Here is a 285367-nt window from a genome sequence, read left to right as displayed (position 1 = left end):
GCAGTCAGAAAGGCTATTGTCCTCAGGTAGGCTACGAAAAGAGGTCGTCGTTGCATTAAGAGGAATCCATCAGCACTCGAATCAGTAAAACATCTTTAGTAAGTAATAGTTCATGAACTATGTATAACAACAAGTAAAACAATGAGTAAATAACTATAAAGTTATTTTAAGTTAGACTGCAGGGCCGTAGCCAGCCTTGTGGAAGTTCACTTTACTCCAAAAAGAGATAAATACATTTCCTCCCACATATATAATTTAACTTTAAGGTTCAAATACTTGTATGCTCTAACTCCACTGTTTATGTGAATGCCCCACTCTTCATACAAATGGTAAAATGTGTAATCGGAGGACCACTACGAGTCAAGCTGCTCATTACAAATACTACTTGTTCTTTATTAAGGGTCCATTTGGTAAGTTTTAGTTTCAGGTGTTAATGAATACATTAACTAAACATGTAGTAACATATAGTTGACCTGGGCAGTTTTGACATATGAATCCCCATGACTCCAGTATTACCTAAGGTCAGCCCTTTCATGGCCGTAGCCAGGGTTTGAAAATGAGTGAGGTCTGTGGTGGGTGTCAATAACTATATCTAACATTACCAATAAATGCTATTCATCATTCCACTTTACTAAATATAATGAATAGTAAAGTTAAAAGATGATAAACGTATACCTATAATCAAGGTTTGACACTGTGGCTAGGGGGTTTCCAAAAGGACAAACTGTTCCTACTCTACCCAGTCCGAGCTGATCTCAAAACAGTGTCAGAATTGGAGACGTGCGCTCTATCGAGGAGGCTAAACGTCTGTCCCTAAAGCAACCCTTGAATTCGGGAAGTCAGGTTAACTTGCACAGCTCTCTCTCACTGATCTCTGTTGCACTAGCCACACGGCATTTTCATTTTTGGAAATAATATTTTATATGACTGAAGTTGACAATGGCATGCTGTGAGATCATGCATCAAAAAGTATGGCCAACATAAAAAACTAAAATGTTCCTGTATGTTGTTGAAAAATTAATGCCTGTACGATATGATATGTAAAAATGTAGAAGAGTAAGTTTGGCAAAAGGTGGATTCGAACTTGGTCGATAGCGTCAAAACTAATATTACTTGTCAAACGTCTTACTCACTGCACTACTGAAGCTTCTGATGATGTGTTGATGATGGCATGAATGATCTCCCACAATGCAATGCCCCCAACTTCAGGCTTAGTTTAGTTGTACTGGAAATAGAATTTTTTTTAAATGTAGTGTTGTCAAGTCGATTAATCATGATTAATCGATTGTGTTTGATCAATCAAAATTAGGCGAGCTTGTCCACTAAGTGTTGTCAAATCAATTAATCGCAATAAATGTTTGCGTTTATGTAATATGTCTGGCGTGTTCAATCATATGTTTATATAAATACACAAATATATATAAGAAACATGAGTAATATTTATTCACATTTATACATTATATTTAAGTTAGGCCTGTCAAGCAATTAACCATGATTAATCGATTTTGTTTCATCAATCAAAATATGAGACATTAATCATGTTTTTGTGTTTATAAATACAAAATTAATATTCACAGTACACATATACAGTATTATGTAAACACAAACCTTTATTCTGGATGCGATTAATTGTTTGACAGCCCGAATTTAAATATAGATTTATATTATCTTTATGTAAATATATGATATATATACATACTGTATGCATGTGTGTGCGTTTATATATACATATAAATCTACAAGCCACACATATATCTTTTATAATTTATCGTTATGAATCGATTTGACAGCACCACTTGAATTCTTTTTCATAAAGATCTAAGTAAAAGATTGGGAGCATGTTCACTTAATCCTGTCGATCAAAACACAAGGCTTATATAAACAGCCACTTATCTCAAATGTGATTTTTTAAATTGACAACAGGCCCGCATCGCATGCAAGATTATCAGCAACATAGCAAACTACACTTAGAAATCTTGTTGCATACTGTTCACAAAAAAGATCAGCTGTCAGTATACCCTCATAAACCACTGTTCTTTTCCAATAGCCAACAAGTGAAACTAGCACAAATGAAGCCTTTGTGACATGTTTAAAACATAAATCTATAAGGAAACTTCTGTAAGATAACCTTTTAAGAGGTATCAGCTTCAGTAAGCTTTAATAATTTAATTTAGATACATTTTCATTATTGTTGACAGTCATTACACAATATATATATTTACATAAGTCATTATGAAATATCATTATAATTTACAGGATTTTATACAAAATTGCCTGACAGACGCCTTGATTGTATGATCCAGATCCTTCACATATTGTTAGTGAACCAAAGTGATAGTTACAGTAAATTTCATCGTAATAATGATTTCTTTCCTGCTTACAAGTTTGACTGGTGCACGTTGAGGCCTTTTAAAAAGATTCAGATCCTTCGCCCAATTTTTCAGTAGCAAGATTTTTTTTCAACCAAAGTCTTCAACATTAAGAAATCTAATACACCAAACAATACGTTTAAATCATGAACCATAACATTAACATCTGATATTATAACTATTGAATCAGAAAAGTTTCTTTTTTTTACCATGATGTAATATCAGCTACTAGTTTTCAACTTAATCTATCAGTTGTGTTGATGGAGTACAGATATATTGTGTCTTTCGCCATTGAGGTGAAGCCACCTCATCCATATATACTGTGTCAAAAACACTCGAGAGATGTGTTTCCTCCCAGCTGCTCACCACATAAAGTTCATACAGTGCAAAGATGAGGACGACCTGGGTACTTCTCAGGCAGCCGGACCGGACACCAGGGTAATAATGGTCCATGAGGTTCCTTCTGTGAGTCCTTTGTCATGGCTCAGTCTTCTAATATTTCCATTTTTAATTCCCTGCATCAGATAAATCCTAAATAGGAAGAGTTTCCTTGTTGGCCCGACGTCGAAAAAGAAAGGAAAAAACAACGCTATTAAAAGGACGTGTTTTGGAAAATACCCTGTATGGCTTGCTGACAGTGTCTTTGCATTGTGTCCTGCAAACGCATTTTAAAGAACAGAAGTACTGGTAAATTGTCAAATGAAAATGCATTGTGCTGCAGCTCTCCGTAAGAGATAAACGAAACAAACAAACCCAAGCATGCTTTTAAAAGATATATCTGATATACAGCGTAACTATAGGAAAATAGACTTTCAAGACCGACTCCTTTTAAAATCATTTGTAAAGCTTTCTGGGATGCAGTTGGCTACGAAGTGAACATATACTAACCAAAAAAGCGAATGCCTAAAATATATGCAAATACAAGCATAAATATTTGATCCACAGAGTAATCTACGTATGACAAATATAAGTGATATACTAAATGGCTGGAACAAGCGGGTGAACTTCATGTCCGTATCCAGTTCCTCTGATGTTCCTCGCGGTTTATGTTCTCAGAACAAAACGCAAAAAAGAGTCCTGAATTTTTTTTTACCTTGTCACAGACCTCCTGTCTTTCCTCCACATTTGAAATAAATCAGCAAAAACAGTGTACTGTTTAATTCTCTTTTTTAATTCTCTTTGTTGGTGGCGTTGTTTTCTTTCCGTTTGGTCCGTTCCTCTCCTCCGACCAGTTTAATGGACGTAGTAAAGCCAGTAAACTACGTTGAAGAAGGAAAACACGGTGGGAAAGATCATTCTCGACCACTTGTCGATGGAGTTGACGTCAGACAGGTCAGGTATGTTCACCTTGAGCTGAGAAGCCCGTCTCCTGAGCCGGCTTTTCTTCTGGGTGGCGTGCCGCTCCAGGGCGCTGTGCCCATAGTTCTGGCGGGCCATGGCCGCCCGGCGATACTGGAGGGTTGAGCTGTCGTAAGCTAGCATGGTGCTGCGCGGGTCACCCAGCCCCCTGGACAGATCAGACGGTCCCATTTCGTTCTTCATCTCCACTGTGGTCAGCCGGATGTCGTCTGGTGTCATCTGTATTAACAATAAGCACCATGGTATCAGGTCTGTGAGATGATGACATCACTATGATCAAACTGAGGACATGTTAATGAGCCGTTGCGTGACAATATATTTGTAAAACCAGCATTTTTCTGAGATCTGTTTGAACGTTAAGTAGAGGTTTTTGATGATGTCAATTTTGTTTCAAAGCCTGCTATGATTTAAAATCACAGACCAATGCTGATTTATCATATATGGAAATGAGTACAGTGATGGATCTACAAGTTGAAAAAAGCGGACGTTCCCTTTAAAACTGTGATGAATGGGGTACAACCGCACTTGGCTTAAGTCCAAAAGAGTACATCATTGTTGGCTGCACTGCACCCATAGTAAAGATTTTAGGACGTAAATATTCTGTAAACTATTTCCGAATTTCAACCAAGGCATGGTTAAAATTCTGTCCGCATATAACCAAATGAATGCAAATAAAAAGAGATCAATGGTGAGGAATCAGACTGCAGAGATGGAGGAAGGGAAGGACAGAAGGAAAGCAGGACACCTCGTGTCTTGCACTTCCAGCGATTGTGCGATCTTTAGAAACTTTGCACTACTGAAACTATTTATCTTAATAGATATTTAAACACTATCATACTGTAGCTTCTGAATTACAATTACTCATCTGAAAGGTTTTCTGAAACATAAGATTAGAATGACTACAACATGCTACTCTTAATGCTAATGCTAACAACAAACATTACCGTTTTTCTGTATGTATAAAATATCGTTGCCTGATAACCACACACACTCAACAGATTATTAAATAGGTTCTCCCAGAAATCGATCAAACTTGAGAACAGTAAATCTTTCTCTTTCTAACTATTATGTTGAATATTCAACACATCAAAGCATGTTTCAACAACATCTAATTTGCCTAAATTAATTTATATATGAAAGTCAGTATATATATTTATTGTGTGTTAAGACTACGTTTTTCCCCACGTATGTTGTATTTATGCCATTTTTGCTCTGGTTTCTCTGTGCTGGTAAGGCTCTTAATTATTTATAGCGGTTGTTATGTGGGAACAACGACCTGCAAATGTCTTGACTGGCCAATCGGAATCAAGCATTCAACGAGCCGTGTAATGAACAGGGAATTCATAAGCTAACATGAACTAATGATAACACTTTATATTAGTAAATCATTAACAAACATATAATGCTTAACAGATCATTCGTTACTATTTTTTTAAATAACTAGAAACATACGTTAATGTGTTTGTTAATATTTACTAATAAACTTATTTAACATTACTAAGTGATTAACAGATCATTATTTATAGGATAATGCACTTCTTCAAAACCTTCAAAAGATTTTAACAGATGTTAAACAAATACATACTTTTGTTATTGTTCAACACTTTTGCCATTGAGCATAATATGGCTAAGGTTAGGGACAGGTTTAGTAGTGTGTGTGGGTTTAAGGGTTGTTTAAGGGGTCAACAGTGTACAGGGGTCAAGTTGTTGACTATGATTTGATAAAAAAAGTATGCTTTGCTGAAATGTCAAAATAGAAGATGACTACCCAACAAACAAAGAACAAATATATTACCTTTACAGACTGCGATTAAGAATAAACTAATTATATGTTAAATAATAGTGAGTACTAATAATTTCCAAGCAAGTGTTTAACAACATTTGTATGACTTTCTTTCTTCTGCAGAACACAAACAAAGATATTGTGAAGAATGTTGGTAACCAAACAACACTGTTCCCCATTGACCACTGAGGCATTTCTCAAAATATCTTCTTTTGTCTTCCACAGAAGAAAGAGTCATATACAGGTTTTGATGACATGACAGTGACAAAATCATTGACAGAATTTGTATTTTTGGGTTAACTATTCCTTCAACTAACATAAAGAATAAATAAAAAAAACACACAAAATGACTGTTAGTATGTGTAAGTTAATGCATTTACTAATGTGAACAAATACAACCTTATCGTAAAAAGTATAGTTAGGCTAACAGCCCATGCGCAATGCTACAGTCAGCGCTCAAACAGGATTGGTCATCGTGGAAAAGTCTTTGGTGCAAACGGTAACTCAAAAAAAGGGGCAGAACATTGTAATGGTGAAAATGAGGATGGCTACCATCGCTATTCTACAGGAGCAACAGAAACTTATCCAAAGAAATAAGGACGAGAAAAAGAAAGAGCTTGGGTGTATTTAAATCTGATTGCTTATCGATGCAGAGCCATTTCATTTTTGGACTTCAGTACCTTAAGCCTTTGATCGCCTAGTCCTAATGCTGCATCCTCCGCAAAGATCGGATCCCACATCGAGTCATACCCGTCAATTTCCCTCTGTTTCATTCTGGCATAGAGAGCATCATCTCTCTGAACTACACTTCCCACCAACCACTGCAAGCATACAAAATCAGCACTGTTACAGAGTATGCAGCAGTCAGAGAGGGGAGAGAGAACTCTGTCAATAAGATGAGAAGGAAAACCCTCCAGGCGTTGCGGGCTGTGAGCTCGGACGCCGCCCGCCACGGCAAGAGCAAGCCCGTTGTTTACAGCTAAGTCTGCACCGATCTCCCGGATTTTTCATCACAAAAAATATGTTTCTGAGGGTAAAAGCTCATTAGGTTGTGGTGGTGAACAAGCTTAACCCACCAGAAACAAACAGCTATACATCCAGTGTTTTAACAATAGCCAAAGATCAGTGACCCTCGAAGGACGCTGATGGAAATCACAACATAATACTGCTGACCGCAGGCTTTGCTTAACAAGCGTACCTTGTTGGGATCTGGCCTGAGCTTCTCGTTGTTGGCGGTGGCGGCCTTTTCCGCCGCCTTCTTCTGTCGCTGCGGTCCTCTGCCGAAGAAGATGTAATTGACGAAGGCGTATTCCAGCAGGGCCAGGAACACAAAGACAAAGCAGCACATCAGGTACATGTCTATGGCTTTCACGTAGGGGATCTTGGGAAGGGTCTCTCGCAAATGCGTGTTAATGGTGGTCATGGTCAGCACGGTGGTGATACCTGGAGTTCAAAGAAATCAAAGAGAAATCAATACATTACTGTGTAGCTCAAGTCTGTGCCAGAGGTATTTTTTTCATAAAAATATATAAATCTTCAGAATTAATTACTCAGTTCAGTGAACAGCGTGACTGTTTCTAGCTAAGTAACAAGTAGGAGCTGCCAACAAAGCAATTAAAGAGGTTATTCATGTGTCATCTGCAAAACCATGAAACTTTGACAACAATAAACTTTTAAGGGATAGGCAGATATAGAATTGTATTCCATAAATAGCTGTACATTTTACAGTAACAAACTAGCAGCAGGGTTACTGTCATTTTTACAATAGCATTACTGTAATTAACAGAATCTTTTTCTACTCTCTGGTTTTGGTAAATATTTTTTTTATTTGTTGTATTTTCACATTAAATAACTTGAATGAGATATATTTAGACAAAGTATGTAAAATGCAGTATATAGAACATATTTTATTGATAATAATTGATTTCAAATTTGAGCCGTTTATCAAAGAAATACGCTTGAATTTTTTTCAATAAAAAGGCTGGGTTGTATTAACCCATTTTTTACCCAACAATGTGTTCAAATAATCAAACATATAGTGTAGTGTTGTATAAAGTTATATTCACAACACAAAAATGTTTTACTTGACACATCTTAAACTTAAAAATACATTGTCAAATTTAACCTAACCTTTGCATGAAACAATGACATAAAACTGTGTATTTAGATTTTTTTATTTCACATTACATGAAATATTTGTAATTACATTAAACTCTAAAATGCCAAGAGCCAACATAGCAGTCTGCATCTGCTATACAACTATTATAAATCCAAATGACTTCACTGGGTTAATAAAAATCATCTTTAGCAAAACAATACCTCTGTGAGAGAATTTCAGGATTTCATGTTTTGCTTTGATTTAGTGTGTTATATAACCTTATTATAGGCTATAACTGGATATAATGTCTCATATGCATAAGAAATCCAAAGTCTCAAAACTCTAAGTTTTCCACATGATGATTTACTCTAACTAAAAGAGAAGTCTGTTCCATATCTGCCTAAAAGGTCTCGATCAATCACGCCCCACAACTCTACCTCAGTATGTGGTAATGTTTGCATGACGGCAACCGAATGTAAAAGCAAAGCTGAAGGTGTAGCTTCAGTTATTTCAGCCGTGGTGCTGCAGCCGCCATGTCACAGCAGAAATACATTAGACAACATAAAGACATAGATCTGTAAAGCGTCCTTCTGGTCCATCCGTTGGTTTCCTCATCCAAACTACGTTTGAAGGCAATATGTACTTGTATTTATGCGTGTATTTATTGTTTTTATAACCAGTCCGACTCGAATCCACTCTGAGTGGGTGGAGAGGCGAACTGACAATAGTTCCAGCATGAGAGTTGTGCGCTCTGGTCGTTCACACACGTGTCTGGCCTTAGCTGCGCTTGCATATGCATTTTTATCCGCTCATTTCATTATTTCATCTGACACTGCTGTTATTAGCGTACTGCTGTTGCAACTGTTATAACGCGAAACGTCTCCGAGTGAGAGGAGACATGAACTGACAATCGGCCTCGTCCTGGAAGTTTGCGGTTATGGTAAGGGCCAAAACATTTCCGCCACACGCTTGAGGTATTCAGCCAATCACAACGCACTTCTCAACTGGCCAATCTGAGCACACTGCGCTTTCCAGAGCGATGTGTTTTGTCAAAATCTACGTGTTTTAGAAAGGTGGGGCATAGAGGAGCTATTTTTTTGCTAGTGTTTGCTGGGGCTATAGCCCTGTCAGTAAACTGCTTAGCCCCAGGAAAGCATCCCCAAGGATTTCCGAATATCTTTTACGGAGGGTGAATTACACTGATTGAAAATAGCCCGTCTTGTAAGCAGAGGCTATCCAGCAGTTTCTGATTGGAATAGAAAAGACGTAAGAATGACGCTAGCCGACTAGCATCTCCAGCGGTGTAGAGAGTAAAGCGTGTTAACTACTGCAGTTCGTCGCAGGTTTGAATCTGCCTCCTGCCTACTTTTTCCCCAATCACATGTCATTTAAAGCAATTTATTCTAAATAAAATGACAGAAGATTTAAAAGTGGCTAACCGGTGTTTGATAATGAAGTTGCAGGTAAAAGGTTGGAGTGAACAACTGGCAACGTAACTAAACAGATCTGACGGGCAGTGGTTTGGCCCACTGTCTGCATTTCACGTTCATCTCACCTACGCTACACACACAGGTCAGTTCATCAGTGGTTGTTGAACTCCAGTAAGTGGGCTATTTTATTTATTCTCTTTAATGTCGTTGATGCTGATACTCATAAATTAGTTGTGGCTGATAAACGATGTATTTTTCCATGAATCTGCTATGTTAGTGATTCAAATGTTACTTAGCTAGTTAACGTTAGCTTATTTACAATATGCCACACACCGCAACTAACACGCCGAAGCAGTTTCCCATGCATTCTTTTATCTGTGGCAACCTGGCATAATGTTAACATTAACGGCCACAGTAAGCCAGCGATCCTTGCCATTCAGGTCCCGTGTCACACACAGTCGCGCACATACCGGTGACAATTTTGTGTCTTTGGCACTATATTTAGCTAATTTTAGACCCCTTTTGTTCACAAAAGGTGCACAGCTTTCATTCAATGGAAAAAAGTGGTTTTCTCAGCATATGTTTTGTGCAGGGTGTGCGCATGACAACAAATCGCATTGACGTGGAAGAGAAGTGCTCCAGCACAGCATATAATGTAAGCTTGTTCTAAAATGTTACAAAATCTTAATTAAATTAACAATAAATATAACCAAGTGCACCCCAGGGGGACGTTTAGGCTAATGCACTACAAAAACATTGTTATGAAAATGTTGTCTAGCTATGGCATTTATTAATTTCATAATTTTATTAGCCCACCCTTTAAACTGTTAAGCCCCCTCTTAGGACCCCTAATGATGGCGCCGCCCCTGATGATGACAGAATTGAACTATTCTTTAGTAGATGCATTTAGTGATGTTTTCTATTATACAAACGATTACAAATTTTAACCAAACAAAATCGAACCCAAAGTATTACACTTAAGTCGTCCCACACGTTTTGAATGACCACGCAGTTTGTTGAGAAGAGGTGTGCTGTTACTTAACTAAGCTATCATATATGTAGGTCGCCTGATGAATAGCAAACCAGCAGAAATCCCACAGATTTACACCGCAGAGAAACCCTGGATTTATCTAAAGACCAGGATATCACAGACGCTGAACACGGGATACTCTGAGCAACCAACCAGCTAGCAAAGAACACAGCAACAGCCAAAGAGCTGAAATCCACCCATAACACTTTAGCGAAATTGAGTTACTCAATGTTTCTTTCTTCTAACCTCATCTTAGCCATCAAACAAATCACCTGCATTTCAACCACATTAGCGATGTGTTTGGTTTGTTAGTCATCCGCGTGCGCGTCACTGTTTGGTCAAATTCATTTTTTTGGACTTTGGCAAACACAGTCGCCGTCAAAATCACCAGCAATTATTTCCCAAGCCACCCAGAGAGCAATGAGAAAGAGATGCCGAGCCTGTAACTGTTGTGCTGCTGTGTTTCTGTTTAAACAATACAAAGCTGAGACATGTGTTTCATTGTCACATGCCTCTCACTGCAGACAGATTAATTCTGACAAGCTCAGCCAAACATAAAAGGCCTGCCTTCCTATCATCACTGATCTATTCTCTCCGAATCCCCCCTCAAGATTCAGTGGCAGGAGAAGCCATTTTGTCATATTGGCAGGGACACGGCCCTGGATGTTAAACACGTCAGTAAAGAGCATCCGGAGGAAGGTTTGTCAGTTTAATCAGCAGTAATACATCACAGCAGATCAGCAGAGGCTATGGAGATCTCCTAATAGAGTTTGGAACTGAAGAGAGTCAAACACTCTGCATCGCTGTGAGGTGCATTTAAAGCACACGCCGGTCCAAGCATCACACAACTGCAACTGCATTTAAATGATAACCTGTTTTTATTATTGTCATCTTGAAATAAGATTTTTTTATGAAATTATCTGTGATTCTCTGGCTGGCACTGAGGGGTTTCTGTCAAATAGTAGATGACGAACATAGAGATAACATTCCTAACATATCCTAATTGACTCCATTACATGACCAGATAATCTGAACTATCCACATTTATTTACATTTTATTTAATGTATCTTTTTTACCTTAATGTGCAAAAAAAATGTACTGGTAATTCTGCCAAGACATTATCTTTTACGGTCGTTTCTGTCAATGCTAAATTATTGCAATGCATTGCTAAATTCAAAATATAGCAAAAAAAGTATATATATATATATATATATATCAATTCCTTCAAATAAATACGATAGATTGTATCTTATTTTACAGATTTTTTAAACATTGTGGGGCTTAGTTAAATTTAACCCTTGTATGTTGTTTTTTTATATTTTGTTACTCAGCTAATAACCAATACAGCCATAAAAATGTATGTTATATGTGTATTTGTTTGCTTAATCTCAATTACAAGCAACATAGCAAATATGGATAATATATATTTATCTTTAGTGAAAAATTATATTCAGTTTGTCAAAATAATAAATAAAGTGAATCTTTACTAAAAAAAAAGAAAACTTGTTAAATAAAAATAAAGTATAAGGTTGAAAAAAAACAATCAATAAATTTTGTTGCAAACATTATAATGGATCTCTCAGACCCAAACACCACTCAAAAATTAAAAACATGAGACAAACTACAATAACTGATAAAAAATTGAGTAGTGCTCGAATTAAAGGGGGGACTGGGGGACCCGGGACCCCTATAAGAGATAAAAAATAGACTTAGAGGGGTCCCTCAGATACGTTTTTTAAAATAAGAATAATGACGAATCTAACATTTGTGCAGATCAGATATGGTATGTATTGTAAATAAATGATTTACTATTTTAAAATATGTTTTAAGATTTTTGGTCCCACCAAAGAAAAAACATTCCATGGTGGGGATAAGACATGATGCATTTCGAGCACTGAAACTGAGACCCAGAGGTTTTTTCACAAATTCATTGTTATTAAAGTATAACTTAATTAAAATGAGATGTACTGTATAAACAGTTATCAGCACCTAAACGAGATAAATCAGACCAAAAAGTGACAGTGAAAAAAATGTAGATACCACCTCATAAACGTTTAACCAAACTAAAAACGTTTGTGTCCTCCACCAGTCCAGCAAACATTCAGTAGTCGCCTCTTTAAACTAAACGGCAATATAAAATGCATGCATTGTTAACCTGTACACAAGCATCAATCGAACAGATGTCCCACCTAAAGCCACACGGGCAGCAGAAGCATCATAGTTGATCCAAAAAGACACCCAGGACAAGATGGTGATCAGGATGGAGGGCATGTAGGTCTGCAGGATGAAGTAGCCGATGTTCCTCTTCAGCTTGAAACTGAGTGACAGACGTGGATATGAACCTGATCCAAAAACAGAAGGAAAGTAAACAGGACAGTAATAATGTTGTGCTTCTGAATTTCATTATGCTTTTAAATTAACAACTCATCCCTTCAGAAAGCACAAAAGCTCATTTTATTGTTTAAGTAATACTAAGTCATTTCCACTGAGCTCTATGTTCTGTTGAGTCTGATGTAAAACAGGGCCAAAACAATAAAAGAAAAATAAATACCAGAAATGTCATAGAGGTCGTTCCATTTGCAATATAAACAATGCCCAAAATTCAACACGTCACCAAAAAGCATGAGAATAAGCCCTGTACAACCGTCATGTGGTTCATTTCTAAACAACAATAATAAAAATATTGTACTTTTTCATCCTTAATTTTGACAAAAATTGGCCACTTAATGGTGAACAATACATTTATGAATCTTTAGTAACAACAGACCATCAAATACAATATATATATATATATATATATATATACTGTGTATTAGAGTGAGACAGGCAGACTGCATGACTTTATCTGTGCCTGAAAGGCAGACCAGTGATGATAATAAGAGTGGAGAAAAACACAAATTATGTGCACTTACTCACATAGTTACTCATCGCGCACCGACCGCCTCGAGCTTCGGTGAAAGGACACTGTAACAATGTCTGTAATAACGCTGCCAGCATTTCAGCTTGTAAAGATTTTGTGTGTAAACTGTAGGGATCAAATTGGGGCTGGCTGGTATGAAGGTGTATAAGGCCTGTGAAGGCCTGCCATTTTCTAAAATTAAAATTGGCATAATGCATTCTTGTTTTAAATGTAATACCAACAAATAAGATACAGGACGTGACCAAACACATCAAGAAAGGAAATAATGTTCCGGGAGCTTATGACGCTTATGATTGATTGTATATTATAATGCTATCTTTTGGTGTTCAAATAAAAATGCTAAAATAACTTTTCATTAAAAACGAATTCATTGCAAACATTTTTTATTGTTGTTTTCTTGCCGCTTTGGAAAAAAGCATCTGCCTAAATATGAATGTGAATGTTTTATAAATGCAAAAATAGTCATTTTTTGTGATGCGCCGATACAAAGTTTCTTCCCTTGTCTGAGAATGCCAATTTAATGACTATTTCGTATCATTCTGAATAATAGGAATTTAACTAATGACTACTAATATTGAACATCAAACTGGTGATGTTTCTCAACATTCTCAATACACAGAGCACAAACTCGTTGCATTTTCCTGTCCTCTCTTGATTGACAGGATGTTTCGGCTCTGGTCATCGGCTATTTAAACTATGTGAAAATTGCTTTTATCGACCGATAACGATTATTGGCCGATATAATAGTGCATTGCTAGTCATTTTAAAACCACCACCTCCCACTGTAGATCAAACTGAGTCAAAAGAAAAGCTCAACCTGTAGAGAAGACCACGTTCTTGGAGATGAGTTTATAGTCCACGATGGAGAACTGAGGAAGTTCAATCCTCTCCACCCCAGTAACGGCTCCATCTCCCCCTCGCCAGTAAAACTCGATATCGTCTGTGGTGTAGCCATCTGGAGGATCCCAAACACACAGCGTTACAGAGAGAACGTCTCCAAACATCTGATAACATCTCAACGACCGAAAAACAGCCGCAGTAAATGCTTGGGATAAGGCCCGGATCAATCTTCCATTACTGCATCTTTCTGCAACCAAGCTGTATTAAATATTGACCATGTCATTTAGCTTTCCAAACAACAAATCAGTAAATTATGTAGGGGACACTTGGTTATGAAACAGACACAAATGCGCGTCTGTGAAGGAGTGTGTTTGCTTATTCTTCATCTTTACTGAAAGTTCCCTCTATGTCTGTACCAGTTTGTCTGCGTGCAACTTATAATGAGAACCAGTGACCTATTTATTGTATTGAATAATTAAAGATGAGCTTCTGATTTCTTCATATTCAAGGGAGTTCTCTCTGTATGACTTAGAATCCAGGTACCAGGACTTGAAGCCGACAAAAGCCTTTAAGTAGGAAACAACAAAAAACATAAATATTCTTCTGACATATCTTCGTGTTGCTTCGAATGCAAAAAAGAGGATGAAAATGCTTTTTTATGTGATTTGTTTTAGCGTCCTGACCCCCTTGACTTCTATATTCCATGTATTCCGAAATCATGCGATAGCCTTATGTGATGATCCGACCAATATTAAGTTATCCCTAATCTTATATCCTCCATTAAGCTTTTACCTCAAGTACCTCTGATGTTGTGTGGAATATAGTGCGCAAGTCCTATAAATCACTTTCATAATTCATTCTGAATTGTAAACCTTAAAAGCCTAAGCCACCGTTTTTTGTAACAGCATGGAAAAGAGTGACAAAATTTCTCCTTCGGCACTCGATGGAAGAATTTTTTTTGTTTGAATTGTTAATTTAATACACGGCTCATCAGCAGATAAAAAACAAGCCATACCAGCTTGGTTTGATGAGGCAAACCTATAAATATGACAACTGCGAAAGAGCTTCAGCCATGTGACAATCATAAGATCTGCTTTCTTAGCGTGGGAGCGCTCGGAGACCGTAACCGCAAAAGGTTGAGTCGTGTTCACCCCGCTGTCTGAAAAGGCTTTTACATGGACAGTAGATAAAAAAAGAAATACACAAGAGACGCCGGGACTCTCAGGGAAGGACTGGTGTTTCACTTTCCATTAAATCCATTATGTCTGCGGCGGCACGTTTGATTTTGTCAATTGACTGGCTGATTACTGTCAACAGATCCCTTTACTCGACTCTGAGGGGTTAGTGCTACTGCTCCATCATTCCCTCTGGGCTTAAAAGAAAACGAAAAAAAAGGAGGAAAAATAAAGGCAAGCTGGATTCCACATCAGAGGATACTGACTGAAGCGGAGAGATTCTACTTTGAAATCTGTTTCTGAATCGCTGCCATTAAAAATGTATCAAGAATCAAGTTGATCAGTGAAAAGTAGGTTTTAGCTTGCGTCTTCTTAGGCCGAGCGAAACAGCACACACTGACACGAAGCATTTCTTCTTTCAAGATGTTACATCTCTGCTTTCTATAAAGCGCAGATACGCACTTTTGTCAAATGTATGTGAAAATAACACAATCGGGACGTGTGCTTTGTGTGCCATAAAAGGGTAAAGAAAGAGATCAATAAGAAATTGAACATCCCAAGAATTGTAATTTGAAAATGGACAATCAAGGAAACATATAACCAAAATAAGAGCACAGTAGTTTACAATATATTTCATTTTTGTATGCCTCGAATTATCATAAACGATATTTTAAGAAAAACATTTAAATATTTGAATAATCGAGGATTGAAACTAAAAAGATTTATTTAATAAAATGTATTCATAGAGCTTGTACTTTACGTACTCGGTTTGCTTAATTCTCAGAATACTAAATACTTAATTTAAAATTTTTAAATTTATACATTGACTATTAAAGGGGTCATATGACTCGTCTAAAAGCGAATGTTTTTGTTTGTTTTAGATGTAATGCAATTTATGTACACGATTTAAGGTTAAAAAACGCTGTATTTTGTATCTCCTCTCTGAAACGCGCAGAGCTCAACGCTCTGAAAAGCAAAGTTTGCTATGATTGGCCAGTTAACCAGTGCGTAGTGATTGGTCGAATACTGCAACCGTGTGAAGGAAATGTAACGCCTCTTACCATATTTGGAACATTAGGTTCCAGAGCAATTGTGCTGACAGGTACTTACACCTTAAGTGCGTAAACATTTGGCCGGCCTTAGTCAAATCATACCACGGACTGATTTGTGGGGGTGTGGTTACACGAGGTGTTTCAGGCAGGTCCGGGTGAGCATTCGCTTTTAGGTAGAAAGCATCTTTTGTTCCGACACTTAAATTTTTTTCAAATTTACGTGTCTAATACATGCATGGGCAACTTATAACACACCAAAGACACAGAAAAACAGGTATTCGCTCCATATGAACCCTTTAATAAACTGTCACATGTGTCCGCATTTTACATATACGTAATAACAATACCCCTAAATACCCCTAACATGATATAATATATAATAAACGATAATGTGAAGTGCACCAAAAGCTACTTGTCCCATTTATCTTTTCACAGGACAGGACACACCGATACAAATAAGAAAGAAAATGTCATTAAAATTTCATATAATCCTGTATATGACTCTTTCATCTGTAGAACACACAAGAATATATTTTGACAAATGTCTCAGTGGATTTATGTCCACAATGGAAGTCAATGGGGTCTATGATGCTTGGTTCTTCAAAATATCTTATTTTGAGTTTTGCAGACGAAACCGGTTTGGAATGACATGAGGGTGAGAAAACAACGAAAGTTTTTCAGATTTTTGGGCTGAGATATCCCTTTAACATCTGAATTCTGTCCAATGAGACGATGAAGTGAATGAAAGATGGAAAACGGCCAGCAGTGCAAAGGCAGAATGAAAGAAAGAGCGGAGAGGAAAACAGCACTGCGCAATGCATTAGGAGCAAAAAGGAAGTCAGGCCTGACCCACGTTGTTTTTGTGCCGCTTAACGCTTCTGGCAACTTAATGATCAAACGGAGGCAGTCTGTGCTTTAGCATCACATCACAGCGCTGTAATCCATGACTCAAGGGACGCAGATAGAACGCTAAGAAAACCTCTCATGTACTTCATTTTTTATTACCAAAGAAATTGCGTTACACACAATTACTGGCAATAATGCCAAAACAGAAAGCCCATTCATCTTGATAAAGGAGGAGATGATTAGCTTTAGTTATGGCTGTAAATGCATAATTTACCACTGCTGTCAGGCACGCTGGAAAAACCAGATCCTCTGTGGCTAAAACTTTGAAATCAAACCGATGTGTGTGATGGATTGTTTGGCGTAGGGATGGAGGACGACAGTGAAAGGATGTGGGCCGGGTCAGCGGGGAGGTTACGGCACTTACAGCTCTCGATCTCCAGCGTGCAGTTCTGCTCGTCCAGTGGGTATCGCCTCAGGTCCATCATGCAGGCAGCCGTGGTGGTGATCCTGAATGCAAAGCAGAGACAAGGGACTGTGGGGATTACTGAGGCTTCTCAAGGACAACAGGGACGAGGCAGAGCTCAACACCCCTCCTCCTCCTGTAGCCTGCATCTGTATCACACCAGTCTCAGATCTAAAGCTCAGACATGGAAAAATCTAACAGCATCTATGGGACTAAAATGATGTTCCTCCTGAATTTCACGTTATCCTAGTACCGCTAACCGCTTTGAAATAACTTGTTTTTGGGCGCGATATCACACTTTACGAGTGTCTTCACTGAATTCTGAATTCTCCCCCTCATGTGTCACAGCCGGTGATTGTGAATGGAGAAGTGGTGACAGACTTAACCACCGCATCTGACACTTTCTGTGATTCCCTGTCACGTATAACAATGTGCAAATCAACGCGAAGCTTGAAATAAGAAAGAAATTCCGTGAGAACGTAAACAATTGCAAAACACTGAATTCAAATGCAATTCATGGGGAGACTTTGCCCTCTGAATGTAAATTTGTCACCTCGGAGCTTAACACGGTAAGTATATGTTAATACGCAGCTTCGGTGAGAAACAGATTTGCATTTGGTAAACACACACTGCTGCATCGGTTTACTTATTTTATCATTAAAATGTATAAGCCATTAAAGCGCACGAGATTCCCTTGGATGGAAAAAAACCCTTTGGATCAGATACTAGCAAAACAATTGTCAATTCTTCAGATTTAAAAAATAGCTCATTGGTCACTGGCAATAAGACACTGATCATTTCAGACGCTTTGGGAGTATTTGAGTTTGCAGGGCTGTTAACATGCGACCGCTGACTCATGGCCGTGCCAACCGACTTTCTCTAATTCTCCAGCGACTATGTAAATGAAGCGACTGAAAGCGGCTAGTAGCATGGCAGATTGCTGGAAAGTTTTAATGGTATTGTCATTAAGGGGAAGCCCAAGTTCAGCACCAAGAGCATTTTCCCAGAAAATGAAAAATGAGGTCTGGAGTCTAAAATGTAATAGACGTCCCTGTGAGTTTATGTAGGTTGTTAACTTCAACTGGACGACTGCTTATCTTCAGTAATTTAACTCACAAAGCAATTTGAAAACCTTTCACTCAAACTCTTAAACTAAAAACTTTTACACTTTACGTTTCTTTTTCAACCTCATAAAGTCTAGAGTTGGGAACCGAGAACCGGTTCTGTATTTTAAAAGAACCATAAACAAAAATAACCATTTAAGCGCGAGTGATTTACATGTTAAGTCAATGAAAAGATGCGATGACCTACTTGCGGCGCGATTCACGCGAATGACGCGAATTGAGTGTTGAAATATCTGAACTTTGGCGAAAAGTCGCGCTGCCAATCAGGAGCTTGCTATAGTAGAGCGTCAGAATATTGGCTTTCAGACCCAAATTTCTCTAAGTTACTCACATAGCCTAATAATTTGTTAAATTCATAACGTACCATTGCGATAGAACTGACGCGCGAACCATCGGAAAATTTCAAAGAGACGACAAAATGGCCAAGCGGTTGGGAAAGAGAAAGGTTAATTATTATGCATAAGAAAATGTTTTGAATTTGAGTAGCACTAAACTATTAACTATTAATAAACGATTATACCATTAGGAGGCATAATAAATACATTTCAAATCATAATTAAATCTCCACAATAATTCAAGTAGTACCCTCGGCCCATGTAATTTTCTGTTACAAACCGACCCGGTTTGGGGACCCCTGGTCTACAATATAATAGCTATATAAACGTAGCGTAATTATAATAACAAAACATAGCAAAGAGGCATTGACAGAGAGTCAAGAAATTATGATGAGAAGAAATATTATTAATATTTCAATAAATTTCAATTAAATCTATTCTGTTGTTAGTGTGGTCTTTAAAATTATGAACTGTGTATGGACTGAAAAAAGTGTTACATGAGGAAGCAATTTGACAACAATACAATAAATATTTTAGATAATTAAATACAAAAGGAGGAGAAAAACTGCAAAAAGGTCCACCATTTGAAAAAAAGAACCTCCCCTTTCAACTGGCTGGCTACGGACCTGAGATTTGACTTTAACCTGCATTTCAGTGTCTGTTAAATTGAAACAACAGGAAAGACATAAAGTCGCCCAACAGTAATGTGAAAGACTGAGAGAATTCTGTCTCATTCCATTATTTATTCACTCCTGACCTGATCATAAAATACATGTTATACATTAGTATTGTTTTGTATAAAATTGCATCTTTTTTTGTTATTTTAAAAAGAAAGCGTGATTTCTTTTGTATTGATTAGAATTTGGTAGACATCTTGTTAGTATTCACTGAATAAAAAAAAGCTTTTCATTTCTGTGACTATTTATGACTTCAGAATTTCTATAGACCTTTTTAGTGTCAACGTCACGTTAAAATCATGGCATTAGCTGGAGGCAAAACTAAAAAGATTTTTATAGTGATAGTTCAATTCTGTCATCATTTACTCAGCCCCGGGTTGTTCCGAACCTGTATACATTTCTTTGTTCTGCTAAACCTAAAGGACGATATTTGGAAGAATGTCAGTAACCAAACAGATTTCGTCCCCTATTTACTGCCATAGTAGGGAACATTCTTCCAAATATCTTCCTTTGTGTTAGCAGAACAAAGAAATGTAAACAGGTTTGGAATAACCTGAGGGTGAGTAAATGATGACAGAATTTTCTTTTTTGTGTGAACGATCCCTATGAACGTTAATATGTTGACCGTTAACAGCATAAAAGTTGTCAGGAAAAAGAAGCTCTTTTCTATTTTCGTTCAAACCTTTGCATTCATAAATCAGCATGCTAAAAAACACAGATACTCCTGAGACTCCTCGTTCGCCATCCCACGATCATTCCACGGGAAGCTCTGGAAGTACTGGGAGCTCTGGGAAATCAGGAAATTAGGCCAAGATGGCAGAGGTAAAAATAACCAGCTATTTATAGGCTCCTACATCATCAGCAATATAGTCTCAGTGCATTCAGGTGTCTAAGAGATGGATAGATTAAGAAGCGGATGGCCTCTAGATTATGAGGTTTGTTGTCTCTGGAAACATGTTGTTGGAACAATCTTAGGTAAGTTCAAGGTGGAATGTGCGGAAGTACTTCAATGTCCCAATCTCCCTTAAGTTAAGAGAGCAATACGAATTGACTCATTTAGACAGCATTTCTAGATGTATTCTGCTCATTCCAGTCCAGTGTCTGTTTAATGTCAATAAACTCAAACCTACTAAAGTCATCCAACAGCAATGTGAAAGACTGACAGCATGACAACACACATTAAAACTGGTAAAAAATTATAAATCATTTACTTAAATAATTTTGAAATGGTCTCTTAATGTTTTTCTGCGGGTGTATATCTATACAAAAAACTCACAAGTAGTGTATTGTTCAATGACATTGGCTCTTGCTTGTGTAGGAACAGAATGCAATGCAACATTTGTACATTCTGGACACAATTACAGAGTAAACGTCAGCTCTGGGGAAGGGCAACATTAGAGATGAATAATGAATTGAATGTGTTTGTCACACAAAGCTGTCAGGTTCATGTCTATAACAATATACTGTATTATTGAAAACTGGGAATATACGTTTTTTTATTCGTATAATACACCAACCTTACTTTACTGCATTTTGTAACAATTTTATGAAATACGATCCACAGTGCTAATAATAAAAAAAGTGTACAATTACTAGAAATAAGCAAGAATGCCATTTCTATGAGATTGTGCTGAATATACTGTACTGTAATAATGTGCTGTACTGTATTCCCATAATACACTGTGAGAATTTACTGTCAAAGTTACACGAAACCACTTCGTACGGCAAGTGACGCATGCAATTCATCAAAAACGTCTAATGCCAACCCTTTTCTGACTCTCTCGTTTCTCCGCCGTACCATCTTATCCTTCTCTCTCACTTTGTACCTCTAATTTTGGCTTCCTCCCCTCCATTCCCTGCTCTCGCTCTCCCCGCGACCTGCTGCTTGCTGGTTGATTTGTATCCGTTTGAAGAGGGCTCGACTCAATATATTAAGAGCAAAAGGAAGCTGCCCCGACCATCGCCGGTTTAGTGCGTTTAAACCCTCTGGCAACTTGTATCGGCTTGAAAAGGGGCCAAGGAATAAAAGTCAGAGATGTTTACTTTCCAGCTGTGTTGGACTCCTCTGAACTAACCTCACCAATACATCAGCCTTCCACATGGCACATGGTTCTCTGTTCTAAATAAACACAGACCTTATTGGTATACGGTAAAGCTGAACTGACTCATGACAGCCCAATGTTTCACAATTATGGGAACGGTCAACAATGAAAGATCACAAAGTGTTGGCATGAACAGTTGCCCGGCACAAGCCCAAAAAGCCACTATTTATCCATCTATAACCCGATTCACAGACCACTGATCCCAGAAAATTGCCGTAAAATGAACGAGTGCCTTCTGTGTGAACGCAAAGCATCTGTTGATCCATACAGTGTTTCCGGAAAGGGGACCTAGTAACATTACAGGATCAGTCCCGGAAAGCGCCCTTTGTGAACAAAAGGCAGAAACAATGCCGTAAAAGCTGTCTAATGATGACACATCTATATGAAATCGTTAATAATTTGGCTATGAAAACAAATCGTACAAAGAACATAGACTATGTTGCAAAAATACTGGCTAAGTTTTACTTCGCAGCATTCTGTTATATGTTTGCATTAAGGCTGTACCGATTAATTTGCACCGAACAAGCCTGAACAATTTGCTTTTATTTGTTTTCATATTATATTTAGCATAACCTCATTGGGTTCTGGCCTACCTTGCGTTCTCATTCCTCTTTGTTGTACTGCATTAACCAAAAAGGTTGTCATTTGCAAAAAGCTACAGAATAATAACCAAAAAAAAGAGATTATTTAGGCCTATTTGGCACTAAATAAGGGAAGGCAGTAATAATAACAATAACAAATTGTGCTATCTAGCCACCTTAAAACACCTCAAGGAAATGTCTTTCACTGTGATCAACCCTACTTTCATGACAAAAAAATGCACATAACATTACATTACAGTATATTATGTCACGTGTCTTTACGGGATCTTCATGAGATGTGTGTGAACGCATGCAGATTCCAGAAAATTACTGGCAGTGTAAATTAACTAAATCTTACGATACCGGGACAAATTCCTGGACACGTTTTCTGTGTGAATTATCAGAGTCTGGCTGTAATGTTACGGTTCTTTTATGCATTGGACAGGTTTGTGTTAGGGTACAGACCCCAAGGCACAATGTGTACCTTTATTCTAAATGACCTTGTTTACTGGGACTTGTGCTGCACACCACGCGGGGTTCCGACTACATGACGTTATGAGGGATGAAAATAGGAAGCATTGAATCTGAGAAACTGTTTATCTCAGTCCTGTATCGCATCAAGGATTTTGTATATTGAACTACCAGTACGTGAGGTTTAAAGACTGAAGCACGGAGTGTGGGGAATGAAATATGATGTTGGTATCCAAATGCCTGAAAAACTTTAGAAAGACATTAAAACAAAAAAAAACATTATGGTTAGTTTTAACCTTGCCAAAACATTATTGACAAAATCCCACCAAAACTAATTTACAGCAAATTCTGCAATTTCCCTTTCACTTACGCCTAAGATGGTATTTACCCACATATACATCAAAAGATGGCACAGCAATGAATAAATAAAGCTATTAATAGCAGCTTATTCGCACCAGAGCTGCCCTGTCCTTAGTTATCTAACAAAACAGCACCAGCCATCTGCACATAATATAGTCAACCGTTCCGTAAATGAGAATTAATGGACATTGCTTTCATTTTATTGTGAGGCTCATTCACTGTAAATGAGATGTAAATGGAACACCTCTTATTTTCTCAGTCACTATGTGAAGTCATTTAGATTTGCTTGAATCTATTATCTCTTAAATGAGTCATTTATAAGTTACTTTAACTGCACTGAAACTTTTCTTAATTGGACCCAGTACACAGCCTTGCTGCACTCCTCGTAATGGTTTTATTGAGTTTTGTTGTGCGCTAAAATGTTGTGAATTTAACACATGACAGCTTAGTCACTGCTAAAACTATTTGTAATGTAAGCTTTATTCCCACAGACGGCATATAAATCAATGAGAGTCCATTTGAAACTAGTCTCAGCTTCAGACAGCAAGTCTATAGACTGCCCACAGTCCGTAAGCTTACCGCCCAAAGCAAAACAGACACTAAACCGGAAAGCACTTTCTTGATCTTAGAAGCTCTAATCTGATTGGCTGGCTTCACAGTCAATACATTAGTAAGCGCATGTGTTTTCTTATCGTTTTCGATTCAAAACACAACTGAACTGCTTGGTTGTTTTACATACAAGCAGACGGTTTCTTCTAAATCCTCCATCTTTCCAAACAGCAAAATAAAATCTTAATATATAACAAAATGACCAACATTACTTAATAAAAATAAAAATAATAGAAACAGTTATCACTTTAATCAGATTTAACAAGCGCAACACAGGCCACTCTGCTGTTACACAACCTAATAGTTGTATTATGCCCCAGAAGTAGCATTAAACCTGTTTGCTTTCATCTCCTGGGTGGTGTCCAAGTTATTGGTTCAAGTCTTTTAGGAGCAGAATAATCAGATCTACCTCCCTGCGCTCAATACTCAGACCGGGCTCTCTCACAGACAGTTATTGCACTGTTATTTGCTTCTTCTCCTGGTAATTGAGGAACTTCGTTTGGCAGGTTTAGAAGAGCAGGGCACTGGAGAAACATGGACAACACCAATTGTACCCGCAACAAGCACCCACTCTCACACACATATACAGAAATCCTACTGCACTGCTTTCAAATAGTCTCCACCCTGTTTCTTGCATCTGCAAAACTGCTTTGGACTGGACAAAATATTTACAGTCATTTGGATTGGGATATAAAATCAAGCAGCAGTAAGAATATAGCAATGATTTTAATATGCATTTTATGGGGATATTCAGTTAAACCTGAGCATTTCATTAAACTCATTTTACAACCCCACCGCATATCGTGACTAGCAAGCGCATTAAGCGTCCGTAGCATTATAGTGTGACTTATTTTCTGTAAATCATTTCAAACTATTCATTTCAAATGAGTAGATGGAAAACTGATTCAATTTAGAAAGAAAGTCTACACATCGTATTTTTCATGAGATGCAGTTTAAACAGGTGGATATACATTTTTTATATGATTCTTTCTTGTGATCAATAAGTGTTGCTTGTCTTGGTTCCCAGATGACCATTGTTTCATTTAAGTATCAACTCAGTGTCAGATGTTTAAAACTTTCTTAGAATTGCATAGGAGAAATAAATACGCACAAATTATTCAATTTGTTGCCTGAGAATATTAAGCTTCTATATCAGACATTTTGGTCAATTTAGTTAATCTGTGAATAACTAAATTGCATTATGCCATGTTTTTGTTATGTGTGCATTTTGGGACTTTTTAATGAAAACCAAACTGTTCTATCTACAAATAGAATTATAACTTGGTTCTATAAGGTTCTATCTGCAAGCCAATCAGCACTTTGAATGCACAGAAGAGGACCAATCTGGATCAGCTTTTGTCGTCATGTGACCCGGCTCCTAGGTAAGTATCTGAGGAGACAATTGTTTGTGTTGCTTGAAAATCTATTGCTTTAATGTATGAAAGAACTTTATAATTCTAAGCAGAAAGTGTTTTTTCAGAATCAGAAGGTTCTATCTTCGTTTGACCTGTTCCAAAAATCCCAATTAACAAATTGCTAAATGAAATGCAAAAACAGGAACTCAACGTCTCAAAACTACTCAGAACGCAGATAGAACCTTATATCATAATAATATTCCAAGGCGACGAATTGTTAAAATTAGGGCTGACTTAATGACAGAATATGCCGTTACCGAATAAAATATCAACCGTAAGAGATTTTTCTATCCCGTTTATGCCGCGGAATAGTAGGCGTGGTTAACTCGGTGTCTGAAAGCTGTGAGTTATGATTAAAAAAAATGTGAATAAATGCAGCCATAACAAATCAAATACTCTTTTGATCTTCTTTCAGTCGGTAGTTTCGTGATTTTCTCCAGTCCGGCGCTTTCTCTCTTACCCGCATTGCTCGCAGGTATCTGCGCATGCATGTTAAAAAAGCTAATTCTCACGTATTTCAGAAGTCTGATTGTTTTGTAAAGCTGTTAATAGTTTTAATAAAGTTCAACTTTAGGTGAGCCGAGGCGAAACTTGCGTTGAAATGCACGATGATGCTGTAACATTACGCGAATCTGAAGCGTAGCCGACGCGATTGTCATAGTGACAACAGCCAGTTAAATTGTTCTCCGGATTTGCATGCACGCAATTGGCTAGTGCCTGCACTAGGTTATTAGCATAAGGTGATCTGATCACACTAAAATGAGAGATGAAGACATACAGTACAGACCCAGTGACCACCAGTTTATAACAATAGTCCTACACTGTACTCTCATTGTTTGTGCATATATTCAAATTTCATTTTTATACTTGTTGTCTGTCTTCCTACTGTAAACATATGATATGGCCAGAAGATAAATGTATTTATTTGATATCTTTAGAACATTTTCATAACTTGCCTACATTATAACTACGGTGAGCATTCAAATGAACTGTAATACATAAATAAATTAAGTCAATCTAAGACAAATAAGGTAAAAGATATAAAATTATAATGGAAGATTGTTACCGTGAAATAAAATGACTCATTCCGTAAAATAGAATTTTGATCATTCCACCCACCCCTAGTTCAAATAGATCAAAAGTATAAATGTAGATTGTAAAGGTTAAACAATCTGCGTAAATGTGTGGAAAAAAACTTTTTCCACACAATAAATGTGTGGAAAAATACTCATGCCAATCTGAATCCAGTTTGAGACATTTTATTTTAATTTTGCGTCTTTTCTCAGGAGAAATATCTGAGATTTAGGAGACTTAAAAAAAAGTGTCTGCTTGCTCTCCATTTAATCTCATTGATGTAGGAGATAGTAAAGAGATCTCTGTGAAATGGGTATTTATTACATGTTTTACTCTTTTCTTTTGTTTTTGCTTTCCACATTTTAAATCTCTTTTGCAACATTGGCTTTGTGCTTCCTCTGACTAAAAATATATTTATGGGTCAATGACGTATAAGGATTTTCGACATGTTAATTAAAAATTTTTAAATGTATAATATAAATAGCAATTCAAACATTATGTATACATAAATGCAGAATAACATTTTATTGTGTGATTTTAGTGTTTTTTAGTGTATAGATGAATCAGCCATGTCATGTCACGTGGTGCGGCTGTGATTTATCTCAAAATCAATGAATTTCCTTGACTGGCTTAACACTTAGAAATAAAGTATTTGCATTTCTTTGAGTTTTGTTAAGCAATGGTCTTACAGTAATATTATTTTGTTCAATAATTACTTTATTGTCTTTTTAAATGTAGTTAACAATCATATTTTTTCTGACAATCGCATTCAACTGATAGCATACTGTATCAGAGATTCATATTTCACTCACAGGAATTCTCTATATTTCATATTTAATTTAATACAATTATTGTTCATACCAATGTGGTTACGTCATTGACCTATTTACAGTATTTTTCAAATATGTAACTTAATTGTAAAAAATGTCTATTGACCAGCTAAACACAACTAAGCTGTACTAAACATCAACCATCACAAAAGAGGTGTTTTATTATCACCCTAATACACGCTCACAAATGCTCGCGCCTGCAATCTACCCTGTCTTACATATGAAGGTTTTCCATTGACAGAGCAGCATTCAGGCAGTCCCAGCAGAACCGTTCTGCGCATCAGGTCAACACGCTCTCTCGCTTTCCATTCCACTGTTTTCTCATGTGTGTTCCTCTTTTCTGTTATGTAAAAATATGTGTTCGCTTATGTAATTGGGTCCTTACATAATGAGGCACTAGAAATGATATTTATTGACTTTTTTGTAACTTAACAACAGCGAATTATCTGTTGTGCTGCAGATTTTTCATGTTTAAACACTCTTCTAACAAGGAAACTGCTGTCAGGCTGGGGAACAGAATGCGCAATATGCCGCCTTGGAATTAGCAACAACAATTTCATCCCTTCTAAACATAGACACCGATGTTGAGTCATTAACACAGGCATAATGCATCAACAGCGAGAGATAATAAAAACAGCCCTTAACAGCACGACGTGAATGTGTTATGTGGGTGGTTTGCAAATAGCACCAGTGAATGGACCAGATCATAAGACTAGTTACCGAACCTCTGCTGATGGTGAGAGGAGGTCAGCACCCGTAGCGGCAGTAATGATTTTAAAACACGTACCTTAATCCGTAAAGAACCGTGCCGTCGGGGTGCAGCCGTATCATTCGGTTCTTGACTGTGACTCCGTGAACGAACGATTTCTTATCGTTCAGGAAGTAGGTGTCGGGCACCCACAGCTGGTCGGCCACGCGGTTATCCAGAGTCAGGTTGAGAGGAATCTCAGAGTACGACAAGCGCTTGTCCCGCCAGGCCTGCTGGAAATACATGGTCAGGGTGTAGTCCTAAGGATAAAGGAAATATTGTGATCGTCAGAAAACAAGAATCACAAATCTTTCTTATAATCTTAAAGTGGCCCTGCAACAGTATTTCATGCATTCTGACTTATTTACAATGTTAAACGTGCTGTCTTCTTATGCTTGACATGGTCATACTTGTCGAAAAATGAGTTGGACGTATGACGTAGTATTTCTCTGCTCGATACACTCCCCCAGCGTTCGTACAGGTTTCTGAAAGTTTTTTCGAACATGAAAATTTGTTACGTAACAACTTTTCTTAGTCCCTTATTGGACAATTCTCCCGGGAAAGCACGTGGCCCATGCATCAACCATGGAGAGCAGGAGAAGGAGCATGCGCACAAGTCACTTTCACTACGTTCGCGAAGTTCAGCTGGGTGTCTGTTCACTGCGTTTGGGTGATGAATGTTATATAAACGGTGGATATTACGCTGGATTTGGAGATCGTTTGAAACGGATAGACAGGGTTGCGTAAACGACGCCGGACATGGACCGCATGCAGTAAGTGAAACTGTCTTGTCGTGCTATAGTTCCGCCTTCTCCCCCCCCCCACACACGCATGTTTTCGAACTTGTACAACATAGTAATTTCTTCCATTAGAAAACTCACATTTAATTTTTAAAATATATAATCCCTACTGTCCTCATATCTCCATATTTGTATTAAGAAATTATTATTATCAGTCATCCTTTATGTTTGTCACTGGGTTGTGCAACTATCTAACCAATAAAAAGTATTAAAAAGCGCTCGTCAACTTTGTCAACAAAATTCCATTTTGTGACTTACAAACCGGTGCAAAACTGACACAGCACACAGTTAAAGCACATGATTTTATCTCGGGTTTGGATGTGGTTATCACACCGGTCTGGAAAGGAGGGGGCAGTGTGCTGGCTTAACGGTGACAGGCTCTTTCCAGCCCCACATTTATCTCACTGTGCTTCTCCAGCAGTGACCTGCGAGGGAACTCTTAAAACCAGCAATCGTCTTTAGCTCAAAATATCTCGGCACGCTTGATAAAGTTACTCTCAGGCATAAGAGGACGAAACCCCCCTCTGATTCAAAAGCAACGGGAGGAACCAGCTGCGTCCCACACGGTCCTGCGTGTGCACATTTGAACAACAGCTTCAGCACGACCAGGCGTACACTGAACAATACCCACACCTGCGTTCAAAACACGTCCCATTTCCAACACGGGTTATATTTTGTATTTATTATTTGCAAAAAATAAGACTGTTAAAACAGACATAAAATTAGAACAGAGCTTAATGCTTAAGGTAAGTGCTTATTGCAGATAAAAGTGCTTGTTTTTATTCCTATTACTTATTATTCTTAGTAGTAGTTACTTTTGATTATATTAGTTCCTTAGTAGTATTAAATTGTTTGTATAATAAAAAATTTGGGGTCATTTCACTTTAAATACATAAAAATATTTTAAGATTGCTAAAAAGAGATAAATCCCCATATTAAAACAGATATGATATGATATGCATTAGCCACAATATACAGATACCGTCACAACCGTGGTATTAAAAACCAAGATTATTGATATTGTTTTAATTGTACACATAGTGGTTCAAACTCTCGCTCTCTGCCTCCATACACTTGTAATATGAGTTATTAACCAAATAACAGACAAAACACAAAATAAACTAAATTAAAGATAAATATCACTGATGATCTCATATATGTCTTTATTTAATCTCACCCTCTAAATTTTGTGAAAATATCGGCATGGAAAGGCGATTGGCCACGATAACCGTGCAGTGAAAATCTGATATCATGAAGTTTCATGTGTTTATACAAATGTGTAGTATAATGCAATTTTTGGATAAAAGCGTCTGCCAAATGCATTAATGTAAATGTTCATGAGGCAGATGTTCAGTATTGCAGTAGTCTATCATCACAGTGTGTACAGTACCATAAGGACACTGCTGAGCATCTCTAAAGCAGGTTTCCCCCAGGAGCTGCAGCAGATGCCTCGGGCAACTGAGTCCCTTTAGCCTCTCTGAACTCTACACGAAACCATGTTTCTTTTCTTTGACATGGCATATCGCAGGACAATAAAAACGTTTTCTTTTTTAAGATACGACATCTGTTTAATCCTATTTGCTGAGCTACCAACATATGAACTGCATCAACATACATTTGAATGTTTTGTTTATTTTTGTGCTTTGAAGCTCTCTCTTAGGGGTGGTTTCGCGTACAGGGCTTAAGACTAGTCCTAGATTGAAATAAATGTTAGAGCTGTCTAAACTGATAACAGCTTGCACTAACACATCCTAGAATACATCTGTGCCATTGCTTTGTCTATAACAAATTCATAAGGTATGTAAAGGATAAGGTTGGATAGCTGTCAGCTGTTAAATTGAAGTACACAGATAGATAATGCCAATTTAGGGCAACCAATTACCAAGCAATGTTTCATTTTGTTCAGGCTGTGTGTGAAAAGGTCACATAATTGGGTCCCAAATTATTATTAGTTTAGCTGGTAGTCCACTGTATGAAGAATATTTTGGAATAATATGTCAGTTGACTTTATTTGCTATCATCGCATAGATAAATGAACTACAGTGTCCTGCACCCACCAGTATACTAAATGTGTTGCTGATGTCGTTTCATGTTTCTAAATAAAGTTAAAAATACTGTGATACTGTCGTAATTGTGAACCGAGTACTGTGGTACATCATTGGTTGTTGTGGGCTGAAACTGTAAATCTGAATAGGACCCCCACAGAGTAATACACAAACAATCTTGAAGGCATATTTAATTTCCAGCATTATATGGAAAAGTATGTTATCACCGTACACATCTTAGTTCAAGTAATTGTAATAGCACAAATTAAAGGCTTTAAAAATGTACATATAGTTCAATATATTGTATGCAAACTAAGTTTGAATGTTAGAGCATAAGTTCAACAATTGCATTTGTTATCACTATTTACATGACTTGTATTACTACTATGGTTATTAATAGTTGAGAAAGATCAAAATCAGCAGATTAACATTTTGGAAAAGAGGTTAAATATACATTTTTCCACGCGGAGTGCTGATGCCAGGGTACAGAATGTGGAACACCTGGACTTGGAACTTTCCTCTTGGCTTCGGTGCCAAATATGAGCATAATTACTATGGTCACAGATGGTAGCAGATGCCTCTTCAGCTCTGTTTACTCTTCTTTGACTTCAATGGATATCAAACCGAGACGCAAACACGTGGCTTTTGTGAGCCCACATCGCAACCGGCCGGATTTAGCATTTTCTCCCTCGATACTTTGCTACCGACAGAATTATAAACGATGACAGAGGTGTAACACGCTTGTACGACGATACGTAATGGATTTTCGGGACACGGGCGTTTAAGATCTGCTTTAATTAAAGCGTTTTGCGAGCTGAAGCAGAAAAAAGATTCTGTTAGGTTGTGCTGTTTAATCATGGTTAACAGAGCTGAAATTGCAAGTGCAAATTAATTTAATCAAGGACGTCTTAAAACTGCTGCATAAATGCGCTGATTAGAGCGCGTTGGTTATGAATTCTTTATGACATGAAATATCATCAACAAAAGTCTGACACAAGATGAAACTACTACCACATACTGCAAAAAAGCTAGCGTGTATAGATGAATTATTTTTTGGGTGTTAAATTATTATTAGTATTATTTTCATGTTTTTCAAATATTTTTCTTTCAATATCTCACAAAACTTGTTTAATAACAAAATGGGTCGGCACCATCAGATTATAAAAAGTATATATAGAGGTTTTTGCATACCGTCGATGTTTAATAAAGAATTATATAACACTGCAAAAACATGTCACTGTTAGAGCTAACAAGGTCTGAATAAAGAAAGCATAAGAATAATTGGCCAAAGTCATAAACAAAATATAAATAAATACAGAAAAAGGTCAATCGCACAAGAGCATGTGTGACATTGTTGAGCTCAATAAAAAAAATTGAATGATTGACTTGGTTTCATGCTTTTCATGTTCATATTTCTATATATCTTGAAAGGATAGTTCCTCCAAAAATGAAAGTTGTGTCATCATGTATTCACCATGTTATTCCAAATCTGAATTATTTACTTTCTACTGCCCAACACAAAAGAAGATATTTAGAAAAATGTTGGAAACCGGACAGCAGCAGCACCCATTGAATTGTATTGGTTTTGTATCTATACAAAAGAAGTGAACATGTACCGCCGTTTCTCGGTTACCGCAATTCTTTCTTCCAAATATCTCCTTTGTGTTCTGCTGAAGAAAGTCGTACAGGTTTGAATTGACAAGAATGTGAATAAATGATGAATGAATTATTTTTTTAGGTGAAATATCCCTTTAAGTTTACTACACTTTTTCATTCGGCACAGTCACTGAAACAGAAACTATCGTCAGTCCTTCAGCAGTTTTCCTCTCTTTACTCTTGACCGACTTCCTTCTATTGACTTGCCCAGGCCGACATTTAAAAATACCATAGTATTATCTACAGCAGCAGAGCAAGCCAAATCTGCCAAACGACCTCATGTAAGATAAAGTGAAGCACGCGCCTCTTCAGATAGATATCCAGATCGATAGATCATATTGAGATTGTGACAGGATGACACGACGTAATTTGTCGGGTCTCTCCCGCGGAGAGCTGACACTGACGCAGAGGCTGCTGGGAGCTCTCCATTAAGCCTGTCACAACCCAAATCCACACTCGTCACATTTAGAAGACATTCATCTCTGCCGCACAAAACCCATTTAAGATCTGACCCATGAAACCCAAGTAAAAAAGTCATTATTTACTCTTTCCAACCCATGATTCCAGCCAATAAAATAAATGAGGGTGTAAGGAGATTGTGATGGAGAATGTTGATAACAAGGCACTTAGCCAAGTCACCGCTGCCATGGATTCATTGTCTCCTCACCAGCCGCTGTGGACATGCGGGTTTTATTCATCTGCCACGAGAAGGATGCCATCTTAATGACTGGTTAAGCCTCAACAACATACTAGAGATGGTCTAGGAACCAGCGGTCATACCCCAGGGTACATGACTGGCCCAATTAGCCTTTCGTCCTAACGGGCGTTTTTTTCCAGCTACTTAAACAAAGAGCAGCCTAACAGCCCATCACAAAACAGAACATTAACAGATTACACGAGTGAAATCTGTCACATTACCTTCACTTAATCTAAACTCACCCGCGAGTGCCGTGATGAGGATGTTGATGACATGTTTGGAGATAAACGTCTGATGTCGAAGACGTGATTAAGTGGCAAAGTTTATTGCAATGTCAGGCTGACTCCAAACGCCAGGTGTTTCAAATTAATCTACATCCAAGCGCCTGTTTGAAAAATTAGCTTGAAAATTTTGAGTTTAATGTTGTTATTTGATCAAGCAGCACTTGGAAAATATTTTGTTGATTTTTACGTGTACCAAAGGGATTGCATACATTCTGGCAGTCATTGCAAAATAAGCCGAGCAGGGAGATCAGAACTCCAGATGTGCAGTATTATCCGACTAGAAAAGCAAAAAATGGATATGAAGTATTGATTTGAGGTACAGAAACTATACACACACATACATACATTAAAGACCTAAAGGGACACTATCTTTACAGAGTAAACAGATGCAAGAAAAATCAATTACAGCTCAAAGTGCAAATCATACAATTATCCTATTGACTGACAATCCATCACCGCATTATTTATGTAAATGGAAAACATAAATATGTGGAAAATATAATTTGGCATGTCATGACTTGTTACGAGTCGTCGATAATATTGGCCATCATCGACATCAACACCAGTTTAACATGTTGATGAAGCATATACCACACAGGCACATATGCGAAATTCAGTATGTTCCTTCCATAAATCTACTGTATGGCTTCCCATGACTTGAAATAAAAAGGCTGTATGGACTAATTTAATTAAGCATATCATTTGTTTATTATGTTTTGAGCTTCACAGCCTGAACAGTCTGTTAAAGTCATTTTTGGAGGATCTATTGACAAAATTGCAATTAATATTCATAACTATGTCTTAGGAGGTGTATAAAGACCTTACATCGTGAAGCGGTATGTTTTTACTACCTTAGATTGAGCTATTTTGTATCTACATACACAGGATGGTCCCCTTACATGGAATTCACCATGTTACTTTTACAGTAGGGCTGTGCAATTCATCGAAAATGTATCGTAATCGTCAATTTTGGCCTTCATCAATTACAAAAAAAAATCAGTGAGGTAAGCGATTATTGTGCCGTATTGCATTTGGCAAGGATCCTCTATTTTCTTGTAGTATAAATCCACAGCGTACACCTTTCCTTTACAGTGGTTCAGCAGTGCTATTTCTTTACATTTACTTTTTCAGTTCAATTCAGAGTTTAAAAGCCAAGTTTTTTTTATTTTCTATCCTCTATTAAAGGTTAATGAGTAATCGTGTTAAATGATCAGGATCTCAAAATTGGCCAAGATATTCAGCCCTATTTTACAGTAGCCCTAAATGGACAAACTGCTCTCTAGAACGCTTTACGTAAAAACGTTACCTCCTTTTTTTAAAAAGCGAAACCGTGAAGACGTCTTATAGCTGTTTCAGCCACCGTAGTGCATGGAGTGAGCCGTTACCACTAGATGCCGCTAAATTTCATATACTGGATCTTCGCTTCGCGTGTCATTTCCATTTTTAGGTAACTGATCTTTTATTTATGTGTTTAAAATAATGACTTTACAAAACACAACAAAATAAACTCCGTGTATAAAAGTGCCAAGTATAAAAATTGTTGAAATGTGTCAAAAATAAAAAGAACATCTTTCCAGTTTTCTAATAAGATTGTCTGAGATGCGAGGCAGACTCACCAATGAAATTATAATACAGGGTGTTGACGTCTGGGAGACGTCCACGTGACCACATAGCTGGTTGCCTTATTTATGGCTGCAGTTAAATCATACATTTACCTACGTCCTAAAGCCTCAAGTATGAAAGTTTAAAAACCAGAATCTGCAGCTTTGCCTTAAACCATGATCTAAAAATCGAAACGGAGAAGAGCCCACATTAACCCCGCATTTTTTGAGCAGAGAGGTGTTGTCATAGCAACAAAAAGTAAAAATATCAGGAAAATAACAATGGATTTATCAGCTCCGAATTAAATACAACAAGACTAAACAGGCACCGACTGACTATGCAAAAATAATCAACAATTACGAACACTAGTACTTATTAAGTCGACCAATCTAATTTAGTCTAAATTTGTCTTTTCATCCATTTGTTATTTCACTAGGCTATCATTGCACAGCCCGGCCTCTTATTCATGTAAGCAATTAATGCTTGTCAGGATAATGATACATATAAGGGCAATGTTTCCACCCTGGTAATTATTTAGCCCACGAGCTAGCACAAGTCTGCTTCAATCTGTTCCTTTGAAGTACTCACAGAATACTGTTCAACGTATCCCCCGTCCCGACTAAACACGGGGGCCATTTCTTCCCAATCCCTTGTCCACCACAATATCACTTGGCACATTACGGCACTACAAAAATGCTTCTTCAAAACTCAAATGAGTCATCAGAAAGCGCCACAGCCGGAGAGCACGACTGCGTTTGCCGCTTCTTACGGCCCTTCTCCAAAAATAGCCTGAATTTTAATGTCAGGAAATGAAGACGTCACCGACGTAGACTGGCCTAAAGATTTGCATTGCCAAACAACATGGGTGACCTTTGGTCGGGGCTACCTTGGCCACATTTATACCACAGGGACTCGTATTTACATCAGTGCGAAATAGCAGGCAGAAAGACATACGAGGGGAGGGGTCCTTTGTTTTTAAAAGAAATGCAGAAAGGTTGGGACCCACACACACCTGGAGCATCTGTATTGCTGTTAATTGAGAAATCATGCATCTGTCAAACGTCAAGGCATCGCGTTGGACTAATAAGATAGTAAATGGATACGAGGCACGTAAGAGACGAGCACACAACAATTTGTGGTGCAATGGGTGCTGGCTGTGAATGGAAATATGGGATGCTCTGAATATCGGTAATGACTGGAAATCTATGAGATCAACCTTGTCAACCCTTTGGATTGTCCTGTAAGGGAAAATCCAATCTTGCTGAAACAAAGATTTACATATTTTCTTTCTAACTGTTAGGGATTCGAGAGCTCAGCTGTGACAGGCAACTTGACAGAGCCAGAAAGGGGATTTGTGAGCACACACACCATAATACGAAACATCTCTCTCTCCTAAAATCATTTCAATTTAGGCAGCGCATCCCAATTCAGAGATGTCATTTAACTAGTTTATCCCACACATGTAAACAGAACCTGCCCTATTTTGATCTAAATATTGCCAACAGTCGATATGACCGTGTCCAGATGGGTCACAAACGTAAGATTAAAAGCAACATCATAAAAATACCAAAAGGATATAGACTTGATCAATTGTATGCATCAACTCCACTGTATATACGTGGATTTAAGTCGACACGCTTCAGTTTTTCCCAAACGATGCATGAGGAAAATGTAAAGCTCTTCGCTCGGGCCATTTACATTCATCAAGTGAAAGAAAGCGAGAGGAATATGAATCCAAAACAAACTCTATCAACCCCACTGAAATGATAAAGCTGCAATGAGTACGACCCATAAATCTTTAATTTCACAGCCATACATATTTCCCGCAATTACAGCTGCCCGAACCCACGCGCTCCAAAAGAGGGCGCTGTTGCGCGACTTCAACTTTTGCGCTGCCTCCATCAACAGTACATGTTGCTTTACGTCGCTATTTGACGGCTGACATTTGCGATGGATAAAATGCGACCGCAAATAACAAAGAGCGCCGTTTCAGGTCCGCACCTCGCTGAATAGCCTACGCCTTGTCTTCAAAAGGAGACGCGCGATTCCGTGAGCGCGCACGACACGTGTCATTTTTCTCCTTGAGAGGGCAACGCTCACCTTGAACTAGATTCGCAATAAAAGCACAAGTCCTTTAGTGGAAAGGCGTTCGCGGGACGTGCCCGCGTCCCCGTGTCACATGAAAACCGCCGGGCTCAAAAACACAGCGTGACATATACGGGGTGCGTGCGGGTGCGCGTTGCGAGTGCGCCAGTGCGCGTGTGTTTTGAATTCAAATGTAGCAGCGAAATGCAGAACAGATACCGCAGCACGCCGATGAACTTCTGCGGTTTCGCATCTGACCGTCACATCAGCTGGTGCGTGTCAAGTCGTGTGCGTGAGACCTCGCATTTTGACGTGATATCCATATACATCAGAACACCAAAGGAAAGCTGTTATATTTACCATGTTTACTTCGGATACCATGTCTATGCTGGCTATGTCTATATTCATCCCCACCGCCACCGGAGCTCCTGGTGGAGAGAAACGATATGATTAAAAAGAATGTAATAATGAGTGAGACTGCATGCATGTAAATGCCCGCACTTTTACCTCCAGGGTCAGACTGTTTCCAATGACACCACCTCATTATTATTATTACATATATAAATATATAAAACACCCCACATTCACGTGGCATTGCGCATGAAATCGTTGATTTGTTACAACCACTGAAGGTGAACACACAACTGCATGCATGACTGACATGTGAACAGTTTCAGACGTGCGTCCAGCTTGGGGATCTCGTGCGAGATGTCTGCGAATACGTCAAATGCATGCATGGAGGTTTTCGACATGCCGTTTTCATTCCTGTCGTGATGCAACAAAAGTTGCACTGAAAATCTTTAAGTTATACCGCTTGTGTGGCACAAACGCGCAGCTTTGTTAAAATGCCCAAACAGCGATAAAATAGCGCGTATTGATTTCTCCGGTGTATTGACATGCACGCCTGGCCCGAGACTGAGATGAATGGACAAGGTTTGCATGAGTAATTGGTCATGTTCGTCCTCGTGACAAGCCAAATGCAACAATGATATGAATTTTACACACGCATTACCTCCGAAATCCGGCCTCAGCCGAATGTCGTATCCCTTCATGAGTCTGTCCACGGTGTCTTTGACCACTGGCATATTGCTGGGGTCTCTGCTACTGCAAAAATATCAAGAGGCATTCTCAAAATCCTCATACATTCAAAAAGACAGACGGAAAACATCACGAAACGTATCAGTACCTTTGCGCGCACGCCACGGCCACGATTAACGGACACAGCAAGAAGATGTGTGGGGTTTTTCCGATACCCTCCATCGCAACAGTTTTGACGGGCTTTCGGATGTGATGAAGACACAGCGCGCATCCAACTTACTGAAGCCAGTGCTGCGAAGGCAATGAGCTGCGCATGCGCACACGCCAGCTCCAGATCAAAGAGCAGCTCCCGGTGATGCTGGATGAGCGGTTTCCATTGCGGGGAAAATTAATGGAACGACCGAACAAACCTAGTCGGGAAAATACGACATCAGGTGATATTTATGCAGCATTTAGAGCCTTGCGTGAGTGTTGAAGCGACTTGACAGGTTAGTGAAGTCCCGAAGGTGACATCAGCGGTTGTCATAGTGATTCCGAACTTCATATCTTAAAATAACAGGCATGCGTAATAAAGGAGATTTTAAGCGCGGTTCGTTTCACAGTCATGCACGTTTGGTTTGAATGTGTCAAAAACAAACCTCCGAGAAAATGAAATTTTGTTCCGTGTGTAATGACAACATGTGTACAGTACACTGAAACTTGCTACGTTTTCGGCATTTGTGTTTACACGGTTCTCTTTGAAACAGGATGTTGAGGGGTATCCAATGGTTTGCCCCTTTTTTAAATAGCCAATAGACTTGGGTCGGATTGCACCCTATATTCCTAGTAAAACGAGGGGACATGTAATTCATCAGAAAGCCATGCACTTTTGCTGATCCCTAAATATGCGACTGGACAGCTGTCTGTAAAAGTGACTGTAAAGACACTTTAGAGCTGAAGGAAATATGCAGCGTTAAATTGGACGATCCCCTCAGTGCAAGTTGAGTCATCGATATCTAAACGACTGTAAATGTGTGTATCTACTTGAAGATATTTTGGGGTGCACTAGAAAGGCATGGATGAATAAAAGCTAACAGGACTAGAAGACAAAACAAATAGTGCAAACCAATAAGCACTCACAAAACATCACTGTTCACCAAATCAAACATCACAAAATCAAATATGTGTCCTGAAATCGTACACCTGCATGTTTATTCTTCAGTGCCGAAGTGGCTCTTCTAAATGGGTTTTTAATGCCATTTATGAGTATAATGTTAAGGAATTCACATTAGTAGAGTACAGAGATACAGCACATATTCCTTTCAGTATCTCCCTCTTGAAACAGCTGAGAACTATGTACACGGATACAAAGAGAAACGTCAGTGAACGTTTTACATGAACACATCCAGTCCTAACCTTCACATACCACTTCATCCCTTTATTCCAGCCAATATACACGGGAACATGCTAGGAACGATGTTAGTAATAGTTCAGTTCTACAGATGTGTTTTTTAAAACGTAAAATCTTTGTCAGTACAAACCCTTTGATTTTGATCTAGTGCAGTACGACCTGTGTCTCTGTAGAGGGCAGCCCACTAAAAGCATTGGTTAAATGTTGCATCACCAGTTCGAGCTGCAGATTATGTCATCAACTCCTTGGCGTGCTACACATACACATAGAAGAGCAAAACCAGAGTGAGGGTCTGCGATGTATGCGGGTTAGTACGATGCTGTGGCTCGCGGCGGTGAATATAAAGGCAAATGGAGCGGAAAGTATATACAGGTGATAAAATGGGAAAGGAACAAGATCAAATGCTTGTCAAATAATATCAGACAAGCTTGTGCTCTTTCAGGGATGAAGTTGCTAGATGACGAAAGTGAGAGAGAGAGAGGTCCAAGGAGAGCACACAAAGTCGTCTGGAGCCGGATACACATCCCGATGCTGAATATGTCGTGAGCTTCTCAGGAGAAATTCACTCGATCTCCCTGTAGAGATAAAACACACCGAAAGACAAATACAAGATCAGCAGAGATGAAAACGGGCCATACACGCGTTCGCAGCCTCTCACAGGCTTTCATCTCCTGTAATACTGACGTCAATGATGAATGTTTGATGAAAATAATTTTTTTCCGTGTGAATTCAGGGTGGGAAGGTGCAAAGCGGTGGCTCTACGCCTCTTTAAGTTGTACATTATTGCATTTCTTTCATTTCAAGCAGTATATTACTCGTCCTCGATTGAACGCTTGTTTCACCCCTCGGGTAAACAAATAACGCAACTTAAGGTTGTGAATTTGATAAGTGAGTCTATTTTGAGAGAATGTGTTGATTTTCTTGATTCAGTAAATTTCATGCCTTCGGCACAGAGGGGATTTTAGGATTAAATGTGACATTTGCTTCTTGATCCTTCCGAACAAATCTAATGAATTAAGCATTCAGAGGAGGATCTTTTTTAAAGAGCTGTCCCGAAGTGATAAATCTTGGATGGGGCTGTAACCTCAACAAGAGCAACAACACAGTCACCCAGAAGGAACATCATCTCTCCTGTTTTTCCCTGCTCAAGTCCCGCGGCTGTTTTAGGTTCACAAATTATTAATTGCAACCTCCATAAAAGTACCAGTGGAAACCTGTGTTCCTGCAAAGGTCTGCTCAAAATTTAAGCATATCTAGAGAATTCTTTGTACCTACGATGAGAAGGTAAAATGGGATCATTTCTATTATTTCTCAATACCAAAAGTATTGAGTAAAATAAATGTCATGGAGACGATCACAGTTACAGCTATGTACTTAGGTTAATACATATCATTTAATATTTCATAATTTCCATGAGGAAAATCCTGTTTACTTTTGGTTTTAAGGTAGGATACGGCATTCAAATGCCAGAAACAGTAACATGCAGTTTGGTTTAATCATTTATAAATATAATGTTTTTTGTATAATATTAATTTGTGCCTGTCAAAATGATTTGCAGCATCTGGGTCACCATGTTATTCGTTTTGAGCGGTTGTTATCTGGGAATATTAGACCTTGGAATGTCATGATTGGCCAATCAGGATCAAGTAAGATGTCACGGATCCCCTGTCATCCGTCATCTCCAGTGCACTTCATCTCCCAGAATTCCCCACTGGTCATCACCTGCACCAGATCTGTAATCAGCAGACCTGCCAGCCATCACTTCGTCACATCCACAGTATATATAGCATGTTCTGTTTATTAGCTTTTCTCGGGTCTTGTCTGTAATATATCAATGTTATGCTGTGTTATTGGTTTGTCTGTGCTGTATAACCTGTTGAATTATTAAAAGACACGCTTGACTACTCCTTGTTCTCCGGTGCGTACTTGGCAACGAGCGATTTGTGATGTAAGAGGGCTGTGTAATAATAGAATTTAATAGGATTTAATCATACTACAATGTGTTAAAATAGCTCCAAAATAGGGTTCACAATATACCAATATTGACAGTTATATAAAAAAACACAATTGTATAAGATAAAAATTATAATTCAACACCCGTTTAAATCTCCCTCTCTCTCTCTCTCTCTCTGCCTCCTACTCTCACATTTTGAGCAAGGCCAAAAAAAACACAAAATAAACAAAACTGAAGAATAATTTGACTAATAGAACTATTTATTTTTTATTATTTAGATGTATTTCATTTTTTTAAACAACTTGATATCATGATAATATCGTCAGCATGAATTCCGTTTTCTGTGATAATTGTGCAATGAAAACCTTATATTGTGACAGCCCTACTGAAAATACAATGTTTTGTTGTTGACATCTAAAAGCGTAATCAATTTAGACAAAACATTTAAGAAATGTACACAATTGCTTTTTAGAATATTCTAAATTCTGTGTCCAGGTTTGTCAAATTTGTCTAAAGTGCCATTCACACTATGAATCACAACTATAACTATAAAAACAACGTTTTAAAAATTGTTCTTAATGTAAGATAATATTGGGGTTCCCCTCACAACAAAGGATAAAGATCCAGAGATAAACACCTTCAGAATGATTTTTTTCCAGCTGGTGAACTATTCAACATACTGCTGAGTCTCAGACGGATATTTAATGTTTGGCTATTGATGATCGGGAGGCGGGTTTTACGTCCCAGTTAAAGACTGCACATTGACGTAATGCTTATAGTCTGAGCGAGCTGGCAAAATATATGCTTAACATCCCGGACACAAGCGCGCCTTCAGCCTTCAGAGAGAGCATCCACCCTTTGCTGTCATATTTTCGAGAAAAGACGATCGTGTATGAAATTAAAGCATCAGGAGCAGGTCATCTACATTTATTTTAGTGAGTGGGAATACTGCAGTACGTAAGCTTAAAATAAACAATGCTATCGTCCGCTGATGTGGACACAAATATAGTTATAGTTAGCATTATAGTTAGGGTTATAATGTGAACGCCACTTTATGGAACACTTCAGTTCCACATGTGAATGAGTAACAAGAGAACAAACCTGGGCTTTTCCATGGTGTCCTTGGTGAGGTAGATATACCAGTAGACAAGATTGAAAATACCAAAGGCCAGTGGAAAAAGTACACGGGCAAATGCGTCTATGTCACTGGTGCCTGCCAGCATCATGTTGGGTGGGACCGCAGAGCCCTGAAGGAAGATAGGATCGCGAGTCTTTGGCGCCTCCAACACAGAGTTTGGCCTTCTCCTGCGGCTAAATCCACCATTATCAGACTGAGGCTGCAACAAAGACGACAAGAAAATATAAAACAACAAAGACACAATCTGCACAAATGTTAATCGTACTGTATCATTTCTGTCCTGACAGGAGCATTTAACAGATTAAGATTACTCGTTTTACTGTCTGCCAGGCAAACATTTGACAATTCATGGCTGATGGATGAGTGATCGATTTGTTTAGTTGTAGAACCCAGCGGGTTAAATCAGGAGGGTCTTTCTCAGACAAAATGATCACTTCGACGGGATCACCTCAGGGATGTGTCTTATCTCCATTATTATTTATTTGATACATTCCAGCACTTTTAAAAATATATATATTATCAAGTATAGCGATGACACAGCTCTAGGGAGTCTTTTACAAGAAGGGAGGAAGAAAATTGAACCCGTGTTAGATTTCTTTTTAAACTGTTGTGAGAAATCAAATCTTCTGTTAATAGCATAGTTATTGATTTTAGGGTGAAAGAACAAAACACAATTTATCTGACACTAATTCGTGGGGAGTAAATACAACTAATAACGAATTATAAATACCTTTGTTTAGTCCTGGATCATAATCTCAAGTGGGATGTGTGGACTGGTTATTTAAGTATGAAGATACAACAGATTATGTATTTCCTAAAGAAACTATTAGCTTTTAATGTCCATAGCAAAATGCTTTTGGTGTTTTAGGAGGCCTTTATTGAAAGCGTCATTGTGTGAGTTGCTGGTATGGCAATGCTTTAGATGCTCAAAAGAAATCACAGAGGAAAGTAGTTACGTTGTCAAGTAAATTACTGGGAATCCCATTACCAAGTATAGAGAGTATATATAAAGAGAGAGTATTGAATAAAGGGTAACACTTTACATTAGGGTACCCTTTATAAAGCATTTATAAATGTGTTCATTAATGATTAATAAGTAATTTTAAAATGCATTATAAAGCAGTTATAACTGCATGAATGAAAAGGGAGATTCTAACAAAATACCTCCCAAGTAGTGAGCAGCTATAAAAAAAGCAACATAACACCCGACAGCGTCCAGTCTGACAGCCTATATGGCAAACAACATCAAGATAATAATGAATCTGATTTCGAGTCAAATAAATGATGAATTTATAACATTTGAGTAAAACATGGCTCACTTTTTGGCAGGCATTTCGTTAGAATCCTTCTTTTTATTCATGCAGTAATAACTGCTTTATAATGCATTTGTAAATGACTTATTTATCATTAATGAACACATTTATAAATGCTTTATAAACGGTACCTTAATGTAAAGTGTTACCGAATAAAGCTAACCTTATTGTGAAGGATAAGATGCTTGCCTTTTGAATTATTGCCATCTTGTCGACGGTACGGTGTTCCCCGGTGCATGAAGAACAAGTACAAACAATCTTTCATCCCCCAAGCAATCAGTCTCTTAAAATCTTCTTCTTTTTAACGTTAATGCTGATCAGCTGATCTGATGTTTTTCAAATGAGTATTTTATTGTGTATATATGCCAACTGTGACTGTTAAATGCCTATGTGAGAAAGTTGCAAACTAACTTTCCCTACGGGGATTAACAAATAAACTGAACTGATATACTGGTCCATCATTAATGCGTATTTGAAGGGAAACTTGATTTGATATTTATGCATCCAGTTTCAGAGAATTCACAAGAGAACAGGAGCAAATGCATCTACAGAACAGGCGAGAGATGATAAGTGTCACGGCTCGCAGTTTTAATACAGGTTGCTATTTTTAAAACACCAACCATGAGCTCACCACGTGAGAGCAGTCCTGAGAGATGCCACACGCCTGTAGAATTAGCATATCTAACTCACCGCAACAGATAAGAAGCACAGTGCACACAGAGGATTGGAGCTATAGAGAGAACTGGCTTCTCTGGTGGACGCCGACATCTGAACACTCCCTTTACAAAGAAAAGCCCCTCTTAACACAGCAGTGCCATCTCTCATAGGATAGAAAATCACACATCAGATCACATTGAAGAGACAGTTCACCTAAAAATATTAATTCTGACATCATATATTTACCCTCACACTGTTTAAAACCTGTATAAAAAACGATAGTTTGAGAAATGTCTCAGTGGTTTTGTCCAAACAACGGAAGTCAATGGGGTCCAATGTTGTTTGGTTATCAATGTTCTTTAAAATATCTTTATTTGTATTCTGTAGAATAAAATAATACAGGTTTGAGAATAACGTGAGGGTGCAAAAATGATGAAAGAATTTTCATTTTGGGCTGGACTAACTCTAATTTTTGTCTACCTTTATGTCTAAGAAGAAACATCTGCAACAAAGTTGATGTGTAAATGAGACACACAGTAACTGAGAACTCAATAAAACCTCCTGAGCTGTGAAAGATCCATCTCTGAGCTATGAAATTTCCCTGTGGGCACGTGAAAAGGTTAAACTATGAGCTGTTATAGTTGCTTTGGAAGGCTCGTATACGCAGCTGCAGCATCACAATAACGGTTACGCAGTTCATTGGTTTGTGAAGAACATGGTTCGTGTTGCGCATATCACATAACCAGAAGCCATGTCAGCTGCACTTTTTGACCAGAGTACTCTGTTAATTACGCAGGATAAGCAGGGATCGCAGAAGTTACCGACTCAGACTCATCATCGCTGCCCTGGGCTATAGACTCCGGAATGGAGGCCTTGGAGACCCGGCGTTTTTCCCTGTTGGCCTCTAGTGTGGCGAAGTAATTCACAGCCGCAAACTCCACGAGAGCCGAAGCCACGAAGGCAAAGCAGACGGCGATGAACCAGTCCATGGCAGTGGCGTAGGAGACCTTAGGCAGTGAGGAGCGAGCGCTGATGCTGAGGGTGGTCATAGTGAGAACAGTGGTGATACCTGAAGGTCACATGTGATGAGACTGTCATGATGTGTGCTGGGCTGATTTGCATTTAGAGGAAATCAAATAAAACCTTACTTTGATTCACAATGATAAACTAAAATGATTTTTTGTCATTTGAACTGTCGGGTGAAATTTTCCGTATGAAATGTCATTTCAAACATTTTCAATTTTATGATGGCGATATAGAGACAAAAGTAACAGATTGACGTTTTAACAGATCAGATGAATAAAGAGTTTTTTGTTATTGTAAATACAGTCAGAAACACATAAAGTTCAAATTAATTAACATATCTAAAACATTTCAAGGGATAGTTCACCCAAAAATGAAAATTCTGCCATGAATAACTCACTCTCTTATTCCAAATCTGTAAACATTTCTTTTTTTGGTTGACCACAGAGAAAGATATTTAGATGAATGCTAGTATCCAAACAGTCCTTGGACACCATTGACTACCTTAGTAGGAAAAATTACACTGGTAGTCAAAAGTTCCCCAGAACTGTTTGCTGTCCAGCATTCTTCAAATAATCTTTTGTGTTCAACGGAACAAAAAAATTATAAACTCATTTTTACAACTATGGTAGTCAATTGGGTCCAAGGACTGTTTGGTTATAAGCGTTCTTCTAAATATCTTTCTCTGTTTATCAAAACAAAGAAATGTATACAGATTTGGAACAACTCGAAGGTGAGTAAATAATGACAGAAATAAAATCTTTGGGTGAACAATGCCTTTAATGTAAATCTAAAAAAAGTTTTATAGTGATAATTAATAAAAACGTTTTGACATTTGTTAGGAGAAAATGTGTAATTTCTTATTTGCATAAGAATCATCAAACAGAATTACACAAATTACAGAGAATAGTCAGAATAAAAGTCTTTACATTATTTATCTCTGTGTACTGCATATTCATTTTACATTTATAAACAAACACATACATGCATATATTTAGGAAAAATATTAAATTGTATTGGTTTCATTTATAATTAAAATTATTGGGAAATATAAATAAATACAGTATATATATTCCAAATTAATATGCACAGTACACAGACTTTTACTCTGGATCCGATTAATCATTTTACAGCCCTAAAAAATTATGAGTTTACTTCAGTGTCACTTTTCCTGCAGCATATTAGTCCAATTTAAGTTTGCCATGTATTTTACACAATCAAGACTGAGATATGTTTAAATAATGTTATCATCTATAAGAAATAGTCTGATCGCTACAAATACTAGCTCCTCACCAAGCTGAATACTGAGTAAGGGATAATGTACAGGCAGCCGGTTGTTATACAGCTAGTTGGCACATGAGAAAAAACTGGACATGAAATGTGATTTTGAAATATTAGCTCATTTTTACAGATTGCAGACCATCTGTGTGGAAAATTACCTTCGGTTTAAAGGTAAGAAACGACGTTCAAATGTCTCGAACAGGCAATTTGGTTTTATAATTTGTAAATAAAATGTCATATATGTTATTAAAAGACATACTTATATTTAACTTGTAAAAAAAACAAGATTTGCTGCGTTATCGTGTGTTGTTAGTTTTGAGCGATTGTTATCTGGGAATAATGATCCTGCAAATGTCGCGACTGGCCAATCAGAATCAAGCATTCCAACGAGCCGTGTAATACAAAGTCCATACCACAAAGACTGTGAAACAATTTGCCCACCGAAGTTAAAATTTGGGCTGAAGCATCTTGCTATAATAAAGGTGATTTTATTAGCTTTGTTTATCAAGCAGTAATGCAAATTATCTCAAATTATGCTAAAGAGCAAAATATTCACACGTTACAATACTTCGAGAACACATTCATACCTGCCACAGTACGAGCAGGAACAGACTCCTTGTTGATCCAAAATGAGACTTGGGACAGAACGACCACCATAATCAGTGGGATGTACGTCTGGATTAGATGGTAGCCGAGCTTCCTCTGGAGATAGAAATGGACAACCTGGACAGAATACAGACCTGCCAAGAGAAAACCGCATTGACAAGGTCATGCAAACAGAGAACATGCAGAATCCATATACATTCTCTGATCGTGTTTTACATTTTTTTAAATAATTTTGGCTTTTGCATTTTTTATTTTGTGAATAAAGGCATAAATCAAAGAAGACATGCAGGCTTTTTTCTCTTTTTAATGCTTTAACTGGGCCACAGTCTTTTCATTTGGGCTGGTGCCTGATCCACTTCCCACAGATCTGAAGGGTCCACAGCAGGTGGCTGCTTATTCGCCTGCCTATAAATCGGGCTTTACCAAGCTCTTGGTCATCTACAGTCCACGATCAGACCTTGGAACGGGCTTAATGCATTGCAGCTATTTTTGAAGGCAGACAGCAGGCCTGATCAGTTAAGCATCTTAGATTGACTCTTAGAAGGAAAGCTGGCCTGACATTTACTTCTTAACACACACAATTACTTAAGGCATTCAAGGAATTTATAGTAAACAAGATATATGACATGCTACATTATATATATTCGATAAAGGTTAGTTATAAAACATACCTGTGCTGAACTTGTAGGTTTGACTGGACAATGTGTGTCGTACAAGATCATACTGGAGCAAGCTTGAAGACTCAGGTGGCACATCTATAGACCCCTCAAGACCCTTCCTCCATGTGTAGACAATTTCACGATTAGTATAAGCATCTGCAAGCAAAAAGGATAAAGATATAAACTACAGAAAACTGTTTCTCTGTGAAACCCTGGAAGGATGGATGGATCTTACAGCTTCCAAACAGAAGAGCACATGCGTGTCCATCCATAGGAAAGTCCCTCAGCTGCATTGGACAATCTGAACTCACAGTTAGTCTATAATATAGAATATGAAACATTTAGTAGGTTACATACGTGTTTTGAGGTATTAAGAATAATGTGCCACTATAAGGGTTATTCAGATTTTCTATGTCTTACCTCATGGTGTAAAAGACTGTTCCATTTTGCATTATGCGGAACAGCTTGTTTGGGGAGGTCATGTTATGTAAAATAGACCTCTTTGAATTACGAAAGAACGTGTCAGGTGTCCAGATCTTCTCCACCATGCGGTTGTTCAAAGGAAGGATTTCAATAGGACCATCAAACGCTAACCTCTCATCAACCCACATTTGACGAAAAAACATATCCATTGTGAACTCCTGCCAGACAGAAACCGTTCTTTGTGTGATTTTTTTATATTCTAAATCCAAATAACATGAATGCATAATTAAAATTTCCTTTTCTTTTAAAATGATTGTGTGAGGATCTCGACAACCTAATATTAGTGAGCAGATATTGGCACTGTGAGGCATAAAACTTTCGCTTATTATCTGCTTAGAAGGCAATCTACCCACAAGGCATGAAACATTATAATTATGTTTTACCAGTGATGTGAAAACACAGGAAACTAACAGTACATTATTCTGTACCAACAAATTTGCAAGCAACTAAGAAAGAGGCTGTGGGTGCTGTATTTTCTTACCATCTTAACGTCAGAAACTGGTCCAAAACTTGTTACAAATATGTCTGTTTTTACCTCAGTAACAGAGACTGTCAATACAAACAGGTTACGTGTTATACATGCAAATAAAAAAAATTGAAAGCACCTTTTATACAAAGTTGTACAAGGAGAAAAACATGTTAAACAAATATAGAGTAAATAATGAATAATAACCCTATAAATATAGAAAATTGAGAAAAGCGTGTGGCCTTAAAGGGACAGAACACCCAAAAATGAAAATACGATCTTCATTTAGTCACTTGAACATCCAAATCTGTATACATTTATTTGTTCTGATGAACGCAGATATTTTGAAGAATGCTCGTAACTTAACAGTTCTTGGCCACCATTGACATCCATTGTAGGAAAAATGACAATGCCAGTCAAAAGTGCCCAAGAACTGTGGATTTTCATATATTCTTCAAAATAGATTATTTTGTGTTAAACCGAACAAAGAAATTTATAAAGCAAGTTTTTTCATTTGTATCAAAGGAATGTATACAGATTTGTAACAACTTGAAAGTGACTAGGCCTAAATGATGACATCCTTTTCATTTTTGGGTGAACTGTCCCTATAATAAACTGTTTACGGCAACGATATACAATGTAACAATATTTGTCGATAATGTCGATAATGCTGATATGGCTGTATAGTTTGTGGTCTGTGCTTACCTCCAGAACCTGGTCGTAGTCGGTTGTCATAGCCCTCAAGAAGTCGGTCTAAAATCCGTGTAATGTTTTCTGAATTTATCTTTTGCTTTCCCGTTACACTTGCAACACTAAACAGAGAAAATTCGCCATCTTGATAAGTCCTCTGAGAATGTATGATTTAGGTCCAACTTAAATAAGCAATCATGTAAATAAATTGAAGCATTTCCCCCTTACTTGTCACTCACCTTGTAAAGCATAAAAAAGTCAGAAGTAAAACCATTTTGCTGTCTGCTGTCAATAGTTAGAGATCATAATGCGAATTGAATGTGAGGTGAAACACTTTGACAATAATCAAATTAAAGGATTAGGAGAACCCACTTGCTGTTTTAGCAACAGGTTAGAGAAGCATGACATCAAACTTTCAGTTTGATGATTGTGTCAACATTTAGTTGATAAACAACTGTTTGTTCATGTTTGTAGATGTTTCTGTAAATGTTTAGAATAATTTCGTTTACGAATAAGAAATCAATTTAGCAGCGTAGCTGCTCTCCTGCACGCTAGATGGCGCAGTCGCACCGGCTTGTTCAGTGACAACAGAAGAAGACACTTCACGATAGTACCAGAATGTTTCGGAAAGAAATCCACTGGAGTGACTTTAATAACAGCTGTAATTGCAAGTAATTCACTTAAAAGCCGCTTTTATGAGAGAGCACTCGGAGCAGCAGTATGTCAGTACATTTTGATGAGAGAAGCGGTGTCGTGCCTTGTAAAACAGAATGGGGCTCATGGTATCAGACTATGGAAGAGGTTTTCATTGAAGTCGATGTCCCTCCTGGTACTTCAGCCAAAGACGTCAAGTGTAACATCGGCAGCAAACCGATTGAACTTCATGTCAAAAACCAACAAATATTCAAGGTAATAATAAGCCGTATCATCTAAATACAGTACATGCTTGTTGTTGTTTACATGTAGGTATGCTTCAGGTGTTATTTGTGGTAAACAGCATAACCATAGGTATATATATATATATAAGTTATTTTATGGTTATTTGTACGGTACATCACTAGAAAAACTAATTTGTCAAGAAACTTCTTGTGAACATCATCACATCCCATTAACCTGACTCAGAGGCATTAGTGTAATTACAGTTCATGTACCTCTATATAGAGGTATATATGGGGTTAGGACATGCTGTAGTAGTGTTAACATGCATGTTAATAGTTCAACCGAGGCACAGCATATGACTAATAAAGGATGACAGCAACTTCTCCGATTTAAACGGAGCTCCTTAATGGTCTGTTGTTTCACAGGGGAAGCTGTTTGGATCCACAGTCAGCGATGAAGCTATGTGGACGTTAGGTAAGCATTTCACAGATGAACGTCCAAGTAAATGGTGCTCTTATCTTTACTCATAAATGAACAACAAATACCTGGAAAGTCTGAGTCGGTTCTCTGTCGTGCTGTTCAGAGGACAAGAAATTGATCCGGATCGTTCTGATGAAAACAAATCGAGAGGCTGGGAACTGCTGGCAGTCGCTTTTGGAGGGCGAGTATGCAGCGGACCCGTGGGTGCAGGATCAGATGCAGAGGAAACTCACACTGGAAAGGTTTCAGAGAGAGGTGCGTTCTTTACATATCGACATTTGAGCTCTGAAAAATATTTGCTTCAATGCTTGTCTTTTCACACTTCAAACAGAATCCTGGATTTGACTTCAGTGGGGCAGAGATTTCTGGAAACTTTCATGGTGGTGGACCGGATTTCTCAAATTTGCAAAAATGAAAACAGACTGCTTGATTTTATCTACGGGTGTATTTTGTACCCTTCTGATTGGTTTTTTTGTTCTTTGCAAGGAATAAAAGCATATGACACCAGGCTGCTGATAAAGCCATAATCATTCACACGCAGCCTTTTGAGTCAAGTCGTTCTATGGCAGTGTTTTTGTAATTGACAACAGTTGTTTTAGAAGCCTGTTAAGTCAGCTCTTGTGTTTGTTATTAAAGGTGAGCAACACACTGTGGCACCAGCAAACAAAGCAATGTTTTGTTCCAGATGGCACAAAGCGATCACTAGCTTCCGAAGGCACAAGTTTACCCTACAAATATCAACAGGCGCAGTGTTCAGAAACTCTGGTTGTAAACAAATCTTCGTAAAAAACATTTTGGGTCTGGTCACAAAAAAAATTAAGGCAATAAAACAAGCACAGGTATTTAAGCATTTCAATAGATTTTATTGAAAGGTTCAACAACATAATTTGCAGGGTGCAGCTCCCAATTTTATTAGAGCCAAAACAAAAGGGAGTCTAGCATTGCTCAAATTAAACTTCAATTTTAATAATTTTTGTTAGTTTTGACCGTTTGTACCAGGTACGAACAATTAGTCAGTTCCTAAACTTTAGTAGTGTAACCAAAGTTAATAAATTTAGCCTAGTATGCCAAAAAACATTACATTTTCCATTAAAGGCATATTAAATGTTAAAACCTAAGACATCCCGTTTTCATCACACCATGTTAGAATACAGAACACCATAAAAAAAGAAACTCGTTTCATCACCTTGGGTAGGAGTGTGCATTACGACAGCTGACAACCTAGGGTGGAAGTTAAGGGTTTTGGGCCTGATCTCTTGGTTCCGTTGTTGTCTAATCACAAAACCCTTCTCCCTCCTCTTCCACACAGTGGATTGAGGACCTAGGCGGTTCTATACTTCTTTGCTTTAAACAACCAGCACCTTTGGTACGGATTCATATGAACATACTGTACACATGCAGGCTTAAGCAGTGCAACTTCTGATCAATTCGTTGAAACTCACCCTCGACTAGCAAATCTCAACAGATTATAGATTCAATACGGATGTAAAATAATCACAGCAAGTTACGAAGAACAAGGGCTGGAAAGGAAGAACGTTTGTTAAAAGAAACTATGTAAGGAAATTGAAAGATTCAGATTTTCGGACAGACATGAAGTTGCTATGGGCACCCAACGCAAACTCTTAAAAAGCACATTCAGGAATTGTGGGTAGGTGAGCGATCTTGTAGTAACTGTGTTTTAGTTGACGGGCGGTTCTACCCGAAATCATCCAGCGCAGTCTCTGGCCATTTGGCTTCAAGCACTTTGTGGTGGCGTATTCGACCAGGCACTTGGCAACAAGTTCTCTCACACACGTCAGATCTCCATCTTTAACCTAGAAACATAACCAACAATAAATGACAACAGTTTATACTTTGTGCTGTCAAAGACTTTTCATCTTTAAAAAGTAGCATTTAAAATTAACCAAGGACTAGAACTTCCAGTAAATCCCATTTGAGTAACAGGTTACCCAATACTCCTCCAATCTCCACCCAATATATAAACAAGGAAAATATTTTAAGCTCCAGCGGCTTAAAGGCCAGGTAACTTATTCAAGAGCAGCAAACTCACACTCAAACGCTCCTGTAGACCATCAAGTGCTTCTTTCAGAGCTGGAACATCCTCACATTCATGCTGTTCCTGGATCTCCAGAGCCAACAGTGACAAAGCAAGCAGGGAAGGCTGTAGAGACAAATAGTTAAGTTGTTTAAACTATGGCAGATCAGTATAAACTGAAGTATATGCACCGGCCTATCTGCAAAAAAGTCAAATGGCTTACTTTGATCTTAGTGAAGGCAAAAGAGCAGTGGCATGCCTTCAACAGAGCCTCAAGCCTTTCAATTTTCAGATTAATCATACTGAAAAGAAATAAACCAGTTGTAAGCATAAAACTCAAGGGCAAACGTAGAACTTTCTAGAACAAAACATAACATTCTGCTAACCTTTCTGCATCCACCTGCTCTTGAATATGAGCATGGAAGCATCTAAGGAAGTGAAGGGCAGTTGGAGCTTTGACTTTCCAGTGCAGTTTTTCTAGAATGATCTTCTCCATCCTCATCATGTCATGGACAGTAAAGCGGTTCTGGCTGATTCTGATTAGGTCGCTGGCCAAAGGCACATTCTTCTCTTCTTCTGAACTTTTAACCGCAATGTAGAAGCAGCAAAGGCCAACACAGGGCAGATGTTTGGGCTGAATCTGGAATTATACAAAAAAAAACCATTTTAGATACACTTGAGTAAAATGCAGAGATGTCAAACAATGTATGAACTGTCTCGAATCATTAAAAGACTCCCAATGATGTTCACACCTTCATCACGACCAGAAATCGATCCAGAAGATTCACAGCAAGAGAAAACGTCTCTGCACTGAAACCGAAGAAGCGAGTCAGGGAGAGAAGGTCTCGAACTTCAAAATCTCTCATCTTGACAGTCACCCTCAGACCATTGTCCTGAGCGGACTCGATGACTCGGAGTCCACTGAGCTTTGGTTGATATCGAAACTCTTGGTCCAGAAGAGCTTTGAGCTGAACCGCAAAGGGCAAAGCCCCTGTTACTGTAACCTGGTCGATCATCTGCAATCATTTTAAAACAAACTTAAGCTTTATAGAACTTTAAAACGTTAAAGTAAACGCAAAAATATATCATACACACACGTTTATTGGATGTTGGGTAACGCCAAACGTAAAAACGTATCCCTCCATTACTTTTTGTAGTGGATTATGAAATCACGTGACTTGGATAAAACGCGGTCATGGTAACGTTAATAAGACTTTTAAAAGACCGCTACTTAAGAAAACTTTTGAGTTATGGTAGACAACAACTGTTGTTACGTTGACGCAAAAGCGTATTGTCAACATATTGTCGGCCATTGATTTAGTAAGGGGTGCACAACTAGTCACAGTCATGTAGGCTATGCCTGAAACAGCTCATTTACATGCCCGGGCAAGCCCCAGCTCATGAGAAAACGTGTATTACACAAACACGCAGTTTAAACTTCTTAAGTCCTTAAACTTCTTTTTTCGTATTTACGTAAAGCGAACGAGGGTCTCGCGCGGTGGCCGTCGTGCGTCTGATTCTAACGTTACGTGATACGCGCTGGTCATGCCGGGGCATGTCCGCTGACCGGTGTGACTGTGCGAGAACGATGTTTTAACGTTTTATAAACAATCAACCGCGTCAATCGACACTTCTTTGGGTTGAAAAAACAACCGCAGTTTTACATTCGTATCTTATTTATATTCCGTTTATTTACGGTTAAGTTTAAGACATGAACACAACCAACGTCTACAGACAGAACCACACGTAGGCCCGATCGGTACAAATGAACCCACAATCAACCAAAAGCACATTTTAATGGCAGCAAAAAACTACGTTTTAACATTTTACAGCTGAAATTGTCTCAGAATTGTTACAATGTAACGTCGGACAAACGCCGGTTTAACTTACCTCGTTGCTGATTTGATATTTTTAAAGGAAAGTCTACAAACACCGGGTTTACGAATTAAATATAAACGTAAATATATAAATAAAAAGTTAAGTATGTCGGTTTAAAGCAACTATAACTTCTGCGCCTTGCACACCCCAACCCTTGGCGTCAGGCGGGGACGCGCACCCCTCATTCATGTTATATAGTGTGAGAAACTCCATGTCCAAACATAGAATCACCTTATTGGGCAGTACTCACACAGAGCACCGTCATTCTAATCTCCCATTTGTTGAAATTTGTTTATGAACACGCCCACCGGCACAGCAGAGGCAGGGTTTAGTTAAACAGACAGTCCCACGGAACGTACTGGCATACTTACACAGTGCATATGTCCACGCTGCTGAATACATCTATAGGTCCTACCAATTTCTTTCACTGTAAGGTTTATAAACTTTTAATGTAATTGGACATCATGGAAAAATGTAAATATGAAACAAAAGAAATCTGTTTATTCAGTACTGAAACAACATCTTATTTGTTCAAATAATTCAAAATACAACACTCACAGAATACTTTTAGAAAATCTAAATACATCTCAAATTAAATTCTAAGGTTTTAGATTTGTTTGCTCACTTAGAATTCGCAATGTTGCTGCTACACTAGCCACAAGATGACGCCAAACAACCCTAAAATCATTGGGTGTGTTGTCTCTTTGAATACCAACAGCAAAGGATGAAGTCTCCATTTTCCATGCAGACTATATATCCGTCTCACAACGTGTTGGGATCCAAAAGCTTTCTCTGCGTTTTGATATAAACACAGATAATCTGACTTGCCTCTTCTCGACTCCTCCTCACAGCTATTTCCAGAATTAAACAACATGACAAGCTGACACCCACAAGGCAGTGCCTTACAGACAGCATTCCATCAATTCCAAGAAAATCTAAAAGATAAATCCTTAGTGTCAGGTTCTGGACCTGCTTTTTAAAAATTCACCCTGGGGGTCCTTTAAACTAGTCCCTATAGTTTCAGCATTTAGCAAGTTATGTTTTTCAGTGAATAGTGTATATGAATTGTGTACATGGGCCACGATTGATACAAGTATAAAGAATACAGTGCTGATTTGAGAATGCAGAAGTGTTTCTTGCTAAAAAAAATGAATATATGTAAATATTACTCTTTTAAGTCGGGGCAGTGCACTGTTGCTTTGTTTGGGTGGCAAAGTAAAGCATGCTCATGGTCACAGCGTGAACAGGAGACTGTGCAGGAATCCTGCTGTTTGGAGCACATGGCTCATTACTGAGATTCAGCTGTAGCTCTTTTCACTGGAACTGTTGGCAAAATGATATTAAGACTCCGGGCGATGGCTGATCTGATAATGTCTGACACTTCACACGTAGTGACGGAAGCAGTTAAACCTGAAGCCCACAACAGGTCTTAGCACAGCCGTGATATGAGACCACCTTAATGTGTAGACTTTTAGTTGTCAGTGTGATGGTAAGGAAGAAAAACTGTTTTCTTATGTGTATTGGGTGTTACCGAGTTTGGCCGGTAATATGTAATGAAAGAAATAATAATTGCTCTCCAAATAGGATAAATTGTGCACTCTCAAATTCCTTCTGACTTTCCATAGGTAGACCTGGATGACATGGGCATGTTGCATCATTTTAAGACAGACACATTTTCTCTGCTGTTTTTCTGAGTCCAATTAAATTCTAACAGCAAAGCCAAGTGTCATGGCTACATACTCTGCTCTGCACAGCAGGCAGTGCCAGCCATTTGCCAATTGAAGGTCTTTGGTGTCAGACTCAATCTGTTTCTATATCCTGAGATGTGCCAGGACACTCTCTGTCATCATGCTGTAATGCTACAGTATTTGAACACTTATTCCAGGCACCTCTCCCACAGCATCAGAGGCAAACAGGAGAAGCCTGCAAGCGCAAATAAAAAACCTCAGAGAGAGGAAGACAAATATCCGCCTGTTTTCGTAAAATGAGACTAAAAGAGATGGGATAACACTAATAAGCTGCTGTTTTAATGAGACTAGAAGAAACTAAATCTGCTACATTGCTTTTCAAATGTCTCCAGGTGCATCTACATTATCAGATCAGGTTTTATGTTCAGCTGGACACCGAGAGTCAATGACTCAGTACAGATTTTCACTTAGGCATGAAACACAGCGTCAGTTGTTTCATCATATTAATAACGTATTAAATGAGTTTTTTTTCCCCCATGGAGGAAGAAAGGAACCTTTTAGAAGCACTAGAGCCCAGACCGTGAAACAAATATCTCATCAGAATTCCAGACAAAGTCATTTTCAAAAACATTTGCTTCTAATAGAGAAAGAAAGCTCATATGGGCACAGACTGTTGATGACATGTTTTATTTCTGGGTAACTACTCATTTGACCAATCTTTGTCAATGGCAGCAGCTCATTTATGAAAAAAATGGGTGATAATAAAAGTTACGAAAGCCAAATAGAATGCATAACTAACGCTTCTCAAATATTACAATACTTAGAAATGACATTCAAGTTTTTATAATACACATGCGTTTGAAAGTTCAGCACATATTGATGATCCTCACACTTCCACTGTCTTTTTCTTATTTGTCTTTTTTGCTCTCCGGTTCCTCCGTCACATCCTGAGGGACTGGTTTCCCTCCATCCGTACTCTCAGGTGTCTTTAGTTCCTCTGTTTTTTCTCCCTTGCTGTGTTTTTTACATTTTTGGAAAACCTCATTTAGGTTGAACTCTCGAATTATGTTTTCCTGCAAAACGTACAAAGATGTGTCTCAGGCAACTGCTTTGTAAAACCTGATGGTATTTAACGTTTTGTAACTTTACACTCTTAAAAAAGGTGCTTCTTCGATGCGATAGAACCTTTAACATCTGAAGAACTACTCTGTTTCACCTCAGGTTCTTTGAGATGAAAAAGGTTCTTTAGATCAAAAATAAATAAGAAAGAGATGTTTCTTCAAAGAACCATTGGCCGATTTAGTTTTTGTGGAACCAAAAATGCTTCTTCTATGGCATCGCTGTGAAGAACCTTTTAAGCGCGTTTATTTTTAAGAGTGTACCTCTGTGAAACTCCATGCGAGGGCCCTTCCCTTATTGTCCACTTGGGGGCGTCGCACGACTTCACGTCCACCCTGCACTAGCATTAGAGAGGGCAACTGCTTGGAGAGGGGGGACGGGCTTACCTTATACCTGTAAGGAGAGTTTGGGAATGTCAATAAAAAAAGTAAATTATAAAGTACTGCATGTTTGGTGATAAAAAGTAAACAGACATCACTGTTGAATGAGAGTAGCATAAAAATAGGGCCTACCTTTCCGCAACTGCTCCATATTGTCCAATGTCCACTTTTCCAAATTGGAGCCCTGCACAGCTATACCTGACAATTCAAATCAAACAACAATTGACATTAACCACAATAAGCAAAGTGATGGTATATCATACCGTCTACTGTGACTTACTTAAGTGACAATTCAGCAAATATTGGGGAAAATGACTGGCACTCTGGAGACCAGTTGGCATAAAACTCTATAATCCATGTCACTCGACCGTCTCTCTGAAGTTCTTCCTGACATCAGAAAGGAATGATAGATTGTTTGCAATCGTTAGATTTGAGCTTTTAACCACAATGACATCTCACAATGTTTAATAATATATTCATATTAAATATTGTTCTTGGTTAGTTCCAAACTTATGTTCACATGATGTGTTAGAGATTTTACTCACGTCTATGGTTGTGTCACTGAAGTATTTGACGTACTCAGGACCCATGTAGATTGGTGGCTTACATGCAATCATAAACACTGCGATGGGAAGGTGAAGTAAAATAAGATTATAAAATAATGATAACATATTACAAATGACAAGGATACTAAATCACATCCTTTATTTACCAACACACAGCATGAGGTAGAGAAGACCGAATCTCAGGTCCACTCGAAAGAACAGCACCACATTAGCAACCTTGCTGAAAAGAAATATATTCCCTATATGTTGCTCCAGAGTTACTGTGAGTGTGTGAGTGAGTGAGAGAGAGAGAGAGAGAGAGAGAGAGAGAGAGAGAGAGAGAGAGAGAGAGAGAGAGAGAGAATTTATCCATTGAGAATCATCTATATGTGTGTGACTGCATCTTTGGTAACAAAATACTTACCGGCTCTTCGATTCTTCATCATCACGATTGCACTGAGAAACATTAGAATCTCAACCTCCCTCTGCAGGAATCAAACATTTGTGTTGTTACAAAACAGTGTATATGTGTTCAGTTATACTTGATGTCGTACATGCTATCATATATTTAAGCAATATTACGATAAATGTAATTAAAATTAAGTTATTAGTACCACTTTACAATAAGGTGCTATTAGTTAACATTAGCTAACAATGAACAATTTCATTTTTTCAGCCTTTATGAATCCGTTTTCATGTTAATCGTCAATACAGTTATTCATGTTAGTTCATGGTGCATTAACTAAGGTTAACAGTGACAATGTTAGATTTAAAAAAAATGTAAATTCTGAAATTAACATGAATTAATAACAACACGAAGTAACAATGGACAATACAGTATTTTGTAATATTACAAATGCTGTATTGTGTATTGTTTCTACATGTTAGCTAATGCATTGTTAACATTTAGCACCTTATTGTAAAGTATTACCAGTAATGCTTAAAGTAGACATAAAAAAAGTGTATTAATGATACCGAGTAGGAGTAGGCTAGTCATATAATTAATAATAAGAGGTAGGCTATTACTTCAAGAAAATTGTATTAGTTAAAAGTTATAAAAAGTAATATGAACTTATAAAAGAAACTCTGCTGGAGCTCCACTGACCCAGTCAAAGGCGCACGAGTTGCCGTCCTCTCTCTGAGACGGTAAATGCTCGCACAGTCCCGGACAGCTCCGCACTAAAGCAAAGGCCAGTGTCAAAAGCAATGATAGGAAATAATAAGGCTTAAGAAACCATTTATAAATCCGCGGTAGATGATAAAAAGTGGCTAACAGCCCTCTGATTAAACTCATTGCCGCACACTTAGTGAACACTGACTGTGAGAAAGTGAAGAGAAAGGAGAGATTAGAAATAGCACACGAACAGCTGTTTGGGGGGGTAACGTGAACCCGGCCAAAGGCACTTCGAGAAAACGGTTTGAACCGGCAGCTGCTGGCTTTCCGTAGCGTGACGCGCTGCTCTTGGCGGGGACTTTTGTAAACATCAACATGGAGGAGACAGAGAAAAAGACTGAATCACATTCGGTTGAAAATAATGTGGATAAAGTTGGTATCCGCGGGAATGTTTCCTCTGAAGCGTCAGCTCGCCGTAATGAGGCGGTTAAATCATCTCAATCTAAACCGAGACTCAAACTGTTTCAAAAGGTGATGGAAAAGAGCCTGCAGTGGCTAGTGGACAACGCCGGGTAACGTTAACAAAATGATATTTTTTCAACTTTATTTTCATGTGCTTTGATTTATGTTTTTAAGTATTTTAAAATAACGTTTTTAATTTTTCTGTTCCTGGCGTCAGTTTCGACAGATTTTCCCATTGCCTTCAGCCACTGTCAAAGCAGAACCCTCAGCTGACTGAAGCCATGCACAAGCAGTTCATCAGCCAGCTCCAGACATTAGTCCAGGTAACATACTGTCATGAAACCTTTCAAGAACATGTCACATTGTGTTTTTTTAATAATATATTGGCCTAAATGTTATTATTTATAAATGATCGGCCCATAAATGGTCATTTTTTATGTTATCGGCCGATAATTTATCCGTTTTTAACATATGCTAAGATCATATGAATAAATATTACGACACACATCTTAAGAACTAAAATATATTTTAACTCAACTGGTATGAAGAGAAATATTTTTGTTTAATTTGGCCTCGTGAATGATTCATTATTTGTGAGCTTTCATTAACACACCAGAAGATCTCTTCTGCACGGAACTTGTGAATTGTGTTCATGTTGATGTGTTGCATTTCTGATCGAAATATTGTGTATGTGTTCAGAAAGAAATCGCCAGTGTGATTGATGAAGGGGACCTAAAAGTAAAGCTCGAAGAGTTGGACAAACTGGAGGAGCTTGCAAAAGGCATATCAGAACCTGCATGGTGAGAATATGTTTTCAAGGAGAATTCACTTGAATTATTTGTTTCGCATACATGAATATCATACTCTTAGCACGACTTGCCTTTTGCAGATATGAAAGGTTTGCTTGGCCTGAAACGTATGTATCATATCTTTGTATTTCAGGCGACCAAGTGGTGTTCCAGAGCAGGATGTGTGCAGTGACTTAGTGTCATATTATAAGAAGCAGGAGGACTACATGCGGCTGCAGCTGAAGAAACTGCAGAAGGAGAATGCAGCCCTCGCTCAGAAAGTGCAGGCCGGTCGAGAGAGCATCGCAGACACAGAGCAGCACATAGCATCAGCGGTGGAAGAATGGAGGGTGCGAGAAATAAAATACACCCATGTGTTTTCTTTCACGCATATTAGCGCAAACTTAACTCTTGTTTTTTTCTTATCTGCAGACATCTCTTCAGGATCTGGAAGCATTTGTCTTGACAATTTCTCCATCTGAGTCTTTCTAACATCCATGGACTGAATCTGCATGGTTTCAGTTTTGTAATAATATCCCCCAAGTATTTGTATACTCTATTTCATTAAATATTACCCGTACTTCTTTCAACATTGTGTCTTGGAGTGTTTTTGTCTCATTTGAAACAAAATGGGCTCACGTGACACCCCTTTTCATCTCTCTCCACTGGCTACCGGTTGTAGCCCGTATCAGATTCAAGTCACTGATGTTTGCCTACAGGACTATCGCTGGATCTGCACCGTCACACTTTCACACCCTCCTACACCCCATCAAGAACCCTGCGTTCAGCAAACCAGCGGCGCCTTGTAATGCCTTCTCATAAGGGCATTAAATCGCTTTCCCGCTCAACTCCTTCCTGGTGGAACATTCTTCCTAACTCTGTCCGGTCAACCACATCTCTCACAACCTTCAAAAAACTACTTAAAACCCATCTCTTCCGTGAATACAGACAAATGAAAAAAAGAAAAAAGTACACTAACCCTCTCTCTTCTCTCAACAGGTTGTGGTCTAGCTTTTGTTGAAACTAGTAACTTGGTATTAGCACCTATTGTACTATTGCTCTTTTATGACATATCGCTTATCGCTCCCGAACTCTTTGTAAGTCGCTTTTAGATAAAAGCGTCTGCTAAATGACTAAATGTAAAGTATTTGACGTTGTTGTACAGGAGAGAACCATTGCAACAATCTTCTGTATTGTTTTATCAGAATCAGAGAGAGCTTTATTGCCAAGTATGCAAAAAATAGGCAAATAAATAAGTGTATAAGTTATTGTAGTAACTGTAGTGTAAATGACACTTTGGTGGAAACAAGCCAGTTCACAGTTTGTGAAAGTTTTGTCAAATAAAAAACCTAAATGACAGTGCGCCAGCAGTGTGTGGCCTTTTTACTGACATCTAAGGTTGGTGCGCCTGTTCACGATGTAATACGGTAACCTAACTGTTGTTATGATGTAGCCGACAGACCCCATACAATAAAGGTAGCGTGTTGCCGGTGTCCATTAGGCTTTATTATTTATCTTTTATGTACAGATAGTTTAGTTTCAGTAATTATGTCGGAAATGTTTTCAACTTTGTTTGGACAAAATGATGCGCAGCCTCCAACGGGGCAGACGGCGTTCGGGTCCGGGAAACCTACGCCGCCCATGCCGCCAAACCAAGCTGCCGGTGCGGCTCAGATGCCAACACAGATCGGGGATGAGGGGCCTACACTCAGAAAACCCGGAGCCATGAACGAGCCTTTCTATTTACTGCGAGAACTGCCCGGTAAATAGTCTTTCTTTGAGTGGAAACGGCAAAGTGGGCACTAAGGCATATGTTTACATGAGTACATGTAATAAGCTTCGTTTGATAGTGATGCTGAATGACCTTTTGTGTCTTTGTTTTGGTCTAACGTTAGTTGGAAACGAGCTTACGGGAAACACAAACCTCATCACGCACTATAATCTGGAACACGCGTATAATAAATTCTGCGGCAAGAAGGTGAAGGAGAAGCTGAGCAACTTTTTACCAGAATTGCCAGGTAAAGTGTGACTGTATCTGCTTGTAATTTGGCTGTAGTTAAGTCAAAAGTCAGGTTTTGACATGATTGAGATGTGTCATTTCTTCTCTTTCAGGTATGATAGACTGTCCAGGTGTTCAGGATGGAAGTTCTTTGCGTTCTCTCATAGAAAAACCTCCAGTTTGCGGAAACTCTTTTAGCCCACTAACAGGAGCTCTACTCACTGGATTTAGACTACACACTGGCCCGGTAAACCGATGCACACGTCCTAAAACAGACTTGTACATTTGAGCATCTTTTGAGAGGAGAGCTTCATAGTGTTTGTTTGTTTTATAGCTTCCAGAGCAGTACAGACTGATGCACATACAGCCACCAAAGAAAAAGAGTAAACATAAACACAGACATCAGCGACCTCAGGATCCATTACCACCAGGTTACATGATATTACAAAATGTGATAGTCGCTGTTAATAACTGATTTGAATGTTTTACGGGTTGCAGCGATTTGCAATCTTTATACGCATGCGTAACCATATTTACCTTGTGCAGAGACACCCTCAGATTCTGACCCCAAGAAGAAGAAGAAAAAGAGGGACGATGACCCTGATCGTAAGAAGAAAAAGAAAGACAAGAAGAAAAAGAAGGCGAGTCTGCTAAAGTGATGCAGAACATAAGAATTACAAGTCATGGGAGAAATCCCACACCGAATAAACTCCCAAATTGTCCTGGGATTTTCACTTTAGATCAATGGAAAGAATTTATATCAGTGCATTGAATCTTGCTGTTTGTTTTACCTTCGGTTATGTTTTTTATATCATATTTTAATGGTAAATCAGTCCTTGAAATGACATTATCAGAGATAAACTTAAGCTCTGGTTTTAGATCCCCATACTGCATGAAATGATCCCCATACTGCATGAAATGATCCCTATACTGCATGAAATGAAACAATTGTCCTTTTTCCTCTTCAGAAACACAGTCCTGATCATCCTGGTCTGACTGGATCTCAACCCAACAGCAACAGCCTGAGATAAAACTACTGTTTGTGTGTTTAGGTGTGTGTATGCGTGTACATGAGAGAATATTAAACAGTGTTAGAGACTTTGATATGGACCAGTGTGTTTGAGACGAATGTTTAAACCGATTTCTTCTTTTCTGCTCAAAACAAATAAACTTTTGTTATTCTCTGTATGTGGTTCAACTGTATCACATATGACTGATAAACTGTTAAAATGACACTGAATGACAAATAACATATTGTGGGGCACATCGCTGATCAATAACCACTATGCAAGGGGCTACACGTAGTGTCTGTGGTTGTTGGGGAAATAACAATGTCTTCATGTTTCTACCTATGAAGTTAGTTTGGAGAATGTTTGAGACGAATATAACACACTTCACCATAAATTATTTGGTAGTAAACATTTTTAAATAAACGTCTTGGAAGTGAATTGGTTTGTTTAGACAGAAGGTGGCAGTGTTGAACAAAGAAAGCACAGATTGATTCTTAAAGGGGTAGCTCTCCCAAAAATGTAAATATACAAACCTGTTATGTTTTCGTGAAACACATACTGACTAATGACTAGTCTGCTAAGCCAGCAGTAAAGACTGTAAAGAGATGGACCGACGAAGCAGAGCCTGCTCGACTGCACTGACTGGGGTATTTTTGAAGCTTCTGCCAACGATATGGACGAGCTCACAGAGACCGTATCATACATAGTTTCTGTGAGGACATCATCATGCCTACCAGGACACACTTAACGTATAACAACGGAAAACCATGGTTCAAATGAAAACTCAGACAGCTTTGCCTGGCCAAAGAGGATGGGAACAGAATCTTGCACAAAAACACTGACAAAGGAGATTGGCGGTTTAGAAGAGCTTTGCTAGAAAGCTGGAAAACCAGTTTTCAGCAAACGCCCGTCTCGGTGTGGAAAGGCCTGAAATACATCACAAACTAAAAGACACCATCCCCCAGCACTGAGGCAAATCAACAGCTGGCTGGTGACCTGAATGAGTTTTACTGTAGATTTGAAACCCCCGGTCTCACACAGCCCACTGACCACCTCTACACACAAATCAACACCTCCAGCAATCCCCCTCTTTTGCCCCCACACTTCAGATCAGTGAAGAAAATGTGCTTCAGGTCTTTAGGAAACAAAAGAGAAAGAAAGCACCAGGCCCAGACGTTGTTTCACCAGCCTGTCTGAAACCCCCTGCTGACCTCCATTTTTTGACAGATCTTCAACAGATTGCTGGAGCTGTGCAAAGTCCCTTCCTTCTTCAAACGCTCCACCATTACCCCCATCCCACAGAAAAGAATCACAGGACTTAATGATTACAGACCTGTTGCCCTAACATCTGTGGCCATGAAGTCATTCGGGAGACTGGTGTTGGCTTACCTGAAAGACATCACAGGAGCTTTATTGTACCCCCTGCAATTTGCCTACAGAGCAAACCGTTCTGTGGATAATGCTGTCAACACGGGACTGCATTATACCCTAAAACATCTGGACAGACCAGGGAATTATGCGAGGATCCTGTTTGTGGACTTCAGTTCAGCCTTTAAAACCACCGTCCCAACACTCCTCCAGACCAAAATAACCAAGCTCTCTGTTCCTAACTCTGTCTGTCAATGGATCACCAGCTTTCTGGCAACATCTAGTTAGAATTGACAAATTCACATCCAACAGCTGTACCATCAGCACTGGTGCCCCCCAGGGATGTGTGCTCTCCCCACTGCTCTTCTCCCTGTACACAAACGACTGCACCTCTACTGACTCCTCTGTCAAGCTCCTGAAGCTCACAGACGACAGTACTGTTATCGGCCTCATCCAGGACGATGACGAGTCTGCTAACAGAAGTTGAGCAGCTGGCTGTCTAGTCATAACAACCTGGAGCTAAACACCTTAATAAAAGTGGAGATTATTGTGGACTTTAGGAGTGACCCCCCCGGCTCTCCCACCCACCATCATGAACAGCACTGTGGCTCCAAAAGAGTCATTCAGGTTCCTAGGCTCTACCATCTCGCAGCACCTGAAGTGGCACATTGACTCTATTCTCAGAAAGGCACAGCAGAGGCTGTACTTCCTTTGCCCAGCTGAGAAAGCTCAACCTGCCACAGAATCTGCTCATACATACTACTTGGCTGTCATTGATGCTAATACAAAGTTACTAGTTTCAACAAAAGCTAGACCACTACCTGTTGAGAGAAGAGAGGGTTAGTTTACTTTTTTCTTTTTAATTTGTCTGTCAAGTATTCACGGAAGAGATGGGTTTCAAGTAGTTTTTTGAAGCTTGTGAGAGATGTGATTGACCGGACCGAGTTAGGAAGAATGTTCCACCAGGAAGGAGCCATCTACCTCATGAACAGTTAAATGTTTGGCAACTAAGCCTTTTCTGATTATCCAAAACAACTAAAACGTTGCCTTTTTACTGAGACTTTGTTTAATTTGTTCAGTTTGTTTCTTGGGAATAAAACAAGCTTGAGTACAGAAATGCTTACACTTAAATGAATCAAACGAGTCAAACATTTAGCATGTGTGTACGCACCTTTATTGTTTTTGGAATTTCAAAAATTCTTGCACTGCTACACAGGATGCTATATTCCTGTCACAGCAACAATACCCACACAGCTTCATTGCATCTCTGTCCAAGATCGAATGGCTTTGGTTTCCAATTATGATATTGAATTCACGTGACATTCATTTCATAACTTAAGGCACTCATTTCACACACAAAAAAGCATAACAAGATCAATCCAAACTTTTAACATATTCTTTTGACCGCATCCAACCCCTTTAAAAACACCCTTAACACAAGCCTTAATTTACAGCAAAAATATATAATAATTACATGTTTGCTTATTTACAGAGTACAAATAGTTTTAAACTCTTACACCTTAAAGATATAAACACAGTCAGCAATACAAAACTACACTTCCTTTCAGTGCCTACCAAACTAATATATAAAAGCAATGCTTGTGAAAATGTCATTGAATACATAAAAATGAATGTTGCTTGTTAAATATCTGCCTGAAATCTTAATTTGGGAGGATAATCCACCTGTTGTGAAACACTGCTCAACAAGAATAAAGTGATACACTTTACAAACAAACCTCCTTTGTCCGTGTTTTTGGTATTGAAACAATGCTTAACGTGTCTCAAGTGTTCAATTGTAACACGCAAAATACTCAACATGCCTTTTCTTTGGTGAAACAGAACAGATGCTGAACAGACCGAGTATCCACGGTTGTCAGAGTCCAGCGGATGGCTGAGGTAGCTCATGTCTGTGAATGACCGCCAATAGGTTTGCAATTCAATAAATATTTCTCTTTAAAAACAAGCTTGAAACACTGTATACTTTTTACAGTCAGATTTGAAGAATTACTATATAAAAATACGAATCTAAAGAAAGGGATTGGCTGTTTAACAAAACAATACTGGTATAAAATCAGTGTTTGCCATTGTCAGTCTCATGTGTCAAACCACGATTAATGAAAACGCAGCGAGGATGTCGTAAATGGCAGAATTTGGCAAAGTAACACATCTTATGTTTATGCTCTTTTTGAAATGTGACAAGTCCTGACAGTCTTGTGAAACTCCAGCATGAAATCAAGTTTACTGAGAGACGTAACAATTGCCGTGTCCGTTGGCTAAAGACTGGTTCATAGCTTTTCCTCCTGCTTTCTGCTGTGAAAGCTGTTTGCGAAGGTAGAATAAGTATCCTGGCAACAGGAAACCAGCAAAGGAGAAGATCAGAAGCCCCAAATTGATCTGATGGGATTGAAAAGAAAGAAATGTACGATGTTTGAGAAACATTCTCTCTTTTTCTCAATTTTATGAGCTCCCTTCCTGCTTTCAGGCGCAGTGTTAAGGGTTCCATTTTGTACCTCTACAAATATACAAAACCATGAAATGTTTTTTTTTTTGGGTACATACATGTATCCTAAAGACCCTTTGTTTAAAGGTACAGTTAAAGGTAAATGTTTTGATGGATCTGTTGACAGAAATGCAATATAATATACATAACTATGTCCTCAGAGGTGTATAAAGATCTCGCGTAATGAAGTGCTATGTTTTTACTACCTTAGAATGAGCTTTTTCTATCTACATACACAGCAAATTTGTCTGATTGTCCAAGAAATATTAATGATTTGTCTATTTCTTTACTATTTTCGTACTATTTTAAAACATTGTGCGCTACATTGACTTAACAACCGTCACAAATTATTCTGGTTATTTTATCTTTTGTAAACTGTCATTTGCAATTTAAATAATTATAATGATCATGACTATCAATCAGTACCATAACAGAAAACTCTTGAGCATGCAAACTAAAAACTTTTCAAAGCTTTGTGTTTTTTTGCGTGTTGATCTCCAAATGATGCAGGTGAGCAATAATAGCGGTTATTGGAAATAATTGAGGTTAGGTCAAATAACCACAATCAGGCGATTATTAATTAATTGTTACATTCGTGCCAATGCATTCTGGGACTACCTTCCTTGCAAAGCAACATGGGATAGCTTGTTTAAGCCAATTTGAAAAAAAGGTTGCTGGCAAAATTGTGGAGACGCCTTTATATTGCAAGTTTGTTTAACTTCAAACATGGCATATTGCAGTAGGAAACCGAGTAGACACACGACAAGTGTTTTATGATAAGAACCGTGTGTCTTTCTTACCCAGTAAGCGTCTCCATTTAGATGTCCCACCATAACCATGAAGAGGGGCTGCTGCAGAAGAGCCAAAATAGCACTGATCATAGACTGCAGACCAGTCAGAGTACCAAAATGATTAGACGGGTACCTGTGACAAAGAGAGTGGTCATTTAAAGCTTTCGAACGATAAAAGGTTTCTTTGTTTGGTGGTTGTAATGAAGCCTTAAGGCACAATTTAAATAATAAATGAATCTGTATTAATACATGTCACTGGGTTTGAATTTACCACATTCTCTAAAACATGATGAGTTAATTGTCTAGCAAACAACATAAGCCTGATCTTGGGAGGTAGTTGTGTATTCTTACGATCTGATATTATAAAAGCAAGGGTAAGTCTATACTTGTCAACAAGTTTAAAAAAGAATCACATTTATGTGGATACTTACACAGCTGCATACAGGCCTCCGCAACAGGAGTGAATGAAACCTCGTACCATAGTATGCAAAATAAATGTCAGAATCTGAAAAAAGAGAGAGTAGCTCACAAGTTAACATGATCAGATTGACAGCAGAAAAGATGTACTCTTTTCTCTTCATAAGTTTAAATACATACAACATGAAGAGACTATGAAATTCATTTGTCACACCTGTAGAGGTAGGTTGTCAATAAGCGAGAGGATTCCGAATAAAACGAGCAGCAGATTCGTGAAGGTAAAGGCTCTCATGGCATTGGTGAGTTTTTGGATCTTTCTGTCACGCTTGGGTACGGTTCTGCTAGACGACAAAAGGTGTTTGTATGAGAGACCTTTTTCTTTGCGTTATCATACAATGTCACAGTCCAAAGGACACAATTGAAGTTTCTTACTCATTGCCTGAATCCACTGTATTCTGATCCACCTCACACTCCTTCATCTTCCAATCCATGATGTAGCCAATCAGAGGGCAGGTGACCAGACACAAGAGCTGCAGCGTGCCGAAGATGGACGAGTAATAACTCACTGCAAGTTGAAGACAGGACACTTATTTCACTCGGCTCACTTTCACAAGCCATCAGACTTCTTAAGTGAAGATTCTTACCTTTCTGCTCTGCCTGATGCTCTAGTTCTTTTGAGGCTAAACAAGACAAGAACAGCTATTAAAAACAGATGTCAGACCTACAGCGGTTCAGACTACACATGGTGAGAAGCATCACATGCGAGTGTGACTTGACTTACGGTGATTTACTCCGTGGGTGACCAGGAACTCCAGCATCTTGTTCATGGCTCCCATAAAGAAGATGATTCTCAGCTGAGTCATGCCCATGGTGATCAGACTCCACAGGAAGATGGGAGAGAACACGGAGCGACGGAACGATACGGAGACTGAGGAAAAAACATGACAGTGGTTTGTGACATTATAGTCACCTTCTGAAAGTCTTTGCATCATTCACTACAGTCAGGGGACAGACAGTACAGTCCATTCAATGTATCCTACTGTGAGAGAGCTGCAATGCCATGTCTAACCTTTAAAACAGTATTAAATAAAGAAATAAAGTTTTTTAGCAATTTGAAGTTGGGTGAAGACATACAATACTGTTTAAAGGTTTAGGGCTCACTTTTTCTCTACTACTCGAAATGTAGGAAAAAATACAAACGTTAAATCTTTTCGCGAATTGTGTTGTAACTAAATTAAAACCAATGCCGAAATCAATAAGGTCTTTTATATTTTAGCATCTTCAGTGTAGTCAACCTTTATCTATAATGAGCAGAAATGTACTTTGTATCAATTCTTGTATCACCCAACTGTGTTGAAGGAGTTCCACCTCTTCTGAACAGCTTTTTTCTTACTATTTGGTCATCCATTAAAAACAATATTTAAATAAAATGGGTTTCTAATTACAGATGAGTATTTATATATGTTTCATTTTTGTGTACAAATGTAAAGCTGTATTTTCTTGTAGAGGAATGTTGTGATATTTGTGTATGAATGCAATAATGTGTCTCACTCTGAGTCTCTTGAGCAACCGCAGACATTTTCTCAGTGGAGCCCTTCAGTTCTGCAGAAGCTCCTTCAGCTGGAGTCAGTCTGTCGTTTTCAGCTGAACGCATCTTCCTAAAAGGGTTTTGGACAGTTGATCAAAAATGTTTACTACAACATCCACTTTAGAGATTAACATGAAGATCGCTAGATTTCATTGTAATGTTCAAAGAATGTTTTAGAGCATTGTTTCTCAACCGGGGGTTCGCGGACCCCCAGTGGTCCGTGGCCTTATTGCAGGGGGGTCCATGGAACGCCGTAAAAAATGTTTTGAGTTATTATTGCACACAGGGTTTGAAATAAACACCAACCAGACGCAGATAAAAATCAACCGAGTCGGCTATTGCTATTGACTGGTCACTTGCGGTCATACATTGTTCACTCACTTTGCAGGGAAGGTTCATGTAAACCAACTCATTGCCATTTCTGACTCAAACATTCCCGTCATGGGGCGTAATATATCGCGGTCGGCAGCACCATGAGAGAATCGACTGCTCTGTTTTCTGTTGATTTGCTCTTGCAGTACTTTGATGTCATATGCCAGGTAGTTCTGCGCACCGCTGCATAAAGTCGAACAAGCCTATTTTCATTGAAGCACCAGGTGTTACCATATTCATGAGGTTAAGCTCTTAGCAATACACGGATCGATCAGAACTCCTTCACTCGTTCAGAGGCCTTCTAGTGTGTGAAAGTGTGCATCCTTGTAAGATAACTCGTATGTTTCTGACACCTGACACTGGACCGATGGGCCTCTATCGGAGCGGAGGTAAGGAATGCGTCAGGTCAGGTGCACGTCAGAGCGAGTGGGGCGACTTACAGGTATCGCACACCAGAGTTCAAATTCCACTCCTGATAGAAGTTTCACACTTTTTTTTATTTGAACAATGGATAGCTTTACCATATCACGTTGGTAAATCTGTCATTGTTTTCTTGTTTTTAATCATTTCCACACATATTAAACATTACTTATAACGGTAAATGTAATTAAATGTTTTGGCGACGTAATTGTGATTATTGTATCATTTTAATGCAACTGAAAACCATTAAATGGTCACGTGTACTTCTAAAGTTAGGCTTACTAAATGGACTTAACAAATATATAATGTTTTACTTTATTAAATTACTTTTTATTTTCCAAATTTAGTGGAAATATGTTGTTGTGGTTGAGGAAAGAAAATAGGATGAGGTGTGAGTGCGGCGCGGGTTGGGGTCCATTAGGATGGTTTGATATATGATGGGTCCAGGTTGAGAACCACTGTTTTAGAGCAATCTTTGACATTTACAGTATATAATTGAAGTCTCCGGTAGAACGCAGAATGAAAAAGATTGAAAGAAAGATCGTACTAACATTTCTATTTCTTCAGGAGTAGCAAACCCCTCTTTTGGCCAGTTCAGGAAACAGTTGAGGAAGACCAGACCCGCTAGCCCTGCCCACATCCACATGATCACAGAAAACGACACCTCAGCATCATATATCAGCTGCGGAAAGACAGTGGCACAAAGACGACATGTAAAATTGATGAGCATTTCACAAACAAAACAAGCCTAAAATACATGAAACAAGCACAGACAATGAACAACTTTCATGAAACCATGTAAATATTAAAAGTTGTGGAAAATAAAGCAGGGCTACACTTTACTCCTCAGGATTTTATTGGATACTAACGCTGTTACACGATTGTTTAGATTTACTCCTCTCACATGGTCATGTTTACTTTAATTCTGACGCACTAGCTTTGAAGTTCACATTTGGTCCTACACAGTCATAGGAGGCCATTTATGACATTCAGCAGACATTTTGTACACGTTTTGTTATTCTGTGCAAGACATTATTTTATGTTTTAATGTGTAGAGCTTTTATGTGGCACAGCACACAGGGTTTTCATAAGGAACTGAGCAGAGATAATTCTTTCATCATTTATTCACGCTCAAACCTGTATGACTTTCTTCTGCCAAACACAAAAGAAGATATTTTAATATCGGCCCCCATTGACGTCTATTATACAGACACAAGCGTCATTTCTTAAAATATAGTCTTTTGTGTTCCACAGAAAAAAACGAGCCATATACAGGTTTTGAACAACGTGAGTGTAAACAAACAACTAATTTTTATTTTTGGGTGAGCTATCCTTTTAAATCAGCCACATAAATACATCTACAGATATGAGTTCTTAACACACAATCCATGTGATCCAGTTCCCATTCAATCTGATGCAATCTTTCATCAGCGGCTATGGTTCGGAGCACGTGCTACTGGTTAAACTCGTTCAGTCTTTATTGACATACGGGAAAATACCTTGACTCCAGGGAAGGTGACGGCTGACGATGCGTACGAGCCGATCATCAGTGACAGCACGGTGGAGCTCAGACTCCCAAACATGTTTGGCAGCTATCCCAAGGGAGAGAAAAAGCATATCAATATCAATAGAAGAAACAAACTTACAACAAACAGAAACATGAACCTCAACAGAAACTGCTGGCCAGGCTGCTGTGGATGGGTGCCATGCCATGTTTTCACAACTAAATCTCTGTCATATTCTTGTCCCTCGATATGCCTCTAGAAGTTGTGAATGATTTATTTTGTACAGGAGTGAGTTTTACTATCCTGGCTAAGCACTTTGTGTGAAAAATACACTTCTGTGTCCCACTGTCCTTCAAAATGCAAACACAGAGTGATAAAACAACATGCAGGAATGTGTCACACAAAGCTCCACTTTAAAGTTTCCTTATTGATTTCTTAGACAGAAGTACACGCAGGTTTGTTTCACACATTCGTGAGGACATTTTCCACATGAGTATAACGATACCTAAACACACGTACACACCATGAAGGACATTGATTTGAATAATACGATCAGTCAGATAGCGTGATAACCGCACTTTAGTCAAACAGGAAAATGAAGTCATCCGTTTAATATCAGAACAAGATGTTATCAGCCTTATGAATTAAGCCACGAGGAAAGAAGACATTAGGTTTTGTTTTTCTCAGAAGGGCACAACACACTCAAATGTCTACCTGAGGGGCTCTAGCACAGGAATGTGTATTTGCACGAGAGAAAGCGTGTGTGTGTTTGTGTCTGTGGGGTATCTGAGGGCAGCTGATATAGTCATTCTTTCCCCCCAGGTGATGATATCACCGAACCCAACGGAAGGTCACGCTCTGTTGTTTCTAAAATGTGTGCCCTTGTCCGTCTTATCCAGAGGTTGATGGGAAGGCGTCGGAGAAGGCGTGTGGCCAGTTTAGAGTTCTGATTGGCTCATGCCGTAAAGACTAGTTTCTCAGCAGGTCATGCGCAAGGACCCTCTGACTGGCCAAGGCGCATATAAATAAACAGAAGCACACGCGCACCTGTCGTGACGAAATAAAACTTAAAAGGCCGCGTGACAGCTGTGCGACAGAAGCAGCAGGTATCTGAGACCCTGCGTGAGCTCTGTTTTACTACAATCTCCTTTGTTTAGTTTTTCTTACCGTGAGAGATGTGAAGGTCAGACAGATTCCCCCGAAGCCGTTGAGTGACAGAGCCAGAAAAATGAACGCTGAGAGGACTAGAAGAATACAGAAGGCATCGTTACAACATTGAATACGTGCTTTAAACCATTTAAAGATGCCAAAACCTTGAAGACGGCCTTCGTGATGTATCATATTTTAGGTCTCTGTGTTATCACTGCACGTTGCAATATACAACAAAAAAGGAATTACTATAAATGCTACATTTACAAATGGACTTTATTAAATATCCTCCAAAGCAAAACAGAAAAGAAAAACGTAACTAATAAACGATAAAAACTGAACTATATACTATCTCTTGTAGTCAACTGTTATTCACGAGAAACAATCATCACTGTGTTTAGGGATGGAATAGGGTTGAGTAAATCACGAATTTACAAAAAAAATTTACACTGTATAGACCAGGGGTCGGCAACCTTTGCGACCAAAGGAGCTATTATGGTCCCACCAAATAATTCATGTCTGGAGATATATTATGTAAAAACCAACTTTTCTTCTGGATGAAGTTAATCGTTTGACAGCCCTAGCTTCTACATCTATGTTTTTTGGTGAGAGATGTGTTTAATAATAAAAACTCCAACAAAATGTTGACAAAGAAGACAAGTGTTTACCTTCGGGTTTATAGGACGACAAAGACATCATAGCACAAGACACGGCAAAACACGCACTGTCAAAGGAAAAAAAAGGAATGACTAAACAAAAGAAAGATTACAAAAAGATACACGTAATGAAACACACATTAGAAACATTGCAATGAATTGTAAAATGAAATACTTATTTTTTTGTGTTTTATTTAGTGTTGGTTTTATCATTTATCATTATATTTATGTATACGAGTGTATGTATATATATGTATGAATCACCTGCCACAGAGACGCAGTGGCCTGGGCCCAAAGCGGTCCATGAGAATGCCCAGTGGCAATGTGGCAGCACTGAGCAAAAAGGAGCCAATGGTGAAGCCCAGGTTCAACATCTCCTCCTGATCCACACAGGTTGGCCACTCCTCCTTCTGTACGCTACCGTTTACAATCTCCGTCTTATTCTCCTCTAGAGGGAGAAAGAAAGCAAGACAGAGACTTTATTAAGTTTTAAAGCTCTTCCAGCAGCTTAGGTTTCCCAGCGTATCTGGTTCACTTTCCATTTGCTTCAGTAAGTGCACACACGTTCCATGAAGTAATCAGAATTTTGTGTTTGTTTTAGATGATCTGCTTGGCTGAATTATTTCTGCTTGCTTGAAAGGTTTGTATGCGAGCACGTGTGTGTAAATAATAACCTGTGCACAGGTGATGGTAAAAGCCTTCTTGTTTGAGCATGATGAGCAGAGATCCCCAGCCCAACAGCACCGCTGAACAAAACAAGTTTTCCAGCACTGCTGTGGATGCCATCCACCAGCGCCTCCTGAACGCCTGCTCGACCGAGGGAGCCATCCCCCTGTCAAACAGAGAAAAAGCCTTTTAATGACACCCGGAAAAAAAAAAACCACAATGTACATGAGAAACTTTGCAGGTTTGCACGTGGAGTGGTTTCCTCAGTCAGTTTATAGGGTTGTGGTTGGTTACCAGGACACCACAATGCAGATCATGTTATCAAGAAATAACAATTATACTTGTAGCAAACACTAACAATGACCAACATTAAAACTTTATATCATGTATATAACACAACTGATCTTCCAACAAGAATTACAGAAGAGAGTTTTATTGGGGTTCTATTATTTAGTATTTTGAGACATACCTCCATAAACACAAAGAAAGGCCAGTGCTGGTTTAATTTAGGGCCAAATAATTTAGCATTTTACTTTAATTTAGTTGCAACTAATCGAAAGCAAAATAAAAGTTTTTGTGTGTGTAAAAAATTGTGGGTCAAGTACGTCAACTGTGTAGCACAACCAGATAAACCTCAAGCCTCAAGTCTGAGGTTGTTGGTGTGGTCTACAGTTTTATTTTATTTTCACCTTCTCTTCCTAACCTATTTGTTTCTCATGTACGTTCTATATCTTCTGGTGTTTGCTATGGTTGCTCGGTGCTGCTATAGCTTCAGACAGGGCTTGAGTATCTGACTGGGTGGTGCAGCTTGTTAATGCCCATACCTTGCGATATCGAGGTTTCGAATCCCATGAGAACTTTGTAATTTTCGCGTTTATATGTTAAGACTACGTTTTTCCCCACGTATGTTGTATTTATGTCATTTGGTCTGCTCTGTGCTTGCTTTAATTCGTTGGCTTGGCCCAATCATTTCTGCTTGCAGCTATATTTATGTATTGTATAATTTATGTTACAAAAAAGATTTAAATATTTAACATAAATATATTTTTTGTTATATTATACATGCATGTGTGTATTCGTATATATACCTAATTATTATAGACAGTACATAAACATACTATGTAAACAAAAACTGTTTGCATACGATTAGTTGCGAACCAGCGGTGTACAGCCCTAGTTTCATTTATTTTTTTCAGTTGAAATTCATATAAATTACATCATACAAATAACACTTTTTTTATTTGTGTATTCAGATGTCTTGTCAGATAAAAGTTATTTTAGATGATAAACAATAAAAACCATAGATCAATGTGAATGTATAGACTAAATGAATATTCCAGGGTTGTCAAGCAATTAATTGCATTCAAAATAAAAGTTTGTTTACATAATATATGTGTGTACTGTACTGTATTTATAAACACCTACATGTATACATAATTAGGATTTTATTTATGCAATACAATAATTCAAATTATATGTAAATGTTCATATTTTGCTTAAATATATGCATGCGTGTATATAAATACCAAATTAAGATGCACAGAACACAGACATATATTATGCAAACGCACACTTTTTCTCTAGATGACAACGTTTGCATACTTTGCTATATTTTTCATTATGTTTAATCTTTCAACTGAGTAGCAAGCCACTTTAGATATTCTTCACACGTCAAGATTCCTAAGGGTGTGTCCAAATACGTTTTCCATGTGCTGCTATTTGCACAATTATTCTTGGTAAACAGCCCACAACACACACATACAAACTGTTGGATTGCACAATCAAATTTGAAACCTTTACTTGTCAATGTCATCCTAGTAAAACAAACCATGTGCGTGTGTGCATGTGTCAATAGAGTGAGTGTGTGTACGCTGATTTTATTGATGATAAAACCTTGACATCTCCAAATGTTCCATGTTTGTGTTTGTAAACTGGATGAACGTATGCCATGACATGACTGAAGCCGGTCATTATAACTTGATGAACCAAAGCGCTCGATGCATACGCTGAATAAATACACCAAGAGAGATGAGTGTGGGGGCTGTGACCGATTGAGTCAATACAATGGTAAAAATAGAAGGAATGGAGAGGAAACTGCTGGGTTCTCAGCAGGAAACCTGTTCAGTGTGTTGTGTTTAACACCATCAGACACAGTCCACTAGATGTCTTTGTCCTCAACAGCCCAGCTTATGGGTGGATTTCTTTTGTAACCGACACAGCCTATTAGGGCACATCCCTCAAACAATATTTTTTTATGAATGAATGAAAGCAAGTAGGTTTCCGAAATTGTTAGTTCCGTATCATTTTCAAGTAGATGAACAAGGTGCTCATAAGATTAAGAGTTTGACTTTCTGGGAACAGACATAAACTGTTTCATAGTCAAGTCAATTTGGATAAAACATTTTCCAAGCACCTGTGAATGTAAATTTATGATAATTTTTTTGTTTCAATGCGTATGCAAGGCTATGGCCTGGCCAAATGCACGTGTGTTTGTTTACAGTGTAAGTAAAGGTGATGTTGGTTGTGCGTACTATAGTGTGTATGTGAAAACATGAAGCATTTACTGTAAGCCTCTTGGCACACATGCGGGAGAGCATCATTTCACAGAGTATCCATTCACAGCTTCATTCTGTGATGTGTGCGTCACACACATTCGCTGTGTCCACAAGGATAACAATTTTCACTAGGTTCCGTAATATAGGCCTACTTGAATCGATAGAGGCGGGAAATCTTCATTCATTCTCAGTGTTCTTGAAGAAACCTAAAGGTCTTTGCACATACAGTCATTTTCTTATGCGTTTTTTGTATTTGGTGCTCATTTGTATGGTGTCTCTGAATTGTCAAAACGCTCCTCAAAGCGCTTGCTACGGATGTGAAAAATGCAAAAAACCTAACTCTTTCCGAATTTTTTTGATGGGCGAAAAATTGCGGTGGCACTCGGCAGTGTGTAAATGGGATGGACACGACGTGAGGTTGTATTTATTTTTTAACGTGCAGAACTTTCGGACTCGATGTGCAATGTCCTTGTGGCCGAACTTGAGTGCGATTGTCCCCGGCGCCCCCCCGCAGCCATGGTTTCACACTCAACTTGATTCTGTCGAAGTCTGGTGCGTTTGCGTTCGTGTTACGTTTTTCTTGTCTGACATTTGGGTTTACTGTATGCACGTTGCATGCAGACGGCTTTCCGCTGCTTGCAAACAGACTACTTTGAGGAAATAGTGGATTGTCACTGACCTGTCGCACTGATTCCACCCGCAACGCAGATATACGATGCAGGCTCCCTCTTGCTCGAATCCAAGGTCAGCACTATCATCTCTTAGACATTTCACGTCATTTACTTGCGCATATTTTTTTATTTTAAATGTAGATGCTAAAAAGACGTGAAATGTGAATTGGGCCTCACGTGTGTTTTAATCGAAGGAAATAAGTGCAGGTCACTTTACTTCTTCATCAAGTGCCCACCCGGGTCCGTGTTGCATTCATATTCGAGAGCAACCGACCTCGGACCACCTCCTTCAGGTAGTCTCGTGCTAAGTAGCCAGGTGCGCACCCGGGCTCGCTCGACAGCTTTCACATTAGCGACTTTTCATGCGAACCGTGCCCGTTCCAAACGAATCTTCAAGTTTGAAAGCCACCTAAAGGATTTGCATCAGGAATATAAGATTTGCAAGAGTAAACCATGTTGCAGACGTAAAATAATGATTAGGAAGTTAGGATTTGTATAACTAAAAGAAACCATAATGAAAGCTTTCCTCGTGCCAATCTTGCCATGCGGCACCATCTCTTGAATCGATTCGGCATTGGGATCCGCGAGTCATTCAGGGGGGGGGAATGATGACTTCCCCCTTTTAACAGTCTCATCCGCGCCCTAAAAAATGTTTTCCCCTCTTTGTTTTCTTGAAAGGACATGGGTTTGATCCCTCGCAACTTTTAAATGTGTTGTGTTCCGACGGCTCTGTGAATTGAACATTTTCTCTACCGGGCAGATGCTCGAGACCGCACCATATTGCTCGCGTATCTAAACCTATAAAACGCTCTTGCCACAAGCTAGCCCGCCTAAACGACGGAGAACAATAAAATACATCGAGTTTATTACACTTTAATGTAAAAAATACAGCGATGTTTTGTCGTTTAAGAACGGGGACCAGAATTAGCGAAACGCTAAAAATGCGCCCAACTCGTAGAACGCGTGTAAGTACAACGCCACGTGTCTTTATCAATGAATTATAATAACCAAGGTCTCCATTTACACTGGTCAAAAGATGAAGCCATCAAAGTCAAAAAGTTACGCTTATGCGTCTGCTTCTTCTCTGTTTTAGTCAAAAAAAGTAATTTAAGCAAGCGACTTACTTCCTTTTTGAACACTTTTGAAATATGAAACGTGAGCTCCAGGTTTCTTCGGATTCGTCGCGATAGGAAACCAGTAAATGACACAAGCACGAGTGATCTCCAGTTACCGCCAAAGTCAACGTGTAGTTGAAGTGAATCTGCCCTGAGTTTCAGCTCCGTGTGTCCCCCGTGCGGCAGATAAAGCTCTGAAAGGGTCTTTATGCAAACTTGATGGCAAGAGCAACTCCCACGACATATTCACATTTGACTGGATACACTCACCGTACACGCCCGTCGGCCCATTTGCGCCATTGTTCCTAAATTAGCAATTGTAATGAATCTGCTGTTACCCAATTTGACCAAAGCTTTAAAAATTAACCCCACAAGAGTCACAGTGTTCTCCAGAACACTACGGTATATTTGTATTGTTTTGCTTTTCATTCGTTTTTTGTATTGGCGTACTACATGCGTATATCATTACATGAATACTTATTGCTTTAATGTTCAACGTTAATTTAGGATCGTTTTTATTTGAAATGGTTAGTTATGGCCAAGTGCAAATGTATTGGCGCCATTATTCAAAGTTGCAGATTGTCTACGGAAAATTGGCGACATCTGGTGGCACAGCTTGGAAACGGTACACAACATACCAGCGGATGTACAATACTAGTTCGTTTACAAAACTAATCCATTACAAAACAATCACCTAGAAGCATGTTCAATTATGCAAAAGTAACATAAAGACAAAGCTTAAATATAAGTAGCATACCACACATCTCTTTTTTGCACTGCAATAAAGAAGAATTATTGTTATTACACTACAATCATTTCCATGTTGAGTATTGTTAGATGAGGTCACGAATACGTGTTTTTCTGTGTCTTTGGTGTGTTATAAGTTGCTCATGCATGTATAAGACACGTATAATTAAAGTGTCGGAACAAAAGATGCATTGTCTCTAAAAGCGAATGCTCACCCGGACCTGCCTGAAACGCCTAGTGTAACCACGCCCCCACCAATCTACGTCAGTTCGTGGTTTGATTTGACTAAGACCGCCCAAATGTATACGCAAGTAAGATGAACCAATCAGTACAACTGCTTTGGAACCTGATGTTCCAAATATGGTAAGAGGCGTTACATTTCCTTCACACGCTTCAACCAATCACTACGCACCAATATATTTTTATATAATCCAAGGTGCCACAGGAGACTGCACAACAACATATTCGCATACAATACCAGACAAAGAACTGAACTAAGGAGAGAACTTAAATAAAACATATAATGAGGGGTAGACAGGTGATGGGAATTCACAATAGCTGTCCAGATGATTGGGATCTGGTGAGACGGGCGCAAAGGATAATGGGAAGTGTAGTCCAGAGATGAATGAAGTGGACCGTTACAATTAGTACTGTAGAGTTTCTTGAAGGTTTCTATGCTCAGTTTGTATTTTTTTACATTACTTAATGCATTAGCTAACATAAATCTTTAGCATTGATAGATTTTTCTTCATGTTAATTTCAGCATTTACTAATGCATTTTCAAATCAAGCATTGTAGCTTTTAACATACTTTAAAGCTCCATGAACTTACAGGAAGAATTGCATTGCCAACAACTAACATTTACAAGGATCAGTACATGCTGGAAAACTATTTTGCTCGTCTTAGTTATAATGCATTTACTAATAGCCTATTAACAAATACAACCTTATTGTAGTGTTACGGAAATATTAAACCAATTATTCATGATTCATCGTTCATCTTCGTCTTGAAACAACCCCAGCACAGCACAATCTTTTGGTTTTCTTCTTCATTCACACCTTTTCAACACATTTTAGGCTTAACAAAAATGGCAACACTTGAATTGGGTGTGTACGACATTTCAAATATGCAGTGCTGTAGGCCCTTCTGTACATGAGAGGGTTAAGACCAACTTGTATGGAATGAGGGATTCAGGGCTGAAACTATGAAAACCAACACATCGTGACCGATACCTTCTATTGTATACGATTTCTGTATATACGTGGTGTAATGTGTGTAAATTATATCATACATAAATACAATATTGTGTATGTGCAATAAAGCCGGTTCTGACTTGTGATATTTAAATGTTGTATTCCCAGTTTCACCCGATAATCATTTTGCCCATGAAAAAGATGTCTTTAAAACATCAACAAAAAGTAGGTGAGGAAGCAAAAAAGTACATTTTCCAAAGTTTAATTTACCAACAGAATGTGGAAGTTCAACGATGAAGAGTGCAACACTTGACATGGAAATGATGACAAAGAAGTGTCTGTTTGTCTAGAGCAGGGGTCTCCAAACTTTTTTTCAGTTTATTTTAGTGATCAAATTTATTGGTAAGCTTATAACACTTGCTTATAATAAACTTTCATGACGATGTATTACTTGGCTGATCGGTATAGTCACAGATTTATTATTGGTGAGTCCTGTGTTTAGCGGGCACCTTACAGAGTTCATGCGGGCTACGTTGGAGACCACTAGTCTACAGGTTAAGCACTTGATAACGAGAGGAGACAGACTGTGAATGAGTTAACGGGGACCTCTAGCGGTGGGCTGTGGAACTGCATCGTCCACTTCTTAATGTTTTGTATGGAGAGCTTAGTATGACTTGTGTGATCTATGTCGTTCGAGTGTTTCAGTTACTGAGGACTGAATAGTGTAAGTGGGTACAATCATGAAATTCACATGCTTGTTAGCCTGGATTTTTCAACATCAAGCAGATTTATGCAGGACAGATAATTTCCTCCACGTTGTCCGTGATTGACTGGGCATGTCCAAAATAACTTTCTTCTGCTGAAGCCATTCTGTTGTTGATTTACGCTGTGCTTTGTGCTGTGTTCCTGTTGCATTCCAAACATCTGTTGAGCTTCAGCTGGCAAACACCTTCTCCTGCAAAATGTCATGACAAACTCAGGAATTCATTCTTGCTGTCCAAAGCTTCCCCAAACCATGAAAAATGCAGTTTTATGTGGTGGGCTGTGTTTTGTATACCAAACTACTTTTATATTTCAGTTGATCACCTTTTACCAAAAGCATTGCATATCTTGCAGGTGCTCTTGTGCAAACGTACGGTATGTCGTTTTGAGAGCAGTGACCTCATTTCTGGTGATCTCTGGTGACCCTTGTTTAGCATTTTACGTATCATAGACAGTTTAGACCTTAGCTGTAGGATTCTACGGCACACGACTGAGCATCGAGCACTGTGCAGTCTTCATCTTTGTAGACCCATCACATGCAATGCTGAACAATTTCTATTTACATGGCGTGTTACATAAAGTGATTTTGTACATGTGTTTTTTTTTGTTGAAGCACGCTTTGTTTGTGTATTGTCTCAACAATGACGATCAGATTTGACCACCAAACCAATTAATGCTCAAATCCATTGTAAACCCACATGCTTTTTAAGCAGCTGTACTTTATCAATATTTCCATTTACCAAAGATAGAAATGGCCAGATCGAATAAACTCAATTACCTTATAAAAAGCACATATGTAATAACAGAATAGTACATGAGACCCCCAAACATAATATTTGCCATTCCAAACCTTAAGACTTTCTCTCTTCCTCTTAATCAAACTTAATCAAGAATAAATAAAGCAATCAGATTTTAGTTTAAACAGGTGTTAGAAACTCAAAGTCTACAACGTCGCTCATGCAATACGCTCTGATTGCTAAAATGATCTGAGAATTATATTAAAATGACACAATGATCAAGGGATCCCTCATATTTCAAATTGTGATTTTTGGATAAGATCTTCTCAATTATGTAAGCACTGGATTTATCAATGAAACCAGACTAACAGTATTAATAAATATCTACACATCCAAAATGATTCATGGAAATAACAATGAACATTGTTATTAACAGCCCTGTGTGAAATGAAAGCTTCAAAGCAAAATATGCAATCATTAATCAATGAATTGGTACAAAATCCTTTGTTGATGTAATCCAAACATACCAGGGCCCTTCAAAAGGAGAAATCAAAGATACAGATTAGATCATGAATAAGAAAAAATATACAAAATCTGCAATGGGAAATTACTCCAGAAGGAAAAACGCGCCGGAACAAAACTGTAAAAGTCATATTAACAGAGAAAACACACACAGAAATAACAGGTGGACCAGAACCCATGCTGACTAATACCAGGATGTGGCAGGGACTCCAGAATCTTACACTCACAAACTCGAGGAGGGTTTTTCATTTCTGCTGAAAACACTAACGGAATCTGACTTCCACAGGATTTCAATGCCCCTCTTTCGTCATGATGTATTGTGTTACAATACTTTTAATACCAGTGAAGTCAGTACATTTTAACCACATTCAAAAGGTCATTTCTATGATTATTTACTTATGCTTTTCAATACATGGTTTCTTTCTTCATCGAAGGAAATGTTCTGACCACACAGCTGTATATTATTATTATCTATATAATTTAAACATTGACTGGCTGTCCCCTTACGACACAATGGGGGAAAATTCTGACTAATATAATGCAATAATATTAAACAAAAGAATGAAGTTATGGATTAGGAAACACAACTTAATTTAGCCGTAGGTTTTTAGTTTAATGGATTTTAGTTGAAAAATATAGATATTTTAAATCAGTATACAGTTGGATGACATTGCACAAGCTGTATCTGTTGAAATAATGCTGTTCTAGTGAAATAATACAATTTTAATAACCATCTGTTTACAGTACAAATGCGTCGATGCAAGAATGTAGTGTAAAAACATATTTAAGGGATATAGAAATCTGTAATTTTTATTCCCCCTGAACACAAAAGAAGATATTTTGAGAAATGTCTCTGTGGTTTTGTGTCCATACATTCAATGGGGGTCAATGGCTTTTTTCCAATGTCTCCAATAAATCTTATTATAGAAGAGAGAAAGTCATGCAGGTTTGGAATGACACGAGGATGAGTAAATGATATTATAATTTTCTATCATTTAGGACCTGAAGTCTTTGCACAAACGCAACACTGGAAAACACATCCCAAACATGCATCTCCTTCCGTTAGATTACATTTCATTTCAGATTTTGAAGAATCAACATCGACCTCATATGCAAATGACGTGTGACCTGCAGACACGTTCTGACAACAGCATGTAACCTCGCAAACCGTCTCAAGTGCTTTAATGAGATTTAAATTCCTCTCAAATTAGACCTTATTATCATTCCTCAATTTCTCTGTTCCTAATGATGACCAGACTGCAATCAGTATGAACATATAAACAGACATCTCTCTCTCTCTCTCTCTCTCTCACTCTCTCTCTCTCTCTCTCTCTCTCTCTCTCTCTCTCTCTCTCTCTCTCTCTCTCTCTCTCTCTCTCTCTTTCTCTCTCTCCTCTCATGTGGTTTTAATTTTCGTCCCCAGGCACTGGTTGGAGTTTGGCTGAGCTTGAGTTTCATTGTAAAACTTCAGTAAAAAACGGACTCCACTTCCAAGGCTGAACACAGGACTTGAGTTTATTATTATTTCTTTAGAGGATCTGTGAGGGGGACCACAGCTCTCATTGGGCTCCTGGGGGCAAGGGTGGCTACCTTGTTTAGAATCAAACAGCTGCTTTTCATATCCACTTGGTGGCACCAGAACACTTAACGTTTTATTAGCATCACATTCTTAGTATTTTATGTTCCATTTAGCCTTGTTGTTTTAGTAAATACACAGTTAGATGATCGTATAAAATAAGTGCTTTCCTTCACTTTGCAGTTTTGTGGTTTGGCATTTCCTTGAGCATTTCCGTCTGAGTGTTGTCCATTTTGTTGTTAAGCAGCAGAACTGATTAATTGTGGGTAATTATACCGTGTAAATATTTGGGAGAGTGTTCCCCATGATATGTAGACTACAAAAGGATACTTTGGCTCTGAGATCTTTTTACATAGTAATGTTCACTGTTTTTGAGTGTTTAGGATGCATATACATGTACAAGACTTACATTTCATGTCACGTCTTGTATGTTGCATGTCATTTTCTATTGTTCAAACGGACATTTAAAATGGTGCGTAGTGAGGATGATGACAAATCATTCATTCCTAAATTATGATTGTTGACTTTACTCAAGCCTTCATTTTTACACTGCAAAACTAAACATTTTAGTTGTAGATGATGAAGTGAAGACCGGAGATATATTTGGTTCCAAGACTGTGTACATATATTTTCCCATATTTGTCTGCTACAAATTGTAGTTTAGAAATCCTTTCCCCTAATGTATAATATAAATTCATGTCAAGTACAGAGTGCAGCTGTTACAATCTACTCCATTACTGGATAAAAACAGAGAACATGAAGCTTTTCGACAGAAATATACACTGAACGTTCCCCACCCTTTAATAAAACTTATTTTAAATCGCATGTCAAGTTAAACAACACAATTCAATCGTGTGGAACCGATGTGCATGATTAAATTGAGTAATTCCAACAAACTTTTTTTCAGTTTATTTTAGTAATCAAATTTATTGGTAAATTTACATACTTTAAGCATGACAGTTACAGAGAAAATGAAAATGTTACTGTGATTACATCAAGAACAAATACACGAAACATATGCCACCAATTGTAAAAATGCATATTGTCTTTCCAAAACTGTGGATGTTCAAATTCGCTGTTTTTCAGGAAATGGAAAAAACACTGCACTTTTTAAATGATCAAATACTGTGTGGTCAAAGTTGTCTTTAATACTATTAATAGTAAGATTAAAACCAAGTTACTAACATTAAGAAATAATGTAATCACTACTAATAATAATGATTTATGACAAAAAAATTTAACCACAAAATATGGAGATTTCCGAAGGATAGCAGCCATATGTGTGTTATTTGCTTACAGGTCAAGTCACACAATGGTCGCTTTTGTACAATCCTTGTGTATTCCTGTTGCTACAACCCTCTGCTGTCATGATATTTCAAGTTATTTTAGACTTAATCTATAAAAAGTGTGTGCGGATATTGGACAAACACAAGAACCTGTTGATTCAGATGAGACCAGTCCAGTCATTTAATGTCCATTTACATGATTGTACATCAATTTATACCCAAATGTAAAATTGTACAGTCTGACCTCAGATCATTTTATTTCTATTTCTATTTGCATAGTTTATTTTAAGATGGAGTTTCACATTATCTACACATACCCCTGTAGATATTTCTAATAGGTTAAACTGATGTTATTACAACTCCACATGTTATAACACTCTGCGGTCTTCAGCATCCCATTGTCATATTTTGAGTTTCCTCAACTTTGACTTCTTTAACAGCTTGAGGGTGTTTTATTGGTTTACGTACACTAGTACTATCAATATATATATATATATATTAGACCAAAGAAATAATTGAAGAAGAAACTGTTTTGTAATAATCTCCCATATAAATGAAACGATCACCTTTTTAGAAATCATCATTGTAGGCTAATTTCAAGTCAAGTCAAATTGATTTAAGTCCCAGCAGAGAGGAAGGGCTAATGTTTAGGGTAAGAGTCTGATGGACGGCTCGTGACCTCCAGCGACACGGATGATGGATGATGGCGGAAGACATGAGAATGAAGTTGAGGGAAAAACATAGGATAGGGTTAAACTGTAAAACAACGAAAGGTGTCTTAAATGTCTGTAATGGCGTTATTAAAATCTCCACCCGCACCCATCCTGTGGCTCAAGAACAATAGTGTTGTCATTCATAAAGTCCGAGCTCCTAAACTGTTCATGCATCCTCTTTTGCTCGGTTAAATGCAGCCCAAGGAGACCAATTTTCCCCGCTGCAGACTCTGTAAACGTCAAACTGAACAAACCCCTTGACTTCAATAGACTTGTAAACTGTGGTGTACGCTCGGCGCAGCTCTTTGTTTTCTGCTGATTGTGTGATTGCTTGTGACGGGAAGTGCAGTTCAGATCCAGCTTCAGCACTGCTCCATAAAAAGCTTCTTTAGAGCAGGTCACCAATGAGCTTTGACAGTATAACTGTCCCCTTTGTCCAACAACATTAGTTTCCTGTGTGTACACATGGAATTTGAGCTGCAGAATTCCATCGGCCGTGACCCTTTGATCATTTATATTGCTGGGGTGTGACATCTTAGAGATGTTTTGGTATAGAAACCATTACAGTAACAAAAATGATTGCTTTAATAAAAGAAGCCACTTTCAATGAAAACAGCACATATAGGACTTGAAAGTCGTGAAAATAAAGGGATTTTTAAACAAAGCATCACTGGATAACCGCCAGAAAAATTCAGATTTGTCCAAAAATTACAGTCGGACAGTTTTTTTAAAAGTGTAATAAATATGAATATGTGCTATATTTTATATGACGTTTGCACTTTGCATTGTTTGACGCAGTTAACATTGATTTCTGTGCTTTTTTGTATTTTCTAGCAAAATACATTCAAATGAAACAAATAATCAATATTAAAAAATAATAAACTTATTCAAACATTTTAAAGTTTTCAAAATATTCAATATAATAACGATTCAGCAGAATGCAGGTCTGTAGGAATTCTGTAAGAAATAAATATAAATTCCCCACCCCATAGACTTTTCTTTTTCAGTATACTTATTTAATAAATCATGCTTTTCATAACCGTGCCTTAACAGAGGTATTAGAGAAATATTAACCGTATATTTTCACTGTCCTTCCAAAACCCCAGATGTTCAAATTAGCTGTTTCTTAGGAAAAAATACTATTTAAATGATTACATATTGTGTTGTCAAAATTCACTTTCTAATACTTTTTATTGGTTATATATTTGCTTAACCCCGTAACAAATGTAAAGGGTGACTTATAATAATGATTTATGAAACATATATATATATTAGGCGGTACATGTGTAAAGTATTACTTACTTAACTTACTTTTATCATAAAGTTCTCACAAAGTAAGTTCTGTAGAACTGTAAAGGAACAAAAACATGAACACCATAAGGGTTAACAGTGTTAGAAATGCAGTGTGATTGTTTACTTGTTTTTGACACTGAGATATTTGTTCAGTGTAGTAACAGATTTATGGCTTTTTTGCTCTAAAAACATAACGTGTCAGCAATTTGTACCCTATTCATGGAACGTGTCAGAAAGTCCATTTGTTTGTCTGCAAGGATTGTAAAAACTCTTTGTCTTTCTAAAGTAAATTTGTTTTAGCGTAACCTACAGGGAAATGATGTAAGATCTTTAGTGGTATACATACAGAGGCTCGGTAGCTTGACTCTGGTTTCTAAGTCAGTATCCGTAAAGATTTCCAGAGGTCATGGTCTCATGTCAGAGTTCGTACAACTGACTTCTTACCTTCAGAGTCCACACATGTCTGTAATTTCACCCCAATTGCTTCCTCAAACCCTCCGTATGTGTATGTGTATATATGTGTGTCTTTGCTTTAAAACAGGTGTGTGATTCTAAACAATATTGCTCAAGCATTTAAAGGAGGCTCCACTAACTTTTCATCTTTTCAACATGTTTCCACCTTGACAGTTCTCCGTGAATGGAACGTAAACACACTCTTTTAGACAGTGCTGACTTCAATGCCAGAATACAATGGCAGTGTTAGGCAAGATCTTTTTCTGTGAATTCGAACAAAGTCACATTTCAGATTAGAAGCCAGAGGGCTGATTTCATCTATTCAGCAACCACAAAGCTCCTAATAAGCTTAAGTGAGACTTTCATTAATAATAATAAAGACTTGCCTGCAGGTATTAAACTGTAAACATACAGATTTTTTCTTGCGGATAATGCAGATAAAATATGCTTTCACAGCCAACTGAAATTGAATGGGAAGTATCATGAAAGTACTTTGCGTAAGAAATACACCTAAAACCTAAACTATCATCTCTGCAGTAGCTCACAATTCATTCGCATTCACATTGCAGTCGGTTTCAAACTCAAATAAAGACTGTCATCAGATTCAATACGAGTGAAACTCCTTTACATTATATTCTACTGTGCATAAGCACACATCACATACGAAATGTCCTGCAGACGGACTTTCATTCTCACACAAATCACGATTTGAGAAAACTTGGAATAATGCAGACGATTTCAAGAACTGCCCCTGGTAAAAAGCAGCAAACATGTTTGAAGTAAAATGAGGTTGACTAGATGATAATTACATTCTCAGCATTTCTCAATATTAAATGAACTCCTGTTTTGAATACCTGGTTCAAAGAATGAAGATGGCACGTCGCCAACTCAATTGAATTGCACTTAACGTGGAATCACTCGAGGGCGGGCGTACCGGGTGCACGATCTCTCGCTCACTTTCTCGCAGCGTGAGAAAGCCATTCTTCACCTGTCAGCCTATGTTTGGGTCACGAAGAAACAACAGAGCGAAATGAAAGAGAGAGAGAAGAAGCAGAACGGGATGGAAGAACATCACGCGCTCATCCGGATTTTTAGGAACCGTTACAGTTCATTAGTTTATGTTGAAGATTCTTGGAACTTTTAAAAGCCTCCTAAAATAGGCCAGGCCGCGTGTGTGTGGAGGGAAAAATCTGATTAGATTCACGTGTGTCTGCGTGAACGTTCTCTTGTGTGAACGCCATGTTTGTAAAACAGTGTGGGAGGTTTTCTTGCAGTAATCTCTGTCCTTCCATCTCTGACACTAAAAGCTTTTTATTTACCCCTCACTTACACACAAACGCTTTCTGTATGTTCATCAAGCTGAACCGTGCGTGTCCTTCACATTTCAATTGACTTCCCTGGGTCTTTCCAGCATTATCACCCTTTTTTCCTCTTGTTCACACACATATTCAAAACAAACATGTGCTACCCATATCTTGGTTTTGATGAACTGCCAACATGAGTTTCATACCTCCCGTTGAGGTTTATTTAACTAATTCTCCCTCATCCAATGTTTTTCCTCATTCAACACTAAAGTTCTGAACACTAAAGCAACAGTGTGCTGCCTATCTAGACAGCATTTACAATGTGCACTTTTAACGTAAAGACTGCTCCAGGCATTTACATTATAAGATTTGGGAAAAAAAGCATTCCTGTGGAAAAGCCAATCCCAGAATGCATTGCGGCAAATTCAGTAACATTTGTGAGTCTGTGAAAACCAAGCTGAAGTCATTATTATGCGATTTCAGTTAGAAATATAACCTTCATGTCTTGAATATTGACTGTCAAATTTCTCACCGAGCCAATTATTCATACTGTATCTGCCGATTCTGAAGATCACATGAATATTTCTTAACTTTCTGAATGTTATTAATTCATATAATGATGATTAATATTGAACATCAAACTGGTGATGTTTCTTAAATAGATAATTCCAGCCAAAATAAGAATTCTGTCTGAATTACTGAGTATGAATTATTCACTCTCTAGTCGTTCCAAACCTGTAAACTAATTTGTTTGGTTGAAAACAGGGAAAGATATTTGGACGAATGCTTGTTACCAAACAGTTCTAGGTCACCATTGTACAAAAAATAACAATGGTAGTCAAAAGATCCCCTAAACTGTTTGCTGTCATACATTCTTCAAAATATCTTCTTTTGTGTTCAACAGAAAAAAAGATACTGTACATATACTATATATAAAGTAATTTTTCCTACTAGTCAATGGGGTCCAAGAAATGATTGGTTATAAGGATTCTTCTAAATATCTTTCTCTGTGTTCATCAGAACAAATAAATGTATACAGATCAAAGGTGAGTAAATGATGACAGAATTTAAATTTTTGGGTGAACAATCCCTTTAACATTTTCTATTCATAGCACTACTGTATTTTCTGTCCTCTATTCATTGACAGGATATATCAGCCTTGATGTTCGTCTCTTTTTTAAACAATCAGCAGATATCCGAAAGTGTAAAAATATTTAACGATAAATACAGATTTTTGGCCGATATATCGGTGCAAAGTGTATATTCATTATGTTTTACAATATGTGTAATTCAATAATATATAATATTGAGTGTTAAATTATTATTTAAATAAAGGTATTACATTTTAAATGTATTACAGTGTCTACACCAGATGTATCTGTTCTATATTATTTCATTTTTGTCTCCATCCATGATGGCATGCATTATGCGACGAGCTAAAATGGATTCTAAATTAGTAATGGCTTTTTTTTAAGATGTTACTCATCGCATCTGGTATGGACACGGTGTTACATCTTAATAAAATTACAAACCCAATTTTTGTGTGTGCTATATATTTATGTATGTATTGGCTAATACTGGCAATTCATTAATTTGCCGGTTTAGTAACACTCACCTTTTAAGTAAGTTTACTGTTTGCTTTTTATATTTGTGTGATGTGTTACCTGTTTGAGTTTTAAATCAATCACTTATAAGATGTAATTTCAGTTAGGATGTTGTAGTTTGTAGACCACAAGGCACCTAACTACGACTTCATGAAGTTGTGACATAGGTTTAGTAGCGGGGTTAGGGGAGCCATTTTTCACTGAAGTACTAAAGACTTGATACTACACACTCCGGTACAGGTGACGGTATGCACATGAATAAGGTGGTTGCGATCCGCCATAAAACGAAGAAGAAGAAGAAGAAGAGACATTTGTCGTTGTTTTGCCACCTCGTGAAACTCACGTTTTTAGCTAAATTAGCCTTTGCGACTGTGATTTTAGGGTTTGGGGTGAAGTAAGTAAAATAGGCTACAATTTGTTTTGATGTCAGGTTATAAATATACAAATGTAAATGCACACGCAGTCTGTGAATTGAAAGTCGTGCTGAGTGACATTAAAACGTTTGTGCTCACTGACACCCAAAGATTTGGGATATTCGTGTCCATGAACACATTCCAAATTTCGTGTCTATGCCACGAACTCCAAAGACGAAGCTAAATATATGAGGACCTCTCCAAGACTTGAGTTGTATAATGATATAGCAGATCCTAAACCTAACCTTCGGAGAACCCTGCTGACAGCATTAGATTTACAGCAAAATATAATTTTCCTTGATTTATGAGTCTTTCAAGCAGCGAAAACCACTTGAACTGTCATCACAAGCAGGTTTTTAATACGTTTCACCTTTTTTAAAAAGCTTTTGCCCTCACAAGTACAGCCAAACCTGTGCTCACACATATCACCGTCTCTGTAGGGATTCCAAAACAAACTTTTTTTAAAACATGTTGATGACACTGAAACACGCCACGGTACATTAAAGTCGGTTTTTCCTCGAGGCTCAAGTCAATACTCGCATACATATGAACGCACGGCCGGTGTGGTTGCCTACTCTTATCTGACTGGGAGGATCAATTGATTAGGCAATAAATCAGTCAGTCAGTGCCCGAGGTTTCCCCCGCAAGGAGCGGTTTGGAGAGTCGGCCCAGCCCTGCGGTCCATGAACCGGCGTCGCACGGCACGGCGGGGGTGTGGGCGCGGCAGGTGGGGGCCGTTAGGTATCAGGGCTTGGCGACAGGTGAGAACGAACACGACATAAGGAGAAAATAGAAAGAACCGAGGAGGCAGACCGAAACAGAGAGAGAGAGAGAGAGAGAGAGAGAGAGAGAGAGAGAGAGAGAGAGAGAGAGAGAGAGAGAGGGGGGAATGCAGTAACTCCCTAGGCAGCGGTGCAATCCTCTGGAGAGAGAAAAAAGGAATTTTTATGTGCTGCAGGTGATCCGGGCTCGAGACGAGGTGGGAGGGAAGATGGGAAAATGGAAAGACAATGACGAAGAAGAAAAGATGGAAAGGAGATGGAGTGATAAAGACTCCCCAAATAGGCTCGTGCCGATGAACGTGATGGCAGGGGGAGAGACGCGCTCTGTTTCGCATATGGCAAAAAGATCCGGCGAAACGCCATGGCACGAGATGATAGGATTCAGTCTGCTTTTAAACTAAAACAAATACAACTACTTTACAGTCGCAGATAAACAAACTTTCTGAAGTACCAGCAAGCAGACCCGATGTGATTCACACACAGCGCGCTTTCTTCTACGGTGATTCAAGAGCCACACGCGATGACACGCACACACAGGCGCACAATGCGCCCTTTGTTGGAGACGTGTGGTCATCCATTTAGGGGCCGAAGTCGACTGGACTCTGCATTACGCATTTAGCTGAGTCTCAACCACGTGTGTCTCCGCGCGCGCGCCCGTGCCCCCTCTCCAAAACTCACATTCTCCCGTAATTTGTGATAATTGCTCATAAAGATCGCGTCACACCCCTGCGTGCGTGCACGGGTGTGGTGGTGATAACTATAGTGCAGGTGTGTTGCTCAAAGGGAAAGACAGATGCTCATTGATCCTTTAATTTTAGGCCAAACATAGCCCGAGGAGAGGAATCATTAAGCACCTGAATGTTTGTTCTCCATTTGTGTGTGCGTTTGTTTGGACTGCTGTGTTTAGGTCTGAAGTGTTTGGGTGAAATTTGTTTGTATCCTGTATATGAATGTTAGCCACCTTCGTGTATGTGTGTGTGTTGTTAGGTGAGCACTAGGGAAGCGGAGAGGCGTGAGAGACATATAGAGGGATGAGAGGATGTGAGATTACATGAAAGGACAGAGTGGTCATAAATTTTGCTCAGACAGACGAATAAAAACTCTCACTATCCTTCCAGTCCCTCTGGTTTTTCCTGAAGGGGTAAGAGTATACACACGCTCACACACATTGTAGTCAGTAAAGATCTTTTGTAATACCAGAAAAACGTAAAAGTCACAACATTCTGTCATACCCAATAGAAATAAATAATATTAAATAAATATAACATACAGAAAATACGACACACACACACAGAGAAAAACATTGTACAATGTAAAAATACACACACGTGTATTACCCCTTCCTCGATATTCATGTGCGTGACCACGATTCTTAAAGGGAAAGTTCACCAAAAATGAAATTCTTTCATAATTTGCTCACTTTCTTGTCATTTCAAACCTGTATTTTAACAAACTTTTAAAGAACATTGGTAAGCAAACCAAACTGGCCACCAATGACTTACATTGTATGGACAGACACAAAACCACTGAGACGTATCTCAAAATATCTCCTTTTGTGTTCCACAGAAGAGAGAAAATAACATACATAACAACATAGGTTTTGAATGACTTGAAGATGTATGAAAGATGACGGTTTAAATTTTTGCCTGAACTATCCCTTTAATAATTTACAATATTTTATACCGATGCAATCTCCATGTCTAAAAAAATTCAACATAATCATACTTCTGTTTCCTCCTCAGTTTATCCACACAGGGTCCCAACATCAGATTCCTGCATCTATTTCTGAATGCGTAGGTGTGTGTCCGTTTGTGTTCGGGTGGAAAAAGACGAGTCAATGCCAATGAGGCGTAACTGAGTCAGTTACTGAGGCAGCAAAAACTCTCCATTGTCTGTTCTGGTTACGCCACACTTCCTACACTTCCCCGTTCACCCTTTCACTACTGCCCGATTCCAGCCATGATTCACTTTCCTTCTGCTGAATCACGTCTGGGTCTCAATGGGTGCTCTTTTCCCTTTGTCTCTGATGTACTTCTCATCTCCAGGCCGTCTTTTCTGTTTGGTGATTTAGTGCAAAGCGTGACCATCAAACGTTCTTAGATCTCCATCCATAAAGCATGAAGCAATCTGTTTTGCACATAACTTTGCTCTGTTCCAAAGCTAGTGGGCTGCCTCCATAGGCTGCATTTTTAGAAGCAATGCTGTCTCCAAAGATACATATTTCGGTCAAAAGCACGATCAGCTGTATTCTTCAAGGAGAAAGCAGTTCTTTCGTGAAACATACAGCATGGTGGACAAAGTAAAAGAGATGCTGATTGTGAATGTCGTTACATTTTCTCAATATTTGTGTGCGGTGTATTTGTTCGTTTATTACAGTGTCTCATTGTTAACTCTTTGGGAATCAGTTTTATGTCGAATCTCCAGTGAGAAACTTATGAGGTTTTATCTCAGTTAGGATGCTCCCTTAAAGTGAAAGTTCACCCAAAAATGAAAATACATTGTATGACCTGTATGACTTTCTTGTGAAGAATATTTTTAATTTGACAGAATGTTGATAGCCGAAGAACAGCGGTTCCCATTCACTTGCATTGGTTTAGTGTCCATACATTAGAAGTTCATGGGTACCGTCGTTGTTCAGTTACAGACATTTTCCCAAATATCTTCTTTTGTGTTCTGCAGAAAGTCATACAGGTTTGAAATGAAAAGAAGGTGAGTAAATAATGACAGAATTTTCATTTTTGGCTGGACAATCCCTTTAAGGCAATAGACCTCGAAAAGGCAATAGAATCGAAACAGAGCCCTCATTTATTTTCAAACGCGCAGTCGTTTCTTCAGTCTGGTGAAGTCTTTGGCAGACCTCCACAGCCAGCTCTGTAGCTCTCTCAGTACCCAGAATCCCTCCACCTTCCGTGAGAAATCATTTGGAGCAGGATGGGACGAGAGAATTGGGGCGGCCAATAAAGTATGAACCTCGGCTGGTCCTCCGTACTGATAGAGGAGGGATAGAGGAGAGAGACCCGAATGAGATGACTGTATAGAACGTGTAGAACGATGCGGGTGAAGAGACGGCGAGGAAAAGAGTAAAGGCTCCTTTTGACTCATTTCTCCAATTCCAAACTTTAAACTTGTGTAGTTCTGGATGTTGATTTGGACGTTTTTATTATAGTTCAAATTTGTTGTTTTCATTTCATCAAAACTTAGCAGTCGTCTCCTCTTCCCCCATCTCTCCATTCCTTCCTCCCTCCCACCCTCCTCCTTCGCCGCCCAACTTTCTTTTCTCCTCCCTCTCCGGCCCCTTTCCGCTCGCTCCATCTCTCTCTCCCGCTTCACATCCGCCCGGCTCCCTCCATCCCGTGCGCGAGAGGTAGCCTGAACACCTTGGTTTCGAGGCAGGTAACTCCGCAGGGGGGCGGGGCTGTTTTCAATCACTCCCTGAAATGGTGACATGGGCAGGGCGTATCCTTGTGCGGGCGTGGCATATCCTGAGGGAGGTGAGGTGTAGCCCAGGGCATTCATCAAACCAGATATTGAGCCGAGTAAACCGCTGAGGCCGGAGCAGAAGTGAAGGAGGGAACTCTGGAGGTAGGGGCACAGGGTGGAGCGCGCCAGCTCCTTCACGGCACAAAGGAGGACGCTGTACGCGCGCTGATTCTGGGCCAGACGGGCACCGTTTTCAAGTCCACGCCACAAGTCCACCCGTGTGGCCGCACTGGGCACGGATAAAGCGGAGCTGTTCGGACGCGGAGGGGAAAAGCCAGGATCGCTGAAAGGTGGCCCGAGATATGATAACTGCGGACCAGATAGGAGAAAAAACATTATAAAAATACATTTACTTTTACAAGTTGACAACATTTTTAAATAAATACCTTTTCAAGAAAAATAAAATGTTTTCTAAAATAAAAATTGATCCAAACTTTAAACACTAATCCGGTAGAAAATCAAGAGTTGTTAGTATCTCCTCAATGGTGGTTCATTGCCAGTCTATGACATATATTTAAAGTTTCTGGCAATTTAATCAAAACTAAATGAATTAGCTTTAGCTTTAAAATGTCAACACAGGACAGAAAGATGTACATTTTATGCCTAACAATTATTTGGCAAGGTAGCAAATATGAGCTACAACTCCTTTTGGATGAGGAGATTTCATAATACAAAGGGGGGGGGGTAAGTGCATCAACAGGAAAACATCAAAACACCCGCACAGATCACATGTATTTACACACACACATATAAACAGATGACGTCTTACATAAGTGTCTCTGATTTCTTTCAGCTGGTGGTCCAGGTATTTGGTCAGCTCGTATGTTCTTTCTATCGAGCTCCTCTCATTGGACAGACTGAGCGAACGGTCCAGCAACTGGCCACACCCCACCGCAGCAGCCAATAGCAGCATCAAGAGAACTTGACGGACTGAAATAAAATGTGGTAAGAGTGGGGATTTCAATGCTGGGTTCGCAGTTTGATGCAGATGTGTTATTAATATTTCTCATATTTCTCATAGCAATTCATTTTGGAATTCTATATTTTCCTAAATGTTATAGTTTAAGAATGTTTTTCCTCAAACTAAATAAAAAAAATCATGTTGATTTAGGATGGTTTAATCTGTCTGTAATCACCTAGACCAAGAGTAAGAATTGAATTAACATAGCATAGCATAGCAAGTTCGACATGATGTTTGGTGGGAACTATTTATAATCAATTATAAACTCACATTTACTCCCAATTTTGATTGGTACATTCTCAAAAGAATAAAGTTAAGAATAAGTGTATTTTGTATAATTGTATAAATGTCTTTACGATAAATTACAATGGAAAAATACAATGGCCGCCCAAGAATTTGGACATTTATCTTACACTTTTACAAATTTATACATATAAATAAATAAAATGAATTTGTCATTATTAGAAATAACATTGGCTTTCAGAGCATTTTAATAGATGTTTAAATTTCCCATGGATGTTGATATCCACAGACGAGTAGTTGACTAATAAATCGTCAAAACCTATGGTGTGACAAAATTAGAAATCAAACTGTCAATATTACATAGTCTTATATTATTTATATTTGTATTTATCATATAAAATTGAATAAGAGAGATTTATCTACATTGTTGCCATCACACCATAGGACAAATTTGCATATTGATCAACTACATATAGTTCCTAACATCAGTGGACATGATCCACTTAGTTTGACAACCATAGATTGAAGATCGTCCTTGTGTTATCTGTCTTTAAAATAAATGCCACTTAACTCTAATAACAAATTGTTTAATATACTGAACGTCATTTTTAAGTATCCGAATACGTTCTGGGGCCACTGTATATTTGCAATGTAAGAGATTACGTGTGTTAGTGCGTGTGGTCCTCTCTGTCTGGATATGTGTTTGTAGAGTTCCGTTTGGATTAAGTGTGTGTGCATGCCTGTACGCAAACCAGATCATCTATTATTCTTTGTATTGTGAGTGTGTGAAGGTGCCAAACTAAGGTCGCTTTTACACCCCACGTCCTCGGACATCACACAGGGAAAATGGTGGCAAATGATGAACCTTCGAACTTCTAAGAGGGTCACAGAGTACTCTTATTATGTGTGTGTGTGAGCCTGAGGGAGTCCACTGGCACATCACACTCAATCTCTCTCTCTCAACGTTCTCTCTCTCTCCTGTGTCAAGCAGTCAGAGGAACATGTAAGAGATGTGTAATTACTTGTTTGAGGCATTGTGTTTTCAACAGGTGTGAAATAGGTGCACCTCCACCCCTTTCGTTTTCCTTTTTATCTCCGTTCGTCTCTTCTTCTCGAACCCCCCCACTATCCTCCCGTCCATCAAGCTTTTCTCCGTCCTTTCTTCTCGCACCGCGCTCTTCATCACACGTTTTCCTTCCTGTCACACATTGTCTTTCTCCCTCTCTCTCTTTTCCCCGTCAAGTTCTCCGGATTGCTTTTTATCTTCTCACACACGCCTTTTTTCCCTCCCCTTCTTTTAAAGTGGTTTATCTCTTCTTTGCCCCCGGCCAAAATAACAACAGCTTATTAACCTCGATTAGCTCTGCCAGTTTTTCTTTTCAACTCGGTTGCTCTCTGTTTTTCCGCTCCTTTCTCTTTTAATTCACTCATTCTCCTTCAAGAGGGAGAAATTCTCATGAAACACACTCAGCGGAACATCCACATCACCTGACACACACCTTAGCAACACAAACTCACACAGGCACACCTTTTCCCCGACCTGAGGTCAGAAATGTTCTCAAAGACTTTCTGTTAGCTTCGTTGTGAGAAACTTCAGCATCTCAGAGAGATCTACATTCATGATCCAACAAATCATCAGGAAACATTGTGGAATATATATTTTCTTTCCATGTTCCATGTTTCCATGTTTCTATGCATGCTTGTTACTAAATTATATAATTCTTTGGGGGGTAAACTGTGAACTTTCTTACAGGGCCTTTTCATAATCTGAAGAACCTGTTTTCGCCACAAAGAACCTTTTGGGAAGGTTGGAAGGTTTTTCAGATGTTAAAGGTTCTTTATGGAACCAAAAAGAACCATTTAAAGCACCTTTTAAAAGAATGTACGATTTCAATATGAAATGATATATTTATAAAAATATATGTAATAATGAGATGCAGTGAACATATTGTACTAAAAAATAAAGCATCAGATACACATAGCTCAGAGGATTTGGTAATGAAAGAATTTAAAGAGACATGGATGAGTTCATACTGAAATCTGTGACCTCTGTATTTGTGTTAATCTAAGCATGTTTTGGGTTTGTTGAGATTTCCATGGAACACGGAAATGTATTTTTTCTGGAGAAAAAGTTGAGTAGCAAAATTTATCTTGAGAAAACATGCAAATCTCATAAAAAAATTATATTATCACTAGTGGTATTTTAGATCACTAACTACACTTTTATAACACAAAATCTTCCATTCAAATTCACAGCACCAGTTGCCACAAATTAAGCAAAATGCGTAACTCCGACCACAGTAATAATGTATGTCTCCACTCAATAAGCAAGTTAACCCAAAAATGTACCTTCTGTCATCATTTGTCAAACCTTTATGACCTTCTTTCTTCTGCAGGTCACAAAAGAAGATATTTTAAAGAATGTTGGTAACCGAACAGCACTGGCACCCATTCACTTCTATGGTATTGACACAAAACCAAAGAAAATAATTTTTTCCCGGTTAATAACATTCTTCAAAATATCTTCGTCAGTGTTCTGCAGAAGAAAGAAAGTCAAACTGGTTTAAAATGACAAGAGGGTGAGTAAATGATGACAGAATTTATATTTTTGGTGGGCTTTAAATCTCTAATGGTCTGTGCAAAAATAGTGACCCTTACCTTCCCAACCACCCATTTCACTACCGGTTGATCAGAACTGCCATTCATGTTGTTTTTATATATAAGTGAGTTTATTATTACAGACGCAACCCAGAAATCAAAAATCACACACGGTCACTTCCCTCTTGTTGGTTATTTGGTTGTAAGCGCAACGGTCTCTAAAAACAAAGCTCTGGCATATTTACATAACCCCTGAAACATATCCCCCACGACTTTATTGAATAACTACGGGTTTCATTAAGCAGGATTTGTGTGTGTGTATGTCTCCGCTTCAAGCCTGCAGCTGGCAGCAATGATATGATGTCAAATCTGTATATCAGTCAGTTTCGTCTCTCTTTCCTTACACACACACGTAGCCTCTTGCCTTTCATTCTCGGTCTGATTTGTTGCCGTTGTGTTAACACTAAACAGACGAGACTCGGAGGCTCCAGTCAACAATACAGAGAACTCAAAGTTGTGCTGCAATCTCATAAAACTTGTTCTCTCCTATCACATCATGTAAGGTTCCACTATGATAGCCGGTCAGTTCACAAAGAGGCTATACAGTTTCATACGAATGAGTGTGTGTGTTTGTGTGTATGGGGGGGGGGGGTCATGTTGTGTGTCTGTGTACAGTTAAAGTAGAGATTTATGTGCAGTCTGCACTCAATCAAATGTGCATTCTTTCACAGACTAGACACACACGCACACACACGCTAACTTTAGGGGGAACTCAGGATGAATGTTAGAATCAAAATGCATGTGCAAACATTTTCATCTGCATGTGACAAACATGATGGACGTCTGTAGATTCAAGAAACATCACACACACACACACTTTCCGTGTTTCAGTCACACATGTACCCTCTGTGATCTCTACAGGGGGGTATACACTTTTCAATCTCCCTGTGGATAATTCGTTTGAAACCTGAATAAATGGAAGTTCGCCTGGGAAAGTTGGCCTTGTTGGACCTTTAAAACAAAGGAACGCAATAAAACCTGCATTTACAACTCAACGTCTTTTCCTTGAACTTTCCTCACTTCTGCATCTCTGATCATTTTCCCTCACGCTTTCATCCCTTCTGCCCAAATCCTCTCGGAGCTATGCACTGTGTATCTCCTGGGTTCCTCTACCTCTGTAATTACCTTTCTTCCTTTTTCTTCTCTTGCTTTTTAAATGATCTCTTCCCTCCCCCCTCTTGCCCATTTCTCCATCTCTCTGACTCAAGTTTCTCACTGAACGTCACCCAAATCGACCCTCTCCCGAAAATAAATAGGAAGGACGACTATCTGCTCATCCAATCTGGAAGATCAAACGTGAAAAGAAAGAAAGAAAGAAAGAAGGGAGAGAGTGGAAAAGAGAAAGGGGCTTGGTGAAGCGAGGGGCCATGTTAATTTGGGAAAAATGTAAACAGCATGTGTAACTGTTCAAACCGTGACCAACTCATTTTATATCATTCCCCTGTGCTCCCTCTCTCTCTCCTCTTTTTAGAGGGAATCTGGGCTGCGTTAACCCTCTTTCCTTCACTCCATCACTCTATCTTTCTCCTTCAATCCTGCACTTCCCTCTTTATCCTTTTACATTCCCTCTCTCCATCCCTCCCTAACACCAGTTGTCATTTCCAGACTGTCTCTTCGCGTAGATTAAAATGCAAATGCGTGGGGCACTGTGACAAGCTGATGGTTTGGGGTTTCTTTTTTCTGAAACCATATGAAGGAGTTTGAGTGTATGTGGCGGTTTGGTCTGTGTGTGTGATTGCTATGATAGATGCATGTGGTGCAGCATAAACTGTAACAGAGAAAAAAATCAAATGTATGCATGTGTGTGTATGTGTGTGTATGAGCGTGACAGTCTGCTCTGCTGCTTTATTCAGGCGTAAATCGCATCATTTCGTCACACACCCTTCTTCCTTTCACAGACACGGGTCCCAGAAGACAGGTGCTATGTATGTGTGTGGGTTTGTGTGTTTAGACCCTGACTAACATGAATCATGTACTTTCTCATATCAGTGTCGGTTAACAAGACACGGGTGAACTTGCCCTGTGAACCAGAATGCCTAATGCACTTGAGAACAAGAGCAAAACCAGTAGTCCTGTTTGCGAATGTGTGTGTTTCCGGCTTTGACACTGACATTGTTGAGAAGTTTTTGAGTTTTGAGATGGAAAGTTAATTTCTTGTGTAATGTTCGTGTATTCTACACATAAAAAAGTTCTCATTAGAAAAATATTATTGATAAATAAAGTTTAAGGAAGTTAACAAAATTGTTTGTTTTTTTAAACATAATGTAAATAGTTGATTAGCCTTGAGGTTTAATAAAAATAATGTAAATTCAATATGATTCCAATATATCCAATATTCCAAAAATCACAATTTTTTAACATTTAATTTTTTTTATTTTGACGCCGTGACATTTATATTATTATAATTATTGATTTAAATATGAAAAAACAAAGGAATCCTTTAAATTAGTTCTAAGTGAAGGGCAAAGACCCATCCGGACTATTTACGTAAACAAATTTCTCTTTTTTCGCTTCTCTCTGGTCTTTTAAATGACTTATTTTTCCCAATTAAAACGTGATATTTAAAGTATTGATATTAAGACACTTTAGACTGGAATTTCTGCGAACCGACAAATCAATTTAGATCTCACAATCGCCTGCAGTGATAAAAGCCGAAAACAATTAGATTTGATCAAAAATTCCAATCCATATAAAAATGTCGGGGTACTGTATAAAATGACAGGACAGAAAAGATTTAAGTTCATTGTAAGTTAATTGAAGTAAAAATGTATATCTGACATTGTGAATATTTAGCTTATGTTTATTAAAAATGTAATTGACTCAAAACGTATAAGCCATGCACTCTCTCTCTCTCTCTCTCTTGGCTAATAATAATAATAAAACAGTGTATCAAAAAACTACTGCTCTTTCAGAAAAAAACATCTCTCACTTACCTTTCCAGCGATGCATTTTTCTGGAAAGAATCGTCTACTTCCGTTCTGATCAGTAATTCTTTCTCGGATTATGAAAATATATTCAAACGAATTGTATTAAAACTCCTTTTCCCGCTTTGATGACTTAGTCAACTGTTCCAAAAGCTTCTTCCCAAGCTTTGGATCACCGTGCGTCTTTATGTAGATTTACATACGGACAAAGTATCAACACAAATATTTGTCCTGAGAAATGAAATAAACTCAATGATTGACAGCTGCTCAGAGTGTCTCTCTCTCTCTCTCTCTCTCTCTCTCTCTCTGATGTCCTGGTGACTGTGACGCGCAGTATCAGTGAGACTTGCTGACTGACGATGATATGAAGTGATTTTATACACATGCCTGAGAGAAAGTTCTGTCCCCCTCGCTCCTTCTGCATTCACTCTCTCCTCCTCCTCCTCCTCCTCATATTCTTTCTCTTCGGTGATTCACCGTTGATTCATCTTCTCAAAAGTGATGTAAATAACATCCCGCCACGAGACTCCAAAACCACAAATCTAATAAGAATTTGACAGATTTTGACAAATCGACAGGAACTTTAAGCGGATTTTTCATAATGTATCTGTTTATTGACTCAGCATCAGTGATGTAATTTGGCATTGAACAAAATAATTAAGAAGCAGAAGACCTGTGAATAATATATGCATATTTTGAGTCTTTGTTGTTTATTTTATGTCTCATGCTTCTGGTATTATACCTATATTGACGGTAAGATTTTTGAGATTTTTTACAGTCCGCCGCCACATGCCACTTAAAAGTGCGTCTGTGTATTTTACACACATGCGTGGGTTTTTTCGGAAGTGCGTAAGTGGCATTTATGAGTAGGTAAGCACTTAGTTTCAGGGTATGGCATTTAATAAAGGGCTTAACACGTTGATTATTACATAATCCTAAACAACCTACCTTTCTCTTCTGATCTTGTTACGTTTCACTGAAACGTGAGCGTCTTGGTGGCATGCATTTGAGTCGTGGCTCTGGCGCCCCCTGGTGTTAAGTCTTAAATGCACCCCCTTTTCGCGTCCATTGCTCGTGTGAGGTTAAATGTTCACTGACTTTTGCAGACGCTACAATTGTATTGTTTATATAATATAACTATTTTGTCAATGGAAATAACCTCTAATCTCCAGTGTACAACACTTAAAATAAGGTGTTTTTATAATTGCAGACCTTCTTTTAAAATATCAAATTATACCTGAATTAAATAGTACACACGATCACAGACACCTTAAATGGTACATTCACTTCCATTGTAACATAAGCAGCAGATGTAAAACTGAATGTGACATACTAATGTAAACAACCCGTGGCGTGTTTGTTTGTATTTATGGCTTTATTTTTAATTTGATAAAAACATGTAATGTAATGCCATTTTTAATACAATACAATACAATAAAAATTATTCTGTTTTTAATTCTGTGTTATAAATAATTATTATAAAACGAAAGACATTAACGAACGCGGTGTCATAGAAACGCGTGACCTTTCAATACTTCTTCCGGGTGACTGTGTTCAGAACCGGAGGTTGAACGCGGGAAACGGGAGAATAGAGCCGCTTGGTTACTTTATCGCTTATTTCTGTAGTTGAATCAAATACGTTCGATACCGGAAACCACGCGTATATATTTATTGAGTCCGTCTTCACCCAAAGTAAGTGCTAAATACGTTTGTGTCTTTCAAAAGGGTCGTTTAAAAGAAGCCGGCTAAGGGATCGCATCTGCTCCGCATGTTCAGTAGTGTGAGAACCCAGCGGTTGTGTTAACAGATCCAGTGAGCTGCCTACCTAGACAGATCTGTCTTCATTACTTTAATGCTTCGACGTGCTTGAAGAGGCACCTCAGTAGGGCTTGAGATGCAGTCAGTGACCAACTTCATTGACATATGAGAAATGTACTTGATGATCGTGAATAGATGGCGATAATAATGATTGTTTTGATGTTCTTCTACATTTGGCTGCAAGAAAAAACGCGTTTTTAAAGAGTAGCTGTATCTCCATTGGTTTTCTGATGTTTTGTTTGTTTATATTTAGAGATGGGAGACACTCTGGAGTTTAGCGATATCTATCAAGAAATGAAGGGTGCATGGGTAAGTGACACGACTCAAACATTAAAGAGAACAGACTACAGGAAAGTATTTTCAAGTATAGTTCCAACACATACTGGGTATAAATGACCATAAACTGACCACTGGGTGTCGCAATATGGCAGTGTTTTAATGCCACCTAGTGCATGGTTACGGTTAAAATAAACCATTGCATACTTTGCAGTATGCACTGTGTGTCATACTATTTGGGTAAAAAATGTGCACGTGGTGCATGATGCAACAATAAACATTTTAAACTGTCACATGACCTCATTTTGTTTAGATTTCTGTGTAAGAAGATTTATAAAACACAGTGCACAGTATGTGATTAGTCATCTGTAAATGCCATGCATACTAAACATTTGCATATCATCCATGTATTGCATCGCAAGAACATTTGTCACACTTTCTCTGAAACCTGTATTAAATATGCATTGTAAATGTATCAGAATGTGTATATTGTAGAAACATTTATTATTCCTGTGGGGTGGAAAACACAATATTGAGGAATATCTATACTTAAAATACGTTGAAGACTAAAATGCAACACGCATTCTGTTTTTTTCCCCAGAATGATGGCAGACTAAGGTTCGGAAAGCAGTCTGTGGTGTATAAAAGCAATAAGACAGGGAAGGTGGACAGTATTCCAGTTAATGAACTCTCTGTGGCCCAGTGGCGTCGGGTCTGTCTGGGTCATGGGATCAAATTGACCACCAGCGCCGGACACGTCTACAAATATGACGGCTTTAAAGACACAGTGAGTTTGTTGGTCAAACGGTTGTCGGCTGCATATCAAATATAAAAACTAGAGAAATTTTGAATGGAAAAACGAACCCCTCATAACATAGTAATTTTATCGACTGGTGTTGTTTTGGTGCAAAAACTATTAAATCATTTCATCCGAAAGGACATTATTTTTCCCAAAGATCAGTCCTGGTGCTGTGTGCGTCTGCGCACGTTTGTGTATGTGTAATTCAAATTGTTACAAGAAATGCTTTTCTCCTGGGGTTAATCAATGGCCTGCATTAATGGATTTGTGCTGCGTGCGTGTTTGCATGATGTCATAACGCACAGTGTTTATTATTAGGCAGCGTAGCATAACTCCGGAAATATCTGTTAAATGTAACATAGACAAAGTTGACGTGTGTGTTTGTGCATTCTCTTTATATTTAGATCTGTTAATTTGGAAGTTAACTTTAAAGTCATTTTTTGTCATTGTTATATCTGTGCATTAGAGGAAAAGGAAATGTTTTGATGATCAGGGCAGTCTGTGTGTGTGGTGCTGGTTTGTGTAATCTTAAAGTCATCGTGAAGGATTCGGCAACCCAGTGCCAAACTCATTAACGCACAGATGGATATCATACACACACACACACACCTGGTGGAGTGACATGTGGAAGCGATTGTGCACTGCTGGATAAATAAACAGACTGATTGAACGTGCTCCACATCAGCCTCCGGCCGGATTACGCTCACCTCTGCGTTCCCAGAGGGGCCGAGCGACGCGGCCAACTCTCATTATTAATGACCCCGGTGCTGGATCAGAGAGAGATTCATGGAAAGTAATTTTGTTTATCTCTTCTTTCTTCTCCCTCTTTCTCTCGACATCGCCTCCCTCGCTTTGCTCATCCACAGGATTTTGAGAAGCTTTCTGCATTTTTTAAATCGAACTACAAGCTCGAGTTGACAGAGAAGGATATGTGTGTGAAGGGCTGGAACTGGGGCACGGCCAAATTTGCAGGTATCAAACTTTTGGTGATGCACAAATTTGCTGTAATATTGCAAATTCTTCTGCATAGATCCCTAACTCTACAGTGAGTATAAATCTTAATATAATTGGAATTTGTGATTAATCGCGATTAATCATTTTGAAATAAATATTTCTGTAAATGTATACACAGTTTTATTATATATGTGTGTGCATTTTTATATACATATAAATATACAGGGCACACACATTTATTATATAATCAAACATTTATTTTGGAATCGTTAATTCATGATTAATCGATTTGACAGTACAAATGTTCTTGCAAAATCAGAAAGGCTAACATTAGCTTGATCACCAATATAGATCACGTTAACTTTGTTTACAATAGGGGCCGGTGCTGCAGAGGTTTAAAGTTTTGTAGCACAGGCCAAACAGTTGTAGCACAAGAATAACATTTCTGTTGCCATCGTTAAAGTCCCCGTGAAACGGAAGTTATGATCATTTTTATTTCCGTATTTTGAAGCATCCACGAGTGTCATGCTTGTAACATGTTAAAGTGTGCAACTCATTCACTCAAAGACAAGCAGATGACATATTTAAATAACGTTAGTAGAATTCCGCTTTGGTGATTCCTTCCATGTTTTCCTACATCGCGCAGATCATAGGGCTCTAGATCAATGGACTCAATGTAGACGGAAAACAAGTTTTAATTGCAAAAAGGAAATAAATAGTGGTTCTCTATTAGTTAACCTCACTCAAGCACACTGATAAACGCACATCACAAAATTGTCGCTCTATCTAATGTACCTGCCAAACTGTATCGGACGCGTGCTACACTATGAAATGTATTCTTGGCACAGACTGAATTTTTTGTAGCATGTGAGGCACTTTACAGCCCTGCCAATATACTAGGCGTTACTATATAAGTCTGTGTGTGTGTGTGTGTGCCCAGGGCCGCTGCTATCGTTCGACGTGAACGACAGCCCAGCGCTTGAGATCCCGCTTAACAGCGTTTCCCAGTGTGCAACAGGAAAGAACGAAGTGACATTAGAGTTCCATCAGAACGATGATGCGGAAGTGTCGCTCATGGAGGTGCGCTTCTATGTCCCACCCAACACTGGAGATGATGGATCAGACCCTGTGGAGGTACGCTTATGTAGACACGTCTGTGAGCAACTGTGCATATGCATGAACCTCTGTTGATACTGACTCTCTCTCTCTCACAGGCGTTCGCTCAGAATATTCTGTCGAAGGCAGACGTTATCCAAGCCACTGGGGATGCTGTGTGTATATTCAAAGAGCTTCAGTGCCTTACTCCGAGAGGAAGGTAAACGTTTATACACTCATAATCCAACACGGATCATTACACTTAATGGAATTCAGCAATGTAGACACTAAATTGCTAACTGGTGTGAACTTCTTGGTGGATTTTAAGTGTGCTAAATTTGGTTTAAAAGAAATCCATTTATTATAAAAGTGTAAAGATTTGAGTATCCTGTGTAAATGATGCTCGACCTCTACTTAAGTCTCGTCACAAGTGCTGGGCGCTATGCCCATAAATTAATATAACAGTATTTTCCAGATTCATAGCGGTTTCCGGTACATGGCGGTATTGTTTTTTTACCACATTTTATACTGATTGAGAGAGAAAAATCATCATAGCACACAGACAAACAGGTAAAACAGGAACACATCATGTTATATGCTTAAATTGAGCAGGTATGAGGGGAACACGATCGCTTTTAGAAGATTTTGCTTGTGAGTTGAATATAACGTAATGCGAACTTGCAATTGCTACACGTTACAGTCATCTGCTGTTCAGCCGTGCGGTGTGCACTCCCATTGCAACATGAACAGGATACGTAACGTTTCCACTCATGTGCGAGACGCACGTGAACATCCAAACGAGTCTGTTTAGTTTATATATGATGATACAGTAGTGCCGGTCACACTGCAACAGTGACCCCACTGAAACGGTGTCGCGCTGCGCCGTGTTCCGTAAAGTGTTAAAGCTACATATACATGTACTGCGGTATACCAAAAAATTCATATAATAACAAAAATATACTTTGGTATTCGGTATGAACCAGTATACCGCTCCAAACCCTACTCGTCACATTTGGCTTGACTTGGTGTTTTTCCTCTCAGGTATGATATCCGTATCTACCCCACTTTCCTCCACCTGCACGGTAAGACGTTTGACTATAAGATCCCCTACACAACTGTCCTGCGTCTCTTCCTGCTGCCACACAAGGACCAGAGGCAGATGTTCTTTGTGGTGAGTTGATTCATTGAACACAACCATGCTTGATGTCAATTCATGCTATAGATGTGGGAAATATAAATTATTATACACTGCCCTGAAAGAATGATGCATTTAAAGACTACTTATTATTCCTGAAGATCATCCTTCATTTTTTCTTGAATGTTGCTGCCCTCTGCTGGTTCAAAGCAGAATTGATGTTGAATTATGCTTTTTCCTATTTGGGCTCAACAGAACAGACGAGATTTTATTTCAGGATTTTAATAAAGCAAGATCTTCGGTGTATGTTTTATATAAAATGAAATCAAAGCTGATTTTTTTAATCAAGTTTGGATTGTTTTTCTTTTTCAGATCAGTCTAGACCCACCCATTAAACAGGGTCAGACGCGCTATCACTTCCTCATTCTTCTTTTCACCAAAGATGAAGATCTCAGCCTGACTCTTAACATGAGCGAGTGAGTATTCTTATGGCGAGCCTATTCTTCTAAAAGATGTTAAAGCGATATTTCAGAGGCAAAACAAAATGTACCCGTGTTTTACTCACCCTCAAGGCATTCTGACTGAATATAACTTTCTTCTTGAAGAGTAATGCAGTCTGAGTTATAATACCACGTATCATTTTTCTTCCAAGTGGTAGAATTGATGCTCCAAAAAGTGCACCCATCGATCAAAGAACGGCTCGACACGGCTCTGGGGTCTAAACAAAGGTCTTGTGAAGCATGAACGTTGTTTTTCCGGCAAATTATGCAAGTTCCGGTGACGGATGCAGCATTTTCCGTTTTGATCCAATAGGATACGTCTCCTCTGTGCGGAAGCTTTCGTCACTTTCATTTGCTATAAAAATAAGCCTCAGGTTAACATAGAGGGATCATGTAAAAAATTATACGTGGTATTTTAACACTGACTGCATTATTCTTCAAGAAGAAAGTCATTGAGGGCGAGTAAAACATAGGGAAATTTAGTTTTGCCTCTGAAATATCGCTTTACCCTCAGTTAGCTTTGCTTAATCTCTCTCTTTCTTTAGGGATGAGGTGGAGAAGCGTTATGAAGGGAAGCTCAGTAAGAACATGAACGGTCCTCTTTATGAGATTGTCAGTCGGGTCATGAAGGCTCTAGTCAACCGAAAGATCACAGTGCCTGGAAACTTCCAAGGGTAAAACACACACACGCATACTCCTAGTCTAAACTTTCTTATAGGGTTTTATTCTTCGCATGTGAGGTCTTTAGAGTAATAGTTATATGTAAGTGTTTCTCTTTGTGTGTGCAGTCACTCAGGATCTCAGTGTATAACGTGTGCGTATAAAGCGAGCTCAGGGCTGCTGTATCCGCTGGAGAGAGGCTTCATCTATGTGCACAAGCCCCCAGTTCACCTGCGATTTGAGGAGATCTCCTGTGTCAACTTTGCTCGAGGGACCACCACCACCCGCTCCTTTGACTTTGAAATAGAGACCAAGCAGAAAAACCAGTACACCTTCAGCAACATTGAGAGGTGAAGTATAATACCCATAATCCCTTGTAATGGCCTACACAAGCAAAGAACAGTTTTTCTGATAGCATTTGCTCGAGAATACACAACAACAGTGTCTGTAAATCATAATGCATTTGACAGGCGTGTTATGTTAGGATTTTAGACAAATGACTTTCTAATAACTTTCACTTTGTGAACCTTATAGTAGTCTGTTATGTGTTATATAGTGTTAAGCTAATTTGAATAGTTAGGAATGCAATTTTTTAAGTATTGTGGTTAAAGCCAAGAAAACGGTGGACTGACGGACTTGTGTTATACAGGGAAGAATATGGGAAACTCTTTGACTTTGTCAATGCCAAGAAACTGAACATCAAGAACAGAGGAACTAAAGAGGTAACCACCTAAATTCAGGACTATTTTTTTAGTTTTCAGAGTATTTTATTTATTCATCAGATTTCAATAAATACAGTGAAAATTATATAGTATGGCTTTTTAATATGAACTATTGCAAGAATAATACATGTATATTGAAACTAACTACCTAGTTATAAACCAGATATTTTAACTAAAACACTTTAAAGCCATGTCATTTGAGGTCATCAATGACCCTACATAGCCAGTCGAATAAGTGTTTTGTACATATTTGTTGAATTATACTGTGCAGATTTGAATGAAATTCGTATTTTCTTTGGGTGTTGGGCTTTGGTACCGCTCCTCTGCGGAAGAGTGATAGTTTGAAGTAGATGTATGGGTTGTGTGTGATCGAATCTGTTTGGATCTCTCATTAACACATACATGTACGTAACATTTAGTGTGTGTCCTACAAGGCATATTTCCGAGAAGTGAAACATAAGTTTGAACATATATTTACAAGTATAAATGAAGTAAAACTGAACTTTGGCACAAACGTGACCCAGCGTTTACCGCTTTCCATTGCAAATCAGTGTAAGGAGACAATACTGAATATAGATTTTTTTTATGTACTTGTTTATTAACAGATTTTTATCCAGATAGTTATGGTGCTGAGACAGTATTGTAACGTCTGTCTTGATATAAATCGAATTTGCTGGAAATAATCTATTCGAGATATCACATAGCCTTAATGCAAAACTAATTGGTTTTTGATCCCTTGAACAATGTGTTTCGACTGAGAAGTGTTAATGATCTCTTCTGCATGTTGTCTAAATCCAATACACTGTTAAGAGCTCTTTCTCCGGGCACGATGTATGTATGCGATCCGAGTCTGGTTTTAACTAAATAAACAATCCATTTTGTTGATGGATGGGCCCTCGTGGGAATAAGCAGGAAGTGCTTTTGAACCACTAATTCTGTGATCCGTGCACGCAAGTGTTTATACTAAAGTGCCCATGGTGGCGACACATTTCAATGCATTAACTTCCTGCAGGCCACAGCGATGCGCAGTCATGCCTTGCGCTTGTCATTATTTATCAAACTGTTTATTTGCAGGGTATGAAAGGCGCTGACGGCTACAGTGATTCTGATGAAGACACGCATGACGCCTACCTGGAGAGAATGAAACAAGAGGGCAAGATCAGAGAGGAGGCGGACGGAAGCGACGAATCCGAGGGCGACAGCGGTAACTGATGCACTGGAACAAGAAGCTAAAACGCCATGTTTGAGTCTTGTACAGTGGTCGCTGCAGATCCTAATGTCTTATATTTTTCTGTAGATGAGTCTTTTAACCCTGGTGAGGAGGGTGATGAAGTTGCAGAAGAGTAAGTATGACTGAAGCTATTTTAGCACATATTAACAAGATTTTGTAGGCAAAAGAAAATCAAGTTGCAAATGATCATAATGTTTAATCTTGAGCAAGAAATAAAGATTCTTACAAATGTAATCTTGCAAAATAAATTTTACTTCTTCCATTCTGTCAAATAATAATGCTGTTTCTGTGCAGGTATGACAGTAACGCCTCAGAGAGCGAAAGTGAGGGAGAGGATGGAGATAGTGAGGATGAAGGCAAGAAGAAGAAGAAAGTAGAAAAGAAGCCGAAGAAAGTGGTTAAGGAAAAGAAAGAGAGAAAACCACGGAAAGAGGTCCGCAACAAATCATACACATCTGAAATACAACTAATATGTCATATACCTAAATTCATCTGGGAGAATGAAAGTCTCCAGAAATGCTCACAATGATCTTTCATGCTTCATCATTTAAGTTAATAGGCTGGATGGGACTGCACACTGAAACTGGAAGTTCAGACTCCGATGACAGTCTGGGTGGTTCTGTAGGAAAAATGTGGCATGTAATCCCATCAGTAGCCTTTATATATTCAGGCTTTTTTCCCTCTGTCTGTGCACAACAGAAGAAAGTGAAGGACCCTGGTGCTCCTAAGAGGCCGATGAGCGCATACATGCTGTGGCTCAACGGCAACCGTGAGCGAATCAAGAGTGAGTATCCTGGGATCTCGGTGACTGAAATCTCAAAGAAGGCTGGAGAGATGTGGAAACAACTGGGCAAAGACCGGAAAGAGGTCGGTGACACACACACACCTGAAACCTGAAAGTATTCACACTTTAAGAACAAAGATAAATGAAATCTAACATTGAACTAGGGTTGGCTGTGATTCCAACAAATGTTTCATTTTCATCGCGTGAGACTCGCTTATCCGTGCTGCAAATCACTTTGTGAACAAATATTAACAAGGCTAAGGGCATTTAAGCTTGCGCTGTACAGACTATAACTATTATAACTGTGAAGCTCACGTTGTATAAAGAAGACAGGTGTTTGACTCGTGTCTGTGCATCCCGCGTTGTATAAAGACGGATGTGTGGCTGCCCAGCTCTGATGGCTGCTTCACATTGTTCGTAGTGGGCAGGAGCTGTACTGCGGACCCAAGCCCTCCCCCCCCGATGTAATCGTCCATCACAATGTTTTAATGTAGCCATCGTCCCATGCCAATTTGGTTGAAATCGCTCAACTGAACCATAACTTAAACATTCACTGATGTTCACGACTGGGATGAAACACTATCTAAATAACACTCTCATTGTTTTGTTCAGTGGCAAGATTCATATTTTATGAGCAGACATCTTTCCTGCATTTCAAGTGTGATGTACCACTGAATACATTTATTTGCCAGATGATGCCATTTATTTGTTACTTTTCTGTGGTTTGTATTATTGATTCTCCGATGATTTAGAAATGAATTCATAATGCTAAAGTGATATGCAGAGTGAAATGACTTTGAAGAGAAACTGAATTTGCTGTGTCTGATCTGTCTCACAGGAGTGGGACAAGAAAGCAGAAGAGGCCAAAAGACAATATGAAAAAGCTATGAAAGAATATAAAGAGAGTGGAGGTGGAGGTGGAGCGTCTGCCGTTACTAAGTGAGCTAACACTCCGACACAGTCCAGATTTCACTGGAAATCGCTCGCATGATCTTGATTCCGTTTTGTGGGCTTGAGTTGGTTCTTTTTTTGTAATTAGCTTGAGCCAGTTAACCACAAAAAATACTTTGTAATCTCAAATGTGTCTAAAGATAATGAGAAGGTTGTTTTTTGTACATTTACGTGAATTCTTAATGCACAGATTTTATGCTGACACATTCGACACTTGTGTTTCTAGAGAAAAGAAAAAGAAAGGAGGCAAGGTGGATGCTAAGAAGAGTGGAGGAGAAAAGGACCGAAAGAGGGAAGTTGGGAACGAAAGCTTTAAGAGCAAAGAGTTCATCTCCAGTGAGGAGAGCTCATCGGAATCTGACCATGGCAAAGGCAAAGGCAAAGGCAGCAAGCGCAAGGTGTGTGATGGACGTGTTTGTTTTTACTTTTATTGTAGGTTTAAAGGAACAGTGCAGCCAAGGTTTCTTAAAGCTATTTTATGTCTACAGAAGATTTAAATGGTTAGTATCAAGGGTTGGTAAATAATGACAATCTTTATCTTTCTTAGGCATCTGATGACGATGATGAGGAGGAAGTCGCCTCCACGCCACCCAGCTCAGAAGAGGAGTCGGGGTCTGACTAATGTTACACAAAGACATTTCCACATCATCTCAGGTTTCACAAACAAATACGTGATGGTTATTTGGACCAAGACCTTGAACATTCTGACTGTGTGCGTTCCAAGCACATTTATACACCAGTTTCTTTCATTCGGACTAAGAACATGAAAGAGACCGGTTGTATTTTTCTCTACAGAGAGCACCATCTGTAAAGCTCTCAGAATTTTGATTCCAGGTTTGGTAGACAGACATTTATTCAGGAAAGTGTGGTTAGGACTGCCTGTGTAGAGGCTTTTTACACATTTATTTGTTTGCCTTTTTCATTCTAGAGAAACTGCACTTCAGAAAATGTCTCGTTTTGTACTTTAAGCTATAAAGAGCTATTCAGGAATTGCAATAAAATTGAGCGATTCAGCACCTTTGTGTGTGTGTGTGTGGTCAGTAATTATTCTTTATTTATATTTCAGTACTCGAATTTGGCTTCTGTCATGTGGTCAATCATTTTAATGGAAATGTATTAACAATATGAAAATGTGCATCCCTATTCCATTCAACTTTTACCGGGAATGTTCTTGCTATTGGTAACTCTTCCTGTTGGCAGTCTCTTCTCTATCCTTATATACATATACAGTGAAGGAAATTATTAGTTGATCCACTGCTGAATTTTTGCCTGCTTACAAAGAAATGAACCGTCTATAATTTTTATGGTAGGTTTATTTTAACCGATAGAACCTGAATATCAACCAAAACATATATATAAATATTATAAATTTAATTTGCATTGCCAGTGTTTGATCCCCTACCAACCAGCAATTATTCTGGCTTCAGAGATTGGTTGCGTGCCTATATGGACCACAGATTAATCCTGTCACTTTAAGAAAGTACTCCTAGGTCAGTTTGTTATGTATTTAAAACATGCCTGCCAACAGAATCCATCTTCCATTTCAACCTTTCCACAACCATGGTCAAGACCAAATAGGTTTCAAAGGATGTCAGGGCCATTTTGTAGACCTGGGTCGTGGATGTGCCTTTAATATTTACATTTTACATTTAGTCATTTGGCAGACGCTTTTATCCAAAGCGACTTACAGATGAGGAAACATTGAAACAACATAGGCAACAAAATACATAAGTGCATCAAAACTAGTCCATTAAAACCTAGCACAGTATACAAAGCTAAGAATAGTGAGGTTAGTATTTTTTTATTGAATTTTTTTAAAGAGGGGGAAAAGGAAAAGAATTAGGATAAATCAATCTGCGACGTGTTGACGGAAGAGATGCGCTTTTTAAAGATGGCAACTGAGTCTGCTGATATTGTAGCAGCAGATAGATCATTCCACTAATGTGGAACAGATCCAGAGAAGGTACGGGAGAGTGACTTTTTTCTTAATATGACAAAGACCCAAGACATATTGCCAAGACAACCGAAGAGTGGTTTAAGGAGAAGCACATTACATGCCCTAGCCAGTCTCCAGACCCCAGTTCTATAAAAAATCTGTGAAGGAGGCTAAAATTACAATTTGCTGAGCGACAGCCAAGAAACCTTAAAGATTTACACAGGAGTGGTCTCAAATGTATCCTGACACATGTGCAAACCAGGTGACCAACTATCAGAAATGTCTGACCTCTGTGCTTGCCGACAAGGGTTTCTCCAGTAAGTACAAAGTTATTTTTGCTCGGGGATCAAATACTTATTTCACTGACTGAAATGCAAATTTTTACCTTTATTTAACGTTTTCCCCAGATTTATTTTGATATTCTGTCTCTATATCAGTTAAATAAAACTACCATAAAACTTGTAGACAGTTCATTTGTTTGTAAGCAGTCAAACTTACAAAATCAGCAGGGCATCAAGTTTTTTTCCTCAGAAGAGTTTGGATCCAAAATGAGATCACTCCATTTTAAATTAATGTATTTATTTTATTAAATTGATAAAAAACAATGTGCATTCCAATTAATATCAATCAAACCGCACTTGGATTGTTTTGATTTAAGCCATAATATAATAACAAACAACACTAACTAACACAATAAAAGCATAACATCATTAAAAAATTCTCATTTTGTAATCAAACTCTTTGTGCGTGTGTATAGTATACTGTAGTTTGTAAATGATATATACTGTATGTATGACGATATATATACTGTACATATCCTTTTGCATACTGTAGTTGTGACGGTTAAAGAGTTACTTAAATATCACATACAACGCAAGTAAAATATTTGATCAGATGCTTGTGTTGGATGCGGGGTGTCTATATTCGACCCAACGTATGTCCTACCTTTAAACGTTTAATATTCACGTGTTTGCTAAATCTGCCGTTTCTGCTGAACAACAATTGCCTGATGATCCCTTCATTCCATAACCCTTTGCTACCCAGTTCCTGCAAAACAGTTTTGTTACCGCTAAAATCTAGTAAATGAGCTCCATCGGGGATTTAAAGGGTCAGTAATGGCCCAGACAAAGAATCTGTGGCTTTTAATATAACATGAGACTTTCATGGTAAAAGGTATGTGGTCTGTTAAAAGCATAGGGATGCCAAGAAAAACATGATATGATGGAAATGTTTTTTACTTGTGAATATGTGTGCATAGCATCCGTTTCTTTGGCGTTATTTAATGTAAAAAAACAAATGCATCCTCTCCTCCAGAGCTGTCTTGATGCGCTGTCTAGCTCCTGTTTTGTCTCATGGGTGCTGTTGTACTTCTTAAGAAAAGACTAATCCATTTCATGCCACGCGTGAGAGTCTATGACGATGTTGTCAACTGCTACTGTTATTCTGGCCTGTGTAATTTATGAGAAGTTGTGTCCACTCAAAGACTGAAAGCTTTCCTCAAGTAGTTGGAAATGACGATGTTGTAATTGACCACAAACATAATGGGCCCACTTAAGAGATGAGGAAATGTGATCTACACTTTAAGCGTATGTTTCGGCAAATGCACGGATATTGCTGTTTTGATTGGTGCTAAAAGGGTTAAATCTGTAGAGGTCAAATGAAAACCGAGTAATATGGATCAGTCTAATTGAACACATGAACAGGATCTCAAATAATGGAGCAGATATTGCAAATATCTAGTGTAAATAGCACTTTCATATATAGCACATTTCTTACACGTTTTTAGTAAAAGACCGGAGGCTGCCTCTTAAAGAAAAGCTTGTTAAATTAAATTTTTTGGTTGTCAATTAATTCTGTTTTGTTTGTTTATTATTTATGCAAGTTTAGTAAGAAAAAGCATTTCTCTCATGTAAAGCAGAAAAGGGACGAGCAAATAAACGGTCTATTAAGGAAATGGAGAGCCCTGGGTCCCTGGGGGACAGATAGAGGGTGGGCATGGAAATCATAAGGGGAGGGAACGTTCCAACTAAAAGTTCGTACAAAAGACGTCGAATAAAAGAACGAGACAGTTTCCGTCATTCAGCACACACACGGGTTTACCCTGGACTTCTGTTTGAGGCAGACAACACACGTTTACAATAGCTGACATGGCTTTGGGGTTTATTACAAATTTCTTCGTCTATGAAACAGCCAAATCTGTTGTGGTGAAGAGCTGGACTGTGGGAATCCTTAACCGCGTTGCTCAGCTTCTAATTATTCTGTACTTCATCTGGTAAGAACTCTAAGATGTTGCGTATATAAGATTATGGTAATATAATATTGAATGCAATCTAGTGTTTGAAATATTGAACCGTCTGAGATAGACAGTGAGATAAAGTTAATCTGAGTTTTATTTGAATGTGATTATTTGGTTCATAAATATAAATGTTTGTTGTCATAATTTATTTAGATATTTTATTATACCTCTCCTGCGTGAATTGATAGATGTTCTTGCTGAATTTGGTCTTGAAATGTATTTAGTGAGTGAATATTAAAATCAATGCATTCATAATATTCAAATATGTAATTATTTATTACATAATATACATTTATGTATATTAATCCATTCCTTTACTCTGTGAATTTCATTAAATGAATTACCCCTAAATATTATTTAGATGATTTGCTATAGCCAATCGGTTAAATGGTCAATGAATAATATATGAATGATATTTTTTTTATTAGTTCGTTAACATTTATTTTATCAACAACATTAATGGTGGATGTACGTGCATGTGTGTATTTTCAGTTGGGTATTTCTGCACGAAAAAGCATATCAGAATCGAGACACAGGGATCGAGTCAACAGTCATGACTAAAGTCAAGGGTTTGGGCACCTTGAACGACCAAGTGGTGGATGTAGCAGACTACGTATCTCCAACACAGGTCAGTATATCTAGATTAAGTTAAATAATCTCTCTCTGTAGTTTGGTGAAAATATTTATGGTTTCCACAATGTTTTTCAGGGCGCTTCAACATTCTGCATTATTACCAAAATGATCGTCACAGCCAATCAGACGCAAGGACGATGCCCTGACGTAAAACAAACCCTCAAACCTTAACAGACTTTCTGCACTTCAAATGAGTACTTTAGGGATTAGTTCACCCGAAATTGAAATGATTAAATGTTTGTTCCATTGTTCCAGAATGAAGAAAACTCAAAAACCGAATCAGTCCGTTGTTGAGAGATTTTGTAAATTTTATCAACTGATTGTAAGCGTGTCAAAAGAAAGATGTATTTGCCCTTCAGACATCTATTTCTTATACTGGAGAGCTGTTAGGAATTAATGAAGGACATGCACAGAGACTTGGCATTAAAAATAAAATGGTTTTAGAAATAATAATGATCATTCCAAAATCCTTTTCTGTGCCAGAGTGAAGAAAGATTCTCATGTTGGACTGATGATAACTGCACTGACCGAAGTGACGCACATTTAGCCAGTGGTGAGTCTTTCTTTCTTTCTTTCTTCCTTTCTTTCTGGTAGACATCTTTCTAACAAAGGTTGCTTTATATTTCTTTTTATTTCGTAGGTATGCTGACAGGCAGATGTCTGAACACTAGCTCCTCTGATGGACGGTGTGAAATTCAAGGCTGGTGTCCTGCAGAGAATGACCGGCAAAGAGTGTAAGACATGTGCAATTATATGTGCTCCCTTGTGTGCCCGGTTTTAGAGCCCATCATTGTTTAGGCAAATCATTAGTTTGGAATCAAAAATACACGAGACGCAGTCTGTGAAAACCCAGCTCAAGTCAATTTTTGTGATTCACTGTTTGCTACATAAACTCATTCTACACGGTGAAAAGAACATTTTGTGATGACAAAATGTATATGTTGAATATTGACTGAGGAACATGAGTTAAAGACGGACAAGTCAAAGATTAAAAACAACGTTTAGAAAGCCAACATCTAGTATTTTTATGCAAAATAAGAAAACAAAGTGTTAATAAAATCCTTAACCTAAATATTTATATTGTAAAATTCATCAAAAATATCATATAATCTATAAATTACAGCAATAAGGCCTTTCTGTGGTCCTCGTACATTCATGGCCCTTATAGTTTTCCTGATTTAAGACAGAATTTCTAGCCTCATTTCATAGGAATTTGTTACTGTTTTACGAGCTGTTGATTTGTATGTGAATGGTTTAAATAAATATATTTTTTCAAAATCGAGAACAAGACCCCACACCTTAACCTAACCATCACTAGCACAAACACGTACTTAAACGTATGCATACGTTTAAGTACGTATCATAACAAGTTTGTTTGATTTTACAGACAGGTTCATATTACACAAAGTATAGAAAAGATAATAACTGCAGCACTCACAGAATAACTGACATATGAACTGTACACATTCTCAGGAATCCAATGAAAGAGGTTGAGAACTTTACTATCTTCATCAAAAACAGCATCCGCTTTCCTCTGTTTAATGTCAGTAGGTGAGTTCCTTCTACACATGAATCAAACTTCAAAAGTCATTTTGTGTGTAATTGTTATATTTGATTATTTATTCAATTTAAGGTGCTCCTTTTAAAGTCCTATCTCTCTCTCTCTCTCTCTCTCTCTCTGACCCTCACAGGGGAAGTATCGACTCTGAATTAACCCCTTCATATATGAAGAACTGTAATTATGATGCAGTGGAGAATACACATTGTCCCATATTTAAAGTGGGATATATCCTGGACCAAGTCAATAAAAAAAACATTATTGAAAAAGTGAGTCCACAGCTCAGCTTTGCTTCTCATCTAAACGAAACATAATTTGAGTTAATGTGTAATCCATCGCATCTCCAGCACTTTGTGTACCGGTGTTTTTTGTGTGTTTGTCAGGGAGGAGAGATTAGTATTAACATAGCCTGGAAGTGCGATCTGGACCACGGCGAGGAGAACTGCAAACCTCAAATCTCCTTCACACGCTTGGATGTCGAGTCCAAAGTCTCCAATGGCTACAACTTCAGGTAGCACATTTATTCATGTATTCCTTCATACTTCATTTCATCTTCTTCACAGTTCAATCTTTATTTATTTTCATGTCTCTAAGGTTTGCTAAATACTTCATGTCTGCGGCCGGGACTGAATATCGAACGCTTCATAAAGCCTATGCCATCCATTTCGAAATAATTGTGTCAGGCAATGTGAGTAGCTTGTGTTTATGGACATCTTTGAAATAAAATCGACTCACGTGTGTGCTAACTTTGCTTATGTGTTTTTAGGCCGGAAAATTTGGCACGGTGCCATTTATGATAAATTTTGTTGCTGCGTTGACATCAGTGGGACTGGTAACGCACACACACACACACGTTTGCTTTTATACATTGGGTGGATTTTCCATAGACATAATTGGTCTCATTCACTAATAATTGCATAGATTGTTCGTATTTTACACACATTTGAACTCACGAAAACTCCTAATTCACAACGTGCGTAGGCACATGAACTTGTTCTTAACCTCGTCCCTAATGTAAGTGAATTTGGAGTATTCTAAATGAGCGCCCGTGTGCATAACTTTAGTCATTTGCATAAAACACACCTAGTCCATCTCCATATAAGGGCTTTCCGACTAACCTATAGGCTAACGCAGCTTTTTTTTACTTTATTTATATATATATACTGTATAAACACACACACCTATATATTTACACATGCAAACGCACACGCACACGCACACAAATATAAATATATATATGGGAGGGAGAGCACGAGACTGGTGATTTGTGTGCGCATGTGCTTTCAGCTGTTCCTGTATTTTTCCTTATATTTTTGATCAATTTTAGTACGAAAAAGTTTTAGTGAATCATAATTTGTTCGTGGAAGCATTCCTACGCAGGTTTCACGCACAAATTTGCGCGTACACATGCTTCGTGAATGAGACCCGTTGACTTTTATGCTGTACACAATGCATAGTCTGTCCCTTTACCCTTGACTTTTGCCTCACGACATTTTTTTTCACATTTTACATTAAGTAAGCATCATTTTGTATATTTAATAATCAATTTTCATCATGGGGACATTATTATGTAAATATGTTTTCAATATTATTTATATTAAATAAATGCGTCCACCACACCACAGAGTGCATTGTATTTGATATCCTCAATATTTGCTCTATTGGACATTAGATGTTAAATATGATTCTGCCTATTTTTGAGCATTTTGCACCTAAAATCCTCCTCACAGATGATTTTTTTCTTCTACACATACATTTAATACATTATATGACAATAGTTGCTTTATATTCATTAATGCAAACAAGAAAGTTTAGTGGTGCTAGCTAAGGAACAAGTTACAAAACTTTGTGTTGAAAAAATGTGTCCTATTACCTTTCTAAGCAATTGGATTTATCAAAAAACCTACTGAAAACATTCCCATATATTTATTTAAATTAAAGGAGGGACGAGGGCCAAATAGCTACCAAAATAGCATGCACGTAGATCATTGCAATGAATATTGCGTGGTGCTGTCAAATGTACGAATAATGACTGTATATATTTTTTGCAGGCTGCTGTGTTCTGTGACCTCATCCTTCTCAACTTCCTCAAAGGGGCTGACGTGTACAAAGCAAAGAAATTTGAAGAGGTACCGCATTTTTTCCAGTTTTTCTTTATCTAAGTTAAGTGGAGTCATGTAGACGAATTGGAGAGTAAGAGTCCAATAAATGAAAATCATCTTTCTTTGCTTCTTCCTGCTAGGTATCAGGAGTCCCCCAGTCACCCAGTGACAAACTCTACAAAAGCAGCCAGATGTCCATTAAATCCATAGTAAAGAGATCAAATGACTCGGGAAACTTTTCTATTGGACAACAGGAGGCGACACGAAATGCTAACCAAAGTGATATCTAAATAATATTACTGCTCTTTTACGTGTAGATTTTTAATTCATTGCAAACGGTTCACGTAATTGTATGAACATGTTTGATCTGTTAGCTATAATGTTTCTTTATCTGTAGACATGTAGGCCTTAATATATTACTAAATTGACTCCATAAGTGACAAGACTCGTATATACTACGAGCCAAATGAACGGACACACATACTTCTCTTTAATGTTCATTCAATAAAACATGATAATATTTACTAACTTCCTATTTATCAGAAGATAGAAAAACATTTATTGTTTTAACGTTTCTCCTATTGAACGTTGCTTTGAGGAAACAAACTCTTACATTTCTCAGGTTTCGTAAGGATTTAGTATCATGAGGTAAGGAAGTATTTTACAAAAGGGTAGCCTATAGCAGACATTTGGATGTATGACACTTAAAATGTAATATTTATAGCTGTTAAAATAATTTACACAATGGGAAGTAAAATAACATGATACCTTACAAACAGCTATAGTTATTGCTCATTAAATAAATGAGTTAGATAGCAAAATGTTTCAAATAAAAAAAATGTCTTACTTAATTAAAGGTTTTCATGTGGCCTCAAATGAGTGAAAATTATTTGATCCTTACTTGTAAATTTTTGCTTAAAAACTGTGACTTTAATACTATCAAATATGTTAAAACATTATGTCAAGGGCATGAAAATGGATAATATAAATGAACCAAATCACACACATGATGATAATATTACTATAGAAGATATATGTTTAAATATCTGGCCTAGCGTCTAAGTATGTGTTCTGTCCGTAAACAGACTTTAATGAAGGTCCAGAATTTCAGGGGCGGGGCCTGACGCATGGGAAAATTAAAATGTGTACTTTGTCCTTTTAAAACCTTTTAAAGAGCCGATCCACTTTGGGAAAGATGAGCGGGGAGCCAGATCCTCCTGCCAATCATCCTCTTTTTCCATCACCTCCTCATTTTCCCCTTCTTCCTCCTTCTCAGCTGGCCAGAAGGTGGTTGGCAGGATGACCACATCTTCAGCGAATCGAACATGAAAGGAATTTTCCATCCTCCTCTGAAGAGAAGAAGAGAAACGGTATCATTATTTACGTGAAATTGTTAAATATTAACAATTTCTAATAATAACTATAACACTTAGTAGTAATAGTAACTTGCGAATTGTATAAAAAAAGCACACATCAGCTTTATCAAGCTACTGTATGAGGTATGATTCATACAGTTATGAAACTTTAACTTTGTTATTGAATTGAAAAATCTTTCTATAAAAAATGTTTGTGTTATGAAAGGTGGATGTCCCTTAATGTAATTTACCCTAAACTTTATTTGAGTGTTTATTTGGGTTGGTTCATAAAATTGAAAGGCTCTATAACACAGCATTAAGAAGAGCAGAAATGAAGAAATGTATATAGTGACACATAATGGCCCGTTTTCACAGACATGGTTTAGCTTAAGCTAGACTATACCTTAGCCGAATTAAAGGTCCAGTAAGCAATATCTAGTGGCAAGGTTGCGAATTGCATGCTGTTACGATGACTAACCTGCATAATGTTCAGACCCGAAACATTTTTTCATCATCATATAGTTGCAAGCTTCAACTGACTATTTTAACCATTTGTGCTTTGTGAGTGCAAGAGCTCCGAAAAATGCACTTCAATGAACATCTCATAAAAAAAACTTCTGACATATAAACACCCACCTTTTTAACTGCCGTCTCCATAGGAAAGGACGACTCAGAGTCTTCAAAGTTCTGGTAGGAGTTGAGAGAAGATGTGAGTGAGATGAAGCGGGTGGAGTTTGAAGAGTGTGTTGACATATAAGAGCCCCTGTGGTAATCATCCACCATATCTTGCCCTGTATCTTTAGACGGTTCCCTTCTTTTTGTCCAGTGCTCCCTTTTACCCCGCAGAGATCCTTGTGTGCTCGTGGAGGAACTGTCCACCGGCTGAGAAATGGGTGGAAAGTGATAAATTAGGAGACATTCGAAAGAAGTGAATAAATATACCATGCATGTTAGATAAGAAATTATTTTATCGTTTACTCATCCTCATGTCAATCAAAACTTGTATGAGATTCTTTCTTCAAATGAACACAAAAGAATATAAATGTTGGTAATCAAACTACTTGGCCCTCACAGAAAACCTCTTCTCTGAACAGAAACATTTCTCAAAATATCTTCTTTTGTGTTCCATTGAATAAAGAGTCATTAAATGCGCCTTGTTTCCTCCTGCTTATATTCCTACCTTAAGATATGAAAGATCCAAGAGAGGTATGAAACCTTCTTCCCCATCTTGAGACTGCTCACGGCTGAGGTCAGAAATTTGTGGTTGGGAATAACTGGGAACGCTATTCTCAGATTCAATTTTGGATTGGTGAGAAAGTTGTGATTGTTCCTTCATTTGCAGATCAACAGATTGTAACTGGTTTGTACACTTTTCAGAAGTTTGTATGTGATTTGTTGTAAGTTCTGAAACAATCTGCGATATGCCATGTCGCCAATAGACAGGTTGATCGACAGCCATGTCTTGTGTAGAGCTGTCAGGGAGAGACATCTGCTCTTGAGTCCTACCCAAATGTGAATTTGTTATGTCTGTATCAGTCCATTCTTCACCTGATTGGTTATTTGGAGAGTTATTCAATTGGTCCTGTGTGGTGGTGTTAACTGAGAGAAACTGAGCCCACTCCGTTCCACTGAAGATCTCTTTCATTAAATTAGAAGTGCTAAAGGTGAAGGTATTTTCACGGACAAGAGAAATAGAAATAAGATTTAAGTTAATGTTTATTTTAACAAATGCACAAACAAATATAGCTCCAAGCAGCTATATGGTTCCAGGCCCCATACCTAGCCTCTACGCGTTCCAAATTTTGTGACGAATTACCATACAATTCAAAACATATTACGATTTATGACTACTTTCTAAAAGGCGGACTGGTCGATCATCCAATCGTGAAAAAAAGATGACCATGACCATGACCCAAGGAATCCGTAGACATAGAGATCACGATTTTCTGACAACATTTCAAAAGTTACGAGCAAAAGTAGCAAATTTCAGTTGTTGTCAGGCTGAAGTAACTAGTTTCAACATATTCACAAGAAAGAGAAACTGATGGTTGTGTTTTATGTGTCATAACTATGGTATGATAATTATGTCTCATGCATATTTCTCTGCATATTTTTATCGTCTTCATGTCAGTAGCTGAGATAGTTACCTCATGAAGGTTAGTGAACTAGTGCCAGCGTCATCTAGTCCTGTGTCGATTGGTTCATTGTGGATATATGAAGTTTTAACAAGTTCTGTACTTGTGTTGTTTACATCAATGGGCCCAGGTAATGGAGAAAGATTGCACTGAAAAAAAAGGCATGGAGGAAATTTGTTTTTATCTCATTCACATTTCATGCAGATAATGTGAGCGGTGCCACTGTAAAGCTACAGTACATGGTGGTTGCTTGTCAAGTTATCTTGATGGATGCAAGGGAATTAGTTGGTGGCTGCAAAGACTCCATACTGTCTATTATATTCCGGACCATAAATGTAAGCCCCTCCTTTAAATCTAAATCTGTGTTCAATTTTACCTGTTCCAAATCAGGTAAAAAAATCCTAAGATTATTCAAACAAGTCAAATGACTTGAGATGTCATTAAAGTGATAGTTCAGCCAAAATAATTCTCCCAATATTTAATCACACTCTTGTCATTTCAAACCTGTATGACTTTATTTATTCTGTAGAACCAAAAGAAGATATTTTGAAGAAAGTTGGTGACCGAACAACAGTGGCCCCATTCACTTCTATTGTATGAAGACAAAACCAATGCATGTGAATAGATGTCAGTTAACAAACTTATACAAAATATTTCTTGTGTTCTGCAAAGAAAGAAAATGGGTAAAACTTGCATTGGTGCTTCATACAACTGAACTACTCACTTGCACTTCTTCATTCATCTCTCGTGTTTCTCCATCATATCCTGGTTCATTCTCTGTGCCTCTGTGTTTCTCTCGCCATTGCTCCTTTACCTTCTTGGCCCAACGTTTAGCCTCCCCCCACTTCTTTTTACTTGTCTTTGTTGTTTTTCCATTATCTGTCCCGACATTCCATCTCCATGTGCCACTTTGACCCGTAACCTCTGGTGTTTCCAAGACTGAAGTAGATGTTGGTATTGTCTGGGCTAGAAGGTCAGGTGGTTTTTGGGACGGTTTTGTTTTGAATAAAGGTGGCACGCCTGAGTCCAACACATCCCTGTTTTCGCCTTCCACAGAAATTTGGTTATACTTTTCCAGTATGGGAGTCCCATCGTGTCCAGCCCAGAAAATGACATCATTGTCCCTCTCCGGAGTAAAGTTATTGTGTCCCCTCCATAATGGTGTCCGTTTAGGTTTATGTGAAAATACATGTTTCCTGATCTTTCTGAATGGATTATTTGAATTTGGTGTTGATGTGCCCCCAAAAGTAGATGACTGGTGACTCCACTGACTTTCATTCCGCAGGTTCGCATTAGTCCAAATGGAGGAGCGTCTGTCTTGTTCTCCGTTGTTTTTAGTTGGAAATCCAAACTGATAAACTTCAGATGAATCCTCCCCTGTTACGGCATTCAACTCCACAGACGAACTGCTTGTTTGGATATCAGCCTGTGAGCCGTTGTTGATTTGAGTGTTAAGCCGTAATTTTTGAAGCATAGATTCCAGCAAGACATGACTGCTTGAAACAGGATTCAGCTCCGCCATTGATGCTGGCTTACATCATCTGTGCAGACTCGGATAACTCACACAGACAGTCATGCAACAAAGACAGAGTCACATTCCACAGATGCATGTACACATAAAAGACACATACGCACAAGTATATTCCATGCTGGTTACACGTGTGTCAGAATCTTCAGTTGTCTTCCAATCATCCCTCAGAACGATATTCCTGTGACAAAGTCATTGGGTCCTTATTCTTCTTATGAGCTCTTAGTGCTGTCTGGTCTATTAATTCCTGAAACGTTTTCAGAAGGAAGAAGTGTGATAAAGAGAAAAGTGCAGAAAAGCAGAAAAAGGTGTGTCCAAAACCTAGATAAACAGGTAGGACGAGTGTGCCTGGTAGAAACATTTGGCATTTTTTGTATAGCTTGAGTAAGATGCTATCTTAAAACTTCAATTGAACATGATTGTAACTTTGGGAAGTATAGTACATTTATTTGTAGTCCATTCTCTACAATCAGCTGACACACAGCAGCATCCTTACTTTTATGGGAACCAGAATTACATTGATTTACAGCCACTTTTGAAGACTAAACATAGTTTTACTATTTTTAAAAAGCTTAATTTAGTTAAAAACACATTTTACAAAGTTATCCTGTTATTTTAGGCCTTTATAGCTTCATTTGGATAGGACATTGGAGAGACTCAGAATGTTATGGGATGAGATTGAGCACAGTCCGAACCACTGGCACCAACATGGTAACTACAAATGAACCAAGGTTTTCCTACAATAATCATATTTAAACCATAGTATTTGTATGATTATACAAATAGTAATCAATACACCAAAAACATGTTCCCTATAGATACTTCACTCGTACTGCATAGCAGGACGCTATGGGATAACTGAAGCTTTCAATAACTCGTGTGGGGTCCTCCTACACGCCTCTGACGGGCACGACGAGGGCATTCCGTCTCTCTGAGTGTGTCTACAGAGTGGGAAGGTCCCAAACATGAGACGCACTCAGAGAGACGGAATGCCCTCGTTGCGAGAGCCCCTCAGTCCCTCCTGCTTCAGTCGACTGTGAGAAAGAAGCAGGGAGGTAGAGGAACTAAGCGCTCTGGGAAGTGCAGGCTCACGTCCCCTCTGCATTCCTCGCCTTCTCCACAGAGAGACATTTCTCCGGTTTGTTTCTCCCAGCCTGACCAGCATCCTGAAACGACATGGTTTCGTTTTGTGGAAATGAATTTGAGGAAGACTACAGCATTTCCTTTGGCCCAACCGGTTCCTCTATGCCTTCCCCCCATTCGCTCTACATTTACATTCATTTGGCAGACGCTTTTATCCAAAGCGACTTACAAGTAGTGTTTTTACAGTGGCACATTACTGCAGAGCAATCAGGGGTAAGGTGTCTTGCTCAAGGGCACTTCAGTCATGACCTGCTGGCGCTGAGATTCAAACCGGCAACCTTCTGATCCGCTCTAACCACCAGGCCACAGCTGACCCCTAATACAGGAAACAATATGTTGCTCTAATACAGACCAGGAGGATCAGAGAACAGGTGCACAAGGGGTGGTTCGTAGCCCCTCTGGCAGAACCTGCCTTGGGTTTGAGAACTGTCTCAGCTGCTCGTAGCAGCCCTGTGGCCTATTCCCCTCCTCCGAGCAGGACCCGGAGCTGAACCTGCTCTGTTCAGTCAGAGCGCTAAAAATTTACATTGAGCGTTCCACCCCCTTCAGGGGGTCGGAAGAGCTTTGTGTTTACTTCGATGACCGCACCAGAGGGTCCTCGGTCTCGAAGCATAGACTATATTAAATAGATATTTGAGCCTATCGCTCTGGCATATTCTTCCTTGGGCCTTCAATGCCCCACTGGAGTTAGAAGCCATTCTACTAAAGGTGTCGCAGAGAGGTGATATACGGGAACGAGTACTGCGTTCCTGGCCGTGCTTACAAGCTGCATATGGTTGTCGCTTCGGTCGAAGCTACATTAGGACCCTACGCCGATGTGTCTGCTTATATAGCCATAAACCCTGTCCTTTTTGGCGGCCGCCACCGCCAGAGGTCTATGCAGCTTTGCTGCCATTGGCAAAATGTTTTACTTTGCACTCACCAATGGCCATGCAGTATTCAGTGCGTTATTGAAAGCTTCAGTCAATGGAGAAAAATGAGTTTGCCCATAGCGTCCTGTTACACAGTACTCGTTCCCCTATCTCAACGTTTAGGCCTACTACACGTTTACTATAATAAAACAATAGTTCATTTAAAGCCTGGGGTCTCTATGCAAGTCCTTTCGCTAAAGATTGTAAAAGCAAGACTGAATCAGATGACATAATGCGAAATAATTAACATTATCTTCCTGAAATGCAGCTTTAACGCCAGCTCTAAGATGTTTCAGCACATAAAAACTTTTTTTAGATGCTTATTTATTTATTTAAAAAAATATTAACAACAAAAAATAACTATTTACAAACATTCGTGTACACAATGAAATACAATAAATAAATATATATATATATATATATATATATATAAATTAAGATTTGCTTCAGCACATAAACTCGTTTAGGTGGTTCGGTGACGCATTGTTATGACGCAAACGCTTTCTGGGACTTCTCGCTGATTGGCCGGAGTAAAAAATACGCGCCACATGTCGCGTTCGCTGTAAACACTGCTGGAGTTTTGAATTCTATTAAACGCTTTACTGTATTCGCGCCATGTAAAAGTTCACAGAGACACTAAAAATACTTCCTGAGATAGTTTTTTTGTTGTGAAAATAAGATCATGTGGCCGGTTCCTTGATGCATGTTTAAAACATAATCTTGTTACGTGCACTTGATCTAATGCTATATAATGGACTGCGTTGCAACCGGAGGAAACGTAAAAGGTAATAGAAACAACTCTTGCGAGCCCTTCAAACAGGACGCATCTTTGTGTTAAAAGCGAAAACATTTTGTGCAATTATAGTATTTTAATTCTGTTTTTTACTTTTAACTTGACATGCCGTTTTAAAAACGCAACAGCAGAAGACGCTTGTCTGATGCGTCCTGTATGAACGCCTCCTAAAGGATGCTTTTGTTTCAAATGCCTTCGTGAAAACAGCAAGTTATACTTTTTTTTTAGTTTTAGCAAAAGCAATACATTCCCTGTCGAGGATTGGAGATGAGCTGTATTTGGAGCCGGTGGAAGATGGGGTGTGTACTGAGTGTGTGTGTGTGTGTGTGTGTGTGTGTGTGTGTGTGTGTGTGTGTGTGTGTGCATGTATCATATCTTGTTAAAGTAAAGTGCATTTTTTTGCAATGTGGTTCACATATATGTTTTCTGTTTCAGTTGGCCCTGCGTTCGGTCAACTCTTCCCGGTCTGCCTTTGCCTGTTTCCTGCTCTCCCCTCTCTTCTTCCAGAGATATCAGACTCCATCGGATCAGAGCTTCCGCTGCAAAATGCCCATCAAGGTGACAGTCCCATTCCCGTCTTTTCTATCTCACTCCTTTTTCCTGCCCTTTCTCTTTACCCCACGGTATGAATATATACTGTCACGTCACGTAATGTAAATTATTGTTAATTGAGAATGAATCTCTAGTTGTCATATTTTCCTCTCAACGTACTCTTTTTCTATTTACCGTACGCTTATTGTATATACAGTACATTGTAGAGATTTATCAGTTGGGGTGCGTAGGTAGATCTTGCTCCACGGAATAATATTGTCTCTTTTTTTCTCTTTGTCAGAGCGTGCAGTCCGTCTTTAAGTCTCTGTCGTCTCTGGAGCGCTCGGTAGAGAAATGTCGCATTCAGTTCAACAACGAGAAGAGTCGCTTGACCATAACTCTGCACTGTAAACACGGTAAGACATTCCCCAAAAACAAGTCTGTGTTAAAGAGATGTTGATGAAAGTAGGATTAGAAATATCTGTACATCAAAGTTAGCCAGATTTGACTAGATTTTACAATATGGGTAACTAAGGCATTTGTATCTCTATGTTACAGGACTCCTAAAAACACACAATTTGTCCTTTCAGGACTGTGAAAGTTTGCAGGCTGTGTTTGACAAAGAGAGTTGTGCCAATGTGCTACAAGCTCAAGCCAGGTTTCATTCACTTGCACTTTTTATGCACATTTATATATTTTAACGCTAACCTGCTTTACTTCAGAGTTTGGATTTAATCACTTCTTAATGCAATGTGACATTTCATCTTGCCCTCTGCAGGTTAATGGTGGACACAGTGCTTCATTTCCCTCCGTCTCTGGAGGAGGTGAATCTGTCAGTGAGCAATGATCGCGTGTGGCTCAGAAATCACATCGAGGATGATGCAGGTATCAGTGTTCACTTTATTCTGCAGTTACACATTAAATAAATCAAGGCTGTTCAATTCTTTCCTTTATTTTTTCAGATTCATCTCGAGCGATGATGACAGAACTCTGTTTGAGTTCAGAGGAGTTTGACCAGTTTACTGTCAACACTCAGACCAGTATTACCTTCTGCCTTAAAGAACTCAGAGTAAGTACACGCACACAAACACACACACACACACACACACACACACACGTTAGATTGGAAATGTCATCATAAAAGTAATTTCATAGGCAGAGAATGTTTTACAGTAACATTTATAAGTTTAGGAAGAATTCAAGGAATAGTTTTAATTTTATACTTTCCTTATTGTTTATGTATTAGTGGCCTTCTTTGGTCTTCTGAACCAATACGTTTAATTCTTTAAATGTGTTTTTTTAATGTGACAAAATTTTTTTTGCTTTAAAAGGTTACAAAACCATCATTTAGGAACAGTTCACCCAAAAAAGAAAATTCTGACTAACATAGTAGGGAACATTATTGTGTCATTTTTGTTCTGTTGAACACAAAAGAAGATATTTTAAGGAATTTAGGGTAGCAAAAGGTTCTGGGGCACCTATGACGATAGTTTCAACTGTCTTACTATGGTAGTCAATGGAGTCCCGGATATGTCAGTTGCTAACATTCTTCCAAATATCTTTCTTTATGCTCAACTGAACAAAGTTTTGGAACAGGTTTGGAACAACATGAGGGTGAGAAATTCTGTCATGGTTGATCTTTTTTGGGTGAACTATCGCTTTAACGACTCTGTTTGAGTTGTGCCGTATATATTTCAAGTGACAGACAAGAGGTTACATATTATTGAATGCTACTTTAATCCTATTTTTCATTTTATCATCAGGGTTTGCTTGTGTTTGCCGAATCTTCTGGGCTTCCAATCTCTATATATTTTGATAAGCCAGGCAGGTGAGTGTAAATGTGTTTATAAACTCATTTGTGTTGTTGTTTGTTTGTTTAAACACGGGCTCATTGAGTCTAACCTGTGTTTGTGGTTGTATTGAAGTCCAGTTATCCTGAGTGTTACAGACAGTGTTTTGGAGGCTAATTTTGTTCTTGCTACGCTGTCAGAGGATTCGCACCCCAAGAACCACGTCAACGCCAACACAAAACAGTAAGGATGCAGAATCTAGAATACAATCACAACTATGGAGTTAGGCTCAGTTGGTATATATTTTTTTCTTATATACTTATTTTATTCAGTCTGCAAGCAGAGGAAACGACAGATGACTTCATGTGCGATGATATGGACTCGGTTCTTATTGCCATGGAGACCAGTGAACTTCCAGGGCCATCACATGTACCGTCATCCCCACCCTACAACACCAATAACCGAAAACACCTGGCCGGTGAAAATGAGGAAGTGGAGGAACAGGAGGAAGCGCTTACAGAACAACCTCCCAACAAAAAAGTACAATACATTTAATAATACATTAATATAAATGAAAATTTGGTCATGAATACATGTATTTGTTTGGTTTAACACAGAGAGAGATATTTGGATGAATGCTTGTTACCAAACAGTTCTTGGACACCATTGAAAATGGTAGTCAAAGTGCCCCAGGATTGTTTGCTTTGCTTTATTTTAAAAAAAATTCTTAGTTTTGTGTTCAACACAACAAAAACATTTATTAATACATTTTTACTACTATGGTAGTCAATGGGGTCCAACCATTGTTTGGTTACAAGCATTCTTCCAAATATCTTTCTCCATGTTCATCAGAACAAATTATTTATACAGATTTGGAAGAACATGAGGGTGAGTAAATGATGACAGAATTTTCATTTTGGGGAAACTTCCCACTTAAATATTTACACAATATAAATTATATAGAAATGTATCGCATGTAAACATTGTGTATATATCACATGTAAATATTTCTTTATAATGTATTTGTGTATTTATACATCATTTTTATACACAGTACACACACATTTATTATGTAAACAAAAACTTTAATTTTGCATACGATTAGTTGCTATCAAAAGTCCTAAAATATGAAACAATCGACAGAAATTAATGAAATTAATCCCTGCTCTCCGCGATTTTCTTTTCCAGTTTTGTTCACTTCTCTTCGGTTCGGTTCTGCCCGCTTCCTCTCAGCTGACCAATCAGACGATACAGAACCAGGAAGTGCTTGCGAGTGACAGTGACAATGAAGATCAGACAGAATCGTGAAAACATTGGATCGTCAGAAAAAAAACTCCGTGTTGTCAAAGCTCCTTGCACAAAACTCCTGTTTTTATTTTTCTATTAAAATAATAATGGTTTTAAACCAAAGCAGTGAAAATAAATGTCAAATCATTGCACAAAAGTCTCATTAAAACATCACAATCCCACTGCTAGACATTGGTTTTTTATTGTCTCTGACTGTTTAAAAGTAACTGTCTGAAAAAGGGGCAGAATTTCTCCGGCAGCCAACCACCTGGGAGTCACCGCCCCAGGAAGACACGTCATTTTCGGCGCACTTCCTGTTGAGCACCTGAAAGCTCTTTCCTCTCGTCTGAGGCTTCTTCCTCTCTCTTTGTTTGTCCTTTTCCTTTTCTTTCTCTCGTTTCTTTCTCTCTTTCTCCTCCCTCTCTTTTCTCTCCTGCTCTCTCTTTAGACGTCTCCTCTCCTTTGAGGTCAGCCGCTCCTCTTTATTGCTAAAGTCCTGAATGAGGATTTTAGGGACGGGGGTTTTATTGGCATCTCCACGGAGGCGGCGGAACAGTCCCATGCGTTTAGGAGTGCTTGTTTTGGTCTGCGTGTCTGATTTGGGCTGAGTCTCTTGTGTGTTTTCTGGTTTGGATGTGTTGTTCAAGTCAGGTTGACATATGAGTGGAGATGACACATCTGTCATTGGTGTGTTTGTCTCTTTTGAGGTATACATATGATCAGTGCTCATCTGCTGTGGCTCTCTAAAGGTGTCCTCAGAGAGGATTGTGGGATGGCATGTTCGTGAGCTGGACATCCTGCGCAAACAGAGTTGAGCTGGTGGGATGTTTGGGGTTTTGGAAGCTGTACTTGAAGAGGAGGATTCTAATTCACTGTCACGTTGGTTGCCAGATCCTTCTACTGTATTGTTCCCTGGAGGGCCAGATTCAGGCGTAACATGCACGTTGTTGCTTTCTTGGTTGCCAGATTGAGCTGTAACATGCACCTCATTGCTCACTAGGTTACCAGATCCATCTTTAAGTTGGCCATTGTCTCCTAAATTTCCAAATTCAGTTCCAACATTGTCATTGGTTTCTGGGTTGCCAGATATACATGCACCAAACTCTCCCTTGTTTTCAAGAATGCTTGATTTTTCAGTCGAAACATTTGTATTTTCAGATAGAGCTGTTTTGTTTCCTTTCCTGTTTTCTGGGAGGAGCTCACTAATATCATATGTTGCAAAAGCGGCTGTATCCACATCACCATCTTCAGATGCAACAGCTGTGTCCTCTACTTGAGAGTTAGGGATTTTGGCAGCACTCAATATAACTTCTTCAGGCTCCAAATGACTATCAGTGGTCTCTGGATCACCGGATTGAAATTCCTGTTCTTGACCATCTGAATACTGAACAGTGATATCACTTTCTGGTTCTATTTTCACAGTTTCACATGTTTGCATAATCTCTTTGCTAGCTTTATGATTGTCACAATCTCTCTCATCTAGGCTTATTTCCTGTCTGTTTTCCTCACTTCCTGTATTATCATCTCTTGTGCTGTTTGAGTGCTCCGTTATCTCTCTCTCCTCAGGGATCTGTACATCACTGACCACATCACGCTGAACGCTTGCTTTCTCTACATCGGTATGGATCTCACCAATGGTTTCCGTGTCTTCTTTCTGTATTTCTAAATGTACGTCGTCTTCATGTTCAACGCTGTATGTGTGAGTTATTGAGTCTTCTTGGACGTGTGTCTGTTCTTCTGTCTCAAGGGTGTTTTCCTTGACAGGTATAAAGACTTTTTGGGGAGCGGATTTCTCGTTTTCAGGTCCTTTTGGTTTACAGCCCTCTGTTTGTATTTCATCTTTCTGATTGTCGCTATCTGACTGTATTTCCTCTTCCTGTTTACTAGAGTGGTTCTGTATGTCCTTTTGTAAATCATAGTTTGCATGTGATGTCTCGGCAGTTGGTATGTTTTCTTTGTCTATGTTTGAAGTTATCTGAATTTCCACATTTAGTTCATTTTGGTGTTCTTGCTTTTCTATGTTTTGTTCATCTTTCCAGTTTGGCTCTCTTTCTGATTTTTCTTCATCATGACATGTTTCTCTTTCCGATATCGGTTCCTCTCTTTCTGATTTTGGATCATTTTCACATCTCTCTCTTTCTGATATCGGTTCACCTTGAGATGTCTCTCTTTCTGATATCGGTTCGTCTCTTTCTGATTTTGGTTCATTTCCACATGTCTCTCTTTCTGATATCGGTTCGTCTCTTTCTGGTTTTGGTTTATCTCGACATGTCTCTTCTTCGTATATCTGCTCATGCTTATGTGTCTCTTTGCTCTCCACCACACCACATGCAGCAATGTTTTCTGCATCACGTTTATCTTGTCCTTCAGGTGAGTTATCTTTTTGTTTGTTTAGAGGACTTTCTGTATCTTCCTCATGATTATCTCTTTGTGTATGTAACTTATCCTCGCATCTACAATCTGTCTCCATCACACTTTGCATCTTCAACACACACTCTGCCTCTTCATGTTCTTCCTCGAAAACATCAGAGTCAACGCTGGAGGTCACCACCACTGAGATGTTTACGTCTCTGCTGTGATCTTTCTGTTTCTGTGTGTGGAGCTCATCTGCTAGTCTGTCCTGTTTGGCTCTCTTCTCCCCAACGACACCACACACACTTCTCCTCCTCATCTCTCCATCTTCGCTCTCTTCCATCATACCCTGCGAGAACTTTCTCCCCCCTCCGTCCCACTCCTCTGTGTCAGTTTTGCTTCCTCTCTTTCTCCATTTCTTGCGCAGACCAGAAGGAGAGAGAGATGAATGTGAACGCATTAGAGGAAGAGTCAGGCTTGCTTTTACTCTGTCCTTCTTTTCGTTTTCCTTTTGTTTATTCTGCTCTCTCTCCCAGGCCATGCGGTATCCGTGACATCGGCCTCGAGGATCAAAGGTCGAGTCCGGTCTTTCTTTTTTCCATTTTTCCATCTCTTTATCTATTTGTTTTTGCAGATCCGTCGATGATAACGGCACAGAACATACCTGAGGGCGGAACAATGTTTTTTTAGTGAGGAAATCTGTAAAGACATTCTTCTGCAGACCAAAAACACTGGCCCCCATTGATCTGCATTATTGGATACAAAACCGCTCAGACATTTCTCAAAATATCTTCTTTTGTGTTCCACGCATGACAGTCATAAACAGGTTTTAAACAAAATGAGGGTCAATAAATGATGAAAAATGATTTGTTTTTGGGGACGCTATCCCTTTGATGCATTGCGAATCTAGTCATATTAATGCAGAAACATTACCTCGTGAATAAAAGCGTCAGTCTGATCATTTTGGACGCGCTGCTTAACCCCACGCAGACACTCCAGGGTTTCCATCTGCCCATCACATTCTTTACGCTGTCGTCCTTCTCCGAGACATCGCCGCACCAGCACCACAGCCACCTGAAATAACACACGCACACCTGCAAAACACAACCTTTTGTCAAAGTGTTTTGTACTTTTGTTCAATGTTTAAAATATTGCCGTTAAAAACCCACCATAGCAAAAAAAGAGATCCCAGACTCTGAGAAGTGTGTTGAATGGCAGGTGGCGGCTGTAGAGGCACATCAACCAATCGGTGGCAAACATGAGAGGCTCCACCCCCTGATTCTGTAAGTGTTTGTGTGCGGCCGGACACATTTTTTTTAACACACTCGAGAGAACAGCAGCATCAAATAGAACACCTTCCTAAAAAAAGTATAGGAAGTGTTATTTATATAATATTTTCTTTTATGTTGTGATGTCTATGTAAGGTGCAGTGGTTCTCAAATATAGTCATGCCCCCATTTAAACCTATCAAATATTTGCACCCCAACACCAACCGTTCTACAAAGACATGTATTTTGCGAGTTATTTAAAACGATGGTTTTAAGATAATCACAAACAAATATAAGTTAGCACTAGCCCATATTGCAGAACACTGGCGCTCCAGGAACTGGACTGGACACTGTCGTGCAACGTGTGATGCCTCATCGGTTAAGACTTGGAAGTGATAGTCCACTACAAAATTACCATCATGTCATTAAAAACCAGAATATGATTTTTTCATCTGTGGAACACAAAAGAAGATATTTTGAGAAATGTTTGATGACTCATTTTCTTCAAAATATCCTCTTTTGTGTTCTGCAGAAGAAAGCCATTCAGGTTTGAAATGACATGAATGAATGATACATTTCTTTTTTTTTGAGTGATCTATTCCTTTAATTTTGTGAGACTGGCCTCATCAGGAGGCTGAGAAGAGTCGTCTTTTTATCAAGCCTTTGTGATTTCATGCATTTCAATGCAATATGAAAGAGGTGGAAGTATTTTGGATGCATTGATTCAATGTGTGGCCACAATCCTGTTTTTGAGAACCACTGGGTTAGAGTTTGATTATGTCCTACCAGCAGAGGGCTGTAGTAACCAGGAAGGTAGTGCTCACTAATCTGTGCCAAACACCAAAACGCCTCCTAAAACAAGAAAATCTGCAATGAGTCAGTATAGCATTATGCATTGGTATTCTTGCCGTATCTGCAATGTGTATACTGCACTCTCGCAGTTTCTGTGCCAAAAAAACACTGCACTCCATTTATCCAATTCAGAAAATATTGCTAAATGGAATGAGATCAACTTAATCTTACATAATTTTTTTAACAGAAAGTACTTTTTTCAAAAACCTTTTCTTTAAAAAGACAAAGACTAGAATTTCAACAAAAAAGTACCAAAATTGTGACCCAGGCTAAAGTCTCATTATGAGATTAGCAACATCAAAGTTCAGCTTCAATCATTTGTTTTACAACTTTGACGTGACTTTACTTCGTCAATATTAAGTGATAGTTCACCCAAAAATGAAAATTCTTTCATCATTTACTCACCGTCTTTGTCATTTCAAACCTCAATGACTTTTATCCGCAGACACACAAATAATAAATTTTGAAAAAAAGTTGGTATCCGTACAGCACTGGCCCCATTGATTTCTATTGTAAGGACACAAACCCAATGCAAGAGAATGGGCCAGTTGACAACATTCATCAAAATATCATCGAAACATCATACCGGTTTATAATGACAAAAGGGTGAGCAAATGATGACAGAATTTGCTTTTTTGGGTGAACTATCATTTAAAGCTATAATAAAGTAATAATTTCACAGAATGTACTTAACATTATGTAAACAATTGTAAATCAGAAATAAATTACTTTAATTGGGTGTTCACAAGCAGGGTCACAAATACAGTACATTTCTTTCACATTTCAATATAGACACATACAGTAGCAAGCACTATATGCACAAGAAAGTAAAGGGTACAAGACAAGCTCTGTACCTCAGCTGGCATGTTCATGAGAAGTACAGCCGCCACTGGTCCCTGTCCCTGACAGTAACCCTCTTCTGGTCTGTATTGAGTGTACGCTTTCAGAACCTGCAGCAAGTTCTTCTGACTGCTCACCAGACAGAAAAAGGATGTTTTCATGACTAATGTATTCTTCAATTATAATGTTTCAAAGCACATGCAGTTCAGATAGATAATATTTGTCAAGGTCAAACTGAATAAAGCTAAAGAAAGGAAGAAAATGCCAAAGAGATTGTGTAAAGAGGAAGATCTTTACCCATGGCCATCTTTTGAAAGGAACATCTCGTGGAAGGGGAATTGTCTATCTGTGTCTCTTTTGATGATATCTGTCCATCCCTGCTGATCCGGAGCTTCAACCAGACGCTAACAGAGAGAGCATACGATAAACACATAAAGTAATGTGAGAAACAAAATGCGTCATAACTAAATATTTACTTACTTCGTAGAGTTTTTCGTTTTGTTTCATTCTGGCCAAAGCACCACAGAGCAGTGGCCAGCACCTAGCCCTGACAGATGTTGGGATGCCCTTCTGACATTGACCTTTGACCTGAGAAAAACAAAGAAAACTGAGTACTCACACATTTAATACTTTACTGTGTGGGTAACGATGCCACAATTCTTCTTATTCTGCATTGCCGTTGCTGTTATATGAATCTGGTCTTTATCTGACATAAGTTCAATAAGTTAAAGATGGATAGATAAGATTTAAAAGATTTAAAATAATTGAATGCTAGGACTACTTTGAAATGAAAAGCAGATAATATAATGTGTATTATATGGTTTTGGAATACTTAATTCTGAATGGTTTACTTCGCACAATCTTTTGTCTCACAAAAATGAATCTTACATAACTCTTATATTACACATTGTCTCATTTTTCAACGTTATATCATTTCACATTGGTCATATAAGTGCTGTCAAATTGATTGATCGTGATTAATCAATTCCAGAATAAATATTATATAATAATTATATATGTGTGTGGCGTGTAGATCTTTATGTAATGCACATACATACATATGTATACAAATATTTATATATAATTTACATTATGTATGAATATGTTTGTGGGGCAGTCGTGGCCTAGTTGTTAGACTCGGACTTGTAAACCAAAAATTGCCAGTTCGAGCTATTTTTATCCCAAATATAAAGTTTATTTCTATTTGTATTTATTTGCACAAAATGAAAACCGGAGAAACAGGTCAAAATAACAGATAAGATGCTCTGTATTTTTTCAGACCACAAATACTGCAAAGAAAACAAGTTCATATTTATTTTTAAGCAATACAACAGCAGTTGGATGACCTTATGTTACTCCTGAGGTTTTGTTGAAATTAACAGACACTGGACTGGAATGGACACAGCACATCTAGAAATATGACTGCAAGAAAATTTGCAATGGTCTCTTCATTTTTTTCTGCGGCTGTATATTTCTTATATATATATATATATATATATATATATATACTCTACATATACATACATACATACATACACAAACTAGTTTTATTTAATTAACACTGCATATAGGAATTTATAGATATTTGACCTGTGTTTTGACTTGCATAACCTTATGTGTTTTGCTTATAGTCAATGTGTTTTCTTGTAAAAATGAAAATTGTAAAAAGCGCTATATAAATAAACTTGACTCTAAACTTGAACATATACACACCACATATTATATGTGAAACAGCCAGATTCATAACACGCACCTTGTTGTTCTTTTTCTCCATCACTTGATCCCATTGTTTAATGAGGCCGAGCCACTTTATCTCTCGATGTCTCACTAACTCAGGACATGGAGCATCACTGTCAACAACAGACAAAATCAGCAGTGATATGACAAAAAAATCACAAATGCTCCCTTGTATTATATATCTCAATTACAAATTAGGACTGTTAACTCATAGTTTGTTACATCATTTGCGTGATAAGTATAGTGCCATGTCACAGCAGGAAATATGCTGTCAGTTTGAAAAACATTTTCAACAGATGCAATGGAAAAATGATAGTGTAGAGAATTACACACCTCTACCCAACTTCCTAACTCATCTTTGTTAAACTAGCCTCCATGTGGGTGCAAAGCATGGTTGTCATAAGAGGCGAAAACACAGAAAACAGGAAACCACATTATGACAGGCCACATATCGCTATGGTAACATGACAGGATGTTGAGATGGAGAAAACGAGATGCAAAGGTGCAGAAGGTAACAGTTGAATTAACAAGACACTGAATTGTTATATTATAATATTAGGTAAGAAATGTCCCAGGAAGATCAGTGGACCACAGTCCTACTGTGCTATCGCTTAAGCTCAAGTGACACTCACAGGATAAAAATGATGACACACACTTTAAACTTCCACCTAAACTGAACACACACACACACACACGCTATGAAAGATCTGTGGACACCATCACTCACCTGTCAGTCTCTCCATTGCCTAGAATGAACCCAAAGCGATTGGTCTCTACGACTGCAACACCTGATTCAGAATTCCCCTCCTCATCCTTGTCCATCTTTACAGACATCTTCTTGTGTGTGAAAGAGAGATACATTCATAAATATGATCACATTTAATCACAACAGACCTTTATATTTGCTTCATGTTAATATCACAAATAAACTGAATTTCAAAAAACGTGGTATAGTTTTGGTAGTAGAGAAATGTATTGAATTGAAGATAAAGTGGACACAACATTGCCTTTGAATGCATATTAATGTCAGATTAATAGAAAACATAAATCAGTTATGAGATAGAAATCAATAAAGCAAACGTTACCTTCCCGCTTCTGTCAAACTGCAAGGTACAGTTATCCTTTGATGGGAGGGGAAGACTGAGAAAGACTTCCGCTTTAAAGTCATGTAGTTTCGTACGTGTGTGTGCATCTAGGTTTGTGGGCTAGAAGTGAGGGCTGGGCTGATCGTACTTTATTGTGAAAATGTGTGAACCAATCGTGAGGAAGAGAAAGTGACAGAGACAGTTATATTTAGGAAGTTAAGAACCAATATATTTAGGTTATAAAACGTGTATGTAAGAGAAAATGTCTATTTTAAAGTTTGAACAAAACTACTTTCAAGTTTTCACCGTTTGGATTGTCTTTTAGCTTTTTACACTGCACTTAAATAGTCATAAGGTGTGATTTTGTCTATTTTAAATAATCTCCTCCGTGAACAAGTTCATCACACCACTACCTCACTTGCAAGCATGAACACTATCGGTGCAAATGTGCAGAGGCTTCATAATTCTTACTTTGAAACGCATGTAAATATATGCAAGGCCTTAGTGAAGAAATAGTATCAAAGAACTTCCATGAAGTCTAACAGGGTGTGAATATACTGTATGTACGTCTGTTGCAAAATTTCATAAAATTATATTAATAATGGACAGCAATATTTATATTTTCCTTCTCGAGATGGCATTGCATTTTGTGCATTCCTCATACCAGATTAATTTACCTTTAACGTGATCAAGAATTACTGAAAATGATTCTCAATTGACCCTTTTAATTACATTATCATATTATTGTATGGTTACAATCTGATCTTTCTGTGTTCGGATGGAATTTCAGCTAGCATGTACCCTACAGTTAACCCCTTTCGTTCAGATAACAGCTTGAGAATGTTCAGATACAACTCACAAGACGAAGAGACTCGATTACTCAACACTAGAGGGCGCAGGTCCTCCGCGGCGCTCTGCGGGTCACGTGGTAGGGCGGAAGCGTTTATGTGACCCATGCTGAATCCCGCGCGGGCGCAGCCATTTGCTCTCTTCCTCGATCACTTCAACACCGGTGAGTACTGGACGACTCTGCTTATCTCATACTCGGTTTATTACTATAAGACACTCTCGTTTTACAGTCTGAAATGTGTATATATCCTTGAGATGCTTTTGTGACGCGAGGCTTGTCAGTATTAGCAGGTGATGAAGAGTTATTCGTGTTTTTAACGGCAATGCTCTGTCGCATCGCCATCATGAGTTGTTGGGTAGCGGAGCGGGCTAGGGCGCGATTATGGCGGGCTGTTAACCCCGAGGGAAAATCTCGTTTTTGCAGCACGTTTTTACGGGAACACTGTTTTAGTGATTCTCACACGCGTTGAAACGATCAGTTTATTTCCATACAACGAGGCCTTGTTTTAGGCCTTGCGTCAGTTTACATCAGTAATGTTAGCATGCTAGCGTTAGCAAGGAAACATGGTTTTTAACTCCACGTCGGGTTTGTTCCAGTCGAAACTGGAAAAGTACACACAAGACGTGGCACACAGCCGTCTTTAGTCACTTTAATAACCGTTTTATGCAACGCATTGACTTGATTTAACTCACTCTTGCGTGTGTTTGTGTTTTGATGAAGTTTAGGCTCAGCGCAGAAGCAGCGGCCTCGTGTGTTCGCGGGCATCCTTTATTGTAGACGATGTAGTTGTGCATTCATAAACAATGCGTTTGGTTGGACGTTTTACTTGTTTTTCGGGGGTTGATGTTGAGGGGAAAGTCATATTTTGAGATGGGTTGTGAAAAGTATCGGTATTTGGAAATTAGCGGCCTTTGTGTGATGTGACTAACTGTCCCGCCATCTCTCCCGCAGAGTGACTGCAACACAAAGACTAATACACACACGCACACAAAAAAATACGGCAATGGCAGAGAACGAGCCACAGGTTCAGTTTAAGGTAAGACTTAACACACCCAAGTTAGTTTGTGAAAACTTAAACTGCTTTCAGGCCCTATATGTCCCTATATAATTGACATATTATATAACTGTCAATGAAAGTTTCCACATGGAACAAGTTATGCAATTTGATGTAACCATTTGTATTCTGGTTACATTATACTGTGTGATGTGAATTTTTCAAGTACAAATGTATTTTCCCAAATGTAAGTTATCCGGGCTCTGAGCTTTTAGCTCATTTAAGCTGTCTTTTCCTGCCCACAGCTGGTTCTGGTCGGAGATGGAGGTACGGGGAAAACCACATTTGTAAAGAGACATTTGACTGGGGAGTTTGAAAAGAAATATGTTGGTGAGTTGTGACATGATGTTTTGGATGACATCTTGGCATTACACCAATATCTTTTGCCATCAAAGTCAAATTTTCTTCATCTTTTTAGCCACACTTGGAGTTGAGGTACACCCCCTGGTCTTCCACACCAACAGAGGAGCCATCAAATATAATGTCTGGGACACAGCCGGCCAGGAGAAGTTTGGAGGCCTGAGAGATGGTTATTACATACAGGGTATGCGTATTTTTATTTCTATGCGTTTACATGTAGATTTAAACATATTCTCAAATGATGTATCTCTACTAAAGTGTTTAATCTGTCTTTTAGCTCAGTGCGCAATCATCATGTTTGATGTAACCTCTCGAGTGACCTACAAAAACGTACCCAACTGGCATCGTGACTTGGTGCGTGTGTGCGAGAACATTCCTATAGTGCTGTGTGGTAACAAAGTGGACATCAAGGACAGGAAGGTTAAAGCAAAGAGCATCGTGTTCCATCGTAAGAAGAACCTACAGGTAAATGGACTACTAGTTCTAGTTATGTTAGCTCAAGAAACCTGTGGACCTCTTTACGGTGACACGTTGGTTAGCAATTATTGTGTTCGTGTATTCAAACGCGTTCGAGAATCAAAGGCTCTAGTTTTTTTTGTGATTTTAACTCCTCTTTCCCTTCGTCTCTTGCTCTCTCAGTATTACGACATCTCCGCCAAGAGTAATTATAACTTTGAGAAGCCCTTCCTGTGGCTTGCACGGAAACTCATTGGTGATCCTAACCTGGAGTTTGTTGAGATGCCTGCCCTTGCCCCACCTGAAATTGCTATGGACCCATCGCTTGCTGCACAATACGAGCATGACCTGAAAGTAAGCTCATTGACTTTACATGTGCTGTGGGTTCTTCCATTTTTGTGGTTTTTAACTTATTGCGGCTGTACTGATCCTGTTTATCTCTTCCAGGTGGCATCAGAAACAGCTCTCCCAGATGAAGATGACGACCTTTAACCTGTTAGTTTCAAACCTCTTTGTGGCAATGTCACCTGGTGACTGTTGTTCCCCCTTACCCTTTTACTGTAAACCTTCCTCCCGGCGCAGAATATTTTTATTTTTCAATTTTGGATTTATTTTCTTTGTGTTTTTGATTTGAGTAAAGTTGTGTGGTTCATTCATTGTAGACATGCTAACTGTTGCCACCTGGCATACACTCATACAAACATGCCTACACTTTGACACACACTCAATAGTGCGAGAGCAGGATGAGTGTCCCAGTGCTTACTTCTCTATGTAAGGCTCTAAGCACTTAGAGAAATTCTTGGAATAAAAACATTCTCAATATATTTAACCTTGCTTGGTTTTATGAACACCTTTGTCTTATGTTGCAGAACTGTATAAACGACAGTAAAATTTCCCACCTGATTAGTGGGGGGTTGGACATAATTATCCTCTGAGGTTTATTCTGTAAGGAGTTTTGCGCACTGCAGTACTGAGGCTTGGTTTTAAGTTTTGTTGCTGAATGTTTCCTCATGTAAATGCTACTCTATTATGTAAAGTTAGGTTTAAGGACAAAAATATTGAGCATGCAAACTTGACTCGGATTTGTAATTTTGACATGAAACTCTGGAAAGATTAAAATTATTTTCCTCCTGATACTGTTGAGCCTAAACAAATATTTTTATCGTGAATATGTGCAGTTGTGAGTGAGATTTAGAACAATATACAAGTTACTTAGTTTGTGCAAAGTTCAGCATTAATACCTTTTCGAAATGTAGAATTCAAGGTCATGCACCATAAACACATTTCTAATGGGAATGTCGCACGGGGTCCTGTGTGTCACACAGCTACAGTATATATTATCTGGCATAATTTGTCTTGCAATGCTAAATTGGTGGTGACGTGTATCGCTTATCTTAATCTCGCATGTAGTCGCCAGGGGGCAGAAAAGGGTCAATTATCTCTTGTTGTACTCTGGAGTCGGTTTTAAAACATATGAACGCTCCAAGAGGAAAGGGGGTTTGCTAAAACCATAATCTTTTGGTAAATATTTTGCTCGCACTCGAGTTCGTACGTTGTTTCCAAGTCGGACACTAACATTTACCGCGACTTTACGGGCAAATGTTCGACTTTACGCAGTGCTGCGCAAACCTTTCAGCATATGACACTGAAAGTCCGGCGGAACATTTTGCGGAGTCTCGCGATGCTTCATCATACGCCGATCGTTCTGCACCTCATGAAAACAGATGTTTTCTCGCACTGTATCATTACATTGCTTCCTTATCCGCTTAGGGGAGGAGTCAGGGTTAATGAATGGCAGCTCTCGTGCTTCATGTGTTGTTAAGTGGGTTATATTCATCGATCCTTCCCTTTATTTCCCATGAAACACACACGCACTCCCGTGAACCCTGAACGTCTTCAACGCATTACAATGAAGTACCAGTAATGCACAGTTACTGGTATAACTGGAATAGGATTTTTTAAATAGTTATTATAGTCAGAAGCACGCAGATCCGCTGAATGGAAATACTCGCAAAACTTGTTTACAATAATAGAAAAGCAGTTAAATTAAGTTCACCTTTTAACGAATAGTTATCATTAAAAACACATAAATGCACAGTCACCGTTATAATGATTATTTTTATAAACAAAAAATAGAATTTTACTATTATTTACTGTTAATCTCAAATAAACATAAATTGATATTATTTACTAGTATTTAAACGAGAAGTTTAACAGCAAATCTAACACTTCATTTCAAGTTATTAAAAACATACTCGTTTCGAATGGCTCAGGTGCGAACGTTTTTTTATTCAATCCTTTATTATGATTAACAACATTCGTCCTCCACAATCTATAGTGAATTGTTCACTATAAATTCCCACGTATATTATATAAACAAATAAAACACAGGTGTGAATGTGGGCAGTGCCGCGGGTTCGGGCTGTAGGTGCGGGAGAGAGAGAGACAGAGCATGCGCGACAGCGCAGCCCTTTCAGTCCGATTATAGCGAGAAAGAGGGAGAGGGAGGAAGGCAGATTAAGCAGACTGAACACAACTGTTGTTTTAATCCTCTGAGCGAATAGATTTAGATGAAAAAACTACTGGTTTGGAGAAGAGGAGCCATATTGCATGGACCGTCCGTGGAATAACAAGTCTCATTCGAGAGTTTGGGAGAAATCGTCCAGACTTCATAACTGCGGAATCCGCTGACCGACCAAGCTTAACTTTACCCTTACTAAACTGCCAGAGTTTTTAGTTTCTATTTATTACTCGTTTATTTTAAGATTTTACAGAGTTTACACGGACAGATTGAAAGATGAAGGACCGATTGGACCAACTGAAGGCGGTAAGTGTGTTTTTTAGTTCTTGTTAAAGGACGCGAAAGAAACAGGCTTGCGGCATTGGTGCTCGTGCTCTTAATGGGAGTCAACGCACAAGTGTATTGGAATGACATTACGTAATGTAGTTTGTATAAGAAAACCTACATTTGTTAATGTTGAATACGCAATGTTTAATGTTTGATTTAGAAACAAAGCACTTCTTACCTTTGTACTAAACGCTTGCTACCACAAAAAGGAAAAATAATAATACGAATAAATAAACGGTTTAATAGCAGAGTGTCTGTTAATGAATATCTAACAAGTGTTCCATAACTGATAAAAGTTATGATATGAGGGGTAAATGGAGGAGAGGACACAGTGTAGAGCAGCTGATGAGGTCACCTGACTCCGGGAGGAGGGTGGGGGGATGGGGTGAGGGATATATGATGAGGATGCTGATCTTCATCTCGCATCGTGCGACGACATATCTCTAAACCTCGAGTCAGAAAAAAGCCATGACACCACAGTCAGGTTTATATAATTAATTTTATTCTTTTAATGGCAAAATTTTATGTTCACAAATGTAAATTTTCCTGTAAAAGACCCTGTTTTACTTCATTCAAGAAAGAAACTGAACTGTATATTGATTCAATCCGGTTTTCTATGAAGCAAAAAGCAATTAAAACATTAAAAATTTGTAAATTCTTTAATATCTTCATATAAATGAACATTAACCTAATGTACATTTTATGTTATATTTGTATAAATATATGTTGTATTTCACTGTATGCACGAATGTATGTAAAGATTTTTTCTTGTTGTTAATAAAAAAAAACAAAAAAAAAAGCCATGACACATTAATACGGTAAAGAACAGCGTGCCGTGTTATTATCGTCTGACACCATCACTATAATCTGGTTTAGGGCTGGGAAGAATTGGATATTAGTTGTTTGAGCATGTTGGAAAAGGTGTCAGATTTATGGGCAGGGTCAGAGTTGAGGATTTGTTGCTGTGACGATGACTCTGCCCCAGTCAAATATTTCCTTTGTTGACTCTATTACCTGAAGCAGCCTGGCAGGAAACTATGGGTTGGGAAGAGGAACTTAAGCGTGTGTGTGTGTTTTTTGGCCGAACCTTATTTACATTAGTCATAGATGTGTTCCTGTGCTGTTTTGCATACAGTCAGAAAATCTCCCTCGCTTTGTTTCTTTATCGTATTCTATTTTTCGTTTGACCTCTTCTCTTTTATATTAATGTAGAAATGTTTGGAAATAAAGGTGAGCGTTGCTTCCTCCAGCCTGGGTGTTGTTATTTGGTTCGTGAAGGTTTTGTGTTATAATGTGTTGATATTCTCTACCGAGCTTTGGCTTGACATCTCCTTTGGTACAAATCTAAGTAGTTATTCTTTAGCATCTTACAGGTGAAAAGCATTGATCTTTTCCAGGATGCTTCGAACAAGTCAAACATTATGAAATCAATAATGTCCACAACAGTAACACAATGAGTGTATTGACGTAACCTTTGAGTGTATTGACGTAAACATTCAATGCTTACAGTTAGGGATTTGTTCATGTAATGGTGATGTTTGTCTTGGCTGACACTACTGTAGGAGCCATACTTAATCTTTCATTTATCTAATAACATTTGCTTCGGATGTGTCTGTGACTGAGTGACCCTCTTTGGTATCCTGTTAAGAGAAACACATCTTCCTTTCTAACCCTCAATAAATGTGCTTTCAGTCTGAATGTGTGTCTGTCTCGCCACTGTAATGTTTAACTTGGTGTGGCCGCTCTGTTCTTCAAATCTTTGTGTGTATTTGAGACTAATACGTATACACTCACTCACTCACTCACTCAAACGCACCGGTTGTCCTCAAGTTCCAAAGGAACTGAGGGACATTGAACAGTGGAAACAGTGTGTAAATGTGACAATGTGTTTTTCGAAAGCGAAATTCTAAAACACTCTGGATGACCCTAATGTTAGACACTATACTCTACCAGCACACTCTGTGTATTTAAAACCACTCTTTTTCTTCATCTCATGTCCCCTTAGCAGGAAGTCTCTTGCAGGCTTATCTTTCTACCTCAATTCCGTTTCCAGCACACTGCATGTGTGTGTGTGTCTTTAACCTTCACAAGAGAAACCTGTTGTGCTGGCAACGCATTGTTAGGTCATAAGGAAACTTGAAAAGAGAGCAGAACTCTTTGTCAGCGCAATAGATTGTATTACATTTTTCCACGGGAGCCGTTCAGCTTCAACAGAACATCCCTTAGAATCAGTTATTTCGTGTTTTTCTAATTTTATATTCATTTCAGGTCTTGGCTGTTGGTTCCTAGCATAAATCAGTAACAAGCATAAATGATGCAGACAATTCCGCTGCTTGTTGAGTAGACTACAGATGTTCTAGTGGTTTATACCACGGAGGAAGATATTTGGACCATTGCTTGTAACCAAACAGTTCTTGGACATGATTGACTACCATAGTAGGAAAACATTATTTATAATCTCTTTGTTCTGTTGAACACTAAAGAAGATAAATTGAAGAATGTAGGAAAGCAAACAGTTGGTCATGAACATGGTAGTCAATGGGGTTCAAGAACTGTTTGGTTAGGAGCATTCTTCCAAAAATCTTTCTCTATGTTCATCAGAATAAATAAATTGATACAGATTAGGAACAAATCGAGGGCGGCCAAATCTTTTTTTGGGTGAACTTTGCCTTTAAAGGTTACCATGGTACATTTTTGGAAGGCTTGCAATATGCTATTCGATCTCCAAAAATGTCTCTCAGGAACCATATAGTGTTTCAGACAAACTATGTGCATTCGTACGGATGTGTATGTGCATGTTTTGAGTTGACTGTGGTAGAATTACAGAACTGTTGTTTTGATGACTTGAGAGAAATCCTCGAGTGGTGTCATTCAGGAAACAAGAATGTGTGATTACACTTGGACTTCAGCCCTCGAATCTCCTGACTCGCATTTGTTAACATGCCCGAGTGATTATTTAAATGGTCAAATAGTGGGTTATGCCACTAATAAAATGTCACAAGATAAATCTCTGTCTGTGCTTGCCATATATCAATGGCTTTTGAGTCAGATTGGCAGTTGCAAGGCCGGTTCACACACCAAAAGTAAAATGAATTGGGGCAATTGTAGTTTATTCTAGTCTGTTTATATTTTACAAATCCCCTGATGACAGAGTCCAGACATCAGAAAAAATCTATGCACAAGTTTATGTTTTAAAAGAGGGAAAATGCATTATGGGTGTGACAAAAAGGACACACGCTTTTGAGACAACATACTTTGTAGGATTTCTGGAAATTAAAATGTACAAACCAGAAGGAATAATACCCAATAAATAGAGAAGGGATGACTCTTGATACAACATACAATAGTTATTTTATTATAATTTTTAAGTGCTTTTAAATGATGTTTTATTAACAAAGTTCAGGAGGAGCATGTGCAAATCATAACTCAGCTTCCAGTCATTAGCCATTACGTCTCCCGTCCTACCAAATCAAGAGCAAACCCTATAAATAGTCTAAACCTTACCCCTTTCCCTCTACATTTCCGCAGCATCCCTCCTCCACCCCAACTCCTCACTATCTAACCCTCCGTCTACTCGAAGGGAGGGGGAAACACTCCGGGCCCGGGCAAAACACAGAGATGGGAAGCCCTTGCCCCGAACAAAGGGGGAGTGCTCTGGGTTTGGGAAAGAATACTGACCCCAGAGCCCTCTCCCTGCACAGCACGCCAAATACGCATATACTTTCTCTGCTTAACTAAACTACCGCCTATTTAATTATTTGCGAAGGCAAACTCGTGAAATAAGGAATATGGATGTGACAAGTGACAATTGCCGATTGCGAACTACATTCATCTGTGATAGTTCATTCAGTGTTTCAGGACAGTTCTGCTGTGTCAACAGACGACTGCAGAGACGGAACCCAGCAAACATGATAAAGATAAGAACCCAAGTGCAGTTTGTTAACATTGAACGAAAATCAATAAAGAAATATTAGATAATAATTAAATAAAATGAAAATGGACTAAAATGTAAATTCTTGGAATTACTAATTCGATTGATCAAGAAAGAATTAACGTCTCGGGTTACTTGGCTGTAACCCTGTTCCATGAAAAAGCGGGAACGAGATGTTGCGTTTCAAACGCTATGGGAGAACATTCTTTGCTCTTCAAAGTTTCCATTCCCCGTTCGTTACAGCTTGTCTGGACAGCAAGTCTGCTCCCATATTCATATGCCCCGGGATGTTAATCGCTTTGAGGGACAGGAATTTGCCCTCTGCCCAGGGCAGGATCTACTGGGCCAGTTTGTTCGGGTGGCGCGACCGAAGCCCTCCCTGGTGATTTATGTACGAGACTAGTGAAGTGTTGTCCACCCGCACTAGGACATGGTAGCTTGGCATGGTTGTGGAAAGATCTATGTGAAAGTATGCGTCTTTTGAGATCGATTGTCATGAACTAGTCGTGACACTGAATTTGAGACACAATCATCTTGATTGTCAATTTTAAACTTGTGTGTCTTCAGGTAGCGGTTCAATCCTAGAAGATCTAGAATTGGAGGCAACCTCCTCATCCTTCTTGGTAACTAGAAAATACCGGCTATAGTAGCCTGACATTGTGTCTGATAGGGGAACATGTTCTATGGCTCCTTTGTACAGCAGAGCTTGTAATTCTTGTGTCAACAGATGTGCTCGCTCCGATATGACCACATCGTTGAAACGCGGAGGGCGATTATGCAAATTGCTTTATACCTGGAGAGACCTGGCAGAAGCTTCCACGCTGCCAGCTTCTCTGAAAGGGGTATCAATGTTGACACCTCGTCTTGTTGGAGACATTCGGCATCCTAAAACGCTGGTAGCGATGGTCAAATAAACCTTGTTAAGCGCCTTAGTGTCATAAGAGGAACCCCCCGAAGCGACGCTCTCCAACCCCGCAGAAACAAGGGATGCTTCGTGCTCTGCCTGATGCGAAGAAGTACCAGCGCACACTTCGGAAGCGGACACTAGGATGTTGCGGTCCGGCGATTGCAAAGGGGAAGCGGACGGATCTGCCTCGGCTAAATCAAACCGCAAACCCCAGGACGGGGGAGAGTCTGGTCGGCCCTTTTTAAAGAAAGAAAGCCGAGCACGGAGAACCCGGATGCCGAGGGCATTACTGAGTTCGCACTCTCCCTCAAGCCCCAGGGCAGCATGGTCAGCCCCCAAGCACTCAAAGCAAAATTCATGTTTGTCCAGTTCGGAGAGGAACCTCTCACAACGAGGCACACATCACCGCTCTGAACTAGACATTACTTATTTTAACTCTTCAGTTACACTCTTTAGTTACACTCTTTAGTTTCACTTTCAAACGCAAGACAAACAAAGCGGTCCTTGAAGACAAAAAAACCTGAAGACGCATTTGCCTCACGTGTATTTATAACCTGCAGGTGCGAGGGTAATTAGCGAGTCACCTGCCGAAGTTATTTAAAGCCAATTCTTGGCGTGTTTATACACATGCTTCACAACCAGTCGAACAAAGAATGTTCTCCCAAACGCAGCATCGAGAGTAACTTTTGATAGGTACATAAATGTTCAATATGCACAAAGTATAAAGGAGAGCTTTTGTCTCTCAGAATCAGTATGAAGTCAAATTGACCGTATGTATTTTTCTAATACATGTTACATAATTCCTCCACGCATCTTTTGTTTTCTATAAAATGTTTAATTTGTAATCTTTTATCCGAATGTCATAACTTCCTATAAAATGATTTATGCAAAGCCAGTCTGATTTTGATCCACTGCCATACCAATGTAATGCCCAGTTTTCACAATCCATTTAACAACTGAAATCTAAACGCGGGACGCCTTACAGTTTTTTCCTTGTGTGCCATTGTACTCAAACAGTGACAGACTTATTGTGACATATTTCTATGTTTCATGTCACCTTTAAGGACACATGAATGCCAATAATCCATCTGTGTTTATTATAAATAATATAACATAATAAAATAAATGAACTTGACTACCAATATACAGCTGCGGAAAAGATAAAGATAATATTTTTATATGTGATAACTTCAGTTATCTTAAATTTGTCTTGTTATATTGTGTTTCAGACATGCGATCATGATGATGAAGATGTTGAAATTGCTGTGGACAATGCTGCTTTTATGGATGATTTCTTCTGCCAGGCATGTCTATATATTGATTTATTATTTACAGTGTGTTGGTGAAAATACGTCTGACATGCATGAATGTGGGTAATAGTGTTCTTTTTTTAAGTGACCTTGTTCCTTTGCCACAGATTGAAGACATCAGGAAAAGCATCGATAAGATCGATGATAATGTGGCTGAAGTCAAGAAGGTTTACTCCGTTATTCTTTCTGCGCCAACGTCAGACCAGAGTAAAGCAACATTCACACACAGATATACACATGTAGACAAACTTGAATTAGACAAAGTTGTCCAGTAGTTTTACATCTGCTTAAATAGTTTTTTAAAACAACATATGTCAGTGCTCAGTATAAGTGAAGCAGCAGTGTTAAAAAGTCAAAATGAATCTTATTGTGAATGTTTTTCCTTCATTGTCAGAAACACAGGATGACTTGGAGGCGCTAACCAACGATATTAAGAAAATGGCAAACAACGCCCGTAACAAACTGAAGAGTAAGTGTTCTTACCTGTTGTCACAGAGACCTCCAGAGTTCTTCAAATAACACATGGAGGAAGTAAAATGCCATATAAATAGATTGAATCGATCAACCAAACCGTCAGTCTAGGGGTGGTAAGGACTAGTCTTAATGGCCCTAATTCCCAACAGTTGGTACACTTGATTTTTACAGCAAGGACATAAAATTAGTACCCTTATCTGTTAAAATTTGGCAAGGAATCTCCACCCTGGAGGAGAACAGCTGTATAAGACAGTTAGCTACCTGTCTAGCTTTGATGTTTCTAACGGGGAAGGCTTCGAGATATTTGGTGGAATAATTACAGATTACTAAAATATACAGATTCCCATTTTTACTTCTTTCGATGGGCCCCACTATATCCATTCCAGGGCCACTAAAAGGGTGTGTCAATGACCGGTAATGGTAACAAATGTGCTGGTGGAACTCTCCTTCCAGATGTCATCTGACACTCGGTACAAGTACGAATGAACTCTGTTATATCTGTATATATTCTGGGCCAACTGAACCAACTTCCAACCCTTACTCACGTTTTATGCTTGCCTAAGTGTCCTGGCCATGGAACAGAGTAGCCCAAAGTCATAACTGTATGGCGCATTGCTTCCAGAACTACCAGTGCCTCAACCTCCCCTTTCACCTGATATAGTATTCCTTTTTTCAGAATGTATTTTTCCTCCATCAAACACGATCCACCCTCTTTTCGAAAACCATCTACTACAGACACCTTCTGGAACCAGTCCTGCAAAGTAGGATCTTTTTCCTGCATCTCAGCTATGTCCTCTGGGATTGCCATATTTAGAAGGAATTCTGGCATGGCAGCTCCTCAACCTCCCCTTTCATACTACCCTCAAACTTACAGCTAAGCCGTTCCTTTTTAGATTTGCGTCTTTCATCACCGGGCCCCTCAAAGTCAACACCAGCCAAAGTCATTTCATTTAAGCCGGCCATAATACTCTGGACTCGAGCTACCACATAACAAGGCTGAACTTTGGGCACCAACTCACAAAGAATGGGAAGATCTTGTCCTAGTACTACCTCATGTGGTAACTGGGATGCAACAACCACCTGTAACAAAAAGGTCTGCCCCTGCACTGTTAAGTAAATCTCTGCTGTCGGATACTCCCTGACTTCTCCATGCACAAAGCAAACTTTCAGAGGATTCTGGGTAATATATTTATCTTCCGGAACCAAGCTGTCATGTACTAAAGTCTGTGTGCTACCCGTATCCACTAAGGCCTTAGCCGACTGACCATTCACCAGTACCGGCGTCAATATATAAGTAGTGCGTTTTTCCCCCGACTCATGGGATGAAGTATCAGGCAGGAAAGGAAGATGAACATAACATAAAGCAGTATGCTTAACTTTCCTGGATGGACAAACGGGCTTTGTATGTCCTATCTCCCCACAATAGTAACATCTAACTTCCTGCTTATTACTTCTATCCCCTTGCATACCAACAAAATTCACTTTACGTTGGGCATGACCACCCTCACCCCCAGACTTACTTGGCCATCCTTGACTTCGACCTCTAAAGCTGTGCCGGGCCTCTCGGCGTGTGGCCAGGTACGTCTCTGCAAGCTTGGCTGCTTCTTCTGCTGTGGCTAGATCATGCTCCTTTATCCACACTGCCAGGTCAGAGCTTTTCATTCGCATAAATTGTTCCAAGATAATAAGTTCGGACAATTGCTGAATCGTACACGTCTCTGGCTTCACCCATTTTGAGAAGAGCTCATTCGCACATAAAGCTCACGGGGGTCCCGTCTGGCAGAATCTCCAATGAGCGAAACCTTTGCCAGATAAATCTCTGCATTTATCTCATATTTTATAAGTATGGCCTCCTTAACTTTATCATAGTCCTCAGCATCATTCCCATCCATGGCTACATAGGCCCCACGGGCCTTTCCTGTTAACAGGGGAACCAGTCTTATTGCCCAATTAGCTTGAGGCCACCTGCATACAGTAGACATTCGTTCAAAGCTCAATGTCATCATCTCTTGTCAAGGGATGTTATCTGGGCTCGATCCCTCCTGATGACGTACCTCCTCCTGTGGGCACTGGGATTGCTGCAGTAGACGCTGCATGACTTCCCCTTTGGTCCCCCCCGGCCTGGATCTCTACAACATGATGTTGTATGTGCTGGAATTGGTGCTGCATATTTCGCCACTGCTGGTCTTGCTTCACCATTACTTGCTCCAGTCGGTCATCACGGGCGGTTTGGGACTGCAGGAGAACTTTAACCAGTCCGGCCAGTTCTGACACCATTCCCTCTGTTGGGCCCGCTGCAGAAGTAGTTACCGCGTCCCTCCCACTGGCAACAGGTGTTTCTTGTGACCCCGTAGAGCTGGGCAGCTCCAGATCCATTCCCAACTGCTCATCGGCGGCCGCAACTTGGACTTGTCTGGTCTTGGGTGGCATAACGATCCCACTTCTGACACCACTTGTCACAGAGACCTCCAGAGTTCTTCAAATAACACACGGAGGACGTAAAATGCCATATAAATATTTATTCAAGTTCTCCCAAGCCAGTAAAGTGCAAGGTGCTCACAGGTGTCAAAGCATAACAAAAATAAAAATGAAAAGAAACAAGTTGAATAAACAAACATAAATCAATAACCTTTCATCAGGTCTAATAAGTCAATCAACGTACTCAGCAGTTACTGCATTCACTACCACCAGTCTTAGCATTGTGAGATCAGTCATTCTAATCTTTTACTTCACTCAAGATGGCCGCTGCCATGCCTGCCGATGTCAGGAGATAGTTGACAGTTGGGAAAACTTAATGTCCTCCGAGTTAGTGTTCAGGTGGCCAGTCTGATACACAACAGTTTAACTGTAGGAACATATGTGTGGTTAATCCATCTCTCCTGTCGCTGATACCTCAAGGTAAATAAAGAGTATGTGTTCATGTATTTTGTGGAAGGGCTAACAAGGGGTCACAGAGAACAGAGGGTAGCTCGGTGAAACCTGTACAGCATGCTAGAAATACTGAAATACTGCTGACCAGCATAGTGCCTGTAATATTTTGCTGTTTCGACAAAAATAATGTTTACACAGTTTGTTTGTGTTTTTGTGTGTAGCCATTGAAAGAAATCTTGAGACTGAAGAGATGGAGAGAGTATCAGCCGACATAAGAATACGCAAATCACAGGTCTGTCAGTATATTATACTATAATATATTAGGGCTGTCACGTTATATTGGTGCTGAGAATACTAGTCACATTAAAAACAGGTCATGTTAATTTTAAAGTTTTCTTTTCTCTCTTTCTCTACCTCCCTACATTATTTTCAGTGTGATTAATTGGCCAAGATAAGGAAGAATTTTTTTTTATCAAAAATAAAGATGAATTTAGTTTGATGACATTTCTCAAAAACATATTAATAGATATATTGCCATAATATGATTATTGTGACGCTCATGATTATGAAAAACAGACCTGATATGAACTATTAAGATGAAATATTAAAAGCTAGCAGCAAAATCATTTTAACAAATCTTGCATCATAAGCTTTTATAATTCTGAGTTTTTAAGTTGTAATTCTGAGTTTAATGAGCACTCCTAATGTTAATTCTTACGTCGTGGCTCTGTGGAATAGTCACTCACATCTTTCTTTGGTTCCTTATTATATTGGACTGCTCATCCAGGTTGCCTCTTCAGTCTTATTGAAATATTTTGCGTAATAAAATAATACCTGCAAAAAGGCAAATTCTTGTCATTCCAAACCTATATGACTTACTTTCTACCGCAGAACACAAAAAACAACATTCTTAAAAATTTTTTGGGTGAACTATCACTTTCAATGTGGGGGAGATCTGTTTGGTTACCAGGTCCGGCTCCAGATATGAGATGAAAGGTGGGCCAAGTGATTTTCCAGGTGGGCAGATGGGGGGTACATTAATATAGATTTTTTGCCCCAGACTAATTACTATAAACGAACTATTTACAAAATAACGATTTAGCTTTTTGAATTATTCTTACATCTAAAATTTATATTTAATATTTTATTTTACATTCTTATGCATCTATATAGCCTACATATTTTTTACATTCATTTTACATTTTAGAATTTTTATTAACTTTAGAGTTGATGAAAGCTATTCAAATGACTATAATATTCACAGCATTAACCTTGCTTATTTTAGAAAATTCTGTCATAAACTCATCCATGTCCAGTCGTTTTTCACGAGTTTTTTAGCCTCTCACGAAGCATTGTTCGGCGGAATGGTCTCAGAACCGCTAATATTGGATGTAATGGGTGTAATAATTATCATGTGTCATTTGAGGGTTCGGGGTCGGGAAATAATACGCGTAGGCGGAACGCGTATCCAATAGCCAAGACTATTTCGACTCGCCTCAGCTAATGCGAAGTTCTGTTCAAGCTCTGCCTGAAGAGTTTGTTTCTAATTGCAGCTCGCTTTGCAGCGTTGAGCATTGTAACCAATCACGTGCAACTGATGATGGACAGCAGCCAGCTATAGTGAGGACTCGATACATTATCACAATTTAAATAAACTTTTATCTCATCATGCTCCTGGTCCCTTTTCTGCATTAAGCTTTATTTAGCCTTGATGGCAGCTTAGCCTTAAGCGGCTTTGGTATGAAAACTATTGTTAATATCACATGAACAATATAGGCTATTTTAACAAATTTTGTATAAATCAAAACACATTTCATAAATCACTAATCAAATCGAGAATATCTCCTTTATTAGCTAACAATATTTTGGTGGATTCACTCTTGTTCCGAAACTCTGCCATATACGTTTAAAAATGCATTAACCAGGATCTTCCTAATACTTTTGTTACTTGTTGCGTGAGAAAATAAATGGTTTTGTCTACATCATGTAGATGTAATGCAGGTTCGGTTTGGGGCGCAGCATTTTTGTCAAACGGGTAGGGTCAGGTACAGAATTAAATTTGTGCTGATGTCGGTCCGGGTGTTCTTTTAACTACTGCAGGTTATCAAACCAGACCCGTACAGGACTCAGAGCGAGAGTCCCTGAGAGAGAGTCACGCCAAGTCCGTTCACTGCAATGGAACAGTTTTTTCACAGCAACGGCGGTTCACAGATCCTCTCTTAATGGGTGGTGGCAGGGTGGGTAAAGCCTCTAAAAAAGAAGGGGAGCCGGGCCTGTTGGTTACTCGCATTCTTCCAAAAATCTTCCTTTGTGTTAAGCATAACAAAGAAATGTATACAGCTTTATAACAACCTGAGGATACGTAAATGATGACAGAATTTCCATATTTGGGTGAACTATCCCTTTAATCTCAATGCAGTATTTTGTGTCAGCCGGTTTTTATCCCAAAAGCTCACTATACATTATCTCGAAATTGGGTTTTACACACATTGTATGCTCTTTTAACTGCCCTCACATTCTCTCCCGGCAGCATGCGGTTCTTTCCAGGAAGTTTGTTGATGTGATGACCAAGTACAATGAAGCTCAGGTGGATTTCAGAGAGAAGAGCAAAGGTCGCATTCAGAGACAATTAGAGATCAGTAAGTGTTTCACAAACACACACGCAAACACAGTCATGTGCCTGTTGGTGTTTCGCTACAGAGTTTATGGCGACTTAAGCTGCCCACAACGTACGTGTTTCTTCCTGCGGTTGCAGCGTGTCAAACAGATGCTGCTTTGTTGCCCTTTTCTTGTCTGACTCTCGTTTTTCTTCTGCTTCTGTTTGCAGCTGGTAAAACTACAACTGATGAGGAGCTCGAGGAGATGCTGGAGGGAGGGAACACAGCTGTTTTCACAGCAGGGGTAAAAGAGATGTCCTTAACCAAAACACACAACTCCACTTAGGACACATATAAATATTATTTTATTAAGACGAGAATAAGATGTTATGGAATAGTTGACCAAAAAACGACAAATTTTGTCATCATTTATTCACCCTCATGTCATGTAAAACCCTTTTTTGAGTCTTTCTTCTGTGGAACACAAAAGAAGATATTTTGAGAAATGTCTCTGTGGTTTTGTGCCCATATAACGGAAGTCAAGTTTGTAATGGCATGGGGTTGAGTAAATGTGTGTGAACTATCCCTTTAAGAGGCCCGATTGAGACCAGACATAAGAAAATTGGCTCAAAGTAACATAGACTCAAGACCTCTGTTTGATGGCCATTGTAGAAACTATTATTAGAAGCTCTGCATGGATAAATATGACTACCATCCCTTTTCAGATGTCTCTTTAGTTCGTCAATAACTATTTATTAGTTTTATGTGCGAATGAGTGGAAATTTGCTTCCATTCATCTAATCTCAACTATATAAAAGGTGCTCACTGTTTACTGAGATTTCTGATTTCAATGTTCATATGTGTTTTGTAGATTGTGGATTCGGGGATCTCTAAGCAAGCACTGAGTGAGATTGAAGCACGTCACAAAGACATCGTACGTCTAGAGAGCAGTATAAAAGAATTGCACGACATGTTTGTGGACATCGCAATGCTGGTGGAGAGTCAGGTACACTCATCTGCCCATTCTTCACTCTCTGTCATTTCATGCCCCAAAACTCCATCAAGCTAAACCTGCTGTATTTTCTATCCTGTCATCATCTTTTGTCATTGTCTTCTCTATCTCTTTGTCGATAGCCCCCATTTCTTTCCTTATTCAAACTCATTCTTTGGCTCTTAAGCCACATGCAGCGGGTTGGAGTGGCTTCCCATCAGCTTTTCACATGATGTGAGTGCTCTGTAACTTTCCTCTGTTTGCATGACCTGCTCATCAACTTCTCTCTCTTGTTTCCATGTATAATCATTTGCATGATTTGGTCACAAACTATACACACCCATTCTGTTTCTGTGGTTTGCCTAGAAGAATTAGCTCTGTTCCAAAACCTAGTGAGCTGCCTAATAAGGGAACATAAGCTTTTTTGAATTTTGCCGTATAAGACAAAATTTAAGAAACCATCTGTCACAAATACAACAATGGATCAGAGCTATGGTGATAAATATATCATATAATTTTACAACAATGTATAGAGCAGTGATACATTATTGACCACCATTATTTTATTTATTGACTGCTTGCTTTGGAGAAACACTAAGAGGTAAGATTGTGTTATTTCTATATTGTTTATTACAACCATTAAAGGAAATGTTCACCTCAAAATCAAAATTGTGTTATGTTTTACTCACCCACATGACGTTCAACATGTTTTAAGACCTTACCATGCAAGAGATTTTCAGGCCTCCTTATAGACATCATTGTTATAGTTGTTGCCAAGGTCCAGAAAAGTACTAAAGACATTGTTAAATTGGTCTATCTGCTTATAATGGCTCAATTGAATTGTTTTTGAAGTGAAGAGAATACGTTATGTGCGAATAACAAACCAAAATATCGACTTTAATCAATATATTCTCCTCTGTCTTGTCAGTCTATGGTGTGTTTTCACAAGAGCACTTTGACACATGCGCATTCGGTTTAAGAAACAACAGTAGACACATGTGACCTGACAAAACCGTTTACTGACAGCTTTTCATAACTCCGTTTATATGCATATTTTAAAAAAGTGTGCTGTTGATTTTGTAGCGATTAAGACTTATCATTCTTTTCACCTTTTTGTCTTTACAAAATATTGTGCAATGCCTTTTCTTCATCTTGATCTTGTACGCTCATATGTTTCAGGGCAACATGGTTGATAATATTGAAGTGAATGTGGGCAAAGCTGTTGATCACATTGAAGTGGCAAAAAAAGAAACCAAGAAAGCAGTCAGGTATCAGAGCAAAGCCCGGAAGGTATGAACCTCACATGCCATCGTGTTTGACATCACAATAATATACTGCCTCTGGCTTCTGCCGTTTCTGTTCTTCTCTTTGTTTTGCCCTACCCTTCCTTCTCTCTCTCTCTCTCTCTCTCTCTCTCTCTCTCCCTCCCTCTCTTTGTTCTATCTTCTTCCTCTCTTTCTCTTTTTATCTTCTGCTTCACCCCAAACCGTTGTCAGGGTGGTATGATTGACAGGATTGAGAGCAACATGGACCAGTCGGTGGGTTTTGTGGAACGTGCTGTTGCCGACACTAAAAAAGCCGCAAAATATCAGCAAGAGGCCCGGCGTGTGAGTTAATGTAAAATATGTGGCCCCGCCCTCTCATTCCTAGTGACTCTCCTTATTCTGTCCAAACCCATTGAATGTATACATGTATAGACACATGCGAAAACACAAACAAACCCAGCAGTTAACACTAATCCTAATACGCCCTGAAACTTCTTATTACTGAAGATGTGTACTTAAAGGTCCAATGTGTAATTTTCTGGAGGATCTATTGACAGAAATGCAATATAATATACGTAACTGTGTGTTCAGAGGTTACATAGTGAAGCGGTATGTTTTTATTACCTATTTCTATCTACTTACACCATGGGTCCCCTTACATGGAATGCACCATGTTGTTTCTAAGGTAGCCCTAAAGGGACAAACTGCTCTATAGAGTGCATTTCATTAATATGTTAGCTGCTTCGGCAGAGAAGTTAAAACGTGACGTAGCGCTTATAAAGGATGGAGTGAGCTGTTGGATGCAATTCGCAACCTCACCACTAGTTGCCACTAAATTTTATTCACTGGAAATAGAAACTTTAAAGCTGCACGTCTTCCACTGCAACAAAACATTGGCATTCGTTCTTTCTTTCTTTCTTTCTTTCTTTCTTTCTTTCTTTCTTTCTTTCTTTCTTTCTTTCTTTCTTTCTTTCTTTCTTCCTTCTACACAATGAGCCTTGAAATGGAAGGTTTAGTGTGTTTAGTCCTTAAAAGATGTCTGTGGATATATATATATATATATATACATATATTTTCATCATTTATTTCATTCAGAGACAGAAGCTAACATTACTCGGTTTGTGTTTATTTTCTTTACAGAAAACAATTATAATAGTGTCTGTGGTTTTGGTGATTTTGGCAATTATTGCTTTGATAGTGGGTTTATCTGTAGGTCTGAGGACTCCCTGGTGAGTACATCTTAAAGAAAATTGTGTGTGGTTTGGGAATAGGGTTCGGCTCTTTAGTTTGGATGATTCTTATTCCTGTTGTATGTAAAACATGTTTTGGTTGTGCTTTGGGTTTGGTTTTGGTTTAATTTCAGTGTTTTTTTAGCTCTAGTGTTGTTCCTATGGTGGAAGCTTAACAACTGAATTCTGTTCTGTTGGATTAATGTTCATTTGTATGTTTTATCTCTTGTAGAAGATGATCATACTGGGTGTGATTGGCATTGTTGTAGTCGTCATCATCATCATCATCGTCCTCACGCAGGTTCTTTAAGAAAACCTCTCCATCATCACATCTCATCTGTGGCTGCTCACCAACACTCCACTATTGTTTTCATACTCCTCACTCTGTGGCATCCCTCCCTCGTTTTACCTGGAGTCAAGATGCCGGTCGAGACAAACGCTCCGCCCCATCAGTCTGTAGCCCCTCCCTTCATCTACACAAGCCAGTACATACAAAAACCGTATTTAATGCCACAATGTGACAGGAATGTTAAAGGACTTCTTCTACACGCCAGGACTAATGAAGGAAACATGGTAGTAAACAAATTAAGGGTTTTAAATAAAAGGGAAAGGTCAATTCTATTTCATGCCTTTATATTTTTATTGTTTCCTACACATCGATGCAACATCTACAATAAGCTTTTTTTCCATCACAAGAGCACAGAGAAAGTTTGTATTTTGGAACCCTGTGAAATGAACAAATTGATGGGTCATCCAGAATGAAGGACACACCAGAGACTGATTTCAGAGAATTATGTTTTTAATGTGATTAAACCCTGTATGTGAAAGAAGATTTGAAGGAATAAATACAATTTTATATTTTGTAAGGTTGTTGTAAATATATTTGGAATTATTGGAGGGAAAGATGGTGATCTCATTTTTCAACACTGTAATTTTTATTGGAATATTTTAACTGGGAGACATAACTGATGAATTTTGTTTTATCACCTCAAATGCCTATATAGCAGGTTGTTGTGGCCACAGAATCATGGCCACTGCATGTGGTACAAACACAGTAAGGGGAGAATAAACAACAAACTCCCTAGAGGCCAGTACTGCCTCGCCATCTTCCTTTTCTTCCGTGCTTGCCTCCGATATTCATTAGAGCCATGTGGAGTTCTTTATCTTGTGTGTTTTTCTTCTGAAGCTCTTTCTTGCCTGTTTGTCTTTCGGCGTGTACAGCATGACGGACTATCTCACTCGTTCTCGCGCGATCTGGCTCGATGCATGATTTTTCCACTTCTCGTCTCAGCTCTCCTCTGAGGTTCCGCAGAAAAGCGGATCTGAGATGTCCTTCGAACGGACCAATGTCTGGTCCGTCTGCATCAGGTTGAAGTCCAGAATGTTCTTTAAATACTTCCTCCAGCCTGGCCAAGAAATCCTCCACTCTTTCATCAGTTTTTTGCACACATGCAGCGATCTTGTCCAGGTTCAGAGCTTTGAGAAACGTAGTTTTTAGTCCTTCTAAGAATTCTTCCAAAATCCTCCTGTACTCAGCATTGTCTGCATACGACCAGTTGACATGTTCCCTTCTCTTATCCTCCACAGGCCATTTACCCTGTAGCTTTCTTAGGTCAGATGGTTTTAGTCAGTCTCTCTAATTCTCTCGTTGAGGGTGAGAATTCCTTGCAAAATGTCAAAAGTTCTTCAGCCATCAATACTCCCCCTTTCTCTGCTGAACTGAGATGTTCAGCTGCCTCTTTCATTTCGGCTTTGGTCCAGGGTCTAAAAACTAGTTTGGGTCCCTCTGGACCTGCCACCTCGACCATAGGGAACTGCTGTCCTTCTTCATCAAAAGGTTCTTTGGGATAAAAGTCGTTCGACGTATTCTGCCATGCGGGTGGAGTATCCGGCTGTGTCTGTCTTTTTGCCGCTCCTCTCGTCACAGGAACTCTGGCGACCGGCGGGGCTGGACGGACTTTGTCTTGCTTTGGGGTCACCACGGGCTGTGGCATGTGCGGCACTGGTGCTGGTGGGGGCACTGGAGCTGCCTCGATCGGGTTCAGATGTCGGTGAGGAGGGACATAATCATCCTCCGGTTGGTGTTTGTAACACGTCATAGATGGGGGTAAAGGAGACAGAGGGGTTAAATCATTATATTCAGGCAAAACAGGGTACAATGGAGCATGCGGCGGTGGGGGTGTATGACACGGCGGTGGCAGTTCTTCCAAAGCCTTTTCTTTAAAAACTTGGTCACGTCTATTTGCTTCCTTCTCCCATAATTCTAAACATTTACACGCTTCATCATATTTTTCCCTTTCTTTTTTGGACATTTTAAATGTCTTTTTTCCACATATGTTCTCTTATTTTCTCTAATTTTGTGGTACTAAATGTACCGTTCTCTGGAAAGTTAGCTTTTTCTATTAAATAGGGTACACCTTGTAAACTTCCCGTTCTCCACCTTTTCCTCATTTCTCTGTATGTTGGTTTATCCATCTCCATATGGGATCTTCCTTGTCCCATTTTTAATTTCTGAGTAGTCACTTCTCCTTTTCTTTTCAGACTCTTTAAAATCTATCTCGATTTAGAGTAGTCACTTGTCTTTTCAGACTCTTTAAAATCTATCTCGATTTAGAGTAGTCACTTCTCTTTTCAGACTCTTTAAAATTTATCTCGATTTAGAGTAGTCACTTGTCTTTTCAGACTCTTTAAAATCTATCTCGATTTAGAGTAGTCACTTGTCTTTTCAGACTCTTTAAAATCTATCTTGATTTAGAGTAGTCACTTGTCTTTTCAGACTCTTTAAAATCTATCTCGATTTAGAGTAGTCACTTCTCTTTTCAGACTCTTTAAAATCTATCTCGATTTAGAGTGGTCACTTCTCTTTTCAGACTCTTTAAAATCTATCTCGATTTAGAGTAGTCACTTGTCTTTTCAGACTCTTTAAAATCTATCTCGATTTAGAGTAGTCACTTCTCTTTTCAGACTCTTTAAAATCTATCTCGATTTAGAGTAGTCACTTGTCTTTTCAGACTCTTTAAAATCTATCTCGATTTAGAGTAGTCACTTGTCTTTTCAGACTCTTTAAAATCTATCTCGATTTAGAGTAGTCACTTCTCTTTTCAGACTCTTTAAAATCTATCTCGATTTAGAGTAGTCACTTCTCTTTTCAGACTCTTTAAAATCTATCTCGATTTAGAGTAGTCACTTGTCTTTTCAGACTCTTTAAAATCTATCTCGATTTAGAGTAGTCACTTTTCTTTTCAGACTCTTTAAAATCTATCTCGATTTAGAGTAGTCACTTGTCTTTTCAGACTCTTTAAAATCTATCTCGATTTAGAGTAGTCACTTGTCTTTTCAGACTCTTTAAAATCTATCTCGATTTAGAGTAGTCACTTGTCTTTTCAGACTCTTTAAAATCTATCTCGATTTAGAGTAGTCACTTGTCTTTTCAGACTCTTTAAAATCTATCTTGATTTAGAGTAGTCACTTGTCTTTTCAGACTCTTTAAAATCTATCTCGATTTAGAGTAGTCACTTGTCTTTTCAGACTCTTTAAAATCTATCTTGATTTAGAGTAGTCACTTGTCTTTTCAGACTCTTTAAAATCTATCTCGATTTAGAGTAGTCACTTGTCTTTTCAGACTCTTTAAAATCTATCTCGATTTTGAGTAGTCACTTCTCTTTTCAGACTCTTTAAAATCTATCTCGATTTAGAGTAGTCACTTGTCTTTTCAGACTCTTTAAAATCTATCTTGATTTAGAGTAGTCACTTGTCTTTTCAGACTCTTTAAAATCTATCTCGATTTAGAGTAGTCACTTGTCTTTTCAGACTCTTTAAAATCTATCTCGATTTTGAGTAGTCACTTGTCTTTTCAGACTCTTTAAAATCTATCTCGATTTAGAGTAGTCACTTCTCGTTTCAGACTCTTTAAAATATATATATATATTTGACTCACCGTTTTTCACTTTTGTGCCTTCCACTGAGTTCTTTTGGGATCACGTCAGCTTGGGGTCCGGAGTAGAGTTCTCTCGTCCCTGTATGGGGTTAGAGCTGGATTTGCTATGTCCAGGATGATCAGTCAACTCTAGTCCGTTCTCCGTCAGCCTTGTGATCCCTACCTCGTCGCCAAATTGTTGTGGAATTTTCTTATTCCTTAATCAAGGTGAGTTTGATATACTTTAGACAAATGCAACACACAGAGAGCATGAGTTACCTTGCAAGGTATTTTATATTTTATTGACATTCAGTCTGCATCACAAGCATGTTGCAGAGAGAAGGTGGGCTCCTTCTCTACTTACAGTGATTTTATAATATCCCCACATGACACCCCTTTCCCTTCCCTCCTTTGAGCAAGAACACATCTGTGGGATACAAAAAATATGTCGCCATCTCTTATCTTAAACAGAACCTCTTGGTCTTTGCTCAAGGGCAAAGGAGCTGAGTGGTCTGCCACGTAGCAAAACATTTCTAGGGAATTTAAAAACAACAGGATAGACAGTCTCGAATCAATTTTTACAGAGATTAGAGGGAAGAACCCCACTTCATGAAAATTTCCACCACAAGGTCATAACCACCATAGGAAATAGTGTAGAGCAAATATCATTACATCAGTCAGTATTCTTGTGCGTATTGTGCCTTATTGCAACCCTTAAAATAAAAACTCAATACAATAAAAAAATCCAAGACAGTATTACTAAGTCCAAATTGTGGAGGTATCGAAAAATCAGCTGCTGCTGGCTGAATTTACCCGAAATGTGGTGTCACCTGCGGATGCGCAGCGGAGAGGGGCCGCTGCGAGGATTAAAAGATCTGTGACAGAACGGCCCTAAGGTCGTCAGCCTGGTAGCGTTTCGGCCCTAGGAAAAAGACTAAATCCAAATTGTGGAGGTTTCGAAAAATCAGCTGCTGCTGGCTGAATTTACCCGAAATGTTGTGTCACCTGCGGATGCGCAGCGGAGAGGGGCCGCTGCGAGGATCAAAAGATCAGTGACAGCGCTAAGGTCGTCAGACTGGTAGCGTTTCGGACTCAGGAAAAAGACTAAGTCCAAATTGTGATGCCAAGAACGTTTTCATTAATCAAGAACGAAAGTCGGAGGTTCGAAGACGATCAGATACCGTCGTTGTTCCGACCGTAAACGATGCCGACCCGCGATCCGGCGGCGTTATTCCAATGACCCGCCGGGCAGCGTGGGGGAAACCACGAGTCTTTGGGTTCCGGGGGGAGTATGGTTGCAAAGCTGAAACTTAAAGGAATTGACAGAGTCCCAGCTAGTCCCGCGATTCAACCGGGGGACCAGCGGGCGGACCTGGACGGACTCAGAGACCCCCGACACCCAAACCCCAACTCCAGCCCGACACCAGCAACCCTTGGGTGCCCAACCCTAAAGCCTGCCCGACTTAGAGTTACTATTGGCGGACACAGAGCCTGCCAACACCTGCCTGGACCTCCAGGCGGACGTACCCGAGCACCAGCCCGACTTAGAGCGACAGGGAAAGAGACGCCTTTTTCGGATCGAAAAGGGCGGACGTTTCGGTCCGTATCTCCGCGGCGGAAGGTCACAGCGACGCGTGGCCGGGCTCTTCGGAAACGTCTAGGCTGTCCCTTTCCAACGACGCCGGTCGTTGGAAAGGGACGGCCAAGTTTTCCTCGACAGCATCTTCCATGAAAATAATATGTTAAACACAGATATATTTACCTTAACGTTAGCTTCCTTCTCATGTATACTGATGTCAAGAGCTTCATACAAAGTAACTTGCTATTTTTGTACCCAGCTTCTCAAACATCTGAATAGAATAAAAACTAAACACATAGAACTGTTTACAATGTGATTTCCACACTTAGAGAAGCTAGATTCTTCCATGATAAAATAAAAACAAAAATGTCTGGAGGTGGAAGAGCAGGTTTATGGTGAACTGGGTCACAGTGAGATGGTGACATGTACTCATGTTATTAGGAACAACTAACTTCTTGTTTGGTTTCTATTATGAGTCAATGACTCACCTGATGAGACAAAACTGTACAATCAGAACAGTCATGATCATGTGTGCTACACCCAATGTGGTAAGTTCTCTCTCGCTCTCTCTCTCACACACACAGTCCAGTCTTTAATCCCACACTTTCCCTTTGTTATATTCCTCTGTCATGTTTGTCAACTGATCTAATCAGATGTACTTGCATGAATATCTCTGCAACTTTTTAACATTTCTCCGTTCCTTGCTGTTATTTATATGTCCCCTCTGTAGAAAAAAATGATGATCATGCTTTGCTGTGTGATTCTGGCAATTGTTGTCTTTTCTTACCTATACAGCTTCTTTTCTTAATGGTAAGCATTTAGAAAATTACACTTTATTCTCTACATATAGGGAGACTGGGGCTTGTTGTCACAAGAGACATATCACTTTAAGGTTTTGAAACAACATTTCAATGACACAAAAGCTTTTCTCTGTCAGTGCGTTTGTATACATTGGCTTCAAACACCGTCAATTGAATCACGTTTGTTGGTCAAAACATGTTATAAATTTGTATAGTTGAGCTTCCAAAAGATGTTAAATGAGCCGTCTGCTTTTATCCTTGGTAATCAAGATGAAAGCATTCAATGGTATTTTCACTTCAAGGTATTGCTTTAAAAAAAGATGCAAGAAAATAATAAAATAAATAACAACTACACCCAGTCTCCCGTATATGTATAATTTGAATAAAATATTTGAATCATCCTGTAATAGTGAGTGCATATATTGTCATCAAGATAAAGCATCAATGTCTACTTTCAATACACAATTCTCACCAACGTGTAGAACATACCATATCTTTTGATCAAATAAAGGGTTATATCACTTTTGACACTGACATTAAGTTGCTTATTCTACTCTGTATTTAAGAATGAAAATAAAGAAAATCATTTTATAATGTTGCCTTCAGTTAGATTGGACGATGAAGTGTTTGTTTTAAAAAGAATACATATAATAATTTTCTATTCAAAATGTACCCCCGATTATAATTTTACCCATTTTATTTTATGCTTTTAAATGCTCCATCTTTATTCTCATCTCAAACATTCATTAATTTACCGTTTCAGGCTGAAAGGACTCCAAGGCCCAACCAGCTTCTTTCCTTTCTTTTCTGATGGATGCCCATGTCCACAGGATATTCATTCTTTTTTTGTGTAGTGTGCTTCAATCAGACAAACCTGAAACACAGTGAGTCTGAAGACGAGCGCCCCCTGCTGTTCATTTCTTTAAAAAAGAACAGAGAGGGACACATTTCTTTTGGTTAGTTGTATTTTCCATATTCCATTTATCATCCATATTTCTTATAATGCAATAAGAAAATGGAGCCACTATTGTTGTTTGTATGTTTTGGTGTTACTGTGTAATTGTGAGCGGTATTTCGTGTAATTTTAATGTCGATTTTATTGCTTCAATAAGGGATGGTTGTCTTTAATGTATTATGTAAAAATCTATTAAAATGACTCCTTGTGAAAACCTGGTTTATCTTTTAATGTCTAACTTATTTCTAAGGTCCATGCATACAGGCAGGTCTTTTGTTATTAAATTTAGTTTGACATGGATTCAATAGAAAATAGCAACCAATCACACCAACAAATGTATTTCTTACTCTAATTATTACTGTGGTACGTCTAATCTTTGACATTTGTATGACCCTAACCAATTTAAAAGATTAGATGTAGCAAAGTAAGAATTAGAAATAGTATATGGTATTATTGCAAAATGTCATGTCACTTCTGAAACGGTGTGTGTTTTAGTCCATTGGCTGAGACTGATATTAGCCACACCCCTACATTTTATATCAAGAAGCGTTACTGTGTCCCTCTCTATCATAGCTACATGGTGAGTAGATCGGGCTTATCATTTTGAAGTAAAGGTGTTCAAAGGTCTAAAAATCTCTGTGTAACTTTAAGGAACGTCACTACCAAACATCTTTATTTCATAAAATTTAGTTTGTGTTTACATCTGTTCAGAACTGTGCTTGCAAACCATGTGCCGATAAGCATCTTTGAGCTAGGCTCAAAAGCATTCAAAATTTGTCACTACCAAAATAGTCATGACCTAAACGTATCACCGAATATCATTGTTTCTTTAGTGACAAAAAGGGACACATAATCCTTAATTCAGGGAAATAAACAAAACACTGTACAGTTATGAATACCATTAGTACTTTAGTATGTTTTAGTAGTGATGAATGTGTGCTGTAGGTTTTCTATTAGATATTTAGTGTGAAATGTGTGTCTGCTATATGTGCTGGCTGCGTATGTGCAAAATAGTTAGTTATTTGTATTAACATAACATGTTGAAAGTCTGATTCAGTTGTGCAAATTAAAAATTGTGATCACTACCAAAACATTACCATCACAACTGAAAATGTGTGTGTCTCGACCGAAACATGGGATGTTTTGTCAAAATTAAAGTATATTAAATTATCAACTAAGATGTTATGATGGGGTTTGGTTCAATGTATATATAACCTAATGAATCCTTTACCTCGAAATCGGTATCTTAAATGATTATATGCCTTTTAGTCAAGGTAAGACAAGTTTATTTATATAGCACATTTCATACACAATGGTAATTCAAAGTGCTTTACATAGAAGAAATTAAAATATCCATTTGACAGAACAGTGAAGAAATGATAAAAAAAATACAGTTTAGAATGGAAAATAAATAAAGTACAGTACTAACAGTCGGATGGTCAGAGGCATTTCTCATACGTAGCACCTAAACTCTGGATGTCATGATCGCGGGTGGTAAAACACGGACAGAGGACCCAGGTGCAGACAGCAGTTAAGGGGTTAACACAATACTTTACCCTGGACTCGACCCTGAAGGGGAACCCGGCAGACTCGACTGCTGCCGAAATGATCCCTCTATCTGCTGGGTCCTGTGATGGCTCATTCTGGTTCAACCACACCACACACCACACTGCAAAATATGCTAAATAAACGACCGGGACACTGCATTTATTAGATATTATTCACTAGAATTATTTAACTTATTATATAAAACACCATGTAGTGTGTTTTACCTTTTTTGTGTTTTATGGTTTATTTTCCCCTGTAAAGTTGCTTATTAATGATAATTTTTAATTTTGCCTCGTTGTGGATGCACTGTAGAGCTTGTTCAGAGGCTGCAGCTTTTGCCAGAGGGGAACTGGAATCCCCTGGTTAGGCCTGGTTTCCCTCTGAGAGAAATACTCCGTATGCAACCCTTCTAATGCGATCTACTTCCAAGAGAATTCGGAGGACACATAAAGTGTATCCTTCATTGCTAGAGATAACTCACAGTTCTTTGCGTAGGCCAACATCTGTTATTTTAATAAACGGTAGCAGATGCAAATTCAATCAAATATGTGGTTTTTAAATGTCAACAGTTTACAATTTGTGTCACGTTTTTTTTATCTTAGCAGGCATATGTAATAAATAGGTTTACAAGTGTTTTGTGATTTTTAAACCTTTTAAAACAGTGAGGCGAAATACATTTCATTTGTTAAACACTTTTGGCATTGTTTAGGTTAGAAAGAAACCAACTTTTTACCTCTAAAAATCAAATAGAAATCATTTTGATTAATTTGACAGGTGTGCGACGTGTTGTCATAGAACGGCTCAGGGAGTCCATCGCTGCAGATTCATCAGGATGATGGGGAGTCAATAACCACAGGCATGCAAAATAAGTTTTCCACCACATTTGCCATGGCCCTGACTGCTTTTGCCCTTTTAGGTTTAAGAGGAGGACTCTAATTGGAGAACAAAATAAACACTCTTGTACGGCTATCAATACATGGATATACCTGTGTTATACACTGTTCTTATACACTGACAAAAATGACACTTTGGACAAATAAAAATTACTTTATATTAGTATTTTTGCTTTGGTTAATATTAATATAAATATACACCAATGTTATTATTTTACAGGCAATATTGGAGTGTACTGGAATCAAAGTGGAGCTTCATTTTCTTCTAGCCATACTGAACAAGACAGGATACAATGATTTTCGATCAGATCAATGTAAAACATGCTGTTTGACACACTGTCAATATATTTTATATAACAGGGATAATATCACATAGTGATAAACATGTGTTTAATCTTTCTTGTTGGAAGGTGCATAATATATTTTAACAGTTATTCCTGTATTTTATTTTGATATTAAAAGAAATGAAAGAAAAGGGCATTTACCTGCTCCTGGTCTTGTTTGTCAGATCCCACGACTCACACTTGTCTTCGTTATGTAAACTTAATAATCAAACATCCGACATTCATTTAAATACATGTTACATTGCCGGGCAGAATTGACAGTAGAAAACAGAAAAACTGATTTCATGACCTTTTTTCATCAAGTTAACATCTTTAAAACTTCTGATATTGACATTTCCTATTAGGATAGGTTTTAAACAATGTAATGCCATTTGCACTTTTAAAAAGCACAGACAGGCATACAACCTCTCAAATCTGCCACTGCAAACATTGTTGGTAGTTTTTTGGACATGTCGATTAAGCACCATGATGCTTTTTGGTAAACGTTAAAGTCGAGGAACAGAAGTTGCAATACTTTGCCGTATTGTGACTTGTATCTTAGGCAAACGGCTTCCGAAATAAGACATTATTTTACACATTTGCCTTCACTTTTTGATTGGTTTGTTGTACGTTGGACCTGCAGGGCAAGGCAGTACAGTCCTACCTCTTTTTTGTTGCCAGTCATGTGGTGAAGAGTTGTTGTTGAGAGGGGTAGAGGAGCTTAGCGATTTTGATTAAAGATTACAAGTGCAAATTAATAAAAAAAGAATTGTGTGCACGGATAAATCATTTATAATAATCACTGCAAAATGTTCATGATTCATTGCATGGTGACTTTAAAACATTTTTGACTGGAACAAACTTTTTGTTGTGCTGTCATTTCACTACTCTTCGCTAGATGGCGGTAACTCACTTTCCACGCAAATGGACGTGTTAATACAAGACGAGTAAAAAGCAAGCATGGCGTCTTCGTACTATCAAGACATGCAGGAGCATTTTAAGAATAATAATAAAAGCAGAGAGTTCCCGGCTCATAGCGCTAAAGTGCATTCGGTAGCCTGGAGTTGTGATGGGAGGCGACTGGCATCCGGATCATTTGATAAAACCGCGAGCGTGTTTGTTCTGGAAAAAGATCGACTGGTAAGAGACTTTATTATGGTGTTCATCAGACTTTATTTGTACTATGAAATCATAAATCTGATTCTTCTTCGTGTGCGTGCGTGCGTGTCATTTTTGCACTACAAGTATAAATTATGCTGAAAAATACACAACATAATGGTTTCCACTGTGAATTCCATTCAGTGTTTACCATTGAAACCAACACACTACCAGTAGAGAACCCCCAGATTTAACCCCCTAACACTAAACCAATACAATTCCCATTATAACCATTAAATACATTTCTGTGCGTAATGGATTTCTTTCTTAAAGCTGTCTACTTGTCATTAATTCACTATTCCCTCCGGTCAAAAGTGCTGACACTTTATTCTACTTTTATTTACCAGGTAAAAGAAAACAACTACAAAGGTCACGGAGATAGTGTGGATCAGCTGTGCTGGCATCCCACCAGCCCTGATCTGTTTGTCACTGCATCAGGAGACAAGACCATCCGCATCTGGGATGTACGGACCACCAAATGCATGGCCACAGTGAGCACCAAAGGTGTCGCATTTTACATATTGTAATATATAAAAGTATTAAAAAAAAGATATTGTTTCTATTAGTATTTATTTGTAGAAAGAGGTGAGAATAACAGACACGATGCTCTGTATTTAAAACAAGTTCATATTCACGTTTTAAGCAATACAACAGTAATATTTGTACACGTATTTAGGAAAAGTTCAAAATGTACCACAGTTCTTTATGTTTTGTCATTCTTTCGGGATGTACATCCCAACAGCAATGTATTTTACATTGATGACTTGATTTCACTCCTGAGTTTTGATTTTGTAGAAATTCAACTGGGATGGCCGCAATACATTTACAGTAGAAATGCTGATTAAATGGAAATTTGGAATGGTTTTCCAAAAACAATTTCCATGGCTGTATGTGCTTTCTATTGATGTTATTTGACCAGTGTGTGCTTTTTCTCCCTTGTCTGTTAGGGGAGAATATAAACATATGTTGGAGTCCCGATGGTCAAACCATTGCTGTCGGAAACAAGGATGATGTTGTAACTTTCATTGACGCCAAGACACACCGTCCACGCGCTGAGGAGCAGTTTAAGTTCGAGGTCAATGAGATTTCCTGGAATAATGACAATGATATGTTCTTCTTAACAAATGGCAATGGCTGCATCAACATATTGAGGTAAACTTGAGCTTTTAACTGACACTTCATTCATATTTTGTGTTGTGAAGAACAGTCTTTTAAACCAATAACTTTGTTTGTCTGTATTCTTTCCAAAGCAACCTGCCAACTTTACAGTCCGTTTATGTCCACACTTATGATAATCAAATGAATCAATGCATTATTAATGATGTCTTTTCAGTTACCCCGATCTCAAGCTCATTCAGTCAATCAATGCCCATCCATCCAACTGTATCTGCATTAAGTTTGATCCCACCGGGAAGTATTTTGCCACAGGAAGTGCAGATGCTCTGGTCAGTCTGTGGGATGTGCAAGAGCTGGTGTGTGTTCGCTGCTTCTCAAGGTCAGTTGATGTTAGAAATGATGTTGGTATTGTATTTTATTTGTTTTATTGAGAGAGAAAACAAGATGAACACAAAAATAAGAGCAACTAGGATTAAGGTAAACAATACAAATAGCAGTACAACAGTTCATATAATTTTAAAGTCAACAATTCACTTCATGCTATTATTAATTATAATATATCTTAACAGAATATGTCAAATGATGACGAATAAAGTATTGAGTTTTTCACTTGATTTCATGTCCATTTCATTCTCAACAGAAAGTCTAATCTAACAATCTTGTTAAAATGTCTAAATCTGAAACTAAAATAGTCTATCCTTTAATAACTAAAATACCTTTTCATTCATTCTTAATTCATGTACTTCCACAGACTAGACTGGCCTGTGCGGACGCTCAGTTTCAGTCATGATGGTAAAATGTTGGCTTCAGCCTCCGAGGATCATTTTATTGACATCGCTGAAGTCGAGACGGGTGAGCCGAGATACATGATGCAATGATCTTTAAAGCTTGTGTTTGTGTAATAAGCTGATTTGTGCTTGTTCTTTATCTAGGTGAGAAGCTGTGGGAGGTTCAGTGCGAGTCTCCGACCTTCACTGTCGCGTGGCATCCAAAGAGACCACTGCTGGCGTATGCATGTGACGATAAAGAAGGCAAATATGACAGCAACAGAGAGGCAGGGACTGTCAAACTATTTGGCCTTCCTAATGACTCCTGAGGACCAGTGTTATGTTGCAGTGTTTTAGTTGGTCTATAGACTTCTTTAAGCCTTCTTTACATGTTTAAGTTTATATATGCCTCGTTTGTAGATAAATGGATAGTTCCACTTCAACTAGTTTGATTAGATTTCTTAATACATGTGAATTCAGTGTTGTAAATAGTTGAAATATATTTTGACCAACAGATGGTAAACTAATACATGTCAACATTCAATTGCAGCTCATATGAGATGTTTGTATTAGACATCGTAATACAAATTAAAATGACAAATTCAATAAGCAAGTGTGAATCACCACAGACTGCAGCTACTTTTGAGAACAAAAAAAATGAGTTATTTATATCATTCGATGTTTTAATATTGGATTAATCGAGGTCCAGTTTAAAAGGTTAAAATCAGCATTTTGTTCTTTAGTAATAATCTATTGCCTTATATGTGAAAAAATTGGACACCTTTGAGTTTGTTTCAGAAATGACCAACAGAGGGCAGCAGAAGCTTTTCCTAAATGAACATGACATTATATGACAGGCATTCCTGTATTTTTTAAGAACCAACGTTTTTGTACTGTGTGTTATTAAATGGATTTTTTAAACCTCAATGATAGTTGTCGTTTTATATTAAGGAATAGGTGAAACAACCAAGCAGTAAAATAAATCGGGTCTTCACTTAATGGTCAGTTTAATTGATGGAATTAAAGATAATGGGCATTTTGTTATTAGAATGATTCTGGAATATTACATTTGATGTTGGCCTGGGAAAACTAGTAAATGTATCAAGACTGCTGCAATTGCACATGCTTCAGAAGTTACTAGACAACCAGCTGTGGGTTTGGCACCAGAGTTCATGTTGGCACTCTATACAAGGACAACATGATGCCAAGAAAGTGTAATAGATATTCAGTCAAATACATTTAGCCTGTCTGTGACTTTACTGTACGTTGTAATCCCCCGTTATTTAACATAATTTTGCCATTATTACTTACAGATTTCCACGTATAATGTCCAAAGATGTTTCATGTATTTTTGAAATACGGCCAAAAAACTAAATTACTGAACAATTCAAGGAAATATTGAAACGGGGAAACCATGTAACTTTACACGAAAACGGTAATCTCACAGTTTATTTCTGGTGTTTTTCTTTACAGTGACCATACAAAAAATATGCAGTTGTTGCAGTGCAGTGCTGTCGAGCTTAATAAAAGTTGTTCAGATGGACCACATAGTCATGGTAAATTTGAACTCATTTAAAATACCAACTATTCTTCCCGAATAGACGTTTTCTTCTCAGCTGTATATTGTGAAGCAATGCTGTCATTTTCAAAGCTAAATATTGACTTAAGTCAGCATTGTGTCGTGATTTGTCTGAGGTAGCAGCGTGGAGAAGGGTAACTGTAGGTGGAGCGAGTCTCTGGTCTCAGGTCAGCAGCCTCATCGTTAATCTTGCTCAGCTGTGACAGACTTGCACAGCACGAGTGTCCTCCATGCCCACTTAAGGAGCTTCCAGCCTGGCTGGTGGCAGCTGTCCTCACCCTTCTTTGCTGATTCACCACAGCAGGATGCGGCAGGCCACTTCCATATCACAGAGATGCAGTCATCATTTAAGTGTTTCCTAATTATATTTCATTTTCTCACTGTAAAAAAATACATTTTACACAATTTGACTTGTCTTTACAGTCTATTTTTGAAAACCTGCCAGAAAATGTATGTTTTTTTCTAGTGTGAAAAGATATCAGTGGGATTCCACCGTAGGCTATGTGTAGGTTTGCATTTATACTTCTGTTTCGACGACGTGCAATTACACATGCAGACCGCTAGGATATGTCCACGGGCGAATGAGGAAACGCGGTGCTTTTCCAGATTTGTAATTTCGACACAGACGTATAAATCAGCCTTTACTGTCATTTTATTATGGTATATCTGACATATATGTTTTGTTGAAGGTCAGATAGTCAGGCACCTTGTGACCTAGTGGACGATGAGGTTGTGTAGAGTAATAAATTGGAGGGTCCCACATGGGGGAAGATTGATTGGATCCAACCCCTTCAACCCTCTGCAGTCACAATGAATTTGTTTTTATACCGTAACAACCCCCCTCTATATAACTCTTATAGGACATACCTGATTACATTTTTGTGTACAATGAAATATAAAACTGTAACTGGATTTCTTTTGGAGTAAACCATGACTCACAAAATAACAATTTGCATTTTACATGCAGTATATTTTAGTTATTGACATTATATTTGTGTAGATGTAATATTTTACTGCTTTGTGCTCAGATGAAATGAATAGTAAGCGCCCTAGATAGGCCTTTAGTTTACAGAATTTTATCAGCAATTGACGGAGATAACGTCAGCGTGCACAGTGTTGAAAATACAGTTATAAACTAAGATTTAAAACGAGTCCTTTTACTCTTAATGTGACAACAGAATCTGTTTAAATTCTTCATACGTCTTAAAATGACACAAGTTACACAAATGAATATAGGCAGACGTAAAATACCTTCTGCTCCTCTCAGGTAAGATGACATGACACATTTTCGTATCTCCCGTAATTTCCATTTCAATAGATTGAGGTTCCAGGTCCCTTATGAGACTCCCTGCGTCTCTCAGGTCTTAATGGATTAGTTTTTCCACCATACATATCATTGGCTTTCTACTCTTCCAATTTGTCTTTCAGTCTTTGCTCCAGGAATTAATGGGACTTGATTTGAAACAAAACATTTTTGACATGCAATTTATTAGCACCTCACAGTAACCTTTGCTGTCCCAACATGCAAGCTCTGGAAACATTGTTGTCAGTCAATATAATTTGCAATTGTTGAAATATGTTTTGCCACCAGAACCATTTGTGTTATTTTCTCCCTATATTTAGATTCTTTGTAAAAGTGTCTTTACAGAATTTTTAACTTGTTAGATTTCATTTTAGATTTGGAGTTGTTCAAGTGTAAAACATCATGGCATTAAATACTGCTTAGCCCTATTATCCCAACAAAATAACAATCATGATATAAGGTAGACAGCCTCCAAGTACTGTATCCTTTTCCTTTTGCACTAGTCAGGGTTGTAGAGTAATGACCTTGAAAGAGAGTGGAATTGGATAGACCAGTGTATATAAAGTGAGTAAATGGGGTTATTTCGTAGGGTGGCCAATAGGTAAAAGAAAGCGAATGTTTGTGATGATTATGGGAGATTGGATAGGAAAAATAGTTTCAGAGTTTGATGTGAAAGAGCACAATAAGATTACACAGGGTCCAATGTGAAAGACTGACAGCATGACAAGACACATGAAAACTATGAGAAACGTCCAGGTTATCTTGAAATGGTCTCTTAAATTTTTCCATGGCTGCATTGGCTGTAATATAAAATCTCTTGTTTTTATTCAATTACCGATTTGAGACATACATTTTTTTATATAATATTTTAATTTTGTATTTTCCAAAAATTTCAAAGTAACAGATTTACAGATATTGTATTATGCAAATAATCTCATTCTGTACATTTTATACACTCATACCCTGAATCAAAAACCTTGAATGTTTGAAGGCTTATCATCTTTATTCCGATGATATCGTCTCTCAAGTTTATCTTATAGTCACATATGAAAGACATTCATTTGTTTAACTCTGAAATGCATTGATTTAGTGCACATGATGGATGATCAGTTTGTCTTATTCTGTTAATTTATTTATGGTTTTCCAAACAAAGGATTAAGAGGCAAATCCACGGCACTGTGTTTGGACAAAGGGTTTTGCTCGAAGCTGCACTATGCACTCATTTGCCACATTTGTGATTTTGTTAGCAAGTGCAATAACAAATGCACTGAGCATCTATAATGTGTCATAAGATTTTAATTAAATTGTACAGATAAAAAACCAAGAGGACTGTTTGTGGTTTTAAGAGACATGCCAAACATTTTATTTCTAACCGGATGGAGCTGAAAGGCTGCGGTTCATTCTGAAACATGTGGATCCTTCCAGGTTTACTTTATAACAGAACAGTTCTGTATTCTTTTACCTCATGTCAAAATCATATCATCCCATATGTAGTGAACAGTAAATCATTCTAACAAGTAAAGATGGGTAAAGATTGAAAACAGTATTTATTATAAAGAAACGCTTTAGAAATAGTAGACATTGCAGGGCTCACTGAAATAGTATAAAGAAATATGTGTGTGTGTATAATTTTGCAAGTGTCCGATCCCTCACGGCCATACGTTTTCTGGCCTAACCAGCTATATTAACTGCTGTTTGGTTTCGCTTGTTTTTGAAAGGGTCATTTATATTCTCATAGTTTGCCATCGTGTGTTAATGTGCTGCACGTTCTGTGTTGATTTACATTAGAATATAGTGTACAGGGACAAGTATCCCATCCAGAATGCCAATCACTCGTGGGAAACCCACAATGGCATGGAAGCCTTGATGTGCCTCCATCATGTCGTGCCTGGCGAAAGGCATACGTATGTAATCGGTGGCATGACGTAGTTTGTCACCGAGTGAATGCTCCATCACACTGAGGTCTTTCTCATCCCATATTCATCCCCAAACACCTCCAGAAAACTCCCCACGGCATAAAAACGAAGTGCCGACATGCAGAAGCTGATTTTCGGGGGTGAGGGGGTTTCTCCGCCGAGTTTGTCTCTACAAAGTTGCAATAGATGCAGAATTTGCTCCCGTCGCATGCTAAATTTGTGTAGAATCTTCTCGTCTGACATTGAGGGGACTAACATGAAATTGTGCAAATAGAACAATTAACTGGCTCCGCGGACGGCGGCGTCTTTGATTTAAGACAACTATTCGCTGTCTCGCTGCCATAGTTTGACCAAACTCCCCATAAAATTCATTCCCTTTAAATAGACTACGCTTTTCCTGTCTTTAAAGCTTTAAAAATCTTTAATTCTAATAACATTTAATAACATAAGATTTGTTACTTCGTACACTAAACAATTTTTATACCGCTCAAATGGTTTGGTTATTGAAACAGTATCTCTGACTGTGCGTCTATTCATTATTAATTCTGCTGCTCATCCCTGAAATCTAAAAGAATAATAAAATAATAATAAAGTCATCAATAATTTATAAACAGCTGGAGGGAAATCTTTTTCTCTACATAATAGCTTCCTTTTCTTTTCAGTTAGAAAGAAAGACAAAGCACTGGTAGTATCGCCAGGATAAAGAATTAGGATACAATGTTATTAAACTAAAAGATGAACCACAACAAAGACACGTGCTCCAGATCATTCAAATAACGTCAAATGAACAGACAAAGAAATCATTTTATTTGATAGGACATTAACTGTCCAAAAGCATCCTAAACATTAGAGAATCACCAACACATTAAGCCCTTGTACCCCGTTATTTATTACCCAATGCAATTAATCTCATAATAATAATACAGGAAAATAAACATCCAGCTGGAATGTATCAATAAAAAGGGAATTCTGTAAATTATAGAGCCTAAAAAAGTATTTGGACAATGTAAGATCATGCTTGGATTATGTAACACAATACAAGCGATCATATAAAAACACACAAAACAATTCACAGAAAAGTCAGGTTAAAAAATCAATTGTTTAAGTTATCGAAGGTGGTTGTCGCATTATCATTTCATTTATAATAATTTGCATTTTAAAGTGTGACTTAAATGTTCTATACTTTTTGGTGGCCTCAGTACTTCATTGGTGGCATAAAGGGATGAACCACGGCACTGTCAATATGTATATTGTACTACAAACATTTTTGTTTGAGATTGCAAATGGTAAACAACAGAACTGACATTTCGACCAGCAACCCGAATGACAGGCTTGATAAATTTACCATAGCCCATAAGACAGATGGAGACGGATTCTGTTGCAGGGACAGACAGTAATACGCAAACATCTCACATCCGGACGTTCTGATTTGGTATTTAATGCCAAGTTTATCTGCATGCATACATTAAAGACTCATACAACCCTTTCCACTGTCTCCATGACAGCGGGCGCAGCCTGCTCTTATTTAAAAGACATCAACAGATACAATAACATACTTTACAGCACGGACAAGTACAGACACACATACAAATGCACACTTACAGTAAGCACACACAGTAGACATTACAACAGTACAGCAATCTTTTTAAAAGATTCTCTCTCTACAGAAATGTCCTTGTATCGCTTATACACTTCCTGACATACTATGAAGACAGATAGAATAGATATCAACACATTTGTACAGATATAACAGATGCATAACTACAGGGTGATGTATCTACGTACTATTTTTTAGTTCTTATTGCAGTCTAACAATATGGCTTTGACTAGTGAAAAACACTTCAGCACTACAAAAATGAAAAAGTCAGTCTCATTCTTTCTTAAGAGTTTAATTTAAAAAAACACGCTTCGGTACCGCCAAAGTGAAGGTCTACTTTAAAGTAGGACGTTATTCTATTTTTTGAATGATCCTCACAATCTAAAAAGCATTTCGATCGCAGAACATTCAGCCTAATGGATACAGATACGTATATACCTGTAGTTTACATACTTTGCTAAAATAGTTTAAAAAGGGTCACATGTAAATGTGATTGGTTGGAAAACATATATATACTAACTTTATTTTATTCAACGAACCCTAAGTTTATATTTTTCATCATGCAACACAATACCCAGTTGAGTATTTCTTTACAAAACGAGTCTCTTTTATTCCCCCTGTATAATAAACGGTTATGTAAACGTTTAACCTTTCACCCAAAAGAAGTGTCGACATGTTTATCAAATGGCAGTGTTTACTCAACGCTTCAAACATGGAAACATAATTAAATAATTCAAATAACAAGGCATTGTGATTTTTTTTCAGTCACTGTTTAAAAATGCACTTCAGAGATGCCAGCACTAAGATGACATTTTGGACCAGATACTGAATTTTCATTTTTAATAAACTAGTATGATGTCTGTAGTTTTGCTTCACCGAGGGAAGAAAATATTCTTGTTGATTGAACGATTCTGTTGATTGGAATTTTAGCACTATGGCATCAATCTCAAAGTAAACTGAGTTGTAATAATTCAATGAATTTAGTCTTTCTTTGGTGTTTTACATTTTGTGTTTCTGTTGTGGGTGAATCATGTTTATGTTTTGATACGAAATCTCTAAAACAATGATTCAAATCTGGCAGTAATACTTGATCATTTTTCACATCGTCTTTTTTCTTAAATTAACACTTTTGGAAAATTTTAAACATATACCAACATCCAAAGTCCGTGGTATATTTAGTTTTTAAGTTTGGGCAAACGTAAATTTGAAATGATATACCAAATATTAAAAAGTTAAGAAAGAGCTCCTTATAAGACCCGCTGTATAATTATTTCTCATGTCCAAAGTTCGCTTGGATTTATTTCTGATTGTCATCTGTAATCTAACATCAGATCATCAGTGAAACAGTGTTTGACATCCGAGCTTCTGTGGATTCTTGTCATTTCAATACTGTCCTGAAAACTGTCTGGGTAAATTTGGTCCGGTTTATATAAAGACAAACTGTGCCATTTTTGCTGTTCTGAGCTTTTCCTGATATCTTCTGCTGGCAAGATGTTTGTGAATATTACTTGTGGTCAGGCCAAGTTCTAAATCACACTTCAAGAAGGAACTCATAGGAGAAAAGATTGTTTATAAAGAAACACATCTAAATTAATAATATATCATAAACAAATGAGAACTGCCAGGCTGCAAACCATGTGAGCATTCAGGTGATAAGCATAACAGTGTCTCCCATTTGAACAAATGGCAACATATCTTTGCTTTCATGAACATAAGAGCCACAGATGACAAACCGATCAGTAAAATCTTGCCCTCATGCACGTGACTGAAAACATTACAGACATATTTTGCGTTTCGCTAATCCCCGCACCAAAGATCGATATAAGTTTTGAATGTGGGGCTGATCATTAAGAACCTGTAAGGCAGAAAATACCAGAGACCCTGGCGATGCTTTAGTAAACAAATAGAAAGATCTATAGAAAGTGTAAACAATCTATACCTGAATGGCAGTGAAAAGACCAAACGTTGTCGGGTTATGAATTGTGTTTCTATCCTCAGAGAAGAGTAAATCAAATTCTGTCAAGGCAGTGAAAAGCCTTTCACTTGTTTGGCAAAAACTCCCCCCGGCACCGGCATTCCTGTCGGAATCAGCGTTTGTGTCTGTTACTTCTTAAACATGTCCTGCAGAGGTCCAGGCAGGAATTTGAGAACGGTGTCTAGTATGCTCTCCTCCTCGTCGTCGTCGTCCGCCCCGCAGCCTGCTGGGATGGCCTTTTTGGGGCGAGTCAGTGACCCCTCGCACGCTTGTTCCATAGCTGCTTTCTCCTCAGCTTCTTTCTCCTCTTTTTTCTTTAGTCCATACTGCAAGAACACAGGAAATAAGAGATATTCAATTTCTTAAAGCTTTATATATCTTGCTTTTGCATGATACTAGACCATATACCTAGACTAGACTACACATTACAGGGCTTCTCGACTAATGTAAATAAATGCCACGTTTTGGTAAAGTGCTACCATACCATCTTAATGTAACACCATTATTTATCGGTGTCATGCTTTTAATTGTTTTTGATCGCAAAACCACCAGTTGAAAACCACTGCTATATAAGTATAGCCAGTCATAAAATGCATCTAAATACACCTTTTAGCATTTCATTATTATTCACAACCTTCTATCATCACATTGGTGTTGAATGAGTTTAAGCCATGTATAGATGTTATCATTGTGCTTATTATATCTATAGTTGAGACTCTATATTCTAGTGATTAATGTTATAAAATAAAGTTTTGTCTTCCCTTCTGTTAAATAGAAGTAATCTGGCATTAAGACCTCCTGCAAATGTGACATTTCATTAAAGGCTTATGGTGAATGGTACTTGCTGTGTTAGCTCCACACCTGTATGAATCATTAAGTGAAGGTGTAATGGCTTCAAGATATCGATTTTGGCAATTAGAAACGGACTCGACATTAACAATTTCTTCTAATTTGACTTCATAGTGTATGCAGCTTTGACAGGACATTAAAGGGATAGTTGAGGGAATAAATTCATTATACCATGTTTTACGCACCCTTAATGCAAGGGTATATGACTTTATTCTTTCAGACGAATACAGTGAGAGTCATAACACAACACCATTTATCCGAGGCTCTTCCAAGCTTTATAATGGCAGTGAATGGGGAATGAGATTTTGAAGCGCCAAAAAGTGCATCCATCTGTCAAAAACTGCTCCACATGGTTCCACGGGGTTAATAAAGGCCTTCTGGAGGGAATCGATGCGTTTGTTGAAGAGAAATATCCATATTTATGACATGCCTGTTTCGTTTGCTGGAACGCCACCATTTCGTTTACGCATGGCCACCCCATTAACAGAAGTTAGACTTTTCAATTTATAAAGTCCAAAATGGTCCCACATTCACTCCCGTAATAAAGCTTGGAAGAACGAAAGGATAAACGATATTCGTCAGGGCTGGGATTTGAGACCACTTCATTTGATTCTTATTTATATGGTTTCAATTTGATTCAATTTTGATCAGTTGTCCCTTTTCCATTTAAAATATTAGTTTTGCAGGCATTGAATCCATATTTTAATATATGGGCTGCTAACTGAGACCCCCCTACTCAGCTAAATGATTGAAATACACATTCACGTTTATAGCCCACACAATTGTTTTGAATTACTTTACTGTAGAAAACATTGTAAATGTGCAAAAATGAAATCATGAACAACTTGAAACTTGCTTAAGAAATAAAAGAGATCTCAAAATTCAACTTGAATAACGGGCCATCCTCTGGAGGAGAGGCGAAATACAGATAATATTCTCTGAGACACGTGCATTAAAAATTGATTCAGGGACTTTTCGGATCGATATTGTTTTTTTATATTGAAAATCGATTAAACTCAAAGAATCTTTATTTTTTATCCAGTCCTATAGTATTCGTCTGAAAGAAGAAGGTCATATACACCTAGGATGCCTATGGATGAGTAGAACATGGGGAAGTTTCGTTTTTTTCCCTGAACTATCCTTTTAAAGTGGGTAGGAAGTGTGAAGCTCACCTTATCTCGAATGGCCTGTCGGACCTTTTCTCTCTCTGCCTCCATGCGAGCATGTTTGGCCTTCCTCTCGTCCTCCTGCTGTCTCAGAGCCTCCTGACGCTCCTCTTCCTTTTTATGGGCATCGGGATCCTTCTCCTCCTCTCCTCCTAACATCTTACCCATGTCTTTGGTGGCTCCTGTATGACACAGAGAAAAGAAATGTTAGGATTAAAAAATCTCATTGATTTCACCAAACTATAAAGTGTATATATAAAAATAACTTCTTAATTAAATAATTTTTTTTCATTAAATAAACTTAACATTTTTGAGAAACTAACTCTTAACTGTTAGATTTTTATCAATTTGTTAAATATGTCCCACAAAAAATGTAGTTAAATGATTTTAAGAGATATTATTAAGTTATTATTTTTGTGATATTTACTGAGGCCCACAGAATATTTTGTGTATGTTTGTATATGCAAATGTTACCAAACACACGATGTAAAGGGTTGTATATAAACAAAATTTTATAAGATTCATTCTTGTCTTCTCTGTGTGATATGGTGTTATGTCGACATAATAAGGCCAAAATGCTGAGGCAAAACAGAGCCACCAGAATGATCCTCTTCACCATCTGCTTCACTGCTTTAACTCAACTCTCTGTTTGACTGTACTCTATATCCAATATCATATAGCTACTTGTTCTAGATTCACAACTACATACATAACATCACAACACAACATCAAGTCTTCATGAGTATTACGGCAATAAACGACTTTATGCAATATGTGCCTATACCTTGATGTCTGTGTCTACCATATGTTTCAAACACAAAACACAGCTGTGTTTGTAGCTCAGTACAAACTGAAATGACTATTAACAGTTCTGAATGGCAGGTTACCAGCTTACAAAGATTTGGTACAGACACATTTTGTACTATAGCTTTAAGAAATAATTTGCATAATGTCTGTGCCTACAAGCAACTGTGAGACCAACACTTATTAGTTATTAATCGTGTTTATTTATTACGCATGAGCATGCATTGAAAATCCAATGTCAAGATCTACACATAAACCTTCACCTGTGTTTAACGGCTTTTGTATCACATGCAGGACATTCAGAAAGAAAGGAGAGCTAATGTACTGATTTAAGTGGCCTTTGTGTGTGTGTGTGTGTGTGTGTGTGTGTGTGCGTGTGTGTGTGTGTGTGTGTGCGCGCGCGCGCGCGTGTGTGTACCAGTATATCACATGCAGACAATAATCAACATCATCAGATTTTTTCCTTAGGTTGTTTCATATAAATTATACATAAAGTATATTTTTTAGGGCTGTCAAACGATAAATTGCAATTAATCGCATCCAGAATAAATGATTGTGTTTACATAATATATCATTGTGTACTGTGTATATAAGTTAGCAGGTAGTTAAATAGTTAGCAGGCAGAGGGGGACATCACAGTGTTATGCCGGCGGTTATCTGTTGCCGCAAGAGGCAGCGTCGCCTGTTCCACAACAACAACGCAATCGGTATAATTTTAAATCGGTCCCGATTAATTGGCCGGTCGATCAATCAGTCGACCTCAAGTATGTACATCCAACGGCAAATGGGAATTTGGCTGTGCAATATATTGAACAGAGTGTACTGAAATTTCAGTCATCATCACCTGATGCCCTGACTTTTATTATGGGCGATTTTAACAACTGCAAAGTGGAAAAATCTGTAAGGAATATGCATGGGTATGTTACGTGCCCAACAAAGCACAATTTATCTTTAGACCCATGTTATCGCTCCATTAAAGGAGCATACAAAGCCACCCTACTAAGGCCATTGAGCCCGCCAGTTCACAATGGTGTTTACCTCATTCCATGTTACAAGACTGAAGAAAAATGAAATGCTTTTCAAAGGGGGATTAGACTTGAAATCAAAAGGGCAAAAATAAATTATAAGTGGAGTTTAAATTAAGAACCAATTGTATGGGCTCAGTATGGGATAGTTTAAAATTATTGACGGGTCTGAATAATGGAGGTTGCAAAATTATTAAAGTAAACGGTTATGAGTCAGATAGTGTCCTTGCTGAGGATTTTAATGCATTTTATTCTAGATTTGAGAAACAAGAGTAGCTTAATGAATGGGAATTTAAATCATACTCAGAGGGAAACGTATCTGTTTATTTTGATGAAAAATCTGTAGTTACATTTTTTAAACTGTGTAAAACTAAAGTGAGTACAGACCCTGATGGAATAAGGGTGTTAAAACATTGTGCAGATCAACTGGGCCCAATTTTCACATAGATCTTGAATTGGTCTTTGGAACTTCAGAATGTACATGGATTTGGAAACAGTCGATTGTTATTTATGTGGCAAAAATAGTTGCCTTAAAGGTTTGACAGATCACAGGTTTCCTTGACCTGTCTGGTAATGAAAGTTTTTGAAAAGTTAGTAAAAGAGTTATTATTGGAAAAAACTAAATTTCTTGACCCGATGCTATTTGCCTACAGGGCAAGGAGAGGTGTGCAGGATGCGCGACATTGACCTTACTGGACCTTTCGTATAAACACCTGGAGGGAAGCGGGAGCCATGCAAGGCTTTTATTTGTAGATTTTTCGTCTGAATCTAATACGATGAACACAGGCTTGTTGGTTGATAAGCTTAGATTGGATTTTTGTGTGGATGCTAGTATGGCCGCTTGGATATTTGACTTCCTTACAAATAGGTTACAGAGGGTAAGGATCAACAACAGTCCAATTCTATTATTACTTCTATGGGCTCCCCCCAGGGATGCATACTCTCTCCTCTCCTATACATCCTTTACACTAACAAGTGTCTTGGTCAGTTTGAAAATCGGCACATTTTGAAGTTTGCTGATACACTCATAGTAAGTTTCTTAGAAGTTTGCTGAGAAAACTAAGGACATGTGTATCGATTGACTGCAGTGTCTCGCACAGTTACAGTTATAGACAATCATCAAATTGAGTTGGATGAAAGTTATAAATACCTATGAAACAAAAAATATATTTTGGAGGGAATACTGATAAGCTGTGTAAAATAGGCCTTATGAGGCTTTATTGTATTCGGATGCTGGCCGAGTTTAATATCGACGGGACCTTGATGACTGTTTTTTTATAAAACACATATAATTATTTTTTTCACCTTTTCACTAATTTGTTGGTTTGCTGGTTAAAGTGGTGAACAACTGTAGTAAAGTAGTGGGTGTGAAAATGACGGGGCTGTCTGACTTGTACAACAGGCAGGTGCTTAAGAAAGCGAATAACATTATATCGGATAGTTTTTTTGTCTCCATAATACATTTCAGACCCTTCCATCTGGATCTTTGTATAGAGTTCATAGAGCCATGACCAACAGATTCAAATTGTCATTTGTTCCTTGTGCCATAAACTTGATCAATGCAAATAGAAAATAGTTGTTTTCTATACATGTGTTTTTATAATATTTATTCTTTGAGAATTTACAGTGTATATTGTCTTTGGGAATTTACTGTGCTGCAGAACAAATTGCCCCTAAGGGGGATGATAAAAAGTGATTAAGAAAATATGCACAGCACACAAGATATATATTATGTAAACCCAAATTCTTATTTTGGATGTGATTATTTGGTATTGATCGTTTAACAGTCCTACATTTTTTTATTTTATATAAAGAAACATTTTCACAATTACATTTTGAGTAAAAATGGTCACGAAAATAAAATAAAATTGGTAAGTCTATGGTAAGGCCCATAAAACATGGAAACGTGTGTGTGTGTGTTTAGGACACATTAGCACTCATATGTGGCTGATGGACATTATCTTGTGTGGTCATTCAAACCCCACACCAGTACTTTTACTCCCAAGCTCCCTCATTGATATTTAACAACCTGCCGTTTTGGCCCAGTAATTGTAAATCCAGTCCTTTACTGTATCATATCTAACAGAAGAAAAAAACACTGGCGGCTTTCAAAAAAACTGATGGTACCATGGCCAGTTTTAGTGAACCTCACCACCGCCATCTGTTCAATCCTTACCATAAATAATTTATCAACCAGCTTCACCAGAGAGACCACACTGGTTGACGTAAGCTACCTGTGCTGGACAAATGGATGCTTCAATGCTTCTCATTTGGGATTTTTTATGTAGGGGAATCAACTTGAATGTATTATAGTAGTCTGTGCATTAACCTGGTATAGGAGTTTAAACATCTAAACCCTGGTTCAGACCAGACAAATTCAGCCATATTTCGTCATGATACATTTGTTGTAGATTGTGACTACTCTATTGTTTTGTCGGATATAGTATGTCATTGTATACAAAAACCAACAGTGCATGTGTGATGCTTCATGACATCCCACCAGAAAGACTAGCATGTAAAAATTCTTGTACTCCATTTTCAGAGTTCATACAGAGACGATAACGCTTTCGTTTTCAAAAACTTGCACTACGATACCCGTTTCCCTTTTCAGTCCTCGAAAACAATGTTACTGTGTAAACCAATAGCTAAGATGCATAACAGTGTTCAGTTTTTAGTTTAAAAATGTCTCTGAGAAAATCACACAACTAGTTCCGCCTTCTTGATGACATCACGAATGACGTGATTACTTAAAGGGGATGTACAACTGTGTTTCATGCATTCTGACTTCTTTACAATATTAAACGTGTTGTCTTCTCATGCTTGACATGGTCAACTTGTCAAAAAACTAGTTGGACGTATGACGTAGTATATTATAGCTCAATACACTCCACCAGCGTTCGTATATTTCTCCGAACATGAAAATCTGTTTTGTAACAACTTTTCTTGTTTCTTATTGGGCAATTCTCCCGGAAAAGCACGCCCGCAGCAAGGCGAAATAAATAGCACGCCCACGCGCCAACCGACAAGCTTACCATCAAGATTAGCTGCGTCAAGATTTGCTGCATTGTGGGCCTGCAGCTGCAGCTCGTTACGCTTGCGATAGGGAGAGAAGTTAAGGTGTGTTTGTTTGATCAAGGCATTTTATTGATGGATGTTATATAAAGAGTGGATATAACGCTGGATTCTGAGAATTTCTGAAACTGATAGATAGGGCAGACCCAGTGCTAAAAGACGGCAGACATGAACTGTACACGGTAAATGAAACTAAGTCATATGGCTGTGTTTAGTTGGCAATGGGTGCGCACTTGCTAAAGTTCTATAAAATGAAGATGCAGGCCACTGAATTCGACCCTGTTGTTATGTTTAAAGCCACACAGTAGATGTTGAATATAACAAAATAATTGCTTTCCTCTATCAGATCCTCAGAGGCTTTACATCAAAGCACAGAGCAGCACTGATTGTTCTGGATGGGAGAGTAAATCCGGCCTATGCACAGTAGCTGGAACTGTGTTCCAGTGTCTCTGGAAAACCCCTTATTCCTAATTATATGTGAATAACCAGAGCTTAAGCAATTAGCATATTAATGAAGTTCTTTTAGAGCAGTAAAGTAATAATAGTTAAATAGGTCGCCTGCATTTCACAATTCCAGCTCGGCTTTAACACAGTCCATAAAACAAAAACCTTCACATAAATATCTTACACGAGGAGAATGGTTATGAAGGTTGGTGAGTGAATGTGGTGACATTATCTGTTATTATATCCTTTACAATTTCATACACCAGTGAATCTGTAGATAAACTTTATATTAAGTCTCCCCCTTTATGCTCCTGTTTTCATCTTCCTTTAATAAAATTCACAATAAAAGAGCAAACATATATGTTGTTTGTCACAGTCTGCTGACTTACAAGGGCAGTCTGAGGGGAATTCTCTGTTGGAGCTTTAAGGAATGCTATATGTTTATGAATAATTTGCCAGGCTCGGAGAAATCTGCCTAGTGTAAATCTATTTAATAATGGATGATATACAAAGGGGAAACCATTCTCCATTACCACAAAGCTAAAATGCTCCAACAAAGCTTTCACGTTTTCTATATTTTACTGTGCCATATTACTTTTCTTTAGGCAAAGACGCAATATGACATCTTTAATATAAATCAAGTGTGGTGTTAGTTCTGGCAGGTCACTTGATCCCCTCCTCCTCCATATCCACCTGTTCAATCATTTAATTTAATCCTGTTACGCATCATAAACTGTTCTGGTTACCCAGGTGGGGGGACATATATTGCTGTTCTCCCGCTCTGTCCATGCAAGGCTATATGAACGGGTGGAGAGTTTGCCCTGTAGTGCCCGAGACATCAGACATGCAATAACTAGTTATATTTCTTAAATATAACAACAACACTCCTTACCCATCCAGCAAGCTAGTCACCAGGGGGTCTACCCTAATCTGAAATTAACACCTAGGTGCAGGATCAGATCTCTGGCGACCAAAGCAAACCCACAACAAACCATCAAGATAAGACTCCTTTACAACCTAATGGAATGTAAATATATACACTCTCTTTATTCACTTTGGGGACAGACATGCCATCCTAAATACATTTATATAGAAATGTACATATATTCATTTATACAGTAACCTTTCCTTGTATTGATGTTCTTGTTTTTGTGTCTGTCTCAAACATTAACCCAAAGTAGTTTGAATGAATGTGTGTATAACTAAAATAATTATTAGTAAAAGTAACTCTTTTCATATTCGTTTTATTAAACTCTAAGAAATCCTCTTGGTAAACATCCCATTGCAATCCAAGACAAAGACAATAAACCTAACCAAAGGTGCCATCTCATGATGGGGTCAGTCACATTTGCAGGATGTGACATCCTTACAGCTTAAAAGAGACCACCTTCTCTTCTGCGTGGTTCTTTTATCTCTCTTGCGTTTTTGCTCTTCTTTTTGTTCGGGTTCTGTCACATACTGCCACAACTCTGTTTCAACATCAACCTTCCTCCAAAGCTAAACTGTATGTGTGTGTATGTTAGATTAATGTGTGTCTAGTCTAGGGAATAAAGTCCTGTTTTATGTGACGTTGTTTGTAGTTCATGCTCATAATCCAGAGTCCCTAATGATGCCGATTCTTGCTACCTGCTCGTAATGCTAATTGATTTCCCCAAATCATGAATTTGATCCAGATAAATATAATTGATCATAAAAATGTATTCATCCCAATTTGGGCGGATACTTGTTTCCCTTACAAAGGGTGTGGTGGATAATATAATATTTATAATTGTGATCAGAGCTCAAGATACATTTTACATATTTGATGGAGAATAGTGATAAATAATACTGTTCCTCATTAAATCCCCTAAAGCCCAGAACAGTTTCATTCCGCGAACCTAAAATATATGCTATTGTTTAAATAGAATTATGTGATAGAATATAAGGACATGCTTATGACGTCTCATACAGATGGTCATGATGTGGTCACATGAGCTTTGCCAAAGACAATAGGCTACAGCTGGCCCACTCAGAGCAATTGACAAGGAAAATACATTTACTTTTATTGCCCATAGTCTCTCTGCAGATAAAACCAAATCATGAAATTGATTTAAATGGTTTGATAACCTTGAGACAATATATGTTCATGAGATCGAAGATATCCATAACCTATACACACTGTGGAAGTCTTACCAAATCAATAAGCCCTTTGTTTTGTTACTGGTAAAAATTGAATTGACTAAAGCTGGTCAGGTTCTTTTTGTTTTACCTCGAGATTGGAGTCAAAGAAAAATCGCATTTGGAAACAACGGCTTTATGCATCTGTTAGCTGCCATGTGTCACATGCAAAACACATTTACTCACCAAATAAATGCAGAACAACATGCGTCCTGACAACAACTGAGATGTAGAATGGAGACATGTCTCATTCACTCACACATGGCTTATGTAAGGGATAATGAACAGGCAGGTGGTAATCGCCGAAATAAGCCCCGACAGTGTTATCAGGATCTTGTATCACACTGAAGCGGCTTTTTCGCGATAACATTTACATTATCTGGTTACATGGCTACTTGCCACATGAGAAAAAAACTGGACATGAAATGTCAATTAGAAATATTTTATTAGCTCATTTTAACGAATGCAGACCTTTTGTGAGGAAAAGCTGCTTACTTTCAGTTTTAAGGTAAAAATTATATTCATTTGTCACAAACAGGCAATTTGGTTTAATCATTTGTAAATATAATGTCATATATGTTATTAAAAGACATATTCATATTTAACTTGTCAAAATCTGGGTTACCGTGTGTTATTCATTTTCAGCAGGTGTTATCGGGGATAACGAACCTGCAAATGTTGTGACTGACCAATCAGAATCAAGCATTTCAATGAGCCGTTTAATAAATACATATGTAGAATGAAAAATAACACACACTTACCGCCCAGTGCTTGCTTCATCACAAAATCCATGATGCAGTCAGATATCTGGACCTCTTAAAGCTAAACGGAATGTTGCATTTAGTCGAGCTGTGGTCCTGTTTATGTTGGTCCTCCAAAGTGTGTATAACGTCCTGATGAATTCTCCAAACCTATTGGGAGTGTAAAGATATCTGTGTCAGATAATAGAGATCATTACAGATTCAATACAATTAAACTGGAGATCCAAAATGTTCTCAAGGAATCTTCAAACAGGTTACATCATTGCTAGTAATGTTAGGACTCTGTCCTTCCTGTCTCGAGCTTTCTAGCTCCCTGGGCAGAGTCATGCCAGGTTTTTCGTGTTTCTGTTGTGTTATGTGTGGAGACATGTGGCTTTATGTTGTTACTTGATGCCACGTGTCTTCCTGTTATGTCTCTCAGCCCCACCCTCCTATCTCCTGTAATTTCTTAAGGGTTTCATTCCCATCGTCTGTTTGGTGTTTCACTTTAATTAGGGTTTTATTCCCATCAGCTGTCACCACTCTCCCCATGTAATCACTCCTCGTTAGTGTCTCCCTTTATATAGTCTTAGTTTCCCTCTGTTTAGTGTCGGTGCATTGTCTAATGTTTATATCCAACGCTGATGTTTTGCGTGCATGGTATTATCCCCCGTTATTGGATAACCCGGTTCCTGTTTACAGTTTGGGAATTTATTATTTATCTTTTCTAAAGATTCTTGTTTTGTTTTTGTCCCCCTCGTGGAAGGTGTTTGTTTCTAGTTTTTGTTTGCTAGTGTTTTTTATGCTGGTTTTCCCCATTGTGGGTGTTTTATTTAATAAACATTTATATTTAACCCCTCGTCTGCCTGCATCTGGGTTCTGTCAAAACCATTTCGTGACAAGTGAATGACATAGGTAATATCTTTGTATCAAAAAATTGTATGTTGTAATTTAACGTTTCATGCATTCTGACTTTACAATGTTAAATGTGCTGGCTTATCATGCTTAACATGTCAACTTGTCTAAAGAAAGGAGTTGGACGTATGACGTAGTATTTCTGTGTTGGATACAGCCCCACTGTGGTCGTATAGGTTTCAGAATCTTTTTTTCGAACAAGAAAAACCGTTACGTTACAACTTTTCTTAGTCCCTTATTGGGCAATTCTCCCGGAAAAGCACGCAAGGCGAAAGAAATAGCCTGCCCACAAGCGATAGTAAGACCGCTTATCCAGATTGGCTGTGGACCTGTAGCTGCAGCTTGTTACTCTTGCGATAGTGAGAGAAGTTGGGGTGTGTTTGTTTGTTTTACGGCATTTCGGTGATGGATGTTATATGAACGGTGGATATAACTCCGGATTTGCAGATGTTTTGAAACTGATAGATGGTGCGGTCCCAGAGCTAAAGATGCTGGACATGAACCGCATGCAGCATGTGAAACTAAGTCATATGCAATCGGTGCGAACGCACATACAACACAAACTTAAAGTGAATCATAAATTCATAAATAAATGTGAACAAACTAGATACTCTTTAAATATAGGAAGTATGCAATACTATTCTATAGGTACTCAAGATGAATATGAGATTGGCAATACCCCCACAGCTGTCCATATTTCATAAGGTTTAAAACAATAACTGATCTTCCTGTACCGTGTCCGATTAACTAAACACATCACATCCTTCAGACTTTCTGTTCAACCTGATTCTAGTACAATCACAGCACTGTCAAGTCAACACAACAGATTACTTTACAATAATGCAACATGGTTGCCTGTTTTTTGTATAACCTTCCAAAATATATTGAACTGGATTCAATGTGTGTCATCAATTCTTAGTCTGTGTATGCAATTAAGTGCGCTTATATTAAAGACAATACTTCTATAATTATTTTCTTGGATTGACTTGTATTATAAAGAATTGCTTTACATATAGTTACGAATGGAAATTTCACATACATGAACTTGTTTACATTTTATAAACCATCAATCCACTGATAGCTTATAAACGTTTGTTTGTGCTACAGGCACATGAATGGAAACCCATTAAGAAGAAAATACATTTGAATAGGATGAGAAGCTATTAGTCGAGTCTATAAACGGATCCTTATGTCTAAGTCTCAGTGACATAACATGAAATCTGAATTTTTTTTATTTATCAAAACAGAAATTCACTGAAAGTAATATTGCAATAATGTGATAATTTATCTAGTAATTTAGATGCTTAATGCACCAAATAGTGTTATAGATTCTTGCCATCCCAGACCTCAAAATATAACAGCTTAAAGCACGATTTGCGTCTGCAGTGACTTTGGCCAACCAGGCGTGAAATTATTCCTCTTCCTATTAAATAATTTATCCTTCACACGCTGATGCAATGAATGAAGAGAAACAAGGCTTTTGCATGTACAGCAGACCTCTTCAAAGAGGTTATTACTTTAGGTTGGATAAGCAGAATAAACACATTCTATGCGATTTTGCCCCTCAATAATGCTTCTTCGCTATGGCGAATCGCATAAAGTCTAACAGCAAACAATGACTAGAAATGAAAATAACGCTATTACGGTTAATTGATCTGCATCTAGACACGTGGATCTGAATGACTTACTGTTAAGGTATAGTACTCATACTCCACTTCAAGTGATGTTGGTGCATATAGGCTGTGCTTGATTCTGTCCACATCCTGTCTTATCTCCTTACACATCCTTTCAAGGACAGCCATTTAGGAGCGATACACAAGGATTGCATCCATTAAGACACACAGCTATTAACGTTCAGCACCTGCTTAATGACTAAAGCTAAATGGTAAAAGAGGCTTGAGGCAGTTCAAATCAATAGACAAGTAAAGATGCCTAACTTTCTTGACAACCCTGGCTGGAGCTTTGAGTTTTAGGGCTGGCCTGAGTTCAAATACATAACTATAAAACACATTACGACTATAGAGCCTTTCTGCAAGGCAACTTCTTATTAATAAAGATGCTGTGAAAGCACAACAAAGGACATAACCGGACAAACAGAAGGACATAACAAAGGACATCATCTGGTTTCTTAAAGGATTCAAAGTGCCAAATGTTTGCGTGACAGAAGAACAGTGACTAGATGAATGATAGGGTGTAAATTAGAATAAAAACTGATAAAATTAGATTTAAAAACATTCTAGCTATGGTCGAGAACTTTTAGGCACAGTCCCTTATCGATCATTTTATACTGTAGAGTAGACCCTTATTATTTATGCATAAAATGAAATTAAAGTGGTAAAAAATCTAGAGCCTTTTCATTTTTATTGTGAAAAAAGATAAACTAATAGCTCTCGAATAGATTACAAACAGGGATGCCAAACGATAAAACGTGAGTAATCACATCCAGAATAAAAGTTTGTGTTTACATTATATATATATCTGTGTACTGGACATATTAATATTGTATTTATAAACACATACACATATATTTATTTAAGAAATATTTACACGTATTTATTTCTATTTACCAATCATTTAAATTAAAAATAAATGTTAATGTTTTTCTTAAATATATGTGTTTTGCCCCTTTGTGGGAAGTGTTTTGTTAATGAGTTTATTGTAAGTCTTCAGTTGCGATTATTTTCTTGTTTGCCCCATCGTGGGCTTTTTCTTTTAATATTTTTTTTGTTTGAATCATCGATGTCTGCAAATGGGTTCTCTGTCCAAACCCCTGACTGTATGTGTATCTGTTTATACATACTAAAGTCTGTGCACAGTACACAGACATACAGTATAATGTAAACAAAAAATGTTATTCTGAATGCGATTAATCGTTTGACAGCCCTAATTAAAATCAGTGATAGAAAACACATTCTCTGTTATTTAAATCAGTGATAGAAAACACATTCTCTGTTATTTTAATGCATTAACACATAACAACACAACCGGACACCATTGACCTTAGGCTACTAAATACAGTGCCTGACATTTACAAATAAATTGTTTTAGGTATACACCACTAAATAAATCAATAACTACTGTTGCATTTCAATAACTGGTTAAACAAAGGAATCACAGTTGCATAAATGATAAAGCAAATGGACTACTAATAAAATAAATACACTTAACAGTTACTGACATTTCCAGTCCAAGTGACTGAAATATGGATGAACAATATTTTTCGGGTCAGCTGTACAAACACGATGCTCTTGGCGTGCTACAAACTTAGTTACATTTATTCTGTGACATTTCTGTTGGGTTTGCCAAGTCAGTTTGTGCTTCAATCATTTTTTCATCAAAAAGGACATATAATGTAGTGAATATGCCAGAAAATTATAAACACTACTAGAACCTAGAGGTTGCCAACACCCTTTAGTTTTGAATGAATAATTTATCATTTAAAAGCACAGGCGATTATAAACTGAAAGCGGTTCAAGCCCTCTCTGTAGACATGACTGGACAGTAAAACATAAGAAGCGGTACAGTTCCAGCACAAGCGAAGCAGCGGGAGGTTGTGGGAAGGATACAGGAAGGCAGGGCATGAAGGGTAATTAGGTTAAACTCAGAGATGCTCTGCCTGCTTTGCAAAGTGATTCTGACAGAAAAGCCTCATTGATGATTAGATTAAATATGTGGCATCATTGCCTGGCTGGCTAGAATACTTTCAAGATCCATCGCAACACATGGCAGCCTGCAGCAATCTGTACAATCTCAGCATGGATATTAATACATTATGCCTGGAATCATTTGGGCGGGAATTGCATTTACTTGCACAACAAAACATCTAGTGCAGAGTACTACATCCCATAAAGAGATGTGTGTCATACGATGAACAATTTAATACCACATTCCTAGAAAAAGACGTGTTATGAGTTAAATCAAATGTCAATTTATTAGGATGTAACAAGGTTTAAAATGAACTGTAAGAATGTCTGACCCTCGCTGGTGTATCAAAATCAAAAGACATACCGTACAAACAATGTACACAAGAAATAAATATAATTTTGTTATCACATTAATGTAGGATGCCTAATGTTGTTTTTCTCCAGAACTACATGTGGTATATGCAGAAAGTCTCCCATTAAAACAAAATCACAAGCTGTCTTCATGTTGTTGTGACAGGTGCAGCTCCACTTGAAACTGCCTCATCATGTGACACAATAACCTGCACTGTTTGATGCTGTTATTGAAAGAATAACTAAATGTGCTTAGTCCTGCAGTGGTAATATGGTATAGTAATGCTATCAGATTGTACCACAAAGGTGCTTTGACAAATATCATGGTATTGTTTGTCCTGGTATTAATGGAAATGTTATGGTCCTCTAAGATACTTCTAAGGCTCCAAGGTATACTCAACGATGTCCGACAAACAACAGTATTATCTCTTAGTAAAGACAAACTACATGAGATCTTTTTAATATTTCAATAATGTCTCTTAGACATCAATGAGATTTAATAGAGAGCGAATGAAAACTTTTGCTACAGTGCCTCAGACATTTCATAAAGCGATCTCTAGAGATGTCAGAGCTCAGATTTGTTAAGTCTTCGATCAAAGGTCAACATTCTTAAATATTTCAATATCCACTCAAAAGTTTCCCATCAGATTTATCTTGAATGCAGATTTTTACTTCTTTTACTTTTACTTTTACCTTCTAGATTTCTCATAAGCAATTTTGTTAGAAACGTCTGAGGCTGAGTTGATACTTGAATGAAACACAACAGAACTTAAAATCAAGTAAATCTCCTGAGACTTTTTGTAAGTATAATGCTTTTATAGAGACTAAACATTGTGTTTCCCTAACATTTTACTGTATCTTTGAAGATGCACAATAGGTCTTTGAGGTACAATGATGTGCCCAAAAAGATACGTTTCTGTTTTTTATACATGTAGACTGTAGAGAGATCTTTGGGGTACCACCCCACCCTTCAGAAAAGACACGTGTGCAAAAACACACATGTGAACACATGTGTTTTTAGAACACTTTTGTGTGAATCCCATGTCAATTTCCATGTGCAACCCATGGGATCACATGTGTAATGTGCGGTGTGGTCTGATCACGTTTTTCACAGGTCACCACATTGCACATGGGTTTCACATGGAAATTTACATGGGGTTCACACAGAAGTGTTCCAAAAACACACATTTCACACACATGGAAATGCATGTGAAATTTGTTTCTTTTGTGTAAGGGAGTTTCTGTGAAATTTTCTGACCGTGTCTTTTACTAAAGATTCTTAAAAAACTTCATTGCATGTTATGTAAACACAAACAGAGCAAACGGTTTCTTATGAGTGGAGCACAGTAAAGTACAAGACTTGCTGCAGGTAGTTCAGCGCATGAGCTCTTCATTACTGTGACTCTTGTGGCTTGGCCAAAAGGAAAGCTTTGCTTTTGATTTTTGAGAGCTTGCCAGTGAATGAAAGAACAGCCACTGTGAAAGATTTCTTGTCGGGCTCTTTAATAAATTATTCTTACAGAGAACACTGCTGAGGGTCTGCTCACATTAATTCGTTCATTTATAAATTATTCTTCTGATTCCTATTGGACGTGTCTAAGAAATGTGTCTGCAATATTGCATGTGATTAAAGTTAAAAGAGGAAAAAAGTTGTCAAAGGAAAATGGTTCACTGTGATTCCCCATTTTTACCTTTTATTACATGCTTCCGATAAAAGTCTGAAAATAAATTCTCTCTCTGAAATTAGAATCGATAACTGTTGAGTAGTTTTTATGTCATTTAATATTATTATTATAAAATATGAATATTAATTTAGATTAATATAAATTAAATAAAAAATTATCGTTACATTACATACAACCAAACACAGACCGAAAGGAAACTTCGGGCCAGGCGCGTGTGCATGATGAAACCGTGTATATTTATTATTTTCAAACATGAAAATCCGTTTCGTAACAACTTTTCTTATTCCCTTATTGGCCAATTCTCCCAGAAAAGCATGCCCGCGCGTCAACCACCGAGAGCGGGAGAAAGAGCATGCACACACGTCATCCTGCTGGAGCAAGAGACAGAGACCTGCATTCACAAAGTTCAGCTGTGTTTGTTTGTTCACTGCATTTGTTATATAAATTATGGATATAACGCCAGATTTGGAGATCATATGAAACTTATGGAGTGCTCCCAGCGCTAAAAAATGGCAGACATAAACCGCATGCGGTAAGTGAAACTGAATCATATATCTGTTTTTTGTTTGCAATGGGTGCCCAGGTGCTTTACTTCCTCCTCCTCACGCGTGCAAGAGGTCATATGTTTTTCGGGAAGAAAACCAAGTTGTATCTGTCTTTTATAAATGTGATCATACTAAAGACTGTAGGGATATTTGAAGGGTGCGATACTATTCTGTAAGTAGATTAACATGAGGTATGTTGAAACTGTCTGAGTTACGGTCACTTTAAATGGTTGGCAAAACATTATTAGAATTATTATTTGTTAGCTGGAAATATCTGCTTTCATTGTTCTTACAAATAGTGTTATGTTAACTGCATTTGTCAAGATCAACCTACTCAAGTTACGAGATGGCTTATTCGTATAAATTCATACGTTGAGAATTGTACAAAAACTTAAGCTTACTTGAAAAAAGCAACACTGATGCCCCAACTCTAACGTCACTGCCGCAAAAGCAGATCGCACTAAAATGTACGAATGAGATCCGAGGATTTCAAAGGAGTTTGAAACAAGACATTGTTTTTGCTGTGAGATTTTGTTGGATTTGCAAACTATCAAGAGTCAACAGTAACCCACTCAGGCCAGCGTATGAATATTACACCTCCTGCTGTGTGAGAGCTGTTAAGGAAACTTGATTTCAGGAAGGGGGTCTATGACTACTTCCAGTTACCTCCCGCTATGTAATTGTCAAAGCCAATCATAGCGTGCTGGGTTGGGCTCATGCAAGAGGTCACGGGAAAGCCCTTCTCCAGCGGGGGCCAATTAGCTTCTGTCACATTAAAGTTTTCATTTCAGCTACACATTACAGCATTCTTTCTGACTGCACTGCTTAGCACCACGTTTATACTTTCTGTTGGTCTGGAACATATGATGTGTTTGTGCATTATAAACAGATGGGCCTGACTGTGAAAAATGTACCTTTGTGCTGAAACTTTCAAGCAAAATCTCTATAAAATACTGATTATGTTTATTTATACAGTGTGAATGGACCACCTGTGCAAAGAGATTAAAATGTATGAGTGGTATGCCAGTTTTTTATTTATTTTGCAGACACACTAAAAACATTAATATATAGACGATTTAACCACATAAAAACTTTGTTCTGTGAGTCACAGTTGGTTGAGTTAAACCTCCTAGACTTTCAGCTCGTGCATAAATATGAGTTGTACATATCGATATGAAATGCATATCTGTTGACCTATTGGTTGTCACTATAAGCTTGTTCATTCATCTTCTTTGTGTCTGAAGTGTTTGTATGTGACTGTGTAGTGGATAAGCACTAAGAGAAGGCAGAAATCTGGAAAAGAGAGATAAGCTTTCAATTGAAACGGTTGTGGCGAGCATTTCATCCAAAGAGCATCTTCATACCACTTCATACCATTTAGCCAGATTAAAGGTCTTTTCAATAAGAATAACCCCCTTCAACATCTTTTCACAGCTTTTGTGGTAACATATATATCTAGTTTGCAAAATCCTAAACAAATCAGGTGAAGGCAAAGCTTTATTGGTTTTGGAGATGTAAAAAAAGACACCTCAAGACCAATCTATGTGGAACATTTCATGGAAAAGATATCCTTCCTATGGTTTTTACAAACCAAAAATGTCCTATGGTTTTTACAAACAATGATATTTCGAAGAATGTTGATTACTTGAAAAAAGGCAGTACCCATTCACATGTATTGTATGGACACAAAACCAATGCAAGTCAATGGGTACCGCTACTATCCGGTTAACACAATTCTACTTTTGTGTTCTGCAGAAGAAGGGAAGTCATACAGGTTTGAAATGACAAGAGAGTGAGTAAATGATGACAGAATTTTCATTTTGGGGTGAACTATCCCTTTAAGAAGTAGTGAATCATACAACGTTTAACCAATCTTTCAAACTGCACACTGTAGATCACCGAGTGACCCGCTCTTAATACTGTCACCACCACCTGTGGCTCAGCAGCTGTTTCATTAGAAATCTGAGAAATTTGGGAAAAGTTAAGGGAGACAATAGGCTGCACAAAAAGACTATGATCATAAAACCTTGTTGGACACGGCTATAAATAATTCATCTCTTGATTTCTCCCCTGCAGCTAGACCTCTCCTGACTACACTCAGCACAAAAGACACTGCCACTCCACACCTGTCATGACCAACACCTCCCCGAGATGCTCTTACCACTTGCACTTCCATACACATGACGTGATATGAAAGTGACAAGAATTATAACTGTACTTTTTAAACTTTACAAACACGATTCAATTCTATAAATGTATATGTGAAGCACATACAAAGATGGCAGTTGAATTTGGGCCATTGGCAGATGAGCTGTGTTTGGGACACAACCTGTGCTTTTTAACTGTGAAACTGTAAGATTTAAAGTGTTCACCTAAAAAAGAAAATTCTGTCATCATTTAGTCACCCTCAGATTGTTTTAAACCTGCATAAATGTCTTTGTTCTGATCCCACCCCCATTAACTGTCATAGTAGGGAAAATAAATACTATGGGTGTCATTGAGGGATGAGATTTGTTTGGTAACTGAAATACTTACAAATATCTCCTTTTGTTTTAAGAAAAAAAAAAACATTTATACAGGTTAAGAACGATTTGAGGATGAGTAAATGTTTTTGCAGGTTTACTCATGTAAAAAAAATTGATGTTACATTTTCCAGGACTATACATGCATTTCATGCATCCCTTCTTTCTTTCACTCCTGATATCTTTATCTTTTCTCTGTGTTTCAGAGGCTGCGCATGAATAATGGTCAAGGGATCAAGGCATAATTCTCATTCTTGCCTGGGGCCCAAAGTAAGAAATAATAATGCATATTGGCAGCGAGGATCTTTTGAAAGCCACTGCCTCTTGAAATAAGAACAATTCCTCTGCAATAGAGAGCATTCAAAAATACTTCAACACAAAATAAGATATTTTTAAGGACGTTGGTAACCAAAACCACTGAGAAATATCTTCTCAAAATATGTTATTTTGGGTTTCACAGTCATATAGAGATTTGAAACGATATAAGGGTGGAAACATTTCGACAGAATTGTATTTTTGGGCAAACAACATTATTGCTTTTACATTTTTTTAGTTCAGTAACCATGTTGCTATTATTATTGAAGTGTGCCTTCACCCCAAAATAGAAATTCTGTCCTCAAGTTCTAACAAATCTGTATAAATTTGAACATAGAGAAAGATATTTGGAAAAATGCTTGTAACCAAGCAGTTCTTGGCCACCAGTGACTACCATATTAGGACACAATTACAATGGTAGTCAAAAGTGCCCCAGAACTGTTTGCTGTCCTACATTCGTTAAAATGTCTTCTTTTGTGTTCAACAGAACAAAGAAATGTCTTACATGTACACTTAATCATTTAGCAGACACTTTTATCCAAAGCGACTTACAAAGAGTTCAGGGAGCGATAAGCGATATGTCATACAAGAGCAATAGTACAATAGGTGCTAATACAAAGTTACTAGTTTCAACAAAAGCTAGACAACTACCTCTTGAGAGAAAGAGATTGTTTGCACAGATTGTTAACAGATTTTCAACAGATTGTTAACTCTTTAATAACAAACACGTACTGGATTTGATGAAAATATTAAAATGATTTAGAGGTTTTAAAAAGCTTTGTTTTAAAATTACGATTAACAACAGTTTGCTCTCTAGAAGGAACAATACACAACAGTATGTGTCAGTATGTTAAGTTAGTCAATCTTAACCAAACACAAAGGGTCAAACAACTGGGGAGGCTTTGGTCACTAGAGCGGTCAGTTCATGTTTTGCTCCATCTATTAATCTCATAGTCTTTATATTTCATAGAACAGGACATATGTTTTGGACAGAGCACCACAATATAACAACATTCTGACAAAACTTTGAAGAATAGCATAATGATCCAATACATTTGAACTATTCGTTGTAATGGAGCTGCTCTCTATATAAGGCTGTGCTATACACTGAAGCTCAATGCAATTGTAGGATCGGATGCTGCTTTCTCCAACACCCACTCATTGAAACACTGTGCATCTAAGAAGATCTCTAATGCACCAAACTTCCTACAGAAAAAGCCCAACGCATTGCCTTCTATTGCTCTTCGACCGGTATAGGCTACGATGAAATCATGCAGTCCATCTATCAGCTGACAGATCCACCAATAGCTGCACCTGCGCATATTGTCATCTCTCTCTCTCTCTCTCTCTCTACATCAAACGCGCGCTTCTGCATCTACCTCTTAAAACAGACAACGCATCTCAATTCACACTCGTCTTTTTCTCACAAACACGGTGCTGAAACTGGCACATCACGACTGCGCGCCCAACCCTCTCCATCGCCGAGTTTGCGCCACGGCACCGTTCTGCAACACGCAGCACTCAACGGCACAATCGCGCTGCGTCTGATCAAATGGATGCTGAAAAGAGATTATGCGAGTATTTACAAACCTCCACGATGCGAGAGAGAGAAGATTCGGCTCTGTGTTCCTGACTGCTTTGAATTGAGCGTCTGATGTGTGCTGCTCCGTATCCGATCGACCCCTCCCTCTCCTTTCAGATTTTCCCTCTGCTGCCACCTCCCTCCATCACACCAAACACATTTACTGCAATAGAACAGCTACACACTACAAGAGCTATAGAGCTGGGGTATGCACTGTTTTGACCACCCAGATAAAGAGTGTGGAGGTAACAGGTTTAGAGCCACTTCTTTTTTTTTGGGAGAAAAATAACCGAAATAAATAAAAGGTTGGGCTTCAGGTTTTAAGGAAGAGAGTTTCATAATATACTTTGACGTCCATGTACAACCCATATTGGGTCCTGTACTGTTGCTACAGTGGGCCTAGTGTCCAAAACAGAAGACCCGAGGGCATGTTTGTAGTCCTACGATGTTTTCTTTATGTTTTCTTCGTGTTAAACTAGTACAATATGAGAATCATGGTACATCATGGATAACACACAAAACTATGAAAGAAATTAGGTAGCAAACTACACACTGAAAAAAAAACTTAAAAAATGAAATTTTCTGGCAGCTGGGGCGCCAAAAGTAAACTTACAAAACAACAGATCTTGTAATTTTAGTTTTTTTTAAATATGCATGCAAAATCTGTAACCCCCCAAATAAACTAGAAAACTTTATTTTAATTTCTTAGTATTTTGTATCCATTCTTTATTTTTGAATAAAGAGCAAACCTTCAACCACTTCAGTAGATCGTATTTCTTCGAGGGTAAAACAAACTGAATTTGTTCTATAGAATAACATTATTTTTCTTTTAAGTGTTTTTGTTTTCCGAGGGGAACATGTGATCTACACTTTCCGGTTCTGTTTTGATTCCTTGCCTAAAAGTCTCATGCCCTTTCTGTCACAAAGGTGCTGAAATTGTGGACACTAATCACAACCAATAATGTTCAGTGACATTATCTGTCAGCAACGTGGCATTAGGCCGTATTCAGCCGTTTTGGTCTTTACACAAGAGTGTTTTTCCTTTCTGAAGGTCAGTGGGATGTTGTTGTATAAGTGCTGTGTACATTGATTACTGATCCCTCATTACCTCCTCAATATAGACCTGAACAAATATTACTGGCAGGTGCTCAGGCTACACCAAGCAACACAATTAGTACAAACAAAGCGAAACATGAACCAGGCATCCGCTGAAGAAAACATAGATAGGATCTGATTTCAGAGCTGAACGCTGCTTTCCAAACTGGTTTTACTTATGACATCATGCCCGGAACAACAAAACAATGACGTTTATACAGCTGTAATGGAAGCCTAAATGAAATCATAATCCATGGATGACTGTGAATCCTTCAGAGCTATTCTGTTGAGCTGTAATATCACCCCAAAAGATTTTGACCAACTCAATGTATACTACCAAAGAAAAAGAAAGCATGCATTAGAGAAATATAAGAGGGGGTGGGGGTGTTGTTATATGCCATTATCACGAATCACATAAATAAAGCGTGATGGAAGTCATGACGTCCAAGACAGCAAAGATACATTCTTGCTGCTCAAAAACACAATGGCAATTTAGCAAGCAATGGAGCGTTTTAATGCTGTAGTGAAAATGCATCATGCTACGCGAAAATGACTTCAGAGAGCGTTGCTTTATTTGGACAAATTAATGTCTCGTGTGCACTTGGCCGCCAACAAAGCCATGCACAATTGTAAGTCTAGAGCTCCAGGTTAGCAACTTGTGGAACAGATGACAACTGTTTTGAGACCTGTCCAAATGCTGGATACAAAATGAAAGAAGTTTACCATGCAAGTGTTTGTTTTTATTTCCATGTGAGTTTACGTTAAATGGAGGTAAGGCATATCTTTCAATGCAGATAAATCATTTGTTGAGTTTGGTGCTTTGTTTCTTGCCGTAGGGGGTTAGAGCCTTTTAAATTGCTAACAAAGAACAACAGATGGTGTGTAGCTCTTCCAACTAGAAATGGGCAATAAACCTTTATTTATGACACACATGAACGGCCTGGGAAAACACAGGCGTATCTCATCAGTAAAGTACAATGTTTGCTTTAATGCCAGACTCAGTGTCTATTTTTTCTTGCAAAATTTTCATGCACACCAATGTGTTAACAAGACCAACACAAATTTACAATCTAGTCATTTGGCAGACAAGTTTATCCAAATATCCAAAATGATTTCCCCTTTTATTTCCCCTTATGTAATAATGCCATAGAATCGGAAAGTAAATTATAGTGTGTGAGTGAAGCATCATTTAAACAAGTCTTTCCTCAGCTGTTTCATTTAATCTTATTTATCACTCCACTGGATTTATGTTAAAAGAGATGGCCACAAAATGCTTTATTTTATGTTATGGTGTACTCTGTGAGCAATTTTTGGACTGTGATTTTGTATTATGTTTAATATCAAAATCTCAATAAATGTTTGAAGAATTCTTATTGATGTGAAGTATTTTACCTGCAGTTCTATTCAGATTTTCTAGGAAAATCCATGTCATGATAGCTAGCCATAGATATCGATAACGATTTCCCGGACAAGGATTAGATTAAACCAGGACTAAGCCTTAGTTAAATTAGTTTAAGTTGTTTTAAAAATATACTTTACAAAAAAACATACTGTTTGCATCATGAGACAAAAAAATCGCACTGATATATTTTAAGATATATCAGTGAAAGACATTTTTGATCAAGACCCCTCTAACATTTAAATTAGTCTGGGACTAGTTTTTAGGCCTCTGCGGGAAACCACCCCCTTATTCGCCATATGCTAAATATAACAGTCCAATGAAAAGAAAATGACTTTCATTCAATTGAAAGATTTGCATTAAAATACTGTGTATTTTACATTATACACTACACAAAAGTTTTAACAAAATACAAACAAAAGATTTGTAACCGAATCAAAATGTTAAAGTAATATCTTTAAGATTTAATTCTATATGTGAGATAGAAAAAACTTAAACCGGAAGTGCTTCTGGGGCCCGATCTTCGCACGTCGCTTACTACAGGCAAGATCAACTGAAACATCCATCAATTCATTTAAATTCTACTTTTGGTCTAAAACAAAACAAAAAAATCTTATTTAAGAATAAAAATTAATTGATTTAATATTGATTTAATCAAACAATTGTTTATTGATTGTTTGATATGGATTTAATAAAACATGATTGCATTAAGGAACATTAATATTTAATCCTACCCAAAATCTAATAATAGAAGACACCAATAATTTCATTATTATCAATATTCATTAACTTATACATTACTTTCCATACATCCACAATTTCAGTTGATTGACATCTGATTTCACCTCTCGTTGAACAAAGCTTTTATTTTGACGTTTGGCGGCAGTGCTGCAGTGAGAACGCGTTTATCGCTTACTTTGTTCAGAAAGTAAAAAAGTTGTTGTGCAATGTATAGTACAGCGCGAAATCTGAAATTTGACTTAAGAAAGATTTGCAATTTTTTAAACAAATTCGCCACTGTGTGAAACCTGCTTACAAACATGTGCAAGAACAAGTCACGATTCACTAAAACGTAAGTACTACAATGTATTGAAAATATAAGAGAAAAGATAGGAACAGTTGAAAGCACACGTGCACAAAAACCACCAGTCTCTTTCTTTCCTTCTCTCATTCATCTCAACAAATTGACAAAGTGTTATGTTTCATCTTGGGATAATAGTTAAATACTTAAAATAATACATACACTGGGGGAAATTATTATTTCTATCCCCTGCTGATTTTGTAAGTTTGCCTGCTTATAAAGAAATGAAGTGTATAATTTATGGTACATTTATTTTAACTGACAGAGACAGAATATAATTTATTATATAAAGGTTATAAATTGGTTTGAATTTCAGTATTTGATCCCCGAGCAAAACATAACTTTGTACTTACTGGAGAAACCCTTGTTGGCAAGCACAGAGGTCAGACATTTCTGATAGTTGGTCACCTGGTTTGCACATGTGTCAGGATACATTTGAGTCCACTCCAGTGTAAATCTTTAAGGTTTCTTGACTGTCACTCAGCAAATTGGAGTTTTAGACTCCTTCACAGATTTTCAATAGAACTGGGGTCTAGAGACTGGCTAGGGCATGTAATGTGCTTCTCTTTAAGCCACTTTTTGGTTGTCTTGTTTTGGGTCTTTGATATGTTAAAGGAACATCCACGATCCATCTTCAGTGATCTAATTCAGGGGAGTGGGTTCTCGTCCAAGATTTTACGGTACATGGACCCGTCCCTTAGCCTCTCAATGCGTTGAAGTCATTCTGTTCCTGAGCAGAGTAAAAGCCCTAAAGCATAATATTTCCAATATTGTGCTTCTCTTTAGGGATGGTGTTCTTGGGGTCATAGTTACTCTTTCTCTCTCTCCAAAAACAGGAGTCAATTTTCTTCCCGTTTGACCACAGCACTTTCTCCAAAGCCTTTTCTGAACCATTTTGACGTTCATCGTTAAACTTCAGACGAGCCATGCGGGCCTTCTTGAGCAGGGGGACCTTACGGTTATTTCAGGGTTTCAATCTATTGTGGCATATGAGCAGCAGATGACGCAATTAGGAAATCCTCTGCAAGGCTAGACCGTATTATTTCGGTTTCATTCTTGGACTTTTGATGCTGGGTGCTTTGAAGAACAACTCCTTGTTTTAAAGGCCACGACCTTAGAAGGTTGCAGTCCCCGAATTGGGACACAGCTAGAAAGTGGGCGTTCCCCGCCTGCTCCCCCCCTCTTCACATGAAACCGGAATAATGAAGAGCGGATAAATACACACACTTGGGACCGGTTGCACCAGCAACTTACGCACTACAAATGTTTTTGGAGTTGCACCATTCAACCTAGTTGAAGCATAACGTTACGTATAAACTAAATATTTACGGAAGCCTCCCGTCAGGAGTAACTTTAGGAATAAAAAAGCAGACTCTGAACTGACGGAAAAAGCTCTTGTTTCACTCTGCATTCTTCAATGATTTACATACAAGACAAAGCTGACATTTACAGTCACTTATCTTTCAAAATAGAGAACATTTTGTGATGACACTACATTATTAGCAGCTCTAACAACAATCATTCCTACTGTATCTGCCTGTGTTGGGCAAATATTTTATTTATTTCTTTGGCGGTTAGCAGTAAAATTAAATTACCAAATACTAAATGTCATTTATTATGATTTTATTGGAATGTGTTAGTTTTAATCATCAGCATTGGTTTATTAATCTTGTTTAATTCGAAATATTTAATAAAATACCAATTATGTTATTAATGATTAGATATAATTTAGATATAAAAATATATTTTACCGTTATTATGTGAGGTTAAGTATAAATACGTTTTGAAATTCACAACATTTTATAACATAGTTACAAACTAGCTAGTAGTTACTAAGCCTCTAGTGTGAACTTCACGTTCACATTTAAGAAAGAACTTATAACGTTCACTTACACCTTTGTTTCAGCAATAACATTAACTAGCTGAAGTTGAAATGATAACAGATAACGTCACTTCCAAATAACAGGATAATAACAGAGTGCCAGGAACATCAACTTATTACTCTGTTTTGCCTCAGGAAATTGTCCCAATGACACCCACACATTTTCATCTCAGTTTAACATTAGTGACACTTAAGTACAAAACATCTACATTAACAGACAACGATTCATGTTCATTGTCTGCACATCAACTGATTTTGTTATTACCTTCAAAAACATATTCACAAGTGACTGGGTGCGTCTATGTTGATCCACGGACCGTTAACTTGAAGAGCGCGGCCTATTGGTGACTGGAAGAAGTTTTGTGTTTATTGCGCATGCGCGTGCCTGTGTGTGTAACCTAAAAGCTGTACATTCGTCAATACAAAAATGTCTTAGTTGAACTGTTAAGTTACAAGCAGCTGGATGCGAGGGCGTCATTACGGCTTCCCTACAACTTACAAAGGAATCAGGTATTCCTGGACACTGCAATGTTGCGCGGAATTGCATTTCCTTATTGTAAGCAGTCCTTTTGCTGAGTGTTTTGCCACCCTGGAGGGCACGCTCCGGCGCCATGAAGTTCAGTCTAAGTGTAGGGTTTAGAGATCATCATCAGGCTGCACATCCATCACAGGTCTCCTCTCTTTTTTGATGATGTGTGACGTGTAGCACATGCAACAGCACAGGCCCTGTCAGGTTCATTCCTTAGACTTTTTATATCCCGAAATCCTTAATTCCTATCAGTTGCCCAGAGGTCATTTCATGATCCTTTCCTGCCCAGAGCTACAGTGTATCAGGTTTGGGCCAGGGAATGGTGTCTTTAAACACAGTACCATCATAAATGTGACTGAAGATTGTTGACTCATGTAGATTCAGGTAATTTTGCTTCAGTGATGGTGATACTGGTGCACATTAGAATCAGAACCAGAAAGAGCTTTATTGCCAAGTATGTTTGCACATACAAGGAATTCGTTTTGGTGACAGGAGCATCCAGTACACAGAAACAGCAACAACAGTACACAGAGACCATAACACAATAGAATACAGTACACAGATGATTTAAATAAGGGCCTATGGGTATAAAAAATTAAGAAATACAATACAATAAACATAAGATAAATATATAGAGAGTTAAGCAATCTGTGTATGAAAATATGTACAAGTGAAAAATAAGAATAGACTTTTGTAGTACCAGGTATGACATACAATTTACAGAAAAATCTGTATAACAAATAGATAGTGTATTATCTGGAGGATATAATTCTTATTGCACGGAGTTATTAATTGCACGGTGGGTAAAAAACATTTAACTGTGCTAGAAGGCCTGAGGGAAGAAGCTGTTTTTGTGTCTGGTTGTTTTACATTTACATTTAGTCATGTAGCTGACGCTTTCATCCAAAGCGACTTACAGATGAGGAAACATTGGAAGCAATTATAACAACATTTTTGTGCAATTTTGGTGCTCACGGCTCTGTAGCGCAGACCAGACGGAAGCTTTGCGAAGAGATAATGGCTTGAATGTGTGAGGCTTTTCCTGGAACCTGAATGACTCCACTGCTGCCACAGTGCTGTTCATGATGGTGAGAGAGGGGAGTGCAGGGGTGTTTCTCCTGAAGTCCACATTCGCCTCCACTGTTTTAAGCATGTTCAGCTCCAAGTTGTTATGACTGCACCAGACTCAACACCATCCTGGATGTGGCCAATGAGTGTGGTTTCATCTGCGAACTTCAGAAATCTGACAGAAAGGTCCTGGGCAGTGCAGTCATTGGTGTGCAAGGAGAAGAGCAGTGGGGAGAGAACGCACCCCTGGGGGGCGCCAGTGCTGATTGTGCGGGTGCTGGATGTGAGTTTCCCCATTCTCACTAACTGTTGCCTGTCTGTCAGAAAGCTGGTGATCCAATGACAGATAGAGCCAGGAACAGATAGCTGGGTTAACTATGTTTGGAGCAGTGATGGGATGATGGTGTTGAAAGCGGAGCTGAAGTCCACAAACAGGTCAAACATCATCTAAGAGATTGAATCGGTCAGCTTCCTTATTGATTCGATTATTTTTGCTTTATACTATAACTAATATTAAAATGAATATTACCTGCAAATATTATCATTTCTTTTCAGAAAATAACCTGAGGCCTCAGAGGCATATGATGCAGTCTATGACATCAATCAAGACACAAACAATGCTCATTGACATGATCATGACTGCATTATCTTTAGTTCTCTTATACAATATATATTAAACCCGGTTTTCAAGAGACTGCAATACCACAAATGTGCAAATGGCAGGACAAACTGCATTTTTTATAAATTCCCTCCCTGCATTACACACACACACGCACGCACGCACGCACGCACGCATTTAATATGAAGATCCAAGAAACTAATATGGCCAATATCTCCTTCACGAGAAAAGAAGAATATTTTATTCATTTATTCCGGTCCTCGCCTAAATAAAAATAGTTCTAAATATATCATATTATATTCAAATACATTTAGTTCCAAAGGCAAAACATCGCATTAATTACTTTGCATGTTAAATTGGCAAATACTCTTTATTAATCCTGTACCTTGCGCAAATTGATTTTGTATGAAAGAAGCCGACTTGACTGCGTCATGGCCGAAATCTAATCCCGTTTACATGAAATAAACCTGCTCCATCCAAGGTCATGCGAAATCGTCAACAATCAAATCCAGCTAACTGAGTTAGAGAGGTATAAACCACGAGTGTTTACATCTTGCGATGTGGTTTATTCAAATAAATCGACTACTGAAGATCCTCTAACAATGTCTGTTCTCAAATACAATGTCGCCATCTGGTGGCATTATGTCTTTTCTACTTGGATTCGTAAATGCTTCTAATTTTGGGAAAGCAAGTCAACATATATTTACACATTTATCTAAAATAATAGATTTTTTTTCATCCTATCCATTACTATTTATTCATTTAACGGTATTTAGATAGGTCCAGTTTCTTTATACAAAACTTTTCTTATTAGTATTGTGAAGAAGGCAAAAAGGACAAGACGACTGCAGTGTTTTTCAAACAGAGTTTAACATTTAAGAACACAGACACAAAGTAGAAACTCATAAGAAAAAATGCAAGTAAGAAACTGTATAAGTGTTATAGTGATACTTACCCAAGTCGTTTTAAAGATATACTTTATAAAAAAACATTAGTGGTGTGCATCTTGAGACAGAAAAATGGCACTGATATATTTTAAGATATGCCAGTGCTAGTTGTTTTCCATCAAGACACCGCTTACATTTAAGTTAGTCTGAGACTAGGCTTCCCTTGTCCTGTAAACCGCCCCTTTATCACCTTTTTCTAAGTTAATAGGATTTATTCACAAATATATTTGAATCTTATTTCATACATATTAAAAACCTGTCGAGCACAAAAGGACGATGCGGAAAACAAATAAACAGGATGAAAATTTGTAGAATGCAGATGATGCATAATTAAATATTAAAACGTTTGTGAAATGTTCAAAATATGCAACTATTCTAAAATTTCAACCAATTTTCTTAATATAAGAAATGCTAGCTTCACTGATACTTTTCCATGTATCAACAATGAACTCACATGAACGGAAGTCGCACGTAAATCTCTGCATAAAAGCCATTTAAAATCATGGATACACTACAATCATTTTTACAAATAATAAAATGCACGTTCGCATTCCATTAGTGTTTAAAAATTAGATTAGATGTTATAAATTGCGGAAAAACTGAAGGGAAAGCTCATAACCAAGAAACATTGTAGCACTCATCGGAAATCCTCGGATGGCATTGACCGTCGCCCCGCGGAAAAAAACCTGCATTAGACACAAAAGTAAAAGAGAAAAAAACAAAAGCATGTAACCAATGTTAATTTTTTTTTCAATTTATTACAATAATAATTATTATTTTAAGCTTTGCAACTGCATAAAACTGAGTAACGGTGACATAAACATACTTGCATTCCCTCTGACTTGTAGCTTTCCATGATGCAGTGGAGAATGCCGTTGTATTTTCGGTGCTGAATGGCATCTGCCTGTAGTCGACTTTTCACTACATCGGTTGGTGTGGCTGTGACCCATGAGATGGATCCTGTGGAAAAGCATCAAAACCATGTAAGATCTCATGTAGTGGACAGAAATGCAGTATTTTGTGTCTCTACATTGTTCATCTCACTGCAAGGGTCATACTAAGGTTAAACCAAACCATCCCTAAAATGAATCAACAGAAAGCAAGCTTTTTTGGGGAAGTCCAGTTAAATATTGCAAAACCATTCCTCCATTGTCTGTCATTATGCTTGCTGACAAGTGATAAAGTCATACGGATCCTTTGAGTCACCTCCTGACATTTTACCCATGAGAAAACCTTTAAACTCGAATGAATAATGAGAAAAACAGATTAACGTGTGCAAACAAAACACAAAATAATAACACGACAAGTACATCTGGTTCTCATATACAGTAGGTCAGTGTCTATCACACCCATGCAAGAACAAAAAGTGTTTTTGAATCCGCTTTCAGTAGCTTTGTACTCCCACTGATATCTATGATAGTCTATTATTCTATGATGCAGATTGTGCTCCAAACTGGAAGGCACTCCCTTGATCTAGCTAGAGATCTTCTTTTAAGAACGAAATAATGGGATTTATCTAGGCTTGCCTAGTTAATGGCAACAAATCTTTGAAAATACCCAAAGACTGAAATATAATTATAGGCTGTTATATAACATATATGAATTATATAATTATATTCACTGAAAACATCATCCATCAGCGAACAATTATCAGTCCCTCAGACCTTGGTACACACTATCCTCACTTCAAACATTGAACTATCCTCTTTCGTCCCCCTGACTGACACTGAAGTCACCAGACTTCCCCCAGCCACCCCACCACCTGTCCTCTTGACCCAATCTCCTCCCATCTCCTCCAGGACATATCCAGCACACTTACACCTGCAAACACACACATCATCAACAACTCCCTGCTTACCGACACTTTTTTCATCCACATTCAAACAGGCCAGGTCAGGCCCCTACTTAAGAAACCTACATTGGACCCCTCTTCTACCGATAGTTACAGACTGGTCTCTACAGACAGGTGTCATCCTACCTATCCCAGAATTAACTACTGGATGACAAGCAGTCCGGCTACAAAACAAACCACTTCACTGAGACTGCACTACTATCGGTCACAGAAGCACTGCGACCAGCCAAGGCGGAATCTAAATCCTCAGTCCTGATTCTGCTAGACCCTGTCAATCAACAGAAACTGCGAGCAACCATTCCATCTCTAAGAATCTCAGACACTCCTCTACGCCGGTTCAAATCCTTCCTCTCCGATCGATACTTCAGAGTGTCATGGAGGGGCTCCCTGTTCACATGATGCTCACCACATGATCACTGGGGACCCTCAGGGATCGGTGCTTGAGCCGCTCCTTTCCTCCATCTACACGACATCCTTGGGACCCGTCATACGGGCACACGGCTTCTCGTATCACTGTTATGCTGACGACACCAAGATTTACATCTCATTTCACCCAGTTGATACCACTGTAGCAGCTCGCATTACTGCCTGCCAAGAAGGCATCTCAGCTTGGATGAAAGTGTATCACCTCCAGCTGAACCCGGCCAAGACTGATTTTCCGGCCCACCCCACAGTGCAAAACAATCTCACCATCTAACAATACACAATCACTCCTTCCAAAACAGCCAGGAAACTCGGAGTCATATTTGATGGACAGCTGTCCTTCAATGATCACATTGTAAAACAACGCGGCACAACTCCTTGTGGGCCTTGAAAATCTCAAGGTTGGACTACTGCAATCCTCTCCTTGCTGGTCTTCCTGCAAAGGCTATCAAATCACTCCAGCTGTTTCAGAATGCAGCAGCACGCCTCGTCTTCCAACACCCCAAAAGGGCTCATGTGACGCCCCTTTTCATCTGTCTCAACTGGCTGCCAGTTGAAGCCTGTATCAAATTCAAGTCACTAATGCTTGCTTACAGGACTATCACTGAACCGGCATACTTTCACACCCTCCTACACCCCTTCAAGAACCCTGCGTTCTCCAAACGAACAGTGTCTTGTATTGCCTTCTCATAAGGGCAGTAAGTAAATCGATTTCCTGCTCATTCTCCTTCACAACTCCTTCCTGGTGGAACATTCTTCCTATCTCAGTCCGGTCAACCACATCTCTTACAACATTAAAAAAAACACATAAAACCCATGTTTTCTGTGAATACTTGGCAGGTAAATGAAAAAAATAATTAACCCTCTCTTTCCTTCTCTCAACGGGTATTGTTCCTGCTTTTATTGAAACTAATAACTTGGTATTAGCACCTATTGCTCCTTTATGACATATCACTTTATTGCTCCCTGAACTCTCCGTAGATGCTTTGGATAAAAGCCACTGCTAAATGATTTAATGTAAAATCTTGAATCTGAGGGTGCAAAAAAAAAATTCAATATTGAGAAATTCACCATTAAAGTTGTCCATCAGAGGCGCTGTAGCAGGTCACTGCTAGGAAGAAACAGGTCTGTTTTAACGTTCTCTTTTGGCTTATCGCTCTAATGACGTTGTGGAAAGTACTGTAGATGAACCCATAAGCAGACATTCTAAAGCTTTACATAGATATCAAACTTGAGTGGGTAATTCCCAAAGAGCGTGTTATGTTTTTAGGTCGCTCTTGGCAAGAATAAGCGGTAATGTGAACCAGATCTCATTCGACAGATTTACCTGCTAAACCTCCTGCAAGCCATATGGAGAAGGGTGGGGGGGCGGCATTGCCATTAGGATTCAGCCAGTTACACAATAACGTGTAGGGAATGAAGTACAGGGTGTAGCCTGGTACGTCTCGAAATATCATGGCCCCCGCTCCTCTGTAGAGACCTTGAATACCTTCATTCTGCAGTATTGTGCTAATGCAGTGGATTGGCCCTCTGTACATAGGCTGGGCCTGAAGTACCACTGAACGAAGCGGCATGTTGCCATTGCCAGCAAGGTTAAAGTTTTCTGAAAACACACACAAAGGGAAAAAATTTCTGATCTTGATTTGTATCATTCTGCAGTTGTTCATTTACTTGGAAATGAGTCAGTTACATGAAACCATGGAGTCAGAAGCTTTCTACAATGATTACCTAGTTTTTTGAGTTTGTTTCTCAAACATAGCCCCAGGCTACTAAAAATCGGACTTTTTCTACATAAGAATTTGGGTTTACCTGTGAGGACATGCTGAGTTTGCATCTGTAGCCTAATTTTGACAAGGTCAACGGGGGCGCCCACCCCTACGGAAACCAGACCAGTCAACATGCTTGCTGCAGTCAGGTCAAGCATGCTGGGTGGGTGTCTACCATCGCCATAGCGATATCTACTGATCAGACGTTGCGTGTTACTGAAGCAACCAAACACCAGCGAGTTATACAGGGTGATGCTGGCCAGTGGAAAGGAAAGTCCTTTAAAAAATCCTGTAACCTGAGACAAGATGACAAATGTGATGTGTAAAGGTAATACCGTAGTGATGGGCTGGTGATGTTGGCAATGGGATATATAAACAAAGAGCGATGACGTTTGTCCGCTAAAATCTCAGCCAGCTCTGTAACATCTGGCGCATTGGAAACAATGGCGTTTTTCACTCGGTTGCTTTAAGATGCACATAGGATTACGACACGAGTCAAATGATCCAAACACTACGTCATACACCAACAACCAAAAAGGAGAAGCGCTTCAGGCTATCTGTTTTAAGCTACATTCACAAATATGAAAAAAGCCAAGTAAACATTTGCACTTACTCGAGGCATGATGACAAAGGCATATAGCAATGTCCAGCCATTGTCGCTGAAATGTTAAGTTTTTTTTACCTAACACACATCGTTGTCACTTGATGAAAAATGACCTCAGCGCAATGTAAGCGGAAGTGGCTTTGCTGGCTGAGATTATCACGGAAGTACGTCAGCGGCCTGTATGCATATACCCCATTACTATATTGCATGTGTAGAAATAAAAAAAAGATAACGAATTTATACAAACAGCACAAATCACGTGATGAAGTCTTACAGTTTCCTTTTTGTAGATTGTTGCAATACAGTGGAGAGTATTCTTGTATCTTTTGCCGGCTTGTAAACGTGTCTGTAAAAGACAAGAAGTCATTTAGCATGCATTCTCCGGACCAAAACAGGAATACAAATGTGGATGCTTCCTTTATTAAATTTACAAGAAACAATCACAAGTTCATCGCCATACCTTTACTGTGTCAAGAGGATGTCCTACAACCACACTGGATGCTCCTGTAACAAATACAAATTGTGTACATGTTCAATATGTTACAACTGTGTAGGTAACTTTTCATTTCACATGATGATGATGATTTCAACGTTGCACAGTTCTCTATCCGTTTGCCCTTGCAAAACATGATTCATTTGAACCATGAAGGAGGAACACCATCGTTATAAACATTTCATGGTTTTAGCACAGACAGGTTAGGTGGGGGCCCCTTCACAAAATGCATTTTCTGTCAACGAGTAACACGTTTCGTTAAAACCGAGAATGGTTTCCATCAGTTCTCAATGTAGATTAACAGCACAATAAAACACAATAGGGTAGCCGCCCAAAAGTTTACAATGGATGTGATACATTTCATCAAACAGACACGTAAGCATTATTTTTAAACTTTGCAGACTCACATTGTTATTTTTATTAGACACGTAAAACATAAACAACGATAAAGACGCGCATGAGGATTCACATCTGTCTGTTCTTCACACTTTTATGATTCGCAGGTTTTTTTCTTTTCTCTGCAGTCGAGTGAAATGATCTCTCAAGCAAAATATTTTAAATCTAGCGGAGAAGCAGAAAAGTGTGCAAGTTGCTTATACATGCCTTGATGTAAATACACGCGACGTAAACAGATAAACAAGTTTACGAAACGATACATCATCTACAAAACACGAGCAAATGTATGAATCGCACAACGCCGTGTCACGAAATCGGGTACGTTTAAGGTCTTTGTAAACTTAAACACGTTTTTAACCTTTAACAAAACATGCAAAAGAAACAAAAACTCACCCCCAATCCATCCTGCAAAGAAATCATCCAGCTGAAAGACTGTCATTGTAGAGCAGACTGAATTCACATGTAAGTGCAGCCGGCATTGATGCTGGTCAAATGCTATCGCGAAGCCTTGACCTTCATTTAACAGCCGGTCAGATCAATAAAAGCAGAAGAAACTTCATCCAAACATTTCATCTGAAGCGGTCGGGTGAGAGTAGGGCGTTACGCATACACCAAAATAGTTCACCAATCACCATCCGTGAACCTAGTGAAACTGGTTTGCGTGCTGAGTTTCTCTATATGTTGAGGAATGATCGGAATGTGCTGGAAACATAAAGCCAACCAATTAATCAAATCTTTAAAGATACACCAATGAGCAGAATATTGTTATGGTCCATATAATGTATAGCTTGAGATGTAAAACAACATTTTGGAAACAACATTTGGAAAATTACCAGCAGAGCAACTATCATGAAGTCATGCACTGTAAAACATCATGTGATCAATAAGTCACGAAAACATGTTTTTAATTGAACTCATGGAAATGAGTTACAGTAAACAATTTCAGCTTGTTTTTTTGACTCGTCACTAGTCAATATTTAAAAAACACAAGTTGAACCACATTTAAGACAGCAAAACGTTTTGACAGTGAAGTTGTGTATTGTTTATAAGCTTTCTTATATATTGGCGTATCAACTGAGTTAGTTGTGGGATGTTATATATGACTTAAACAGTTAAAACTCTCCTTTATAAAGCAACACTTGTTTCAAAACGATGTTAGTTTCTCACGTTCACTGAAACTGGCTCATAGAAATGTAACATGTTTTTAAACATATTTTGAAAATGTTAAGTGATGTCCGCGCTCTAAAGATATGGAATTTGAAACCCTTTCTTGTTTAAACTGAAGCGACACTGACTTTATTGCGAAATACAGTGTTGACAATGCTGTCGAAAACATTTTGGCACAGGTTGTTAGTCGCTCTATGGTGTATGTTTATCCGTGAATGAACCAGACAAGATGAGAGATATAAAATTTGTACAGTTGGTACATTTATTGGAGGTGTTGCAAAACTTTAACTCGGCAGTGATGAACTGGATAGGCTACTGAATGTATTTTCCCAGGCTGTTGGAGCACACATACACTTTGAACGATTTGGATCACGAATAATTTAATATTCAAGTCAAGTCATAGGAAAGGCTGGATGCGTGAGGTAGAGACATGGGTGTTGACTTAGATGTGCTTAAAGTGCACAATGGACAGTCTGTCTCAGGGTTCTGGTGAGACAATACAATTACTAGTAAAAGAAAGTGAAAGAATCGCCTAAATAAGAAAGAGCGAGCACATGAAAAATCCCACCAAAAGACGAAATCAGTCACGACAATGTTGTCAAAATAATCTGCATGTACACAGAGCAGCGTAAACAAATAAAAAGTCTGTTTTTAGTTGAAAACATCATATAACAGCTTTTTATTTAGGCCGTTTGTGATCATTAACTCGCAGCGAGTAATAAAGTCATATCACATGGGTCATTTGTCCTTTATCATCTGGTCATGAGGCAATCCACTCATGTGTTGAAACAATCCTTTCTGATGGCTTTGAAATGCAAGTGTGCCGGACAAAAGGTCTTGAAGCAACTTAACCAGGCTGATTCCGGTCTTTGATGGGTATCTCACGAGCACAACTATTGTTGTGATAAGTAATCAATGATTTAACAAAACAACACAGCCGTCTTATCCCCGCATGCCGGATTGCTTACGAGGTACAGAGCGGTCCATCTGTTTATGCAAATAACTGACTAGGCACTACAAGAGATCCGCTGTGTATTTCCTGCAGACCTGACTACTGATGAGAATTTGCTTGGGTGTCAAGAAGAGGCTTGGCTGTGATTTCTGTCAAACGTCAGCTGAATAAATTCAAACAACGATGTTGCACGGAAAAAACAAAGTCTTTGTTACAGACACAGAATGAGTAATGTGCCGCTGTGTGCCTCAGTGTTTATAGCCTCACACAGCTTTCGGGCTTTTAAAAGGCTTTGAGAAATGTCAGAAAAGTGGGGAAGCAAGAATTAAAAAAAGTAAGATGGCACTGCATTCTGGTGTAATTATTATACGTAGCTATAATTAATTTCAGCTGACTCAGTTGAAAAGACATAGGGTTCTTGTTGGCAGGTTGCTTTGGGTCTCCTAGAATTAGAAGTTGGCGAGGCCAAGGTCTCCGGTTTCAACACGGATGAAAGACGAGGTCTTAACTGGCTTCTGTGCACCTCATTGAGCCACTGATACAATTAATGTAAGAATTAAAGGTTATTAACTAGTTACAAAATGTAACATGTTTTCTAATTGATAGCTTGTGTCTACTCTATTTGTACATGCATACAAACCAATTCATTCAATTTTAAATAATTTGTAACCTGGCTGCTTTTAAATATTGAGTTCAGTATGCTAAAACACTGTAGTTGTTTACAGGTATCAAGAGTTCTTTGAACTTAGAATGAATAGTTGGGCCTACAAAGGTAAAGTCTTATTAGGGTTTCGAGCACGAAGTGCTGAAAACCTATTGTTTTTGTAGTGATTTTTCTTCTTCTTCTTCTTCTTCTTCTTCCGCCTTAAAACGCGTCGCCCAGCCCAAACCGTAAGTCGTAGAAACTCGAGACTTTGTCAGTTGGTTGTATCTGTGCAGGTTACTCAGATACAATAAACCAGCCAAATCGGCCCATAGGTGGCGCTATAGCGATGGCCAATGCGTTTGGGCTCAATGCTCGTAAACCGGATGTCGCACGACAAAGTGTTTGGTGTCATTCGAACCATTGGCTCCAAACTTAAATCTCCGATAAATCTTATATCTCCGATTTCTTTTCCGGTATGCAAATTTTTCCGCTAATTTGCATTATATGAAAAAAAAATGAACTAGTCCCTGGATTTTTGCCCGATCGGAACCAAACCAACGCTGATGAATTCTGTGGAGTGTGAATGTAAATATTCATTGAAAAAAAGTTGAAATTTCGATTCAGCGTCGCTTGGGGGCATCAAAACATGAAAACCGGAAGTAGTCACCAGTTTCACTAAAATGACCATAACTTGTGAACCGTTTGAGCTATCTTCACGGGGCTTAGACCGTATGTGTAGACCCTCAGTCCGGGGTCACAGTAAAAAAGACTCGGTGTTTGGCCACTAGGTGGCGCTATAAAAGCAAAGAACTCGAAAAAAGCTATAATTATGCAACCGTTTGCCCGATCAACTTATTATTTGGTATGGTGTGTCTGTCCATCGCTCTGAGCTCACTGTAAAAATAACACGGTGATTGGACACTAGGTGGCGCTATAACATGAACAATGGCACTAAATACTGTAAATATGCAACGGTTATACATCTACAGGCTCTGATACACTTTGAAAACAAACGTCTCGGCCCAGGAACTTCAGACTTCTTGAGTTTGAAAGCACCTTCTCTTCAATTTAAAAGCCAACAACAATGAAAATCGGATACTCATTAACGAATTGTCCAAATGATTTGACAGTCAGAAAAATAACATTCTTGTAGTATACGTGCATGTTTTTGTAAGCATGCATAGTTTCTATGAGTTCATACCTGTCATTTTTCTGTGTGTTTGTGTGTGTTGGACTTTGATCCTTCATGCGTGTGTTGAGGTGTGACCCCCTAACCTGTTCATGAATGCACGACTGCTTTTGACTGCCTTTAACCTCGAAACCCGATAATTGCTGCTTGCAGCTATATTTAACTTCATTTTTTGTTTGACCAACAATTGTTTTAGTTAGACCAACAAGAAAAGAAAGTTGTACAAACTGGAGTTAAAAGAATATAAAACTAGTATGACAAACAATTGTTTAGTTTCCTAAACTAAGTATCTGGCTGCATACACTTATTATTATTAGTTTTGCAAACTAGATAAACTTAGCACATTGTTGAATTAACTTATCTATTTAAGGCAGCCAGGTTACTTTTTCCAAGAATAGTTCATCTTGGAATTTTAAGATCATTTAACAGGTTGAACAGTACTGCTTAAAAATGGCTTATGGACATGGAATAACAAGCAAAATGTTTTTTTCATTTTATTTCATTTTTGTTTCCTTTACAAGGCATAGTTTAACATTGATATTTCATTTTAGCGTGTTGCTATCGACATATGATGTAACAAAGGTATGCAAGCTAGTGCATACATACTAATGTAAAGAAAGAAATGTAAAAGCGTCAAACAGACCTAAACTTTGGTCATACAACTGTTATACAGTTTGCGTTGAGTGCATTAATACTGGCATTGCCATGGTGTCATGCACTTACACCTCAACATTGAACACACAAACCTCAACCATGGTAAAAATAAAAAACAATCATTCATTCAAATAACTCTAAAATCAACAGATAACTAACAACGATCAAAATTCTATGTATATTAAAAAGTTACTTATTTATCTTTGTAGGGGAACATTTTGCAAGTTAGATTTTTTACAGTGCATGTAACTCATACAACTGAGAAATCTTTGTTGCATGAACTAGTCTGATTAAACGGATTAGTTGGGCACAGGTACATTTAATATCTCATGTACACTCAAGATTTTAGTTGAAATTACTTAGAAAAATAAGTGGAGTCAACCGAATCGTCAAATCCCTTTTTACAGCGTGCTGGGAACACATTGTGGTGATCTGATACTAAAATGTGCAGTTCAAAATAGGTCAAAAACCTTAACAAACACGTTTTTGTCCCTTTCAGTGAAACATCCCCAGAAGTCATTAACCTTGGATTTTGTAACTATTTAGCCAACTTTACAAATTATGACAGAATAAATAAACACGTTTGGAAAATTCTTTAGAGAAATCAGATTTTCCTTCAGAAATAATAGTATTATTTTTATGAAAAGGTTAATATAGTATTTTACTACAATATTATACTAAGTGTACATAATACAATTATACTATATTGTTTTGCATTGCATTGAATTGCATTTTGTTGCATTATATTATATTATGTCATTTATAATTATGATTAATAGTAATCCAAACATAGATAAACATGTTTAGTTCTTTATTTTCTAGATAAAGCGGATTAGTTTAACCAATAAACTTTCATTTTGTGAAATGCATATAAGATTATATAAACAGAGTAATCTTCAGTAGATCTCATAGTCAAACCTTGACATCACTCTGAACGAGAATTATCTTTTTTTCCAAGTAATTTGGAAATTTGATAGTTTGCTCAAATAACAAGTTGTCCTGTCATATCAGTTACTTTTGTAACAGAATGTACTCTACAATATGTACACGGAGAGTATAGGGATACCAGGCCACAACCTACCTTATGGTTCAATCATTCAAAACATTTTTAAGTTTAAATGAAATGAAGTTAAAATGTTAACTAAAGTTCAGGAGCAGGGGCACGCCTCAACCAATCAGGCTGGTTCCTTCTTATGCTGGCCCAACCTTCTCTACTCCGTTCGTCTCAGTTTCTCGACAGACTCACCATGAGCTGCAAATCAATCTATCTGACTCTGGCGACCAATTGTTCGGGAACAATCCTCCCACAAACAATCTTCTCCGAAATCACCATATAGCCAAACTTCTCACCGGGTGCCCTCCACGGTCCAATCTCTCAGTCCTGTAGGCATTCGCATACAAGTTCTTTATCAGAGATTTCTTCTACCCCGACTCGATCTAGGGACCAGTCTCGTCTGCAAACAAGAGCTACATTCCGTGATCACCACAGACAGGGAAGCTGGCGCGACTGCTACCCTTCCAGCATTGTTCCGCACATCTATCCACCGGCAGTCCACCTAAGGGCACTCACAGCATGTCTCATAGAGGCATAAAGAAAACATCCCAACAACCATCCCAATCCCTGGGATTCTGCCCTTCAATGGATCTTTTCAACCTCCTCATATCCCTTCTGTCTTTCCAACCAATCAGCAGCCATTCTTCATTCGCGGCCATAACAATCTAATAATCAGAGCATCATCCATTCAGACTAACCTATCCAGGCTTAACTTTTATCCACAAACTTGCCACCGGCGACCCATGCCACTCTTTTTCCCATTGTCACATGTCCATGCCCCTCAAAGGTCATCGGATACTCATTAACGAATTGTCCAAATGATTTGACAGTCAGAAAAATAACATTCTTGTAGTATACGTGCATGTTTCTGTAAGCATGCATAGTTTCTATGAGTTCATACCTGTCATTTTTCTGTGTGTGCGTGTGTTGGACTTTGATCCTTCATGCGTGTGTTGAGGTGTGACCCCCTAACCTGTTCATGAATGCACGACTGCTTTTGACTGCCTTTAACCTCGAAACCCGATAATTGCTGCTTGCAGCTATATTTAACTTCATTTTTTGTTTGACCAACAATTGTTTTAGTTAGACCAACAAGAAAAGAAAGTTGTACAAACTGGAGTTAAAAGAATATAAAACTAGTATGACAAACAATTGTTTAGTTTCCTAAACTAAGTATCTGGCTGCATACACTTATTATTATTAGTTTTGCAAACTAGATAAACTTAGCACATTGTTGAATTAACTTATCTATTTAAGGCAGCCAGGTTACTTTTTCCAAGAATAGTTCATCTTGGAATTTTAAGATCATTCAACAGGTTGAACAGTACTGCTTAAAAATGGCTTATGGACATGGAATAACAAGCAAAATGTTATTTTATTTCATTTTTGTTCACAAACAATCTTCTCCGAAATCACCATATAGCCAAACTTCTCACCGGGTGCCCTCCACGGTCCAATCTCTCAGTCCTGTAGGCATTCGCATACAAGTTCTTTATCAGAGATTTCTTCTACCCCGACTCGATCTAGGGACCAGTCTCGTCTGCAAACAAGAGCTACATTCCGTGATCACCACAGACATCACAGACAGGGAAGCTGGCGCGACTGCTACCCTTCCAGCATTGTTCCGCACATCTATCCACCCGCAGTCCACCTAAGGGCACTCACAGCATGTCTCATAGAGGCATAAAGAAGACATCCCAACAACCACCCCAATCCCTGGGATTCTGCCCTTCAATGGATCTTTTCAACCTCCTCATATCCCTTCTGTCTTTCCAACCAATAAGCAGCCATTCTAAATTTAACGCCAATAACAATCTAAAAATCAGAGCATCATCCATTCAGACTAACCTATCCAGGCTTAACTTTTATCCACAAACTTGCCACCGGCGACCAATGCCACTCTTTTTCCCATTGTCACATGTCCATGCCCCTCAAAGGTCTATGGAAACAAGTACCAATCCTCATTGTTAAGTGCTTGACATTAACCTCCGAACTTCAATGCATTCCTACGATGCACTCGGGTTGAAAGATCTCGGGACTAGCACTTACTTGTTTTCTCCTGTCCGTCTGCTGTTTTTGTCGTGTAGGGTGCAGGGCATTGTTTGACAGTTTGCCATGTGCTCGGAGTCAGCGTGTACCACCCTGCCCTTCTCGTTACCTTGTTAATTAGCTCATCTTGGTTTCTCTCGCTTCACCTGGTTTCTCTTGGTTTTTTTTCCCTCAGTCCGGCTGTTCCTCGTTTGCACTCTGATTTGCCTTCCTTTATATTCACTTTCTCATTTCTCTTGCCAGACCGTTAGAGTTATACCCTTATGGTTGCCAGTCTTGTATCTTGTCTTGAAGTCTGAGCCTATTACTAATAGTCTTGTCAAGGCTCCAGAGCTGTTAGTCCACTGCCCGGTGTCTGCCTCTTCTCTACTCTTTGTGTTGCTCCAGCGACTAAGGCTTCCGGCTTATCTCCTATGCGTGTCGCTATGCCTTCGTGAAACAGACTTTGTGATCCTACTGTGGAACTCTATATACCCTTGGACCTCTGGGCCGGCAGCTTCCTGTCATCCTTATCGTGGATGCCGCCGCTCTGCCATAGAGGGACTGTTGCAGGGTACAACAGAATTTATTAGACACCCCAGGCAAGAATACAATAAAGCAGAAGCAGAGAAATCTCACAACAGTCCAGGGGAGGTAAAGGGACAGATGGCTCGAGTGTTTGGCCATGGTGACCAGGGGAGGTGGCAGTGAAAGGTCAGCCCAGGGGGAATAGTGGCAGTCTCGAAAGCCAGGAAAATTACAGAGTAATCCCCACGTAAAAATGGCCACGAGATCTTTGTTGAGTGGACATTTTCCGAATGTTCTCAGCTTTTCGGGCATATCACCTGAACCCTACTCCATTCATTCTTTTCTGATCAGAGCAGCCACAAGGATGTCAGGGTAGGAATCTCAGATGAGACAATCAGAGTCATGGGTTTCTTATCATCCGAAGCATACCGTTTGTACATCCGTAATAATCTTTATGATCTCTGTTAAGCCCATATCGGCTCATTCCAATCTTTGGGGGACTTCAAGCGATCCCTCCTGCCTCCCTCTGACACGAAGCCCCCACTCTCAGTATACCTGGTCAAGACTCCCAGATCAGCCGTACGAGAAAACTTCCACATCTTCTCTCTCTTTCTCATGTTTATCACTCTAATAAATAGTTAAACATTACCATTGTGGCGGGGTCCTTGCTATTGAAATGAAGTTAACTAGTTAACTAAAGTCCAGAAGCCGGGCCACATCTAAACCATCCTTTTGAAAAAAGAGCATGTGCTGGATAGGTAGGTTTTGCATGGTAGCTGGTTTGTGCTGGTCATGTGCTGGTTTAAGGTGTCCCCTAAACTGGTCATGTGCTTGTTTAATCTGGTCCTGAGCTGGTTCAGGACCAGTTTAAACCAGCTTAAAGCAGCACAAACCAGCTACTTTGCTTCAAAACCTACCTTACAAGCATATGCTGTTTTTTTCAACAGGACAATCAGGCTGGTTTTTACTTTTACTGGTCCAACCTTCTCGACCTAGAGTTAATTTTGTAAGTTATTTTTTATTTTAGTCTTTGTTTCAGTCCGACGACGACTAAACTTTTATAGGTTTTATCTTATTTAATCTTGTTTTTGTTTAGTCCAGTTAAATCAACTAAATTTGTCACGTTTTAGTCAATACAAACCTAGTCACATTTTCGTCACATTTAACTGAAAATGATAATCCTGTGATTGTTGTCGTTTGAGAATTTTTTTAAATTTAATTTTAAGTATCTATTTTACCAATAAACACAAATCAATAGATTGTAGGATCATGTGCATAGTTTATTCAACTAGCTTCATCTAAGAAGCATTTCCACAGAGGTCTGATAAGTGCCGATTCATAGACATCCTGCTTCCCGGTTCTCCCTTAATTCTCCTTGCAAATAACTAGCATCTTCCTGATGCACGCAAAATATTGACAATTCCCTGAAAAACAACGCAACAGACCGTGAAGGAGAACCATCGAAACATAATTGTACAGAGTTTTTGTGAGGTGGGATGTCTTTATTCAGCAACCACAATCGCAAACAAACAATGTATTGGAGATCAACGCGGCTCGAGCAGCTCATGAGAGAACACAGACCAGCTTAAACTCTTGTTTATTGACTCGAGATCACCTTTCATCCCTGTTTGGGGGATCTGGACTACTGTTATCTGGCGACCGCAAACATGTACACCCGTACAGCAGAGGCTCGCACAAAAATCTCTTTTTAGCAATCTCTCCCACCTCCCACTATCTATAGGCTAGCAGGAATGAATGAATGAATGTGATACTGTATCATTAATTCTGCGTAGCAGTCTAGTTTTGTTGTTGAATTCAGATTACTAAGGAAGACTTGAGGAGTAAAGACTGTTTTTGTGTTGATGGCTCACTTCTCAGAAGCTGGAATGTAGTGAACATGTGAGGGATCCATGGTGATTATTCCAACCTGCTTCCTGGTAATGGGGGGGATGTGTTTTCCAGCAAATGATCAAATGATCAATAAGGGTGTGTTGCTTTTGTAAATCCCCATTGGCCCTCAGAATACATTGAAAAAAGCAACAAATGTTGGCATGGATTTGTCTCCACTTAAACTGAACACTTTTTTAGTTTAGCCCTGTTTTACACATGAATATCAAACCGCTGCCATGCCACTATACACTAAGGACAGCACAAACTCTACACAAAGAATGTTACGGGTTATACAATTTTAAATGTAACATGTACAACAAATCAATATTAAAACATGACACATATTATATTAACCCACGTTGTAGGGTAAGAAATATATATATATATATATATATATATATATATATATATATAATCACATTACAAAAATTGCTTTTCAAAATGACAAATTAACATTTTGTCTTCGAAAACGGCATGTTGTATATCTATTGGACACTAGGGGGCACAATAGCATAAACTATTCATCCACTGACCTAAGGAAATTGAGCTTTCTTCGTGGTTTTGGGCTTTAATTACCACTAACCTTTTCTTTCTTACTATGGATTCTTATCACGAAGCACAGGCTCCGGACCAATCCCTTCAGTTCAGTGGAAATGTGGAGAGGTGAAGTATACCATAAATCTTTCTAACACAACTCTCCTTTGCCCTTAAGTGCACACAGATGGAACTGAATACTCATCGGCTGCTTAATAATATCGTCCATTTCCTCCAACATTCTCTATTTTCATCCTTTCTTATATATATATATATATATAGGACTACATCAAAAATAGAAAGTAGAATTTTATTAAACCAGTTATTGCCATATAAACGTCGATCCTTCACATCATTGGAATAACAATGTCTCACTCTTTTAGCAAGCACGAAAATGTGCAGGTGTCTAATGATATGTTTTCCATGTCATTATGTATAATCTGGAGGATGTAGCCTATCGAGCAATTATACTCATATTTTTAGTGGAAATACATTTTGTGAAATAGAGAAAAGGTCAACAAATGTAAAACTTAAGTGGGTTTTCGAGACTGTTTGGGCATTTAAAACAGACACTTAAAATGTGCAAACAAACTGTGACCAAGCAAAACAACAACACATCGAATTGCAAATATAACCTATTGTAATTAAAAAAGCAGTAGCTTTAGTATACATGTGCACTACCCAGGGAGTCATTTCTAGAGATGTCCCTTTGTCAAAATCATATCACCGCATTATATTCACTTTCTAGTGATTTTTTTCAGTTTCAGGTAAATGAGTACTAAAGAAGACCATGTTGTTGAGTCTGTGTGCATATAATATATTTTATGTTATCTATAATCCTGACATTTTTACAGCCATAAATGCATAACAGACACACATTTCACAATAAAACAGATGAACAGGGATAAAAGGAAGATAAATGATAAACACAACAAATGATTTCAGACGGAAATCAGTCATCGCATGTTAGCAGTCAAGCTATAGATACAGTATTTATGTAAGAATCCTAATTCATAAATGTGAAGTCCAGGTTCTGAGCAGTATTTCAATAAAGCCATTGACCACAACGTTGCACAAAACAAGATTCATCCAGGTTATTGCTCTTCTTTAAGGGATCGTTCAAGCATTTATTCACCTCCTCGTGTTGTCCGAAACATGCATATGACATTTTGAGTAATGTCTCAGTGGTTTTGTGTCCATAAAATGTAAATCAATGGGGGGGGGGGGGGGGGGTGACTTTGTATGGTTACCAACGTTTTCTGAAACATTATCTTTTGTGTTCTGCAGAAGAAAGTAAGTCATAAAGGTTTGAAGTGTCGTGAGGGTGAGTAAATGCTGAAAGACTTAATTTCTGGCTGAACTATTCCTTTAAGCGACACAAGAAGATGGTCAAAGTGTGAATCACACAACGTTGCATAAAACAGCCAAAGGTCTACACAAGAACACATTTCTTATGTAAAAGCATGACTGCATTTTTACCCCACAGCAGCAGATTAAAGAAGAAGCAATGTAATGTGGAGTGACAACCCTTTTGGGATCGACTCAGAGTGCCGTGGCCTGTGACTGTACCGGCCACATATTACTTAGAGTCTCATTAAAAACAAAATCATTTAAAAAGGTAGGAATATGTCTTGCAAAAATGGTTGGGGTTGTGAATCAAGCCGTCTCGTCATCCGACGCATACAAACAGTCTTGACACTTTGTCTTGACAGCACACATCTGGAGACCTGCCTTTCTGCCTCTGCCTGCTGTGCAGAAATAAACAATAGCATGCTCCTTAAGGGGGTGTTGTTGTGCTGGCTGTATCTCATTGTGTGATATGTGAACAGACATCGAGATCTTTAAAAACTGTACTAGCATTTTGGTACGAATAAGGTGTTGTCATGTTATTTAGACGCAGCACGTTATATAACCATAGCAGAGGTGTTAGGGTTCCAGCATGGAGTAGAACTTAATGCCTATACAGTTCAAAGCTTGCAATCATCTTTGGATTTTCCTCTATACGCTTCCAGGCCTGGCCACTACTCAGTCTAGACGCTGGCTGCCATTGGTCATGTGCAGAAGAGAACTGTCAAGCTCTTCAGTCATCTTAATACGCCTGTAGGGTAATGCGCTTCTCTGATCTCCAGCGGTAAATCCACACTAGCAGCGAAAAAGGAAGATAAAAACATATTTGGTTATTCAGGCCACCAGTGTTGGAAAGAGGGACTTTTTTTCTAATGCCCCTTGGCAGAAATCTATTCTATTTCTATTTTTTTATATTCTAGTATTATGACTGACAAATAAAGAAGGATTATTCTGACAGCATGTACTGAATCTTTATAAACAACATTTAGAACGAGCATAATATAAAAGCTTGCTTTGGCAAAACTCTACTGCAGCACTGTTCTGGGTGACTACCAGGATGCCTGCAAAGATTTAAATTGTAAACTGTTAACATTTAAACATCTCATATTTGATTGAATGTACAGCTGCTGCTGTATATTCAAATAACAGACGTTGGCCGATGCAAAGAATTGTGGGTTATCTCTAGCAATGAAGGATACACCTTATGTGTCCTCCGGATTTTCGCGGAAGTAGGTCGCATTAGAAGGGTGCATATGTGTCTCTTCCTGTTTTATTTTGCTGTTGGGTTGCAATTGACAATGCTGTTGTTGTTGATGACTGGAGGGTGCCACAGATACAAGGAGCTTTTACGCAAGGACAATAAATAAACATTACAATACGGAGCATCCTACCTGGTTTTATGAAACGTGACAGCCTCGATGACGTAGCAGGCTTCAAATGAGACCTCCAGACGACACAGCCTTCCGAAACAAGACACATCATCTTGTGTGCACTCTTCAGCTGCAGCGTGAGAGGGTGCGTGGAAAGAGAAAACTGTTTCCGATTGGCTGTGTTTTGTGATTGATGGTCGCGTCCCGGCCCTTTTTTCGCGTTTCGTATGGACAAACAAACTGCTTATCGAAGGAATCTCACCGCATCACGTTTGGTTAAGATGCGGTGCTATGAATCATGAACTTCATTTAATAATCGTTTTCCTTCCCGGGCAACTGTTTTTAGACCAAACCTGTCATACGGCGGATTGGACAACGTTTGTATTTTAGTTTGTGTGTGCTAGAACTTTGGGAGGCAATTGTACTAAGGGACCTTTTGTGCTCTTTGAGAAGAGCGGAACAAAATATTGATAAATCTGCCATTTCTCCTTCTTGGATGTCTGTTTTTTCATTTGAAGTGTTTTCAGCTATTTTAGGTTTAGATTTCTGGTATGCATAGATTAAGAGAAGGAACAAAGAATTGTTCATAATCAGTTGATCTTTTGGTCTGTGCCCAGGCTATTGTTTGCCAAATCACCCATGAAAGTCCTTGTTGTTCAATCTCGTATTCTCCTCTTTGGCCTTGAGGTTTTATTGTGTTCTGTGATTGCCTTTGTAGGACTGAATGGTCATATTGGCTTTTAGCCATGGCTCCTGTATTCTCCCCTTTTTGCCCCAGTAGTTGAAAAGGGCAGTTTTTGGTACTGCTCTTTCTAAATTGCATAAAACTCCAACATTAAAATCCTGTTGTCTGTAGTGAGTAATGGCACATGTTAATTATGGCACATTAGAGTCGCTTTGGACGTGCAGTACCTTTTAGTACTTGGGGTTGGTTTAATGGCCATGGTTTAATTGAGTTATGCAGTAGACACAGGCTTACTGTATGAATAGATAATCAGGGGGGATCAGTTTTCTTGAATACCCCATCCTTATCTTTACAGACATGTATCTTATATATTTTTAGCATTAACCTTGGACAAAATACCCTTTTGATAACCAATATGTTTAGACGACTAACAGTCTTTGTTCTGTTTGATCTAATTTACTGATCTTGAAAGCATTTGATATAAGGGTTTTAATTCGATTTTTTACCACCATGTAAAGTCTAACCTGATGAACGAAGTCATAAATCCATAGTTTTACAAGCTCTTTTATGTCTCTTTTGATATCTTGCTATACAGTGGTCATTTATTGGACCTTCTTGATCACGGAGCATTCCAAGGTCGTGCATAATTTATATATAACCTGATTATGAGTTTATAGCACTATTTTGTTTCTGAGCCTATATAGGCCCATTGCTGTTCACTGTGTTGAAGTACCTGTGTATTTATGCTTGAATTTCAGTCGTGGACTATCCAAAAAGATGGCAACTTAAGTTGGCAGAAATTCAGAAAGTCAGCAGGAATTCACTTATCTACACATGTGTAGGTAGTGATAAGCATTACTAGCATTACATTATCCTTAAATGCTCTGCAGATATTTTCTTGAAAAAATAATGACACATGATTTGATGTACAATATATGATTTCTTTAGATCCCCAAAAAGGTATTTAATCCTCTGTAGGTTGTTTTTTGTACGTCGGTTTAGTGCCACAATTTTCTTTTTCAATTTTGTCCATCACCTGTCATTCTGGTAAAATGAAGTTTCTCAGTTGTTTTTCTGTTTGTGATGTAATGCAGATCTGGCAACCCTTGAAGCCTGTTCAATGAAGTTGCATCAAAATCACTGATATGTTTGTCAAAAATCATGTTATATTGAACATTTTAATAATCCAATAATTTTATGGTCGTTTTTATACCAAGTTGCACGAAATGACTGTCCTTCCAGATTGATAAATTTACAATTTGTTAAATGAGGTTAGGAGATTAGGCCTACGATTGTTTTGCCCTAAGAAAAGGTACGGTGGTAATTGGAATTGGAAATGCTTAAAGGCCCACCTTTTATTTTAATTTCAATGCAGATGTTCACTCACGCGTTACATTTTAAAGCTGCTCAATTCAGCGTGACACATTAAGGTCTATTAAAAAATAATTCATATAATTCATTTTTTTTCAGACAGTTTAATCTTTTGATTCCCAGTCACTTTCTCACCTCTTTATTTAGGAGGCATGAAGAAAGCAGGTGGCGTACAGATCTGCTGGGTGAAAGATGTTTATGTTTTATCCAGACATCCACACGTTATATAGGGAACAGATGGCAAATACATGATAAGAGCATCTTGGGTGCTGTCTTGATGGAATTTGTTGCTTGTTGTTCTCTGTACAGTGCAAGCGTGCTACAGAGAAGAGTGAAACCACTCTGTTATGATCTTTTTAGAAGCCATATGTTAGCACCCATTTATTGTAGGAATCATTGGCAAAACAAAGGATATGATACAGTAAAAAAATGAAGCTCTGATGCTTTTCACAGTAGATATTTCAGGTATGTATTTAGATGGCCTTTCTTTAGATAGCACTTTTCAGTACTTATTTTTTATATGAGGCCTAAGCTGATGGCCCAGCAGCTTTTCTACAACACGCTTATCTTCTGAAAAAGTCTACATTTGTAGGGCTCACAAACAAGCTTTCAAAAGGGATCAAAGGATCAGTTCACAGAAAAAATACTTGACAGCGGCATTCCCGATTGACTGTAACTCGTCCAATGGAAGGTGTGTTTAGTATCTTCTTCATTGTGATTGGGTGTGCAATGTTCTGAAAAATATAGAAAATATTAGCATCAGCCTATATGTGTGGAGAGAGACGGGAGAAGAATACCTGAGAGGATAAGGAGGATAAGGGAGTTTTGTAATAAAAGTAAATCCTTATATGCGCAATAAACATTTGCAATATTTACCGTCACAATGGTAACAGACAAGCATTACAACGCAAATGTGACTCCAGACCACAAAACCAGTCTTAAAGGAACACTTCGACCTTAAAGCGGAGGTAACATGCTATTTCATGCATTCTGACTTCTTTACACTGTTTAACATGCTGGCTTCTCATGCTTAACATTGTCAACTTGTCAAAAAACGTGTTGAACGAATGACTTAGTATTTCCGAGCTTCATTCACTCCGCCAGGGTTCGCACAGGTTTCAGAAAGTTTTTTTCGAACACCGACACAGGTTCTTAGTCCCTCATTGGACAATTCTCCCGGAAAAGCATGCCCATGCGTCATCCAGCGAGCGAAAGAGCACACCCACGCGTAAGCTTGAGAGACAGAGAGCACGCCAAGTGTCAACCAGCCAGCGTGAGAAAGAGCAACCCCATCAATGCCGCTTCACTCGGCTGACAGAAGTTTAGGTGTGTTTGTTTTCTCCCTGCATTTCGATGATGAATGTTCAATGTGGTATAAGCTGTGGATATAACGCTGGATTTGGAGATCGTTTGAAACGGAGCAGTCTCAGCGCTAAATGCCGGACATAAGTCAAACTAGGTCATATTAAATCAAATACTACTGTATAGTACCTGTATAGGTACTCAAAATTAATATGAGATTGGCAGAAACTGCGTCTGTTACCTCATCTTTAAAATAATGTCCACACTGTCTGCTCAACAGATGACGTCACAGAGGCTCGTGCAATGTGGAAAGATGCATGAAGGTTAGGCTCCCTACAGTAAGGTTGAATAAGCCGAGATTTGGAATGCCTTCTGTCAATGCTAATCTCAGACAATAGAAAGAAATAGTCCACCAGCTCTTCTGTGGCGTTAACTGAAACAAGTGTGCGTTTGTTTTTGTCAAAAATCTCTATAACATTTATGATTCCTGATAATGTGCTGAAAGAGTGTCGTCTTAACAGGTCAACGCCATTACACCTCTCACCTTCAAAACTCCTTTGTCTTTGCCTGAGCAAAAAAACCATAAAGTGCAATTCCTCAAACACTCACCTGGTTTCTGCCATAAATCTCTGTCTCCATTATAGTTCTGCCAATAGCAAGGCCATGCTGGCTGCACACACACTTTATTGTGGGGTTTGATGCATATTTCACCATGCTGGGATGTGACAGAATGAGGTTGGAAAAAGAGGGAGCAGCTTCGTTACGGTACCGGAGGATCGTTCTCTGTAGCTGCCAAAGTGCCATGAAATAGGAGGAATAGAGTGGCAGAAATGTAAGTAAGGAAGAGGAAATGCGAATGAGACAAACCCCATGAACCATCAACATCTCGTTTCGTTCTCACGTTCTGAAGCGGAAAGCCTGTTGCTGTCTCTAATGCCAGCTTTATATTGACAGGGAAGCAGTCACTACAACATACAATGACTGCTGCTTTTGGTTTTGTTATTCTGACTCGTAGCACTGACTGAAATGACCAAGGGGTTAGGGGTTGGCTTGTTAGCAGCCCCGCTGCTCCTTGCTAGCAAATGTGATACCTTTATCTTCTGGCTGCAAAAGGCCAGTTTTTCCGCTGATGGCCATATAAAAAATTGTAGATTCTGACCAAATACTTTGTTTATTTGAAATAAATCACAAATTTAAATTGTTAAAGATAATTGCCTGATTACTATTTATATATTAATATATTATAATATATATATTATATTATATATTTTTGACGGCTCTTGTTTTACGTCTGTTGCCAAATAGTCACTATAATAGACGGTTTGTATGCACCTTGCCTGAAGTTAACTACAGGTCTGTTTGCATTTGGTGATAATACAGATTTAATAATTTATATTATTTTATATCATTTAAAATTATATTTATATAAATTTTTTATGCTTTTCTGTAGCTCTGTGGTTAGAGCATGGCGCTATCCATGCCAAGGCCATGAGTTCGATCGCAGGGTATTTCACATACTCAGATACAAGCATCTGCCAAATGCGTAAATGAAAGTTGTATATGATGTTCAGTTGATGTTCAATCTTTATTTTTGTCACCCACAAAAACCATCGATAAAATATTAAAACTTAAAGTTGATGGTGTTTACATGCTGTGCATATAGTGTTGGATAAGTAGTGTAGTAGAACTTGAGGTGTACCATACTGTACACAACTGCTGTAATCTCACTAGTGTAGTCAATTCCCCCAATGGACAGAAAAGATCGATCACCTACCCTGAGTCTGATTATACAGCGAAGTACAATGACAAGAGGACACTTTTGTTGCAAAATACTTTTTATTATCAAAAAGTTTGGTTGATAAAGTGTGATGGACAAGACAGACTAGATTCCCCTGCTTTTGACATTCCAGCTTTGACATTTCACTTTACAGTAAAAAGTTGACTTTGACAAAATTTGTTTGGGACTTTCTTAGTAATTTCCCTCTGTATAATATTTAGGAGGATGTATTGACAGAAATACAACATCAGATGTGTATAAATACCTTATATGATGAGCGTTATGTTTTATTACCTTAGATCGCATTGCTCTTTGTCCCCTTGCCTGGAATTAGTCATGTTCTACAGTAGCCCTTTACAGACAACCTACAGGGCTCCTATTGTAAATATGTTATCTCCTTCGGTAAAGAAGAGAAAACGGGACGACAGATTAGTCCTCTGTCAGCCACCGTAGTGCTTCGAAAGGCAGGGGTGGAGTCTAATGTCGCTAAAATCTCCACATTGCTCCTTTAAATGGTCTTTTCAGATCAAATACTTTAATGTACTAATATGAAAAAAGAATGCATCAGACCTGTATTGTTTAGTCCAACAAGAGCCTTTATGACAAGTTGCAAAAATGACTCGATCTGATGTCACACAGACACATCCACCTCTACACCTTATTGATTCCCTTTTGGGTGACTCTGTGCTTTTCTGTATAACCTTCAAAAACATTAGAACATTAGAAACGAGCAGCTATTTTTAACAGAGACCTGATCTAAACAGTTTGAGGACAATCCAGTGCATTTTAACCTGGCTTATCTTTTGATCGTGTCACAGTGTGAGCCGAGCGAAGAATCTGCCATTGATAGTTAAAGCTATTTGATTCAACAACAAACCAAAAAAGCACTTTTGTTTTTGGGAAAAACATTTACTTTAGGGAATAGACCTGAAGAAGAAAAAACAGTTGTTCAGTGTGATGTATGATTTCTGTCTTGAGGCGATATTTTTTAGAAACTTTTCTAAGACAAATTGATGTCATTTCTTTAAAATAAACTTTTTTTAGCCGCAGGTGTGTGTCTCGATTCTCGATTCTGTGTATTGATTGACTGATTCACAGCAAAACAATACGTAAAGATTCCTGCTAGTTTTCCGAATCATTTATCTTTCCTCTTCCGCATTGCCTGAAGATTTCCAAAAGCAGCCCTAAAGTTCACACTTATCTTGATTTTCAATAAGAGTGATGCAATGTTTTTGTATTGGTTTCTAGTAAACAAGATTGCAAGGTATTAGTACTCAAGCTTCATTAAATAGTCATAAACAGGCACTGCCAACATTAGAAACGTTAGTCCTCAGCAAAATGTACTGCCAAGATGTCTTCCAGTTGAAATCACTGTGAATTATGATGGGAGGTTAAAATCATAGAATTACGGTGGCATCAGGTTCCAGAACTGTCCCTCTTTATATTGCCGCTCAATGGGCAAAAAACTATTTCCTTTTCAACATCAAATCTGGCTCGGAGTCATAAAGATAAAATGTCTGATAGGGAACGGTCATCCGAATCGATGGGTTCTTAACTCTGATGCTACACGGCATACCTAATGAGAAAAATATATTTTACTGCCCCTTGCCATGAAATGCTGGACTAAGCTTTTTCCAAGGGCAGAATTTAGTCTGACCTATCAACATTCAGTCCAGCTACTGCTATAAATTGCAATGCTGTGTGTTAGAAAGGACTTGTATTGATCACAAAGAGTGAGTAGGACACTAGAGCTCTGCTCTATTTAGATTCTTATTAACCAGAAAACACGCACACACACACTCAGGACCCTTTTGTGGCTTCAAAGTCATTTATATGCTAGTGTTCTCCTACAAGTTGACAAAATTCCTTCTTGGCAGATTAAATTAGCAGGGGCGGGTAAAATATGGGACAGGCTAAACTCATGAATATTAATTAGCATGCATTGACGTTGCTGGGTAATCTTCTTAGACCTTCAAGTTACGTACCAAATTGATATTCACGTAAATAGATTTCCTATGCAGATGTAATAGCATTGAGATGCAATAGCAAGGCTGTTTGACGTTTTTTATTACCGTTTAGAAAAGAAATTCAGAGTCTGTATAAAGAGCTCGTCTCTGAGATGTCAAATTGTGAAATGTCAACAATCAGGATGCGATTAGAAGAAAAAGTATAAAATCATTTAAGCAATTACAGTTGCCATTAGCGTATGCTTTCGAAAATTCTTTATATAAATGCAAGTACATTTTTCTGAAATTTTAGAAGGTCGATGTTCTTTCTTTCTGCTTCCGGCATCATTATTTATAGATTAGTAATGATCATTTCTGGCACACAGAATTGTCCAAATAAATGAGGACGACGAAGAAGAGTTGTTTGATACGAATATTAACGTTTTTATGTGAAGAAGGGGTTCGAGTTGCTCTTTGTAAAATTTGAATTGGATGTAAGAGTAACACTTAGGTTGTCTTAGTTAACCATTATAAATGAATTAACCAACATAAACTAATGACGAACAATCGTTTTTCAGCATGTTTGTATTCTTGTTAATGTAAGATAATGGAAATACAATTATTCACATCAGTTCATGGTGTACTAACAATGTTAACAGTTACAGCATTTGATTTTAAGAATGTTTTAGCAAATGCTGAAATTAGCATGAACAAAGAATCATAAATGGTGTAAAAGTATTGTTCATTGTTAGTTTACTTAATTCTATTGCATTAACTATTGTTAACAAATAAAACCTTATTATAAAGTGCAACTGATGTAATCTATCCAATTCAATAATGCGTCATTTGGAGTTGTGACTACATCACAGTCATGGCCTTATAAAGTCAAGATACTTTCAGAAAGATGTCGATGAGGGATGCTTTGTGAACTTTTCCCCCTCCGCTGTCTCTATTACATCTGATTTTCTTCAGGGCGAGAATGATGTTTGGTGGGGTGAATAAAGGGAGGCTTGCCATCTGCATCTTAATAACACACCAGATGGTTGCGATTCACCTCTAGTCAACAATTTTATTAAGTTGTAGTGTTGGGCTCAGATGCTCTACCAGGCGATGTTATCAGGTATGCCTTTACCATGCAAGTTTTTTCAGGCGGTTTTGTTTTGCAGTCATTTCTTTCTTTTGTTTTGTGACATCCACAATTTGATTTTACCCAACTTACATTCTTTATAAAATAAGCCTATATGTGGGCCCACTTTTTAGTTTGCTCTGCTGAGGGAACATCATGACCTTAAAGTGTTGAATAAGTCAAAGCTGGTCACTATGTGCAAGTTAAGTTCCGGTTTGTGTTTGGCTTGTGTCTAATAGTATAGCTATTTATATTTAATTAAATTGATGTCAATATTAATTTGTATTATTATTATTATACTGTATAATTATTGTATTAAATAAATGATTTGTTGAATTTTGTTGTGTTCATTTTATGAAATAAACAATATGTTGTGTGCGTCCTGTAGTTTGGTCGTATTTAAACAAACAGTTTGGTACATTAACATCTAGCGGTTGAGCTTGGTATCGCAGTCTAAATTCTAAATATTGGAGAGAGAAGTTTAGCCAAGTAACGTTTCTTCTCGGTTTCTTGTGCTTGTAATCAGAAATAATCTACAGGCACTCTATTGTTTGTGAATGTGAACCGAAAGATAAGTTGCGCAGTAATGTTTGTTAATGTTGTTAAGATGAAAACGTCTATAAAACCAGAAATAAAAGGATTTATTGGCAACACTAAAGATGCTGTCATATGAAGATGAAACAAATGCGTTTTGGTAATAAGCAATGACAAAGCAACTTACTAGGACATTTATAAAATAATATTTACATTTCTTTCAAGGCTGTCACATTTATTAGAATGGATGATCCTTTACTTCTCTTGTTCTCCAGCTGGTAATAACCGGCTCAAGCATCGGAGCCCACAGACTGTAAATGTTCTTGTAGAGCAAGCTTTGTGTCTGCATTGCAGAGGCTGTCGGAACCCAAATTGATTTGTAGCTGTCGAGACAACAGCGACCCGTTGCAAACACCTTTCACGTCAGCGCTCAAACCCCACTTTTGAAGTCAGGGAAGAAGAAGGGAAACTCTGCATGATTTTGTTACTTGATGCTTGGCTGCTCTTAAATATTTTATTGATGGACATACAAACCATTATTTGAATTGATGTTGCTGTAAGCAGCCTTAATGCATTTTCCTTTGAGGCTTGGAAAATAAATATTTTTATTCATGTGGTTATTAACTTACAGGCTCGAGTTTGAGTAATAGATGAACAGAACACAATGAAAATATAATACAGAATGCAATATCTCCTACTGCAAAAAAGCGAAAATGTGACGACATTTTTGTCCTGTGTCAGGTACCGTAGTCCTTAGAAAGGGAGGAGGGATGGGTGGAGTAAGCCATGGGTTGCCATTTGCAACCTCACCACTAGATGCCACTAGAATCTCAACATTGCTCCTTTAAAGGAACACGAACAGGACGACATTCTAGCGGTTACAATACACGCGACCACCAATGAGATTCATTGCACTTTGAAGCAACGATGTACCCAATGTTGGAATCTCATAGGTTCCCATGGTCACAAGATTTACAACAACCAATTAGATTAAATAGTGAGTGAAATATAGGCTATTTTTTAGAGTGAACTGTTCCTTTAATTACTCAGAAAAAAGACTTAATTGACAAGCTCACCCAAAAAATGACGTTTGATTTACATTGCATAGAGTAGTCTTTATATTTTGGGTGCGTTTTAATACTAATAACAAAGGTTAAAAAAAGTGTAAGAATACGTACTCCACAAGTAATTTTTTACTTAAATAGAGTAAGCTATTTCACTTTACCAAAAATAGTTCACATGAGTCTCTGTGGTAACATTGCTTCAAGTAAAAAACTTTAATTATAACGCTTACGGACAACATGCATGCATAAAAGCTTATTGTGTAGTTATATTTCCCACAGTTTTCTTCATACTGTATTCAATATGCAATATGTTGCACATTTTTTTGTAGCAGAGTTTCACAAAAATAAAAACCCACTATTTTATAAGTTTGGCATCTGGCTTCATTCCATTTGAACAAAACGTACGAAAGCACCAGTTTCAGTGTCTGTGAGTCATTCCCATGCGATTCATCATATCCTGAGCTCTGTTTAGACAGCTCTGTCTGTAGAGCACAGCACGCCACGTTAAGAGTAGTGCTTGTTTCTTCCTGCTTCTTTAGGAAACAGTTGCATCTCCTTCTGTTAGGAGCGGCAGGGGTGACTCCAGAAAATTCTCCATCTTATCTATTCAGTACCTCCCGCGCTGAACTGCTCTGAGCACAGCAGACATTACACGGCCAACTGTAGGCCAGTATGCTTTGAACCCAAGCCTGGTGAGACGTGATCCATCCAGAAAAGATCTCTGAGTCTGAGACCTATGTTGAGCCCACTCAGTGTGCCTGGGTATTATTAGGCTTTGAGAGATCAGTTGTTAATAACCCATCAAGGGTTATGGTTTCGCTGTATATAGTAATTCACAATGTCATATTGTATCAATGACCTTAACATGTCACAGAAATTGGTCATACTTTAGAGAACTTATTGCATGTGCATTTGTAGGAGTTTTCTCTTCAGACAGAAACTTTAGGGGAGGAGAGTTGTAAATGAATCACTCAACATGGTTTGCACTAGTCATTGGACTGGTATTTGTGCTTTATTTAATGCACAAAAAAGCATGTCTTAAACCCTGTGCGAATCTGCACTGCTCTTGGTAGAGTTACTGAGTCTTTTTTTTTTAGAGTTTTTCTCGATTGCTTGAATCACAATTCTTGAAGTTATGCTTCCTTTTCTCGAAACTCTAAACACAAATCCATAACTTCTCAGCCAATTCCCTCAACATCCCATTTTCAGGTCAAAATGAAGCTCTCCACTCAAAACTATTCTTGCTTGTTGAAAAAAGAAGAGTGCAGAAAGAGCAAAATGCAACAACGAGCTTAAGGAAAGAATAAATGACGCTACTGTAAAGTAATCTTAGATGAAAGTAGAAGACAATCTTTCAAGCCAAGAAAAGTTCAAAAACCAAAGAACAGTATGAACTGGTCATGCAACACAATACAGTACATAACCGTACTAATAACATTTAGACATTTAGCAGACACCTTTATCTAAAGCAAATAGAAGATAAAGGAAACAATAAAGCGATATGTCAATAGGATGCAATGAATAGTTTAATACGGCATCCTCTGCACCTTTGGTCCAATTTCGTAAAAGTATAGTATAGCAGATTTTCATTACTGTAAGTAGTTGACTCTGAGTTTAGCAAAAATACGAAACACAAATTAGAAAATTGACAATCACAAGTTTGAGGGTGTACATGTGCTAAAATTGACTGGATACAGAATAGTGGAAACGTTCCCATAAATGTATGTTACTGTGTACTGTAGTTATACTGTATGTTTACAGTAAGTAGTATAAAGCCCTGTAGGTGATTCTAGGATCACTTGTGCTCCTATTTATATTATCCTGAGATTCTGATTGACGTGTCATCATTATTGCTACCTAATGTTCACGTGTTGTTTGAGTATACATCATACCACTTCAGTTCATTATATTATGTGTTTTCTGAATGGGAACATGGTTAAGCCTTCACAAAATAAGGATGTTTTTGTGTGGGGTTTTGCAGAAATCACTGAAGGAATTGACATGTGGATGAAAACAAGTGAAATGTGTTAAATCCATAACACGTCCATCACGTGCACTACGCTCTCAGGCGTCAGGTCAGTTGGTAATACCTAGAATTTCAAAATCAAGTGCAGGCGGCAGATCCTTTTCTTATCTAGCGCCTAAACTTTGGAACAGTCTTCCCTGCAATGTCCGGGAGGCGGACACACTCTGTCAGTTTAAATCTAGACTAAAGACGCATCTTTTTAATCTTGCATACACTAGATTATCATAATACATGTATTTCAAAGATCTAGGCTGCACTAGTTAGATCAACCGGAACCAGGGACACTTCCAATAACAACTGATGCATTTGTTGCATCAAAGAGTGCAGAACAGTACTCTACTCTCAGCCAGTCTTGTCTCATTGTTCCAAGGTTACAAGAGCGGAGCGGGCAGGGCGCAATCCATTCCTAGACCTGACAAATGCTGGACGAAGGAAGTGACGTCCCTACAAAACTTCAGCCACTATTAGATTATTAAGGATAATTTTAAATCTAATTTTTTTTATTTTCGCCTTGTTGTGCAAGCACTGTTGAGCTTGTGCAGAGGCTGCAGTTTTTGCCAGAGGGGAACTGGAATCCCCTGGTTAGGCCTGGTTTCCCTCCGAGGTTTTTTTTCTCCTCCAATGGAGTTTTGGGTTCCTCGCCACCGTTTGCATACTGTTTTGCACTGTTTTGCCTGGCCGGGGGGGCTGCTAGAATTTGGTTGTCTTATTTAATTAACACTGCATATAGGAATTTATTGTGTGTCTGATATTTGACCTGTGTTTTGAATTCCATAACCTTTTATGTTTTACTTATAGTCATTTTTTTCTTGTACAGCTGCTTTGTAACAATGAAAATTGTAAAAAGCGCTATATAAATAAAGCTGACTAAATGTTTTGAGAAATGTGTTATTTGTTTTAGAACTGAATGGGAAAATTGTGCCAACTGTCCAAACTTAAGTGTGTTAGCAATCGAGAAAAACTGTAACGTGTGTCTGGTTAGTAAACCACCCGCAGAAATTTTCACCATCTTCACATTTTTGATCTTGCTGTTTTTCCCTGTTTAGTAAATCTGACCCTTTAACCCCCAAAACATACTTTACAGTATATTTAAACATTCTGAACATTTATATTTAAATGTAAACGATTGCTTTGTGCTTGATGGTTAGGTAATTTTTAGTTTAAGTACTTTACTTTCATTCATATCAAGAATATTGAGTTAAAGGGACACAGTTCAGACACTAACGAAAACTGTCATCATTTATTCATCGTCATGTCATTTCAAACCTGTACGACTTTCTTCTGCAGAAAACAAATAAAGATATTTTGAAGAATGTTGGTAACCGAACAACAGCGGCACCCATTTCAGTTCACTGGGTTTTGTGTACGCACGATAGAAGTGAATGGGTAGCGCCATTGTTCGGTAACCAACATTCTTCAAAATATTTAAGATATCTTCTTTTGTGTTCTGCAGAAGAAAGAAAGTCATACAGGTTTGAAATGTCAAGAGGGTGAATAAATGATTACAGAATTTTCATTTTTGGGTGAACTGTCCCTTTAACTGCTCCTCTCAGACAGCTCACTCATTCGTATTGTTATCTGAGAGATCATCATAGCAAAACTCATTTTCATTGTTACTGGTGAGCACTACATCACAACCAGTGTGAAAACATTTGATATGCTGATATCCTATCAAATATGAACAGCGACCCACTTTTGTTTCAGCGACAGAAAATGAATGGCAGTGTAAATATCTAACAAGCGGATATTATCAGAAGGAATCAGTCTCTTGTGTGTGTGACAGCTCTTATTATTATATCAGAAACTGTTCTGCCTTCTCCACTTTGCCGTATACTGAATTTAAAACGGGTGACATGGGGCTGCTTTGAACTGCAGGATTTAACACTCTTATTCACATTTCATTATTAATGAACTCTCCAGCCAGATGCTTGTCTGTTGTGTTTTTAGGTCCTGAGATTCTGTTTTTTATTACGTATTACAATTTTACGTGATGATGCAGCAGTTAGGTAACACAGTGTTGTGCACATGAAGAGACGAAGAGTGGAGTAAATAATGGCAACATTTAGATTTTTGGGGACAAGTAACCTTTGGTTTTGTTTAGAATGACTGGAATAACTAAACATGTTTAGTAAAAGGGGGCGTCCCAAAACTGTAATCTCATTATGATTAGGATTCATTTGCACCAGGTGTTACACGAAGCAACTTGCTCTATACACTTGAATGTCAAATGTTGTACACAATGGCACTTCACATTAGAATTCTGGGGCTGTGGCTCAAAACAAGGCAGTCTTAATGACACTGCAGTGAACAGCCAAGGGTAATTAGCCATAGGTGAGGTGAAACATTCGTGTCAATTATGCATGGCTTTTGAAGTTAAAATCTCCAGCTGGTCATGCATACTGTATTCCCCCATGAGCGAGGAGGTGGCTGCTATTTACCCAAACACAAAAACTAGACGGGTTCTCTAAATATTCTTATCGAATCGCGGTGGCAAAAGGTTGCAACGGATGAATCGACCCCACCGAGCAACAACAAAGTCAACAACGGGCCATTATTAGAATGAGTAATGAATCCAATTAAGATATTAATCTCGTGCTTGCGCTACTACGAATTCATAAAATATGTGTCGCTGCATAATTCATAGTGAGTGGTACATCATCGCTCACACTAGCAACAGGAACTTCCTGCGGGGAGATAATTGTCTTGGTGTTTCCTGAGGAGAGAAACAACACATTTCTTCATTAGGTGCAACAACTAACAGGATTATGTGTAACTTTTTGCGCTTTTTGTCGCGCAGGCAAACAGTTGTGCCTATTTTAGAGCTAAATTGTCATGTTGAGCAATTTCGAACATGAGAAAGTGTCATAAACATGATTGAAATGTGTAATTCAAGGTTCAAAGCCAAACCGGCGCTATAAGGATTGCAAAGCAGACGGTTGTTATCGCAGAATAAACCCAGACAGTATGACCGGAACACAGGGGTTTCTTTTAAAAAAAGAACTGGATGGTTGTATATTATCTCACTTATTACACGGCTATTTACCTCATGAGAAAACTGTTAGTTATTTAACATAATGTAACGCAGATTGTGTATTAAATCATAGGCTTCTATTAAGCAGACCGTTTGCAAGGAAAACAACTATTTACTCAAAAAAGTTCTGTACAAATATATTTGTTCTGTTGAACATAAAGAAAGATATTTGGAAGAATGCTAGCAAATTAGATTTCTGGGGCACCATTGACTACCATAGTAGGGTAAAATAAATATAAATATATATTGTATAATAAATATTGTATCGTTTGTTTTGCTGAACACAGAATGAGCTGAAGAATGTAGCAAAGCAAACAGTTTCTGGGCACCTTTGACTGCCATTTTAAATTTCCCCACTTTGGTAGTCAATAGTGCCTGAGAAATTTAAGTTGCTAACACTTTTCTAAATATATTTTTTGGGTTTAACTGAAAAAAGCCTTTTATACAGATTTAGACCAACTTGAGGTTGGGTAATTCATGACAGAATTTACATTTTAGGGTAAACTATCCCTTTAAGCCAAGACACGACGATTAGACAGTAATAATGCAGTAATAGTCTGTAAATGTTATCTCATATATTACAATAATAAAACATTTATATTTAATTTATATGTAATAATAAGCTGCACCTTTAAAGGTGACTCGTAATACCCGTGTTATTAAATTTGACCGGTTATTATCAGGGAATCACTGACCTTGGAAAGTTGCAACTAGTCATAATCAAGTATTCCAGATGTTGTGTAATAAGAGTTGATAACAAAGTGAAGACAAATGTCACGGGGAGTTGTATAGTTCATCTTTTCTGCATTAGACGATTAAAAGCCACATCCAAGTTCAGCTGAAAAGAAATGTATTTATTTACTGAAGTGGCCGAGACATTGTTCTGGATCCTTTTTGGGACCCCAATAAAACAGACTTTCTCTTTCTAAAAAAACATTTTTTCCTTCAACAAGTAAAGTAGGCTTTTACTATAAGATAACATGAGTTTATAAAACGGTCCTGAAACTGTTTGCGTCAGAAACATTTGGAATAGACCTGTTTATAAAAATGTGTTTCTTGCTGTATGTCAAATACATGAATCAGAAGCAAACTGACAAAAATCATGAGCACAGGGCAGTAAGTCCGCCCCCTGATGTAAATAATGTGATTAAAATCGGTCACTGTAATATTACATGCATACAAAATGCAGGGAACTCTTTCTGTGACTGAATACTCTTGCATCAGTGTGCAAGACTAGATGATGTCTTAATGTTCAGGGACAAAATCAACCAATCAGTGGACGGCTGCAGACGACGGGTTGCCCATCCCATCTGGATGTAGATTTTCAAAGCTTTGTGTGCCAGACTTCAGATGGATACACTATGACAGTAAAAGGATTGAAAGAAATTCCAGAGGGATGCTAAATGACAAGGATAATAATACTAAATGCCAGTTTAGGACAATAGCTCTTACAGTAAAATATCTAGCGTCGTTTGGGCTGTTTCTCTCTCTGAAGGTCGTGGGCGTCCATAAACAATTGTTTGATTGGTTCATGTTCAGAGGTCACTGACAAGGTTCTTACACAGAATTGGGTGGAAGCATACTTTATGGACTTCACTGATTCATCGCGAACGTGCCAGTCCCTTCACAAATGCGATCACTTGATTTACCCATTTTCTATAAAGACTGTAGACTGTATATAAAACTTTATAAACTGCATGAGATCATGGAAATATTGATGATTTACTTTGGCTTTCAAAGTAATTATTGAAGCATTGTGTCAGGTTTGTGAATGCAGAACCCAAACAGCAGGTGGCAGCAACAAAAATATTTATTAAGAATAAAACAAAAACCCACGATGGGGGGGAACACAATAGCAAAACACTTTACAAAAGGCAAACTTAAACATCCCACAAGGGGGCAAAACAAGAACTAAAACCAAAAGCAGACAAAAGTCACTTTTAAACTGGAATAAGGCAAGGACAAGGCACGATTGGAAACAGGACCATTGCTTCAATACAAAATGAACCAGCACAGGACAGCAAACACAAGGGCATTAAATAGGGGGAACTATCAAGGATAATAAACAAGGGACTGGTGTAGGTAATGAAACACTGAAGGGAAGTTATGTCATCACTGACAATAATATGTTTCTCTCCACACAAAACACAAGGTTCTGACATGATCCTGCCACTGGACCAAGAAAGACAAGACTGAAGAGGCTGAACACATTGAGATTTTAGTATTTGAAAAGAAGACACGCTGCTGGGTTTATAGATAATTGATTATTTTTCTGTTCAGTGACTCGTACAATAGGAAAATCTGTCGATGTTATAATTTTTTTATTATTGATTTATGGTATTGTTATTGTCGTGCTGGAGATTGGACTCAGTTTCATCAGCAATATTTAAACCTGTAGGCCGGTTCTTGTGAAAGAACTCCAGAGGGTTATGGGGCAGTTTTTTCAGTTTATTGTCGTATGTCTTCGGAGAGATTTGTGTCGCAATGCTTTTGTATTTCCTCCAGACTGTTTAATATTTCAGAGATGCATACACTGCACAAACCTTATTTCGTCATAATGTTTTTATTTATGGGTATTTCATAAACTACGGGCACTTATAGTATGTCTATGGGGCTGATTTTTTATAATATGAAGGTCACATTAAAACCCCTCTTGGATGCATTTTTCCATATCATGGTGATTTACTTTTAATGCTTTTTGGATGACACAAAAAATCTGGATATAGAAAATATTTATTTGCTGTGTTCAATCAAAACGCGAACAATCGTTTTCCTCGCTGTTAATTACTAGCGGAAATGTTTGTTATTTTTACGTGAGTGTCTTCAAGCGTCCGGACCCGTCAAATTGTAGGCGTGAGCTGTTTGTGCGAGTTTCACGCTCGAGTTGAATATTTTCAATTTGTACGGATGACGCGATTGACGTTTGTGACAATCGCGCCTGGAGACGTGAATATCATCTGCTGAAATTGAAAAATTTCAAGAGCGTGTCTATTGGATTGACTTGTATGTAATTTACTCGTGCAAATCGCTTAATTTGCGTTTGGTGTGAACACAGGCTTCATTAGGAATACAAAAGAGTCTGTTCAAACAGGCACGTGCACAGATGGGGTCAACCTTTTTGCCCTTACCCTTTGAAGTGCCCTTTTATGGTGGTGTTTTTTTTATTAAATCAATGCTATTGTTCACCCTATGAGTCCGTCTGCCTGTTTTACAAGTATTTAGCCAATGAAAGGTTAAAAAGATCTTGCGACTTAATGTTGGGCTTAAACTGTCATACATATATCTATATCTTGACTGAACTGCGGTTTAATCCACAGCAGCTGAACGTCTTGCAAGGGTAATGTTGTCATTAAATAAAGATCTTGTTGTTTGAACAAGTATAGCGTTACACAAGAAGCATTATGACTAAAATGTTATCTTTTATGTATTTGAGGTCCGAAATTTGGCAGTGGAGAGACATACCTGCATTTTATAACCTGTGCACACAGTAACATCTCACCTTTCATAAATTAGATTTTGGCCAATTGTATTTTACTACAGGAAAACAGCACCCATATAGCTACAACAACATTGTAACGATAAAAACAGTGATGTCGGCGTTTTAATGATGACAGACAAAAAGCATTTGCACACATTCGCTGGTCAAAAACCCTGTAACGTTCATTTGAGTTTGACAAGTTACTGAGTGATACTTGTCAAATTTATTAAATATATCTATGAAATAGATTTTTTAATTCATGATTGACGATACTTCATTTATTAATCAATGGTTTTGAATGGATTATTCATGTTTGCGCTGTAAAAACTAGGATTTGTATTGGCTTAACCAAGCTTTTTTATATGTATTCAAAACTTGTAATTTTCAGTTTCAGCACATGCCCCTCTACAGTTCTGTGCACGGCCCGGTGATGAAATATTCAGAAAAGTTGATTATCTCTGTCACAGAAATAAAATGCATAACAAAAACATTTTTCAAAAAAGCACGCTGATAAGTGTAGTGATAGACATAATGGTTAGGTGATGCGTTCATCGTGGCTTTGTTTTATTGTGAATAAAGCACAGATATTGACCAATGGAAATGGAGCACTGGCACTAACCATTTTATAAAAAGTGGGGAAGTGTTGTCTCAGAGTTTTTTTCTAAACTTCCACAGTGGTAACCACAGTTGTTGTTCTTCTTCTTAGTAGTGTGAGTTTTAAAAAGTGCATTTGCTGTGAATGTGGCAATTATTTAGAAAGGCAGCTGAGAAAAGTAACACAATGACTTTATGACTGCTGCGACATTAGAAAGCAATGCAGACAGCATTGCAGTGCTGCTTACAAATTAAGTACTAAAATAAATCAAATCTATAAATTTAGTGCATTAGGGCTCAAATTGCATAGCGCTGACAAACCGTGCACCACAGACTATTGTTGCAGCACTGGAAAAATATCTTTAGTTATGAATACAGGAACGGTCAGGCATGTGGGTTGTTGTTTCCTCTTTTTAATAGCCTGCTTTGATGAAGTTCATCTAGTATAATGTAATAAAACTGCCCACAGTTTGCCAGGCTTGAATTGCAAGTGCAGCCTATTTGATAGCTTATCTGAGCTCCTTCCGGACACAAAGCTCTCCCCGTACTATGATCAGCTCGGATGCCCTGAGCACTGTCTGGGGAAAGATGAGATATTGAGGTTGCGTGCGGAAGATGCCTGCAGAAAGCAACTTAATTGCTTGTGAGGAATGTTTGTGTCTCCTTATACGCAACCCCCCCACCCTCTAAACAAAGCTCACCATAGTAGGCAGAAAGATTTCCCCGTCCACATCTTAAAAAATGCTGGGTATGGCGATTTTTTGCATAATACACATAACGATTATAACGGTTATCTTCAAATCTCAGAACCCCGGATAGGAGGGAACCAAGTACATTAGAAGGAGAGAGAGAATGCATTTTTTCATGCAAAATGCAATCAAATGTAATGTGCTGTACTTGTGATGAGAACAGGATGTAATGATCTCGCAGCTGTAGACCCATCCAGAAAGGGTACAGTTCGGAGGAGATGATTAGGCAGCTCTCCGACTCCTCAGCGTGTCGCGGGTATGAAAGATTCGACTGAGTGAGATGTAGCTTAATGTTCCGTGTGCCTCATTTTCACCCGCATTCTCAACTATGAGAATGAAGGCGAATCAGGAAAGCACAACCGCTTTTTCATTATGCCATGCGACTTTCCTAACATCGGCAATAACGTTTTCATAACAAAGAATTAGGGATACAGATTCGGCTTTGAAAGCAGCACGCTGGCATCTGTAAGGCCAAACATTTCCAAGTTTATTAGAGTGTATTGCAGCGGTTTGTTTTCGGAAAGCGGTAACAAAACAAGGATAAAATTTTTCAATAATTTGAAGGTCACATATCTTGTGGCTCGTAACGTTTCTTAGATTTGTCTTTATGAAGCGTGTACCTCGGATCAATATGAGCTTTTATTGCTGTCTGAGGTCTTTTTATACAGCTTAGCTTTCTTGGTGGAGTTTTACGGCATCGCCCCCGGAACCAGGACAGGAATGATACACATGCTCGACATATTAATAAAAGAAAAACTTACATTTATGTGTATGATTTTTGATGTTTCAGAAAATGTAAGGGGTCACATTGACTTTGTCAATTCACTTACTGTTTTTAAACATTTTTACTGCACTGTACCGTAAATGTGTCCTATGACATAAGCTGTGTTTGAATTCAACCCCATCTCCAATATAATGCACTATATCGGGTGTTTTGTAGGTTTGTCTGAATTCTGAGTAAACACCTCATTCCCTACATTTGTTCACTACTTTTTTCCCACAATGCATTCTGATTTTGAGTTTACATCCGATGAACACTTGCTCACTCATATTTCCCATGATACACTGTGAATCAACCATCTGATAAGAATCAGCTGGAGGAGGATGATCCTTTCATGCCACAAATGTACGTTCATATACTTGTGTTTGTTCTTGTTGACAGTTTTTTTCTACTTTTTGAGAAAAAACTGATTTAATGCATGTTACATATAGCAGTGTTTTATTTTTTTATATATTAAGTAGTTTTATTTAACATAATAAATGTAATAGTAAGTTAACGCTGCAAACATTTTTTTGTTCTTTTTATTAAAAACGTATACAATGAACGTGACAAATAATGTAAAAATGAACTTTACCATTTTACAAAAGAACCCATAAAGCCACGCAGGTGTAATATAAGCGTTATGACGAATGTCTAAGACAGTACTGTCGGACTCAGGATATATTTTGTCAGTGACCGAAATTCTTGCTATATAGGGAATGAGTGAACAAGTAAGCAAATTCGTGTGCAGCTACAGCTAGGGCTGTCACGATTATTGAATAATGATTAAATAATGATCATCGCAATTATTGCACATCTCTATAGCAGACACTAGGGGAGCTGTAGTACCTGCATATTGCATATTTTAGTGCATATATTGTAACTGAGCCATGGTAATACTTGTAAAATGTACCACCATAACACACATTATCACTTAAAAAAACTAAAACATTTACCATAAAAATAACCTGCAGTACAATTTAATATTATTTAAGCTAATCTCAGTGTGAGAACCAGTCTACCAAAATGTATTTAACATAGAAGTAAAATTGTATTGTAGTCTTGCAAGTGAGAAAAAATTGACTAGAAGCATTTCTATGACTGATAGCATTTTAATGGTGGCTTTAAGGGATTTATTTGGAAGAAAAAACTGTCTTACATTCTGAACAATATGGTGGTTTCAAAGCTGAATAAAAAATGTAAGAGAATTCAATGTCAAAGCTCTAAAACAGACAATTAATCGTCATAATCGGCAAAGTCCCAAAACAGACAACTAATCGCCATAATCGCAATGATTTATTAGACAATGAATTGTCAGCCAAATTTCATAATCGTGATACCCCAGCAGCAAACATTTAGAAAAAAAACTCATAAGAGAGAAAAACTCATCAGAGTGTGAAAGAGATTTATCTTCATTGTTAGACACTCATATTGTTACTTATTTAATATGCAATTAAAGGATTAAATGTTCATGGGAAAAATTATGTTTTTCATAAATTTTTATGCTTGAGACAATACTAATTATATCAATTTTTTATATTGTGTGACAATGCAATGTCTAGTCGACAACCTATATAAGGATTTGTTATAGATTAAAATCGCTGGCTATTTTGTAACATGTCTGAATCGACTAAAAATTGTATCCTCAATTATATTAATTGGCAGAAATTTATTACAGGGCACAATATATGCAAATCTTTTGTATGGATTAAAACCTGGGCCAACATTTAGTTTGCATTTAAATATTTGTATCATTTATCTGCCTATGGCATTAAATTATAAAAGTAGAATGAATCCTCTGCAGTGCTTCCAAAACCAAATGATATGATAAAATGAGATATTACACTGAGCATTAAAGATGGTGATTTGTCAAAGAATGTAATTTGTCACGTCCTTTGATCAAAAAATCATAATTTATTTAAGTACTACAGTAATGACGTTAGACGGTCATTGCTTTTCATTTGTCTCGCCACATGACGTTTCTCCCTCAAAGTAGCAGATTATATAACGATGACTGATGGACCCGCCACAATATTACACATTGATAAATAAGCAACTTCTTCATTAACCATCACAGTGGTCCTGGATTTCAAGACATTAGGGTCCACGCATATTTTTTCCATAGCTAATTTGTATTCATTTAAATATTACATGTCCATTAAAGTCAGTGGAGGGTTTGGCACAAGTAGGTTGGACATTTTCCGGTTTAATACAGATCTGACGTCAATGGAAGACTCTTCTTCTTAGTAGACATTAGAAGATTGCGCTTTTGAGAAAATAAATTAATCATTGTGTGAGTTCTGGAGCACCAGCAGGGGAAATAAAAGAGAAGAAATAGACCAGCAAGAGGCCGATGAGAGGAGAAAAGTGCCACCCATGTCACCTCTAAACAGCTCCTGGAAGCTGTTTCCCAGATTTGATGTGTCTCACTTTCAGCGAAGTCTTGGCCCTGCATTCGCAAAGACATTACTTTACACCGTGTCAGCGCTGCGATTTGTGGCGGCTCACACATCACACGCTACTGCCGTTATGAATCTCATTACTTTCAACCTATTAGAAAAAGACACGTGAGAAACAGTCAATCTGAAAAGGTAATAGATGGGAGAACTACAATTCCTCATTTTTGTAAATTCAGTGGAATTAATTTAGTGTTTTCTCTATCAGCTGTACTGTGCAACATATACAGTATGTGCTATGAAACAGTTATGTGTGAAGTACAAATTTAACATTGTTGCACGCATGGATACAGTTTTGCAGATGTATCAGACAGAGCTGTTTGTTAGTTGTTGTGCTTGCTTGTGTGTGAAGTTAACTGTTCCTTTAGCACGATTTTACTTTGTTTTGCGATTGAAACACATTTTCCGCCTGCATTGAGTCCATACATCTAGAGCCCTATGATTTCCACGATATGAAAAAGCTGCGATGGAATCTTTTACTATAGCTTATTTACGGGAATTTTACTGTTTACTAGAAAAGCTATCGTCAAACACAAACTAGTACTCAAAGACCTATGCGATGACCCACCTAAATAAAATTCAGACATACTTGAACACCCAGATGAAAAATGACTTTAGTATACTTGCATTGGCTGCGATTGTTTTATGTGTAGCTTGTTAGTGAAGTATTGTTAAATGCAGCTGCATCCCAGAGCAAGGGGGCGCTGTCGCTCAGAAAGTACCACACGTTGTACCAGGAAATGCCATCACAATGCGCAGTGCTTTAAGATAGAGCAGCATTTCCCGCTGATCACAGAGCCACAAACAAACTGTGCATAAATCATACTCGAACCCTCACGTTCGCAACAAGCCACATCAATTTAATCGCGATTTGAATTGCGATTAACCGTTTTTCTTGTTATTTCTTTTGCTTGTTGTCAGAAATAATCAACAGAGACTCGATTATTTGCTGATGTGTACCCGTAGTTACGTTTGGCCCACAAAAGCGCCCATGCTCAGTAACGTTTGTCTATGTTGTTGCTTTGAAACCGTCTATACAGTAGGCCTACTTGTACAACTGTTTGACCTGTGATACGAAACTTTAAACCTCCTCAGCTCCAGTGCTTTGTGCAAAAAAGAGAACACACATCCCAGGAGAATCCTTTTACACACGAACTACAGGTAAAGCTGTGTAGACATGATGCAAACCACAAATTTTTCGCATTTTCTATTTACTATACAGTATATGTGTCTGCTTTACTAATCACAGCATTAACATTATACGGCATGACATTACAATTAGTTGATAGCCTGTTGTTGGACTCATCACTTTTTCTAAAGGCCCAGGTCGCTTTAATCTATGGCAGAAATCATGCAAAGATAACACGGTACAGCTGTAGTCCCGCTAATAGAAAACACCCGGAGTTGTTAGCTGAGCCCAACTTTCCAGACTCAAAGGCCAAGAAAGAGGAACAGAATAATAGAAGCATATATCACTGTCACCGGCTCACAGCCTCGTGATTGATGAATTCAAGCGCTACAGATCCTAACTTACAGCTCGCTAATGTCCTGATTATGCCCGCTACCCCATGTGACTGAACTCTGCTTCACTTTAGATTATTCAAATACCAACAAGGCTGTTCACAGCCGCCACATAACCAATGAGCTTCCCCAAACATGCCGCTAATGAAAGAGCGGGTGAGAATTTACCCAGGAACAGGCGGTTGTGGTTTTATCTGTATGCAGTCTTCGCAAGCAGGAAATAAAACCTGTCAAATCCATTTACGCACGTGTCAAAACTCTATCATTGCATATGGGTGCGATGCATTAATCCTGGCTTAACATCACAACCTCAGCGGATGAGACAATGATTCAAGCGGAGCCTAACATCACCTGATGCCTGTAGGTTGAAAGAAAGCAAGGTAGAAAGCCAATGAATTCACCGTTTAAATATATGTGTTGATATGACTGAGGCTTAATGTGAATAACCAACCTGATATCATGGGGAAACATGGTGGAGGTGGAGATTTTTTATAAATTCTTAAAATAGGATTTTAAGCAAGAATTATGCAATTTCAATGGGGCAAAAGCAGATTATACTTGAACATACACATAAAAATGTATAATTCATGCGATTTTGCCATCTTGTAAAATAGCAATGGTGTGGCTTTAGATTGTTTCTGAAAGCTTTTAGTTTTTTCAACATCTTCTATGGATTATTTTATGAATTGTAGATTCATTGTATGTACAGTATATATTCGTGATGTGCAAAAATACTTTTTTTAAATCATGTCATACCGCCATGAGCGCATTCCCAGCACGGATGAACCGAGAATTTTACACTGCCCATGTTCATTTTTTTAACTGTAATGCAACACAACAGCCAAGTGACTTGCGTGACCCACCTTATTCCTGTGTGCTACCCACTTTGAGGGGCACAATCCGCAGTTTGGGAACCCAAACCTCTGATCTAAAGGTACATGCATCACACATCAAGGCCACTCTGCAGAGGCAAGGAATGTTTTTACACTTATCCTAACAGAAAACCCCAGGTGGTGCACAGCATGTTGTTTTTCTACTTTTCAGATTTTCTATTTAAAGTATTGCAATATATCGCAATGTGTATGGAAATACCCATCTATTGTGATATGTGTCGTATCGTGGGACATTTGCCAATACACATCCCTAGTATACTGTATATTAGTAAATGTACACTTTTTTTCAAGGGATAGTTCAACCAAAAAAGAAAATTCTTTATCATTTACTCACTCTCAGGTCATCACAGACCTGTCTGAATTTCTTTCACCTGTAGGACACAAAAATATTTTTAAGAACATTGGGGGGGCTAAAGGACGCGACACCGGAGAGAGAGCATGGTATGACAAACCAAAACAATGCTCTTTCTCCACACAAAACACATGGGACTGACACGAAACCAAGACAAGGAGAGGCAGGATCATGACAATTGGTAACCAAACAACATTGAACCCTATTGACTTCCAATGTATGAACACAAAACCACTGAGACACTTCTCAACATGTATTATTTTGTGTTTCACAGAAAAAAATGAATGATGTACATGTTCAAATAGCTTGTGGGTGAATAAATGATGACAACATATTTATTTTTGGGTGAACTGTTCCTTTAAAATATTTTAGCCACACCCATTGATACTAATAGGTATATCAGATCCTGTATCCCAACATCAGTGCAAGGCGTCCCTAAATCCCACAGCCATATTCCAACATCTAGTGGAAACATTAGGTAAATTAAAAACTACAAATAACTACAAATAACCTAAATTGATTTACTTCATTTGAGATTTGTGGTGCCTTTTCAATCCTAATGACATGAATTCTTTATTGGATTACGTATAACTATGCTCTAAGTCATCATGTGTGGGATGATTTACAATTATGATATATGACTGTACACTGACATCACTGTTTAAATTATAGAGTTGGGAAGAGAGGGAAGGACACAGTGTATTAAAACATAACCTTCACATATGTCACAAACACTGACCTCCACATGACAGAGAAGTCCTCAGCTCTGTGCTTCAGCCGGCTTGTTAAAATGCAGTCCGTGCTCCTCACTTGTTTTGTATTGCCGGATTGGCTGTTATTGGTTTTCGGCTGAGCAGTCTCGGTGCTATTTATGAAACATGTTAAACTCAGATACTGAGAATCATTGCAGCGCCGATCTGAAGCAGCGTGTGAAATTAAAAAGCTTCCTGGGCGTTGAAATAGCTTAAAATGATAAGGCAAGTAAAGGGTTATTGAAGCATTTTCAGCATAAATGTAGAAGTCCTGGAGGTAAAAATTATAGTTCATTTAACTCTACCCCACAGATAATGCATTTGCCTAAAATAAGCTAATGGCATATTTATGATAATAGAAATTGAGCTGATTGTGATCGTGGCGAGCGGAAATACATGGATAATTTTAAGCCATCCAGTATTGAGTTGTGGGGCTGAACATCTTCTGGTCCAGATGCAGATGTTTTTGTGTTTATTTACAAAAATGCTCAGTATTCAATTCACATTCTCTGTTCCATTAGATGGTATAAACACTCATTAAATTCACTGAGCTGTAACTACAGTCAACTCACTTTTAAATTAAGTCTCCCTCTGCATAAACACGTTTGCCCTTGACTTATCAGTTGCGCTTGAAATGAATGAGAATGGGCAGCTATCTGATGTATAGGCATGGCCAATAATGTCCCGGGAGGACTTTCAACAAATGCTATAGGAGAAATTGTGTTCAGTGCACGTGTGTGTGGAGATCATGGCGGTTGATATTTATTTGTGGTCGGGAGTGTGTGAAACGTGAACGAGACTTTATGGATAGATCCAAAGCGTGTTTTGTTTTCCAAGTCCAACCCACATCTGTACCTAGACTTGTGTATAGGTGCGCTTGTGGTTAATTATTATGTAACCTTTGGATAAAACCGTCTGCTAAATGACTAAATGTAAATGTAACCTCTAAATTATTAGTAAAATAATTATTAACGAAACCATAATGTTAAACCTTTTTATTTGTATTATAATATTAATTAAATAATTTCAATGCATTTGACACAATATAATTAGATGACAGTTTTGTTTTAATGCTAGAGGAGGATGGAAAACTGTGTCTAGTTATTTTCAATGATTTTCCCTTCCAGTCACCTTTACGTTGCTCACTGGGGGCATTGGGGCATTTCTCTACGAAGATTTTTGATCCCCATTATGAAAGGGCTACAAAAATAAAATTGTCTTGCTTTGACTTGACCTGTCCTGATCTGACCTTGTTAAAGCAAGTTCGGATAAAAATAACGTGTCGTTTCAACATTTATTTTTAGATCTGAAGATCTTAGTACTGAAGAACTTTGACACGGACCATGGGTGGCTCAAAGCCAAAATCTCGCAGATTGCTTATCGTCATCTCCTCTCACGCCTTATGTTCTTCATGTATGAAGTGTGGATGCTGGCAGGAAAACTTAGAGAAGAAAATAAAGAATGACTTTGCTTTAATATCTCTTTCAAACTCAGATCTTCTTAATTGGTGTTTCATTTGTAATGAAAATCAAGCTGTAATTGCAGCACACTCTATGGTAAATATCAGCAAAGTGCAGGGGACCGAAAAAAGATCCTTCACACGTGTACCTTTCGCTACTGTCCTGTGTTTTTCTGCATGCATAATTCAAAACAAACTGTGGAGAAACTTCACAGCTTTGACAGGAGTGAAATGGTCAGAAGAAGGTATCCCGCTATGCATTGTGATCATGGATTTTGTGAGAGATCACCGTGGCAAATCGCTGGAGAGAGAGAGAGCTGTGCATTGGCCTGTCACATGAATGAAAAATACTCCGCTCCAAAGAATAGATGGAGTTGTATAAGGACCTCGACTCATCCTTTTCAAACGGCTCCCACTATGAAAGCATATACGTTATGTGGGAGTAAGATGGTGGGAGAAAAACAAAACGGATATAAATAATTTCGCTGTGTGGTGCTACAAACAAGAAAAATGGATAAGGGAGCAAGACGTCGGCATAGGCTATATGTCTTATCAGACAGCATCTTATTGCATATTTTCTACCTCTAAATGACTGCGTTTATAAATGGCTGCATTGTGTTGTTTATCTTACGGAAGTTTGAGCTGCTGATACACGATACTCGTATTGGGTCTGTTTCAAAAACTAGCAAGCTGACTTGTCTACCGCCACCGCAGGCAGCTATCTTCTGAGTGAGCATCCTAATTGAAGTATAATGATGAATGATTGGTTGATTTAGATCACCTGACTTGTCTAGACTGGCAAACACTCGGTTCATTCCCACCGGGTTTGATGTTAGTAGTCGCTAAGCTAGCAACGATTCTGGCTTTGCATAAATGCTAGTATTTTATGTTTTATGTGGGAAAACTAGTAAAAAGTAAGTCACTGGGGTGCACCTGTGGTTCAAACATATTTTCACCCTCATGTTGTTTAAAACTTGTATATGACTGTTTCTTTTGGAGAACAGATTATTTTGATAAATGTTTCAGTGGTTTTGTGTCATACAATGGAAGTCAATGTAGTCCAGTTTGACTTGGTTACCAACATTCTTCAAAACACTTTCGTGTTCTGCAGGAGAAAGAAAGACCCCAGGTTTGGAATAACATGAGGGAGAGTAAATGCTGAAATAATTTTTTTGAGTGGAGTATCCCTTTAAGTCTGAAGATTTTAATTGACATTTACCTTTTTTCTTTCCATTTCCGCTCAGTTGCCTCTTGGACACGTTCCATATGCACCAAGGTTGGTGTGCATTCGGTGTGAAAGAGCGAGGGAGATTCACACTCGAGTGAAATAGTAAATGTGACCTGTTATCAGTGAACACAGCAAGACAGAGCAGGGTTCTCATTACTCTCCTGGACAGCGCGATGAGTCTCTTAACAATGTGAGCTGCCTTCTTAAATAAAATCACAGTTTGAGCACAGTCCAGTGTTGGGGAATAACTAAAAGTAGTGACACCGATAACCTAACTTCATTTTTCACTAGTGTGACAGTAACAAAATGTTTTCATAACGGTTAAGTTTTTTTTAATAAATGGCATCGTGGTTGGCAAAACATTTTACTAGAGTATCTGAGTATCGCATTCTTGGGAACTGAGCAAGATGAGCTGATAAATAAATGTTCCATACTATGAATTTCGCTTTTACTCTAATAAAATTGGAAGTTAGTTTTTTACTTGTACTTCAGAAGCTTCCCTTCTTGTGCCAGATACATTCTGGTATTTATGCAATCAAACGGTCTGATGGTTTTTTAATCATTTTAAATAAATTGCATTTCAATAGATCACGCAAGCCCAAAAACGGTAGTTTTGGTAGTGGGCAAGATATAGCATATAGCATAATTTCACAAATATATTTTGCTGTTTTTGGAAATTGGTCGCAAGATTTCTCCCCCGGAATATGGAAAATGTAAATTTGATCATGGAAAAAGTTTTGAAGTGAGATAAAGGAAAAATTGTTGTTGGGGGAATCCGGCACCTTCTATTTGCTTTACTAAATGTTTTTTTTTTTCAAATAAATACCTAACCAGTTGTATTACAACATCTCATGGAAATGTGAAACTATTTTACAAGATGGGTCATCTATATCAATTGAACCCATTCGTACACTTTTGCTTTCCCTTCAGAGACGTTAGGTTTAGGGAGGGGCTTTAGTTTTGCACAACGGTCGTGTAAATACAACACATTTGTGTTTAACTGAGCACTTCTCTGTGTGATTTCTGGGACAACACATTTTGTGAAACGTGTTGTCCCTCGCATTTATCTCAAGCAAAATCAAATAATTGATTTAAAATAGTCTGCACTTGACTACCATTAACCTTTCAATCGTTATACATTCAACATGACCTGCATAATATCACTTTCTCTTTTTTGAATCTTTTGTTCTCTGCTACAGACACGTTATCACAACTTGCGTCATTGTTTATGCATACAGCGCTGGAAGCAAACAAGCAGGTTTAATAAAACCTATTTTTCTGTCTCTATGCTTCAGTGATCGTAACCACATGCAATCGTCACGACTCGCGGTGTTCAACACGCTGTACATCAAGCCACACAGCTCAAATCACTGTTGATCACAATGTCAAAACAGTACAGGCATATTTACGCGGATATAACACAGCACATAGCTTGTTTCAGTGGCTGGTTTAAGACTGTTTCTCAGCCATGTGTTGCCTGCAGCGGCACTATCATGTCACAAAGGCTGCAATCTGCTCTCCAAGCAGGACATGGAGCACTGATGCAGATTGCAAATGCACCTCTATCACTCCCTCGGTCAGGATTCATGGATTTAACAGTGTCACGTGGGGCAAGTGAAGCAATCTGACCCCTTGAGATCATAAGAAGAATCCTTCGGGTTGCAGTGCCAGGGGGTCTTTGTGTACAAGGGTACTGAAGGTCAAGTTTGGGTATCATCTTGCGCTCAACGTGACATCCTCTATCATTTTGTACATCTGCATGGATGAAAGATCTGTACGTTACAGAATCCCCCGACCGTTGCACATTTGCTCTGACAGTAATTTGAAATATTCAAATGAAACACAAGAAATTAGGGCTGTCATCGCCAAGCGTTGTTTAACGTGATTCATTGTAAAAACAAATCATGCATTCAAGAAGTCTAATTCAGACAGACTGAGAGACACGAGTGCTGTGGACTGTAGACCAGTGACATATTTACATTTGCGAATTTGGCAGACGCTTTAATCCAGAGCGACTGCATTGAAGTTATACATTTGTTTTCAGTGTGTGTAGGTTTGTTGTGAGCTACATGAACAAGAATGTTAGATAAAATGTAAATGTTTGCTATGTTGTCTTCCAGAATAATGAAATATTTTCAGTCGTACTGTAGGTGCTTCTCTCAGCAAATCAAATATTGATCATATGATATATGATTAAGCAGACACTGTAATTTAGTTCATTTGTGAAGTCGGGGTGTTGACGGAGGTTGTGGGTATGGGACAAAAGTCAGTTCAGTTTCAATTAGATCTGTTGCAGTGACTTTAGCAGGGTAAGAATGATGAACCCCAGCCTGTTTTGTGATTAAGATCAGTGTAGAGAGGATGTGATACTGATTTGTCTTTATTTCTACAATGCTTGTTTCCTTAAAGATTCCCTAATGATATCATTTATGATGTTTTTGAGTGTGTCAGAATGTTCTTTAATGTTCTTTTTTTAGACTCAGACAGTGGCATATTTTCAACAAAACAATGAAATTTCCCGACACCAAGGGCTGCAATCCATCACAGACCTGAGACTACCAAGTACATTCTGAAACTCGCTGAAGGTTTTTTTGTATTGAAGCTCAACTTTGATTTGTGCACTGGCTTTTGCTTTTACTTGAAATGGATTTATATTCATTTTCATTAAGCTTGTAATCGGACAACTTGGTAAATTCTCTAAATAGTTTTTGTATAGTGAAAACTGTGACTTATCTACTGGCATTCCACGATCATTTATCAAATTGTGATGAAATGATGAGAAAAGCATTATATCAGGGCACATGAATAGATATAACAAAATGTATAATCTGTTGATTTCACTGATTGTTCACTTTTTTCATGTCACTTAGCAAGACTTTCTTTGTGACACAACTTTCAATATACTACATATTGAAAGCCCACCCAAAATGCTGCCCCTAGCCTTAATGTCACAGGGGATAAGGCAAATCATAATAAACATGTGATTAAAATCGTATGAATTGAATATGAATTAGGCATAAAAAATGTATGAATTCCTTTCAATCCAATGGACATCATGAGTGACACAAACAAAGTAAAAATTTGTGTCCATGAACACAAATCGATGACTGCCACGTACTGCTGTGAGACCGGGTACACAATCTAATAGGGATATTGGCTTTATCATAGTAAAATTGTAATAACAATTGTTTTCGGTAAAGTAAAAAATGTAGACTTTACGTGGGTGCCATGATAAGGTCATTTCAAATGAACACCCAAAACAAATAGCTGACATATGACGGCCCATTACTTTTTTACTTATATAAAGGTTTTTCATATATTACATCTCACACACTGTTTCTATTATAACGTGCTACAATGTTCACAACAAAATGGAGGAAATCTTTCAGAATTCCACTGTTTTCCTCTGAGAGATAGCGGTGAAAAGAAAGGAACATGGGGACAGCAGCCAAGTGTGACAGCAGTGTTCACATTTCTCCAGAAGTCTCGGCGGGATGAGGCTCTGAGCTGAATGCTGAGCACCCCTGTGCCGCACTGCCGCTCCACCCCGCAAGGATAATAAAAAGCAACCTGCACGCCGAGGACGACGCAATGGCCTCCACCATGCAGAATTAACTGCGGCCCTTAAACTCAGAGTGAGGCGGTGGTGGATCCACAGCTGAGAGTACTTCAGTGTTTCTGGGCTGTAATGGTGCTCTTTTCCCACAGTGCCTATGAGAAATTATTCGTAAACAATATGACCTTTTCGGTAGTCTAATCCTTCACTTTAGTGCATGGGCTCAGCTAATACAGCAGCAATGTAAAGTGCAAATCCACTGATTTATAGATTACCAAAAGTCTTTATAGTCTAGTTGATCTATGATGAGAATTAGTTACAGTGTGCAGAAAAGGTCTTGTTTACTACCGTATATTTGTGTGTACATCCAGGTATTAACATTTTTATGCATCAAATCAATGCAATGAACCAATGCAAATGACACAACATTACAGTCTCTGGCCTTATACACATGTGTTAACCCTAAATTATTGTTCTGTATGTACGTTACTATTATATGGTATATATTCTATTGTATGCCTATGTGATTGAACATTGTGCGTCAATTGTTCCAGATATAAATGAAATATATTACAGCTATGCAATAAATTGGACCTTTGGCTAGTGCGAAGACAAGGCTGTCACAAACACCACATTTTTACACTAAAATTGAGAGCTTTCACAATAACGATATTATCATGATATGTGCTGAAATTCAATGAATGACAGTTCTTGTAAAGGTGTGTGGAGATTTGATGAACCATTGTGGCTCTAAAGGCAAATTCACATAAAATCAGTTATCACAGCCATTAATATCACATATATTTCAATAATTGGGTGTCACAGTACACAGATATTGTCGATAACCGTGATACCACCAACCACAATGATCTGTATTTTGTTAGTTCTACACATATCGTAAATATCATCAGGACACATTTAACACTTTGCCCTTTAGAGTAATTTGAGAGAAATTGAACTGATAGCATCATTTATTTGTTATCAGTCATTTAAAAATATATTGCGATAATATTGATATCGGGATTTATTTTGGCCACGATAATCGTGTATCAAAATTCATATACCATGACAGGCCTAATCGTAGCACCCATAGGGAAGACCAAGTCGCATGCGTGTTTAGTCCAGCAGCACTCTATACAAGGCGATTATTGTGATTGTTTTTAACAACAAAAGTTATGTTACAGTTGATGTGAGGTTTAGTTGTTGGCCATACTTATGCCTTTTATTTGTGATTGTCAGCCATTTAAAAAAGGTAGATAGGACTTGCTAGGCCTAAAACAGCACAGCAGCCAGAGGAGTTGAAAACATGGCCGCTGAGTGGCACGAATTCCATAAACGGACTTTGTTATTAGTAAATGTGACTTACACAATGAATGTAGTATATTAAAATATGTAGCTTGGAGGGTAAAATACAATCTAGTTTGTGTTATGTAATACAGAAAGAGAAAGATTGGATTTTCCCCAAGCCCTATGTGTCAGAATAGCTTCAGTTAGATCTCACATTAAGTCAGATTAGTAATGAATGACTGAATGATTATGTTGACAGTAGAAGTAAAACACTATAATGTTGAATAACTGAATACTGGGCTGCACAATATTGAAGAAAAATTTAATATATAATAAATAATGTGATACATATAATAATGCCTAAAGTTTGTAAAATCCAATTAAATTATCACTCTCTGTCTCAATTTATTTTTTATCTGCATTGACCTAAAACTATAGTAACTTGAAGTATTAAAATCATTGGCTACATCTTGCAGCCCAACAAAATACAATTTGTACCGTATTTACCATCTTTTGTAAAATAATGTAATGTACAATGTAATTTAATGTATTGTATTATGATATTTGGTTGAGTTGTGATGTGTACTATGTTTTATGATGTGTATCATTTTGCATATTTCATTAGATTCTTTGGCCATAACTAAATAGCTATAGGCCAGCTGCAGTCCTCCTCACAGACCATTAAAATGCAAATCAGGCCCCTTAATATAAAACTGAGATCTGTATTGCCGAAGACCCTTGGAGGTGAACTTTCAACAAATCACTGCTAGGCTCATTTAGCCCTTGACTTGACAGTTCTTGAGTAATGTTATCCTGCTTCAGCCTGCAAACCTCTAGGCCCAGTGCTATTATGCATGAGTTAACCATTGATCTAAGCACAACCGAAGCTGGACTGAGGTGTTTTTACAACCTAAATGTGCGCTTACTGTTGCATAAGGACTGAAGTGTCTGAACCCTTAAGTTAAGCTATTGAATGAAGAGCTTGGCTAATACGATGAAGCCTGTTTTGCTTAGATCCTGATTCAGTTCTTTTTGCGTGGCTGTCAATTTATATAAAGATCACCAGCCTGAAGGGCATAGAAGAGATAGCGTGCATAGAACGCTCTCAATAGGTGACAATGTGAGACTAGATCAACGTGACACGCTTTTTTATAGTGGAAAATTAGGCTAATGGGTTATCAGCACCTGGTTCTCCTCCCAGTAAGATACATGACTTGGTTCTACAAACACTGCCGCGCTTGCAGTTCAGGCTTTACACTAAAGGAATTTAGAAGCGAATTATTAGAAGCGAAGAACTTTATTTTGTCGTCTCTTAATCATAAGAATGTGTGTCTGTACTTGGCACATAGGTTGCAGGTTTAAATCCTGATTCAGTCAACTGATTCTCAGCCATTTACACCACTGGGTACCTTACGATCGGAATTCAATAAATCTATAAAATAATGACTTTTTAGTTAAGAATAATATTGAGTGATGTTGGTCATTTCAGCCAGTTGGTTATGCTTAGAGTGGGTTTGAGTGAATATATGAGCTGTCTGTGGCCAATGAGAGGCTTCATAAATTAGCACGAAATTAAGTGGGAATCAAGAGCGGATTTTAGTCCAGCGTCCAGACCTCATCCTGTGCTTTATGAGGCCTGGGGGGATAATAGATGGTGGAATGGCAAACTTTCTCTGTGCATATAAATAGAGGGCAAGACTGTGGGGTTTACGGCAAAATGTGCTACGTAGATCATCATAATGGTGCATATGACTTTTAATAGTGCCAGTGGCCAGCAGCCATATCATCCTGTTGCACAAGACTGGCTTCCCAATGGAGCTGAGCAGGGATGAGCCTGGTCATGACCTGGATGGAAGACCTGTTGGGAAAACTAGGTTGCTGCTGGAAGAGGTGTTTGTGAGGCCAGCAAGGGGTTCACACCCAGTGGTCTGTGTAGGTAATGCCCCATTATAGTGACAGGGACACTATACTGTCGAAAAGCACCGTCCTTCGGATAAGACATTTAACCGAGGTTCTGACTCTCTGTGGTCATTAAAAATCCAAGGATGTCCTTTGGAATAAGAATAGGGGCTAAATTCGCACCTTGGTCTATACACCATGGCCTCCTAATCATCCACATATGTACTAAGTGGCTTCGTAACTCTGCCTCCTCTCCACCAATAAGCTTCTGTGTGGTGGGCGTTGTGGTGCAATATGGCTGCCGTCGCATCATCCAGGTGGATGCAGCACATTGGTGGTGGTCGAGGAGATTTTCCTTTCCATGTAAAGCGCTTTTGGTGCCCAGAAAAGAGCTACATTTAAGAGCTATATATAAATTATAGTGGAGAGCAACATGCACATATCTGTAAGGAGTGCAATTTTAATGTTAATGTAGTGTTTTCACTGCATACATCTTTAAAGCACCTCGTGTTTTCCAACTGAATGGAACTGAATTGACTCTGAACAGATGAAAGATTACATAGCAAATTTGTTAATCAGGGGAGACAGTTTCACAGAGTCAAATCTAAACCGTGCAGCTGTGTCTGCACCCTGTCACCCAAAGGCATTGCTCATTTTATGACGAGACACACTAATAATGCTTCGGTTCTAAATGAGGCCAATATCACATTGAAGGGCACAATAAAACACAAGCGAGACGTTACCGTGATATTGAATCGGACAGAGTGCTAAAAGCCGAGAGATGCTTGCCGCTTCGCAAATGCTTTAAGTCACAGTAGACGAAAGCCTGTCTGTGCCAACTCCAGCTCAATTTGAGGGTCTTCATAATACATTTATGTCAAGATTGAGTTGCTCAGGCTGATTAGAGCCCTCTTGTGATGCTTTAGGGTAAAATAGGAACAGTCTCTGATATCTGCGATAAGCTAATAGACAGAGGAAAGTCATAAAATAATAAGCATTTTCCCACTGCTTGCTGAATTAAATTTTAATGATCTCTTATGACACAATTATATTTGAGTGCCTGAAACCTGATAATTTTACCCAGTACATTATATATTTGCAAGAAGTGTCAAAAGTGGTTAGCAAGACTGCACTTCTCTACAGATTTTCACCCTTTTTATGCGTTTACATCTAAGTTATGATGCAGTACAGATGCACTAGGTCAAGATGGGAACCATTTTTGAAGATTGAACCATGATAAGAAAGGGCATACACTATTTATATTTAAAAAATTACTATTATTATATATTTCCTTCGTAAAGACTGTAAAACACTGAATTGTCCACAGTCGTGAACATTTTGAGCGTTTTAAAAAACAATATAATTTAAGACTACCGTGTAAACTTAAAAAATGCTAATTTGTTATAACAATGATGTTCAGTATGGTTGTCGAACGTAGAATTAGTGTAGTGACGTCGTCACTCAGCTTACTCATTGGTTGCCTAGATACCAGTTTCTCTCTGTAGCTAAACTAGAGCATTATTACAGTTACTACAGTTAGCTTAGCTCTACTGGGGGGTACCAAGAGAAACAAAACCTGTTTTAAAGTCAGCTCAGTCTTTTTCATTAACAATGTAGCGAGTGAGTCCGTTTTCAGCCCTGCGGTGGAAACGAAACCAATTTCGTACTGGCTTGCCTGAATCGACACGGAGTGGAACGATTAAGCAACGAGAACGTTTCGGCATGATGGTGGAAACGTGCTCAATGATGTTCATAGTATGCATTCAGTCTCTTATAGTAATGTGGGAGTATACTCGACAACCAAAACAACTACAGGTTGGTATTTGTGCTGTTATAAATACAAAGATTGCTTCTAGAAAATGCATACACTTTAAAAAGTAAGCTTAATATATTAACATGAAGGTATGAATTTATGTGTAGTTTTTTTACAGCTACCTGTTTTGATGTTAATATAAATGTCTGTAAGCGTAGAGGAGAATTTCCTGGAAAATTAAAATGTTCCTCTTTTATTTCAAGAATTCTGAATAAGAATGCGTATGTATATGCTGGGTGGACGTATTATTTCGTCACGAAGTGACATCGCCCGCTCCTGGCCTGGCATGTATCTTTTTTTCGTCGCTTTCGCAAATCCATGTGAACGCGGATGATTTTGATGTGGTTGTCTGTATGTGAAACTTACTAGCAAATACTTCAGTTTTAGTACATCGTTGTGCATTAAATGTACCTTAACAGTACAAAAACACGAATGAAAAACACATTGTTAGATCTCCACAGTGGTGCAAGCACGTAAACATGGCATTGATGTAAAATTCATGACATTACAGTTAGTATCAACCACTGGCCTAATAATGTGGAGCAAACAGCGAGGTACTGAAATGAGCTGGGGACATATGCTGTCCTCTCAACGGGCATACATTATGCATGGATGCACATGTCCATTATAGACAAATTGAAGCCTCCTTAAAGGGATTAAAAACGTAGTGTCAAAACAGATTCAGTCAAATACAATGTGCAAAAATTCACCAGCCTTAAGGAGAGACGGCAGTAGACCCCTAAAGCCAAAACACTTCCAATGTCACGCATTAACTGTGACTGTTACTGCAAATACATGCACCACAGTGGCCTTCTAATAAGTCATCTGTGATGGCTCTGGTCATTGATGCTAAAACTCTGTAGTACTAGTCATAGTTTCATTTACAGTTTGTGCCATGTACTGAATTACAATTGTAATATTATTTTATTGTGTGTGGAAAACAAAGAAAAGACATCGGCAGGTTTGAATATCAATGAGTTTGTACCTATAAATTGCATTGATGTGAACCCTCTGTGTATCTGTCACCGACTGTGTTCACAACTTCCTCGCTGCCTCGCTGGCCAGTCAGTCAAAGACATGAAGTAGTGTTTTTATGATGGTGCGTTCCAAAGAAAGACGTTTCAGGCAGGTGTGCAAATCCTCAATTCAAGGCACATTTTAGTGTGGTGCACACTGGCCAGTCAAGGCTACAGAGGTCAGCAAATATCCCACCTGGTTACACACTTCAACTTTAATTACAGGACATTTCAACCATTGCTGTCCAATTACTGTACAGCTGCTATGGCTCAGGTTCTAAGGACGAGTGGCCGCTGGTACCGCAAATGTTAAAACAGTAAAAAGGTTTTGCACTTTACAGCGTGAAGAAAATGAATCGGAGACTCTTTAGTACTTTATTTCCACATTTATCAGCTTGATGGTGCCTCCAAATGGCAAAATTGCAATGTAATTCAGGTTTAATGTTGCTGGGTAAAATGTAAAATACGGATAGACAAGAACAGGCACAGTCTTTGCTCGAAGTCTACTGAACTCCCCTGCACCATGTAAACAGCAATGTAAACCAGTAACCACCAGCTGGTGTCTTGTATACGTTACAAGAAATGTTTATTAATTCTTCATGTATAAATATCAGAATGGCAAGTTATTGAAGGATGTTTTACTGTAAACATAAGACAAAGTAAGAAGGTAAGACTATTTATTGTTCATATAGGCTATATAGTTGGATTCGAGAGCCACTAGGTCTTCGTGTGATATGATCCACTCAGTGTCACACACAGCATATCGATCCTGTGAAATGTCAAGTCGAAGGGTGTGAAGATGCATTGAGTACACTCCAGACGAAGTGCACTTCTTCGATAACAACAAGTTAGCTTTAAACACGCTTTGTAGTCAAGACCAGACATGATGCATTATGAAAAGCGGTAAGGAAAAATTAGTATTCATGCCAGTTGCCTTATAGTCATCGGTGTAGGACAGTGAGCAGATAAGAACATTTCAAGGCAGAATACAGATAAAGCAAACTCTCCTGTCCCCATCCCGCTTATCAATAAAATTGCATTATACATTGTGTGACTATGTGAGCAAATGAGATTTTTGGAAAGTGTTTTTTTCATTGCTGCTACTGAATTAGCACACACTCATTCTGCCAACTAATAATAAAGTGGCATTTAAAATGTCTATGTTGTGTCCTTTCAAGGTGCCCTATGTCATTCTCTTCTCATTAAAAGAGTTTTACAAGTAGAGAAATAAATAAACTTCCTTAAAATATCTTTAAAGTCATACATGAGATGAAGACATATCAGGACCTTAATATCTTTTTTATATACTAAAGTGTTATACACGGAATGGGCTACCTCATGGGATAGTATACTTATTTTCTTCAAATCTTGTGGAATTAAAGGTGTAGCAGCATCTAGTGGTGAGGTTGCGAATTGCAACTAACGGCTTATTCCACCTCTCCCTTTCGAAGCACTACAGTGGCTGACACATGACTAACATGTCACGTTTTCGCATCTTTGTGACGTTTTTACAAGGTGCGTTCTGTACAGTACTGTAGACACCTGGGGCCGGTGGTGTATGAGAAATAGCTCATTCTAAGGTAATAAAAACATAACGCTTCATTAAGTAAGGTCTTTATACACCTCTGAAGACATATTTATGTATATAGTATTGCATTTCTGTCAATAGATCCTCCACAAAATGACACACAGCACCTTTAAACGTGTGTGAAATAAACATTACAATCAAATTAAAGCAAGATGTTACTTATACCAATTCATGTTAGTAGGAGTTCACAACAACTGCCATTAACCAGTTTGATATACAAAGCATACCCAGTGAACTTTTTAATCTCAGCATGTCAGATTTATAGATCTGCAGATGACAGGATATCATTATTTTATATATTTCACATATAGGTGAGCACGGGGCATAAAGTAACGTATAGGGGTTAATTGTAAAAATAAATTCATAGTTACACAGGGTCGAGCGATTTGTTCGTTCAGTTTTTTTCTCTCATTGCCAGATGTTGATCATCTGTGAATGTTTTGATGTATTTTCATAGAGATATTGGACAAAGGGTGTTTCGGCAGCATAAAAGTAAGTTTCTTCATCATTTATTTTTCTCAATTTCTCAATTGGCTGTGTAAGTCACCAAATCCAACCGTATATTATCTTAATCAATGTCTTGTTGTAACACATAACACCACATTGCAACATGCATTCAGTCCTAGTGACTGTAACTAGGCTTCGAAAAAAATATTTCTCAGCGGGGTTAGTTGTAACACGGTGTTACAATTAATCCCAATGTGTGAAAATATATACAAGAAAATAAGATTAAAACTATGTAAATTCCATTAATCGAAATCATAACTGAAATTACAATATTACCAAGAGTTATGATTTTTTGTTATAATTGTGCAGCATTTTCTCATATATTTATTTTGATATGTATTGACGAATAATAGAAGAATGGTACGAAGAGGGATGGCGTCGATGATCGATGTGTGAATATCTGCCTATTCAGATACAGACAATATCCACATTTAGTTTAAACTATTATTGAGTTGAGTTGTGTTATTGAGTTATTTGTGTTTTAACAGAAATCTTTAAAACAGGTGTTCCAACTAACCCTTTGTCTGTTGCAATGAACCCCATCGATGGGGTAAGTTGTAACGTCTGCAATTCTGTCATTTTCCTGTAATTGTACGGGGACGGTAGGTTCTAAAAACAAACTTGAAGTGTTCGTTTGTAGCAGAGACGTGTACGTTTCTTGGGTAAAAGTCTGATAAATCGACCTCAAATTTTGATTGAGCTTAAACCAAAAAGTGTCCTCCCCTTGTTTGTGTGCGGCATCTCTATTCTGACCAATATAAGACCTGACCCAAGAAAAGTGGTACACTGTACGGATTACAAATCTTGTGCCTTCTTTAATAGTCTTGGAACTAATTGAATGAACCTCGATTTTAGCACACAACAGCAGGAGTTTATGTGGCTGATACAACAATTTCATGTCTTATATGAGACTTTTGTTCTGTTAATGAAGAGATGGATTTTATTAATGCATGGTTCTTGCATTCTGATAGCTTTCCATTAAAGAGTTTATGTAAAAAAACTATTTTGCAATAAGAATGTGTGCAGGGTTACATCTTTATCTCAGACTCCGAGCATAATGCTGTGTTTTTGTTTTACCTGGTTACATTTATATTCTTTGTAAGTAAAATCCCTTTCTTTTTTGTCTCAGATTAAAGCAACAACTTTATTATAATTTATATTATATAATAATTATATGTTTAATTTATATAGTGCCTTTCCCAGGCTCAAGGACACTTTACAAGGGACACCAATTGGACATTCCCTATCGAGATGTCACAACACAATATATAATGTAGTTGCATAACAATGTCATGAAGACAACATGAAGATAAATAAACAATACATGAAGAGGTGTTACGGACACAAGACACAGAGATCAACATATACAAAATGCGGGTGGTTTATTAACAGATACGTGAAACCGGAATGCAGGATGATATGACGCTTGCTTCTGGGAAATACTGGAGACGATGGAGACGATGGAGACGATGGAGACGATGGAGACGATGGAGACGATGGAGACGATGGAGACGATGGAGACGATGGAGACGATGGAGACGATGGAGACGATGGAGACGATGGAGACGATGGAGACGATGGAGACGATGGAGACGATGGAGACGATGGAGACGATGGAGACGATGGAGACGATGGAGACGATGACCAGGTACGTTGTGCGGTAGAGTCCTTGGGGCTTGTGCAATACAAACGAGATCGGACAGTGACTGGAGGTTAGTGTGGGGTTTAAATGCTGATGGTGATGAGGTGATGATGATTTGCAGGTGTGGGTGATTAGTATTCAGGTGACGTTGCGCGTGGTGCTTGTGATTGGAGGGAGTTTGGCGTGCTCGTGACAAGAGGTTAACCAAAAAAGGACAAATACACTATTTATATGATAGTATTCACAGTATGTTCGAGTGATATCCAGGTTAAAAAGTCAAAGGAAGAAAGACATAACTGGTAGTGTTGAGTGAACAAGTATGTTTTGAGCTTTGATTTAAATTCACTAAAAGTGGTAGTTGTTCCGAGTGCTAAGGGAAGCGATTTCCAAAGTTTAGGTGCCGAGACAGAAAAAGACCTGGCGCCCATTGAAGATAAATGGAACCTAGGCACACATAGAAGTCAAGAACTGGAAGACCGGAGTGAACGAGAGGGAATAAAGGGAGAGAGAAGGTCGGAAAGATAGGAAGGAGCAAGGCCATTGAGTGGCTTGAAATGAGCAGAAGAGTTTTTTATTTTACAAAGAAGAAACCGGCAACCGGTGGAGATGAAATAAAAAAGGGGTGAAATGAGCAGATATTTCATGGAAGTTTGCATTCTGGCAACAGAATTTCAAATGTACTGCAAACGGGAGCTGGAGTGACCTGGGAAGCAGAAAAAAGGTGTGTTCTTATAGTCAAATCGAGACTTAACTAATGAATCTGCATCTTTTCTACTTTTATTTTGTAGTTTATTTAGATAACAAAACCAAAGTGGCTCCTGTTCGTGTGGCGTTAAACTTAACAGTACTTTAACATTATTAAATGTATATTAGACTTTTCAATATATTTTTCCAAGATCATTGAAAAAGTATCATACCGTAATTCCCCTGTATATGCAGGCCTGTGACGCTGTAGCTTATTTAGTTTTTTTCAGAGCTTTCAGCACAGAAATATGTAAGGGAGGGACAGTCGGTGACAGTAAAATGCCACCGCACAGGGAATGCACCTGAGAACAAGTGATTTATTGCTCCATTCTGCTGAAGCCCGCGCTGCCTTTAATTAGAAAATACTGAGAAGGCAGCAGAGTGCTGAAACATCGCTTAGATCTCCACCGCCATAGACGTGCGCTGTAGCGTCTCCTGTATAATATGTGAAAATAAAGATGTAACGTCGGCATCCAGCAAACATTTCCATGTGTTCATCAGTCACGCTGCTTGTGAGTGAACACTGTCTCATATTCACGTGACTGTGTCGTAATCAATGAGCCGTGCGGTTTGCAGGTTTATCTTCTGCCACTTAATTTGACATTTGTGCCTCTGAAATACAAATGGCTTTATGATCCTGCGTTTTTTCACTTTCTTTTTTTAACACCGTGCTAGCTTCGATGGCTATATTTATGGTGAGAATCCTCCATTTTAAAATAAAAACCGAAGGCATTCAGAGCAATTGAAAAAATGGTAGAATAAGTGGGAGGATTGAGGAATTTGTAAATAGTTGCAACATTATAGGCTGACAGAAGAAAGTCACAGGGTTCACATCAATGTTTTTATAAACGGGCAATATTTATTACTAGTATGCAATGGCACTGGATAACACAGAAATAGGTAAACCATTTAAATGAGAATTTCTTTATGAAATGTGTGACAAGACTTCATATCTGCATCAAAACATTCAAGCATGAACTGAAGTCGACTAGTTCTTCATTATGGGTCATTTAAATATGTACATATATCATGCACCACAATTCATTTAATGCGTGTTTCTCTGTTGTTTTCTGTGCCATGCATAATAAAGTCTGATTTGTGATACTATAATTAAACAGCAGTTATCGCTAGTAATTTCTCAGAGAGTTTGCGTAGTAGTGCATTTGCCCTGATAAATTACTTTCTGTTAAGCCTTTGTAATGGATCATTGTTAAGTTTCATTTTCCTATACGGTTTAAGACGTTAAAATGTTGTAATTATAAACATGTTACACTAGTCTTCCTTATGTAATACAAATACATAATTTAGCATTTTGTCACGACTGTCTTCGCATCCAAATTTCATTAAATGTGCAAAGTATCAAACCAATAAATCAATTAAAAGGTAAATTCAAGGAAACGTCTGACCGTTCTCTTGCTTAGACAACATCAAAGCATTAAATGCACAAATGGGGCTGACAGCTTGTTTTATTTATAAGCTAGCCTTGTCTTTTTTAATACATGAAATGAAGGATTTTTACGAAACTCTTGTGTGACACATGGCCATCAGACCCAAATGAGCCTGGTATACAATCCCAAAAGAACAGAGGTTAATGGAACGTGCCCACCGTGATGGAAAACACGTCTGACCTTATGGGTTTTGTGCATGTGTGTGGGTTCTAAGTGAGCTTGACATGCACATTAAAGTCTGTGTTAGTGTGTGTAAATGTTTCTATTCATGAGAAAAATTACATAGGCTTTAGTGAGCATGTCTTATTTTGTCTCTCCGCGACGGGTTGTGTCATATTTAACTACCGAATATAAATACTGACGTGGCGATGTCATGGTGTTATAACATGCACGTTTCAGTATAACACCATAAAGCTGACTCAAAATTAGACATTGATTCAAGTTTAACACCTAGAAGACGAGAGTTTCAGTTCAGACCACTCCAAAACATATTTATTTTCTTGACCGAACGGGGAATAGATTGGACACGGGGCTGGAATTGTTCTTTGATCGAAGATGAATCTCATCTACAGGACAGGCTGCGCTACAAATATTTGATTTGATATAAACATAATTACTTAAACAATCGACCCTAGCCGGCTGAAAACTAAGCTAAGCAAATAACTAATTGTTATTCTCCGGGTCTGACATTAGGACGCAAATGCTTTACAAATGTTCCTGCGTGAGCCTTTCCTAATTAGATTTAGCAGTCTTGTATTATTCATTAGCGTTTGTAAGTGCATTTCCAGCCCTGTATTGTAAGGAAGTAAATTGTGAAAAGCAAAGGCTTCACTTTACTATAGCTGAAAGAGAGTAAAACTCCACTCAGAGCCAGTCGGTTTCATTTGGAGGATCATCCCAGTCAGCTATTTACTCAATAATAGTATTTCCAGGCATCCCTGTTCAGTCTCACTAAAGTGAATTGAAACACTGAAGCATGTAAATGCTTTTAATCTAATTACAGTCGAAAGCAAATGTTGATATTTCACAGAATGATTTAAGAATTTCTGTAATGGCCAAGCTTGATTTTTGTGTTTGTACTTGTTTGGCCCTAATGCAAATAAATACCTATATATCAACTCTCAGTATATTCAATTATATATAGTTCTTCTGCAAAACAGATTTTTCAAGTCATGTTTTTATGTTATTGAGTTATTAACAATAAAAAAAACAACTGCAGTTTGATATTACATGAATGCACAATCAAAAATATGATTTCTAAATATTTGCAGAATGAAATCAAATATTTGAAAACTCTTCATATGTAGAAAAACATGTTACCATACTAAAATATATAATTATACTGTAGATACTGAATTTACGCTTTTCATTGAAGAATATTAACACTGGGCTCCAATATAAGGAAAAGAATTACAAGTCTTTCAGCAGGATAATGATCCAAAACATGTGGCAAAATCTACACAAAAATGGTTCAGCAGTCACAAACTCAAGGTCCTCCCATGGCCATCTCAGTCCCCAGACCTCAACCCAATCAAAAACCTGTGGGGTGAGCTAAAGAGGAGAGTGCATAAGAGAGGACGCAGGACACTGGATGATCTAGAAAGATTGTGCAAAGAAGAATGGTCAAAGATCCCTCTCTCTGTGTTCTCCAATCTTGTGAAATGTTATAGGTGGAGATTAATTGCTGTCTTGTTTGCAAAAGGGGGTTGAAAAAAGTATTACATCAGGGGTGCCAATAATTGTGAGCAATAATTCAAGTTTTAGTTTTTAGAATAGGAAAAATAAACAAAAATACGAAATAAATGCATATCACCTTCTGAAACCTTGGATCTCCATATTTCATCATTTACATTTTCGGCGTAAATCATTATTATTAGGCATCCTTTATGTACGTCACTGTTATTTTGCAAATATCTAACCAATAAAAAGCATTGCAAAATGATTGTCAATTTTGTCAATTTTCTTAAAATGGGAATTTGAACGTCCAAGATTTTGGAAGGACATTGACGATATATACATAAACACATACTGTACACATAAAGAATGAAAAGAGAGACTTGTGTAGAGAGACTGACTGGGGTTTGATCTTGAGAACCTACCTTCTCCGAGATAATTAATTATAAAACGCCAATGGGCTTGGCGAATGGCACGCGCATGCCAGTCTCCGCCCCGAACATACGGGTATAAAGGAATCATGGCGGCGGTCATTCACTCACCCTTTGTACTGAGGAACCTGAGAGGGCACTCCCGGTCACTGCAGTGGTTCAGCGCAGCATTGTGGCATGAAGACACATGCCTTCAGTCGGTCTCTCGACGTTGTGTAGAGAGACTGACTGGGGATCTATCTAAACGCCACAGCGCTTGCACCGATATCACGACCTCCAGAGGAGCGACCCTGACTAGGCTAGCGAGTCACAAGAGTGCTACCACGAGATGTAATCTTCCAGTCACATAGTATTGGTCATACTGAGAAGCCTATACTGACGGCATCACGGACAGTGGCGTACGCCTCTAGTAGCGAGGAGCTGTCCTGAGCCGAATACTGGGGAAACACTGCTCTCCTCTTTGAAGAGTGTGTTACGGAGGCCACATCCTACCTGGAGGGGAGGTTACATGTGGAGACACTAACATGGTCTCACCGGTGGGGAGAACAACATGTGACAAAGGTGTCAGCCCAAGTAGGGGGACAAATCCAGGTGGGAAACCACCGGCGGGGAGGTCACAGATTCACCAATCGGGAAATCATGAGTGAGGAATTCAACACACGGGACGACCCAGAGGGGAGTCACTACGTATGGGGCACTAGCCCTAGTACAGGGGTCTACCTGAGTAGGGATGACTTTACCTATACTGGACCTGGTTCCAACAGACGGCTCCGCTCAGTCTGTTACCAAGTGCAAATGCTTAGTGATGGATGGAATGCCCATACTTCGCCGCGAGAGGGGAAAGTAGGGAGGCTAAAATTGCGCACTAGTCTCACCTGAGGAGGGGTGAAGGCGCTTTCGCAGGCGTACGCCCAAACCAGGAGCCCAACCTAAACGTTGGCGGCGTTAAGGACATGTGCTGCAACTGGTTCCACGTAGAGATTGTAAAACCTTGTGAAGGTACTGGGCGTAGCCCAACCCGCAGTTCAAGCACAAGTGGCCCGCGATTGCACGCTCCACCTGGGGGACGTCAACTTAGCCTCTAGCTGCCCCACCAACCAGGGAAGTCACAGCCACCGAGCCCTCCGGCCTGAAACGTGCCGAAAGGGGCGCATTCCAGGACTTGGCGAGCTTGTCATGCACCTCCGGGAAGCATGGTACCGGAGTGGGGCGTGGCTTTTGACCACACCCCCGAAACCGCGCATCTAGCCGTGAGCATTTCGGGGAGGGTGGTGCTACACCCTGCAACCCGATGCACGCGGCTGCCCGGGAAAGCATGGCCGACATCTCAGCGTCAGTCTCCTCCATAGCGTCATCATCCATGTGCGAAGTCTTACCACTATGAGACGGCTGTCTGCCGCTCGTAGGGGACGAACCATGTGAGCGTGAAGGGGTATAGATGGTCCGCGAGCGTGAAACTGACGGAGCAACATCTATCGGAATCCCCAAATCACCCCCGCCGCTCGCCGAAACGGTTAACCTGCCGAAACGGCAGCTGAACACACCTGGGAAACAGACGGGGTGGTGGCAGCGCTCGAAAAGAACGTAGCCAACCGTGACCGCAACACCCTGATTGCCATGTCCGCACACACGGGACATACCGCATCAGTGAAACCTGCCTCAGCATGCTTGAGCCCCAAGCAAGTGACACAGGCCGTCTGACTCCGGGACGAGTCTGTCGCACCCAAGGATACAGCTACGAGACATGCTCGTAGCCGGAGGGACTTACCTCTTAAGGCCTGTATCCTTCTGCCGAAACGCCCAGGGGAAGTCCACCGAAAGGAGAAGTCCGCTGCTCCGCGTCATAAATCCAGCAGGTTAAAAGTTTTCTCAAAGTCGAGTATCGCGTGTAGCATCAGCAAACACACAGGTTCCGAAGAACAAAGGATGAGTGACTGACCGCCGCCATCTTCCTTTATACCCGTATGTACGGGGCGGAGACTGGCGTGCGCGTACCATTCGCCAAGCCCATTGCCGTTTTATAATTTATTATCTCGGAGAAGGTAGGTTCTCAAGATCAAATCTCAGTCAGTCTCTCCACACAACGTCGAGAGACCAACTGAAGGGGAACTATGGTTACAGGTCATTTAATACATTTTAAGTAGTAACTGCATCACCTTTTCAAGTTTACTGTGCTTCCAACCATATGAAACTGGAATTTCGATAAACAGTCCTGCCTTTAAAGTCACATCATTTAGCATATTGCATCCACACATCTTCACAAGTGGCACCGCAGCCATTAAAACGTACATTTCCACCAAAAATAAACAGCCATTGAACGTCAGTCGGGCTTATTAGCTGCCTCAGTGGTAGTCCAGCACTGGCTATCATTTGTGTGAGATGTTTGTGCCTGTGGCAGTTTACATAAGACATTTGCGATGCACTCTTCTCCTTTAGATTCCCCGTTCTATTTGTTTCTATTAAAACAGTGCTGCGATTCGTTAAGCAATATTACGGCCTCAATGATCTTAGCTGAGCTATAAAATGACCATTTGTCATATTCTGAGAATCAATTTGAATTACAGCTCGGTGGGCAAACGCACAAATGCGTGTTGCGATGTTAAAAGAGAGGCCTGGAGACTGAGACTTTGATTGAGTAGCATGACACTGAAGGGACCATTAGCTCTGGGTGAACCAAATGAGCATGTGCGTGTTGAGCAAACGCATCTGAAGACTAATGATGATGAGCTTTTTCGAGGGGGCGAAATGTGACTCGCCTACAAGTGGAATTAAAGGTGGTGAAATGCGTGCCTGGGCAGAAGAAAGGACATAGGGGTTTTGGACCAATAAAACATAATAGTATTGTTTACCAGTTTTCAGTATTGTGTTTGTATTGTAATGTGATGCTTGCAGTCTTGAAACTGATAATGAGTTAACCTGGCAGGTAGACATACAGTATGGCGAGTCAGTTTATTCTGGCATTCATACAATTTTCCGTCTCTATTAAATGTGTTTACATACAGTATATTTGTTAAATTAGCAAAAAGCTTAGTGTGATAGTAATAAAATAGGAATAAATGAGGACCAGAGGAAAAACTTTATTTTGTACGAGCTGTTTTGCAATCGTGATTTTTATCATTGTGAAGAAAGAGGATTGCTCGGCCAATGGGATATCTGCTGCTGGCTCAGCCAGCCCGTGGCGCTGTATACAAAGACAAAAAACAACAACAGACCGTCCCTATTTCTCAAAACATGTACCCACATAACGCTACATTTCACAGTGGCCACGATGTTTTGGATGGATTGTCTTAATAAATAACTTAATCACCACCAAATTCTGGTAAAACTGACCAACAGCAGGTTGATCCGAAGACCGGTGATCTATCTGGTGATGGTGGTGACCAGCCTATTAGGGACCCTCAAAACCTATTTTGAACTCTTTCTTCTGTGGAGCACAAAATAAGATTTTTTGAGAAATGTCTCAGTTTTTTTGTTCAAACAATGAAATTCAGTGGGGGCCAGTGTTGTTTGGTTACCAACATTCTGCTAAATATATTTTTTTTGTGTTCTGAAGAAGTCATATGAGGGTGGGTGAATGATGACTTGAAAATAACACAACACATTGTCACAAAACATAATGGAATCTCCAATATAGTTGTTTTTTGTTGCTTTGGTATCATGTCAAGTGCATCCTGTAACTCAGGGCACTCTTTTATAATACTGTACTTCTTACTGCCAGTCTGTACAACAAAATGACAAAAAGAGACATCTAACCCCTCTAAGCACTCTAGCCTTCCAACACTCTGCGGCTGTTGAAGTGTCCAAAGAGCACAAAGGCAAACATGAATATCTACAGGCAACAATGTACAAACCGCTGAATCATGCAGAATGTCGTCCTTTGAATACACAAAGGCGTCCGCCTAGGGCTTCCAGTGGTGTTTGTGTGAAAGCAATAGTAGCAAGCCGGGAATTTACAGGAGTCCTCTCTGATGTGTATAAACTTCCCATCTTTTTTGCGAAGGACAGCCCTTGTTCTCCAGGGGGTAGTTTTTGTTGTGCAGAACTGATCCACCCATCACATCTAACTGACAGATGCAGTGCGCGACTTTAAGAGGGGGCCGTCCCGTAGCACCAATTACAGACTCTCGTGGCGGGTGACATAAAACTATCACTCGCCTCCTTATTAGTCAAGTAATTAACTGGGACTTCTCCCTGGCACAGGCACAGTAACAGCTGTATGATAGCCCCCCCACTCTCTCGTTTGTTTATCATTAGCTGGGTTGTGAGTTGGGACGTGTATTGGCCACTGGGTGAGCACATGCTTGTGTCGTGCAAGATACAGTGCTACTCAGAATCCAATTTCTC

General features: G+C 38.4%; 19 protein-coding genes across 26 annotated transcripts; 9 read left to right on the top strand and 10 right to left on the bottom strand.

The window, feature by feature from the left end:
- Positions 1-2121: 2121 nt before the first annotated feature.
- On the bottom strand, positions 2122-38509 carry gabrb2a (gamma-aminobutyric acid type A receptor subunit beta2a). Its single transcript, XM_079480604.1, has 10 exons — positions 38048-38509; positions 37874-37965; positions 37222-37289; positions 27732-27952; positions 17328-17410; positions 13808-13945; positions 12260-12412; positions 6710-6954; positions 6192-6332; positions 2122-3947 (listed from the first exon to the last, which is right to left on the bottom strand). Exons 1-10 carry the CDS (start codon positions 38119-38121, stop codon positions 3603-3605), a joined length of 1560 nt encoding a protein of 519 aa, XP_079336730.1. The 5' UTR covers positions 38122-38509; the 3' UTR covers positions 2122-3602.
- Positions 38510-38539: 30 nt separating this feature from the next.
- Positions 38540-49902, bottom strand: gabra6a (gamma-aminobutyric acid type A receptor subunit alpha6a). The gene is made up of 10 exons (XM_079480131.1): positions 49799-49902; positions 49575-49681; positions 48885-48952; positions 48341-48561; positions 48156-48238; positions 47933-48076; positions 47243-47395; positions 45173-45420; positions 42345-42580; positions 38540-39864 (listed from the first exon to the last, which is right to left on the bottom strand). Exons 1-10 carry the CDS (start codon positions 49831-49833, stop codon positions 39852-39854), a joined length of 1308 nt encoding a protein of 435 aa, XP_079336257.1. The 5' UTR covers positions 49834-49902; the 3' UTR covers positions 38540-39851.
- A 210-nt stretch (positions 49903-50112) lies between these two features.
- nudcd2 (NudC domain containing 2) lies at positions 50113-51767 on the top strand. Its single transcript, XM_079480365.1, has 4 exons — positions 50113-50468; positions 50864-50912; positions 51022-51173; positions 51250-51767. Exons 1-4 carry the CDS (start codon positions 50280-50282, stop codon positions 51331-51333), a joined length of 474 nt encoding a protein of 157 aa, XP_079336491.1. The 5' UTR covers positions 50113-50279; the 3' UTR covers positions 51334-51767.
- ccng1 (cyclin G1) lies at positions 51743-55060 on the bottom strand. The gene is made up of 6 exons (XM_079480364.1): positions 54844-55060; positions 53706-53969; positions 53340-53593; positions 53177-53255; positions 52969-53079; positions 51743-52732 (listed from the first exon to the last, which is right to left on the bottom strand). Exons 2-6 carry the CDS (start codon positions 53967-53969, stop codon positions 52541-52543), a joined length of 900 nt encoding a protein of 299 aa, XP_079336490.1. The 5' UTR covers positions 54844-55060; the 3' UTR covers positions 51743-52540.
- Positions 55061-57194: 2134 nt separating this feature from the next.
- On the bottom strand, positions 57195-60007 carry tmx2a (thioredoxin-related transmembrane protein 2a). Its single transcript, XM_079480360.1, has 8 exons — positions 59669-60007; positions 58988-59048; positions 58731-58844; positions 58564-58640; positions 58299-58405; positions 58151-58216; positions 57902-58031; positions 57195-57592 (listed from the first exon to the last, which is right to left on the bottom strand). Exons 1-8 carry the CDS (start codon positions 59855-59857, stop codon positions 57428-57430), a joined length of 909 nt encoding a protein of 302 aa, XP_079336486.1. The 5' UTR covers positions 59858-60007; the 3' UTR covers positions 57195-57427.
- pmf1 (polyamine modulated factor 1) lies at positions 59669-62289 on the top strand. Its single transcript, XM_079480363.1, has 5 exons — positions 59669-60249; positions 60357-60462; positions 60839-60939; positions 61082-61277; positions 61360-62289. Exons 1-5 carry the CDS (start codon positions 60053-60055, stop codon positions 61417-61419), a joined length of 660 nt encoding a protein of 219 aa, XP_079336489.1. The 5' UTR covers positions 59669-60052; the 3' UTR covers positions 61420-62289.
- Positions 62290-62293: 4 nt separating this feature from the next.
- On the top strand, positions 62294-64506 carry med19a (mediator complex subunit 19a). Of its 2 annotated transcripts, XM_079480359.1 has the most exons (7): positions 62294-62403; positions 62521-62689; positions 62823-62945; positions 63040-63173; positions 63261-63357; positions 63473-63567; positions 63895-64372. In XM_079480359.1, the coding sequence occupies exons 2-7, from the start codon at positions 62569-62571 to the stop codon at positions 63955-63957; spliced, it is 633 nt and encodes a 210-aa protein (XP_079336485.1). In that variant the 5' UTR covers positions 62294-62403; positions 62521-62568; the 3' UTR covers positions 63958-64372. The 2 variants fall into 2 exon arrangements, with proteins under 2 accessions (XP_079336485.1, XP_079336484.1); XM_079480358.1 differs by having other exon boundaries at positions 62294-62689; positions 63895-64506.
- A 1851-nt stretch (positions 64507-66357) lies between these two features.
- slc43a1a (solute carrier family 43 member 1a) lies at positions 66358-80021 on the bottom strand. 2 transcript variants are annotated; one of them, XM_079480401.1, is made up of 15 exons: positions 79719-80021; positions 75377-75534; positions 74967-75150; positions 74715-74770; positions 74065-74141; positions 72892-72984; positions 71944-72074; positions 70564-70670; positions 69794-69940; positions 69657-69692; positions 69445-69577; positions 69227-69350; positions 69027-69100; positions 68605-68728; positions 66358-67698 (listed from the first exon to the last, which is right to left on the bottom strand). In XM_079480401.1, exons 2-15 carry the CDS (start codon positions 75528-75530, stop codon positions 67543-67545), a joined length of 1596 nt encoding a protein of 531 aa, XP_079336527.1. In that variant the 5' UTR covers positions 75531-75534; positions 79719-80021; the 3' UTR covers positions 66358-67542. The 2 variants fall into 2 exon arrangements, with proteins under 2 accessions (XP_079336527.1, XP_079336526.1); XM_079480400.1 differs by having other exon boundaries at positions 66459-67698; positions 69227-69353; positions 79719-79907.
- Positions 80022-94270: 14249 nt separating this feature from the next.
- Positions 94271-103726, bottom strand: clcf1 (cardiotrophin-like cytokine factor 1). Its single transcript, XM_079479491.1, has 3 exons — positions 103370-103726; positions 97344-97504; positions 94271-96883 (listed from the first exon to the last, which is right to left on the bottom strand). Exons 1-3 carry the CDS (start codon positions 103383-103385, stop codon positions 95906-95908), a joined length of 1155 nt encoding a protein of 384 aa, XP_079335617.1. The 5' UTR covers positions 103386-103726; the 3' UTR covers positions 94271-95905.
- Positions 103727-104867: 1141 nt separating this feature from the next.
- ssrp1a (structure specific recognition protein 1a) lies at positions 104868-115307 on the top strand. 2 transcript variants are annotated; one of them, XM_079479644.1, is made up of 18 exons: positions 104868-105052; positions 105432-105487; positions 106056-106241; positions 107120-107225; positions 108148-108341; positions 108422-108522; positions 109344-109473; positions 109810-109913; positions 110483-110611; positions 110726-110947; positions 111247-111319; positions 112394-112523; positions 112617-112662; positions 112845-112983; positions 113250-113417; positions 114173-114273; positions 114512-114683; positions 114833-115307. In XM_079479644.1, the coding sequence occupies exons 2-18, from the start codon at positions 105434-105436 to the stop codon at positions 114905-114907; spliced, it is 2130 nt and encodes a 709-aa protein (XP_079335770.1). In that variant the 5' UTR covers positions 104868-105052; positions 105432-105433; the 3' UTR covers positions 114908-115307. The 2 variants fall into 2 exon arrangements, with proteins under 2 accessions (XP_079335770.1, XP_079335771.1); XM_079479645.1 differs by lacking the exon at positions 104868-105052 and adding an exon at positions 105090-105292 and having other exon boundaries at positions 114833-115306.
- A 2950-nt stretch (positions 115308-118257) lies between these two features.
- On the top strand, positions 118258-123683 carry p2rx3a (purinergic receptor P2X, ligand-gated ion channel, 3a). The gene is made up of 12 exons (XM_079479235.1): positions 118258-118493; positions 119010-119145; positions 119226-119297; positions 119634-119703; positions 119791-119884; positions 120624-120701; positions 120842-120977; positions 121092-121219; positions 121303-121396; positions 121475-121540; positions 122760-122837; positions 122951-123683. Exons 1-12 carry the CDS (start codon positions 118369-118371, stop codon positions 123098-123100), a joined length of 1227 nt encoding a protein of 408 aa, XP_079335361.1. The 5' UTR covers positions 118258-118368; the 3' UTR covers positions 123101-123683.
- Positions 123280-128096, bottom strand: LOC306907250 (uncharacterized protein). Its single transcript, XM_079479234.1, has 5 exons — positions 127025-128096; positions 126313-126449; positions 125346-125823; positions 124802-125047; positions 123280-124159 (listed from the first exon to the last, which is right to left on the bottom strand). The coding sequence occupies exons 1-5, from the start codon at positions 127820-127822 to the stop codon at positions 123947-123949; spliced, it is 1872 nt and encodes a 623-aa protein (XP_079335360.1). The 5' UTR covers positions 127823-128096; the 3' UTR covers positions 123280-123946.
- Positions 128097-130364: 2268 nt separating this feature from the next.
- rad9a (RAD9 checkpoint clamp component A) lies at positions 130365-134471 on the top strand. The gene is made up of 11 exons (XM_079479670.1): positions 130365-130667; positions 130904-130974; positions 131111-131233; positions 131508-131622; positions 131765-131864; positions 131985-132091; positions 132169-132275; positions 132970-133034; positions 133132-133239; positions 133329-133536; positions 134185-134471. The coding sequence occupies exons 1-11, from the start codon at positions 130634-130636 to the stop codon at positions 134302-134304; spliced, it is 1158 nt and encodes a 385-aa protein (XP_079335796.1). The 5' UTR covers positions 130365-130633; the 3' UTR covers positions 134305-134471.
- On the bottom strand, positions 134348-142468 carry tbc1d10c (TBC1 domain family, member 10C). Its single transcript, XM_079479669.1, has 10 exons — positions 142418-142468; positions 142060-142169; positions 141349-141445; positions 140076-140183; positions 139893-139999; positions 139610-139724; positions 138690-138755; positions 137805-137994; positions 137569-137729; positions 134348-137299 (listed from the first exon to the last, which is right to left on the bottom strand). The coding sequence occupies exons 2-10, from the start codon at positions 142164-142166 to the stop codon at positions 134501-134503; spliced, it is 3750 nt and encodes a 1249-aa protein (XP_079335795.1). The 5' UTR covers positions 142167-142169; positions 142418-142468; the 3' UTR covers positions 134348-134500.
- Positions 142469-143368: 900 nt separating this feature from the next.
- On the top strand, positions 143369-146271 carry ran (RAN, member RAS oncogene family). Its single transcript, XM_079479732.1, has 7 exons — positions 143369-143429; positions 144219-144303; positions 144567-144651; positions 144740-144865; positions 144959-145146; positions 145321-145491; positions 145585-146271. Exons 2-7 carry the CDS (start codon positions 144271-144273, stop codon positions 145627-145629), a joined length of 648 nt encoding a protein of 215 aa, XP_079335858.1. The 5' UTR covers positions 143369-143429; positions 144219-144270; the 3' UTR covers positions 145630-146271.
- A 1265-nt stretch (positions 146272-147536) lies between these two features.
- stx3b (syntaxin 3b) lies at positions 147537-164460 on the top strand. Of its 4 annotated transcripts, XM_079480027.1 has the most exons (11): positions 147537-147964; positions 154053-154127; positions 154241-154340; positions 154528-154602; positions 157700-157770; positions 160009-160117; positions 160306-160379; positions 160947-161081; positions 162246-162356; positions 163472-163560; positions 163793-164460. In XM_079480027.1, coding segments are annotated over exons 1-11 (870 nt in total). In that variant the 5' UTR covers positions 147537-147934; the 3' UTR covers positions 163794-164460. The 4 variants fall into 4 exon arrangements, 3 of the variants coding, with proteins under 3 accessions (XP_079336153.1, XP_079336154.1, XP_079336152.1); XM_079480028.1 differs by lacking the exon at positions 163472-163560 and having other exon boundaries at positions 147549-147964; positions 163793-164424; XM_079480026.1 differs by lacking the exon at positions 163793-164460 and having other exon boundaries at positions 147549-147964; positions 163472-163704.
- A 9785-nt stretch (positions 164461-174245) lies between these two features.
- thoc3 (THO complex 3) lies at positions 174246-177542 on the top strand. The gene is made up of 6 exons (XM_079480492.1): positions 174246-174714; positions 175080-175236; positions 175680-175884; positions 176066-176227; positions 176600-176700; positions 176781-177542. Exons 1-6 carry the CDS (start codon positions 174535-174537, stop codon positions 176942-176944), a joined length of 969 nt encoding a protein of 322 aa, XP_079336618.1. The 5' UTR covers positions 174246-174534; the 3' UTR covers positions 176945-177542.
- Positions 177543-182185: 4643 nt separating this feature from the next.
- On the bottom strand, positions 182186-206912 carry cplx2b (complexin 2b). Of its 2 annotated transcripts, XM_079479364.1 has the most exons (4): positions 206810-206912; positions 195264-195413; positions 187007-187182; positions 182186-185311 (listed from the first exon to the last, which is right to left on the bottom strand). In XM_079479364.1, exons 2-4 carry the CDS (start codon positions 195292-195294, stop codon positions 185114-185116), a joined length of 405 nt encoding a protein of 134 aa, XP_079335490.1. In that variant the 5' UTR covers positions 195295-195413; positions 206810-206912; the 3' UTR covers positions 182186-185113. The 2 variants fall into 2 exon arrangements, with proteins under 2 accessions (XP_079335490.1, XP_079335489.1); XM_079479363.1 differs by lacking the exons at positions 195264-195413; positions 206810-206912 and adding an exon at positions 194689-194774.
- Positions 206913-215291: 8379 nt separating this feature from the next.
- On the bottom strand, positions 215292-221657 carry slc25a48 (solute carrier family 25 member 48). Its single transcript, XM_079479483.1, has 7 exons — positions 221349-221657; positions 220527-220570; positions 220341-220412; positions 219506-219758; positions 219024-219299; positions 216248-216381; positions 215292-216107 (listed from the first exon to the last, which is right to left on the bottom strand). The coding sequence occupies exons 1-7, from the start codon at positions 221392-221394 to the stop codon at positions 216003-216005; spliced, it is 930 nt and encodes a 309-aa protein (XP_079335609.1). The 5' UTR covers positions 221395-221657; the 3' UTR covers positions 215292-216002.
- Between the last annotated feature and the right edge of the window lie 63710 nt (positions 221658-285367).

Source organism: Barbatula barbatula (assembly GCF_947034865.1).
Source record: "Barbatula barbatula genome assembly, chromosome: 18".
NCBI classification, from domain to species: domain Eukaryota; kingdom Metazoa; phylum Chordata; class Actinopteri; order Cypriniformes; family Nemacheilidae; genus Barbatula; species Barbatula barbatula.
Note: the sequence above shows the minus strand (reverse complement) of the source record. Positions and strands in the feature narration are given on the sequence as shown.

Coding starts and splice junctions, on each gene's coding strand:
- gabrb2a (XM_079480604.1), bottom strand. CDS start 38,121: ATGGAGGGTATCGGAAAAACCCCACACATCTTCTTGCTGTGTCCGTTA. Junction 12,413..13,807: donor GAACGTGGTCTTCTCTACAG/GTTGAGCTTTTC, acceptor TTTTTGGATCAG/GTTCATATCCACGTCTGTCA. Junction 6,955..12,259: donor TGCTGCCCGTGTGGCTTTAG/GTGGGACATCTG, acceptor TTTGAACTCCAG/GTATCACCACCGTGCTGACC.
- gabra6a (XM_079480131.1), bottom strand. CDS start 49,833: ATGGTTTTACTTCTGACTTTTTTATGCTTTACAAG. Junction 48,239..48,340: donor ACAGTCTTTTACACCATGAG/GTAAGACATAGA, acceptor TCTATATTATAG/ACTAACTGTGAGTTCAGATT. Junction 42,581..45,172: donor GCGATGATGAGTCTGAGTCG/GTAACTTCTGCG, acceptor TCTTTGTTGCAG/CCTCAGTCTGATAATGGTGG.
- nudcd2 (XM_079480365.1), top strand. CDS start 50,280: ATGTCAGTACATTTTGATGAGAGAAGCGGTGTCGTGCCTTGTAAAACA. Junction 50,913..51,021: donor TGAAGCTATGTGGACGTTAG/GTAAGCATTTCA, acceptor CGTGCTGTTCAG/AGGACAAGAAATTGATCCGG. Junction 51,174..51,249: donor TGGAAAGGTTTCAGAGAGAG/GTGCGTTCTTTA, acceptor CACTTCAAACAG/AATCCTGGATTTGACTTCAG.
- ccng1 (XM_079480364.1), bottom strand. CDS start 53,969: ATGATCGACCAGGTTACAGTAACAGGGGCTTTGCCCTTTGCGGTTCAG. Junction 53,256..53,339: donor GAGCAGGTGGATGCAGAAAG/GTTAGCAGAATG, acceptor ATTTCTTTTCAG/TATGATTAATCTGAAAATTG. Junction 52,733..52,968: donor GTCTACAGGAGCGTTTGAGT/GTGAGTTTGCTG, acceptor TTATGTTTCTAG/GTTAAAGATGGAGATCTGAC.
- tmx2a (XM_079480360.1), bottom strand. CDS start 59,857: ATGAGTTTAATCAGAGGGCTGTTAGCCACTTTTTATCATCTACCGCGG. Junction 58,641..58,730: donor CTACCTCATGCTGTGTGTTG/GTAAATAAAGGA, acceptor TTCCCATCGCAG/TGTTTATGATTGCATGTAAG. Junction 58,217..58,298: donor TTTGCTGAATTGTCACTTAA/GTAAGTCACAGT, acceptor TTGAATTGTCAG/GTATAGCTGTGCAGGGCTCC.
- pmf1 (XM_079480363.1), top strand. CDS start 60,053: ATGGAGGAGACAGAGAAAAAGACTGAATCACATTCGGTTGAAAATAAT. Junction 60,463..60,838: donor AGCTCCAGACATTAGTCCAG/GTAACATACTGT, acceptor GTATGTGTTCAG/AAAGAAATCGCCAGTGTGAT. Junction 60,940..61,081: donor GGCATATCAGAACCTGCATG/GTGAGAATATGT, acceptor TTTGTATTTCAG/GCGACCAAGTGGTGTTCCAG.
- med19a (XM_079480358.1), top strand. CDS start 62,476: ATGTCGGAAATGTTTTCAACTTTGTTTGGACAAAATGATGCGCAGCCT. Junction 62,946..63,039: donor CTTTTTACCAGAATTGCCAG/GTAAAGTGTGAC, acceptor CTTCTCTTTCAG/GTATGATAGACTGTCCAGGT. Junction 63,358..63,472: donor TCAGGATCCATTACCACCAG/GTTACATGATAT, acceptor TACCTTGTGCAG/AGACACCCTCAGATTCTGAC.
- slc43a1a (XM_079480400.1), bottom strand. CDS start 75,530: ATGGCTCCCTCGGTCGAGCAGGCGTTCAGGAGGCGCTGGTGGATGGCA. Junction 69,693..69,793: donor CACCCACGGAGTAAATCACC/GTAAGTCAAGTC, acceptor TGTCTTGTTTAG/CCTCAAAAGAACTAGAGCAT. Junction 69,578..69,656: donor GCATCAGGCAGAGCAGAAAG/GTAAGAATCTTC, acceptor TTCAACTTGCAG/TGAGTTATTACTCGTCCATC.
- clcf1 (XM_079479491.1), bottom strand. Junction 96,884..97,343: donor AAGAAATCAGAGACACTTAT/GTAAGACGTCAT, acceptor TCTGGTCCGCAG/TTATCATATCTCGGGCCACC.
- ssrp1a (XM_079479644.1), top strand. CDS start 105,434: ATGGGAGACACTCTGGAGTTTAGCGATATCTATCAAGAAATGAAGGGT. Junction 112,663..112,844: donor GGTGATGAAGTTGCAGAAGA/GTAAGTATGACT, acceptor GTTTCTGTGCAG/GTATGACAGTAACGCCTCAG. Junction 114,684..114,832: donor GCAAAGGCAGCAAGCGCAAG/GTGTGTGATGGA, acceptor TATCTTTCTTAG/GCATCTGATGACGATGATGA.
- p2rx3a (XM_079479235.1), top strand. CDS start 118,369: ATGGCTTTGGGGTTTATTACAAATTTCTTCGTCTATGAAACAGCCAAA. Junction 119,298..119,633: donor CGCAAGGACGATGCCCTGAC/GTAAAACAAACC, acceptor TTTCTGTGCCAG/AGTGAAGAAAGATTCTCATG. Junction 121,397..121,474: donor AAATAATTGTGTCAGGCAAT/GTGAGTAGCTTG, acceptor ATGTGTTTTTAG/GCCGGAAAATTTGGCACGGT.
- LOC306907250 (XM_079479234.1), bottom strand. CDS start 127,822: ATGGCGGAGCTGAATCCTGTTTCAAGCAGTCATGTCTTGCTGGAATCT. Junction 126,450..127,024: donor AGATGAATGAAGAAGTGCAA/GTGAGTAGTTCA, acceptor CTTTTTTTTCAG/TGCAATCTTTCTCCATTACC. Junction 124,160..124,801: donor TGGAGACGGCAGTTAAAAAG/GTGGGTGTTTAT, acceptor TCTTCTCTTCAG/AGGAGGATGGAAAATTCCTT.
- rad9a (XM_079479670.1), top strand. CDS start 130,634: ATGGACTGCGTTGCAACCGGAGGAAACGTAAAAG. Junction 131,234..131,507: donor GCTGCAAAATGCCCATCAAG/GTGACAGTCCCA, acceptor TCTCTTTGTCAG/AGCGTGCAGTCCGTCTTTAA. Junction 131,623..131,764: donor AACTCTGCACTGTAAACACG/GTAAGACATTCC, acceptor TCTATGTTACAG/GACTCCTAAAAACACACAAT.
- tbc1d10c (XM_079479669.1), bottom strand. CDS start 142,166: ATGTCTGTAAAGATGGACAAGGATGAGGAGGGGAATTCTGAATCAGGT. Junction 137,995..138,689: donor GTTACTACAGCCCTCTGCTG/GTAGGACATAAT, acceptor TACTTTTTTTAG/GAAGGTGTTCTATTTGATGC. Junction 137,300..137,568: donor CTGACGCTTTTATTCACGAG/GTAATGTTTCTG, acceptor TTCCGCCCTCAG/GTATGTTCTGTGCCGTTATC.
- ran (XM_079479732.1), top strand. CDS start 144,271: ATGGCAGAGAACGAGCCACAGGTTCAGTTTAAG. Junction 144,304..144,566: donor AGCCACAGGTTCAGTTTAAG/GTAAGACTTAAC, acceptor TCCTGCCCACAG/CTGGTTCTGGTCGGAGATGG. Junction 145,492..145,584: donor AATACGAGCATGACCTGAAA/GTAAGCTCATTG, acceptor TATCTCTTCCAG/GTGGCATCAGAAACAGCTCT.
- stx3b (XM_079480026.1), top strand. CDS start 147,935: ATGAAGGACCGATTGGACCAACTGAAGGCG. Junction 154,128..154,240: donor TGGATGATTTCTTCTGCCAG/GCATGTCTATAT, acceptor CCTTTGCCACAG/ATTGAAGACATCAGGAAAAG. Junction 161,082..162,245: donor CAATGCTGGTGGAGAGTCAG/GTACACTCATCT, acceptor CATATGTTTCAG/GGCAACATGGTTGATAATAT.
- thoc3 (XM_079480492.1), top strand. CDS start 174,535: ATGGCGTCTTCGTACTATCAAGACATGCAGGAGCATTTTAAGAATAAT. Junction 176,228..176,599: donor TGTGTTCGCTGCTTCTCAAG/GTCAGTTGATGT, acceptor GTACTTCCACAG/ACTAGACTGGCCTGTGCGGA. Junction 176,701..176,780: donor CATCGCTGAAGTCGAGACGG/GTGAGCCGAGAT, acceptor TTCTTTATCTAG/GTGAGAAGCTGTGGGAGGTT.
- cplx2b (XM_079479363.1), bottom strand. CDS start 194,746: ATGTCTCCATTCTACATCTCAGTTGTTGTCAGGACGCATGTTGTTCTG. Junction 187,183..194,688: donor TGTTGTTCTGCATTTATTTG/GTGAGTAAATGT, acceptor TGTGTCATACAG/GAGCCACCAAAGACATGGGT. Junction 185,312..187,006: donor GACAGGCCATTCGAGATAAG/GTGAGCTTCACA, acceptor GTGTTCTTGCAG/TATGGACTAAAGAAAAAAGA.
- slc25a48 (XM_079479483.1), bottom strand. CDS start 221,394: ATGACAGTCTTTCAGCTGGATGATTTCTTTGCAGGATGGATTGGGG. Junction 220,413..220,526: donor ATCCTCTTGACACAGTAAAG/GTATGGCGATGA, acceptor TGTCTTTTACAG/ACACGTTTACAAGCCGGCAA. Junction 216,108..216,247: donor ACAAGTCAGAGGGAATGCAA/GTATGTTTATGT, acceptor TGTCTAATGCAG/GTTTTTTTCCGCGGGGCGAC.